The 257,625-nt window shown below is 38.0% G+C and overlaps 5 protein-coding genes across 23 annotated transcripts in view; 1 reads left to right on the top strand and 4 right to left on the bottom strand.

The window, feature by feature from the left end:
- Positions 1-28,461: 28,461 nt before the first annotated feature.
- On the bottom strand, positions 28,462-44,126 carry DNASE2B (deoxyribonuclease 2 beta). 4 transcript variants are annotated; one of them, XM_032870240.1, is made up of 6 exons: positions 43,816-44,126; positions 40,579-40,756; positions 37,183-37,264; positions 33,812-33,973; positions 32,258-32,455; positions 28,464-29,293 (listed from the first exon to the last, which is right to left on the bottom strand). In XM_032870240.1, the coding sequence occupies exons 1-6, from the start codon at positions 43,926-43,928 to the stop codon at positions 28,953-28,955; spliced, it is 1,074 nt and encodes a 357-aa protein (XP_032726131.1). In that variant the 5' UTR covers positions 43,929-44,126; the 3' UTR covers positions 28,464-28,952. The 4 variants fall into 4 exon arrangements, with proteins under 4 accessions (XP_032726132.1, XP_032726131.1, XP_032726134.1 ...); XM_032870242.1 differs by having other exon boundaries at positions 28,467-29,293; positions 44,055-44,126; XM_032870241.1 differs by lacking the exon at positions 32,258-32,455 and having other exon boundaries at positions 28,462-29,293.
- LOC116875057 (uricase) lies at positions 29,560-73,681 on the top strand. Of its 2 annotated transcripts, none has more exons than XM_032870245.1 (8): positions 29,560-29,650; positions 54,025-54,243; positions 56,972-57,088; positions 57,186-57,264; positions 67,016-67,202; positions 68,748-68,871; positions 70,845-70,928; positions 72,999-73,681. In XM_032870245.1, the coding sequence occupies exons 2-8, from the start codon at positions 54,067-54,069 to the stop codon at positions 73,071-73,073; spliced, it is 843 nt and encodes a 280-aa protein (XP_032726136.1). In that variant the 5' UTR covers positions 29,560-29,650; positions 54,025-54,066; the 3' UTR covers positions 73,074-73,681. The 2 variants fall into 2 exon arrangements, with proteins under 2 accessions (XP_032726136.1, XP_032726135.1); XM_032870244.1 differs by lacking the exon at positions 29,560-29,650 and adding an exon at positions 44,665-44,762.
- A 961-nt stretch (positions 73,682-74,642) lies between these two features.
- Positions 74,643-95,163, bottom strand: LOC116875059 (dnaJ homolog subfamily B member 6-like). 4 transcript variants are annotated; one of them, XR_004384123.1, is made up of 3 exons: positions 81,080-81,205; positions 74,898-74,997; positions 74,711-74,803 (listed from the first exon to the last, which is right to left on the bottom strand). XR_004384123.1 is itself a non-coding variant. In XM_032870246.1 (2 exons), the coding sequence occupies exons 1-2, from the start codon at positions 94,922-94,924 to the stop codon at positions 74,686-74,688; spliced, it is 756 nt and encodes a 251-aa protein (XP_032726137.1). In that variant the 5' UTR covers positions 94,925-95,163; the 3' UTR covers positions 74,643-74,685. The 4 variants fall into 4 exon arrangements, 1 of the variants encoding a protein (XP_032726137.1); XM_032870246.1 differs by lacking the exons at positions 74,898-74,997; positions 81,080-81,205 and adding an exon at positions 94,287-95,163 and having other exon boundaries at positions 74,643-74,803; XR_004384124.1 differs by lacking the exon at positions 74,898-74,997 and having other exon boundaries at positions 74,719-74,806.
- SAMD13 (sterile alpha motif domain containing 13) lies at positions 88,642-141,082 on the bottom strand. 6 transcript variants are annotated; one of them, XM_032870247.1, is made up of 6 exons: positions 141,054-141,082; positions 139,171-139,243; positions 137,633-137,823; positions 125,263-125,347; positions 106,983-107,094; positions 88,642-89,780 (listed from the first exon to the last, which is right to left on the bottom strand). In XM_032870247.1, exons 3-6 carry the CDS (start codon positions 137,769-137,771, stop codon positions 89,637-89,639), a joined length of 480 nt encoding a protein of 159 aa, XP_032726138.1. In that variant the 5' UTR covers positions 137,772-137,823; positions 139,171-139,243; positions 141,054-141,082; the 3' UTR covers positions 88,642-89,636. The 6 variants fall into 6 exon arrangements, with proteins under 6 accessions (XP_032726138.1, XP_032726140.1, XP_032726143.1 ...); XM_032870249.1 differs by lacking the exons at positions 139,171-139,243; positions 141,054-141,082 and adding an exon at positions 138,911-139,030; XM_032870252.1 differs by lacking the exons at positions 137,633-137,823; positions 139,171-139,243; positions 141,054-141,082 and adding exons at positions 126,526-126,633; positions 126,762-127,082.
- A 36,718-nt stretch (positions 141,083-177,800) lies between these two features.
- Positions 177,801-257,625, bottom strand: part of PRKACB (protein kinase cAMP-activated catalytic subunit beta) — a 125,823-nt gene continuing 45,998 nt past the window's right edge. Inside the window, exons 1-12 of one of the 7 annotated variants that reach the window (XM_032870233.1) lie at positions 225,405-225,603; positions 217,078-217,101; positions 215,743-215,766; positions 211,441-211,502; positions 209,170-209,298; positions 202,655-202,753; positions 201,341-201,423; positions 198,068-198,194; positions 197,053-197,148; positions 193,643-193,765; positions 186,178-186,342; positions 177,801-181,031 (exon numbers count right to left, since the gene is read on the bottom strand). In XM_032870233.1, coding sequence (XP_032726124.1) covers positions 180,906-181,031; positions 186,178-186,342; positions 193,643-193,765; positions 197,053-197,148; positions 198,068-198,194; positions 201,341-201,423; positions 202,655-202,753; positions 209,170-209,298; positions 211,441-211,502; positions 215,743-215,766; positions 217,078-217,101; positions 225,405-225,414 — 1,068 coding nt within the window. In that variant the 5' untranslated portion in view covers positions 225,415-225,603 and the 3' untranslated portion in view covers positions 177,801-180,905. Of the gene's footprint in view, positions 181,032-186,177; positions 186,343-193,642; positions 193,766-197,052; positions 197,149-198,067; positions 198,195-201,340; positions 201,424-202,654; positions 202,754-209,169; positions 209,299-211,440; positions 211,503-215,742; positions 215,767-217,077; positions 217,102-224,810; positions 225,163-225,404; positions 225,604-246,790; positions 247,115-257,625 lie in introns of those variants that run through there. The other 6 variants (XM_032870234.1, XM_032870237.1, XM_032870232.1 and 3 more) reach the window with 6 other exon arrangements.

Below are 257,625 nucleotides of genomic sequence, written 5' to 3'. Positions count from 1 at the left end.
AAGGCTTTGTATGATTTCAGTGTGAGAATGGCTAGTTGTGCCTCCCATTAGTCCTGAAGGGACAAATGGAGACACGTCCTTATACTTGGCCACAACAAAGAATTCATAGTCATTGATAAGAATCGCGATGCTTTCATAAAAAAAACACACAGCTTAGGGTGGAAGATACACTTTCTTAATGTTGATGGCTAAAGAAAAGAATTCTCCATGACACTTCATAAATCGTGTTTTTCTAATTGTTTTATGTAGTCCTCACAGCGTTCTCTGAGGTAGGCACTATTATTGTCCTCAACTCTTTCACAGATGAGGAAGCAACGGCACAAGGAGGTCAAGTAATTTGCATGAGATCATGTAGTTCATAAATGGTAGGTCTGTGATTTGAAACCTGGGCAGTCTAGCTCTGATATCTACACCCTTGAACATTATACTAAACACTACTCTTGTTTTAGAGGTTACTATTCAACTATATCCAAATTAATTTAAAAATAAGGTAACTCAGTGTATTGAGTTAATTTCATGCAGTTTTGGAGAATTAATTCTATAAAGACCCAAATCATTGTTCAGATGTATATCTCTCTGATGGTTTGGTTTGATATAACAAGAAGATTGAGACTGTCTTGAGCGACGGAGTCAAACCACTCAGAGCTTTAGGGTGGCACTGGTTTTACTGGGGGTCTGTCAGTGGTGTTAAAGGGGCTCTGAGCCACCACCCTCATTTCAACCAGGGTAGCCTTACTTTATTCATTTAAAAATTGGGGTTCTAAATACGATTTATTTTGAAGAAAGCAATCTTTGCCTTTAAGAAGTGAAAAATCACTGATCTAGAGAAATAAATGTGTAACATATTTGGGAGGCAGCTCTTATTAAATATTTCTGGTCAGTGAACTGCCAATGTGAGTTTGTCAGTAGTATGTGTAAAATTATATTTTTAGAAAGAAACTGGAGTGCAAGTAACATTGCAGTCATGGTCAGCAACACATTTTTTTTTTAAAAGATTTTATTTATTTATTTGACAGACAGAGATCACAAGTAGGCAGAGAGGCAGGCATAGAGAAAGAGGAAAAAGCAGGCTCCCTGTTGAGCAGAGAGCCCGATGCAGGGCTCGATCCCAGGACCCTGGGATCACGACCTGAGCCGAAGGCAGAGGCATTAACCCACTGAGTCACCCAGGTGCCCCAACACATTTTTTTCAGATATACATTTACTGATGGTCTGTGGCACAAGGGGCAATGATAATATTCTCTAACAAAACCTCAAGTACCCAACTTGGACTCACAGAATAGTCACTAAGATGTTCTTGTACTCATTGGCTCATTTCTTAAGTTCTAGTGATCTATATGGTGAAACTAAGTACTGGGTCTCCTTGTAAACACCATGTTTCCTTGTCTTTATTGTTACTCAGGAGCACATATTTAAGCTCTCTTATTCATGTGTAATAGAAAACAAATTATATCTGGCCCCAATGGATTTTGTACTATCTTGACTGTTCAATTTTTTTGAAAAATCCTGCTTTTTAATACTAAGGCATGCCCAGATTATCCTGAGATGGAAAAGTTTCCTGTCATTAGCTCTTTATCAAATTAAAACACATGTCAACCTTGATTTGGAATAGAGGAGAGAACTGAAGAGGAAATAAGCAAGGACTGGAAGAGTGCTCCTTGGATTTACTTCGAAGGATCCAGGGAGCACTCTAAGCACAGCTGTTCTTCTCCAGACCAACTTGTCAAAATACAAGTCAATAGGTCACCCATAGTCTTGAATTAAACTTTTAGGTATATGCTTAACAAGGGAAACAAAAGCAAACATGAACTCTCGGGACTACATCAAAACAAAAAGCTTCTGCTCAGCAAAGGAAATAACCAACAAAACTAAAAGGCAACCTTCAAAATGGGAGAAGATATTTGTAAATGACCGATCTGATAAATGGTTAGCATCCAAAATCTCTGAAGAACTTAAAAAACTCAACACCTGAAAAACAAATAATTCAGTTAAAAAATGGGCAGAAGACATGAATATTTTTTTCTAAAGAAGACATCCAGATGGCTAACAGACACAAAAATATGCTCACATCACCGATCATCAGGGAAATACAAATCAAAACTACAATGTGATATCCCCTCACACCTGTCAGAATGGCTAAAATTAACAATACAAGAAACAACAGATGTTGGCCAGGATGCAGAGAAAGGGGAACAGCCTTACACTGTTGGTGGAAATGAAAACTGGTGCAGCCACTCTGGAAAACAGTATGGAGGTTCCTCAGAAAGTTAAAAATAGACTTACCTTTGATCCAGCAATGAGACCACCAGGAATTTACCTAAAGGATACATAAATACTAATTCAAATGGATGCACACACCCAGATGTTTATAGTAGCATTATCAACAATAGATTATGGAACGAGACCAAACGTCCATCGACTGATAAATGGATAAAGACAGTGGGAAGACACACACACACACACACACACACACACACACACACACACACCACATAATGGAATATTACTTAGTCATCAAAAAGAATGAAATCTTGTCTTTGCAATAACATGGATGGAGCTAGAGTGTATTAAGCTAGGTGAAATAAGTCAGTCAAAGAAAGAAAAATACTGTATGATTTCACTCATATGTGGATTTTTTGAAACAAAACAGAAAAACATAGGGGAAAAAAAGAGTCAAACTGTAAAACAGACTCTTGGCTATAGAGAGCAAATGAAACGTTGGGCTAAATTGGGGGGGGAAATGGTCTAAATGGGTGATGGGGATAAAGGAGTGCACTTCTTGTGATGAGTGTCAAGTATTATCTGTAAATGATGAATCACTGAATTCTATTCCTAAAACTAATATTACACTCTATGTTAACTAACTGGAATTTAAATAAAATAATGAAACAAAAGCATGAAACTACAAAAAATAAAAGGAGAAAGCCTAAAAAATATCGTATCTTCAAAAAAGGATACAATGCCATTAACAACCAGTATCATAGGAAACAGGAGCAATTGTGGTGCTAATTATTTAAAACTTTGTAGTTTGTTTGGTCTTGGAATGTGTTGCATTATTACCCTGTAGTGGATTTTCCTTCCTAATTATGATTGGCTTTACACAGGTGGTATTTATAATGGCTTCAGTTTGAGAAGGACCCATTAGCTGGGAGCAGCCGGAGTGGGTTTGGGAGATTCCTGATAGCAGCAGAAGGCCAGGCTGGTATTAATATTCTACATAGAAAACGTACGAAATAGTAATCCACACAGGGAATAATTGAGAGTTGATTTCACAAGCAAAACCCGTTTCGCTGGTTGATCTGTGACTTTGTTCAGCTGTAATTCTAATCTCCATGGCATGCCTTGTCAATATCTTTATCTCTAAGAGGGAGTTAATAAGAGACTGATAAAGCACGAGAAGGGAAATCCTCAGTGCCCACACTAGCTCTGCCAACAAAGCCCGGGATCGCTGTGGACTTAACTTAAATGAAGGAAGACTACTTCCTGCTGAAACAAGTTTAACACTTGAAAATGTGTACACTATAAAGGCCTGCTTCCCCCCCGCCCCCATTTAAAGTTACCTTTTAAAAGTGTTCTTGAAAGAAAATCTTATTGGAGATCCTGTGGAAGGCAAAACCTGGATCTGAAACAAGGTTGTATTGAGTGAACATTCAAACAGAGCACCTTCCAGTGGGGTTTTATAAAGACATTTGTGTTGGGTTTCTTGCAACAACTTTCGTTCAGAAGGTAAGGAGTTTTGGAGAAGCTGAAAAAATAGTCATATGGAAATTATGCTGGTTCTTTCTGTAGTGGTTTTGGGTGTATGATGATGATTCATAACCATGACTTAGCTAAGGAAGTGGAATCTTTGTTTTTTTTTTTTTTTTTTTTTTTTTTTTCTTTTTTTTTTTTTTTTTTTTTGCGAAACACTCCCCCCTTGTGTAAGAGAATTACCTTCCAGCCCAATTAGTCAATAAAAGTTGGGGGGGAAATATTTTCATTTGAATTAAGTGGCTTAAATAACTCAAACCAGGTATGGTGCCTCATTGAAGAAAACTTCTTTGTGGCCGTGCTTGATAATTTCCATTGATAAGACCAACTGTCTTCTTCTTCTTCTTCTTTTTTTTTGTGGGGGGGGGACTGTTTGCCCAATTTGACATTATCTATATTTTTTTGCTTTTACTTTTACTCTCTCTCATTATGCCTTTAAAGTGAGAAAGGAACAGAGAAAGTGGATGAAATACAATACAAAGCAATATTTTTCTGCTCATTACATTATCTTGGGAAGTTTTTGTGGGAAAATAGAAACCTGGGGGGTGGGAGGGATGGGATGGCTGGGTTATGGACATTGGGGAGGGTATGTGCTATGGTGAATGCTGTGAATTATGTAAGACTGATGATTCACAGACCTATCCCCCAAAACAAATAATACATTATATGTTAATTAAAAAAAAAGAAACCTCTGGGTAAATGAAAAATATTTGCTAATCAGAAGCTTCAAAATGATTCAGGTGTTCTAACTGTATCAAAAGCAGTTGATCCAAAATAATAAATCCTATTTACATATTTTCTCACCTTTTTCTATTTATTCGTGGTTCAGGAGATTGGTACTATTTGAATTCATGCATGTCATTCAACAAATATCTGTGTGTATTTGTTAGATACTAGGCATTATTTTAGATGCTTGGGATACTGCAGAGAAGAAAACAGAGGACTATCTTTCCTCTCATAGAGCTTATCCTCTAGTGAGGAGACAGATAAGAAAGATACTAAGGTAAAATATATATTATTTTAGATGGTGATTAGTGCTAAAGACAAAAAGTAAAACAGAGGAAAGGGGCCTGGAATTCCAGAGTGAGAATAATATTATGGTGTTAAATAGGGGAGATGGTAGATACTGAGCAGGTGACATTTGAGAGAAATTGTGGAAAAGCAGAGCAAACCCCAAGGATATTTGGGAGAAGAATGTTCCATGCACAGGTAACAGCAAGTGCAAATGTCCTGAGCAGGGTGTGCATGCGTGCGTGTGTGTGTGTGTGTGTGTGTGTGTTCCTGGCTTATTTAACGGCAGTGTGGCTGGAGCAGAGTGAACAAGGTGCAGGGTCATAGAAGATAAAGCCAGGCAGGATCTTACAGACTATTTTAGGATTTGGGGTTTAGGCTGCTGTAGGGTTTTGAGCAGAGGAGTGAGATATTCTGACACCTTTTAAAATAGAATAGAATAAAAGCAGATAAAGGTAAAAATAGAAAGGGTGGCTAGAAGGCTGGATTTGGGGTTTATAATCAGCCATCTTCTCTGAAATATGCACGCCCTCAGGAAGCAAGAATTTGTTAGTAATGTACAGGGTGCCTCTCGTGATCCAGGTTTGTCATTAAGAACAAGTTACTGCATAATAAAAAAGTTGAACATGAAAGCAGGGAATGATCTTTCAAAATATTCAACAGTTGGCTCAGCAATAATCATCAAGGAGATTGTTATTTAAACAAATGAATGATGAGATTTGGGAATAGACATGTAAATGTGATTCTAATTAACATCCTGTATTTGTAGAAACGGATCCCATTTCTCAGAATTGTGACTTACGCAGAAAGAAATGTAGAACATTTAGGAGTAGTTCATCCTCTGAAAGAGCAGGCCCTTCTTGACTGTGTTAATGTAGCCCCAAAATCCCAACCAGGAAGAACTTTTGACAAGAAATGGAATTAAAAACTTTCGTTCCTTTCTTTTATGTATAGAAACTCAGCCTTCACACCAGTTCTCCTTTGCAGAAAAGTCTTTATTTACATTGCAATTGTTTATGTTTTCCTAAAATTACTCTAAAGGCACTGCATTGCCACTGTACTAAGTTCAGTATATTTATTATTTTTTATTCAGTGCATTATTTAAATGCACTGCATTGCCACTGTACTAAATTCAATTTATTATTTATTGTTTATTCAGTGCGTTATTTAAATGCACTGCATTGCCACTAAATTCAGTTTGTTTTTGTAATTAATTATTGGAAAGCTTTAACATTGCTACTCCATAAGCTTGTCCCTGGAAGCAAACTGTGGTTTCTATATGCATTGCTAGCAAGGAGGATGGTATATTTTTAGATTTACAGAGATCCCTACACAACCCTTCCACACAGGAATCCTTGATTCTGGATATTAAAGCACATGATAATAGTGATGATGTTCAGCTAACACCAACATGAGAATGCTCAAGGAGCCACCTCCTGGCCCCTAGAAAACTTTATTGGTGGGCTCAGGTAAGGAAAGCATTTAATGATCCCATGGCTTATTACCCATAAGAACTTTTCACTATTGGGCCACCTGGGTGGCTCCATCAGTTAAGCATCTGCCTTTGGCTCAGGTCATGATCCCAGGCTCTTGGGATCGAGTCCCTCGTAAGCCCCCCTCATAGGGCTCCCTGCTCATCGGGGAGACTGCTACTCCCTCTCCCACTCCCCCTGCTTGTGATCAATCTCTCTCTCTCTCTCTCTGTCAAATAAATAAAATCTTTAAAAAAATATTTTTCATTATTTGTTCATTCAACACCTATTTATTCAACACCTATTAAGGGCAAGCAGCTGTTGAGAGAATACAGATATTCAAGAATCAAAAAAAATATATAGCCTAATAAATGTGTGAATTATCTTCAAGCTATACTTTTCTACTAATAATAACTTTACCTCTGTCTTGAGGCCTTATTATTCACAAGCTGAAAATGAATCCTGGTCACATAAAATATTACAAAGATAGAATGTTCCCTTCTCTATATTGACCGTTGATTTGAGAATCACGGTCTTCTCCCTTCCTCAGGCTTAGAATAGACAAGGATCAAATAATGCTCCTTTTCCTTCCCCTTCCCATCCATGACCAAAGTTCTTGAACATTTATCTCATCTTATCTAATCAGAGTTGCTGATTTCCTCTGATTAGCCAAGCCTGTTTGTTTGACACAAATCTAGTATTCAAAGCGTTGAGGAATTTTTGTCAATTCTAGGAGGGATTAGCACCTGTGTCCCTTTAGTCATGTTTCCTTGGATACAAGAAAAAAAATCAAGCTTTTTGCCTAAACTGTGTTTAGGGCCAGTCTTAACTAAAGCATGGAATTTTCCCAGGTGCACATAGCCTTGTTCAAGGCCCTTATCCTCTGCAAGCTCTCTGAGCCCCTGTGATGTCCCTAGGCAGTTTATGTTCTCCCTCAGGATCACTTGAGAGGTCCTCTTCCTCCTAGAGCAATCAAAACCTCTCCCAGCTGCCATTCCTCCTTCAGTTCTCCATCTAGAATCTTATAGGAGAGATTTTTGAACAAACAAACCCTTGTGGATCTCCTTAAACCACAGCAAAATCACAATATTCCACTTTGGGGCATGGCCACTCTATAGATTTGTAATCATAGCGTATTTTTAAAACTAGAAAGAAACTTGCAGCTTTTCTATTTTTGTTTGCTTTTTTTAATTAGCATGATCTTTGCTTAAAAGAAACCTTATTTAGAAATCTAGCATATGAAACAAGTAAAAGTAGAGCTGTGCTAGACAGAAGGGCAACGGGTCCCCAGCCTCCTCCAACTTCTCCTTCTCACCCTCCTGTATACCCCCAGAGCTGCCCAGAGACACCACACAAACACTCTCCCACAAAAACCTCTGAAGATCGCCCGATTTGCTATAAGCAACTTGTCCAAGAGCTTTATTTTGTACTTCTTCCTGCCTTTGGAGGTCTGATCTGTGTCCTGATGAAATTGAGGCTGTTGCTTACCTGCCCCCAACTTACCTGGAGGGCAAGACACCAGCCCCCTGACAGCCAGAGGCTTAACAACCCTTCACCAGAGTGTCCTGAGGCTAGGTTTGACGGATAAGGGTCCTTGAAACTATTCCAAGAGTCTGCACTCAAGTGCTAAGTTTTCTCTCATTACAACATTGCACTCTTAAAAATATTTAGCAAAAAATAGAAACTTGTGAAAATGTCCTCCTTTCCAGTGACTTTGGTGGGGAAGCACTTCCCTGTACTCACAAAGACACAAAACCTTTCTCATTCTCACTTCAGCTTCAGACCAGCAAAATCCAGCTGCATTTCCTTTCTATTAATTATCTCTGTCCTCAGAGGAATCTGAGCTCATTTTCATTACTTTAATGGAAGTGGAGGGAGGATTGGCACGAAGCTACAGTGGTGATCATGTTTGGAGAGGTCTGTGTTAGAGAAGAACAAATTGTTTTATTTACGTGGCCCACATGACAATTTAGGACATAGAAGATAATCAGGAAGGCTTGATGTTGGCAACTTCATTTAGTTTAGGTTCTGATTTTATTTTTTTTCAAGGTTTTTATTTATTATTTGACAGAGAGACAGAGAGAGGGAACATAAGCAGGGGGAGTGGGAGAGGGAGAGGGAGAAGCAAGCTCCCCGCCATCAGGGAGACATCAGGCTCGATCCCAGGACCCCGGAATCATGACCTGAGCCAAAGGCAGTGGCTTAACCACTGAGGCACCCAGGCGTCCCTAGGTTCTGATTTTTAATTTATTTTATTTTTTTTCTAAATATTTAATTTATTTATTTGACAGAGATCACAAGTAGGCAGAGAGGCAGGCAGAGAGAGAGGAGGAAGCAGGCTCCCCACTGAGCAGAGAGCCCGATGCGGGACTCGATCCCAGGACCCTGGGATCATGATCTGAGCCAAAGGCAGTGGCTTAACCACTGAGCCAACCAGGCACCCCTAGGTTCTGATTTTTAAAATAAAACCCAATGTTTAACGGTGAAGGCTTCTTTTTTTTCCCTTGCTGGTAATTAGATTTTGCTGTCCTGTTAGACCACACCTTTCTGGGGAGGCTGCCGGGTAGAGAGAAACATGTAAGCTTTCAAGCCCTTTATTCATTGCTTTTTTTGTCATTAATATATGTTCTCTCTTCCTGCCTTTTCTCCTTCTTTTCTTAACAACACGTGTTGATGCTCATCTCCTTCAGTTTATATTTGTAGTCTCACTGTCTGTCCCCTCAGTACTGCCCAGGGAGTCTTTTACAAATCTTTATTAGAAGATTTAGCAGGTTTGATTTTCCCTTTTCTCTTAAAGCAACTGTTCTAGCAGTAAAAACCTTTACCTGTCTCCTTAAACCCTCATCTCAATGTGGTCCTCCAGAAATAACCACCCCAGACCATCATTCACAAGTCATCTGCATATCCTCTCCTGCTGTCCAGCTGTCCCAGGAGTAGATGTGTTCTACTCTGTTAAGACCCAACCTGTGGGACACCTGGGCGGCTTATTTGGTTAAGCATCTGCCGTTGTTGGCTCAGGTCATGATCCCAGGGTCTTGGGATCGAGTCCTGCTTCAGGTTCCTTGCTCAGGGGGGAGCCTGCTTCTCCCTTTGCCTCTCCCCCTACTTGTGCTCTCTCTCTGACAAATCAATAAATATAATCTTTAAAAAAAATTTAAAAAAAGAAAAAGAAAACTCAGCCTATGCTCTTGATCCTTTCCCTTCTCAACTTCTCTTGAATCTGTCTGAACCACTCATTCTTCTGCCTTTCCCTCTTCGCGGGCTCTTCCTTATTATCCTCCAAATGTATTCAAGTCAGCTGGTCTTAGGGAAGTTTCTCCTGCCCCACTCTCATCTGTGGGAACCACCCTTTCTCTCTACTACTTCCTTATCAACTACTCATTGGGGGTCACCAGGGATCTGCTAAATAACAAAGCCAGTGGTTTCTTTAAGTTCTTAGACTTGGTGGTTTCCCTTTGGCTTTGGACACTGTTAACTTCTCCCTTCTTGACATTTTCTGCTCCTTTTGGTCAATCCGATAAAAATTTCTCTTAGTTTTCCCCCCAAAACTTTGAGGATTCTGTCTCAGTTTCCACTAATGCTTCCCCTTCTGCCCATTCTCTAATGATTGGTGATGTTCCCCAAGTTTCCATGCTCAGCCCTCTTCTCTTCATTCTCTATATTTTCTCTTTGGATGACCTCACCCACATCTAAACCTTCAACTCCGACATATAGACTGATGATTTTTAAGTCTATAACTTCATTTCCCAGTTCTTCTCTGGACTATTCCCACTGGTCATAGCTGACTGGATAGGCTGCAGGTCCGTCAAATTCAACAGAGTGCGCCCTCCCCTCCATAATCTGCCCACCCTAACCCTGACACTTTTCAGCTTCAATGTCGGAGCTTTCAGTAATTTCCATGGTGAAAGAAACTAAAGCTTTGTGGATTTCACTTTCTTTCTCCCTCTCCTCTATTACGAGTAACTAGTGACAAGCAAAAATCACTAGTTAATATCATAAGCAATTTCTTGTCCCGGGGCCTTTTCAGAAATTCAGATGGCCCCCAAACTGCTTAAATTGTCAAGGTAAGAAAAGTATTACTTCCCAGGCTCACCCTGAATTAAAGAGATAAAACAAAGAAATAGCCCCAAGCAGAGAGAAATCTGACACCTGGTCAGAATTTGCCTTTCCTGTCCTCAGATATAGCAGGAAAGAAACTATCCCGTATTGTTCCAGCAAGTTTGTAATATTCTTGAAATAACAATTTTGCAGGTAAAGTCCTAAGCTATTTACTAAACATGTCTACTAGCCTTGGTTTTGTTCTGCTTTTGTGGTTTTGTTTTAAATTGAAAACAACCACCACAAAAACAAAACAAAACAAAACAAAAAAACAAAACCCCAAAAAACAACCTGGCTTCTCGGCCAGCAGGGGGAGCACTACTACTTTGCTCTGGGAAGATTTTCACCAAGGCAACAACTATCTTTAATATAGACCACATCCTAGCAACAAGGAGGGAAAAAAAACAAAACAAAACAAAACAAAAAAACACTGATACGATCAATACATTTGCTCCCTCAAGGTTGCAATTGTTAAAAATAGCTTTTTTTTCCCCTGCCTTTGTAATTCAATAGTGTTTGCTTAAGGAAAAGTCATCTGCTATCTTTTCATCCTCTCTGTCTTGCCTTTTGGTCACATTCCAATTAGAGAGAGAGGGGTTTGTTTAATCCAGGAGCCAGGGTTTAAAATGGGTCACAGAGGCTAGTAGCACAGCACCTGGTCAGTATTTAGGCAGTGTCTCTGTGACACAGAAACAAAGACACTGATTTGCTCATTTTATTTAAACTGGTCAATGCAGTGAAAGAAATCTGTCAAACCGGGTTTCTGTTTAAAACAACCTTTTGTTTGAGTGAATTGATTCAAGGAGATGGCAAAGAGGACATGGTGTCCTTCTCACACTCGGCTGGAGGGAAGCCTATCAAGCCTGTGTGGCAGAACCATGAGAAGGAAGAGTCAGGAGACCGAGCTCTCATCTGGATTCTGCTCGTGACCACGGAGAAAATAGTTCACCTAACTCTTTGTACTGTGATTTCTGCTTTTAATAACATCACATACTTTTGTGATGAGGGAATGTTATAAAAGATTTGAAAACACCTCGAAAGATCAGGAAATAGCTATATAATAATTTACACAGAAGATCTAGTTTGACACGTCTGTGTGTATATAGGCTTAAATGCATATATATATAGTGCCTGTGTACCCCTTGTGTGTGTAAGTACATACACATATATGTATACATGTGTGTGTATGTATATGTATATGTATAGCTAAATAGATCTTATTATATCTCTGTGAGATATACATAAAATCTATATCTATCTCTTTATACATATGCAATCTATACACAGAGGAGGTAAACAGGTAAGGACAATTCTTTCTGAAAGTATTATGATCTTTATAATAATTATTCCACCCACCCACTGAGAATAATAATAGCTTACAGGCAGAAATAATAAAGAATGCAGGACTCTTGATAATCAGTTACTTCTTAAAATTCTTATCTGGTGAAGAAAAGTTTGTATCTCCTATTTCCCATGTGCATTTTATAAGGAAAGAATTAGAGATGATGCTTTAACTAAAGCTTATAATATACACCCATTCTTATCTAATAATATACCTGATTAAACACATTGCCAGTTCGCTTTTCCTTCATCTTATTTGTACCGTGAATAGAAGCATGGCATCAAAATTTTTTGTAAGCATTTTGAGAGAACTAGATGACAAAAATACACATGATGCCGAATAAGGAGAAATCTAGTTAATTATGATAAAAAGTTTGCATTTTACTCACTTAGCTTCAAAAATGGCTGGGTTTATTTCAGTAGTAAATTTTTCTCTTTTTCCAAATGACAACAAATAATTTAACATATGACATTAAGCCTGTTTTTTTAAAGATTTTACTTTTATTTATTTGACAGAGAGAGGGAGAGATCACAAGTAGGCAGAGAGGCAGGCAGAGAGAGAGGAAGGGAAGCAGGCTCCCCGCTGAGCAGAGAGCCCTATGTGGGACTTGATCCCAGGACCCTGAGATCATGACCTGAGCCAAAGGCAGAGGCTTTAACCACTGAGCCAGGTGCCCCAAGACTGTTATTTTTTTAAGTACTGGATTTTAAAGAAACAAATGGGATAGCTTTCACTTTTTTTAAAAAAAGTTCAATTAGCCAACATATAGTACATCATTATGATAGTTTTCGTTTTTACCAATATAGTTTTCCATCACAGAATGCAATTTTATCTCTTTGATCTATGGCTGGTTAACTCAGAGGTTAACCTAACCTGTGAGGTTTATGTTTACTTCAACTACTGTGGCCACAGACCCATCTCTAGTACTAAGTATTCATTCATCCTACCAATTATTATCACTGTCAGATCTGAGACCAATGAAATGTCATCTGAAGAAGGCAAAACCATCTGCATCAGTAAGAGGAAACCAACTCCTGTTCCTTACCCTATCTCTAAGTGTTTTCAGTATCATCTTGGGACTGCTCATTCATAATTATATTTTTTATTTATGTAGTACTTAGGAAAGATGGTAAGTTGAAGAATTTTAGGTATTTAGTTGAACCCTGTAGGAAACCTGATATCATACCAAACAGAGAGCTGAAGTGCAGTGAAAAATACCCAGGGAGGGGAACTCAATATTCAGTTCAGTTTTTGAATCCAATTCTTTCCATTTATCACCTTTCAGCACTTAGACATGTCACTTAACATTTTCCAGCCTCCATTTCTTTATGGAACTGGGGAGAGAAATACCTATCTCGCAGTTTATTATAGGGATTAAATAAGATAATATATGGAGACTACTTAGCATAGGGCCTGGCCCAAAGTAGTACTCAGTAGTTAGCAGCTACCTTTATCCTTTTTGTCATTATTATGAACCCTACTGAAGAGGTGTTGTAAGAATTAAATGAATATGGGATATGGAATAAAATATATATGGAATATATTTTGTATAGCATTAAACATTACATTAATGGAAGATACTACTATCTCACTGGGAGGAAGTGATGCTAAGAAAAGTGAAATGATTTCTTTTTTCATTAATTTAGAATTTGCTTTGGCATGTTATTGTGTATTATGCACAAAATATTGAGATAGGCATCAAAAAGTCTTATATGGGACTTTATCTTCAGGGTCAGATGTAGTAGACCACAGCCCACCAACACTCCCCCTTGTACAATAATTAGGATAACCTGTTATAAATGACAAAAATTATACTTCAAAGGCATCAGGTTGCTATGGAATCACTGAAGATTACATACACTAAAATTCCAGAGAGAGTAAGAATCATTTCTGTAGTGAGATGACACCACCTGATATTTTTTTTCCCGAGGGCATTTGCTGTGTAGCAAGTTGTGTGAGGGGCCTGCTTATGCAGAGAACCTCTGCAGGGGCAAAGAAAAACCAGTCAGGTTTTTAGCAGCTATAAAAGGATGATGTGACAAATAGGGATATGTGACAAATGAGAAGAAGGGGACTCAAATGCATGACTGATTTCCCCCCTAACATATTTGCTGAATTTCGGTACTACACGGGAGGCTACAGACCTAGGATGAAATTCTAAAAGGCAGACTTCGCTCACGGTGCTTAGGAAATAAAGACCCTCTGGAGACAACCTTGTTTCAAAATGCTTCTCATCTCTCCTTAAGACATTTGCCAGATATTGAAGTTGTGACAGGTAGGTGGGCTGAAGAGTGGGCTAGAATTTCTGAAAGGCAGGGCTGGATCTCCTGCAATCTGTCAGGGCCAAGAAGCTGAAGACCCTTAGGCTCAGAAATTCAACCCCAAGAGAGCCATGCCCTAGGAACAAGGGGCAGGTCAGAGGTAGAGCAAGTCTCAGGTAAATTGCAGTTCAGGCCCAGTACACCCCAGTTTCCCATGTAATGGAAGGAACCAAGCCCTTACTCTCTCTAACAAAGAAAAAGGGGGAACCTTCTCTGGTAGAGGGTAACATTCAGACTTCCTGTGATATTTTTATGTCTAATGTTTGGCATATGATATAAAATTAATTGACATATGATGAGCCAATGAAACATGGCTAATGACCAAGGATCAAGGCAGATAATAGAATTAGGCCCACTGATGATCTAAATGTTGAAAGAACTGTAAAATAACTCAGAGCACAAAGTGGAAGACAACGAAGGAACCAACCATTCCAGTATAGAATAATAAATTACTTATGATTGGGCTATGATTTGTGAGGGAGTGTCCTCAGTCAAGAGAAATTATCCTGTTTCTCTCTCATCCTTATGGAAGGTCGTGGTAAGAGTAGGAGAATTGTCTTTGGCTTACACAACAGAACCAGGACCTCATGTGCTGGACAGTGAGTGAGAATAAATTCAGATTACCAAATGCAAAATTCCAAAGAGAAGCCAAGAACAATAATACAGAAGTTTAGGAATCAAGACCTGAAATGTGAAGATGAGGACTGAGGCCCTATCCCAACCCAATGTGTAAGTAAAAGAGCACACAGGAGGCAGACTGTAGGGGATAGATAGGGGAGCTATTGAGGAAGCAGAATCAAGAGGAAATGATGATTATTTGGGTCAATGGAGGACGAAACGGAAAAATCTATGATGTCTCCAAAGTTGAATGACTGGATGAATGGATCCCAAACAGGGAAAAATGGAGGAGAAGCAGGTCTGATGAGTAGAAGGGAGTCTTGAATATGGGACATTCTAAATGCCATTCCAATAGAGATGTTTATTGCACTATTTTACACACGCAGATGCATGTAAACACACACATACGTGAGAACTTTGTCAAAACATAGATGTGGGTGTCATCAAAGCAATAGTGGGTAGGACTGCCCAGGGAGAATGTTTCAAGTGTAAAGAGATCCAGAGATAGGACCCTGAAAAATATGGACATTGAGGGGAAAAGGAAACTTGAAAGGAGACCCTGGCTGGACAGAGGTAGGAAGAAAATAAAGCAGAGCCATATCACAGGGACCTGGAGGAAAGCATGACTTAAGAAGGGGGCACAGTGAAATGTACAAATGAAAAGACATAAAAGATAAGATTAAAACTTTATTTTTATTTTATTTTATTTTATTTTATTTATATGAGACAGAGTGAGAGAGAGAGAGAGAGAGAGAAAGCACAAACTGGGAGGAGGGTCAGAGGGAGAGGAAGAACCAGACTCCTCACTGAGCAGGGAGCCCGATGCGGGACTCGTTCCCATCCTGGATCACGACCTGAGCTGAAGGCAGATGCTTAACCGACTAAGCCAGCCATGTGCCCCAAGATTAAAACTCTAAATAGAGAGCACTGGACATTAGCAAGAGAAGACAAGTGGCCATGAGATTCAGACCATTTTAAAAAGTTGATTGTAAAAGAAAGGAAAGGCATGGGTCAATTCTGGGAGGGGGTGGGGTGCTATAGTCATAGGGGCTGTAGGCAGGTTCTTTTGTTTGTTTTGTTTTCAAGGCAGGAGAGACTTGAACATGCTTGTATGCTGAAGAGAAAGATGTAGTAGAGAGCATGTGGCTGGAAATGTGGGGGTAGATAAATAATGGCATCAGGTCCTGGAAAAGGAAGGAATATATAAAATTTGATTTAAAAATAGGTATATAAGTGTACATATATTTATATATCAGTAAGACCATGTAAGAGAAAAATCAGTTCTCTCTGGATGGGATTTATTTAATATAATAACACAGAATATATCTAATATTTTAAGTGGAGATACTATTAATAGTCACATAGTGTAGCCCAGACTTAAATAGTGACTTTAACATTTTATTTTGAAAAGTGATTTTTCCAAAATGCTTTACTTCACTTTCTTAAAAGCAAGTGTTCTGAACATAATTTGGCCTTTGCTTGATGATTCACTTTGAACATCAGTCATTGTCCAATGCTATAATACCACCATGCCCTCAGGAACGTTTGAGGTCCTCAGGGCTATTAACCCAATAATAAATGACTCCAGAAAGCTGTGAGTTTAGAGTGGTTCTGTCTTCCCACCCTGTCATTTGTCACTCCTCTGCCGTTGTCAGTGTGTCCTAACTCCCTGCTTTTCATGTGTTGCCTTCACTTTGTAGCCACGTGCTGGGTGGGGGCCCGAGAGCAGCTCTGACCAGCCCCAAAGTGCAGACACGGACCCGGGACAACTTGTCCAGCCTCTCAGGTGCCTTTATGCAGAGCCCTGGCCTGAAGGAGCTGGGCTTCCTGCCTTGGGGTCCCTTCCTGTTCTTCAGATGGGAGCTGAGGAAGCTGCCAGTCTGACTTCTTGGATAGAGAGACACAACTGGCAAGCCCTACAGCTTGTTTGAGCCTCCCCTTGGTCACCAGACACTCTTTTTTCTCCTGGAGATGTATAGACTTGAGTCATCAGGAGGCTCTCATTAAATCTTCATCTGCATATGGTCCTGAGCTACTGGGTACTGCTGTACATGAGTAGTGGAACTTGACTAGTGTCTTATTTCTGTTTTTGTTTTCCTGTCAATAAGGCCAAATTATTTTGTCCCTGGTAAAAGTGGCTAGAGTTTTACAGCTTCCTTTTCCACTCCCTAGGAACTGGTTAACCCCAGATGGATTACCCCACAGGTAGAAGCTTTGTCTAACATCCCCCGTGGGAGGTATACCTCTTTCTTTGGCGTTCCTGCACACACGTGCACACAGAGGCAGCGACAGGCGATAACTAGGTCTGTATGCTGACATCCATATTAACTGTGGTTAATGGTTTCACTCTACTTTCTCTGGCTCCTTCCTCGTTCCCGAGGTCTCCCACGGACAGGAAGGACCTGGCACCGAAGGGTTGGTTCAGAATTATGAAGGAAACCATAATGTCACTCCAAAATATGCCATTTTGGCGAGAGGATTATTTCGAGCTAAGGGCACTTGAAAAACACCCACCTCATGAAGGGGGGCTCTGAACTACCCTATTCTTCCTAAGAGCGGGAGATGAAACTCCTATGTGAAAGATGTCTTCTCTGTACCTGCAGGAAAGAAACATTCTTGTCACCAGAATCGGGTAATTGCAGCTGAGAGAATTCTGTACAAACAGACCTTGTTAAAATGACTCTTTTCTTCCTTCAGCTTCTCCATATTTTTAGTACCTTTTCCACAGTTGTCTCTAATGACCAACCTAGTATAAAAGCATTTAGGTTTTGCCACTTTTTTGGGTCTTCATTTCCTTACAAAGGCCTCTATGTTGTATAAAACTTATGTTCAATAAAATCTGTATGATTTTCTCCTGTTTATTAGTTTTATGTCAGTTTAATTCTTGGACCCAGCTGGAGACTCGAGGAGGGAGGAGGCAGTTTTCCCTGTCTTCAAATTACCTCAAGAAAATGATAGCTTTGCCTCTAGAGGAAGGGGCCAGATTTTTCTTATTGTCCTCTCCTTTAAAAAGTCTAGGAAAATTCTAGATGCAGAGGCTTGTATAGTTGTCCATCAGGCACACACATATAGGTAGGATCACATTTTCAGAGGCCCATGTGATATTGTCAAGACCATTGGCATCAGCCGCTAGCAGGCTTCTCAACAGTTGGTTGCCATTAAATTATCAATGGTGAATGTCACTATCCAACGTTTATATGGTGAGACCCTGCCTATTAAGTGTGCAATGATCGTTGAGTCTCCAATAAGAAGATCCTAGGGGCTGAACAGGTGAAAATAGTTTTCTGTTTCTCTCTCACCAAAGCAATTTTTTCCCTTGGGTGTTATGTAATAAGCTGTGTGGGAGCAGTTGGTTATGGTGGTAAAACTTACTTCCAAGTAGGAGAGTAAAAAAATTAAAATCAGTAAGAACCTGTTAGACTTGATAAAAAAAGAGATACCATTTTTTCGTGTAAACAAAAATATATGAGTATATATAGATACATAGCAAATCATTTGAAAAAATGTACTTGAGAGTATTAGTAGTAGTTTTGTGTGGATGATGACAGAAGTACTTTGAAAAGTATTCACTGGCTCTATAAGGTATAATTTACATATACGCATATACGATACATTCAAAATACACTTATTTTAAGCATACAGCTTGAATTTTGACAATGTATACACATTTGTAATCACCATCACAATCAAGACAAACATGTGCATCTCCCTCTAGAAGATTTTTCATGCCCTTTCTAATCAATTCCACCTCCCCCAACCTCTAGACCCAGGCAATTTGTGATCTGCTCTTTTGCAGTACTTTGTACTTTCTTCCTTTTGTTTATCTGTGTATTGTAATATTCTTCAATGAACATGTATCTTTTTTTAACAAGAAAAAATTATTTTAAAATTAAAACAAATGAGGGACACCTGGGTGGCTCAGTTGGTTAAGCCGCTGCCTTTGGCTCAAGTCATGATCCCAGGATCCTGGGATCAAGTCCCACATTGGGCTCCTTGCTCAGCAGGGAGCCTGCTTCTCTCTTTGCCTCTGCCTGACACTCTGCCTGCTTGTGCTCACTCTCTCTCTGGCAAATACATAAATAAATAAAATCTTTTAAAAAAAAAACCTAAAACAATTGAAAACTATGAGAAAAAATAGAAAAGCAATGTAAAAATATATCTATAAGGTGAAATCATTTCAAAATTAATTGATGTGGGGGCGCCTGGGTGGCTCAGTGGGTTAAGCCACTGCCTTCGGCTCAGGTCATGATCTCAGGATCCTGGGATCGAGTCCCGAATTGGGCTTTCTGCTCAGCAGGGAGCCTGCTTCCCTCTCTCTCTCTCTCTCTCTGCCTGACTCTCTGTCTACTTGTGATCTCTCTCTGTCAAATCAATAAATAAAATCTTTAAAAAAAATTAACTGATGTATTTCTCCCTGAATGAATTTCCATTTCCTCCATTGCTCCCTGACTCTAAGGGACCTCCCCCAACCACCCACCTATCAACATGCCCCCAAATCAGCAGCTCACCACCCCTTCATGTATCCATATCCTCTAGGGGTTATAACAATCTTCTCACTCAAAATGGAAAACAATGAGAGAGCCCCTTTTTTTTCCAGAAGGTTTTTACCTATGTGACATTCAGAGCAATTTATTGTTTATCCATCATTTAAATTACTCCTTTCCCTTCAATTCTGTTTAAATACCTCCCAGTCGTAGAGTGATAATTAAACATAGTGGAAGAAGCTTCACACAGCCCAAACATCCAAAAAAATGGATGTTTCTCCTGCCAAACAACAGAAAATATTCTGAGGCTACTGGAAATGAAGAAAAACAGTGGTGAATGAACTAGACAGGATCTTGGGATTAGGTTGAGTATGGTACTGACCGAGGAAGTCGGTGGCTTCCCCGCCTACAAATATGATGAAGGAGATCCAAGACTAGTTATCAGGTACACAGAGTGCTTCCATGGAAGCCAAAACAAATGATCAAATATTGAATGAACACCTGCCTGCCAAATATCCAGATACAAAATCTTCCTTTGTACCAAAGTACCATGTACCCTTCAGATGATGTAGCCTAGAAACCCTGATGAGAACACACAGTTTTATTTAGCTAACATGGCTCTAAGGGAGTAGGGAAGCAACGTACATTGCCTGCTTCCCTTGCCTAAGAATGTCACATAGTTTACTTTTCTAATTTCCTCCAGCTTACAGATGAGGGAAATGGAGGCTTGGAGGGTTTAAGTAAATCACCTGAGGCTGCATGGAAAGTGGCAGAACTGGAATTTAAATCTCCAAAGCCCTCTCTCCTGAAGGGCCTCCTACCTGTTTGCTCTGCAAATAACGGCCACAGAACCCTGTAGTCATCCTGTTAATATTGCACTAAAAACATTTGCAAAGAATTTTCCTGGATGTTGGGAAGGTTGATGGCTGTACTTCCTCTTCTCTGAGAGCATTTCTTTCTTCCATTCATTTCCTCCCCATTCCTCAAGTGTGAGATAAAGTAAAAAAAAAAAAAAAAAAAAGACTGGTTTTTATTTGTTTGTCTGTTTATTATTGAGAAAACACTATTACCGTGGAAAAAGGGAACAATTCAAATAAAGGGCATTCTGTGATCCTTTATTCTATTTATGCTAACCAGTGAGACTGATTTCCTCATGGAATCGAGTAGTTGGTAGGATGCACTACAGATGGAGGCTTTGCTTTTCCCTCAACCTTTCAATTAATACGATTAATTAATATAGTTAGTATTTGTTGTTCTGACAGTTTAAAATGGAAAACAGGGAAATTCTGTATGTGCTGGGTACTAAGTGTTTTACATAGATTTTCTTATTCCTCTTATTAACGTTCTTGTTCTTCAGTTTAGAATGTGGATTGGAGAGAGAGGTTAAATAATTTGTTCAAGGTCACACTGCTGGTAATTGCTCAAGATGGGCCCAGCCTCCAGGTTTCAAACCCAGGCTGTGAGATTCCAGAGCTGTTATACTGTGCTATGGCTGGTGTGTGGCTTCTGAAAATCTTTTGTAAAGAGAAGTGTCACAAAGGGTGGGAAGAATGATACTAAGGGATGGGCTTTTAAAGTGATTAATTGGAAAAAAATACATTCGTTTGAATGTCTAAGTGCTGGCAAGATAGAGAAGAAATCATTTTAATCCCTTTGTGGTGCTGTCTCATATAGGTCTGGTCACATAAGGGTATAGCTGGTCTGGAAGGAGTATGACTCTAATAAGGTCATAGCCATATAGTCATAGAGGCTGCCTGTTTGTGATAGAGGACATCTTTTCTACTTGGCCGTGATCAGCTAGCCACCTGCAGGATACTGGTGACAAAGGAATTGAGCGGAAGAGTGTGTGCAAATCCATGACCATCCTTACACAAAGGCTTGTATTTATCTTGCCAATGTTCAAAGATGGGATCTTTTATGGTACGTAAGCAAATATTTATTGAGTACCTAGTATATGTTGGGTTCCCATTATGGAAATAACTATAGTTATTATTAATTTAGAAGTGAAATTCTTGCAACTTTTTTTTTTCTTTTTGAAATGCCTCTCACATTCATCTTTTCCTGGTTTTATTTGTTACTGTCTTAGGTCAGGACCTCTTATCTCCCATCAGGATTATTGTCAGAGCCCCCTAAAATGGAATAGAATAGAAAAAAATTGTTTTAGGATAGAAGGGACATCATTTAGTCTAAATCAGTTTCAAGGATCAGACCTTATCAGAAACTAACTCCCCTTAAATCATTGCCTTTATCATGATGTTTATCCATCTTCTCAAAAATTCCCAGGTTTTGTCCCTTGAGTTCAACTCATAGCTTGGCTGTGAGGTCCCAGCTTGCATTGTGGCCCCACTGTACGTGACCAGTCTCATTTTTTCTCAAGTTCCTAAAGTACATCCTCTCCTTTGGGTAAGCCTAACTCCTTGTGGTTTTCTCCTCAGCTCTGCCTCTGAGACTTTGCTCATGCTATTCCTTTCTCCTAGAATATCTTTCTTTCTATTCCAACTATTTAAATTTCACCTGTCCTTGAAGAGCCCTTGATGTCTATTTCTTCAATGAAATCTTCTTGACTGATCCAGTTTTCATTAGTTACCCCTTTCTGAACCAATAGTGAAATTTTCATGCATCCCACAATTTAGTGCTTAATTATAGAATTTAGGATTGAAGAGGACTTTAAGATCATCCAGTTCTACCTCCCAATCTATGTGTGACTCCCCTCTACCACAGCCTTCCCAACAAGCTTTTGCCCTTCACTCAAACACATATCTGGCAGATCTTGCCATCTATACATTCATTCATTCAACTCATAGTTCCTGAACACCCAGTTTTCCAGGCAGGGCACAAGGTACTGGGAATCTGATGGTGAACAGGATGCAAAAATCTACTTTCTATCATGAAGATAATGTCCTACAGTGAGAAATACTAAAATAAAATAAATCAAAGGGTATGGCATTAGAGAGTGCCTGAAGATGCTAACAGGGTGACCAGAAGAAACCTTTTAGAAGAAATTACTTTAATGCCAATGGTCTTACTGATGAGAAGAGACTAGCCATGTGTACAACTGTAAGAAAAGGTTTTCAGACAGCGGGAACACCAAGTGCTTGGAGAGTTTGGAGAGTTTGAGGAGGAGGAAGAATGGCAGTGGGTGAAGTGTAGTGAGTGGGTGGGAGGAAGATTGGAGAGTGGCTAGACAGTTAGCCCGGGTTATAGCCTGTAGAGCTCATAGGTGATAGCAAGAGGTTTGGACAACACAGCTTGTATTTAAATTGAGCTGAATGTGGTTCACTCTATTCTATTCCTTTATTCTGGCTTTGCCTCTAGACGTTATGTAGAACAAATGTAGACCAATCTCCACAGAATAGTCTTTTATATATTTGAAAATATCTATCCTGTCCCCAGTGAGCCTTTTAGGGATAGACATTTCCATTTCTTTCCACTGTTCTCTCCACTGTCTCAGGAGCCATACTATTCTGGCCAATTTCTTTTACTCATCCTCCAATTTGTATTCCTCATAACAGTGATTATCTAGGTAACCAACACAGGATAGAGTATGTCTATTTCCTTAGTCTTTCTAATACGTATTACTCATACATCTCAAAATTGTATTAGCTTTTTCTTTTTCTTTTTTCAGTCATTTGCACTGTCCAGTCATGTTGACTTTTTGCCTAAACCACTGGATCATTTTCTGTAGCATTTGCTGCTAAGCTGTACTTCTCCTCAACCTACACGTCTGTGATGGCCATTGTGCAGGTTTTTTTTTTTTTAATTCAAGGTCAGAGTCTTACATTTATAATTAATATATTTAGTATCACTTGATTTAATCCATTACACCAGCTTTCCAAGTTCCCTTGCGATGCAATTTCACCGTCTGCTGGATCTGCTCTTCTCTTACCTGCTTGTCATATACCAATTTGATAAAGGTGTTTTCTGCATGTTCACTGAAATCATCTAAAATGTTTATGAAACAGGGCTAAAGCCAGACTTAAATATAAGATTTATAAAGGCAGAGACTGCCTGTTTTGTTCGTTGTTGTTCCTTTTGCTCATGATAGAGTCCAGTACAGAGTATGTTTGATGGATTAAATTGGAAAGAGTGTTTGGGTGTGACCCAAGAGCCTCCTTTCAAACTGACACAAATTGACTCTTTGACTAATGCATAAGTTCACTGGACTGTACTCACATCACCCAGTGTTACTGTCTTGACCATAAGGATATCAAGAGGAACATTTGTTTGTTGCTGCCCAAGGATACCATTACCTCTTACAACCTCATGATCCACTGGTCGTGTAACTCTTGTCAAAAAGGGAAACGAGGTAGTCAGAGATGCCTGACTTGCATAGAACCTAGCTCATGCTCAGACCTGCAGATCGTCTCATTGATTGCTTGGTTAAGTGCTTAAAAATCTGGCCCTTTTAAGATCTAGGCAGAATCGCCCTGGGAATTACATTTAAGAACACACCTACTGTTCGATTTTGTAAATGAAAGTGACATTTGCCTGTCTTCTGTGTTTACTTAGTGATCTCTGGTCTTTCAGTAGTTTTCACTGTCATTTATTGAGCCTGGAAACATGAATTCACTGTGGGGAGCAGCGTGTTCTTTGAAGATTGCTTTGAGAGGACTTGATTTAGTTCTCTTTGACCAATTTTATTCCTACCTTTTTACTCTAAATAACATCTTTACTGAAAAGATGGAAGTAAAAGAAACAAAAGTTGCTTTGTTTTTCGTATTTTTTTGACACACACCAACTCCTATTAATTCCAATGTAATCTTGATTGAATGTAAGTATAAAATATTTTTTATATTTTATATTTTATATTTTTCATTTATTTTATTTATTTTTAATATTTTTATATTTATATTGTATTTTAGCATTTTCTTAAGATTTTATTTATTTGACAGAGAGATCACAAGTAGGCAGAAAGGCAGGCAGAGAGAGAGGGAGAAGGAGACTCCCCGCTGAGCAGAGAGCCGGATGCGGGGCTCAATCCCAGAATCCTGAGACCATGACCTGAGCCTAAGGCAGAGGCTTAACCCACTGAGCCACCCAGGTGCCCCAAACTTAGCATTTTTTGCAACAAGTTTCATATTACTGTTTCACATAATTCTGTACACAGGTTGGTGCCATTCTTCTATTCTTCTTTGTTCAATGGGCTTTTATTCCCATGCTTTGCATGCACTAAAGTTATAGAAGAGTCTGTGAGAAAGCAGGCTGTGTATTTACATTGCTTTCTCCCTTTCTTCCTCATGGAGAAATCACAGAGTCAGAATTTATTTTTGGTCTTAAACTCCTGAGCTGCATTCCCTTTAAGAATTTTCTGCCATGGCATCAGGGAAATACAAATCAAAACCACAATGAGATATCACCTCACACCAGTCAGAATGGCTAAAATTAACAAGTCAGGAAATGACAGATGCTGGCGAGGATGCGGAGAAAGGGGAACCCTCCTACACTGTTGGTGGGAATGCAAGCTGGTGCAAACACTCTGGAAAACAGCATGGAGGTTCCTCAAAATGTTGAAAATAGAACTACCCTATGACCCAGCAATTGCACTACTGGGTATTTACCCTAAAGATACAAACGTAGTGATCCAAAGGGGCACGTGCACCCGAAAGTTTATAGCAGCAATGTCCACAATAGCCAAACTATGGAAAGAACCTAGATGTCTATCAACAGATGAATGGATAAAGAAGATGTGGTATATATACACAATGGAATACTATGCAGCCATCAAAAGAAATGAAATCTTGTCATTTGTGATGACATGGATGGAACTAGAGGGTATCATGCTTAGCGAAATAAGTCAATCAGAGAAAGACAACTATCATATGATGTCCCTGATGTGAGGAAGTGGAGATGCAACATGGGGGGTTAAGGAGGTAGGAAAAGAATAAATGAAACAAGATGGGATTGGGAGGGAGACAAACCATAAGTGACTCTTAATCTCACAAAACAAACTGACGGTTGCTGGGGGGAGAGGGTTTGGGAGAAGGGGGGTGGGGTTATGGACATTGGGGAGGGTATGTGCTATAGTGAGTGCTGTGAAGTGTGTAAACCTGGCAATTCACAGACCTGTACCCCTGGGGATAAAAATATATTATATGTTTATAAAAAAATTTAAAAAAATAAAAAAATATTAAAAAAAAAAGAATTTTCTGCCATGGAATCATATTTTTCCTGTACCTCAATCTCAGACTTTCTAAACTTGAACTACGTTCAACTTTTCTTTTTCTGATGACCATCCAGGAACACCTTTCTCCTGGGGTACCGTGTCCTTGCTTGCAAGCCTCAGGTTCAGAGTTGAAATATATCTGGTCATTTCAACTCTTTGGGAAATGAAATAATATATTTAGCCACAAATTAATAAAAAAATTTTTTAGCTAAATGAGACACTTAGGAAATGTCCAAATATTTGAAGCTATCGCATTACTTTTTCTTATTCTTTCCCACCAAATCCTCCCTATTTATTCTCTTAGGAATACATTAACCATGTTGTGCTACAATCTCTAGCGTACTTCCTTTATAACCCATATTCCGTGTTAGTACGTAAAACATCTGAGATTGTGGGAAATTTTATTTATTTTAAGATTTTATTTATTTATTTGACAGACAGAGATCACAAGTAGGCAGAGAGGTAGGCAGAGAGAGAGAGGGGGACGCAGGCTCCCTGCCGAGCAGAAAGCCCGATGCGGGGCTCGATCCCAGGACCCTGGGATCACGACCTGAGCCGAAGGCAGAGGCTTTAAACATTGAGCCACCCAGGTGCCCCTTATTTATTTTTTAAAAGATTTTTTTTGTAAGTAATTTCTATACCCCATGTAGGGCTCAAACTTACAACTCTGAGATCAAGAGTTGCATGTTGACCTACTGAGGCAGCTAGGCTCCCCCTCAGTTATTACTTTAATTGAAATGATTTGGCACTGCCCTTGCACTGTCATTCTCGTTTCTACATGACTTAAGTGAGAATTGTTTGCCTGTAAGAAATAGGTAACTACCCAAACCAACTGAAACCAAAACTGGGATACTTAAAGAAAGATACAGTGGTCGGTCATAGGATATGTGACTAGGGAGAATGGCTGGGCTCCACAGGAACTCATCTGACAACTGGACATTTGGAATTGATATTACTCTGTGCTCTTTTGAACTCGGGGTGCATTTGCACCATCCTCTAGCTTTTGCAGCCCACCGTTCTCTGCATCAGCAAGCATAAGGCAGTCTATGGTGATCTTATCTCCAGGGGACATAACCCTCCAGATCAAGTGCTCAAGCACCAAGACTCCATTGCAATACTCCTACCTCAAACTCTTTTCTGAATCGTATTGCCTTCAATGCCATATGGCTTATTTTCTTTTGTGTCGCAAGCATTTGGAGCTGGAGAGGAAGAGGTCACGTGATACAGACTGGGGAAAATAGCTTTTCTAAGAAGCTCCCATCTAAGAAGGGTGTGAGGGCAGAGTAGAAATGATTTGGAACTGCCATGTTAGAATTGCCATCTCCAACCCTGATTATTGCCATAGGTTTATTTCTGTTTTTAATTTCCTCTGCAATTACATTAAGTACTTTCCAGCTAAATCCAATCTTCTTTCCAAAGTACACTTCCATCTTAGACATAAGTCTTTAATTCCAGTATTTCAAACCATGGTTTAGAACTTAAATTTTATTCATTGATATCTCCCATATCCTTCTCTTCCTCCCAAAGGGCATCAATGAAAACATCCCCTATAATCTCAAAAGTTTCAGTTTCCTTCCAGTGATGTTATTATCTTAAAGATACTCCCCAGTGTCTCTATAGGAATCACCATGATTGGGTAATGGGCTTGGGCATATGCTTGAGGAAGATAGCAATACTAGTTTCTTTGTTCTGCTGTGGCTACTCCTCTAACTAAGCTCCATCCCAGGGAACTACAACACCAAGGTATATTCCTTCCTACCAAGGTCAGTATTTGATATCCTTGAACTACTGGGGCTGTTCAATTCCTTTCCAGCATTTTTTCCTTCCTCACGGAGGGTCTAGGCACTGCTCTTCCTCCCTTCACTGGGAAGCACATCCTTAATGTGCGTTACCAGTAGGCCAGCATTGTCTTTTACTTCTCTCTGTCACATTCTTATCCTCTTTATTCTATGGATTCTGGTTTTGATTCTACTCTCTTTCAGATTCTTCTGTGGTGCTTGAGATAAAACCACTTTTCTAGAACGTCTGGATTTACCTTTGGGGAAGCTCATACCTATTGTGTGTATATTTTTAGTCCAATAAAATTTCTTCTTCAATTGACCTTTGCTTTCTCATTTTCCTTATCATTTATTCCTATCTGTGTTATTGAATCAAGTTCTGACCCGCTTCACCTTTAAAGTCAAGATCTTGTACTTTTTAGTTTTTCTGTTAATCCTATTTTATTGGAATTATTTATAGTCAGATGCTTTCTGTGAGGATAAAACATATTTTTCAAACCTCTTCATACATTCAAACATATAAGCTAGCTAGCTAATATTCAATATCCCATTAGCTTATCTTTGCTTCTGACAGTGAGATAAACTCAATTTTTTCTCTGCTTTTCATTGGACAGGTGTCATTATGTTCCATGAGTTTTGGTTGGTGTTAAGACATCATATATTGGGGCACCTGGGTGGCTCAGTAGATTAAACCTCTACCTTAGGCTCAGGTCATGATCCCAGGGTCCTGGGATTGAGCCCCGCATTGGGCTTTCTGCTCAGCAGGAGGCCTGCTTCTGCCTGCTCTCTGCCTACTTGTGATCTCTTTGTCTCTCTGGCAAATAAATAAAATCTTTAAAAAAAAAAGACATCATATATATATTATCCTATTTTTCATCATTTTATTTTATTGTGTTTTGGAATAGAAGTAAAGAGCATAGCCTTAGAGAGCAGATAGACCTCTATAATATTGGGCAATTTACTGAAGCTTTGTAGGCTTCAGTTTCCTTGTCAGTAAAATGGGGATATAATAATTTCTACTGCATAGCATCATGATGAAGATCAAGTAAGAAAATATGGGTTGACTGTTAGCTACATAGTAAATGCTCAGTAAATGCTGGCCTTAGTTACTGTTATGATTACTCTTGTTAGATTATAATTTTCTTGAAATTGGGAACTGCATTTCAAGTTTTATTAAGCAACTAGTTCTTAATACAAATTTATTACTGTTTATTCATAGCACAGTTGTATTTAGTGACCAGAACTCCCAAAATGAAGCACACTGGAATGAAGATTGTTGGGTTTGATTATGATTTATTTATGTTACTCTTCTTTATTTACTCCCAAGTTGGTAGGTTGTTTCACTTCTTCCTCCTAATCTGACTTAAAAACATTTTTTTTTAAATGTTTATTATTTCCATGTTGCAGATGAGAAAAGCAAAGCTCCGAGAGTTCAAGTAAATGGCCTAAGATCATAAGATGAGTAAGGAGCAGCAGCAAGAACAACAAATAAGACTCAACCATAAACCAGTGAAAAGAACTTTAAGAAGAATGTGACTAAATAGTATGAGATACACAGAGAAATTTTTTTTTCCTTAAACAAAGAATGAGAAGAGTCAGGAAATCTTTGTGAAGGAGGTGCAATTAATCTAGGAGATAGCCTGTCGATCTATGAACAACAGAGAATATTTTTTCTTCCACTCCATCCATTCTCACTTTAGTAATGTATAATCATTTATGTTTATGACATATATATAGAAAGTAAATAAATTGCCACTAAGTGGAAGATAAAATGGTAAACATGGTAGAAAAGCATTTTATTTGATGATATGTGAAGTACAGCTACGTTCACAGGCTTTTGATATATAATGGATCTTATGGAAGAAGACTCATTGTCAGCAGTGAAAATGATAGTACTTATGTCCTTTCACCAAGTTTAGTTACAGTGCTCATAATACAAAACCAGTCCTTGAAATGCATGGTAAATAAGCTGATTCTGGGTACAAATGAACCCTCCACTTCTGAAGGCTTGGTATGGGCTCCGATTTAGGTCTCCAATACAGGTCCAGCGATTTTTGGTCCTCTTTTGGGAAACACACCATTTGGCATGATCCTGGTAAGAACTGAAATAAGACTGTCCAGATATCTTAATTGCTTTGACATTGTAGACGTGGTAAGGAAGGGAGCAGTTTGAAGGAAGCTCTTGTCTCTTTCGCTGCCAGGTTTCTGTTAGCAAGTGTGTCTTCAAATGTTGAGCCATCCAGGCTGCAAAGATGTCTAGAGTTTATAGGGAGAAAGATAGCAAGGCTAGTATTTGTACTTAGATAAGTCCCTGAAAATATCCTCAGCAATGGAACTCATCATTCACCCCTGATATGTGAATGTCATAAGCACAATAATAACAACATAATTGAGATAGTGGACGGGAGAACATTTTGTAAGTGCTAAAGTGATATGTAAATAAAAGTTATTATCCTTATTACTAAGATGACATTGGTGTTTAAAAATGTCCTCTGTTCCACACAAATAAGAGAGTAATATATGTTTTTGTTCTGAAAAGATCTTCAGAAAGAATAAAGCTAGAGAAGTAATCAGGGGCCAGCTTCAAGGGATCTTTGCAAATCATGCCAAAATGTTTGGGTTTTCCTGAAATCACTGGGCTATTTATTTATTTAGAGTGAGCAGAGGAGAGGGGGAGGGGGAGACAGAGAATCTTAAGCAGACTCTATTCTGAGCCCAGTGCAGGGCTCAATCCCATGACCCTGAGATCATGACCTGAGCTGAAATCAAGAGTCAGACACTTAACCAACTGAGCCACCCAGGGACCCCTCAATGGGGGAGTTTTTAAAGAAGTGTTAATGGAGAATTAATAGAAACTGGTTTATGATCATAAATATCAATCAAGAGTCAATGCAGAGGATGAACTGTGAAAGGTGCATTAGATTGGAGATAGAGAAAACATCAGGTTGTCACAATAACTGTGACAATAAACACAGGTGGGACTGTAGCAGTGGCCGAAAGTTTGGAGAGGAAAAGATGGATGTGAGTGTTACTAAGGACCTGGAGCTGATTGAATTTGATGACTTGATAGAGGGGTGAGGAAAAAGGAGGGATCTAGAGTCCCCAGTTGACTATGCAGAATACAAGAAAAATAGTGTTTTGTGGGGGATAATGATGAGTTTGGCATATTGAATTTGATGTGGCTGTACCACCTCCAAGTAGAAATGTCCCACCCACTTTTGAATACATCTGTCAGTCCAGAGATCTGGGGTGCAGATCTAGTCTTGGGAATCACCTGAAGGCTTGCTGGAAATCGCCTAGAGTGAGTATGTAGAATGAGATAAGGATGAGTAGAGAACCACGTGGCAACTCAGCCACCTAAGTAGTAGGCAGAGGAGGAGGACCTGGCAGAAGAGACTTAAGAGAAGTGGGAAGAAGACCAAGAGACCATACACTCCCAAAAATCAGGGAGGGGGAGTGTTTCAGGAAGGAAAGGGTTTTAACAGTGCCAGATTCTGCAGAGACTATTTCTGTCCTGTTAATTTTTGGATCTCTATCTGGTGCCTAACACAGAGCTTGGCAAGTGGCAGGCATTCAGTGAATTTTATCTAATATAAAAGGAAGGAAGGAAGGAAGCAAAAAAGGAAGACAGTGAGGTCAACTAAGAGAGTCATTGGTGACTGCGGAGAGACTGGTGTCTACAGACAGAGGCTCAAGGCTGCAGTGAAGGAGCATTGATCCACTGAAGGCTCTGAAGAGTCCTTTAAAAAGAAATCTGGAAGAAAAGAAGAAACAGATATAGGGGATCTAGAACCGAGGGAAGGTTTTGGGGGATGTTTGTGGGCTAAGGGGACAGAGCTTATAGAGTGGGCCTGTTGACGTAGAAGAGGGAGAACAGATCAAGTGGATGAATCAAGGTATTCTGAGGCTGGGATGGGCTCCAAGGCACAAGGGGTGCACTTCTTCTGTTGGGGTAGAAGAAAACTCGTGAAAAGGGATGGAAACAGATAAGATTATTGAGAGTAGGTGTGTTCTTTTTGTTGTTGTTGTTAGCCATTTTTAAAAATGGAAGTATAGCTGACACAAAGTGTTACATTAGTTTCAGGTATAAAACACAGTGATCTGACAACTCCGTTCTTCATTTTATGCGGACCACAGTGGAGCTACCATCTGTTACCGTACTATGCTATTGTACCATCGACTACATTCCCCAGGAATGTAGTGACTTATTCATTCATCCCTGTGACTTATTCATTCCATAACTGGAAACCTGTACCTCCCACTCACTTACACCCATTTGCCCATCCCTCCACCCACTCCCCTCTGGGAATCATCAGTTTGACCTATGTATTTATGGGTCCATTTCTGCCTTTATTCAGGAGGGGAGGGGTTTGTTCATTTGTTTTGTTTTTAAATTCCACAAATAAGTGAAATCATATGCTTTTAAAATTCCACATATAAGCGAAATCATTATTTCCTCTGTCTGACTTATTTCACTTAGCATAATACCCTCTAGGTCCATCCATTTTGTCCCAGATGGTAAGATCTCATTCTTTTTAATGCCTGAGTAATATTCCATTGTATATATACACCACATCTTTATTCATTCATCTGTTGATGAACACTTGGGTTTCTTCTGTATCTTAGCTACTGTAAATAATGCTGCAATAAACAAAGGGCTGCATATATCTTTCTGAATTAGTGTTTTTGTTTTCTTTGAGTAAATACCCAGTAGTGGAATTATAGAATCATGTGATATTTCTGTTTTTAATTTTTTGAGGAACCTCCATACTGTTTTTGGTGGGGTTTGTTCTTGAAGGGGTTTCTCCTTGGTGATCTCTGTTCTCTCTATGAAGGAGAAATCGAAGCCAGAAATGAGGTGGCAGAGTCATGTAAAGGACTTGAGGGTAAAGAAGGTTTTAAATAGCTGCTTAGAGAATAGAAAAAGAAGGAGACAGCTGGGCCTGTAGCCCAGAGGCTGCAGACTGTGAGTTTTCACTGGCCCCTGGTTGGATGGTTGTGAGACATTGTCAGATATTTTGGCGGTTGGATCAGGAATTTTGCTATTCAAGCAGAGTAGGCAAATGTTTGAACTGATCCAATCTCCCTTTTCCCTTTCCTTCCTTTTCCCTCCCTTCTCTTCTACTTCCCTACCCCTGAATAATCAGAGTATTTCCTCTGTATAATCCAGAGTGAGTCCAACAGCAAAGTTACATATGATTGGATCATGATCTTTCATACCATCAAGGAAAGAATCCGACTTTGCAAAATGGAGGAATTTTTGGCCCTGGGCTGACCGAAGTGTGGTGAGGTGCCGGCCAGGGATCTCTGACGAGCTGGAACCAGAGCACAGCTGGGGCATGTGAACGAGCTCCTGGCGAAAGATGGCAGGGATGGAACAGCTATAAATGTTTGGGTTATAGATCAAGAGCTGAGAATCTGAATCAAGAAACAGAAAGAAAAGTTGAGAATTAGGACACAGATGGAAATGCTTGTTGATATTATAGATCTTGCTTTGAGTTAAAAAGAAAAAAACAAAGCAAAACAAAAAACAAAAACAAGAGTATTCCCTTCTTGAAACCAATAGCTTTCAAATTACTCTTGGTTAAAGTAGTTGACGCCTATTGAGTACTTCCTACTTCCCAGGCATTGTCCTATGGGTTTTACATGTTTTTAATTCAATCCTAACAATAACCATATTATTAAGTAAGTTCTTTTATCATTATCTTCATTTTACAGATGAATTAATGGAGAATTTATGTTGCATGCACAGGGTTATAAAGCTCATAACTGATGGAGTTGATATTCAAATCCAGGCAGTCTGACATCGGAGGCCATATGGTCCTTTCACATATAGGTACATATGCAAAAGTAGAGACCTCCCGTGAACTGATCATCCAGCTTAAAGAATGGTTAGCTCATCAGCATGTACACCTAATCTCTGTGCTATTCTTCTCTCTAATCATTACTGGGACTCAAGTAGTTAAACTAGGGCTTTGAGTGAGAGCCTCAGTAATCCTTGCCATAAGGTAGAAATTTGATGAAAAACATGTTCTAAACCTCCTATACTTAGAGGTAAATCACTCTTTACTACAATTTAGCAGCCTCCTCAGTAAAAAGAGATTGGTAAAACAGCGTTCCTCCTTCTCCTCCTCCCTCAGCTTAGTTTTCCAAATTCATATCCGTAGTTTTCACTTCCAAATCCAAGTATTTTTGGCCATTTGACCTTGGGATCTCAAAGGAAGATCCCATGGCTTGGAGCTGTCAGGTTGGTGGCCTGCAGGTAACATGTAATCTGCACAATTATTTTTTTAAATAAGATTGAGACCATGCTGTCTTTCCGACTCTCTCCCATCCTCCCATCCCTAGGTTTCTAGTTCGTCTTGAAAAATAGGGAGATCTGGTATCGTTAGGTCTGCTTTCCTGCAGAGCCACATGGCAGAGATGAGGCTTTGGAGGGGAGACTGAACACTCCAGTTTATCACTGATCCCACTGCCCATGAAGTGTTGCTTGTCTGTTTCACCCATTTTTGTTACCAGCCTGGCCACTGCAGATATTTGAAAATACTACCCCAATCAATTTCAAGGACATCACTGGCAGATCAGAAAACAAAGGTCTAGTAAGTGAAACAGCTCAAGGTCTCACCATGGCAATGTCAATATTAGAATCTAGTAGAATCCAGGTGTCAGAGTGTTAATGAATAGAGAAATAGATGAAGTAATACATTTATTAATACATTTCCAAATCCCTTCTTTAACATTGCTATCTCTTTTTTAAACATACTCCAGTGTTACCTATTGCTTCATACTGGTTGTACTTAAAAGTTACGCAGATGCCAGTTTGCCCGTGTCTTCTTCCTGTGGGTGGATAATCATAGCCTTCCTCAGGAGTTGGAGGAAACCGGGGAGTAGAATGAATCAGCCAGAGTCCCTGGACTCTGTTCCACAGCAGTAAGCCTACCAAAAATACAGTTAATACAGATACATTAGAAAAACAAAATCTCCATTGAACAATAGGGTTCAAAGCTGCAACATTTAAGCCCATTTATATTTCAGGCCAATGTTTTATTCCATTAATAAGCACAAAGATTGGGGCGCCTGGGTGGCTCAGTGGGTTAAGCCTCTGCCTTCGGCTCAGGTCATGATCCCAGGGTCCTGGGATCGAGCCCCGCATCAGGCTCTCTGCTCAGCGGGGAGCCTGCTTCTCCCTCTCTCTCTGCCTGCCTCTCTGCCTGCTTGTGATCTCGGTCTGTCAAATAAATAAATAAAATCTAAAAAAAAATAAAATAAAATAAGCACAAAGATTTCTGCTTGCTTTTCAAAGATTTCAAAACCAATTCGGGCACACATCACCTAGCCCCATTACTGATAAGAAGCCACCAAAGAGGCAGCCAGGGCAGCCACCCTATGAAGAGCTAAGAGGAATTTCATGTTGTAACCATAAGGAGAATTTGTTTTGGCAGAATGCAAATGTGCTTAATTGGAATTTGACCTTGTTAAACTATATAGTCACCTGGCAAGCTTCAGATAATGAGTCTCTGTACTGCTAAACAGCTAAGCTATTTTCAAAAGCTGGCTAAAAAAGAGTTGGAGGAGAAAAATATCAAACAGAGAAATGTACCTGTAGTAATTTGTTGTAAGAAACCAATGCACCTTTAACTGTAGGAGACTAGTCAATTCCACAAGCCCAGAAACAAGAGGCAAAGAGAATTAAAAGAGAAGCCATGCCAAAACATCCCAGGTAATTGTGTTTAGTGAAGATTTGTGGAGCAAAATAACATGAAAACCGGAAAGAAAGGAAACAGAAAGATTTTCATCATCTTGTGACATGGCAAAATCAATCCTATCCAGCAGGCACCTGTGACGATTTCTGTGTTTATAAATAAATTGGGATAGTTTTGGTATGCTGACTAGACTTTCCAGTTTGCATATGACCATGCAAATATAAAGCTATTCATGTTTGTCTTATTGTTAGAATGGAAATCAAGTGCCTGTCTGTTATTTCTTTTGCAAAGAACACTTTAAGAAAGAACACTAGTGGTCTTTCAGTGGATATAGAATCATTCCCTGTGTCCAGGTGGAAAATGTATGTCCAAAGTCCTTTTGCCTAACAGACCTGGATGACCTTCAGAAGCTTCCTTCTGCCCAGATGAGTGAGCTGTTTGCCTAAAATCCTAAGCCCCCGGTACCCATGCCACAGGATGTCAGGCATCTGTTGGCAAAGAGAACACCCCCTCCGGACATGGGGTCCTATTCCTTTTCCAGTCTTTCTCCCAAATCCTTTTAGCAACTAACAGGGTGGAGTGAGAATGGTGGTTGAGGGTTGTTGGAGGAGAGGTTGGAGAATGTGGTGTATTATAAAAATTGCTGCATTCCATGCTAATAGGACCATCAGGAGGGCATCTTGGCTAAATCAAAAGCTTTCAACACTCATGACATTTGACAGCCATTACAAATTATATTCTTAATCAGAGGTTGCAAAGTAGCAGCCCAGTGGCCAAATCTAGCCTGCAGATACATATTATTATGTTCACAGAGTATTTTTAAGACTTTGAGCTCATTGCCAACATTTAAACACTGAGGGAAATTTCCACAAATACTAATTTTCAACATCTCCTGAAAAATTGCATCCCCTAAAGGCAAGCTGAGTACTATCTGCCCTTTTGACAAAGTATGCACCTTCCAGTTCTTCAGGGACCTGCTAGTTCAGCCCACCTGGCTTGCTGACATCCATTTGCCTGTCCCTGAAGGCATGAGTTTGGGACCTTCTGAAAAATGCTTGTTGCCATGGGAAATTATTCATGATGCATTAAGTTGAAAAACAGTTGAAAATAGTCATTACAATAGTTTTATAAAAATGTTTAAAAATACATACTATAGAAAATGTAAGTAGAAAGGATTAATGTGATTATCTAATGGGTCTTAGGATTACAGATATTTTTTGGCTGGCATTTTGAATTTTTATGTATATATATAGTTTATAAATAGAAAAACTATATATATAGTTTATAAATAGAAAAATAACATTTCCTATGATAAAAAATTATATATAACAAAATTACCTAATATGAAAAATTTATTTAAAAATACTTTTCAGGGCGCCTGGGTGGCTCAGTGGGTTAAAGCCTCTGTCTTCGGCTCAGGTCATGATCTCAGGGTCCTGGGATCAAGTCCCGCATTGGGTTCTCTGCTCAGCAGGGAGCCTGCTTCCTCCTCTCTCTCTGCCTGCCTCTCTGCCTACTTGTGATCTGTCAAATAAATAAATAAATAAATAAAAATCTTAAAAAAAATAATAAAAATACTTTTCAAAAATGTTTATTTCAAAAGGAACCATACACTAAGAAGAATGAATTTTATTCTATATCAATTATACCCCAATGAACCTGACTGAAACATGTGTGTACACACACACACACACACACACACACACACTGGGTGGTATTCCCAGTATTCAATACTTGGATTTCTGCTACAGAGTGTGTATTTTTATTTTAATTTAATTTATTTTATTTTTTTAAAGATTTTATTTATTTATTTGACAGACAGAGATCACAAGTAGACAGAGAGACAGGCAGAGAGAGAGAGGAAGGGAAGCAGACTTCCCGCTGAGCAGAGAGCCCGATGTGGGGCTCCATCCCAGGACCCTGGGATCATGGCCCAAGCCCACAGCAGAGGCTTTAACCCACTGAGCCATCCAAAGTGTGTCCCCAAAGTGTGTATTTTTAAATGTTAAGAAATAAAATGGGGGTGTCTGGATGGCTCAGTGGGTTAAAGCCTCTGCCGTGGGCTCGGGCCATGATCCCAGGGTCCTGGGATGGAGCCCCACATCGGGCTCTCTGCTCAGCGGGAAGTCTGCTTCCCTTCCTCTCTCTCTCTGCCTGCCTCTCTGTCTACTTGTGATCTCTGTCTGTCAAATAAATAAATAAAATCTTTTAAAAAAAAAAGAAAGAAAAAGAAATAAAATAGAATTTGTGAAAAGGAGATTTCCAAGTCATATGATATGATTATAACCTGTGATATAGAAATAACGCATTTTGATAACTCAAAATAAACCATTAAGAAGAAAAGCTATCTTTTTGGTGTGCAACATAAGAATATTCAAGAGAGAATGTTGAAGAGAATGTTGATTGACAATAGGAAAGAGAAACTAACAGCTTTTGTCATACCTTTAGTGTGTCCATACTTCCGGCTGTAATTCACAGAGGTAGGGACCCCATCATTGTAGAGTAGATAGGCTGTGTTGTTATTCTGCAGAAACACACTAGGGTTATAACGGTGTCACTCTTATGCTCGTAAATGCTCACAACATTTCTACCAGCCACCCAGACTGCGATACAGGCTTTCATTAATACACATGAAAAGTCATCCATTCGCCTAACAGGAAGCTTCCCCATCAATACGAATTTTGTGCCACGAAAGACAGGGGAACAGGAAGCCCATTCTCAACCACGCACAGCTTTGTCTTATGTTCCAGGAACCCTACGCTTCCTGCTGTGTATGTGAGGGCAGTATTCCTATTTCTCTTGGTTGTTTTGGACGCACATTTCTCATTTGGCAACCGGTTTATAATAAAGAAGTACTTAAATATTTGTTCAGGAAATGAAGTAGGCACAACCAGCCAAGGTTTACACCTGGTTTTTTTCCACTGATATTAGAGGCACAATGCGGAACTGGCTGTCAGGGTCTGGGTTCCTCTGCCTGCATTGTACTTCACCTCTTGGTCAGAGTTTTGTGTTTAATCAGGATTCCTCATTCTCTGCTCCAACTACTTCCCTGGAGGGGAGGATCTTCCTTCAATCTATTTCTCAGTGTCACTTCACCTTCTCGCCTGATATTTTCCTGCTTAGAAAAAGTGGTGAAATTGAATGTGTGGAGATATTGGATTTCCTCTGGTAAGGCAAAATAAGAGAAAATTTTCTAAACAGTGGTCCAAATCTCTGAGTAAAAATGAAGCTATTATTTTGGTGGTGTCTCTTATGTCACGTTTTGGAAATGTGCTTATATTAGTTCTGTGTGATTCCATTTCATTGGTGTCATGACGTAGTGATTCTTACTGAAGTCAATAATGCTGATATTTTAAAAAAGTCTTGGGGACATAATTAAAAGCAATAAAGGACAACCCAGTTCCTCAATTAAAAAAAAAAAAAGCCTCCTCGTTTTCTCTCAGAAAATAAGTCAATAACTGAGTTGCTTACAATTGCTTCATGATTTGATGTAATCTAAAACCTTTTTTTAAATGCACCCTATACCCTGTGAATCATTCCTGGCTACTATATTTAGGAATATCCAGGAAAAGAAGCTGTCTTTTTACACTCATTTTCCACAACTGACCTACTGAGCTACTGTTGGCCTTCGTATCCTCAGCTGGAGGACTCTGATAGTGATTCAATGAGCTGGTGTTGAATGTGGTCATGAGGTCATTGTGTGCCTTTGGTGTACAATGTGAAGGAGATCTGGGGAGATTCTGTGAGGAACTTTATCCTTACAATTGATGAAATGTGTTATTCTAACTAGGAGGGTAACGGCTAGCTAAGGTTAAACGAGTTATAGCCCTGTGAAGAGAGGCCTTCTGACAAAGGGGAAGACCATGGACCAGAGAGTAGGTAGGCCTATGCATGTGCCTCTGGACATCTTTATATAACACATAGGTTGGGTATTATTTTGACTACTGAATGTTGGACAAGACTAATACAATCTCTGCCCCTAGTTAGCAGGGACTATAGACAGGCAAGTACAAGCAACTTCAGTATAATTTGATAAATATTATTATAAAGGTGAATGGAAGGTTCTTATTGACAAAGGCAAGAGAAGGGCAACAATGCCCAGTGCAACCAAGATGTTGGCCCAGGTCATCTTGGCAATTGAGAGTAAAAACCAGTCGGTCTGATCTCGAATTCTGCTTTCTATTAGAACTCCAGGTTGGCAGGTGGGGGAGTTCTGTCTCACCATCACCTCTGGCACAGAATTCCAGCTTCCAAAGAACACCTCATCTCCCTTGAATGTCACCCACTATTGTTGCTCCTCTTTTGGCTCTATGCCAATCAGACTTGGAAATCAGCCCGTTTACTATCATTTTCTTTCCAGAATCTACCACTTGAGGCCTGCGTGTGAGCAGGTTTTACTGAGGGTACAAAACATTGAATGGTTTTACATTATCACAAGGACTTGCTCCCGGTCTCCCTCTGTGTTTCTTATGCTTTCTAATTCCTAGCTCTCATCTACTCTATTTTATTTGGCAGAGCAGTTTAGCTCTTTTGCCCTCCTGGCTCTGAGGCTAGTGTTGGGCCTCCAAAGCTCATTATTATACTCAGCCAAAGTAAGAACCATCTGTCCCAACTAAGGTGAATGACAGAGGCTCCACCATGTTGCTCTTTCATTTCTCTTCCCAGTGGGGAAGGGAACAGGGGAAGTGCTAATTTCCTCACTGATGGGTTATGGTCCCGGCCTCCATCCCCAACCTTGGAAAGCAGAAGAAGCTGCAGGCAGTTTTGACTTTACATAACAACCTATAATTTAAAACAGGGTTGCTGCTGGGATTAAATAATTTTAAAAAGCACCCAGAACAGTGCCTGGTGCACCTTATAAATAAATAAATTCTTACCTTGTAACTTGGCTCTGAAGGCTGGTCTTAATCGCCAGTGAATAAAGTGACTATCAGCACACATAGGGATAGCTCTCTGCACGTTTTGAGTGAATACTCACATATATATGTATCATAGTGCTAGCGCCTAACACAGTATTATGGGGATTAAATTTATTGACCTATGCAAAGGCCCAATACGCTGTAAGTGCTGAGTCATTTTACACATTGACTTCTCTCTAAGTGAGTGTTGGGAATGCATACATGCGTGCAACCAAATATTATTGTTTGGTTTTACTTGTGACCCCTGGTTGGAATGCAGTGTCTTGTCACCGAACAGCAGATGGTGCCTGGAACATTGGGAGACTGCCCACAGTGAGCCAGCAGCCTGCTTACCTCTGTCGCTTTGGCTGGTTAGCTCATTGCCTGATCAAGTCCGGATAGCAGGTTTAATCTACATTCGGGCAAGTTAGTTCTGGGCCTTGCGCTAGAACCCTAGCTCTCAACCTACTATTTGGAAAATGATAAATTAAAAGGAAGACCAACTGGAAACCTTCATGAGGGCCACTGCCACTCATCCCCACCATAGCATAAGCAATCCATTCCTCAAGGCATATTGACTGCGGGTCTATATAGCATTATAACAGGAGGGGGCTCCTTTCTATTTTTGTCAGAGGGATAAGATAGCAAGTCCCGAATGAATTGGCAGAGTTTGGCAGCCAGAAGTCTTCCATATGTAATCAGTTCACACCTTACCCAGTGATACTACTGGATATAGTGCTGAATGTGCCAATAATTTGGCATCGCCATAGAGTCTGACGACATAATCCTTAAGGTCTTAGATTGATTCAGATTCTGTGCCGGCTCACTTCAAGTTGCTAAGACTGGGGGTTTAGTAGGTTAGCGTTAAGTCCTTTGGAATCTTTAGATTCTATGTTATGCATTTTTGTATGAATCAAATGAACGATTAACAACAGGTTACCTTGGAGGCATAGGCTTCATATAGCTGTTGTAATGTCCTTCCCAACACACTGTTGGTGGTATTCATGAGCTGCTTACTCCTCTTCCAGCTTCTGGTGGTGGAGTCTAGGTATAGGTACTCTAACCCAGTCTGTCTGCTTTCCTTGTCTTGCCTTTTAGGTAACTTATAAAAGGTAAACCTAACAAAGGAAATAATCACGAATTACTAACATCTATTGACTGCTCCCCTGGTGTGAAGCACCGAAACATACCATTTTACTTGTGTTTCCTAAGTCCGAGGAAAAGGATTTGCTCCAGCTTTCCACCTCTATTTTCACCCTTGGCTTTGGTCCTTCCCAGAGAAGGAATGTGAATCTCACTGGACATGTCCTGAGACAGTAGCCGGCCTGGCAGGAAGGGTCCCTGTAGGTGAAGCCCATGTACGCATTCTACACATTGACTGTGGCTGTCTTCTGTTTCCACAGTCCATATGGCTGCCCTGGGGAGAGGCCAAAGCCCAGGGCTAGACAGCAAAGGCCTTGGGTGTGTTTTTCTCTTCTGCCCCAAGTGCTTCGCATGCTCACGTCTTTGTAGCTGGCTGGCTGGGTCTGAGATTTGGGTCTGGCCTGCAGAGTAGATGGCGTCTCCCTTGACCCTCTGGCCTCAGCCACATTCTTCAGCTGTTTATCAGACTGCCCTGCATTGAGGGTTCGGGGCCAAGACCAGCCAATCAAGTAAGCATTTTGCCTTCTTCCTATTATCTCCTGTTTGTATATCTTCTTCAGGTATCTCACAGAGAGGGGAGGTGGCCAGATCATGGAGCCCAGGGCTTCTCAATGGGCGTGTGCTCACATTTCAGGCCAGATCATCCTTTGTTGGGGGGGGTGGTGGTTGGGTGTGTCCTGGGCATCGCAGCCTCCCTGGCCTCTACCTATTAGATGACATAGTACTCCGCAGCTGTGCCAATCAAAAATGTTTGCAGACAATGTTGAAAGTCCCCTGAGGGCAAAGCTGCCGGGTCTAGCCAAATACTCTCTAATGCAAAAATCCCACAATGCACTGTCAAATACTCACGAGAAAGCAAACATCCTGACGCATTCACTATTGCCGCATGCCAGTACCTCACGCTGCACATAAAAGCTTCACATTCTACACTTGCTTGTATTCATATGTGCGTTTTCCCGCCCTGTGCATGCGTTCTTACTCTCAGGGCAGGGTCCTCGCACGTGGCCAGAAACAAGATCGTTCTTTGGTACTGGCCTGATGTTGTTCTGCCCATTGACTCTCACCGTGAGTTGTAACAGCTTGAGGCTGCCTCCCTGTTTGCTCAGGCTCAGAATTCCCTCTGATGGGTATTGCTAAGTAACATGTCCATTCAGCTGTGGCAAAAATATATTTTATGTGTCATTCATGCTGTAGTGGCCTGCCACTGAAGAGCTGGAGATCTGTGTCACAACACACCAGATGAGAACTCGTGCATTTAAACATTTTTCTTGGGTAACCATTTCCAATTATATTCTGAAGACTCCTGGATCTCTTTGTAACCCAGACCTCTACGTTGAGGTCCAGAGAAGCCTAAATGCATACGTGTCCCAGAGACCTCCAGCTCCATAGTTTTGAAACCAAGTTTATAATATTTTGTCCAACTCTGCTCTTCTCCGCAGCTGGGGAACACATCTGTATGGTCAGAGACACCAACAGTGTGAAAGTATTTCCTAACTTGGCTCTCTCTCCTATGACCCTCAACCCATTTGTGGACAAGTTTTCTCAGAATGTACCTTCCTCTCTAATTTGACTGCCATTTCTTTAACGTGCGTCGGCACATCATCTCACCCATAATGTGAGTCCTATAGTTTTCCATGACTCCAGACTGGTCTCCATGAAGCTGGCCTTCCCAGTATTGCCAGTGGACTTTCTCGAATATGAACCTGACCACTTCACATCCCTGTCTGAAGGTCTTTAGTAGCTCCCTTGGAGGGTCAAGGGCAGACTCTGCAGCCCAGCATACAAAGCCCTTTTTGAACTGTCCGTTGCCTCTTGCTGAACTTCCCTCCTGCCATCTCTCCAAGTTCTGAAGGACCAGCAACACTGAACTGCTTCCACACTCTCTCCATGGCTTTCTACCTTTTTGCCCCTATACCTCCTCACCGCTCCCTCATGGGCCTGAGATGCCCTTGCAGCTCTCTGATTTTTCTGAGCAGCTCATCATTGTTCTTAAAACTTAACTCAAAACAGGGATGCCTGGGTGGCTCAGTCAGTTATGTGTCTGCCTTCTGCTCAGGTCATGATCCCAGGGTCCTGGGATTGAGTCCCATGTGGGCTCCTTGCTCCATGCGGAGTCTGCCTTTCTCTCTCTCTCTCATGAATAAATAGTCTTAAACAACAACAACAACAACTTAGCTCAAAACTACTTACTCAGAGAAGATTTTTGGGCTGTCTGCTCCCCAATGACCCCATCTATGCCCTCACCACATAACTGAGCTCCTGGAGGGCAAGAACCATATTTCATTCATACCTGTGTTTTCAATACTCAGCACAGGGCCTGGCATAAGCTCAGTAACTGCTTGCTGAGAGACTGAATGAGTGTATCTGTGGTCTTTAGCCTGAAGTTTACACAAAGCTTGACACCAACCATAATGTCAAAACCAAAGACGTTAATGAAAGAGTGAAAAGGTGATCTAAGCTTTAGAAGAATCCATGGCTATAATGTGGTGCTGTGCTTAGTCTCTCTGACACCATGAAGGATGCTAGCGATCCAGCACCCACTCCAACAACTGCCGCATGCTACCTAATCAACGCCGTCAACCCAGCCGTGCTGCGCTCCATCAAGCCCTCTTTCTCCTTCTCAGAAGGATAAGAGCAAGTTCTCAGACAAAAAGAAATCTGCCTTCTTGCCTTTCTCCCTCTCTAAAAGGATGTTGGAAAGTTCCGTTAGGAAAGGCACAATGCAATGAGAGGAAATTGCCAACGGAGAGAGGTTGTCAGCTCTCTCCCACCTCTGTGGCCTCCAGACTCGACCCATTGGGGCCAGCGAATCAGGCTCATGAGGGGCTGCTGAGCTCTTCCTCAGGGGGAAGCCCCCCCACTCAGGAGCCTGCTCCTATTTGGATATGTGGGTCATTTACACACTTTAATTTCCTCTTTTTAAAAGGGAAAGGCAGGGTGGAAGATTCCTTTAGGACTTTACAGTGAGCCGCTTTGCCTCAGACCCTCTGGCTTTCTACCTGCATGCCCGAATCCTCCCGTTTCATTTACCTACCAATCCACAGCTTCGCCTTCCTCATTCCTGCACGATATTGTTGTTGCTTCCAGAACCCCAAACAGGCCAAAGAAGACCAAAGCAAGGGCTGTTCTCAGAAGTCTTGCTGTCATTTTTTTTTTTTTTTAATTTGCCACCTTTACCCCCTGCCACCATGGGAAACTTGCCCCCGAGACTGAGGGCTCTGAGTCTCAGGTCTGTCCCAGGCTGTGCGGGTGCTGATGTTGGATTGCATTTACCTCTGCCGTTAGCTGTTTGGGCATTTCCAGAACGTAGCGAACCTCACGTCATTGTGTGGTTCTGTCACAACGTGCCAGCGTGACTCCACTCCGGAGGCTTTTGTGCTCAATTGTTGCCTGGTTTGTAAAGTCATCAGAAGTTCTGGAGAGAACAAAGGGATAGATAGTTAACTCTTTGGAGTGAACACCATGTGGTAGGAAGTTCAGTAGGCAGGGAAACTCCATCTTGATCAGTAGATGTGGAATTAAATATATGTCATGTTTTTCTTTCCCTCATGATGCTCTAGAAGTGAAAACAAATGCTTGTCGTTCACACATTAAGCAGAAATGACTAAACCTTCTGTCTTAGTCATAGTTGGGATCTATCACTTCTAACACGCTCGGTCTTAAAGAAACATTTCCTAAAGTCTACTTCAAAGGGTTGCCTCAAAGTCAGAGCAAATTTAATTGTATTTTACCAAAGATGTTTACATATTGTCTCCACCTCTGGTTTTAGCCAATCTATGCAGTGCTTTCGTTTCAAGAGGTCTTGGTGTCCAATTGGTTTTAATGCAATCAGGTAAATATATTGACCGCTCACCCTTCAGGTCAAATACAAAATATTAGAAAACATCTGTTTTGCCCAAACTATTCTTTTTTACTCTTGAAACTGAATTTGAAGTTGAAGGCCAAGAGAAAATGCCCCATTACCATGATGACTATAAAAAGGTGAGACCATTCTCTTTGTGGAGGAGGAAAGGGAGTAGATAGGGATAGCAAAAGAATTTCTCTAGTTGACTCAATTATTATAGATGCTGTCATAAAAAGTAGCAATTTACCCTATGCCTGGAAATCATTATGGCTCTGATCTCTCCCTCTGATTATGGGTCCAGATCAGTCACTTAGAGACCCAGACCAAACTGAAATCTTGCAAATATTCTATGGTTGAGTTGGAGTTTTTCAGGACTCAGGGTTCATGGGAAAGTGAGGGGTTGGGGCTCTATTTCTCTAAAGACAGAGTTTTGTGAGGGATATCTGGACCACCTGCCCACATTTTCCTGTGCTTGCAGAAGGGGCAGAATTCTGGGCCTCACTGCAGATCTGCTAACTCAGAATTCTTCCGCTTGGGTGTAGGAATCTGCATTTTTTTTTTTTTACAAGATTTGAGGTGATGCTAGTACACCCTAAACTTTGAGGTTTGCTGCCCTGAGCCAAGGCTGTGCTGTATCTGACAGGTTTGCAACCTATCAAATTGGTAAATAAAAAACATTTTTTTCTGATCATTTCTCTGTGGGTATCATTTTGTTCTATATATGTTTTTATTGCATTTAGAAAAAAAGTATTTCAACAACCTCAAACTTTTAATCAATTTTTAAAAACATTCATAGCATGAAGTTTATTTTTCTAAGTTAAAATGAAATAAAATAAATTTTATCTTGTGATAGCTCTTGGTAGTATAATGGTAATAGCTGAGTACCCCAGGCTTAAGATTCACTGATGCATTTAGAGAGTGTAAACAACTTGTTTTCAGTTATGTAGGTCAATGAACATTTGTTGAACAGTATATAAGACAATTCCTATTTTCTCCTCATTCCATGCTTAGCATGGGGCCTGGCCAAAAGTAAATGATCCACAAACGTTAGCTAAGATTATTTTTATTACAACCTGAGCCCTTCCTGTGTTTGGGCTGGGGCACATCTGTGTTAGGATGCTATTTGCTAAATCCATTTTTGTTTCAAGCTCTGGAAAAACGTTATTAGGCCACTTTCTTTCAGAGACAACTTTCAGTTAAGCTTTCTTATCTCCAGCCCGTTGCTGACCTGAGCATGCTGACGGTGTGGTCGGTGACCTTTCTTACGCAATCACTTGTTATCGAACCCTACACTGGGCATTGAGGGGCTTCAGGGATTTCAACACTATCCTAAAGACTAGATTCTAGTGAGTCTTGGATTCTGCTAAAAACAGCAAATTAATGTGAAAAGAAACTGAATTTGGCAGATGGAGAAAATGCAAACTGGATAGAATGGTTTTCACATTACCCACTTTTGAAGACCAAGTAGTAGAAGATGACAAAAATACTTCACTGTACAATTACTTCTCAAAACAATAGAAAATCCCTTCATTATAACTTAACCAAGTCTAGTGAACAAGGTAGAGTTCATCACTTGGTCATGAGCTTCTTAGTTCATAGTTGAAAGTTTGCATTCATTCATCCAGTATTTCTGGAAAATCTCAGTCCTGCCTGATCTCCTTGAAATTGTGCCTTTTCCACATTCTTTCTGTCATATCATCCTAGTGCATTTTATGTCTCTTGCATATACTCTGTCTCCTATGTGTCTGTATTAACCCTAATTCTTTATTTGGATCTATCTTCCAGTTCTCAAATTCTCTCTTAGGCAATATTATTCTGTTACTTAATTTATCTCTTCCAAATAACTAATTTTATTTCATCAGTTGTGTTTAATCTATTTCTTAATGCATTTAGTATTGCATTTCTAGAGGTTCAATTTTTTTTTTTTCCCTTCAGATTTGCTAGGTCTTTTTTATGGCCTCTTGTTTTTTGCTCAAGAGAAGAGACACTCTGTATCAAGAAGGAGATATATTCAGTTCTTTTATTTCTGTAAAAATATTAAATATGTTACTTTATATTTTATGTTTGATAATTCCAATATCCAATGTCTCTCTAGGTCATACTTTGCTGTATGTTGTTTATGCAATTCTCTCTCATGATACCTCACTATCCTGTCTGCTCTTTTATTTTTGGCTGTGAGTCCATATTCTTTGAATTCTTATCTGTGAAAATTTCTTGAGGTTGAGATAAAGTTGGGTTTCTCCAAACCCTGGTCTAGAGGGCCTTTACTGAAATTTGGTCATCCTTTGAGGATTTCTGGAAGTCAGACTGCTGGCTTTACTTTTTCATTTTCAATAGCTTTTTGGGGTATGATTTACATGTTAGAAAATTTATCTGTTTAAGTTTAATGTTCAAACTTTTATAGGACTGTTGATGTGCTGAGTAAAATCTAAAATGTGACAGATTGAAGGAAAAAGTTGATATCCTTATTGTGGGAGGAAGGGGGAGGGATTGGAATTATTTTGATGAAAACTGATGAGAAAAGCAACATGATACAAGTACTCATGAAACAAAGAATTGTTTATGAAAAATGTTAAAGGAAAACCTAAATAGAATTAATGGAAGAAGACTGGACAATTTTATTTTGTTAATTACTATCTATCATTCATAGCTTTGTGGATGCCAATCTCTTCTGGAAGCTATGCTTGATCTCCCTCAATCTGGCTTAGGTATCCCAGAGTTCACTGTATTTTTTTCAACGCGAGTCATTATCACAATGTGTTCTAATTACTTGGTTATGTTTCTGAGTCTTTCTCTCAAAAGCAGGGATCAGCAAACTGTTGTTAACCAAATATGACCCACTGCCTGTTTGTGTAAATAAGGTTTTATTGGAACACAACAACATCCATTCATTTATGCATTATGTATAACTATTTATGCTGTAATGGTAGAGTTGAGTAGTTACAACAGAGACTAGATGGTCTGCAAAGCCTAAAATACGAACTTTTTGATTTTTTACTGAAAGGGTTTGTTCTGGTATAGAGGGTGTAAACTTCTGGTGTATAATCTATCAGGGCAGAACAATGTTTTCTGGTTTGTTATTGTATCTCTTGTACTTACCATGGTGCTTATTACCTAGAAGACAGACGAGGCATGGATTGAATGAAAACGGTTTCAGATGTTTCTATTCTGGGGTTATGTGGAAATTATAATGAATTAAATGTAGACAGATAAATAAAAAGGAGTATGCAGGCAAAATCCAATTTTAAAGAACTTGTAATGTTATCTCAAAAAGGCAAATGGGTATAGTGAAAACAACCAGGCAGACCTGGGTTCCCTGCCTGACCCTTCCTCTCCAAAGTCTTCCGGTTTATTTTTTTTCCCCCACCCCAAGATTTAATTTGTAAGTAATCACCGTACCCAACGTGGGGCTCGAACTCACAAACCCTAGATCAAGAGTCACATATTCCACTGACTGAGCCAGCCAGGTGCCCCTGCAACTGCTATGTGGTTTTGACCAAACCATTTAACCTCAACACTGCCAGCTTCCTTTTCTCAAGGTGAGGCTCATGATCTGTGCTTTCACAGAGTGCTCTTAGGGTTCAGGGAGAGGCTGGGTATGTAGCCTCTGGCACATGACTAATGCTTATTAGATGCTGGTTCCTACCCTCCTTATTTCCTGTTTCTTCTGTGCCACAGTTATGTCTTCGTCTTTGCTGATGAGCTAAAAACAGTCCTTTGATGATATGGGTTTAATGACCACAAATAAACCAACATCACTCCTGTTTGCAGTCACCCTTGCCCAGATGAAAGTCACTCTTTGACTCAAATGTACTACCTGTTACTGAAGATATGAAGCTGAATTTTCATCCTGCCTCCAACGTCCATCAGCTTTTCATTGTTCCCTTACTTCACAACTTAAACATCCTAACCATACACACAGAATCAATCAGAGTGAAGAATTCCCCTGCAGTTTAAAACCATGACTTAAGTTCTAGAGAAAGCGATGGGCTGGACCAGGGTATTTCTGGGATCAGTGAGTCCCACCTGGTGCAGTGTAAGCAGAATAAAGCTCTTCAGTCTCAGCAGGGCTCTTTCCACAGTCCCAGTCTACCTGGTAGCCCCGGGACTTTGGACAGCTCACTTACGTGCCATTTCTTTTAAAACAGGGATTCTTCCTCTTAAATGGCAGGGAGTTTGGGAGGAATAGATAAGATAAGGTAGAGTCCAATGAATGGAATTTTAAAAATGGCATAGAAACTTAAGTTTCTGTAGTAGCATGGACTTTTCCCTCCCTCTGTATCCTTTCTCTCCCTAAAGAATGTGTTGGCCATCCAGAGTCTCATCCCTAAAGACTCTGCCTGTAGTGGGAAAGAGCATGTCATTGGGAGGCGGCGCTCCCCTGCCTTCTGTCACCTAGTAATTGTGTGACCTTGGCAGGATACCTAACCCTGCATCTCCCTTGGTCAAACGTGGATTAAAAATACCAGTGTCGCAGGGTCCCTGTAAAGGATCAGAGGGAATAATACATGCCAAGTTCCTGACCCAGATGAAACCCTTGCTAAATGGTTGCTACTGTTATTTTTATTCTCAAGACTTACACATTTGGAAAGAGGTATCTTTCAATGTATGTGTTTCAGTAAAATTTTCTTCCCACTGTGTTCTTGGAAGTCTCCATCAATTCTTTGTTGAGGCGGTTCCTGCCCCCAATCCAGAAGCTCCCAAGGGCCTTGTTCCAGTTCCCAGCCTTAAGGCTACTGGCGCCATGGAGAGGCTGGCAAGAACATTAGCATTTCCCCTGACATTTAGTGACTGAGTTTTCTCTTCCTTTGTAATAGGCAGAAGTGTGAAAATCACTGAGCACCTGTACATAGAGTCTTCATTAGCTAACAGGTCACCTTCCTTCTACCATGATTATGCATATGACTTGTTAGACTGTTTCTGAAGCATCTGCCTGACAAATCCCTTCAGAGTCACGCTTTGAACATAACTCAGGGCATATCCCTCCTTGATAGCAAAAATAATCCTCTGCAGCCTAGAGCAACATGACATTTTCTACTAGATATCAATATTTTCCCATCTGACATTTAGTAGATCCTAGGCAGCCAAAAAAATACCAGCTGCTTCTAAGGTTATGATTCACCGTTATTGTTCTTATCCTTATGTATTGTTAAGCTCTGCCAAAGTGATATTAAGATTGTTCAGATGAGTACTCCTTTTTCTCATATTAGTTCAGCATCTTTTTCTGAAAACTTTTTGTTCGTGAATACCCAGGGAAATAGTCAGGCAAAGGGAAAACCTGAGCACAGAACTGGAAGAACTTCTCCAGAACATTCCAAACACAGAAAGAGAGGCCTGTCTCCAAGTACAGTTCTTCCATCATGGCGAACTGCAACTGAGTTGATTTTTACACCTGTGTTCAGTCCTAAATAGCTAGCTTTTTTGTATTTCTCTCTGTTATGGAGGGGAGAGATGAGGCCTGCAGAAGCTCTTCTAAGACTGAAGAGAAAATGTGAGTCATCTTTAAATTTACAAAAGTTTTTTTTTTAAATATTTCTTAATATTTTCCACCTCAAATCTATCTACTGGGCCTTCCAGGGGTTAACAGACTCCAGGCTAGAAACCCCTAGACAACCTACATCATTTTCAGTGTGGCCAGCAAATAAGACAATGCTTACTACCTCATTACAGAAGTGAAAAATAAGACTAATTTACAATCTCAGAGAGTTCTCTCCAATATTACTTGCATGTAAGTCATGATTTCTATCCCCTTATCTTTCAAGACATGTCTAAGAAAAGGGGATTTTTCTTGTGTAGAGCCAGGTAAAAATTTATCCGGTCTGATGTTTCATCCAGAGTACTTCTCTAGGAAATTGAGTTACCTCTTGTAACTTTGTTTCCCAAGGGCACACAAGCTTGAGGACAGACATCCAAAGTATGAAGGCAGAAGTAGGCCTTGTCATAGATTGGTGTGCAATCTGGGTATTTATCTCTAACAGTAACTGGAACCCTTTGACATTAAACTTGACATGTAGTTATTATTTATCAGTGATAATTATGACTAACATTTATTGAACACTTACTATTTGCCAGGTCCTTTTCTGAGTGCTTTGTGTTTTTTCTCACATATTCCTCACAGCAATCCTGGGAGGTGGGCACTACTATTATTCCATTTTATAGATGGAGAAATTCGCCTCCACCTGCAGAGATAATAGGTGGCAGAACAAAGGTTCACCCCTGCGCTGCCTGATTCCAGAGCACACAGACCATCCTCTCAGCCACCTGCCCACCCTCCACATGAGAGCAACCTTCATATCTTACTGTACGGTTATCTTGGACAGGGATCTCTGCACCATACTGTGTTTTCTACACGATAGGGTTCTGGCACCTACTTCTGATTTCTCTGACTACAGACTGGGGGAAGTCTTACTGAGAAGAACAGCCTCATTTCTGGTCTGGACCCGTTATCTGTTCTGTCAGGTCCTGCTGAGAGACTCTCAGGCATCCCACACCACTGTTGTTCATTCCGCACCGTCCTCAGACGGTTATGTTCTTTTTCTTCTGACTTATTACCCAATCATGTGATTACTCAAGCTTTGCTCTGATGCCAAGCCCTGGTCGGGAGCACGCTGAGGAAGGCTGACCTCTCTGGCCCGCGTCACATGGGAGCTCCGTGATGGCCGCACTGTGTGGAGTGCTCGGTCTTGTCAGCAGTGTGAGCTCTCGGTGCTGCGTCCGTGACTCTCTCTACACCCAGTTCTGCCCTTCCTGGGCCTTTGTTCTCCAGTCAGCTGTGCCTGTAATCTCCAGGTTGTGGTGATCCGAGAGCAGATGGCACCTTCCCCACTTTCCCAAGAAGAGGAACTTCCTGCCCCAGGTTTGAGCTGAGGAGGCAATTCTGTATTGAAATCTGTGGGGTATCATCGTTAACTATTCCATGTCACCACACAAGAAGTGGAGGTGATGGTGCACAATTCATTCGGTCATGCTGCATTTGTTAAGCACCTATTTATGTTCTAGGCACTGTGCTGAGTGCTGGAGTTGCCATGACAACTGAGAAAGACTGGCTCCTGCTTTCATAGTTTCCCATTTTTTAACAAACCAGACACATGATGAGGCAATTGCCATATAATTTGATAAAGACTGTGATAAGGCAGTAACTCTTTCCAGAGCATATAGAAGAGACACCTACTCCAGACCTAAAGGACTGGGCAGATAACTGGGGGAAGTGGCTTCTGAGACCTGAAGGGTGACTAGAAGACGTTCGTCAGGTGAAGGGGTTGGTAGTTGGATGGAAGGAAGGGAAACGTGTCCAAGGAAGAAGGCATAGCAAATTCAAAGGCCTGCGAGGCTGGGCAAGCACAATGAGCTCAGAAAAGCTGAAGCAGAGTTTGAAATAGGCTGTGACAAGACATGAAGTTGGAGAGGTGAGCAGGGTTGGGGACCCGAACGGTGGCTATCATTGACTCTGTGTATCACGTAGGAACCACTTGCTTTTCGCAGACTGAGCTACTGTACTTGGGTATCGAGTGGCAGGGCGTAGGAATGAGGGGTCTCATTTGTTGAGTCCTGCTGTGTCCTGGGGCTGATGGACGATCTTGGAGACCTTTGGTTCTGACCCCTTGTCCATGCCATCCAGGACCCCCAGTCCAGCCAACTGCCTCCCTGCCCAGGTGGAATCTCTTTGTGGCTCAAAAGACATGTCAGAATCTTCCTCCAACTGCTACCAGCAGTGCTCTCTACTCTAAAACCTGGTGTCTTTACTCAAAATCCCTCCTGCCATCTCCACCATTGCTGTGCCCACAGCCAGGCTCGATGTGGCCGCTGTTGTTGGGGGTGGACCCCATAGCTCGCCAAGCACTAGGAACTGAGCTGGGACTTTTATACTCCCCAGCAACTCCTACCAGTAGGGGGGTTATCTCCGTTTGTGCAGCCAGGGAAACTGAGGGCTCAGAGCCAACAAATTATTTGTTGCAAGCCACAAAGCTATAAATAGCAAGACAGAATTTGGAGGTGGTCTGACTCAAAAGTCCTTGCAACCACAAGCCGTGACTCCTTCCCTGTCCCTATTATCATTCTTCTTCAGATCCTTTACGTCTGCTCTTTGAGTTGTCTTATTGATCCTGTTCTTGAAGATGAGTCCCTTGAAAATTGGGTCAGAGGCTTCTGAGGGACCTCGCCAAGAGTCGCCCCTTCAATCAGCAGCATGTCCTAGCAGGCTCCATCCCCAAGATTCAGGACCGCCTCTCATCCCTCTCACTTTGATTAAGAACTTAACAATCATTTCTGATGTTGTTAGTACTTTACAATCCCTCCCGGGGGATCCTGGTAAACAGAATCTGGGACAGCCTTCAGCATATTGCCTATGTGCCATTAGCCGGTGAGGCTCCTTCTTTATGACACCCCCACCCCAGACTCTAAGTGCATGTTGTTTCTGATTTACTTTTATTTTTGTCACTTTCTTTCACTACCATTTTAATGTTCAATTTTGACACTAAATAAAATAGTTTTTCTGCCCCTGTGCTCCCTCCTGCCTTGTCTCTCAAACACCAGTAAAGCCCAGCGACAAATCTTCTGAATCCTAGCTGTGGAGACGGATGTATTTGCTAGTGAGAGCTCCAGCTCCAGATAAGGCTACTAATGAATCAATCACCGGGCTTTTATTAAGTGTCTCTTCGCTAAAAGCATAGCTGTTCCCGCAGCCAGATGGCCCTGGCTCTGCCCTCCTGGAGGTAATCTGGACCCTGTCACTAATTACTCTTCTTCCCGGCAGCAAGTAGAAGAAGCAATTTTCAAATTGTTTTTATTGATCACAGGACATTTTCTCCAGAATATGACTCAGTATAAAAAAGAGGATATAATTATCTTCAGTTAACATAGTCAAAAAATTTTTATGAAACAATGACAGTCTACATAGTGGTTTGGAGGACAAAGTCTGGAGTCAACGGAACTGGGCAGGAATCCTTGGCTCTATCCTTCACTAGCTATGTGGAGTAGAGCAAGTCCCTTAAACTCGTTGAACCTCAGTTTCTCCCTCTGTGACGTGGAAATAATATGAATTTATAGAGCTGTTACAAGGATTAAATTAGCAGGAATTTATTTAAACGTTTATTTAAACAAAGTAAAGATTTTGGTCCAGGAGATAATGTTATTGTTATCATTAGTTATTATTATCAAGAAAGCCATCCACCTGTCTGTTTTCAGGCTAGCTGGATATATTTTCATCTGTTTCTCTCAATTCTCTTTTCCCCATTAAATTTCCCATTTTTCTTCAAAGGTTGGGTATAGTCTTACTTCCACGAATACTCTTAACTCTCACCTTTTGTAATTACGTGATTAAATCAAGGCTCGAAGAGCTCAGAGATGACTTTTTGCTTTCATTTAGGTTTCTTCAATAAGAAGACTGTGTTTTTGTTGCAGAATGACGAGGTGGAGTTTGTCCGAACTGGCTATGGGAAGGATATGGTAAGAGTTCTCCGTATTCATCGAGATGGAAAATACCACAGCATCAAAGAAGTGGCAACATCAGTGCAACTTACTCTGAGTTCCAAAAAGGATTACGTGCATGGAGATAATTCAGACATCATCCCCACAGACACTATCAAGAACACAGTTCATGTTTTGGCAAAGTTTAAAGGGGTAGGTGTCATTCTTCGTAGACACTGCCTATCTTGATGTGGAATTCACCGTACTATAACTTGAGGGTATCACTTGCCTAACTGCAGTTTCTCCTTATTTTTAACACTATTTTTACATGTAAGCCACTAATTTTTTTCTTTCTTTTTTTAAGATTTTATTTATTTATTAGACACACAGAGAGAGATTACAAGTAGGCAGAGAGGCAGGCAGAGAGAGAGGGGGAAGCAGCCCTCCTGCTGAGCAGAGAGCCTGATGCGGGGCTCGATCTCAGGACCCTGAGATCATGACCTGAGCCGAAGGCAGAGGCTTAACCCACTGAGCCACCCAGGCGCCCCTCTTTTTTTTTTTTTTAATTTCTATTCTAAAATTCTCAGCCTTACAGAAAACCTTTTTTTTTTTTTTTTTTTTTCCCTCTTAATCTCACGTCTTCTCTTTTTTGGTTCTCAACTTACTATATCTTTTAGGAAAAGAATCTTATCTGACAAATTTACATGTTCTCTCTTAATTAGGATCGTTGGCAAATCAAGGCCCAGGGAGGATTTCAGAACAGAATTTTACACATTTTTGTCATACTTTTCTTTGATTCCTCTTGCTTATTTTTTTCTTTTAGAATGGTATACATTTATAGCAGAAAGTACCATTTATCTTTCTGGTGTTACTATAGGAGAAAATCTTGAATATACGATGCATTTTGAAATATATTTGCCCAACTTTTAATGCCTTCCTCATTTTCTCAACTCCATGACCACTTGGTATCTGTATATCGCGGTAAGCGTACTCTTCAAAAGGGTCTTGGAGCTGGTGGAATCTGCTGTTTGGGCACTTCACCTTCCACTTTCTTTAAGTGTGAGTGAAGCTGTGTTGGACTACCAGCAGATTTCTGGGGAACTCAAGATAATTTTTCTATTTGCTAAGCAGTCTAAAAGACAAGAAATGTAGACTGGAAAGCTTCTTTTTCTCATACTTTTGCATAAAATCTACACTCAGCATGCATGAAATGAACAGACCAATTGAAATATAATTTCCGCAAGGCCTCCTCCCTGCTGAATCTTTCTCTTGCTACTCAAAGTGGCCCAGCAAGCGTAAACATGGCTATGGACAAAGGCACTGCTCTTCTGAAAAAATAAATTGAAAATAGGCTTTCATCCTGAGCTATAGAGGAAGGTCAGGTAACACAGATTCTTATATTTCCCGTACTGGGTAAGAGATGCAGAAAAGTGAAGGAATGGACCTGGATATTAAAAACAATTAGAATTTATTCATTATAGGTAGAATGACCATATAATTTCTTATCCAAACCAAGATACTTTTTTTCTTTTGATTTTTTTCAATTGAGGTATAATTGGCATACTTTATATTAGTTTCAAGTGTACCACATAATCGTTTGATATTTGTATATATGATGAAATAAATGTTTATTTCTTGAGATGAAAACTTAAGATTTATTCTCTTAGCTACTTTCAACCAGGCAATACAGTATTATTACCTGTATTTGCTGTGTGATACATTACATCCCCTTGACTTATTTATAACTGGAAGATTGTACCTTTTGACTTTCTTTGCCCATTTTGCTCTTCCCCACTCCCCTGGCAAATATTAATCTGTTATCTATATCTATGAGCTTGATTTGTTTCTGTTTGCTTTTGTTTTGTTTTGTTTAGATTTCACATATAAATTAGAACATATGGTATTTGCTTGTTTCCTGACTTATTTCACTTAGCATAATGCCATAGTTTTATCTATGATCTATGTTATCACAAATGTAAAGATTTCATTCTTTAATAGCTGAATAATATGCCATTATATATATATAAAATATATATATACCATATATAATAGATACCATATAATTATGGAATAAATAATAAATATAAATAAATATGTGTGTGTGTGTATATATATATATACACATTTACATATACCACATTTTTTTATCCATTTATCCATTGATGGATTTGTAAATTGTTTCTATATTCTGGCTATTGTAAATAGTGCTGCAATGAACATATATCTTTTTGAGTTAGTATTTTTGTTTTCTAAACTAGGACACTTCTGAGAGTGAAATAAGATGTTAAATAATTATTCTGGGACAAGAGGCATAAAACATAACTATCCTGAGGAAACCTATACAAATAGTCCCCCTTAGGCAGAGCCATAAATCATCTGTACACTGTGCTAAGACCATAACACATTGTCTAGAGACTATCCTGAAGAATTTGTGTGAAATTAGGCAGCTGCTTTATAGGGCAGAGAGCTAGGGATGGTCCATAGGAGCCTTGTTTGCAAAGCAAGAACAAGTGGACCTACATTAACATTTTCTTTGGGAAACTTGGAAGCCCATTGGCCAACATCATAGAGACACGAGAGCGTTTTGGAGTATACTGTGGTATTGTAGTTGGCGTGACTGATGACTGAACTCACTGTAAGGAGAATCTAAATGTTAAGCTTCCTTTTGCTCATCCATTGATTGACACATTTCTTTCTGCAAAACAGGTTTCTTTTAAAAACAGGATAGTCTCACCAGGTAATGGTGATCTATTAAATACATTTAGGAGACCTTGTGAAAAATTGGGATAAGGACCAATTCACCTCTCCAGATTCTTTCAAAATCTCTATTTCTCTGATTCTAAAAAACATTTGAACAGGAAAGAGAACTCCATGCGTATTTAAAAATTATTTTTAAATGGGGCGGTGTTTCTGATCACTAGCATTTTGTTTCCTTTTACAGATCAAAAGCATAGAAACTTTTGCAATGAACATCTGTGAGCATTTCCTTTCTTCTTTTAACCATGTCATCCGAGCTCAAGTCTATGTGGAAGAAGTCCCTTGGAAGCGTTTTGAAAAGGTTACCTCAGTTGTTTGTGCTCTCAGCTTAATTAAAGAAATTGGCTTTATGATATATGCTGAAATTTTATCAGAAACATTTTTTTTCTAATTTTCAGAATGGAGTTAAGCATGTCCATGCATTTATTCACACTCCCGCTGGAACGCACTTCTGTGAGATTGAACAGATGAGGGGTGGTGAGAAAATATTTTTGATGTTTTGATTCTGCAGTAACAATTTCTGTTTTTTTTCTTCTAAACAATCCTGTTTATTAGCATCGAGGAAAACTGTAGAGAATTTTGAAGGCATTTAAATCTGAGATGTGAATGAGCATCGTGACTCTGGAGTACACTGAAAAACTATCTACTTTTTATCTTAATATAAAAATGAAATAATACATTTTGCAACAAACCTAGGGATTGAATAAGGTAGATCATTTTTATCATCTGATTCTGAGATGAGGGGAAAAAAAAGGTCCCGACTGACAAAACCCCAAATCTATGAGTTTTCTGACTAGTAGTTTTTGTACCATATCATGCTATAATTATAATAACCTTAATAGGAAATAACTAGTAAATTATAATTGAGTTTCCCTGGTATTTTATTTTCATAATAATAAAACCACTGATGTTATTATAACTACTTTAGAATGAACCTCATTTAAATAGCAATGATAATTATATAATTCTTTCTATTTACTAAGAAATTTAAAACTTAACTGTGGAACATAATTACAATAAGGACTTTATTGGTACTGATGATTGAACTTAGCAAATATCAAAATTTCCAAATCTTGTCTTCTTGGTAGAGTTCAATAACTGGTTATGAGTTAGATTAGAGGACCTCTAAGAACCATGGAGCCAGACGTGGTAGATAGGTCTCTATCCTAGTAAAAAATTCATTTTCATGATCATCATAAATTGACAATGTGGACTCTGAACTTCTTCCCTTTCTTCTCTCCCTTTTCTCTTTTCTCCTTTCCTTCTCTTCCTTCCTTTTTCCGTACCTCCTTCTCTTTTTCCTCTAACTCTCTTCAGTAAGAATTGGAGGTAGCACTCATAAATGTCAGAAATATTATAAAGTTAATAAAACATAAATCCCTTCTGAATTTTATTGGATAATGCCTTCCCTTAGAAAGTTCTAGTGTATTAGCTGTTGTTTAATAATTTCTGCTATCTGTATTAAACTCCAGGCACAGCCAGGGCCTTCTCAGTGTTTAGTTAACAATTATGTAATTACTGTCCTTTAAAGGAGATTGTATAACTAGTTGTTAAATTAAGTTGAAATGATAATGATTTTTTAATACCCCAAATGCATAGCCATGTGATATATTGACTTGCTGATTGAGTTATTAGTTGAAATGTAACCTACATTCCTCCTTCCTTCCTTCTTTCCTTTCATATGTGACTTTGGGAGAGAAAGAGAAAGAAATGTTTCCCAGTTCTCCAAGCCAGTGTTTTCCTACCTAAACCACATTGACTAACCTCATAAAATTATAAACTCTAAACTGGCATTGTCCAACAGAAATATGATGCAAGACACACATGTAATTTTAAAATTTTCTAGTATTCACATTAGGAAAGCAAAAAGAAATTAATTTCAATAATATATTTTATTTAATCCAGTATACGCACAATGTCCCTTAAATATGTAAAAATATGAACTACTAACGAATTATTTCACATTCTTTTTAAAAAGTTAAGTCTTTGAAATCCTGTTGGTATTTTTATATTTACAGGACATCTCAGTTCACACTTCCCATATTCCAAGTGTTTAAGAGCCACATGTGGCTAGGAGCTAACATATTGATTAGCACAGCTCTACACCAAATCGTGAGATTTTGCAATATTTAGTATATTCCTCTTTTGACATTCAAGCATGTAAAATAATAGTAGGAGCTAGAATTAGATTTGGGGAGAGCTAATTAAAAAATGAGAATATGAATGAAATATGCTTATGTCATTCATTGAAATAGTATTAATTCAACATTTGGATTTTGAGGACTTTTTATGTATACCAAGGCTGTAAATTCAGAGGTGAATAAGACATTCCTTCCCCTTAGTGAGTCTGCAGTAGATAAATAGTAGGAGATAGACTTATAAAAAGACTTATTGCATTATTAGGGGTTAAAAACCACAATGAAGGAATCGAAGTTATGCAAGGGAGGCAAAGAGGTGCAAAAACCTGACTCTTCCCAGGGTAGTCTGGAAAGCTTGACAGGATAGGAGGAAATATTCCAATTGACTTTTGAAAAATGATTCAGGACATGCTGGGCATAAAAGGGGAAAGAAAATTACAGGTGGAAGAAACAGAATGAACATGGGCAGGACCTACGAAAGAGTGGAAGAGGGAAACTAAAATATTTTGGACGTCTGCCTTATGCTGAGCACCATCCTGGACAAGTAATTTTAGTTTTAAAGGGCAAAGCATTTGAGGAATAGTAGGAAGTTTAAAGGGTCTAGTTCTTAGAATGTAAGGAGCTGAGATGAAAATGAAGAGATTGGTTTGGGTTGGATTTGGAAGCCCCTTGTGTACCAAGTTAGCAAGATTGGTCTAACTTGGAGTTAGTTTTGCATGGTGATAAAACCATGTATGTTAGCCCCAGACTACAGTATATTTGGATTCGAGGTCCACTACTTAATAGCTTTGTGACTCTCAGAAAGTTACTTATACCACCTCAGTGGTTTTCATTTGTGAGATGATAACAGTGTTCACCTCAATGGCCCGGGGAATTAAAGGAGATAAATATCAATAAAGCATTTTAGCACAGTACCTGGCACATAGGAAGCACTCTTTAAATGGAAGCTACTATTATTATTATTTAGGATGGCAACAGAGACCCAAGAAATGTGTGTGTGTGTGTGTGTGTGCGTGTGTGTGTCCCATTCAGTAATTCTGACCAAGGTTACTGTGCATTGGCTGGAGAAACAGGCGGTAGTGAGAAATTTGGGACCTTGCTGCAGAGATGGGGAAACGATGGACTCAGATGGCGGGCGGTAAGAAGCAGAGATGGAGAGGGCATTATGTGAGGCATTTCTGAAGAGTGCCGAGTGGGTGTGAGGGGTTGGGTCAGGGTGGAAGGTACTGAGAAGGAGGAGTTAAAGTTGCCCTAAAGTCGGGGGCTTGTGGGAACTGACTGAGGAGAACACATATGATTAAGAGATGTTCAGGGGGAAGCTGGTGATTTGGGGAACAAGGGATAGAGATAGATTTGGAGACCATCAACAGACTGATGGTGGGTGAAACTGTGGGCAAGAAGGAGCCATTTCAGGAAAACACGTGAAATGAGAGGAGGAAAGTGAGAGGGCGAGGGGAAATTCCCCAGTTTATGGGCTGGGCAGTCTGAAAAGTCAAACAGCAGGAAGGTCAGAGAGAGAGAGAAGGAAGATTGGAGAGAGTGGTGTCATGGAAGCAAAAGAAAAATACATTTCAAGAAATCAGAGACTGTATTAGGATTACAGGAACATGACACACATGTTCACATATAGTAGCTCCATACAAGAAGCTTGTTGCTTTTTGTAAAAGTCCTGTTCAGCGCACATGTGTGCGTGCATGTGGTGGGGTGATGCTCTCTCCGGGAAGTTATTTAGGAACCCAGGTTGATGCAACCTTACTCTTTCTATCCTTACTTTTTGGGGTCACCTTAAGAGTAGATCCCCTTACCAGGCAACCAGGTGAAGAAAAGAGCTTGGAGGAACAAAAGGAGGCAAAACCCCTCAAGCATAACACCGTGCCTGAGACTAGCACGCGGCACTTCTGCTGGAGAGAACCCAATCACACAGCCACACCCGGCTGCACTGGTGGCTGGGAATGTGGTCTCACCAGGTACCCAGGAGGAAGAGGAAATGGATTTAGGAAACAGCAAGCAACAGTTGCCATGGGAAAGTTCAGACGTTTGGATTGAAAGAAGGCTGAAGAATAATTGTGCAGTTTGGCAAATGGGTCACTGGTGACTTCCACAAGAATGTTTTATCAGGGTCTGGATGTGTTAGTGGAATGGCCAAGGATAGGGCTCTGATGATCATAAGAAAAAAAAAAAAAACAAGCTGTTCTTCACCCCCTGTTCTTCAGGGGGTGAAGAACAGCTTGTTTTTTCCAGGAATTACCAGGAGCTATCATCAGCCTGAGTTCTAGTTACCTGGTTGCTGCAGAATGGAAAAACTAGTTACCATAATAAAGCCAAAGCTTTTTCTTTCTGCGGAAAGCCACAAAGCTTCACGGTACTGCAGTCACGGTGGTGTTCCCAGAAACCGCAGCTTGACTCATGTAGAGTGCAGCATCCCTCTGAATATCATGCAGGGCTGGCAGGGAGCAGGGTAGGGGGAGAGGGATCTGTTGTCTCAAGTGCATGCAGTATGTGTGTGGACACGTATATGAGCATGGCTATTTTCCAGTGTTGTGTACCTAAAAATGACATTTGTACTCTGTCCCTCTTTGGAGAGTAAGGATCTAGGACTTCGGGCAGCAAAGTTTAATTCTTAATTTGCTTGTGATCCAAGAGCTAAAACTGCACATATCATGAGGTAAGTCAATGAACAAAAATTGTCATAAGAAATGCCCTTGATTAGGCCCAACCGAAGAAAATAATCAGTATGTACCCCACCCCGCTCACCGCAATTCACATGCCAAATGTATAATGAAGACTTTTGGTGAGGGGTTAGCTAGTTGGTGAGAATTGTGCCCCCTCAAACACATGCACTCAATCTCATATCCAGCCATGCAGCTCCCCACGGGGACTCCTCCCGGCAGGATATGTAACTAATGGACTGGATTCTTTCTTGCCAATTGAACACACATTTATAGAAAGCCTACTGAATCTCGAGCACCATTTTAGGCCCTCAGAATTGCTGTAAAACTCCCATTACACTCTTTTCCTTTCAGATCCTTGAAAGCTACATCGCTAAGTGTACTTTTACCTGTCACAGAGTCTGTTAGTTCCAAGGGTGAGTCTGGAAGAGATCGGGAAATATGTTCACCCAAAGGGATGACCACTGTTAGGTTTGCGACTTGCCGAACTCTGAAAGAGCTAGGTTTTGCACGTGGAATGCAAGTTGTTGGTTTAGGCATTCTAAGGAACCCGGACCTTCCAAACTCTTCCTCTCATGTGTTTCCCTGAACGACAAGTGTAGCCAGGTCTTGAAGTCGCTGAGATGGTTGAGTCACTAATTTGGACTAAATTGGCCCCCAGACCTCTCCAGTATTTGAATTATAACTCACAATTCTTAAAAAGTCAAATTTCTCCCAATCTGACACTAAGTTAAAAATTCAGCTAAATCATAGCTAAGTAGAGGAATGATAGATGGAGAAGACATGTCCACTAAGAGATATTGCCTTCTGGTAGTTTAAAAAAAGAATCTATTGACATGAAGACCAGTGGGGCCTTTGAGGTGGTCTTAAGGAAGGAGGGTGATAAAACTGAAGTCCTGGAGGGAAGTTATTTCAGAGGCTGGGCAGGTAGAAGAAGTGAGAGTGAGGAAGTGGGAGACCCAGGACGGAGACGGCCCATTGCCAAAAGAGCTATGTATGTCTTTTTTTGATGTCAAGACAGAAACACTCTTCAGTTTCTCCAAAAGAGCTTTTGGTATGCACAAGTCCTTTAAAATCATCTTGATTACAGCCTCCTCGTACACAAGCCCAGTTAACTTCCTTCCACCTGGCTGGCACCATCTTTCCCCATACAGAGTTGCACATACAGAGGTACCTGTACTTTCCCCATACAGAGGTACCTTGCATTTTGCCTGCATGAGTGAAATGGACTCTCAAAGACAAATGATATTTAATCTTCACTTTTTCTAGCACTTTACAAGTTTGAAGTTTTTCTACTAGAATGATTTAATATAGTTTTAAATTATCCTCCTTTTAGCTATTTGTGTCCTTTTTGGAGGTGTTAAACATGGAAGCAATTATCCTCTTCATGGCAGGATTTTTTTTCTTGGCTCAATAAAGCTTTGTGCTTTGTGACACCTGATGCGTAGGTAAGGAATTGGGCTTATTTTCTATTAATTTGCAGTGAGTTTCTTTCCCTTAGAGAGCTAAAGGGTAGGATGTATGCTTCTCTGAGAGATAAACCACAATCTGTTAAGTGTGTAGGAGGACACTAAAAGCTAGCAAAGATTATGTTCTAGCAAAGGAAAATGTGAAAACTCTTTTGCATTACTCTATAACCATGGCAAATAAAAAGAAAAAGAAAAAAAAAGCTGATTAAGTGGTTTCATGACAAGTAACCTAGAAAAGGACAGTCCTTTTGGTTGAATTAATTTTGTTAGTCTAAATTGGAATTGTTTTTAGCTTGTGTGAGGCACCATATTTTTAGTTGATGGGTCCATGAATTTGAAAGTCTCAGGTTCGTACCAGTGTTCAGAAAGCTGGGGCACTGCCAACAGAGAAGATAAAATAAACTCTTTCATTTCATCCAGAGTGTCTAATGTGTGCCAAGGAAGAAAAATTTTTCACATTAAAAGAGAATAGGGTTTTTTTGTTGTTGTTGTTCTTCATAGAATGATGAGCACACCAGAGTAGATGGCTCGTGTTCTGCCAAAACTGTGGCAATGGTTAATTGTCTTTGGGAACATAAAACATTTTATTCTATGTGAAACTGAGGCCAGAGCACATTAGAAAACTCAATTTCTTTCTTCATTTTCAGATTCTAGCAAGAAAATAGATCATTTAAAAATTGTGTAGCAGAACTGACACTCCCCAGAGATCAATAAATCTCATTGTAGGGCTGGAGGTGGTAGAGATGGCATGTCAGAAGTAGTTTTCAGAACCCAATGAGCCTTTGTGAAACATGGGAAACATTCACAGGTAGTTAAAGTTGATAAGAAAAAGTCAATAATCGCAACATCATAATAACTTTTAGAAAGCATTTTCTATGGGGCAGCTATTCTACTAAGTTCTTTGCAGATACTATCTGAGATATATATCAATTACAGGAAATAGGTATGATGATCATCTCTATTTCAAGATGAGAAACTCAAGGTAGAGAGAGATTAAGTAATTTTATGAGGGGAATAGTGCTCATAAATAGGGAAGGAGAGGCATGGAGAGCACTTAGATTTGAATTCAGGAAATCCAGAGTCCCAAGTCTGTGGCCTCAACCACTATGCAACACTGCATTTGAGAATCTTTTTAGGATTAAGACCATCGGAGGAGCCAAAGTCTTACTGGCTTATGTTGCTGACAAAGACCATCTGTATAGGAAGAGATGAAATAGGTAAAATTTGCCTTTGGTTCTCATTAAATTTCTCTTTATCCCCCCTCAAGAATTCCCACTGCTTGTTCTAATCTCATTCCTTATTGCAAATCTACATTCCATTTCTGTAGGATTTTTTTTTCCCAGAAGGGATAACTGTTGGAAGTGGGTTATATTAGTTTTTAAAGGCTTAAGAATTCACTCCTTTATGGGGTCTTTGTATTTCAATAGGAAATTTTTAAGGAATAAAAAGTTTTCCAGACACATAGGGGCCATTTCTAAAGGTGATTTTTCAGTTTCCGATTCAGATAAATGGTGATGGTATTTTTCAGGTTGGGGACTCTGAGGCTCTCAAAGAACACTGTGGAAGGGAAGGTGACAGCCTTTTTGTCTCTTAGAAAGGTCTCTTATTGTAAAGAAATGGGAAGAGAGAGACTCGATGTCGTGGGGATGGGGAAGGATCCAAAAAGGAGGAAATAATGAAGTGTTGAGTTCAAGTTCAAAATCCCTGGCAGTTTCTAGCCATGTGACTATGGGTAAATGACTGAAACTTTCCTGTATAAAAGTGCTTAATAGAATTGTTAGGATTAAGTAAGAAAGACTGAAAAAGGCAGCAACTAACCTTATGCCGATAGTTCAGATGTTCTCAGCTATTGGTGATGTCCTCCCTGTCCCCTGCCATGCTGTCTCTTATAGTTGGGTGGTGTAACCAGAAAAGGAAATGGTGAAGATTGATGGAGGAGAACTGTCTAGAAAAAAAGAGTCTAAGCTGTGAAATACTTATTCTTTGATGTGCATCAATCTTGTTGCCTGCATTCACTCATTCATTCAATAGATACTTATTTTTCTGCAATCCTCTTGGATTTTAAACTTAGACTCACTTGGATTGGCTCTACACAGCATTTAGAAATACGAATTTTGCAGAACCATGTCTTCATACATCTAGAATCTGTTACATCAGCCAACTTAGGGCATGAAGACATTGCTGGTGCCTTTCTCTTGATCCCTCTTCAGATGTAGTTTCCAAAGAGAACTTCAGAATGTTAAACAAATATCATTTCAGTTTTGCCTCATTATCCTGAAACACTCCGACCAGAGGGCCTTATTTAATCAACTGATCTACCACTAGCCACTAGCCATTGTTATCTTTGGTAGATGTACACATGTGGCTGGAAAAATAAAATATAGTCATTATTTACCTACTTCTAAACTCTGCAGCTCCTGAACTGACCACAACAACTTAAACCATATAGAAGATATAAACTATTGGGTTATTAAGAGCTGCCCTATATTTTAATTGAGGATCGAATTATATTCTTGTCCTTCAACTAAAACCATGTACAATATAGTGATGCCTGATGCCTGTGGCCCTTGAGTTATACACTAAACAAGCCAAGAAAGATATTAATCAGGTCTAACTTCATGACTGAAAAGAGATGACCTTAGTCATCCTGTCATGGCACAGTGTTACTTGGGGTTTGCACCCAAGTGCGCCCTGACCATCCAGCCTCTCCAGCCTGCACAAATAAGTCAATTTTTATATAAGTCTATTTTTATATAAGTGATGTTAATTCCTGAATTTTCCTGCCCTTGTAGTTCTCTCATTACAAAACTGTTGAATCTCTCCAAACTTTCCTACCTCCTGACAGCCTGGAGGTCTGCCTCACATGTGTTTAAGGAGAAGTTTGCACCCATTGGGAACCACTATTGCTTCACAGGACCTGTTCAGCATTGGCTGTGCTTGTTTGGGAAGCATCATTCTTTGGGAAGAATGATGCAGAACACTGTATTCTGGCATTTCGAAGTGTGTCTTCTAGTGCCATGTTCTGTTCAAGCTTCACCAAACTGCAGAGCTACAGTGTGTTCCACATAGAAAAAAAGAGAATCTTCCCTTCACTTACTCTGCTCTCCACCTGTCCCGGGTCCTGAGCTAGAACTGCCTGGTACACAAGTAAATATCTTCTTCAGATTATAGCTATCACTCCTTCACCTCCCCCCTTTGCCTCCTGTTGTCAGGAATTGCAGGAGAGCTATATCATCCCCTCCATTTTTGCCAACTCTGCCCTCTCTCCCCCAGGTCCCCATGAACCAACTTTGTCCCTTCTCCTTCGGCCCAAACCAAAAGTTATGGGTACTTACTTAAGCAGCTCTGTGCCCTGTGGGTCCTGCCTCATCATCCCAATTTCTATTTAGGTCGAGCCAGGTCCACAGTTCCACCCATTCAGAAAGTTGTCTGGTTTCAGTGCGCTCATGACCACAAGAGAACTGAGGGTCTGATGATAATTGGAGCCATCAGCCTGTAGATGATCAACATGAGGACTAACTCTCCCCCATCCCATAAAGGCAGTCAAACAGCAGAACTGCTCTGGAGGAGCTTACGAAGTGGCATGATTATCTGTTGAGTAAGGGAGAGCTCAAAAAATGCAAAGTATTTGGCCTAGAAGTCACCTGTACATGGAGCTGAGAAGAAGGTATTCATTTCTGTGGGTTTCAACCCAACAAGGTTTAGTCTCTCACCTTCAGTTCTCCTAGGGCTGGAGAAAGGCAGGGAGTCATGGAATCCAGACAAAGAGAAAGGCACACCATCCTCATCCCTGGGACTTCAGAGGAGACAGACAGCAAACATGGGCAGTGAGGCAGTTCTTTGTTCAAACCGTGCACCATGTTTTAATGACCAGGATCCTTAGACCTAGGTATCAGTAAGAAGACACTATTTTGTTTATGACCTCATCCCCTTATGTTTTTACTTAAAACAGGACCTCCAGTCATTCATTCTGGAATCAAAGACCTCAAGGTCTTGAAAACAACCCAGTCTGGATTTGAAGGATTCATCAAGGACCAGTTCACCACCCTCCCTGAGGTGAAGGACCGGTGTTTTGCCACCCAAGTGTACTGTAAATGGCGCTATCACCAATATAGAGACATGGATTTTGATGCTACCTGGTATGAGCATATGCTAGGGTCTGGTGCTGGCTCTTCCCTCTTCCCAGGGGCCCCAAGGTCATAGACTCTTCATCTGAAAGGGAAACTTAGAGGTCATCCAATTCAACCTTCCCACTGTTTAGGGTCCCTTCTGTTGAATAACAGAAAGACCATGCTCTTGATTTGAATTAGTAAATCTGCACTGAAATCCTAGGTGCTATTAGGTAAAATGACCTAATATCCATTCCTATGTTTTCAATTGATTACATCAGTAGTTCTCAAACATTATTGTGTATCAGAGTCACCTGAAGGGCTTGTTAGATTGCAGATTACTGGACCCACCTCCAGAGGTTCTGATTCTGTAGGTCTGGGGTGGGGCCTGTGACCTTGCATTTCTAGTAAGCTCCCAGCTGAGGCTGTTGCTGCTGACCCAGGAACCACACTTCAAGAATCGCTGTATCAAGCTAGGATAATGATATTTGGTTTTACTCCCTCATAGTAGATGCAGAGAGGGCTACATGAGGATGACAAACTCACCCCAGTTTGCCAAGGACTTTTCTGATTTTGATACTGAAAAGTCCCATGTCCCAGGAAACCCCTTGGTCACAGGCAAACTGGGACAGTTGGTCACTGTAGGCTAACTCAAAATGAGATGATATTCATAGAAGCAATTTATAAATGATAAATGCCTTAACAATGTAAAGGTGTGGTTATTATTATAATATCCCTGACAAGCAGTAATTATGCTTCTGGACTCAATCTGCTTTTTGACCAGGCATTCCTCTGCTGAATTTCTAATTGTTAGAAATGTTACTTTCTGACAGGCTGGAATCTGCCCCCTGGTAACTTCCTCCCACTGGCATAGTTTTGCTCTACTCCTTTTATTATGGGACGGGTTTGAAAAGGCTTACAGAGAACCTCATCTCAATCTTCTTTTTCCTTTTTTAAGTGTTCTCCACTGGCAGGAGGCTGATGTATTTTTGTTGGAAAGAACACAAAATTGAACATGGCAGAATCAGGGTCTTAGTTGGGTCTCCTATTAAGGAAAGAGACTTAGTGTGGATCATTTAATTTTAAGACTGCTCATGTCTAAATTGGGAATAATAATAATACCTGTCTCAGGTATATTGAGAGCATCCAATGAATTAATTAGGTAAAATCCTTTACACCAAGCCTGGCAAAGAATAAAACCCCGAAAAAACAATAACGCAAAGAACTGGCCAAGCAAAGCAGTAAGAGTGTAGCATACTTGTAAGTCCTTTTCATGGGTTCTTCAAATGGGAGGAAGATTTACTCTGTAATGTCCAGTGAGCCCTAGTTCCAGATGATGAAGATTGCCTAGTGACAATACCTTTGTTGAATGGAGTGTGTGTGTATGTGTGTGTGTGCATAGGGAAATTGGAAGTGAGGTGTTTTTGGGAGTAAGGCATTACAGGATATTAATCTCTTCTAAAATCAGCAATAAAATTGTTTTCTGGGGGAACAGAAGGTTACCACTTCCCAACTTTATAGTGCATTCCTAAAAGACCACCTTATGAGTCCTCAGGTCTCTCTTCTGTGTTTTAGGGATACTGTTCGGGACATTGTCCTGGAGAAATTTGCTGGACCCTATGACAAAGGCGAGTACTCCCCCTCTGTCCAGAAGACCCTCTATGACATCCAGGTGCACTCTTTGAGCCAGGTTCCTGAGGTATGTTTTGTCACTTGCCATCTTGAAGACTAAGAGAACGTGTTGTGTCTCCTGTCAGCTCTGACAGAGAGTTGAGAGTTAAAATAAGACAGTGGAAGACACATGAAAAATGACATCTGTTGTTGTTCAAAAGCTTGTTATAGCAAGTGAGAAGAGAGCAAAAAATGGAAAAATCTGTCCAACCTGAAAACATGGGCCACTGTTATAGTTCTTTAAGTTTGTTGAAAATTCTGTGGGTCTTTCCAACCTGCCACAACTTAAGCCTCATATCAGGACGCTCAATGCCCTGAAGGAGGAATAATTAGGCCAAGGGTCTGTGTTTCAGGGTAGACAGGGAATGAAGGATAGATGCAGATAGATTCCATCCATCCATCTGATGTTATTAGATGGTTATTATATCTCTGTCAACACATGAAGAATACAAAGATAAATTAGACAGGGTGCCTACCCTCAAAGAGGTCATCACTGAGTAAGAGGAAAAAAGAAATAAGTAAACTAATGATGCAGTAGAGGATAGAGCATAATGGAAATACAGGGAAAGGCGTCTAACTCAGGTATGGGACATAGGGCCAGCCAGGCTTTCTGAGGTTGAGGGGCTTGGGTTTAGTCTTAAAGGACAAATAGGGATTATCTGGGTTCACACTCAAGGGTGAGGGGTCATGGTAAGTACAGAGACCAGATGGCATCATAGAACTGTCATTTACTGTTGAGGATCTGCTATATGTGAAGCTCCATGAGTGAAAGTCTTTCCATGTGCTAGGGGTGAGGCAGGAACCAGATCAGGAGGATCTCTGTGGGCTTGTTTATAGTCTGCACTTTAACTTTAAAGCTCTTAGCAGCCATGGAGGGGTTGAACCAAGGTGTGGCACTACTGGATTTGCCCTCTAGAAAGATCGCTCTTAAAAAAAGGGTGACAAATGAAAAGGATAATGGATTACAGACAAGGAAACCTTTTGGAGGCTGTTGGGAAGCAGAAATCTGGCAAGAAGGGCCTGAATTTAGTTCCATGATGGGATGGAGAGGACGAGTACCATCCTTCAACTTGGGCAAGAGGGATGCCTGCCATGGTCCAGCACTTTCCAGGCCTTTCTCTGGTTATGCCTCTTTCCACTGGAAGAAGAGTCAGTGGGACCAAGGCAACAAACTCTTCAGGGACCCACACATCCCTTTCTAGATCATTCTCTGGATACTTGCACCCCAGAATTAACTGCCCAAATAACCTGAGACTACTTTTAGAAACTGTGTCAACCTCCTTCTCAGACCCATCCTCTGGAGGCTGATTATGCCATCAGTGCATACACCATTAGGACTGAGAGTAGGTGAAGGGAAGGGTGTCCACCCACGTGAGTCCAAGAGAGAAGGGGCGATGGGCCTGGGGTCTGGCTTTTCCCACACTATCACATCCTGGGATGGTACTGCAAGCAGTCAGAGATTTCTAAATTACATCCTGGTATTCCAGGTTGTTATGAAGGTATATTTGTCAAGTTGGAAGGATAGACAATATTTCACTTAAAAGTTTCCTGCTTGATTCATAACTTTATTATTTTATTTATTTATTTTTAAACATCTGGTATGTGGGCCTCCAATTGTATTCTGACCCCAGGGCCTGAAAATGTTTGGGACAGGCCTTGAGAGGAGGAACTTGACTGAGGAAGAGTTTAAGAGGTTGACTGGCCAGCACCAGGAGGCCAGTTGGATACTGTAGATCGCACAGGTTTCTGACCCAAGGACCTCTTACTTTTCTGAGAACAGATTTTGTACTTGGAGGGGAAAATGGGGGGGGGTCCACCATCTAATAATAGGACTCTCAGGAGACAGCTGTGTCAAGCAGTGGAGGACCACCAGAGGGTGTCTCAGGGACAGAGGTGGAACTTGAGTAATGGGGCACAAGGCAGGTGGGTTGCAGGGGAGAAGTGATAGAGGGAGAGAGCTTTACTGTTGCCCAATGTGATCCTTATTACTTCGGCTTCCAGATAGAAGACATGGAAATTAGCCTGCCCAACATGCACTACTTTAACATAGACATGTCCAAAATGGGACTGATCAACAAGGAAGAGGTAAGAGAACTTTAAAAATATTTAAAGTACATCCACCCTCCTGCCCCCACACCCTTACTTGTCTTTATAAATTTGGGATGATAACATCACCAAGCAAAACTCTTCACAGCTGTTGCTTTTGGAGTATTTATAGTTGCCACTGATTAAAGTCCTCTTAGACTCCAGGCCTTTCGGTACCTGAGGCTGGAGTACCCTAGAAGTGGATGAGTGATTATGGAGGAGGGCTGGAGGCTGCGGGGAGTCAAAGAAAAGGAAAGCACAGAGTGTGCCAGAGGAGACAGCTCTGAGATCTGCTTCTCTGAAAAGTGCCACTCAAGGTCACGGCTTCATTATTCTTCCATGATGAGGCGACGAGGAGGAGAAGAAAAAGATTCTATTTTCATTTTCCTTCAACGTCTTTAACTTTGGATTTAGTCGTCAACTTAAGTAGTATATAAACAGAAAATGTCCACAGAAAAATGAAAGAGTATTTGTGTTTCCAGTGGCAATTCTAGAAAGCGAGATGAGGAAGTGCACTTTTTGAAAGGAAACCTTGTTTTGGGAAAAACACTTATGTGGAGTTGTTTGAAGCCATGACAGAAGGTTAAACTAAGTGGGAGTGTCTGACCCGACAGCCTGAAATGGTGGGGCCTTGGAAATTAGAACTGTCCTTGCCCTCTCGAACCACTTGCAGAATGGTAGGATCTCTCTGTTTGATCCATCCTCTCACGGACTTCTAGAATTTGAAAAACATCATCTTGATGGCTTCTTTTAGTGTGTAGGTAAGGAGGGAGGGGCCAGCTATCAACGTGGCTCCACGGCCATAGAATTCTGGGCCTGCTGACCTAGGAGTCTTCTTCTTAGCCACAGTCCTCTGACCAGTCACCTCGTGTCTGTTCTGCAGATTATATTACTGGGCTCCATGGGGGCTCTGCACCACTACATCTGTAGGTGGGGTTTGGGGAACAGCACTGGGAAGAGAAGTCATGCTTAGATGCCTGGCATAGCTGCTCAAGAACTCTGTGTGGCAGAGGAGAGCAACTTTGACCCCCAGGTACAGTTCACTCAGCTGAGCGGGGAGGCAGCATTGTTGACTGCGATGGAAGGAAAGCATGGTGATTACCAGAACCCAATTATTAGAGTAGAAAGCCTTTTAAAACAATTACCTTCTAAAAAGCACAAGAGGGACCCTAAAGTAATCCTGGCCATGTCCGCCAAAGCTAAAACAAAGGACCCCAAACAGAAAAGGGTCAAGTGTCATGAATGGGACAGTGCTCAGCCCAGGAAGCTAGAAGAGAAAGGAGGTCTCCTCAGGGCCCCCAGACATCTCTGGCCTGCACCAATCCCAGCTCAAAGACTTGTTGCTGGCTTGCCGGTTGTGTCTCTCTACCCAAGAAGTCAGACTGGCAGCTTCCTCAGCTCCCATCTGAAGAACAGGAAGGGACCCCAAGGCAGGAAGCCCAGCTCCTTCAGGCCAGGGCTCTGCGTGAAGACACCTGAGAGGCTGGACAAGTTGTCCCCGGGTCCGTGTCTGCACTTTGGGGCTAGCCAGAGCAGCTCTCGGGCCCCCACCCAGCACATGGCTACAAAGTGAAGGCAACACATGAAAAGCGGGGAGTTAGGACACACCGACAACGGCAGAGAAGTGACAAATGACAGGGTGGGAAGACAGAACCACTCTAAACTCACAGCTTTCTGGAGCCATTTAGTATTGGGTTAACAGCCCCGAGGACCTCAAATGTTCCTGAGGGCATGACAGTATTTTAGCATTAGACAATGACTAATGTTCAAAGTGAATCATCAAGCAAAGGCCAAATTATGTTCAGAACATTCTATTGAAAAAACAGGGATATATAATGCATTTGAGAAACACTCATAGCCCAATGATTAAAATTTTTCAAAAACTTTTCTAGAAAAGTTTTCTACAAAATTTTCTAGAAAATAAGGCATTGCTATACATGAAATAACTGTATGACTGTAGGGCATATACATTTTCCTGTTTATCGAGTTGTGGTTTTTATTGTTGATTCATGGAAAAAAAGGAGAGGTCTATTGTAATGCCTCTGAAGTCGCCATGTGGTTTTTCTACAGGTCTTGCTACCCTTAGACAATCCATATGGCAGAATTACTGGGACGGTCAAGAGGAAGCTGGCTTCGAAGCTGTGACATTGTAGCCGCCTCTCAACTGAGGAATTCCTTCAGCCTCTTGTGATGCTGGAAATCATAGCATGTAGCCATGCCAATTTTCAAACTGGAGTGTTGATTTATAGTGTTAATTTTCCTCCTGTAGGAAAGAATTCTTCTACAACTAGCTCAGCAAGGTGTTTTGTGATTAATAATTACAACACACTTGGTGGATACAGTTTACTTCACAAATGTTAAGCCGTATGAGAATAGTCATAAATCAATATTTCCTTTTGGTTTTCTTGTGCCTTCCTATCTTAGAGAAATTTTAGAATCAATGTACTAAGAAAACAATAATGAATTAATGGATGTGTCTTATCAATTAATCTGTGCACAAATTTAAGAGTAAGCATTGTTTTCAACCTACTGATGCTAACACTTTACTCTAGGCAATGCAGAAAATGTAATGATGAAATCATATTTGGAAACTATCACCATCATGGCTTCAATGAGACTGAAGTATTTGAATTTCTAAGAATGTTCCAGTGTATATATCACTGGGAGTTTATTTCTACCTTTAAAGTACTTTTGTAATCCTAATGTATTGGTTTTAGGACTTTTACAACTCTTTGAGAATATTTAGTAGACACTGAAAAAAAAGTACAACTTGTTTTTCTTTGAATAATGTATCACTTTGGGAAAAAGAGCACATTTAATAAATGCTAAGTCACTATACCAAACAATGAATATCCACAGAGAAAGAAGACAAGAGACTCTCTATAAAAATATCAGTGATGGTGTTGCCTGGGTGGCTCAGCTGGGTGAGTGGCCAACTCTTGGTTTCAGCTCCGGTCATGGTCTCGGGGTCTGAGACTGAGTCCTGCATCAGGTTCCGTGCTTGATGGGGACTGTGCTTCTGTATTCTCTCTCTCCCTCGGCCCCTCCCCCTGTTCGTTTGCTCTCTCTCTTACTCACTCACTCTCTCTCACTGTCAAATAAATAAATACATCTTTAAAAAATATCAGTGATGATGATTTCTAGATGGTGGGATTAGGAGTGACTTTTTTTTTTTTTTTTTACCATGTGCTTTTCTGGATCTCCCAAATATAATCATCAGAGAAATAAATGTAATTAATGATTTAAAAGTGTATACAGATTTGACTGGTGATTGTGTCAGTTGACTAATACTACTATTGTATATAGATATGTACCATAAAGCTTCATAAACTGTGATTTTAGAAACCCCTGATGAAAACCTGTCCACATGAACATTCTAGATAACCTTCCTCCATTTAAAAAAATCTCCATTTATCAAGTTTTTAAAATCTCCATTTTTTATAATGGTTACATATGAGTACTTAGCATTGTTTGAGAACTCTGCTTCAGTCCCCTGGTTCTAGTACTATAACTTAAGCTAGCATGGCGTAGTGTTTCATTTAAAAAAACTCACTTCACTCCTGGATCCACCTCTTACTAGTTCTACGACGAACATCCTCCTCTGTAAATTAGAGGTGAGAATAGAATCTCAGAGGTTTTTTTGAAGATAAAACGGGATAATGTCTGTAAAGTGCTGTGATTTGTATTTATGCCTGACACACAGAAATTTCTATATGTGTTTATTAAATGATGTTAATGTTAAATATTTGCCTTCTTTTCATGTGATGTTAGATCCAAGTAGGAATGGTGATTGGACTTTGTGAGGGAGATGAGAGATGGGAAGTCTGAGAGCAGCGAGCCCTAGAAGACGCTGGAGGCCATGCACAGGCTCCTGCCTGCTGGGAAAGAACATGAGATAAGAAGGAAGAAATAATTTGATAAGGAAAGTTTCGTGCCACATTGAATACTCATGTTACAAAATGTGCTTACAGCCTGTCACTTGCATGGCCAAATAGCTGGTACATTTCATTCCTGGGCTGATTTGATGATCCAGTTCGAAGAGCAATTTAGAGTTTAACATGATTTTTTTCTAAAAACAAACAGCAAACAAAAAACTCAATCAGGCCCTTCTTACTAGATATTATATTGGTCATGTAAGTTTTAGAAACACTGTAGTTGCTTCAGAGAAGAAATCCATATTAGAGCAGAATCCTTAGAAACTGGGGTCCACTGTGTACTCACATGCATTTTGTTTCTCTTGAGCTCTTAAAACATTTATCGTAATGGACCAATGAACTATTGGATGTTATGTCCCAGGTGCGGGGCTGGAAAGCCTGTCTTCTGTGAAATTTTCAAGGACCAGATTCCTATTTTGGGAAGAATGTTTTCTTGTGGTTAAAATTGTAAACTATGTGCTGAAAACCAGGCTGGGGGTTTCACCTGGTTTTATAAGTGCCATGAACTGTAAACACCTGTGAGCTCATTTGTATCAAAACACTTGGTAATTTCGTTACAAAGGGCTACGGGGACTTTGTTCCAATTTTTCTGGAAAGCTGACTTGCTACATAGCGCCCTCCCTGCCTTTCCCCCATCCCTCCCTCAACCCTGTGTCAAGTATTGTCCCGGCATAAGGCAGGTGACTCCAGCGCATTTTCTGCCTGGGAAGCAGTTTTCAAGACCCTCAAGGGAGCAGCTGTCATTCACAGGCTTGTGGTTTTGGAGGCAAAATTCAAAGACTTGGCTGAAATCCTCTAAATTTCATCCCCTAACTTTTCACAGAAACAGGCTCAGAAAATGTGTTCCATTTTTTCTCCTTTTTAGAGTCAGACTTAAGTTCATACCATTCTTCACCTTTCAGTAACCTGCTTTTTCTCCTTTTGTTCTCAGTATAATAGAAACCACTCTTTGGAAATAGTGTTTTTCTTGTTTGTTATTGAAACAGACTTTACCTTTTTCAACCACATGAGAGATTTAACTACAGAAATCAGAACTTCTCTCTAAACTCCCAGCTCTCTTGTCCAGAAAGAACATTTTTTTTTTTCTCTCTCCCTCTTCAGACTTGGGACAGACTGGGCTTTTTGCCTTTTGTAGTCTCCTTTGCAAAACCTTTTAACTTCTGCTTCCTCGCCTGCATTTCAAGAGGAAACCAAGGCTTCTTTCTAAAGACATGGATTTCAAGCCTTCTGACTCACTGGGTTCTTCCTGCTGCTAAATATTAGAAACTTATTCTCTTTGTATTTTCTATAGTCTTTGTTCTCCTTTATCTCAGAGTTCAGCTACTTTTTATTCTTCCGTTGGCCTGGAATCTCTCAGGAATTCTGTAAGTTTTTGGATTCTGTGGCTATCCTAGTGAGAAGGAATGTTTAAGGACCTTCCTCCCAGCAAAAACGCTCATTCCTGCCTCTACAGGTTTTACAACATCCATCGTGGAAGTATTTCACTCTCAATCCTTAAAGTGTGAAGAATTCCATTGGAAATCTGTCACATAAGGAACATGTTCAACCAAACTTGGAAGAAAGGCATGCTGATTTCTTTATATAAGAAAGGGAAATAAGTGTTTTCAAACACTAATGATGTACTATACCTTGGCTAATTAATTTAAATTAAAAAAGAATTTAAAAAAACAACTTCAATTGGGTTTTGTGGGTATACCTTGGAGAAACTGCAGGTTCAGTTCTGTACCACTGTAATAAAACAAATTTTGCCAAATAAGTAAGTAAATAAATAAATAAAAGTGAAGGACCCCAGGTATATTTGCCTCTTGAGGCTGCTCTAAAAAAGTAACACAAGCTTGGGGGTAGATAACAACAGAAATGTATTCCTTCATTGTTCTGGAGGCCAGAAGCCCAAAGTCATTGTGTTGGTAGGATTGTGCCTGCTTTAAAGGTGTAGAGGGGATTCTGTCCTTGGTCTTACAGCTTTCTTCGGTTTCTTGGCTTGTGGCTGTACTACTCTGGTCTCCCATGGTCACATTGCCTCTTCTGTCGTCTCCTCTTGGATTTAGGACCCACCCAAATAACCCAAGGTAGTTTCTTTATCTCAAGATCCTTAACAGTATCTACAAAGACCTTTTTCCCACATAAGGTCACAATTACAGGTTCCAAAAAAATAAGGCAGGAACATAGGATTTGGCAAGGAGGGGTACAACTCAACCCAGAGAGTGAGTCAGGGGACAGACAGTGAGCTTCTTGAGAACAGCTCTTCTAGTGCCTATTGGATCTTCGGCTGCACATAGGCTACTGTTTCCTTCGTATCTGGGGGACAGTCACATCCCCCTTTCAGCCTGATCAGTTGTCACATGGATGTCTGTAAAAGGGCGAAGAGCATGGACTTTGGATCTAGATTATGCAAAGTTTCAGATTGGGCTTCTCCAGTTTCTAGCTGTGTGACCTTGGGCAAGTAACCCTAAACCTTAGTTCTATAGTTTTGAAATAAGTATAATAGAAATAACTACCTTACAGAGTAACTGAGGATTAGCTGAGATAACGCATGCAAGGGTTTTTGGTTTTTGGTTGTGAGTGTCTTCAACTGGAAGGACATCTTGTTTACTTAAACAGTTCAGAGATAGGTTGTCTCGGTATTGATCTGGCCACTCAGGGATAGCTTCATGGTCTCTGGCTCATTCCATCCTCTGCTCTGCTATCCTCATAGTGTGTTAATGTTTCCCCTGGGCTCACAAAATGGCTAGTAAAGCTGCTGTTACAGATGGTGTGCGTCACCCAAATCTCCCTTGGGACCAAAGTACTCAGATGTCAGAAATGTTGGTCTCTGCAGGCTTATCATTGGGTCCCTCTGGAGGAATTGCCCTTGGCTAAAAGAAGCTGCCTCACCCCAACTTATACCCAGCCCCTGGGAGCAGCTCACATCCATTGCTGGTCAGTGTAAGAGATACAAAGTCTCAACCTTACTGCCTCATTCGGGACAACTCTGCAGGGACACTCCAGTCCCAGAGCTCCTAACTGCCTGAGGTCGTTGTTGAAACTGTGTCATAATCCAACTTCTCCCTCTGCCTAGTCCTACTTCCTTCGCTGCTCACAGGCATTGTTCCAGAGAATGATCCTTAATAAACCTGCATGAAAATCTCAGGGTCTCACTGTCCTCTCTTAGGGAAGCCAACCTGTGGATCTAGGAGTGTGTCTAGGAAGGATGCTCTAAAATGGGGTTGTGGGAGCTGAACCGCCCACTGTCCAGCTGGCAATGAGCTCCTGGAATGTTGTAATTCTGTGATTGTTAAAACTATCACCTGAGGTGAATTGGGATGGGATACTGGAGGAAAGGAACACTCTGGCAGTGGCAATATCTTGGATGCTTGAAGGATTGGGGGTAATAATTATTATAAGGATGATGGAATTTGTTTAGATATTGCTAGGAACCATTAATACATTAAGAAAGACAATGGGGGAGCCTGGGTGGCTCAGCGGGTTAAAGTTTCTGCCTTCAGCCCCGGTCATGATCCCAGGGTCCTGGGATGGAGCTCCGCATGGGGCTCTCTGCTCAGCGGGGAGCCTGCTTCCCGCCCCCTCTCTCTCTGCCTGCCTCTCTGCCTACTTGTGATCTATGTCTGTCAAATAAATAAATAAAATCTTAAAAAAAAAAAAAAAGAAAAAGACAATGAAAAGATGAGGATGATTAACCAATATAATGCAAATCATGAAAGCAAGAAGACCTCCTTGGTAACATATAAAGAAAACCTACAGCCAGATGACAGGAAAAAAAAATTAGGATCAGGCCTAGGACTTAATTATAAGAAGAACAGAGGTCCAAGGAAGATTGATTTTTCAGTTCTGAGAGGTCAACACACCAAGGTCAGGCTCCTGATTGATGCACCAGAAACCCTGAATTCCCAGATTTCCCTGAATTTTTTGGTCCTGCAGAAGTAGATTACTCTTTCCTGTTAAAATCTAACACTGCCACCCTTGCTTGAAGGCAGTGCAAAGACTTCTGCATGTCTCCTTGGAGCCCTTCAGGCTACCAGACCTATAAACAGGGTCAAGTTACATCATACCCCAGCCAGAGACATGCCTTCGACTGCTAAGGGAGGAAGGCGCCTACAGGCCCTAAGAGTGGCAAAGATTCACACAATTTTATGTACGAGAGTGGAAGGATTATACATGGGACTGGATCCTGAGGGTTTTGGACAAAACCTATTAGATTTTTATTCATTTTTTAAAGATTTTATTTATTTGAGAGAGGGAGAGCCCTAGTTGGGGGAGCGGAAAAGGGAGCAGGAGAAGCAGACTCCCCGCTGAGTGGGGACCCTGATGTGGGGCTTGATTCCAGGACCCTGGGATCATGACATGAGCCAAAGAGATGTTTAACTGACTGAGCCACCCAGGTGCCCCCCTCCTATTAGATTTTTAAATCAAGAAGGAAGAATAGAAGCACTTTCCATTCACATAGGATGGCCCACTGTATACATTTATAGTCTTGCCCTAGGACTACATTAATCTACTTTTTGTATCTGGGACCTAGACCATCTGGACCCTCCACAGAACATCACATTTGTTCGTTGTACCCATGATATCATGTTAATGGAACTGGAAAAGCAAGAAGTGGTGCTTGTACCTTAGGAAACGGTGGAGTCCACCATGTTAGTGAAGTTTTTAGGTCTAGAACAGGGGTGGGAAAAATCTATCTTATCATCTGTTTTTGTAAATAAATTTTATTGGAACACAGCCATTTGCTTATGTATTGTTTATGTGTTGAGTAGTTGTAATAGAGACTATTTGGCCCACAAAACATACAATATTTAATCTCTGGCCTAAATAGGAAAAGTTTCATGACCTCTGATCTAGGGTGTTCCAGGATATGTGTTCCAGGATATCTCTTCCAAAGGGCACATTATTGCATCTCAAACTTTCTACCACTAAGAAGAATGCACAGTGCCTGGTAGTCTTTCTGTGTTTTGGAGGCATCACATTTTACTGGGATATTCCAAGGGGAATATTGGTCCAATCTATCTACTGGGTGACAAAGTCTTTTAGTTTTGTGTGTGTCCCAAAGCAGGTCCAGGCTGGGTGCAAATATTCCTGATGTTTCAGCCATATGAATTAGTAGACATGATGCTATTTAGAAATGCACCTGACTGAGGAAGATGTTGTATGGGGTTTATAGAAAGCTCCAGTATGAAAATTACAACATTGACTCCTAGGGTTCTGGCTCATGCCATCTATAGTTAAGAATTATTCACTATTTGATAAATAGCTCCTGGTGTGTTATTGAATCTGGGTAAAGACAAATGTCTCTTACGGGACATAGAGGGACTTTGAGGCCAGAGCTATTCATCATGAGCTGGTTTCTACCAAATGCACTAGGCATTACAGTTTGGTGAGACCAGCAGCAATCCACTGTAAGATGGAAATGATAGATCTGGAATCAGGCACAAGTAGGGCTAGAGGACACAAGAAAGTTATGTGGGTCCCGACCTTCATGTCATCCACCAGTGTTTCTCCAACACCTCTCACACTGTTATGGCTGTTATGACAGCACTGAAGGTAAATACTCTCAGGGAATAAAGTTTTCGGAAATGCACCAAAGAGTCATCTAAGAAAGACAAGTGTGGAAAGAAAAGGGGTCCTAGGTAAGAATATATATTTATATAAGAATATATAAATAGCTTGGTTGGTCAGGCTCCTGGGAAGAAAAAGATTGGCAGATTGGGAAGAAGGGAGAGACTGTGAATGGATCTATTATGTATTAGTCATGCTTTTTATTCCCTGTATCTTATGATGTTTTGATATCTTGGTGGTCCTTACAGACCTAGTGAGATATTGACCCTCCCAGGGGTAGCTAATTCCTAAAGATAGGAAAGTTACTTAGGAGCATTCCTTTCCTGTCTGATCCAACCACCTCCCTTATCTAATCCACACACCAAGCAAATATTTCTTCTATCATAAGTCAACCCAGGGCTAGAAGCCAGACAACTAGAGAAGAGACAGCCCCTATGCCCCAAAGCCTGACAGAATTATTCAAACCAGCCAATCCTAAGCTCTTTCCTGGTTTGCCTTTCCATGGAAACCTCAATAAAGGTTCTGTTCTAGGCCTTCCCTTCACCCCTGCTTTTGCTTTCTGACCAAAAGCAGATGCTTCCCTTCTGGCCCTGTATGGTATGGTATGTCCCCTTTTCTCAGGAAATGTAAGAAATAAATTCTTCCTTCAATGCTTTGACTTACCATTTTGTCACTGAGGGATATTTATAAATTAAGACCTAGGCAAAAATCACTGAACATTAAACGTGAGGATCTTTGTATTGCATAATGTCTATCAAAGAGTACCAATCATGGAAGAGGCACCGACCAATCAAGTAGACAGAATGACTTGACCAGTTCATGTCAGTCAGCCTTTGTCACTGGTAATCCCAATATTGGCTGACATAATGAGCTCATGAATAGAGTAGCCATGACAGCAGAGAATGAGGCCATACATGGGCCCCAAAGCATGAGATTCTACTTTCTATTACTGTTCATAACTGTTGCTCACAAACACCCAACTTTCCAGCAGTAGAGACCAAAATCAAGTGAGAACTTGATATGGCACTGATCCTTGAGAACACTAAGCAGCTACTTGGCAATGAGTTGTATACATTGGACCCCTTTCACTCCGAAAGGGGCAATGACTTATCTTAACTAGAATTGATACATATTTTGAGTATGGCTTTGCTTTTCCTGCCTGCAGGGACTCACTTGGCAGCATTATCCAGGGGCTTACACAATGCTGCACAAGCTTATTCAGATCAAGGGACCATGAGACCTACTTTAAAATAAAGGAGATAGGATAGTCTGTAACTGACCTTATGATCCTCTAGTGCTATCATATACTGTATCATCTGGAAGCTGCTGACTTGATAAGGGCAACAGAATGGTCTTTTGAAGGTACAGCTGAGGTGCTAGCTTGGAAATGATACTATGTGATGATGGGGCACCATCCCCCAAGATGTGGTATTCACACTAAATACTTTACTCTTATGTGGTGCTATGTCCTTAGAAGGTAGAACACGCGGCTCTGTTAACCAAAAGGTAAAAATACGGGTGGCCCCACTCACCATCACTCCCAGTGACCCAGCTGGGAAATGTGTGCTTTCTCATCCCCTCGGCTCTAGGCTTTGATTGTGTAGAGGTCCTATTCCTAGACAGAGGATACTTCCACCAGGGACACAGTGAGAACAATTTTAACTTAAAGCTATAGGTTTGTACAAAACGCAAACGTGACAATTCTCAAGAGAAATAGCTATTCTCAGTCCACTACACAGCCAAGAGAGAATCAATCAGACTGAAAACTTAGACATTTACGAAGGGGAAAAGAAACTGTAGGACAGGACAGTGTTGTAGAGTTTTCACTGAATGGTGGAGAGAGCAGTGACACGTCTAACTCAAATTATTTGATTCCTAGAAAACCATCAAAATTGCTGAAATAAACTTCTAGCTAGACTTGCTTATTTTACATAGGCAATTGAACCAACAGACGTTAAGAGACTTGTACAGGGTCTTACAGGTAAGTCAGTAGAGGATCTGGGATCAGAACCCAGGTCTGCTGATACATAGTCCAGTGTTCCCTTCCCCCTCCAATGTGGCTTCACAGCTTCAGTGTTTTCCTTTTTAACTCTGTGTGGGTTAGGCCAATGTTACTCTGCATTCTGCATGCACACCATACAGAAGGCTGATGAATAACCTACGGACATTAGGGTGGCTGGGAGAAGTCACCTTAGCATTAAAAATTCATTACAAAATCTGCCCAAATAGATAATTAAACAGACTGATGTCAACCTAATTGGCTCAAATTAATGAATGCAGATCTACTTAGATTTTTAAAATAAAAAAAATTTTTTTGATATTTGTTATTGACCCACACATGTCTTCATTAAAATCACAAAGGTAGCAGAGGTCTCCCTTTCATTAGTCTCACAAAACCATTTTGAATGTCATTGAATGTTCATTTTGGATTAGGGATGAGATATATTTAGAATTCACCAAATGCCTCAAACTAACTTCTCTAGGCCTTTGGGGACCAATAAAAACTTATATGCATTTTGCTCAGCACATTTCCCTTAACTCAGCATAACATTTTTTCATGGAGCTTAAATAATGCAAATTTTTTTCTTTTATGTGCCCTCATGAAGATAAAGTATCTAGAACCACCCCAAAGCCAAGAACCTGAGAAAATAATTGTTTATTTCTTTTAGAAATTTTAGAATGCATCAAATAAACAGTATTTGGGTTGAGCATATGTTTGTTAATTCTGTGACTGGTTTGGCCTTGAAAAATGGAGTGAGACCATAGTAATAAAAGCATACTTTAATGCCTTTTTCCTGTTCTACTAATGACTATACTATGTACTCTCATTAAATTCTCCATCAATCTTGAGACTGGTATTATGGAAGGCTTACTATCTTCCCCATAGTATCCACCCTCCTATCTGTTTAGCTGAATATGCAGCTGTCTGAAACAAACACTACACTCCCAATCTCCCCTTGCAGCTACGTATGGCCAAATGACTAAGTTCTTGTCCAAGAAACACAAGTAGAAGTGCTGTATGCAACTTCTGACAATAGGTATCCTTCTTTCCTTCTTGGCTAGAATGCAGTTGTGATAAAGGACACTTAAGCAGCCATCTTGGAGCACACAGGAAGCTCTGTGTTGAAGATGGTGGAGGAAAACCCTAGGAAAACACTGGGGCCCAATGATTGTGGAGTGGCTATCCCAACCCTGCTCTGCTTACTTCAGACCTCATCTACACAGTAGGGAAATTCTACTTGCCTAAGTCATTGTTACCTACGTTTTCCACTGAAACTAATCTTAAATGATACACTTGAGCTGTTCTATCCTGATAGAGATGTGCTGTAAGTGTCAAATACACAGTGGCTTTTGAAGACATACCTTAGAAAGATTGTAAATTATATCAGTAATTTTGATATTGATCATGTATGGAAATGGTAATATTTTGGATTTAGCAGATTAGATTATTTAATTTTCCTGTTTTATTTTTTACTTTTAAAAATGTGACTACTAGAAAATTTTAAATGACACATTTAAAGTTATATTTATTATATACTATATATTTATTTTATATATATGTATATATGACATTATATATTTATTGGACAGTGACAGGCAAGTGTTGCTCTATGCTGTCTCTGTCTCTGCACTAGAGAATAGGTGAGGACCCTGAGGCCAAGAAAGCCATACACCTACCGGAGTTCCCATATCTAGTAAATGACAGGGCTGTGGATCTATGTGGAGATCTACGTGGAGCAGCCTCAGTGTTCCCACCCACTATGGCAGAGTGTATCTCAACTGGGGTCATTGGGTTCTGGTGTAGGAGGGAGAACACTGTCCCAAACACTACTTCTTATTTATTTATATGTATGTATGAATGTATTTATTTATATTTTAATTCCATTGTAGTTAACATCCTGGGCCAAACACTAATTCTTAAAGGCAGGAACTGCTAGTTGCTTGAAGGTTTTACTGAGTTTCTCTCAAAATATGTTTATAATCTGACGAGTTTTACAGCTTTATTTCCAAATTGTATATTTCCCAGCATGTAAAAATAGAGTGTAGCCCATTGAAAAAGGAAATGGAACACAATTTACTGAAAGAATCTGTTATCTTTAATTTAGAAAGAAGACATTTAACTTGCAAATGTTGCCATAGATGTCTCTGCCCCACGGATGACAGAACTGGAGAAACTTGTGGAAGATATCTCCTTGGTTGCTCTACCTGACTTTTCTGGAAGCTTAAGGTCTCGAAGTTCTGTGATCTCAAAGTCTTAGATGAGAGCATGTTTTATCTTGCTCCCTTATTTTGTTGTTTCTAGATCTTGCTTCCCCAGGCCATGGCCTGCCCTACAGGTAACAAGTACGTGCGGTGTTACTGACACCTCTTTCCTAACCTCTGCTATGGTAAATGTGGTAGCTCTTCCCAGACACTTATTCTGTGGAAGTGGAGCACATGTTCTATTTGGAGATTGGCTGGCATCCCCAGCATTCCTGATGTCTCCCTAAAGATAATAGTAGACAGGAACACTCTGCCTACCTGAGGTAAAGAAACATCAGCCTAGCTTCCTACTCGTGGGTAGCCAAAGACTCCTCTTGCTTTTACTCACAGGGTCCTACATTATTCTGCCCCAGTGTTAGGCTGGACATAACTTCTTTCTTGAGGTTCACAAAGATATAACACAGCTACAGTCACCAAATAACCTGAGACGTGATCGTTTTAATCTCTTTCTTTCGGTGTAGAACTGCCAAGACTGGCCAGAAACAGTACCCAGACTATTTACTTGCCTATGGAGCTGCAGCTTGAAACTAACGAGCTGCTCATTAGTGTACCCAATGCTTTCTCTTTCCTTCCTGTGGCTTCTGCTCCTGGTTTAGAAGCAGAATTATCAAGTTTTCTCCAAAGAAACATATCTGTCCTACAGCAGTCAGCTCTCTGAACATTTAACTTCATCTTCCAAATCATTACAGAAAACACTTAATGGCTCTGTGCCCAGACCTGACCCCTGCAGATCCCATTTGCAATGACCGTCAAAAGGCAGATGGATCACTACCAGTAAGTACTCTTTGCATTTGGCTTCCAAATATAGGAGTGGTTGGGTAACTGAGGGTCATTAGACTTTTCCAAATTAAATTCTTCTAAGATCTATTTCTCTAATGCAATGGAAGGACAGTATGTTCCCCTGACTGTGGATGCTAAGCTTAGAGGGACAGAAACCATGCTCACATAGGGTATTTGTTGAGTAGAGAACAAGGAGACGGACACCAACTTCTTTCTGAATATGAAGATCATTCATATTCGTCATGTCCATTAAGTATAAAAAATGATGCTCAAATCTGCTGCACATTCTGATGCACTATGCCACCTTATTTTCTTTTCAACTAAATCTACTGGTAAGTGCTAGTTCCTGAATTAACTTATGCTAAGGAGGCTCTCTGTATGGTCCTTGCCCTCCATCAGCAGTCTAAATTTCACATACCTTATAATGACAATGTAAAAGAGTGCAGTTGCTGGCTGCAAGGTATTAGGGAATTAAAAAGATTGTAATAAATTGGAGCTTTCAGCCTCACCTAGAAGAATGCAAATGTAGTCATAAGAACACACACATACTGCACTGGCCGAAGAAAATGTCAGCTTAGATTCCACTAAAAGAGACCAGTGTGTGACCTTGCCTTCAAATCAATTCATTACAGGTCCTTTGTGGAGTCTGAATCCAAGGCTAAAACATGGAGTGGGGAAGAGAGGTGGAGGGGCAATTTTTTTCTTAAATCCCTCACGATTTTGATATCCTGTCTGCTCCTCCAGTTGAGAATAATCAAATTCAACATTAAACAATTCTCACATGAAATATATTGGCACGAAGGTGTGCTCATTCCCACTTATGCTTATGAGGTGCTTCCCATGTCTGTGGGTATTTGCTACTAGCTGCAGGCCCAGATCACAGGAATAGAAACCTGGTGTGATCAGAAAGGACTCAGACATTTCTGGTTTTAGGGCTGTTTGGAGACAAAGGCTGCCTACCTGCTGAATTTCAAGTACTTCTAGCCTCTTGTTTTGATAACACTTCCTTTCCCCTGAATTGGGGGTGGGGAGGGGCAGAAAGCACCCTCAGTTATTGCCAAGGCATTATTCTGGAGGTATGAAAGGCACACTATCTTTAGTTTGCTAATTTTGCCTGAAAGCTGTCAACAAAGGGCTAAGAAGAAATGATTTGATTCTTTTCAGTTTGCTTTTCAATTAAGATATTTTCTTTTCCTTTCCTTTTCCCCTTCCCTGACAAGCATGTATGGAGTAGCCTGGGCCTAAAGCTTAGTTGAGTCAGGTTGGGGTTAGGGAACAAGACTTCTGGTAGTTGTGAGAGGTGACAGGATAAAAGCATCCAGGGACTGAAGGGAGTATAAGCCCAAGTTCAAATCTAGAGAAAAATACAACTAAAAACATACTTTCAGCAACATTTGCTCCAAGTATTCAATGGCCAGCTGATGGTGGTGACAGGACATTGTCCTCTAATATCTCTTCTCCCTTATTTGTAGAATAATGGGACTTTTGTTAGTTGGACCCATGGGTTCTAAGGAAAAGAATATTTCAAGCCCCTTGCAGCTTCAGTGTGGCAATGTGATTGAATTCTGGACAAGCTATAAGGGGAAGTATGTGCAATTTCTTGGAAGTGTCTTTAGAGGGAGGAGGTATGTTCCTTTCCTCTTTTCTTTTTCCTGCTGGAAAGATTAGAAGTCAAGTGGTGATGGGGAGAGCTAAAGCAGTCATCTTGGGCCATGAAAGGATTCTGAGAATAAGTCGCATGCATGATGGAGCAAAAGGGTAGGAGGAATCCCTAACATCATGGAGGGCCATGCCATCTCTGGTCTCCCTGGATGTTTTTCATGAAGACACCCTTCTGTCTTGTTTATCTTACTTGGCAGGGTGGGGGTGAGGGCAGGGAGGCAGTTTTAGATTATAGTCATATTTTTCCAGACTCATATATAAAGTATCAGGTGCATGAACAGAAGTAGCGCAGAGACATTCTCATGCTATCCCATAGAGGCAGAGAAGGATCACACATCATCACTATTTCACCTGTGGGAAAGTCTTTCAGAGGGATGAATTCAGTTCTTCATCCCATCTTCCTTCTGTTGTATCCCGAGTTCCTTCTCTCTGGCCTGCATCACCAGCAATTACACTTCTCACTTTTTATCAGTACTGCTCCCCACAGTACATAAATATATTCGGCCTTTTAGGTTTTTTTTTTTTTTTTGTAAAGATTTTGTTTATTTATTTGACAGACAGAGATCACAAGTAGGCAGAGAGGCAGGCAGAGAGAGAGGAGGAAGCAGGCTCCCCGCTGAGCAGAGAGCCTGATGTGGAGCTGGATCCCAGGCCCCTGAGATCATGACCTGAGCTGAAGGCAGAGGCTTAACCCACTGAGGCACCCAGGTGCCCCTGCCTTTTAGTTTTGCATGATTTGTAGACTGTGAGAACATGGGGATGGAAAATGTCTCTTTTGTAACCCCTTCTCCCACTTATCATGCAAAACAAAGCATTACTTAAATTTCAGACACTCCTTACACTCCATAATTGAATTAATTTGGAATGCATTTTTCAACTCCACTCATTACACCATTTCCTGTTTTGTTTTGTTTTTTTTTTTTTTTTTCACTCTCATCTTCAGATTTTCTGTTCTTTAGAGAAATTATCTTCACAGGAGACTGAATTTTAACACTCTCTAACATAGTGGCTCTTAACTTGAGGAAGGGGAAGACAGAAGAACTTCGGGGAGTCCATCAGCTCTGCAAAGTTTTATATGTGGGAATATGAGCTTTTGCCTGGAGGGAAAGTACATAGCTTTCACCAAAATTTTCAGAAATTCATGACCCTCCACTAGCGTACAGTAAAAAACAAGAAGAAGAAGGGGGGGGAAGGGAAAGGGGGAAGAGAAGAAGAATGGGAGGAGGAGGAGAAAGAAAAAGAAGAAGAAGAAGAATTATTATTATTCTTTGGCTAAAATTATACCTAAAATTGGTTTTTGGATGGGGCAAGAGAAGGAACAAGGCCTACTTGAACAATGCAGTTTATAAAGAAGATAAGCCCATAAATAGATCAAAATGTTTTATATTTCTAAAGTTGTTGTTGTTGTTGTTTTGTTTTTTTAGGCTTAACTTTCTTTCCATGGTGTTGAAAAATAACCTTAATCCTTAATCCCAATTGAAGAGGCGACCAAGCAGAAAAGATCAAACAGACACTGGCAATAAACTGAAGCAATGCTTTATTGCAACCACAAAGCACCAATTCAACAAGGCATTGACACACAGAGATTTGAACAAATGTCTCTTTGAACAGAGATGTAGCAAGCTCACTTTTTTCAAGTTCTTAAAAACAAGTACTCAAACCAAGAATCAAATAAAGCATCAGAGCAATTAAAAAAATATTACACCATCATGAAGGAATATATATAAAAATATTCTGTACTAGTAACAAGGCTTTTTGATCTATAACTCTCGGCAAATTCCTTCAGAAACAAATCAGTATAAATACAAACCATAAAGTGAAAAAATCCTTTCTTCTTCGGAAACAAAGAACCAATTTGAAAGTAAATCTATGCAGAAAATATCATTATCCCCTGTGAAAAAAGCTAAATATGGATGGCGATCCCCAAGACAAAACAGAGTTTCTCTTTTCAGAGGTTCTGCTCCTGCAGGGGCCATGATGCACGTTCCTCTCAAACATCACGGTACATCCCAGTGAAACCTTAATAAGGTCAAGTGAAAGACCCTCTATAAAAGAGGGTGTCGGCAATTCCATCCAAATAACACAAACTCTAAGGAGCAGAGGGATTCAAGGGAGACAGCAACTCTCTCTTTTCTCCCCTCCCCTAAGTTTTCTGGTCTTTCATCTCTACATCTGTAACCAGAAGATCATTCCATTCAACACTTTTTCAAGGATTTTGGGAAAGCAATCTGAAGAAAACCCCTTTGGTGGGGAGGGGTGTCCAACCATGTCAAAGATAACTCTGTTTGACAGGCTCCACCAGGAAAACCATGCTGTCCACAAGTCATCCTTGCTCCTCCTGGCTGAGTTCAGGTCAGCCGATGGATTGCCTAGTCTATCCCATAGGATAACGTTTCATTTGACTGAAATTCTTTACATATACACATGTATGTATTCTGTTTACAAAGTTTCATCACATGAAACTAAATTATATCATTATGTATTTTTTGAGGTCTAAGACCCCAATTTGACTGTACTATGAAGAGTTGTTCTTTAGATGCTTTGTCTGCAGAGGTTTTACATGATACTCGTAGATTTTCAGAGCAGGCCCCAGTTTTAACTGAAGTCCCGTCAACACATCATTTCTTGTCATCAATAGCAGGGATTTTCCATCAATTTCCTATAATGGAAGAAGACGGTAAAACCAACACTGAGTCCAAAAGCTCAAGGATAATGAAGAACAAAAAAAGTTCAAAGGAAAAAGACATATTGATTGTCCTCAAGCTAAAAACATTACTTTTTCACTTGGGTCAAATGGAAAAAATGGACTCCTCTATTTTTATGTTCCATCTTTCACTTTTATTTTTGGATTAAATATAATCCATAGCGGATCTTGTTTTCAAGACCACATCCCTAAAGTCTCATCTTAAAAAAATGATGGCAGGCTTGGCACATATATCTGTAAGGGTCAGAGATATTGTTTCTGAAAGAAATAATGACTCTTTCCTTTTATAAAATGTATTGAAGTTTGTGCAAAATTTCTGTGTACTTAACTCCTAAAACAACTCTATAAATTAGGGCAGGCAGGTATTATCAGATTTTACAGGCAAACTAAGGACCAAGGCGAGAAGTTAACATGCCTAAGATCAAGAAGTTAGGCAAGGAAAACAGAGGATTGGAAATCATCTGCCTAAAACCACAGCTGATGTTCTCTCCGTAATGCCTTGGTGTTTCTCTTGACACTTGGAAGTAAATATGTGTATATAGGTGAACCAGTGGGGTCATAGATGACTCGGTATTCCAGAATCTTGCCAATTACAACAACGGGCAATGGAAAAATGATTCACTCTCTGTGAACTTCTTTCCTGTCCTTTAAAAGAAGAACCATCCTGTCTCAACCTGAAAATCAACCTACCATACTTCCTCTTAATGGATCCTCAAGATTCAGGTAGTGAAGGTAGTGACGGGCAGGGCTCTGCCCCTGCTCTCTCAGAATCCACTTCCCACTCCCTTCAGGTACCCAACCAGAGTTCCCTGGAGACCACAAAGCTTTTGGGGTAAAATATAAACAGGCTTTTCATGAAAGGGATATGGATCCCAAATACAGAAAGTAGTTTGGAACTTCTGGAAAGGGATCGCTGAGAAGCTTGCTGAATACCACCTGATTTTTATTATTTTTTATCGTGGGACAAGTGAGCTGGCTCTTAGGGGGCCTGGGCTCAAGAGATGGACCAGCTGTGCATGTTTGGTAAGCATCGACTTGTCTGTACAGACATATGTCTGTACCCATCTCCCCCATGATGGACAGATAAGGAGACAGGGGTATAATTGCAACTACACAAAACTGTGACTCTTTCCTACACTGACCCCAAGAAAGCCATTCTTCCAAACTCCCTTGTGTTTTGCCAGGCTATAAAGAAAATGTGCTTTGTATGTCTCTGTGTGTGGAGAACCACCACTGGGCTCACGGGCTGAAGAAACACCCACTTTGGGATGCCTGGGTGACTCAGTCAGTTGAGTGTCTGCCTTTGGCTTGGGTCATGATTCCAGGATTCTGGGATCGAGTTCCATGTCAGGCTCCCTGCTCAGCCAGGAGCCTGCTTCTCCCTCTGCCTACTGCTCCCCTTGCTCGTGCCCTCTCTCTTTCTCTTTCTGTTAAATAAATAAATGAAAATCTTGGAAGGAAGGAAGGAAGGAAGGAAGGAAGGAAGGAAGGAAGGAAGGAAGGAAAAGGATCAAGGATCACTGGAAAAGGAAAAGAAAGAAAGAAAGAAAGAAAGAAAAGAAAAGAAAAGAAAAGAAAAGAAAAGAAAAGAAAAGAAAAGAAAAGAGAAAAATACCAACTTTGTGACTTTGGGTAAATCCCTTCCTCCTCTGTCTCATCAGTTGGTAATGTGGGGATTTGGGGGTTTCTGATGGGATTCCATAAGATACTACTTTCACAAATGCTTCCTGAGCTATGAGTTATATAATCACTTATTGTTCCTCAACAGGCCCATGGTCCTCATGTCATTTGTCAACCACCTACCATGAACCAGAGCAGAAGGGCAAGGAATTACTTCTAACTGCTTTTTGGTGTTTTTGAACTCTGGAAACCTTTATTTTGCTGGCAACTAGAAAAAAAAAAAGTCTCACATTAATTTGTGAGAGACAACTATTCAAAAACATGGTGCATAAAAAAGCAGTTAGTTGACAGGGCAGACTGGAAAATTATTTAAGGACAAAGGATTTGACTTTCTAAATCTAAAATATTTTCTTCTCCTTACGCAGCTAGTAAGCGCAAAGACTGCCCATCAGTTAAAGCTGTAAGGATGAGAATTGGCAGAGGAGCTTATGACATGCGGAAACCACTCTAGCAGTTCTGAAGGCACTATGAGGTCACAGGAATCTGAATCACAGGTTCCTTCAAAGCTCCCATCTATCTTAGATTGACTGAGATGAAGATGTACTCACTTATAACACTTTAAAAAAACAGCAAAACCCTTCCTGCTCTCCTTCTTTCCTTTGTTGTTGTTTGCTCATACTTAATTTCCTACGTATTTTAAATGGGCATCAGGAAGAGATGACACTGCTTTCATTTCTACACAACAAGAAAACTTCCTTGACTAACCGAATTTTTTTTTTTTTAATCTTTGCTGGCAAAAAAAAGTCCTTCTACAACTCAGCATTTCTGTCAAAAGCCAAGTTGTCTGTGAAAAATGCTGAAATTTGGATTTTATTTAAGACAAAATGGAAAATCAAGTTTCATGCTCCAATTTGATTTTTTCCCTTTGTTCAGTAGCCATACTGCAGTTCACCTCACACTAGGGCTGGTAAAAGAAAGCTCCATCTGGAAATCCTCATTTTAAAAACTGGAAATGAATATAACTCATATATACAACAAAACATTCCTCTTTGGTCATGACTGACTACAGCAGCTCAGATGAATGGCAGTAGAACACAAAATGATGGAAATGTGAGCTTCCAGGTCAAACAAACTGCAGTCTGAACCTTGTCTCTCCACAACTTATTGTGTGAGCCTGCACAAAGGACCTGAATTTCCTGAGCCTCAGTTTCCTCACTTGCAAAATGAAAATAAACCCCTGAAGGATTCTACAGATTAGAAATGATTCATTCACGTAAGGCACCTAGTACAGTGCCTGACAGACAGGAGGTTCTCAATGACTAGTAAGCAGCAAGAACAGGATGTGTTCCAATTCCAAATCCATCTACTGCTTCCTTTCTGGAAGTGTGCTCCCTGCCTGAATGCTACCCTTTGCCAGAGGGATGTAGGCGTATTCCTGTTCAAGTTCAGAAAATTCGGTGAGATTAAAAAAGCTCAAGACTACATCAAAAATTTGTCTCATAAAAACTGCAAACACAGAAAAGTTCCTTGATTAAGGAAGCGAATCATTTGTTACATAACTTCTATAAAAGATTGAGATGCAAATGAAATCCAAATTTTGCCAGTCAGCATGGTGTACTAGAATGAGCATGAGACTGGGAAATGGAAGACAGAGTTTCTGATGCAGACTCCATCAGTAATTTTCCACAAGTAACCACTCCTCTGTACCCCAGTCTGTTTATTAGCATAAATGAAGGGGTTGGAGGGTGACCAGATCCAGTTAAATAAATATTAAAAAATCCCATGATTTAGCATGTACGTTATGATTAAAGTCAAAACAAAAAGAGAGTTCACCATCTTGGGATCCTGTTTACCTCCCTGTGTTAGGGATAATCATTTGTCAGTTTCAGTTTCTATCTTCATGTAAGAGTAACCAAGTACCTGTTGGACAAGAATATTTATGCAAAAAATCTTTGCCTACTTAATAAGTTCCAGCAAGTACTCATGCATGGAAGTAAGGTTTAGAAATGGTATGTGTAAATTTCCAATGAGAGCAAGACCCAAGATGTAAAAATAAATGAGTGGGATCCTTAGATATTATAGCTCAGTAGAGAAGCATGTGTTTTAGAGAAAGACATTATTTTATTGCTTATTAGGTGGGACCTAGGCAAGTTATTAATCTCTCTCAGCCTCATTTCCTTATCTATATGATGGAGGAAAAGTAGCTACTGTATTTCACTGCTGAAAGGATTATTGAGATAACACAGGTGAAGTAGAATGCCTGATATCTACCAAGTACTCAATAAATGCTAGCTATTTTAAAAAGTCTCTATTTAAAAAACTCTTAACCCTTTTACTTTTCACTCTTTCTCTCTACAAATGCTAATACACCTTGATAGCTCTTTCAATTGAGATTGTTATATGGCCAATTGGAATGATGAGGTACGACGAAGAGAAAAACAGTGGCTGTCAAGAAAGAGGAAACTGGTTAATAGCAAGGAGGGACAGTGAAAAAGTCAGAGAGAAGTCAGTGGGCTTTCTGATAGGAGGGCCCTGCAACTAACCCAGAAGGCCATACTTGTGGGGTGGTCTCTGCTGTCCCAAATATAGTGCAGAGGAAAAGAAGGCTCAATTAGAAACAGAAGATGGGATGAAAGCCAAACTCTGCTGCTTCTTAGTTTCTTGTGTATCATCTGGCCCATTATTTCTTTCCTCTGTGAAACAAGAGGTTTGGACTAAGCTGACTTCTGTCCATTCTAGTTCAACACACTCTTAGATTCCAATTCTGTCTTTGATAAGCATCAGACTCACCATCCTTACAGGAAAGTCTCGCTATGAAAGAACAAAGCACAGACTCCTTACCCATGATGTGGAGGAATTTGATGAAATGGGCTGTCCTTTTCCACTTCAGTTTTCCCTCTCACATTTTCTAGGACTTTCTTTGTAACAACTCTCTTGCCATTCACTATCTGGCTACAAGTGGTGACCAGTCTGAAGTTTCCCATTCCACTGCTTACAAAGGGTACTAATGTCCCAGAGGAAGAGGGACTTGGTCTAGAGCCCAGGGATACAAATGTGGAAAATCCTGTGTCCAATATGGGGATGACATCAAAGAAGGAGGAGTGAAATCTCCTGGCCTTACCCACATGACCAGTGGAAAAACAATCTCCTAAGAAGTCTCCATCTTCAAAGACATTTTGAAAGCCAGAGTGTGGCCTCTTAAACTGTGGTTTCTCTTTCAAGCAGTTTTTGTCTCTGCAGTCACCTGTATTTTCCATTTTGATGTGGTTCTCTTTGGACTTGTCATAGTTGTTGCGTTTCTTGGCATCAGACAAGATGTCATAGGCTTCTACTACTCGTTTGAATTTCTCCTCAGCTGCCTCCCTGTTTTCTGGGTTCTTGTCTGGATGTACCTGAAGAGCTAACTGGTGGTAAGCCTTCTTAATATCAGCGGGGGATGCATTTTGAGGCACACCTAGTACTCTGTAGTAATTCATCATGTTTCCTTAAAGGATCTTTCCTTACCAAGACACAGAGTTTGTTTTCAGAACAACTTCCATATAATTTTGGAAAGTAAGATGGTGAACCACTCCAGTCTATACCAAGACCCTTTGAATCTCCTCACATAGTTGTTGGAACAAACTCTCTTCTGGGGAGGAAATTCCTCTTTGGTGTCCTTTACAATTCCCCCCCTCCCCCACCCCCACAGCTCAATGTGAGGGGAGTGACTATGAGCTCAACATTATCAGCCAATGACTCTCAGCTGACGCTGTGCCTGCCTTGCATCCCTATTGGCAGATAATATGAGGTGGATAATATACATATTAGGAAGATTTCACCTAGTTTAAAAAACCAACACTAAGCAGCTTGTTTATAGAAAAAAATACATCTATGTGGCTCAAAAAGAAGTCTTTACCTCATTTGTTAAGGCAACAGTCAGAAGCAAAATGGGTCTTGCCCTTAAATTCGACACAAAATCCATTTTGGCTCATTGTGAGGGCTAATGCCTTCAGTGACTTAATGCGTATCTCCCTGTTATTTAATATTTGCTACTGGCACAAAGTGTGTGATAAAGGGGCTCTATTACCAAAAAAACCTTGTACACATTTCTGATGAAGAAAAAGAATGAAACTCACTTCATCAAATGAGGAAACTGGGTTACAGAGATGTCTGCCTAGATTAAAAAAAAAAAAAAAAAAAAAAAACACCTACCAGAATAGACACGAGGAACAGAATTAGAAGTGAAGGCTTCCCATGTATGGTCAGATAAGGCTTTTTCACTTCAGCTATCTTTATAAAGTTAGCCTTTTTGAAACTTATCTCCGGACTTAAGAATAAAACTAAGTAGCAGCATCACAACAGCAGATGCTTTAAAAAATAACTTTGAGGCTCAAGTGTAGGAAGGGTGGCTGGTTGCTCTTTTTTCCAGGACACATAACTACACATCTCTCAGATTTCCTTGCAATTTGGTGTGGCCGTGTGACCATGTCCTGGCCAATGACATATGAAGAGATGATGTGTACCTCTTTCTGTGAACACCCAGCCCATAAAACTACTTACATGTACTTCTCTTTCCTCTTTATCTTTATGCCAACTGAATGTCAACGTCTGGATGACCTTGATCTGACTGCAGATGACAGAGCCTCCATCACCCTGGGTTCTTGAATTATAGAGAAGGAGAACACTCCCACAACCACCATGGACTATTTACATGAATAAGAAACAAACTTCTACTATAATTAAGCCATTATACATCTTTTCATCTACTTGTGACAACAGTTAGTCCACTCTAATATACCATGTCCACAACTTCACCTTCACTTCTAGAAACTTCAATAATGTCATCAACCAGCAAAGTCCTACCTCTGCAACATTTGAAATCCAAAATCCTATCCTATCTCTCACTCTTCACTCTCATTACACTGATTTTCACATTTCAATTCCACTTTCTCCAGGGTCATGAGTCTCCTTCAGACTCCTCATTTGTATCAAGTCTGTACCCCTTGGTTGGCCCTGTGAACTATTCTTTTTTTTTTTTTTTAAGATTTTATTTATTTATTTGACAGAGATAGACACAGTGAGAGAGGGACCACAAGGAAGGGGAGTGGGAGAGGGAGAAGCAGGTTTCCCACCGAACAGGAGCCTGATGTGGGGCTTGATCCCAGGACGCTGGGATCATGACCTGAGCCAAAGGCAGGCACTTAACCAACTGAGCCATCCAGGTGCCCCTGAACCATTCTTTTATATGCCCTCTCAAATTGCCCTCTTTGGCCATTAGTCAACCATGGTGCCCATGCCACAAACACCCCATCAAGGAGAAGAATAGCAATCCAACTTCTCGGACTCCTATGCCTGGTGCAGCTGGGGAAAATAAACAAGATTTGAAGATGAAATCCTACACAGAAGCCATGTGCCAGTCTTAGCTGGGTCAGGAAAATTACTGGGCAGTTCTTCTATGTATCCTTGGTCAGCTCCCTCTCCCATTCCCCTTGATGGCCACTCTTAAACTCACTGCTCTCCTCCAGTTCCTTATTAAACCTCTCCCCATCCTGTCCACTCCAAGCACAGGAGCTTGCTTCTTGTTTAGCAAAGGAAATAAGAGTCTGTTGGGAACTCCCTTAATGTCCCTGGGGACAAGGGCAATCTTAGGTAGATATGTACACATCCTCACCTATGCCCCCAGAGCACAGGAAGGATAGAGGAAAAACAGGAAGGATAGAGAAAGACATCCCTGTCTTGCTCAGAATTAATCCCTTCATTTTTTTTAAAACAAAAAAAATGAAAGCATTGAATATTTTATTGACCAAACTGAATGAACGGAATCATGTATATTATGGCCAACATTACATTTTATTATGGTAAAATATGTATAACGTGAAGCAGGCCATTTTGGTAGTTAACCTTTTTTTTAATTTAAGATTTTATTTATTTATTTCACAGGCAGAGATCACAAGCAGGCAGAGAGGAAGGGAAGCAGGCTCCCTGCTGAGCAGAGAGCCTGATGTGGGGCTCGATCCCAGGACCCTGGGATCATGACCTCAGCCGAAGGCAGAGGCTTTAACCCACTGAGGCGCCCTTAGTTAACCATTTTTAAGTGTATAAGTTAGTGGCATTAATTGTAGTCACAACATTGTGAAATCATTGTTACCATCTATTTTTTAAACTCTTTCATCACCCCAAACAGAAACTCTATTGAGCAATAATTCCCCTCTCCCCCAGCCCTTGGAAGTTCTAATATTTGTATCTCTATGAAGTTGCCTATTTTAGATATTTCATATAAATGGAATCATACAGTATTTAAGTGGTTTACTTCACTTAGTGTAGTGTTTTCAAGGTTTATCCACATAGCATGTGTCAGAACTTCACTCCTTTTTATGGCTGAGTAATATTCTTTTGTATGGATATGCCATATTTTGTTTATCCATTCACCTGTTCATAGACACTTGGGTTGTTTCCACCTTTTGGTAATTGTGAATAATGCTGCAATGAACATTTGTGTACTATTGTACACAAATTGTGTACTATTGTAGTATCTATTTGAGTCCCTCTTTTCAATTCTTTGTGGAGAATTGTTGAGCCATATGGTAATTCTATGCTTAACTTTTTGAAGACCCACGAAACTTTCCTACAGTGGCTGTACCATTTTATATTCCCAACCAGCAATGCACGAGGGTTCCAATTTCTCCATGTCCTTGCCCTTCCATACTCTTGGATTTCATCCTTTTCCTTATCCTAAGGGAGTTTGCTTTATTTAACTGTCCTCAATCTCATTCAATTTTAACCTAATTCTTTTGGCTACTTTCCTGCATATAAATAAGTATGAGTGTCTCCTCTCTTAGAAAAGAACCCTCATGCCAATTGTGTAAGACTGTTGAATCACAGACCTGCACCCCTGAAACAAATAACATATGTTAAAAAACAAAAAACAAATAAACAAACAAACCAAGAACCCTCATGCCTACATAACACTCCAGCTACTGGTTCTCCCTTCACTTGGCCTGCCTCCCACTCACTGCTCAAAGGAGGAAAGCATCCTCTACTTCCCAGTCACCCACCCTCCCCCTTCCCCAACTCCACTGAAACTCCACCATCATTCACAGACCCCACCAATGGGCTTCACCTTTTTGAGGTATCTGAACTTGTTGATCATTGCATTTTTCTGAAACTTACTCCTTCACTGATTTCTGTATAAGTTCTCATTACCGGTTCTTTCCCTACCTCCCTCACTGTTCTTTCTCAGTTGCTTTTGCTAGTTGCTTTTCTTCTCCAAACAATTAAAACTTGTTATTCCCCCAGGGTGCTGACATGGACCTTTTTCTCTTCCGCTTTTAAATGCCTCTCATTCTCATCTCTCCCATGACTACTAATGACCTCATATCTCTGCCTCTAGGTCTCACTCTTCCCCCAAACTGTCTGCTAGATACACACACCTGAATGTACCACAGGCCTTCAAATTTAATGTGCCCCAAACTGTGCTCATTATATCCCTTTTACAACTTATCTCCCACAAACATACTAGTTAATGGCACAACTTTACAACCACCCAACCTGGAAACTTGGCAGTCATCCAAGCCCCTCACTTTCCCACCTGTGGGTAGTGAACTCAGTCTTGGGTTATGGCAGAGAAGAGAAATGGGACAAATCTTCAACCTCCATTGCCAGTGACCCACTAAATTCTTCTGCCCATCTTCCCCAGATTTTCTAACCCATCTCTTCCTTTGCCCAGTAGAATTATTGCAGCAGCATTCCCACCTTCCATCTTCTTGACCTCCAATCCATTCTCCACATTGCCAATAGACTGATCTTTGATCTTTCAAAACCACAAATCTCATCTTGGCACTCACTTCCCACTTAATATCTTTCCATGGTTTCCCAGTACCTTTCAGGTGAAGTCTCTCTTCTGCCAGGCAAAGCAGACTATCTGTATTCTGGACCTCTGTTTATCTTTTAGTCTTATTCCTTGACATTCCCTGCTCCACACCTCTTAGTCTAAGGCACTTGGAATTCTCATGATAAATCATGTTTTTCTCATGTTCTCATGCCTTTGTATTTGATCTTCCCCTGCCAGGAATTCTGTGTTTCCTTCAAATGGCCCCCATACCTACAATGGTTTCAGGTGGTTTGTTAAAATAAAACAATACTCGCAGTAATGGATATTATTTACTTCAAGAGGTTTTTTTTTTTTTTAAGATTTTATTTATTTATTTGACAGATACATATCACAAGCAGGCAGAGAGGCAGGCAGAGAGAGAGGAGGAGGAGGCAGGTTCCCTGCTGAGCAGAGAGCCCGATGTGGGGCTCGAGCCCAGGACACTGGGACCATGACCTGAGCCAAAGGCAGAGGCTTTAACCCACTGAGCCACCCAGGCGCCCCTACTTCAAGAGTTTTATATTCATTTTAATAAGTGTTAGAAAAAGCTACAACAACTATTGGAACACTTGAATGAGTGAAAAAGCCAAAGAAGCACTACGCTTGTACCTGGTTAGGTGATAATGTCTTACAACTGGTCTCATTTCAAATAAATGACTTAAACAACCATTGGAGATTTTTGGTTAAGAGAAATCTACTCTATTTCAATAAAAAACTCAAAAGGTCCTTTCCTTATCAGTTTTGCTTTCAATACTCTTGGATGGTAATTTATTGTTAGCACCATCCGTTTGCTTTTTGAGTACTTCCTAAATATTTATAGACTGGAAGGACACATCAGCAGAGTTTGAGTTGCCACATCCCCTATTGATTATGTTATAAAATATTTTAAGCATTTCAGAACCTTCAACTGTTAAGAAATATCAGGTGTCAAGTCACCTTAAATATTTTCAGTAGTTGGTATTATAAAGTGCTGATAAAGTAATAACAATTACTTCCAATTTGTGAGGTTTTAACTGGTCTCACTCAGAGCTGGGTTTACCATGAAGCTAATGAAGCTTAACTTTTGCCTCAGTAATTTTGTATTCATATTTTCAAACTTCTTTCCCCCAGGAGGGCTCTTAAAATTGTAAAAGCTTTAGGCCTCCCAAAACTCAGATTTGTCCTGGGTCTAAGGAAAAATATCCACCACAGGGGCACCTGGGTTGGCTCAGTCGGTTAAGCGTCTGCCTTCGGCTCAGGTCATGATCTTGGGGTCCTGGGGCTAAAAGCCCCACATGGGGCTCCCTGCTCAGCAGGGAGTCTGCTTCTCCCTCTCCTGCTGCCCCTCTCCCAGCTCGTGTTCACTTTCTCTCTCTTGCTTCTTCTTTATTTATTTATAGGTAAATAAATAAAACCTTAAAAAAAAAAGAAATATCCAGAAAATCACTACAGTTGAAATCCATCTGGCCATTACTTAGGCTACTAGGCTCAGAGTTGCTCTGATTGGCCTCCCCACTTTCCTACTTCTTTTGGAAGTAGTGTTGTTTGGTAATTTGTAGCAGTGAGAATTTTTACTCACATTTGTTAAGTCAGTGGCTTCAGAAAGGTAGCAAATAGTCATCTGAAAAAAATGCCAATCTTTGCATTTCAAATGAATGGCTTAAACAACAGTTGGGCATTTCAGAGTAAAATACTGCTCTTATCCAAGTGGTTTGGGGAAAGTAAGGAGATAGTAGAGTAAAATTAATTTGTCACCATGAATTGCATACTATATTGTCATGATACTCTGAGAAAAAAATTATCAGTGATATATATTGTTCTAGAAACAGAATCACTGGGGCACCTGGGTGGCTCAGTGGGTTAAGCCTCTGCTTTCAGCTCAGGTCATGATCTCAGGGTCCTGGGATCGAGCCCGCATTGGGCTCTCTGCTCAGCAGGGAGCCTGCTTCCCTTCCTCTCTCTCTGCCTGCCTCTCTGCCTACTTGTGATCTCTCTCTCTCTCTCTGTCAAATAAATGAATAAAATCTTTTAAAAAAGAAAGAAAGAAAGAAAGAAAGGAAAGAAGGAAGAAAGAAAAAGAAAGAAAGAGAGAAAGAAAGAAATAGAATCACTGATGTTGCTCACTTGTAAGTTTGAGGGATCCAAACAATATGAATTATATGACACTGACTGAATGGCAGATCACTGTCTTCCATCTTCTTCATATATAATCTGAGTATGCGAGTCAGACAGATGAAGACATGGAAGTGAAGTGACTACATTATGAGGGGCAGAGTTGTCTGGGACCTGCATTACGGTCCAATTTGAGTGGTGATGGTGCTGTACGGAGCTGCCAGCATTCCTTAACTGGCAACTAACAACACTGTCAATGGAAATGGTTTTCCACCTGAGAATGGTGCTTGCTTAGCCTTCAGAGGCTGACACCATAAACCTTGTCTTAAATGTTCTGTGAGGAAGGTAGAGATGCTTTGTAAGGAAGTTAGTCAAAAGGTTCTCTAAAAAACTAATGCTCTTAGGAAAGCAAAATTCCTGAACTACCTTTGACTCTTGGAAACCAGGCAACCCATATCCATGGGCAAGTGCCAATTTTTTATCATCTAGTCACCAAAATCAAACTGTGTATATATAACATCTCAAGTAGTTTTGGGCTCTGTGCTGTGCATTGAAAGCATACTTCATGAAGGCCAGTCCTAAGCTAACACTTGGCTATTAATGCAGCAGCTTGACCAATATTCTGCCTACTTACATCAACGTTCATGTTATAGAAATCTGAGTCCCGAAAAGGGAAACTCTTCAGGATCCTCTAGTGACCAATGTCAATCAGGAGAAAAGAAACTAGGAGTCACCACAGCATGAGAGATCTGCCTGCCAGGGGACACTTGGGAAAACAGCCACCACCCCACGGTGTCTATGGGAAAGGGAGTACTGACAGAGTCGTCATTATTGCCTCCTCTAGGAAGGACTTCCACTGCCTCCTGCTCTTACTGGCCAGTGAACCCTCTGGAGCACTATGAGGTCAATGAGTGAAGGAAGAGGGATATCACTGGTCTTAAAGGGGACTGGCCAGAACAGTAAAACAACTTGAAATGCACATACTGCTGACATTGGGTCATGGTGGGGGTAAGCAGGGGCTTAGAACTTCCCTTTTGACAGTTCTTTTGGCTTATAGTTGTGGCTTGCACTGCAGGCTCAAAAGAGGTTTTCCGGAAGAAAACTTGATAGAGATCATTACACCAGAAGGAAACTTAATGGAAATCATTGTCATGTGGCAGTGTCCCTGCTCAAAGAAAGGAGGTCATGCAAAGATCACCAGCTTCACCAGATGTTTCATGCCATAGAAACATGGGGTGCCATTTTTACCCTTTGGATTAACCTCACTCAGTGGCCTGATATCTTCCAGGGAGGTATGCTACTAGAAAGCCACATATGTGTTTGGTTGCTACAGCAACAGAACATCCAGTATCATACTGTGAGACCACACCATAAAGTCAGATATTCTCCTGAAACTCAGCCCAGCCGAGAGTGGACATGTCCAGCATCAACATCACTATTTAAGTCAGCTCTAAGTTCTGATCACAGTTCTGGAGGCTGAAAGTCTAAGCTCACAGTGCTGGCATGGTCAGGTTCTTGGTGAGGCCCTCTTCCTGGCTGATGGGTGGCTATCCTCTTGCTGCATCCTCACATGGCAGGGAAAGACAGAGACAGCTCTCTGGTCTCTTCTCCTCAGGGAACTACTCCCATCATGAGGGCTCCGCACTCACGACCTTATCTAAATCTGACTATCTCCAAAAGCCCACCATATAATATCATCATGTTGGGAGTTAGGGTTTCTACAAACGAATTTGGGAAATTGGGGGAGGGGGCAAAAACATTCAGTGTACAACAGTCAGCCATGAAACTAAGCTCCCCATATCACTGGCAACTGTACTATATTTTCTGGACCTGCCCTTTTCCAAGGTGGTGTAAGGGTACTTTCCAGCCGGGTCCTGTTTCTGTCCAATGGCAGGGCAAAGTTTTTCTTGAGGAGATTTCAGCATGTGGTCCTTCTTATAGCTTCTCAGTTGTCATGACCTAGAAGATGTGCCTGGAAGGGTCATGTGTTTGGGCTGGGGGTGGTGGTCTTCCCATCTAGGGTGAGCTTGAGGTTCACTAACAGGAAGATCCTTGAAGGTGAAACATAAAGCTTTCTGAGGCATGATGACGGAAGAGGCAGGGTAACCTGGTAAAGGATCCTGATTCTCAGTCCTCATGGAAATCACAGCAGCTAATTGTCTTATCAGGCTGAGCCTGACTAGTGGTTCCCTCCTTGCCCTCCTTCTACCTCCTTTAAAGAGAAGAGGAAAAGAGGATGAGAATTACACTGCAGGAGGAAGATTGGATCACTTCCAGGGAATAATTCAAGGCAGACTCTTTCCTCTACCCAATTGCCCTTCCATGAGAATGAAGGAGCTTGAGCTTCTAGACCATGCTTGCAAAACTCCAGTGCCCTGGGAATTCATTTCTCAGGCTCCTGAGTTGGGCTCAGCACAGTAGCAAGATGATGCCCTTTCCCCACTTGAAAGACTTCTGAATGAAGACCTTTGGGAGAGTTTGTTCTCTTTTGCTTCCCAGTATTGCTGATGCCAGAATGATGTCATTCCTGGGAGAAAGGGTCCATTTCTGGGCCAAGCTCAGAGCTGGCCAGCTCCATTCTGAGGTCCTGCACAGAATCTGGAAGGCCCAAAGGACACCCCCCACCCAGTCTGGGACAACTGCCTCAGAGGAGTCTGAATAAAAGCCCAATCTTAAAAATGCTTTTGGACAGCTGGGAATTGGGCCAAGAGACCTTTTAGCGAAGTCCTTTTTTTTTTTTTTTTTTTTTTTTTTGTTAACCTTTTACAATATTATTTAAATTTAATTTCAGAAGAGAGCTATTCAACTATAATGACACAAATGGATATTACTCCACTAAAAACTACAATAAAATTTGTTCCAGCTGATAGGCCTTCACCTTTCAACCTGAGCTTCTTCCCCCCATGATTTAATTATAAAAATTTTCAGGGGCACCTGGGTGGCTCAGTGGGTTAAGCCTCTGCCTTCAGCTCGGGTCACGATCTCAGGGTCCTGGGATCGAGCCCCGCATCGGGCTCTCTGCTCAGCAGAGAGCATGCTTCCCCCTCCTTCTCTGCCTGCCTCTCTGCCTACCTGTGATCTCGGTCTCTCTCTGTTAAGTGAATAAATAAAATATTATTAAAAACAATTTCAAACATGAAGTTGTAAGAACATACAGTGAACACCCGTATGACCACCACCTAGACTCTACAGTTAACATTTTCTATACTTGCTTTATCATATGTTAATCCCTCTACTCATTCTTCTATCCAACTGTCAACCCATATTTTGATGCATTTCAAAGTAAGTTGTATAAATCAGTGTATTCCCCTAAACACTTTAGTTTGCCTACAACTAATTGCTTCATGATTTTTATAGTTCCTTTTCTTTTGAGGTAAAATGTAAAGGCTATGTAGCCCATAGATCTGTAACATCTGTACATGTCTGCGCATCTGCAGTGCTCTACTGAAGCAGATGCCTGTAGCCCAGACCCTCACTGGGACCCAGAATGTTCCTTCATGCCGCTTTCCAGCCATTCTCCACTCCCACCTTTCCAGAGGCAACCACTGTTTAATTCTTGCTACCAATGACGTGCTTTCCTGTTCTCAACTTTCATCTAGATAAAATTGCTATGGTCTGAATGTTTATGTCTCCCCAAAATTCATATGTTGAAATGTAATCTCCAGGGAGTATTAGAGATAATTGATTATGGTGTTAGAAGGTAGGAGCCTTGGGAGGTGATTATACGGATTAGTGCCCTTCCAAAAGGAGCCCCAGAGAGCTCACTCGTCCCTTCCTCCATGTGAGGACACAGCAAAAAGACAGCTGTCTAGGATGCAGGCCCTCACCAGACACCCAGTCTACAGTTTCTTTAGTCTTGGAATCCCCAGCCTCTGGAACTGTAAGAAATAAATGTTTATTGCTTATAAGCCACCCAGTTTATAGTATTTTCATTATAGCAGCCCAAATGGGCTAAGATAGGAAGGAACCGTTCAATGTGAACTCCTCTGTTAGGGTTCTCTTACTCAGTATGATACTTTGAGACTCATCCAAACTGCTTTACATATTACTAGTTTGTTCCTTTGGATTACGAGTGGTATTCCATTGTGTGACTCTACCACATTCTCCCAGTGATGAACACTTAGGCTTCCAGTTTTGGACTATTATGAATAAAGCCACTAAGAATAATTTTGGATAAATCTTCTGTGGACATATGTTTTCATTTCCCTTGGGTAAATACTCAGGATTTAAACTGCTGGATCATGGGGTAGATGTATGAGTATTTTACATCCCACCAACAATAAAGGAAAATGTGTTTGTTCTACCTCCTCTTGAAAGTTTAAATTTATAAATCTTTCTAATTTTAGCTATTCTTGTGAGTGTGAAATGATTTAAGCTGCTATTTCAGCAAATTTTCCAAATTACCAATAGCAACAACTATATATGTGTGTGTGTGTGTGTGTATATATATATAGAGAGAGAGAGAATGAGAGAGAGAGATCAGGTTTGAAGAAAATATTGAAGGAGATTTAGAGATTGAGATATATATATATATATATATATATATATATATATATATATATATTATATATAAAGTTTCACTAGCCAAACCCAGCTTAAGAGAATAAGAGAGCTAAATGGATATGGAAGAAGCAGCCAGACACATTCTTCAATTTATAATTCTATCGATTATATTACAAAACTGGAGAAGTAAACGTAATGCTTAGAAAACTACAGCCTTCACTGATAGGGAGATAGGATCTCTGTTTCCCTACAGAGCTGGTCTGGTGTGGACCACAACATGTCCCCTCAATTTGCTTCCTCATGGTCAAAGCCCCTTTGGGCACTATGTTTAGAGAGCTGGCCCAGCCTAAAAAATGGGAGTCAGGAAACACCCAGATAATGGAGAGGGACCCCCTACTCCCTCCTTCCAATATGAACCCTGGATCCGAGGGAAGGGAACTAGCACTTTGGGGACATCAACACTGTACCAGGACCTACCCTAGGCACTGTGTGGACAAGGTCCCTTAATCCTCACACTACCACCTATCAAGTTGGGCATTGATGTGAAGCAAGACTCAGAGAGAGATAGGAACTCGCCCAGGGTCACACAGAGTTAGAAGAAACAGGATTTGACTCTAAATCTGTACTCTTTCCACTCTACCTTGTTAAGTACCTGGAACACAAATTGGAGGGGGTTTCCTAGCTCGGTTGGTGCTGGGACCAGTAACGGACAGTGCTGTATGTCTCTAGTCAGATCTGCTCCTCATTTCCCTTTCCTCTCACTTTCTGCTTTCCAGTGTGTCTGTGGTGAAGGTAGAGCCATCCCATCTTTCAGCAGATGCAGATGTAAATGAGTGTTAGCCCTCCTTCCTGCAGCTGAGACTGTGTCCCAGGGATTGGGTTCCCCTCTCTCAGGAAGGAATCATTTGCTTGTCACTTTCCTTCTCCCCTTTCCCACCCTCCTCAGCGGTCCAGCATGATGGGTGTTTATGCAGAGGACATGCAGAACCTCATAGATCCCTCACTGCTCTCTGGTCCTCTTCCTCCTTGCTCCCTCTGTCTGCCAGGAGGAAGGGGTAACTGTGTTCATTGTGGGTTTCTCTGGACCGACTTACCTGCTCCTGAAAAGCACTAGCTTGCTCCTCAAATCCTGCTGTTCGGAAATAGTTGACGACATCCATCACGGCCCAGTCTGCAGGATCTGGCGGCCTCCCATTCTCCATGGAACTGCAAAACACAAACCCAGAATCTTGGAGCAGTGGAGCATGCAAGAGTGTGTGGCCCGGCTTACTACTCAGTCTCCTAGGGGCAGGCCCTGGCCAGCTTGCTAGATCCGTGGCCCTCTCTTCCCTCAGAGGCCCAGATTCCACTTTTCCTCTCAGGACCATAATCATTCTTGTGTTTCTTGGGCTCAGGACATTGTCGCTCTTATTGGCTCAGTCATTGTTTTCCTCATAAACCATTAGGCCCTTCATATGAAGTGCTTCCTCCTGAATTGGTTTTTAATCCAGAGATATTAGGAGTGGTTCCATGATTTCTGGCAACTCACAGGATGATACTCATACTCCTGAATTAAGAACACCAGGCCCTGTACAATACGGCCCCCATGCACCTGTCTTTTCCCTTCTCCTACCACCTTCCCCATCCCCATCCCCACATATCCTCTCTGCAGCTGTGAAATCACAGAGCTAAAGCCATTCTCCAGTATGCTGTGCCCTTTCATAGTTCTGGGCCTTTGCATGTGCTATTCCAGACACTTACAATGCTCCCTCATTTGTGTCTACTTGATACAATCCACCATTCCTATCTAGTTCATCCTAGTTCCCATGCCACCTCCTCTGTGAGGCATTTTCTGGCCCCACCAGGGAACTGTTTTAGTTATAACCTTCTCTGCATTCGAGAACTCCATTCAAACTCCCATTGCAACACTTTCCACGCTGGATCATACTCTCTTCTTATTGAGCAGTCTCTTCCATCAGAGTGGGAGATGTGGGCTGGGAATACACAACTGGGCCTGAATCATCTTATTATTCCTAGTGTCAAGCATATACTTCGGAACTCAACCAGCAGTCACATGACTTTATGATGACCAAGCATCTGAGAGGTTCTATGGGTAATTTTTCTCACTGGATTTAGAAAGGAGGGATAGGAAAAGTAGAATAGAGAAAGAATGGCAAGGATCCACCATTACTGTGACTTTGCCTCACTTCTCTTTCAGGAGTATTTGTCTGGATTTACTATACCTCATCCAAAGTGATTCTTCCACAGTGTACATCTAATCACATTGCTCCCCTGCTTAAAATCCACCAAACCTTCTATTGCCTTAAAGATGAATTCCAAATAGCTTAACTTGGCTTGGGAAATCCTTCAGAACAAAGCTCCTGCCAGCTCTCCTGTTAGGAATACACTAAAGAGTGAACAGACATGGTCTGCTCTCTTGTAGACCTACAGTCCTGTGGGGAGAGATGATAATCAGTAATCATACAACTAAATGCACAGCTGCACATTGTGGTAAGTGCTATAAAGGACAGGTATACCGTACTATGGCAGTTCAAGGAGCCAGCAGATGCATTCCCATGCAAGTTTCACTTGGGGTAAGGTCTAGAAAGAAGGCAGAAGTTAACAGAATGAAATCAGGTGAAGATTATTCCAGAATCTTCGGCAGGAATATATACATACAGTCAAGGGAGCCATGCAGGTGTTGGAGGCCACATTGAGGATTCTGGATTTTTGTCTATGAGCAATAAAACTTGCTAAATGGCCTTATGTAAAGGGGGTGACCTGATCAGATTTGCATTTTGAAAAAGAGAATTAGAGATGAGCCAAAGGGGAAGGAGGGGCGCCAGTGAGAGGTGGTCTGCTGCAGTCATCCACGCAAGAGATCATGGTGATCCAGACTAGAGTGGTGGCTATGGACAAGGAGAGGAAGTGCGTGGATTTAAAAGATTTTTATCCAAGAAAATCAGCATGACTTAGTGGTGGACTAGATATAGAGAATGAAGGAGATGGAAGTGTCATGGAACTGGATGGATGGTGGTAACTTCACTTAGATGGCACTTCCAGGTTTAGTTGAACACACTGAATTTTGGGTACCATCTACATCCAAGCAGAGATTTAATGTGGGACTGAGTCTGGTGCTCAAAACAGATGAGTGGGCTGGAGGTACACATTTAGGAGATAGAATTTTTAGATAGCAACTGAAGTCTTGGGAGAGGGTGAGAAGAAAATTGGGCCTAGAACTAAGCATAGGTAGGAGGTTCAACATGCTAGTGAAAGTGGAAAGGATTCATGTTACTTTTTTTTTTTTTAAGATTTTATTTATTTATTTGACAGACAGAGATCACAAAGTAGGCAGAGAGGCAGGCAGAGAGAGAGGAGGAAGCAGTCTCCCCGCTGAGCAGAGAGCCCGATGCGGGGCTCGATCCCAGAACCCTGGGATCATGACCTGAGCCGAAGGCAGAGGCTTAACCCACTGAGCCACCCAGGCGCCCCGGATTCATGTTACTTTTGAAGGAAATGAAATTGCCCAGACTTTGAGGATTCCTGAAAACCTTCAAACACCTAAAAGTCAAGGGACAAGCTGTGCCTCTGCCTCATCCCCAGCATAATGTTTTGCTCATAGTAGGAACTTAAATTATTTGATTAAAAAACCAAACCTCTGTCTTCAAGAGAGCCTTCAATCAATGGCACACTTCAACAATGACTTATCAACACAATGTTTTAATTGAAAAGCAAAGCTTACTAGTTACTAGTGTTTTCCCTTTTGAGCTTAGAGAATGTCAATCTGTAAACACGCATGTCCACATGTACATATGCATTCATATATATGTGTGCTTACTACACACACACACACACCCCTACCTAACATTTAACAGGTAATATACATGGGGAAAAACTACTTTCACCCTAATATTGCAACACATTACCTATGTACTTTAAAGTCAAAGCTAATTTTTTTTTTTTAAGCTAAATGGATTTTTGAAAAATTACCCACATGCTGGGACTTTTCCATCATCCTATTAACACAGGCCATCAACAGCTGACACTGGGCAGTTCTTTTAAGGCACCATTTTCTTTTCCTCTCTTGCTTAAGGTAGGTTTGAAGAATGTTTAGAAAGGAGTTCATTGTTCTAACAAATCTTTTAAGTTTCCTAATCAGCTCACTTCTGGCAGTGAGCAGAGTCCCATCAGATATACTTTTAAGTGCCCCAGAAAACATCTGAATCCACTCTCCCTGTGGCTGACTCCAATTAACTGCTTTTTCTCATAAAGAATAGTTATCTAATTGTAATAACAAAGCATGCTACGTTGTACTTTTAGGATGAGAGGCTTTCCTGATTCTTATTCCACTGGGATATGACATCATCACTTCCATAATTGTGAAATATTCTTGAGTATTAGCAATGCGGTAGAGAACAAAGACTACGGTCCTGCTGATAGTACGGCATGAAGAAGAGGAGCGATGGAAAACTAGGCACTTTCTTATATTTAGGGTAAGGAGACCCATGCAGAAGAAATGAGGGGCATGAAACCATTTAGTGACTGATCCACCCTAAGTTTAGGCCTGACAGCCTTCCTCTTTTCAGCTCTTCTGCACCTAGCTCAGGTCTCAGGTGCATTGCTGACGCACAGCGAAGCTCCGTTACACCTGTGGAGTAAGAACCAGAGTACACAGAATCTACAATATGCTCTTCCTACATTTCCCATGATCAACCTCCTAACTCCTTGTCAATTGGCTACTGTAACCTGTTTTTAGGAAACCAGGGCTCAGAAAGGTTAAGAAACTCACCCCAAACCACATAGTAGATAAAGCCAGGACTGGATTTCATACATGCTTGCTTCCAAATCTATGCTTTTCCAATCAACTCCTCATACAACAAATATTTAAGCCTACTGACTTCTCAGTCCAGGGCTGGATGCCGGGTTACAAGGATAGGAATGCATAGTCCCTGCCCTCAGAGAGCTAGCGATCTGGGGAGGGAAGCAGACATGTCAACAGCTAACTCTAAGTGATACTAGAGCTGAGGGCTGAACAAGTGCTACTGAGGACGCACCTGCTGGAGGGCCCAAAAGGTTTTGCCTAATTAGGACACCTTAGGATCTTCAAGGGCAATTCTGGAAGGCATCTATTGCTCCACACACATCCTAAGTTAGGCCTTAGAGGGGATGGCTTGCAGAGGTAGGTACATGTGGGCACATGTTGTCACTTCAAGGTTGTTTATTTTAAAGTATGATGAATAATTTCCTTGGGCATCTAGTGGTTTTGGTGAACAGTTTTAAGGAGAAAACTGGCGATGATCAAGGGCAACCTGAAAGTGGGAGTTGGGGGGGTGGCGCATGGAGTGCTGAGGTTACATGAAATTATGAGTGCATTTCGCAGGATGGATTTAAGTGTCACCCTCCCCCACTGAGAAAGCCATACGTCTCCTAAAGGACTGCTATTTCTGAGCAAACCGAGATGCTCTGTTTCCTTTTAAATGGAGTGTTCTCTCCAGATCTTTTCTTATAACTTGTGCACGTCAAATTCCAGAAGGAATTTAAATGGTGCTGTCTAAAACACCTCCCAGATGGTGGTTCCCATTGCGGCTCTTAATTTTGCACTGATGAAATGAGATGGCAAATATAAAAGTTCCATTATTGTTTGATATTTATTATTTCACTATCATCATAGCAAAAAAAAAATGTTTCTTAAAATATAATGTATAAAGATGATAAATCCATGAATATTTTTTCCAGGCATGAGATCTTTAAGAACTATGTATGTATTTTAACTTATTACAGAAAATTAGCAAGAAACGTAGGGCAGAATTTATCTATGATCCCATCACCTAATCAAACCAATGTTTCCATTTAACCCAATCACCATTTAGTCGCTGTGCATATGGGTTAAGTACATCATAATTGGTAAAAATTATATCATGCATGGATAATTCACACTGGGAAACAATTATCCCTTAATTAAACAATCACCTCACTTTTAAAGGGAGCTAGAGACACAATTATTGGGACAGAAATGCGGTAAATAACAAATTTGGCAGGTACATGCAGATGGAGACCTTACTGTGAGTGTTTTTCATGTTGACATATTATAATTTTAAGCGCTGGCAGCTGAGGTCTCCATTTCCCCTTTACACATTAGTGAAGGCAGGTGGAACATAGTTGAAACCCTTTCTTAGAATCTAGCATGTGTATAGTTTTTAGTACTTGCAATATTCTAGATTCTGAAGGTTGATGAGACCAAAAGGAAACTGTAGATAAATACAATTCCTATGAGACTTCAAAACTCCATTATACTCATTAATCGCATTTCTGCTTTAAAGTTCAGAGCAAAAGTTATTTTAGGCATTAGTTAATATATTACAGTGATATATTTATCACGTTACTCCTTTTATAAAGGTAACTCTCAATGTTACCACTCAGAAATGAATTCTAATTCTGTACTGCCTTGATCTTTAAAACTTTTTTTCAAAATTAAATTAAACTACTCTTTGTCCATATCTTAGAACAGCCTATGGCTAAAAGCAATATAATTCTGACTGTAATAAATTAATATTGTTTTGTTTTTGTTTTTGTTTGGCCTGTGACATATCTAACAATGAAGCCACTAAATAGGCTTTAGTTTTATCTCTACTTCTTTCTTCCTCTCCCTTCAACCAAATTAGCAGGGATCTGGCTAAAAGGCAGGACTAAAAAGAGAAAGGATGATTCAAAGGTTCTTGACAGGACATTTTTCATTTTTTAATACTCTGATAAATAAAAGTTGTCTGCATTTAGCTGCAGCATACTCAAGCAATGGAAACACTGAAAAAGCAAATAATTCTTCAAGCCTTCTGTATATTTCAAATTCTTTAGCTTGGCATTCAGAAATTTGATTCAAACATAACTTCCCAGGCTTATTTCCCATTCTAAGTTTGCACTGAAATTCAACTGGGCAACATCCTGGATTTTCCCATATCCACAGCTTGGTTACGCTTCAAAGCTCTGTGGTTCAGCTTCCAAAGATTAGAACCTTAGTCATTTTAAAAGGTACTGGTTAAAAATCCTGTTCCTAATATGCCCAATCTTTTATTCCAATCATTAATTAATTTGAAGCTGCCAGGCACTTGATGAGCCTTGGGAACCCATTGTCTCGCGAAGGGGAAAATCTCGAGTCAGCTAAATGATGAAAAAGGTTATGGTTATGTGTGTCACCTGCCTTATTCCAGAGGGTGGTTAAGGAGCAGGAGGAATTGAGAAATAGAGGAAGGAAGAGAAGTAAGAGTCACCATGGCAAGGGGAGTCAGGCTGTGTTAGGTATGTAAAGACCTTGGAGCCCTGAATCCGAAGAAACAGCAGCAGCAGTCCCAGGGACAGACAGGACATCTTCATGCACTTCTTTCCTCTGTAACAGAAATTACTTCAGGCTGATGGCTCCCTTCTGGAAGCACATGGCACTCTGTCTTTGACATATCTCTGCTGGGAACGCCTCCCCAGCACTCCACCCCATCTTTCTGAAAACAAGGGATTTCTATAACTGCCCCCCTTCCTTACCTGTTCTGAACTTTGTAGGACAAAAAAAGACCTCTGAACAAGTGTAAATAAGGACACCCCTCTCAGGAGCATGCAATGAATTAATTTTTTATTCATCATCAGATATAAGTCACACCAAAATTCAGGCTAAGCACAGATATGCATGTGTTTCATACCCCAGTCAGTACCAAAGACAACTGTGCAAGGACCACCTGAAGAGCTTTCCCTCCCTGTTCTGAGCCACAAAACAGAGCTCACTCTGCCAAAGGACTTAGGTATGGCTTTATTGTTTAGACAAACTCGGTTTTCCTTCTGTAGGGATGACTGTAGCATACCAGACACTATGTAGAAAACAGCAACTCCTCAGGGCTGATCATGTATAAAACATACATAATGCACGTTTGTGAATTTTGCTGGATTTGATGAAACTCCTGTTGTTTTCATGCTTTAAATGATACGCCTGGCTGACTCTATGGTTTTATGCATTTTACTCTTTCGAAATGTACACTTCTTAAGGTAGTCATTTGCAATGGACATAACGGTACAAATCAAAACAATAAAAAGACTCAATTCTTAACTCAAGTTATCATTTAAGGGAATAATGAAATATTTATCATAAGGCCATATGGCAAAAGTGAATTATGCCCTCCTCCCCATCAATTCGTATGGTGAAGCCCTACCCCTTGATGTGATAGCATTTAGACTTAGGGCTTTTAGGAGCTAGGACAATTAAGGTTAAATGAGGTCTTAAGTGTGGGATCCTAATCCAATAGGATTGGTGGCCTTGTAAGAGCCAGCATACACACACCCCAGGAAGTCCACATAAAGATCTAAGGAGAATGTGACCATCTATAAGCTAGAAAGACAGCTCTTATCAGGAGCTGAATCTGCTGGTACCTTGATCTTGGACTTCCCCATTTCCAAAAGTGTGAGTAATAAATTTCTGTTCTTTAAACTACTCAATCTATGGTATTTTGTTATTGCTGCCTGAGCCATACAGTATATATCAGAGTGAACAGATCACTATATAATATTAAGGAATGAATTCTAGCCTCACTAAGAAAAATAAAACTGTACCAGTTACAAGAATCACCATTAACTCCTATATAACATCTGTATTCAAGAAACCGTATAGCACCCTGACTTATCCCACCAAACATATCTGCAGAAGAGTTATAACATTGGATCCTGGTAAGAAAGGTTATTTTTCAAGTTTGAATTATGGGCTCAGGACTCAGGCTACCTCCCCTCTCCTGCTATTCTTTTCTTCTTCCCTCCCTCACTCCCTCCTGCCTTCCTTCCTTCCTTTCTTCCTTCCCTAACAAACCATTAAGAGGCATTTGGTATTTAGCCCCTTAAAATGTTTCAGGAGCTCTATTTCCCTTGCATTTAGTATAGAGGTATCTCACCATCGTGATCACCTCCCTGTTCCAGACTGCTGTTCCCTGGAAAGAACAGCATGGTGGGAACCATCATTCACTGCATTCAGGTAGAGAGTCAAGCAGTGTGGTTGTGGGTCTGGGAAAGGTGGACAGAACAGATGAGAGGGGCTTGATGGGGAGAGAGTACCCAGGAACTACCTAGCAGCTGGATACAACTCCTCATTGCTTTCAAAGAACATATATCTAAGGACCGCTAGTTATTTATGCAGCACCACAGAAGGACAGGATTAGGAGTAAATGAGCAAAAGCTGAAACCCAATGATCAGACACATAATTATTTCTACAAGTTTCCTCTTTTTCCTTTGCTGTGTAGCCAGGCAAGTGTTCCAGGCAAATAACCAAGTATCCTATATCCCATGAAGTTCTTTATTTAACCATAGATGTGACTGCTTCCCTTAGAGATGGAGACCTGACTGGTGGATTGTTGTACCCATATGCATTGTTAGATTTTTTTTAATGAGGTAAAGTAAGAATAGCCATTGTTATTACTGTTATATGAAAAGTCTCTTTGATAATTCTACAATAAGTTCAGAGTTTTCAAATTCTAGCAATGCTAATAATAATTTCTAACTCTACCCTAATATTTTACATCTACCATTCACCTGCTAACCCTCTAATTCACATGGGCAAAAAATTAATGCTTAATAGTTACTACAGGTAACAGACTCTCAAAAGTTAGTATTATACTATTAAATCAAGTTAAAACTTTATAGTACCCATTAAGAAGAAAAGTATCATATTCCTAATTATAAAAGGAATTTTAGTTCCAAAATTAAAAAAAAAAAAAGCCCTTCTTCAAAATTAAACCATACACTGACTGCAAAGGCAGAGGATATGGTGAGATACAGATGCAAGAAAAGACATGACATTAATAAGAAGTAGCTTCTTTTGAAAGTCCTTGGGTGCCTGGATGGCTCAGTGGGTTAAGCCTCTGCCTTTGGCTCAGGTCATGATCCCAGGGTCCTGGGATGGAGCCCCACACCAGGCTCCCCACTGAGTGGGGAGTCTGGTTCTCCTTCTCTCTCTTCCCCTCCCCTCACTAGGACCCTCCTTCTCTCTGTGTGTCAAATAAATAAATAAAATCTTAAAAGAAAGCCTTCCTAAACCTTGCTACTGTGAATTTTCTATTGCAGTAGAGCTTCCCCACTGAGGGGTGAGGGGCATGGTGGTGAAAGAGAAATAAACTGCTTCCTGTTGAAAAGCTGCTAACTTATTATAAGCATCTATTGTGTGGGAGCATTGCTTCCTCCTCTATCCTAGAAGACAATTAAAGAAGGGAAAAAAAGGCCCACTGTTGAAAAAGGGAGCAAGACTAAGTGAATGGCAAATATATATATATATATATATATATATATATATATATATATATGTATATACACACACACACACACACATATATATATAAGTATTAAATTAAATTATATATTAAATATATATTTGACATTGAATATTTATGATTTGTACAGATAGGCACATACCTGCAAAATACCTATAATTTTTTTTTAGAATTTAGTAAAAATTCTAACATTGATCTAACATGTCCAAATGTAGAACAATGATAAGAGTGTCATGTACCAAGGTCTATGATTAATCCAAAATCTGTGCATCTACAATCCACAAAAAGAGAATACTATAATCCCATTTGTTCAATAACAGCTTATTTTATGTGTCCTTTGAATATATGTGTGTCTGTTTGTGTACATTCTTGCATTGCATGACTATGTGTACATATATGGATACAGAAAGTACTTGTATACAAACTGTAGAAGGATATAGTTCAGACTATTAAAATGGCTCCCTCTTAGTTATTTAGTTAGTTATTTCAAGACTTAATAAACACCCATGAACCCACCAGGCAAAATAAAAGTTAGGATCTGGACAATAACTACATCCATTTCCCCTCACTCCCCTGACCTGAGGTAATCATCATCCTCAGTTTCATATTCATGTAATCTTTCTCCTGGTGCAGGTGTGCAAGAGCTTCACTTGGCAATAACCTACGCAATATGGTAGCCATTAGTCCCATGTAGCTATTGGGCATTTACTATTTGACTGAGGAACTGAATTATTAATTGTATTTACTTTTTATTAGTTTAAATTTATTTTTTTTTTAAGATTTTATTTATTTATTTATTTGTCAGAGAGACAGAGAGAGAGAGAGGGAGAACACAAGCAGGCAGAGCAGCAGGCAGAGGCAGAGAGAGAAGCAGGCTCCCCACTGAGCAAGGAGCCCGATGTGGGACTCGATCCCAGGACCCTGGGATCATGACCTGAGCCGAAGGCAGCGGCTTAACCAACTGAGCCACTCAGGCATCCCTATTAGTTTAAATTTAAATGTAAAAACTTTAACAGATATAAAATACATTTCTGTTAAACACAGCTCCATTGTTTTGGTGTGACAGCATTTCACTTTAACTGCTGCATCACCTAGCTAATTTGTTGAAAGTTCTCCCATCAGATGCATGTGTCCTCTCCAGTATTATACATAAACATATAGCCAGTCTAGTTGGTATCAATTGATTCAGTTCAAATGATGTTTTCTTACATACTCATGTAACACTGTAACGTGTCTGATGCAGACAGCTCAAGTTATGAGAATCTCTTTGTATGTCACAAGTGGTAATTAAGTTGACATTCTTAACTATTTTAATTTTAATAAATTTTAGTTGAAATAAGTATGGATAAATTTTTAAAGTTTAAAAAGGTAGCATACTACTGATGAAGAATTGAGAGGAGATGCAGAAACTAGCTCTAGAACCAGAACAATAAAGAAAAAGGGAGGTTGGAGAAAAAAAAAGAAAAAAGGAGGCTGGCTGAAAGTATACTGGAAATTTCACAATGAATAGCAATTGCAATTTGCTGGAGCAGAGCAAAAGGAAAAAAAGCTATTTGTTATGCAAAAAAAATGATAAAGATAATAAAATGGACAGTATTAAGACCTTTTCAGTAGATATATAGTAAATTTGGTAACTTTATTCTCAATGATCAAAAAAGAATTAATGCTATTAGCCACATGAATTAAAAATTAAATGTCCAACAAAACGTTTTGAAGTGATTTCAAACAGAATCTGAGCTTATAAATTTGTATAGCTATAAATGGCTTGGAGTCTTGCAGAAAAAAGAAAACAGTTTTTCCATAGACATCTGGTTATATTCAGTTTTCTTAGTATGTTATGAGAAAAGACTAAAAAGGTACTTCACAAAGTGAAAGATTTTTCAGTCAAGCCACCCCAAAATCGCCTAAAGACAAAATTTTTTAACAATATCGACTGGTTCAAAATTTGAAAAACACAATTACTTTTCTTTAGCTTTCGATGAATAGTGCAACATAAAAGACATTGCCCAATTAATACTGGAAGTATGCTTTGTCTTGAAAAACTTCCAAATTTATGAAGAAATACTGTCAATTTATGGCCTGAAAAATTGAACTCAGACATAAATATTTTTAAATCTTTTATATCTGCCAAAGAAGAATTTCAGCTAGATGTGAAAAATTAAATTCTATTCTAATAACGGTACTTCAGCCACATTAACTAAAAAAAATCTGGGCTTAATGTAATTAATTCTAAAACAACTGACTAATGTTTCCCTTAATGCTTTATTCTACTGTATGATATTCATGTTCAGTTTTCTAAAGCAGACTCTTGAAATGTTATGGGTATCATTGTTAAATAATCATTATATATTTGGAAATGCCATTGCAATGTCATATAATGGAATTGTGGGGGAAAAAAAATAAAATACAAGGAATATAATGATGTGTATTCTTTGCCAATGCTTGTTGGGTAAGTCCTAGAAGTTTACAAAGATCTACTATTGTTCTAATTCAAGATTTTATTAAAGCAAATGAGTGCTTGCCAAATTTTCAATGAAGATCAAAAAATGGCACAGTATATTATATTTTCTCATTGACATCACACTACATGTGAATGAACTAAATTTATACCTCCCTGAGGAAAAAAAAAAAAAAAGAAGCTGATTTGTGACTCAACCAGACAGGCACAAAATTTGAAACTGAAATTTTTCAGAGTATACAATCCAATGATAGTATGCAATAATAATTTTACATTTTTCTAACATAAAACAATTTTAAGAAAAATTTGAAAACTGATATACTGACATTGATAAACTTAGTTGTTTATAAATTTATATAACACCACTTTGAATTCAATGTTAATTACATTGAGTTGGTATAAGTTTTAGTAAATTTATTTAACTTGGAAAGACATTTTGAAATTGATATGCATTTGTTTCAAAGTCAAATAAAATCTTCCAAAAAAGAAGAACCAGTTGTGTCAATGTATATGCATATAACACGAAAATAATTTTTTGGTACTTGATTCATTTATTGGAACTTTTAACTATGCTTGGAATTATCTGGATATGTGATTCTATTTTTTCAACTGTAAATATTATGAAGTCTAATACAGATCAAATATTTCCAATGAAAATTTTATTTCCAAATTGAGATATAAGGGATAAAATACAAAATGGATTTAGAAATTTTAGTATAAAACATGTAAAATACCACTTTAATAATATGGTTTCAACCTCCTGGAGCTTTAGTTTTCTCATCTGTAAGATGAGAATAATAACATATGTCTTAAAATGTTGTGAGGATGACAAGTCTTACACGAAAGTACTAAACATATGAAGGGACTTCATAAACAATATCCTTGCAAAACTAAAGCTCTGATCAGAAGTATGTGGCCAGTGAATAAGGGTTATTATCCTAGACTTCTTTGGAAATAACCCTTTGTGACAGTACTTTCCCATGTAAAGCAACTATATTTTCCATGTCTGGAAATAAAATGAAAGCAAAACAAGCCCCAGTTTTGGCAGATCTCAGAAACAGCTGTAAGGGTCTACATCTTGTGCCTTTTGGGATTCTATTACAATCTAACTCTACACTGTCCATTAGGTTAACCACTAACTATTTGTGGTTGTAATAATTAACTGGAACTTCTGTTTCTGGTCAAGATGGAGTAAAAAGGCCCAGATTTATCTTTCTGCCTAAATAATGAAAAAAGTAGAAAAAAATACATAAAAGAATGACATTCAAGACACTGGACATAGGTAATAAAGGACAGTGATTCCCAAGAGATGGAAAACAAGCAAGGTAAGCTCTATTCACTACTCCCTGAAGAAAGAGTTCACAGAGAAGAGTCCTAAAGACGGAGGAGAAAGTTCTCAGCAGGAAAACTTTGGAGATGCACAGAGGCTTTCTCAAGTACTCAGCAGAGCAATGATTATCACATACATGTGAGGAAAACTAACTGAGTCTGGGGAAAGAACCACCCCAAATAATTAGAGAGCACAATCCTCAGGGATTATGCAGGGATGGGAAAAGTGCATGTCTCCATCTACCAGAGAGGAAAACCTCATAATTCATGAGCACTGGCTAGAGTACAAAGATGGGTCTTGCCTCAGTAAGTGGGGAAAAATACCCTTAAACTAAATGAAGCTCTGGTCCTGCTAACAAAACTTAATAGGATCAAAAATTGTTTCCCAGTAACCTATCTGCACCCAGGACAGAGATCAGGGATATTTATAATTCCTATAAAAATACCCAGTACCCAAAAACATAAAAATTCATAATATCTGACACTCAAATCAAAAGTTATCAGGTATCGGGATGCCTGGGTGGCTCAGTTGGTTAAGCTGCTGCCTTCAGCTCAGGTTATGATTCCAGGGTCCTGGGATCGAGTCCTGCATTGGGCTCCTTGCTCGGCAGGGATCCTGCTTCTCTCTCCACCTCTGCCTGCTTGTATGCTTGCACGTGCTCTCTCTCTCTCTCTCTCTGACATATAAATTTAAAAAAAACAAGTTATCAGATATGAAAAGGAATAGAAAAATATAACCCATTCACTGAGAAATCAGTCAACTGAAATGGACTGAGAAATGACAGAATTAGTAGACAGGGACACTGAAATAGTTACAACGACTATACTTCATATGTTCAGAAGCAAGAGGAAAAACTAAAAATGTTAAACAGAGATATCAACATATAAAAATAAGACCCAATTTGAACTTCTAGAGATGAAACCTACATTGTCTGAAATGGAAAACACAGTGAGTGGGATTAACAATAGATTATACATTTCAGAAGGAAAGATTAGTGACCTTGAAGGCAAAACAATAGAAACCATCCAAAACGAAACACAGAGAAAAATGAATGAAAAAAAAACCTAGGGTATTAGTGAATTGTGGCACTATATCAAGTGATCAAATACACTATAATTGGAATCACCAAAGGAAGAATGAGGGAAACCAAAAAATAATGCCTGGAAAACTTCTAAACTTGATGAAAACAGCCGATAGAGCCAAAAAACAAAACAAAACAAAATTCCAAGCACAAGAAAGATGAAAAAAACTATACCACATCTCATAATCAAATTGCTTTAAAATCAATGATAGAGAAAAACATCTTAAAGGCAGACAAAAAAGAGACACATATAGAAAATGAAAGATAGGGAAAAGACTAAATGTTTTCCCTCAGGAAACAAAACTAGTTTGTCTAATCTTACCACTTCTATGCAACTTGTTAGTGGAGATCCTATTCTGTGCAATAAAGCCAGTAAAAAAATAAAATACATTCACATTGGGAAAGAAAACGTCAGATTCTCTTTACTTACAAGATATAATTATCTATTTTTTTAAAGATTTATTTATTTATTTGACAGAGAGAGAATGGGAGAGAGCACAAGCAGGGGGATCACCAGAGGGAGAGGAAGAAGTAGGTTCTCCACTGAGCAGGAATCTTGATGCAGGGCTCGATCCCAGGATCCTCAGATCATGACCATAGCTGAAGGCAGACGCTTAACCAACTGAGCCACCCAGGTGCCCCCATAATTATCTATGTTAAATATCTAATGGAATCTATCAAAAAGTTACTAGACTAATAAATGAGTTTATCAAGATTGTAGAGTATAAGGTCAATATGCAAAAATCAATAGTATTTCTATATACTATCAAAAAACAATTGGATATTAAAATTTAAGAAGCAATACTATTTATAATAGCATGAAATTATAAAATTATGTAGGGATATATCTGACAAAAGATGTGCACGACATACAGATGGGAAACTACAAAACATCGCTGAGAGAAATTACAGAAGACCTAAGTAAATGGAGAAAAATATTGTGTTAATGGGTTGGAAGACCCAAAACTGTTAGATCAATTCTCCCTAAGTTGATCTATATAATTCAATGCAATGTCATCAAAGCACCAGCAGGTGTTTTTTGTTTTTGTTTTGTTTTTGGTAGACATTGACAAATTGATTCTAAAAATCCTTTGGAAATACAAAGAACCTAGGAGAGACAAAATAAGTCTGAAAAAGAACAAAGTTAAGTAGATAACACTACTTGATTTCAAGATTTGCTATACAGCTATAGTTATCAACTATGTTATATTGGCATAAATATATACAAAATTATGAATGGGATAAAAGTTCCAGAAACAGATGCACACATATATAGTCAATTATTTTTCAACAAAGTTGCAGGAACATTTCAACAAACAGTGTGGGAACAATTGGATATTCATAGACAAAAATCCCTACCACCACCACCACAAACAGAAACTAATTTAATCTTTATCTTATAACATACACAAAAATTTACTCAAAACTCAGTCCCAAATCTAAGAAAATGTAAGTCTTTGCAACTTTAGGTTAGGCAAATATTCTTAGACATGACACTAAAAGGACTATTCACGGGGCGCCTGGGTGGCTCAGTCAGTTAAGCATGTGACTCGATTTTGGCTCAGGTCATGATCTCAGGGTCATGAGATGAAGCCCCATGTTGGGCTGTCATGGGCATGGAGCCTGCTTAAGATTCTCTCTCCCTCTCTCTCTGCCCCTCCCCTCCCCTGCTCTCACATGTCTGTGCATAGTCTTAAATAAATACATACATAAATAAATCTTAAAAAAATAAAAAGATAGGGGTGTCTGGGTTGCTCAGTTGTTAAGCATCTGCCTTTGGCTCAGATCATGATCCCAGTGTCCTGGGATTGAGCCCGCATCAGGCTCCCTGCTCAGCAGGAAGCCTGCTTCTCCATCTCCCATTCCCCCTGCTTGCATTCCCTCTGTTGCTGTCTCTCTCTCTCTTTCTCTCTCTCTGTGTCAACTAAATAAATAAAATCTTTAAAATAAAATAAAATAAAATAAAAAGATAAACATTATTCATAAAATAAAAAATTGATAAACTGGAGTTCATTGGAATTAAAAATTCCTACACTTTGAAAGACACCTTAGAGAGAATGGAAAGACAAGTCACATACTACTGGAAAATATTATCAAATCATGTATATAAAGGACTTGTATCCAGAATATACAAAAGTTATCTACAAAATAGACATAAATAACTAGCCCAATAAAAAAGATGAGCAAAAGATTTGGACCATATTTTACTTAAGAAATATGTATGGATGGCAAATAAGCACATGAGATACTCAACATCTTTAGTCATTAGGGAAATGAAAATGCAAACTATAATATCAAATATGAAAAAGACTGATCATACCGAGTTCATGAGGATATGGAACAACTGGAATTTTTATACAATGCTGGTGGGTATTTAAAATAACAACCAGTTGAGAAAACAATTTCTAAGTTTCTTAAAAAGTTAAATATATACCTGCCGGATAGCCCAGTCATTCCATTCCTATATATCCAAAAGAAATGAAAGCATATGTCCACACACAGACCTGTACACAGAGTCAAAGCAGCTTTATTTGTAATACCTAAAAAATGGAAACAACCCAAATGTCTATCAGCAAATGGATGGATAAACAGTGAACAAATTGGTGTATATCCATACAATGAAATATTACTCAGTAATAAAAAGTAATGAACTACTGATAGACACTATAACATGGGTGAATCCCAAATTAATTATGCTGGGTAAAAGAAACCACACCCCCACACTCCCCTCAAAAAGGTACATTCTGAATAATACCATTTATATAAAACTCTAGAAAAAGTAAACTAATCTACAGTGACATATAGTATATTAGTGGTTGCCTGGGGATATGGCGGCAGGGAAGAATAGGAGGGAGAGATTATAAAGGCTTACGATGAAATTTGGGTGGTTATCTTGATTGTGGTAATGGTTCCACAGGCATATATGAGTATCAAAACTTATAAATTTTATACTTTAAATACATGCAGTTTATTACATGTCAATTACATATCAATAAAGCTGTTAACTTTTAAAATTGCTTAAAAGTTCAATTATCAGTTACATTAGTCACATTGCAAATTTTTAAACAGCCACATGTGACCAGTGGCTACCATTTTGCACAGCGCAAGTGAAGAACATTTCCATCACTGTTCAAAGTACTAGACTTACTGGAGAGCACTGATCTAACTCATAAAGGAAAAAAAAAAGGCGCATCTCTTTCTTTTGTTTCTCTGGTATTTACCAACTCTAAACTTCAAGAATGGGATAAACGTGCCAGCATGGCACTGATATATACATTACCCAAGAATCTTTAAAAGCAGATTTTATTAAGTTTATTTTAATGTAACTTTGCTGTGAAGCAAAATATACCCTCTACTCACAATCACGTAGCACACTATTCCCTCATTTAGATATCATAACTTCTATGCATTATTTATTTAATTAGTTTTCTCCAAAGCTTAAGTTGAAGGCAATTTTAAACTAAATGACATGGAAAAAATGGAACAATAACACTCTCTTGGAACTTACTTTCTCCTGGTAGTCCAAGTGGTTGTAGCTTCAAAATAACATCTAAATAGGGATATACATATTTTTTATATACTCACAGATATCCTACAAGTTACCCTGAAATATGTAGCATGTTTCAGAATATGCTACATAATGCAACTAAATTTTCCTTTCTAAAAGAATCAAGCATATAACTCACCACAGAGTTTCAAATGTGAGAACAGACATGAAAATATACTATGTTATGTACTGAAATGTTTCACATTCAAGGATCAGTTCATAAAATTAGTAGGACACAGTTGTTCAACTTTGTATTCTAACTAAAGCTTTTTTCTTTCCTTACTAAAGGTCTCAGTTTTGATAGAGGTGATTTTATTTAAAAAGACTCGAATTCTCTATTTGGCCCCCACCCTTGTAGCCAATGGACTTGGAAGGCAGAGTCTGTTTGCTCAGTGTTTTGTTTCAATATACAGAATGTGGGGCTGAGATCCTCCATGGTTCCTGTTCCAAAGCCTGACACCCTAACCCTTTATGCACAGTTTGATGCCTGAGACATCTCTGTCTTAGAAATGAAATAAAGAAAAAGGCAACCGGGGTTGTGGGGGGAGGGGGAGGGAGTCTGGTGGCCAGTGCAGACCACGCAAAATCACCCCCAAACAGTATATTGTAGTAGATAAGCAAGAAGTATAAAAATAGAAACCAAGTCCCTCTGTTGTTTGCAGAAGCAGAACTCACAAGCCAGTTTCACTTACTTTTTTACACCGACAGAGCCATTTTCCTTGTTTTCCATGTCAACAGATAGCATGGGAAGGCTGCAGGGTTCCTTTACTTCAGCAACTAATCAATAAGGGAGAAAAGCTTGTGTTTAATTCTTAGAAAGTGAGAGAAGAATATATATTCTGAATCGGAAACATAGTGGTCCCTTTTACAGCTCCACACCAGTTCACGTATGTTTGTTTAAACCTCCAGTTCCCTCAGCGATAGGAGAGATGTGATTAAACCTAAAGAACTGGAGGAGGCGGATTGGGGTGCTTTCATCTGTACTGGCACTCCCTGCCTTGACAATAAGCATTTACAAATGAAATTGAATCCTCCTTCAAAACAAGTGCTGTGTGAACTGGCACAGCTTCCCCTGGGTGCCAAGCTCTCACTTAAGACATTGCAACTCATAAATGAGTCAAAGTCAAGAAAAACAATCACCCTTTTCCTGCCCCTTCAGACCACGGGCTAGGATTTTTTTATTTTCTTTTTTTTTAATTGTATTTTTTTTTGTTTGTTCACTCACAAACCTTCTATTTTTTCATTGCAATGCAAAAGAGCACTTAAAGCTTTTGTCAGCAAGTATTCCCCTACCTCACATATGCTCAACGAAAGCCTCAAAACCTGTCTGTGAGATGGCCACGCTGTGGTAAAGCTGGAAGCTCACAAAAATGTCAGATATCCCTTAGCACAGAAGGTTGGTGCTGGGGTGTGTGTGTGTGTGTGTGTGTGTGTGTATAAGAGAGGGGAGGCAGCTCATTAGATTTACGTAAAAATCACCAAAACGTCCAAGGAGATACAGTAGCATCTATCACTTTGTCTTTTTGTTTAGTAGGATGAGGACTGTGAAAAAATAAAAAACCCTCCACAATTAATATGCAATTAGCAAGATGAAAAAGCTATGAACAAAACTGCTTTAAAAAACTAGTTCTGAAACGTGCTTGTTTTACAGCTGAAGCCATAAATTAAATACATTTCCTCTCAAATTACTTTATACTTCGGCACTCCTTCTCTAGGGATTACTCTGACATGACAAGTGCATCATTTAGTATATTCACAAGATTTTATCACTGTTCGAGAAGTAGATGATTAACAAATAATACTATTAAGTGTGGGATAATCTTCACTTCTGATACACACACATACACACACACACACGTGCACGCGCACACACACACACAACTTCCAGTTGCTAAACCACTTAGATCATTCATAGAGAAATCCAACATTTAATAGACATATAGATATTAACATACATTCACACACCGTTACAGAGTAGACAGAAGATAGTGCTGCTGCTCCATGCCAAAAGAATGATTTCACTTCAGTTGGAAACTGTTACACATTCACCATTTTCTAAGCATCTCAGAAAAAAACAAAACAAAACAAAACACTAACAATGATACTCTGTAACACCATACTACATTGTCTTATTATTATTATTATTACTATTATTATTTTCTTTTTGTGGAAGAGTAAAAAGAAAACCTACCTAGAAGCAACTAAAACATGTCATTTTTTATAGGCTTATCAAGAGCAGCCAAAGAAACCCCAATGTTTTCTTTCACAAAGTAGGCTGGCAAAGGAATTCAATAAGGAGGTACAATTTGACACAGTGAAATAAAACCAGGCTGGCTCTCAGCCAACATGACGTTAGGAATCACACACAAGCTGCACCAACTGCCTTCTGGTTCATGGCTGACTTTTTAAAGCTACAGTGTGCCTGTTCACTTTTGCTAACTACCTTCAGCACAATTAGTGGAAGTGAATGAATCAGGAGTCCAAGAACTGCAGAATTCTCCCTGCACCTGTCTTGTAAAGAAAAACCTGCAGTATCGATAGCCTCTTATTTACTCTCTCCCCCCATCCCCTTCATGGTTGCTGCATGATAGATCCTTGCTGTTGTTCTGAGCAGGAATGTCATGTTTTGAAAACTATTTTTCTCCCCCATGGGAGAAAAAAACAAGAGAAAATAAGAGAAAGAACCTAGCACTACTGGCTACAATCAGTAAATACTCAGGAGCTGCAGACCTGTGTTACACTTTCTTCCTAACAGAGACTCATGGACAAAGTTCCCAGGGCTGGCTTTTAAACAATCTCTTTAAGAATAAGGAAAGCACTGCCCAGCAGAAAATCCTTTTCTTCATTATGCAGGAAGTAACATATTTCAGAGGATGCAAAGTGGATGACCAGATCTTTTGAGAACACCTACATTCTTTTATTTTGGCATTCAACCTACCATATGAAGTCAGCCAAAATGAAAAATGAAACAAATCTCATTCTACAAAAACAATTAGTTCTGGGAGGTTTAATCTTAACTGTTTATTCCAGTTGCATACAAAGAGTAATTCAACAAATCTAACTAACACTATCCATGAGCACCGGGTCCTATATTAGTTACATATGAAAAAGAAGATACTATGCCAACCTCCAAATTCATAGTATCTCCGCCCATTCAGGAAATGGGAAGGTGGCATAGGGAGACTAGGCATGATCTTTTAATTTACCCTGGTCAATCTCACAGTTCCCTTGCTTGGCTGGAAACGGCTGAATGGAAACATTCCCATTCCACAAATATGCCATAGATACACAGAAAGCATACATAGCTTTCATCAAAATAAACAATCAATATTTGGACACTTTTAAATCAAGATGTCAACTAAACTACTTAAGATAGGGCAGAAAGAATACAGGTTCCCAAGAAGGATTGTAGAGAAAAAAAAATCATCTGCTGCTATATGACTGCGTAGAATTCAGGAAGAACTGAGGAGAAAGTAACAGGTCTCCCTTTTCTTTAATAATTTTTTAAGGGCCCTAGAAGAAGATCAGAAGTTATAATCTAAATTTGCAACCTGAATTTCAAAGTCAAATTTCTTTTCCCCTCATTTATTCCAAGAAGGACATTAGAAATGTTTAACTTCATGAAAGATCATCACTGAGAAAGATTTCAAATGCTCTCTCTGCCCATCTTCACCATCCCTCCTTTGAAAAAGCAAATGATAATTTAGGGACAAATTCTAAAAACAACAATAATAATAACAACAATAATTTAGGGACAAATTCTAAGTGTTCATTTATTTTTGAGGACCATTTTTTTGAGTCTGGTCAAACAGGGGAGTCTTATCACCACTGATCAAAATGATGAACTCTTCTCTAGATAGAGAGCCCTTTCACCAAGAGATTTCATAATGCTTTGGGAGTTGATCTGAAATTCCTGAAATGTGCTCCAACTAAATTCAGATGGGCTGGGGTGTGAGTCCTGGGGGGAAGGATGGATGGGAAACGTGTCTCAACAGCACTGTCACGCCAATGGCTCAGAACAAAATCAGGTCAGCTCTGAATCTTGAAAGGAGAGGCAAAGAAAATCTAGTTACACGTAACTTTTCCTTAAACACCCCTACAGGAGGAAGGTTTCTGTGAAGTTTCTCCAAGATTTTCTTCCTACACATAGAGGACATCTCCTTCTCTCTCCTCTGCTGTGATTAAGTTTGCCTGTTAGATAAGGGTAAAGGTTTCAGAAGGTGATGTAGGAAATCAATCCCATTTTATGGTGAAAAAAAGAGCCAAGAAAGCATTCTAAATTCTAACAAGGACAGGTTTCACCCATCAGCTAGTTTCCAACTTTGGAATAAATCGACATTTGTGGGTATAAGTATATATACTGGTACTCACCCACTTCCTCCTTACTCTCTCCAACAAACTGATTTAACTCTCTTCTCCATTAATAAAAATGATGCGTATGTATATTGTATATGGTACGTGTATACAGCCTGTAGGATAAACAAAATGTGTGTATGTAATGTATGTTTATGTGATGTGTATGCTGTGTAATACGTATGGTATGTGTTTGTGGCGTGTGTAGAGTGTAGAGTGCATGGTGCGTTTTTATGGGTGCGGGTGTGTCGTGTGTTAAGTGCAGGGTGAGAGAGACAAACAAGATCTTCTGATCCATTATTCTGATATTATGGGATGCGCTAGAGTAACTTGGGAGATCCTCGTGTTGGGATTCTGAAGCAGAACTTTCGGGCACACTTGAGAATGGGCTGAGGAGGGGAGATGAGTCAGCAAGGGCGGGAAGCTGGTGCCTCTGATAGAGCTTCTTTTATTGTTCAGGACTCATTCCCCCATCCCAGCCCCCACCCCGGGAACCGGCGGTGTCCCAAAGGACCCACTCGCCCTGCCTCCCGTCAGGTAACCGGCCCGCAGGAGTGTCCAGCCCACATCGCAGAGTGCAGACCTGGGTCCACGTGGCTGCCGAAGAAACCTCGAGAAGTCGCCGGAGGGCAGGGCCGTGCTCACCGCGTCCCTAAGGGCGTCTCAGGGGAGAGGGAGGAGCGGCCTGGAGAGCGAGCGGTGGGGCAAGACTGAAGGCAGGAGAGGGGACGCCTGGAAGCCTCTTGGATGAGCGGCGCCGTCCGATAGACAAACGACTCGCTGGTGGCACCGGCGACAAGAGGGGAAAGTTTCTAAGACTTTCAAGAAGAAACCGTTCGTCTTTGAGTTTGGGGGCTCCCCGGGGAGCCCGTCTGTGGAAAGGGAGTGTGGGGGTGTGGCGCTCGCTGGGCGCCCAGCCGCGCCGTGCCACCACCCAGTCCCATCCTGCGAGCTCTGCCCCGCAGCCCGGCGAGCCGCAGCTCTCGGCGGAGCCCGGCACGCTTCTAACCCCAGTTCCACTCCAGAGTGACACATTCCACGCTCGTGGGTGCAACAAGCTGCGGGAGCACCGGACACACAGCAGTGACGAGGGAGGGCAGGGCGGTTTTTATTGTGGTTTTCTTCGTTTCCTTTAATCCTGGAGAGGGTAGAGAGTGGCCGCGTTCCCAGTGCCCTCGCAGCACGAGCGTATCACTTACCTCCCCGCATGGCCGGCGCCGGGAGGCTTTCCCCAGCGCAGAACTCGGCGGCCGCCACGCGCCCAACCCGGGTGCAGCCGGCCGGGCGCGCGCGCGGCACGCCGGGACTTGTAGTCCTCCGCGGGCGGGCGGGGCAGGGGTCCGAGGGCTGGGGCCACCAGGAAGCGGAGAGGTCGGGAAGGGAGGGCGCAGGGCGGGGGCCGTTTGAAAGTCGGGGACGGCATTTGCAACAACTTAAAACCTCCAGGGAGCTGGGGGAAGGGAACATTCTTAGAGAGAGTTTTAAATTGGGGGTGTTCAGGCCAATACCATTATCGCCCGGTCTTATTGGCTCACGACCTTTTGAACTTAAGCTGGGTTTGGGCGGTGATGACAAGTAGACATTTCCCGAGCCAAATTCATATTATTTGGGGCCTTACTCTTCCTTCACTCCGAGCACAAACGTGGGGTGCTCTACTTGGAACACCTTTGCTTTCGTTCACAGAGTAACTCAGCTGAACCCCAGGGCATGTGAAGGTAGGGTGACTATATCGCACTTTACATTTGTAGAGCACTCCACAGTTCACAGAGCACCCTTCATTCGGTTCCTTTTGTTGAAACGATAGAACAACACTGAGTTAGGCAGGGAAAAAAGTAAGGTGCAGGAAGTTTTTTGTATCCGCTTTATTCATTTCCTTTTCTAACCTTGCTCTCAGCAGCTGGGAGAGAAGGAGGGCTTTGGGCAGATGTGGTGGGCGCCGTAAAAGAAGAGCCTGCCCTGAAGGACTCTCTTGAAATAGCTGATGGGTGAATCCTTAGTAAGGAAATAAGTAAAATCAAGGAACCTATGGGTTGGAAGAATGGACCGGGAAGCATAGAGACAGAATGGAAGATTGTGATCAGGCTAGAGGCAATATGGAAAAGTGGTAGATGGATAATGGAGGGAGGAGGAGGAAAGAAATGGCGTGGTGGGGGGAGGGGTGGGGGGGTGGGGAGAGTGGTGGATGGGGGTGGATGGGGGCAGGGTGTAAAGACTGACTAGAAGGTTGTGATGAGACTAGAGAAAATATGAAAATGTTGTATCAGGGAAAAAAAAAAAAGCAAAAAACAACGGGGATTTTAGAAGCCAGATAGAGCTGGGATCCTGGTGTCACTTTGGAGCTAGCTTTATGAACTTAGGTAAGTTATTTGACTTCCCCATACCTCTTTTCCTCATCTTTAAAATTTCAATAATAATAACTCCTACTTTATTATGTGGTCATACAGATTAAAAGAGATGGGAAGCATTTAGTATAGTGGCTGCCATATAATGAGCACTGGATCACCACTATACTAAATATAAATAACATGTTATTTATAAATACTAATAAATACTGTCATTACCTCCTTTTGTGGAAATATCAAAAGATAAATGGGAGTAGAAGTTCCAGTTGGGAGGCTGTGACAGTATTCTAAGTCACAGGTAATACGAGCTTAAACTACAGTAATAGAAAGGGAGCAGATATGAGACATTTCTAAGGCAAAATGAACAGGGAGCAGGGCGATCAACTGAATGTGGGCTCGAGGACTAGGGTCCAAAGATAAATGTCACTTCGAGAGTGACTAAGTGAATGATAGGTACAATGGATGGAATAACAGGTTTTAGAGGAAGATGACTAGTTTAATTTTGGACATGTATAATTGAGGCTTTCTGTGTATGAATGACAGAATGTCAGTTGGAAGTGTGGACTTGGGTTTTCTGTGTAGAAACAAAACTTTGAGAATTAATTCCTTACGAGAGTGAGTTGAAGACCTCGTGGAGTGGGAAAAGGAAGGGCAGGGGCATCTGGGTGGCTCAGTTGTTTAGACATCCTGCTCTTGATTTCTGCTCAAGTCATGATCTCCAGGTTGTGAGATGAGCCCTGCTTGGGACTATGCTCAGCGGGGAGTCTGCTTGAGAGTCTCTCTCCTTTTCTCTCTGTCCCTCCCCCTGCTCTCTCTCTCTTTCTCTCAAATAAATCTTTTTTTTTTTTTTTTTTTTTTTAAACGAAAGGCATTGGAGATGGGCAAGGGGAGGGGAAGAGTCAATGACACCTGGCAGGAACTGCAGAAGTGAAATTGGGAAAGCTGCAGGAATGCCACGACTCGGAAGCCAAGGAAGGAAGGAGAAGTGAAGAGGAGTTTATTAACAGGTCAAATGCTATAGAGAGGTAGCCAATGACAATAGAAAAGCAGGTTACTGGATTTACAGATCCAGTCTGCTGGGATGGATCTACCTCCGGGAGTTGTTTTGGAAATTTACCAGAGTGATTTTGCTTGTTCCAGGGACTGGGGAGGGAGAACTACTGGAATGTAGTTGGTGGAGCCAAAGATGCCAGGTATCTTGGAGTGCCCAGGCTAGTACTGCATAGCAAAGAATTTCCTGCATTTGGTGTGACTTGATTATTCTACTGTCCATTCATGTAGATGAAAAAACTATTTACATTTACTGGAGCCTAGAGTCTCTTTTATATGTAAACATAAAGTGTTTTTCACATAGTTACAAGATGTATTGACTTTTCCTGGAATGCAGTACGTTGAATGGTAATACAGTGTTTGGAATTTGAATCACCAATACAGTTCATTTTATGGCTGTCCATTTCACAGGGATTCCACAGATGAATGCAGGCATCTGATTGCTTCATTGCGTCTTTTAGTTTAAGGATGCCTGAGCAGTTCCATAATGAATCACACATTTACTTTTTCCTTTATATTACAGTTAAGGCATCACTTTGAATTTTTTAAAAAATTATATGTGTAGGTAGTTTATGAACTTTCCTTTCACAGTGTTAAGGAGCAGATTGCCCTGTATTTATTATGAAAAGAGGCATTACGTTTGACAAGGCTGAGAATCATGTATTTGGTCAGTTGACAAATGTCTTTTGAGTGCCCATTATGTACTAGGCACCTTTCTAGATACTTGAGCTACATAAATAAATGAAATAGAAGTTTACTGCTCTTATGGAGCTTATACTCTAATGGGAGTGTGGGAAGAGGCAGACAATAAATAATAAACATAAATTAAGTAAGTAAATTCTATGGTATATTAGAAAGTGTTTTGAAAAAAATAAAGTAGGATAAAGGAGATTGGGAAGACAGGAGAGTGTCGGTTGAAAGGTTAAATATAATGATCAGGATAAATTTTATTGAGAAGATGACATTCAAAAAACAATTTGGAGTTGGTAAGGGAATGACTGTGTAGACTTCTGAGAAAAGAACATTCCAGGGAGAGAGAACAGTTAGGCACAGGCCACAAGGCGAGCGTGTGGCTGGAGTTTTCAAGAGACGGCCAGGAAGTCAGTGTGGCTGGACTGGAGAAAGCCAGGGTGAGAAAGAGGAGGACTGAGGGTGACCACTGGGTTGGGACAGGTGATATAAAGCTTGGAGAGTGTAACAAGGACTTGGACTTACACACTGAATGAAATGGGCAGCTACCAGAGAGTTTAGAGCAGAGGAGTGACGTGGTCAGACATATTTTGGAAGGATTATCCTGGCTGCTGTATCTAGAAGGGATCATAGAGAGCAATGGAGAAAGCTGAATGGTCAAGGAGAGATTGCGGTAACCCAGGCAAGAAATAATAGTGGCTTGAACCAGAGTGGTAGCAATGAAAACTGATGTGGGAGAGGAATCACAAATTCCAGAAGACTCAGTGGAAGAGTTTCAGGGGTTGGGGAAGCCTGGAACATGGAGACAGATAAGCAGATGTTTGGAGCCTTGTGGGAAGGACACTTTGGGAAAAGTCTCCTAACATTTCTTTTACTTATTTTTTTATTTCTTGAAGTTTTCCTTGATGTGTTTTATATTATTTGATATATGAAGATTCATACTAGCAATACTAACTTCATTGCTTATGAAGCAGTTGTATATTCTTTGCTGTCATAAAGTGTCTCTCTTTGTCTCATTTAATCATTTTTTTAAAAAATGGTTTATTCTATCCTACTTGAAATTATTTTAATGAGATATTTTTAACTTTATCTGTTGGGTCTGTATACATTTGGAATGCTTGTTCCTTTGTTTTCTCTTTTGCTTTAAGATCTGTTTTCTTCATTCTCGTTTTGCTTTTTGTTTTTATCTTCCTCTGTGTAGTAGTTATCTTTTGCTGTGGAACAAACTACCCCCAACCCTAGCAGCTTAAAACAGCACACACGTTAACCTTGTACATTCTGTGGGTCAGGAATCCTGGCATGGCTCAGCTGAGTCCTCTGCTTCAGGTGTCGTGCTGGGCATCATACTCAGCTGAAGGCTCCCGTTGGGGAGGATCTGCTTTCAAGCTTCCCCACATGGTTGTTGACAGGATTTAGTTCCTCTTGGGCAGTTAGAGAGCCTCCGTTTCCTGTCACGTGGGCCTCAGCATAGGGCCGCTCACAACATGGCAGCTGGCTTAATCAAAATAAGTATGAGAGAAGAGGCAGAGAAAGGGTGTCAGCAAGATGGAACTCACAGTGTTTTAAAAGTGCAACTTCGGAACTGAAACCCATCACTTTGCCACATTCTCTTTGTTAGAGACAAGTCATTACATCTAGCCTACACATAAAGGCATGCTACCAGAAGTTGGGGATCACTGGTAGCCACTTGAGAAGGCCACCTACCACTCTCTAGCAATTTAGAAGTGTAAAGTGTATTAAATTATATGTTTACATTTATACTTCTTAGTTTACCTTAGAAATGAAATGATGGTGAAAGACGATGAAATTAATCTACTTAGACTATTTTCTTCTCCCCACCCTCCCCCTTTCTGTTAGTTTGGAGAGCAAACATGATTCTTGTCTCTCTCTCTATTATCATCAAAATATTATTCTTTATATTACATAATTTTTCTTCTGTTATAGCAATTATATTTCATTTTATGGCATAGAATCCTTGTTACTTAAATATAATCTCATGTACAAAGAGATTCAGAGCTCATCACCAAACCTTTTCTACCTCGTGACTTTCTCATTCATGAATTCATTACTGTTACTCATCTGTTCATTGCCCTGATTTTTTTTTTGCTGACAGATTCTTCAGAAGTTCATAAATGTTATGCTTCTTGAGTTCTTATGTATTTGAGAATTTCTTTTTCTTACCATTACATATGAAAGGTTAGACCAGGCATAGAAATTTTTTTTCTTTAATATTCATTAACCACTGTTCCGTTTTCTCCTAGCATCTAATATTGTCTGATTTCGTTTTTGAGGATGACATCTTTCCTTTGGCCTGGATGACCATAGTTGTTTTTTATTTTTTTTTATTTTTTTTTTTTTAACAGTCCTTGAAGTTCCAGAAAAAAAAGCTTTTGTTAAATTTTCTTGGAATGTGGTGAGCCCTTTCAAAATGTAATTTTAAGATCTATTTTATTTCAGAAAATTCTTCTATTATGTAAATTTTTTTGGTTCCATGTATTCATTCACAGCTTCAAAGATAGCAGTCATTCCTGTCAGTTTTCTCTTGTTTGTTTTCTGCCTTTCATCTTCCCCCTCGTCACTTTCATTCTGTGTCATTTTCCACTAAATTCTATGTGATTTTTTTCAATAGCTTGCCCTCCATGTCCAATTTTCTTCTGTTTAAATTCTATTCCTTGATGCTCTCAGTGTGATTTTCAGGAATTTAGTTTTTTCTACTTCTTTCCTCTACTTTTCCAGATTTCTTGTATTTTTACTGTTGCATGGATCCTATGCTATTTTTTTTCCCTGACCTTTCTTGAAGAAGTCGAGGAGATTTATCAGTTGATTTCATCAAGAATAAAGTGAGCATCTTGCCTTGCTTTGTTGACCTGTGTACTGTTTGAATCATCCGTCTAAAATGTAAACCAGAGTACTGAGTGTTGATGGCTCGTAGTCTTTGGTCAGTCATTCAGTGATGGATAAGCTGGGACAGGAGGAAAATCTGCTGTGAATAAAGAAGAGAGACATGGAGAAAGAAAGTAGGGGAGGCAGAAGAGGGAGAGAGAGGATTTTACTACTTTTTTTTTTTCCCCACTTACTTATTACTACCATTTTTAAACAAAGTATTCAAGTGACTCATAATAATATAAGAAGCAATTTTAAAAACTACTCAATATCCAAATGAAAATAAAGTATCAACACCAGAGGAGAAACAAAAATGAAGATATATAGCTGCAGCATCCTACGAAGTTGTTAAATTAAATTATGGCTGAGTTTTTAAGCTTCCTAGCAACCAAAGCAAGAAAAAATACATAATTAAAAAAAAAAAGAAAAGAAAAAAATACATATTTGATATATGGTTTTCATTGACTCTAAATGAAAACCTATGAGTTATTCAGGGGGAATATTTTTGTCATGTTTGGTTCTGAAAAGAAATCAAAGGGAGCAGGGTTCTTAATGAATTTGATTAGTAAATACAAAGGTGCCATTCATTAAGCTATTTCTTACAGCATTGTTTAATGAAAGGTGAAAATCTGGCATCTCCACGTAGTCCAGAGAAGGCAAATTCCTGTGGTTCATATGTAGTGGGATCCAAGCCTATTTAGAAGATAAAATCTTCTCTTTGGAGGAGTAAATAATGTCTTTGGGTTGAAATGTGTCCTCCAAAAAAAATATGTTGAAGTCCTAATCCCCAGTACCCTAGAATGCAACCTTATTTGGAAATAGAGACATTGCAGATATAATTATTTAGATGAGGTTGTACTGGAGTAGGAGGTATTCTTGTAAGAAGAAGTGAGACAGAGAGAAAGGTGCTGTGTGAGGACAGAATCATAGAGGGAAGATGAAGGGAAAGACGAGTTATGTGGCCTCAAGCTAAGAGACATCTGGGGCTGCAAGAAGCTGGAAGAGGCAAGGAAGGACCCTTCCGTAGATGTGTCAGAGGGAGGCTGGTTCTGCCAAAACTTTGATTCAGACTCTGGCTTCCAGACTATGAAAGCATACATTTCTGTTGTTTTAAGGCACCAAATTTGTGGGACTTTATTATGGCAGTCTTAAGACGCTAATACAGATAGACTGCATTTCATTCAACAGTGTTTTATAAAAATTAGTTCTCCCAACCAAGATTTGATATTGGCTACTTTGATACTGGATATTGACATTTGGTGTTGGATGGTAGAACGTTTGTTAAGGGACTAAAGGAGGTCTTGTGTGCTGATATTGAAGATGAATCCACATGCTTTAAATGAAAAACCTGTAAATATTGTTAAGGTTAACATTCCTTGTGAACATTGTTATACCTAAAATTCACACCTAGAATGCTGGTGAAGGGTCAAGTGTACACTTGAAAACAAATTCAGGGTTTTGTTTTGTTTTTTGAACAGTGTGGGATCTGTTTTATCACATGAAATAAATAAACGTTGCTGAGATGATTTAGTCTAGAAAGTTTACAAAACACGTAATACCTGCTCCTTACTGTAAGAATTGGACTGACACAGGATCACAAGCCATACATCAGTTAGAAAATGCAGGATAATTTTAGTATAATTCATAAGCCAGTATTTATAACAATGAGTAGATAGTAGATCAAATTGTTGTTGAAACTACCCCTAATTATTGAAAACTCATCATTGGGATACAGAATACTTACCCTCATGTTCTTCATAGTGGGAAGGATGTATATGCAGACTTCCCCAAAATTGTCTTCCTTCCTTTCTTATTTCTTCCTGCCCAGAGATTTTTATTCCCAGGCAGATGGTACTAAGAAGCAAAAATTTGTACAGTCTCATCCCCTTATCCAAAGGTCAGATTTTTGGACATTCTCCAAAACACAGCAGCAGTCTAGAGATATGGAAAGAAGGGGGTAGATCTTGAGATTTAGAAATAATCATAAACTCCTGAATTAAAATTATGAAGTTTGCAGTAGAGATAAGGCCACTTGGAGGCTGACTTAGTAACATGAGAAAGACACACTTATCAGCAGATGTAGGGTGATTGGTTTAGCTACAGTAATGAATGTTATATATTGAGATTTGTGCCCATAGTGACAGCTGGACACAGAATTAGACATCTAGGAACAGGGAAGAATCCAGTGTTAAGTTTTGTATATTCTAAGGTATAAGCAATTTGAAGTAATAAAAATATTAAAATAAAAATAGATGAAGCACTTCTCTTACCCTGAAGCATTTAACATAAGTGATAAAATATATAAATCATTTGTTAGATATATGGATAAATTTAAAAGTAAAATGAATGTTTAACATGGTAAAATAAATTATAAAGGAAATAAAAATGTGAGGAAGGAGATAGAGAATATAAAAATATCCATCGCATTTGAAAAATAACATAATAGAACTTCTAGAAAGGAAAGATGAAAAGATTGAAATTAAAAACCCAGTGGAAGAATTGAAAGTGGAGGAAACCATAGCTGACAGAGAATTAGGGAATGGGAAGCACGGATTGGGAAACCTTACACAAAATACAGCGCAGAGAGAAAACTGCTAGGAAATACGACAGAGACGTTCATTCATGGAGGATAGAATGAGAGAGCTCAGTATGCCTCTAATCAGAATTTCAAGAGGAGATAATACAGGAAAGAAAAAAAAAACAATATTTGAGGACCCAATTAATGAGGCATTTCAGAACTGATGAAAGATAGTAATCTGAGATTCTAAAACCCAGAGGACCCTCAATGAGAAATTTAAACAGACACAGACACAGACACATAATCACCTAAACACATTGTTGCAAAACTTCAGAATGCCAAAGACAGAAGATATTAAAATTATCCCAAAGCCGAAAATACAGTTTACTAATAAAGCAATAACAGTGAGACAGGTGAATTCTGAATAGCAAAAATGGAAGACAAAAGATTGTGGGAAAGTATTTTAAATGTGCTGACGGATAGTAACTGAAATAATTTCTTTACCCATTAAAACTGCTCATCAGAATAAGTTAGATTATGCTGTAGTAACAAATTAAGGCTGAAACCTCTGTGGCTTAACGAAAGTTTATCTCTTGCATTATGCATCAAGGATAGGTCAGAGTGTGCCCTGCTCTAGACAGTCACCGAGGGACTCAGGCTGACAGCGGCTCTGCTCTTTCTAGCTACATTACCCAGGGTTACATGAGCAATGAGATCATTTCAGGGGGGAAAGAGGAACATGGAGGAACACAGATTCTAACTACCTTTTTCTTGAAGGGAAACATTTTTTCTAATTACAGTCCTTTGACCAGAACGAGTCACAAAGTCCCACACCATCTGCAAAAGAGAGTGAGAAATGAAGAGAATTATATGGATATTTAGTAAATACTAACTTTCTCTACCAAAACTGTTTTTCAAAATGGGGATAAAATAGAGGTAGTTTGGATAAACACACACACTGAGAAAATTTAACACCAATAAACTCTTAATTAAAGAACTTCAAAGAGTGTCTTCAAGAAGGAGGAAAATGAGGCATGCCTGGCTGGCTCAGTCAGTGGAACATGACACTCCTGATCTTGTGGTTGTAAATTTGAGCCCCACGTTGGGTGTAGAGATCACTTAAAACTTAAAACAAACAGATAAACAAACAAACAAAAAACTTTAAAAATTTTTTTCTAAAAAGAAGGAAAATTACCCAGTAGGAAAGTTTGAGTAACAAAAACTGATGTTGAGTAAAGGAAAAGGCCCAATGGTTGGATAAATCTGAATACAAAAAATACAAATAATAAATAATAAAAGTACAACTTGTGGAATTAAAAAAATAATAGATTTTAAGGTAGAGTGATGATAGGAGTTAAAACATTCTCACATCCTTATATATTTGGGAAGGTTATAAAGATTATAAGTATAGACTCTGTTAGGTTAAGCATGCATATTCTGATTTCAAAGGAACTACTTAATGAACAAAAATAAAGCTTACAGTTACAAAACTAGAGGAGGGAAATTTTTGGAATTAAAAAATTGAATAAATTAAAATAAGGCAAGAAGAAAAAAAACAAAAGTCAGAACAAATAGAAAGTTTAAAAATGGATGATAGAGACAAATTAAAATGTATCAATAAAAGTAAGTGGACTAAACTTCCAGTTGAAAGCAGGTTGTGAGATTGAATTAAAAAATCAAAATCTAGGGATGCCTAGGGGGCTCAGTCGGTTAAGCCGCTGCATTCAGCTCAGGTCATGATTCCAGGGTCCTGGGATCGAGTCCCGCATGGGGCTCCTTGCTCGGCAGGAAGCCTGCTTCTCTCTCCACCTCTGCCTGCCACTCTGCCTGCTTGTGTACGTGCCCTCTCTCTCTGACAAATCTTAAAAAAAAAAATAAAAATCTATGTCTGAGCTGGTTATCAGAGACATACCTAAAATATAAATAAAGAGGAGTTGGAATTAAAGAGATATTTTAGGCAAATATTTAAAAAAAGAGTTGGAGTATATCTAATCATATAAAATATGTTAGGGCAAAAAACTTGATAGACAAAGGAGATCCTTCAGGAATGATAACAAACTTAATTCACTGGGAAGATAAAATGACTCAATTTTTACATACCTAATAACATAGCTTCAATAGCATAAAAGGAAATGTGACATAATTACAAAGAGAAATTGTCAAATTCTTCACTATAGGGAATCATTTAAATGTATCTTTCTCAGTAATCGATAGATAAAATATTCCAAAAAGCATGAAAGATATGAGTAGACAATACAGAAATTGAGTTTATCCTTAGAACAGAGAATAGTTTAACCTTTGAAAAATCAATTAATGTAATTCACCAAATTATAGGTTAATGAAGAATAAACACATGCTCATCTCAATATTTGCAGACAAATCGGTGTATAAAATTTAATATTCATGTTAAGACAAACAAGCAAACAAACAAGCAAACAGAAACTCTTAGTCAACTAGGAATAGACATTACATCACTTGAGCTGATAAAAAATATTTGCCAAAGACTCACAACAATTTTACTCACTGGTGAAAGGTTAGAAGCATTTCTTTAGAAATCAGTAAAATGGGAAGAATGTCTGCAAATGCTATGTCTAGCCAACACATACTGGAAGTCCTAGCCACACAGTTAGAAAAGAAAAGGGGGCACCTGGGTGGCTCAGTGCGTTAAGCCTCTGCCTTCGGCTCAGTTCATAGTCTCAGGGTCCTGGGATGGAGCCCCACATCGGGATCTCTGCTCAGCAGGGAGCCTGCCCCCCACCCCCCCGCCACTGTCTGCCTCTCTGCCTACTTGTGATCTCTCTCTCTCTGTGTCAAATAAATAAATAAAATCCTAAAAAAAAAAAAAGAAAAGAAAAGGAATAACATGTTTTTTTAAAAATTACCATTACTTTATAGATGATGTAATTAGCCACATAGAAAAATAAAAAACTATGGAAAATTATAAAAATTAATAAATTAATAATTAGAATTAAAATAAAATTTAAAATTAAAATTAATAATATAATTTGATAGATATGAGATTAATATCAATTACTAACAAAAAGAGTAAGAAAAATGTACTTTGAAAAATATATCATTTTCAAGTACAGCAAAATATACCTGGGAATAACTCTCACCAAATATGTTGCAAGACTTTTATGAAAACATCATATAACTTTATTGTAAGACATTAGAGAATGTGTAAGTAAGTAGAAATATATCATGTTCATGAATAGGGGTATTCGTTATTGTGAAGAGTTCAACTCTACCACAAATAACGCATAGTCACCGTGAAGTTGTAATAAAAATCTCAACAGGGTGTTTTGAAGAAATTGAGCTGGGTCTAAAATATATGTAAGCATAAAGAATCAAGAAATCTAAGGTACTGTCAAAAAGGAACAAAGGTAGTAGAGGTTTGTTTTATCGAATATAGAGATGTGTTACAGAGGTAATGCATGAAGCAACTGTGATACTGGCAGAAGAAGAAATAAATTGACTAGTAGAATATAAGAGAAAGCTCCCAAATGGACATGGAATATGAGGAACTTGATCTATGATGTAAATGGTCTTGGACAATTTGTTATCCAGCTGATAGAAGACATAATGTAATTAGATCTTTGCCTCATATCATGCCACAAACATCAACTTCAGGTGGATTAGAAACATAAATATGAAAGGAAAAACTTAAAAATTTTTGGAAGTAAATATAAGAGACCTTCCTTATGCCAACAGGATAAGAAAGACTTCTAAAGACACAAAAATATAATTTGTAAAGAAAAATATTGAAGAAATCTGAGCACAATCAGAGTAGAAGCTTTGGTTCATCAGAACATAACATAAATGGGGAGAAAATATTTATAGTATTTAACTGACAAAATACTAATATTCAGATGAATAAAGAATCGCTATGAATTTTAAGGAAAAAAACAAATAGAAAAGCAGGCAATTCACAGAAGAGGAAACCCATGTGACCAATCAACATATTAAAATACTCAATCTCAGTATTAGCAAAATAAAAATCCAAACTCTGAGATACAGTTTTACACCCCCCAGATGGGAAATTTTTTAGAAGTCTGAGCAGGATGTGTTAATGAAGTGTGGAGCAAGCACAGCTCTTACTTTGCTGGAATGAGTATAAATTGGTGTGATTAATTTGAAAAATAATTTGACATTATGAAGCAAAATTGAAAATCCATGTACTCTATTATTCAGCAATTCCGCACCTAGATTTGTAGCTGTGGTATACAGAACAATTCGTACTTTCCCATGCCCACGTCCTAATCCCCAGAACCTGTGGATGTGTTGGGTTACATGGCAAAGGAGCATGAAGGTTGCACATGGAATTAAGATTGCTAATCGTTGTTGAGAAAATGAGGCGAGCATCCTTGATTATGTAGATGGCATGACCTTGTAACCTGTGGTGTATTCCGTTGTCTCCTCCACTAATAGTCTGTAATAATAATAACTGTGACTTAGGGAGCAGTTCTAGGCAATTGATAACCCTCAGTCCAACTCCAAAAGGTACTGACCTTTAGTTGCATTTTAAGGTTGAAGAAACTGAAGTTTCGAGAGTGGGGTAGTGAGCATGGTCATGCCATCGTAACGGCAGCAGCATCTTACTCACATCTGGTTCCATTAATGTCTCATTTGACTCCATCTCTCTAGCACCTGTCATTAGTGCTGACACTTTACTGATTAAATGGATGGGGATGGATGGATGGCCTGGCTTGCCATAAATCCAGGTTTCAAAGAAAGAAGAACAAAGCCAAAGATGAAATCAGTCTGAGAATACTTGCACTTGGGGTCAGCCTCTGCCTCTATCTAGCTGCTAAAATAGGCATGCTCTCGAATGATAAGTGTGCCCAGGGGTGATTAGTATGTCAAGTGGGCTTCTGGGTGGAGAAAGAACTTAGACTACAAGCTGTTGCTCAGCTAGGAGGCCAGAAAGTCTCTACTCAGAGGTAGGGTGACTGCTGATGCAAATTTTCTTTGTGGAAAAACTATGTTGTCATATGCAATCTTTATCTTAGTTCCCTGGATAGGGAGATAGTGCTTTGCTATCTCTGTGTGCAGCTGTGACCAGAGACTGATGTGGACTCGGTCTCAGGGCAAGTGCATACACACTGCCTACCTTTTTGGTTTATGTCCAGAGTGGCTGTTTTCCGAAAATAGAAGCTGATACTGCCTCTGACTCAATCCCTCTCACCTCGTATTCTTTCTGGTACGTTTGCCCTAAAGTATCAACCCAGCTCAGATTCCTTTGCTACATGCCAGATTTGCAAAAATCTGTGAAATTTGTAATTACTGAGAGATTAAAACTTTCTTTTATTAACCCCTGGAAGTCGATGTACTATGTACTATGAATCAGAGGCTCTCTCAGAGGCATTTGACGGGAGAGTTTCGGCTTCTGGATTAATCTTTTTAATTCTGGTGACTTGTTGACTCCTCTTAATCCCCTTTTGCAAGGGCTCTCTCCGCCTCCTCTCCTCTAATGTCTTCCCTTTATTTATTTTTTTTTAAGATTTTATTTATTTGACAGACAGATATCACAAGTAGGCAGAGAGGCAGGCAGAGAGAGAGGAAGGGAAGCAGGCTCCCTGCTGAGCAGAGAGCCTGATGATGCGATGATGCGGGTGCAGGGCTCCATCCCAGGACCCCGGGATTATGACCCGGGCCGAAGGCAGAGGCTTTAACCCACTGAGCCACCCAGGCGCCCCAATATCTTACGTTTAAAGTGACTGTTTCAACGAGGGCTTCCTGGCCGCCCATGTAACCGGAAGTGGTAATGTTGCAAGTTCTGAGCACCTGCAGAGGCTCCCTTTGTCTTCTAGTCAGCGGGTTCCAGTCTCCAATTGGCACCTCTACGGAGATACTGTTTCCCCCTCCCACACCCACCTTCCTAATCCCCAAACTGTGAAACTTAAATGGTAATGGTCACTTTTCGGCTCTTTTTGTATTTTCATTGACCGGTTAAGCTCTGAGCATTTCATTTCCTATGACGCAAACTCTCTTAGTTGTATGTAACTAAGTCTGTCTATTTCTCCCTGCCTTACCAGCTCAATCAATATAGTATTGATTGGATAACAGCAGAACCTATTCTATTTTCTGCCTCTAGTTCTCTCTTCTCTCTGCCAAGAAGATCAAGGCTTTGGGGGCAGGCAAGTATTTGGTTCTTTCAGTGACTAACTTTTTTCCCTTTTCTTTTTACATTTAGTATTTTTATTATGAAGGTAATGCATGCCCATTATCAGTAACCAGTCTAGGACTGTAAGAATTCCCCAGTCTTATCTCTTGCTAACAGTGTAGTAAGTGTTCTTCCAGTCGTTCCTAGGCATTTACAAAAAAAAAAAAAAAAAAAAAAAAAAAGAAATGAAATAAGATAAAATAAAATAAAATTCACACACAAAACATACTTTACATACACAAATAGAATGCTACCAAAGATATTCTGTAAATTGACTTTTTTTCATTTATTCATCTTTTATATTTGTCTATTATTCTTTTAATGTTTACAGAACTTCTATTAGTTAGAACACTCTGACTGCAAGTTATAGAAACCCAACTCAAACTATCTCAAGCAAAAAAAGAGAATTTACTGGTACGTCAGAGCGAGGGGAAGAAAGTCAGGGCTGACCTCAGAAAGGTTTGTCTCCGGAGACCCAACAGCATATTCAGGATTCCTTCTCTTTCAATTTCTCAGCACTGATGCTCTGTTTTGGCTTCATTCTTTCCTAGAACAAAACAAACTTTTTATTCCATGCAATAGGGACAGGGAGAGTTGCCCCTGCTGACACCTTCAGGCTCACGCCCTCCCAGATCTGCCAGCCTAGTTGTTGGGTAACTCTGAGCTCATTTTTCGGCCTCTCCTAACTGCTGCTCTCTCATGTAAGCAAATGTGCCTGGGCTCACTCTCCTGAGCCTCTCCTTGTAGCCCAGCCAGTCTCAGGCCAGGTGTGGAAACTGGAAATCTGGAAAGCAAACTCTTTTTTTTTTTTTTGCTCCCCTGCAGGTCCCTGGAGGGGCAGAAGGCCCCTCATGGGAAAGAAACATGACCACATCCTTGAAGGCCACCCGAGGGCCCCATCTTGAGTTCATCTCCTCTTACCCAGGCCTGGTCTCAGATGGCCAATGTTGGCCCTTCCTCTTATTGGATGCACCTTCGAGGGTAGAGAAAGAGCTGCCCAAACTATGAATCTGTGATTGAGTGTCTCTTGAAGTAATGAACAGCTCGGAACTCCCCCACCCAGTTTTTGGGACCCAGACTGCTCTTCTTCCCAGGAATTCCCAGAGTTACGCCTTATTATCTCAAAATTATGTTTCAGAAGCCCTAATGCACTGGTGCCCATGGGTGGAGCTTCCTTACAATAAAGATTCCTGGGCTCTGCCCTCTGAGATCAAATCAGTGGATCTGGAGTAAGACCTAGGAATCTATACTTTTTTAAAGCAACACACCTAATTTTGTGATCAAACAGACTTAGGACAACCATAAATCCTCCTACATAATTCTCTTAACTGTACCTTTCCAAAGGGAAGAAGCTGGGGAGGTGTTGACTCCTTTTCTGGGGCATAATGACTGGTCCTGGCTAGGTGTGCCAGTCTTCTCTGCTTTTACCCGAGTCAGTTAGTTTTATTCCCAGGAGTTGTCTAAGATGGAATGTTTTTCATAAGTAGGAGAAGATCTAGGTTTTGTTGATCCTGAAGTGTATCCAGTTTTTATTCTTTAAGAAAAAAAAAAAAAAGGATGAATACAAAATCGAGTCTAGAGTGCTAGAAGAGGCTTCAAAATTAAACTTCATCACCGTCATGGGAATTCTGGCTCTGAACGGCTTTCTCTTTCTGGAGCAAATAAAAAAAACTCTGTTGTTCCCGTTGTCTACACCTTCTGTATATATAAGATGAACTGAATTTGTGGAAAAGAAAAACAAAAGACCATAAAAATTGATAGTTCCGGCCTGGATAAGTCTGATGCTGAGTTTTTAATCGTAACATGGTGGCCTAAGTTTTGTTTTTTGGTGCGTTTACTTGTTATACTCCGTATTCCCTGAAATTGAAGGGACAGCAAATGGTTCCTTTATAACCCACATCGCCGTTACCTTTCTGACCACATCCCTGCTGCTTTTCCTCCTTGCTGGCGCCTCTTCAACCACATTGGTTTTCCCTGAGCACACCTGGTACACTTTAGCCCTACAGCCTATGATCTTGGGGTTCCTCTTCCTAGAATGCTGTCACCTTGTTACAAAGAAAGACACATGGTCTCAGGAGAGTTAAATGGTTTAACCAAGTGATTAAAACCCATGAAAACTTTCATTTTTTTCTACTGGTCTCACTGTTAACTCTCCTTTTTCTTTCATACTTCAGTCAGTCAAGAAACCCTATTGGATCTATCTGCAAAATATGTTCTGAGTTCAACCATTTCTTCCATCTCCGCTGTTCCCCTTTGGGTGGGGCCACCACCATCTCTTGTCTGCATTACCACCACAGCCTCCCATCTTGTCTCCCTGCTTCTCCTGTCACCCCTTCTAGGTTATCTCAACATGGCAACGAAAGTGATCCTTTCAAATATAAATTAGATCATGTCACTTCCTTTCTCAAAACTCTGTCATAGCTCCCTATTTCCTATGGAGTCAAAGCCAATGCCCTTACAAAGACGTCTAAAGCTCTATAGTTATGTTGTCCAAACAGGTGACCACTGGTGGCATGTGGTTAGAGATCACTCGAGGTAGGGTCAGTCTGAACTGAGAAGTAAAACTCAGCAGTAGATTTTGAGGAATTCCTTTGAGAAAAAAGAATGTGAAGATTAATGGTTGCCCAGGGCAGGGGCTGGTGGTAGGTGGTGGGTAGGGTATTGAGGGAATAGGTGTAGGAGTCAGAAGGTACAAACCTGTAGTTATATGATAAGTAAGTCATGGGAATGTAATATATAGCATGGTATCTATAGTTAATAATACTGTATTGTATATTTGAAAGTTGCTAAGAGAGTAGATCTTAAAAGTTCTTATCATAGGAAAAATTGTAACTGTGTGAGGTGATAGAAGTTAACTAAATGTACTGTGCGAAGCATTTTCCAATATACACATACATCAAATCATTATGTTGTACATCTTAAACTAATACAATATTATATGTCAATTATATCTCAATAAAACTGGAAAAATAGGAGTGTCTGGATGGCTCAGTTGGTTAAGCAACTGCCTTCAGCTCAGGTCTTGATCCTGGAGTCCCAGAATCAAAGGCTGCATCAGGCTCCCGGCTCAGCAGGGTGTATGCCTCTCCCTCTGACTCTCTCACCTCTCATACTCTCATGTTCTCTCTCACCCTCACTCTCTCTCAAATAAATAAATAAAATATATTTTTTAAAAAACTGGAAAAATAAAACATAAAAATGTAAAATATTCAGTCATCTTTATACTGATTATATATTGAAATTATAATAATTTGAATATATTGGATAAACAAAATATAGTATTAAAATTAATTTCACCAGTTTCTTTTTATTCTTGTAGAGTGGCTAGTAGAAAATTTTAAGTTGCATATGTGACTCCACATTTCTGGCTTGCATTAGATTTGTATTGGTCAGCATTGGTCTATTGTATCTGGTCCTTCCCTAAAACCTTTCTGGATCTTGTTTCCTGCTCACTCCTGTTCTTGTTCACTCCAGTACAGATATGCTGACCTCCTTGCTAGTCTTTGAACATAGGAGCATACCAGGAATTCTCCTGCTTCAGGGCCTTTGCACCTGCTGTTTCCACTCCTTCATTTCCTTCCAATTATCTGAATTATTTGCTCCTTAACCTCCCCTGGACTTGATTCAAACCTCACGGTCTCAATGAATTTTTCTCTTTCTTCATCCACCTCATTCCTGTATTCACTGAGCTCCTTTCCTAACTTATTGTTCTCCACAGTGTTTGTCATACTATATATTTTTTCATATTTATTTTTATTATCTAACTTACTCTAGAATCCATGGGGGTAGGATGTATTGTTTAAAACTATGCTCCTGACATCTGAAACTATGCTTGGAACATGGTAGATTCTCAACAAATATTTGTTAAATAAATACTGAATGAATTCTAATCAATCACTTAATTATATGGGTGAAGGAACTGAGAATAAGTAGAGTTTCACAGTGAGTGAGGGGCAGAGTGTATGTACCCTCAGTAAGATCAATGCTATCAATCGGAAATGCAGGCGCCACCCCCTTGAGTCCTGACCCTTTACTTACATTTGTGTTTCTTCACCGAACTCTCCACATTTTTGTGTCTCTTTTAAGTCTTACACTTAAGGAAAGAAAAGATCTACTCCAGAAATATATTTCACCTCTGTCATCACACCTAAGAGATGACCTCTGACATTCCTTTTTGCTTTAAGGATAAGCCTTTAAGATTTTTTTTCTAGACGGGAATTGTAAATCTGCCTGGAAATGAATGACACTTCACCAGGAAAGATTTCTTGGAGGAAACCATTACATTTGATTATACAATGGAATATTTAATTTATAGCCTGAAGAATTTACACTAGTTTATGTATTTGACTAACCAACACATTTTACTGAGCACTAACATATTCCAGGTATTGTTTAAGGTTTTGGAAACAAACATGATTTTCAGGGAGCTAAGAGCCTCATGTGTGTGTTGGTGTCAGGGGTGTGGTTAACAAACACACACAGGATGTATGAGTTTCCTATGTTGCTGCAACAAATGATCAGAGGTTTAGTGACTTAAAATACACATTTGTTCTTTTAGCAGTTCTGGGAATGAGAAATCTAAAATGGTTCCTATTTGACTGAAATCAAGGTGCCACAAAGCTGTGTCCCTTCTGGGAGCTCTAGGGGAGGATTTGTTAACTTGCCTTTCTTCAACTGTTACTGACTGCCTGTATTCCTTGGTTGTGGCTCCCTGTTTCCCTCTTGAGAACATGTCACTCCAGGTTCTGCTTCCACCATCCCTGGTCATCTCTCTCACTCTGAATCCTCCTGGGTTCATCTTACATGGATCTTTGCGATGATATCCACCCACCCACATAATCCATAATCCATAATCTCCCTATGTCAGGGATATAACTTAATCACATCTGCAAAGTCCCCATTGCTATAGAAGGTAAAATTTGTAGGTTCTGGGGATGAGGACGTGGGTATCTTGGGGGACTATTATTCAGGCTACCATACAGGACAATATGACAAGTGTCACAGTGGAGGTAAATGCCAGATGTTATGTAAACACAAATAACAGACCAGTCAGGGTGTGGAGGAGGAGTGGCACAGTTTTATGGAGTAAGTGACTTTGCGCTGAGGCTTACATGATGGGAATGGACAACAGGCATCACGTCTAAAGGAATGTGCAAGGGAAAGGAGGTATAAACGAAGAGGGCTTTTGCATGAATTATCTGTGGCTACCTAACAAATTACTTCCAAATTTAGCAGCTTACAATAATAAGTGAGATCTCATACAGTTGCTGAGAGTCATGAATCTGGGCAACTCCTGACTGGATGGTCTTGTCTTATGGTCTCTCACGAAGTTGTTCTAAGGCATTGGCTGGGACCACAGTCATCTGAAGGGGCAGGAAGAGCAGTACCTGAGCTCACTCATGTGACTGTCAGCGGAAATTTTCAGTTCCTTACCAGGTAGGCCTTTCCATAGATTTACTTACATGGCGTAGTTTCCCTGAGGACAAGTAATCTGAAAGGCAGACAGAGGTGAAGATAGGAGCCCCAGTTACTTATAACCTCATCTTGTAAGTGACACACCACCACCTCTGTCATTCTGTTGGTCCCACAGAGCAACTCCGGGACCATGTGGGAGAAGACTTCATAAGGGCATGAATACTAGGAGGTGGGGATCATTAGGGACCATCTTGGAGTGTGGCTACCCCAATATTCTTGGAATTAGAAGAGTTTCTGTGGTTGCTGGTCTGTGGGGCAGTCATGAGAGATTGGCAGGAACAAGGTTGGCATAGGAAGGGATAGTCAGAGCATGCAGGGCTGTATGTTTGGCCAAGGAGTTTGGAGATAATCCTTTTATTAATAGGGAGCTATTGTAGGGTCTTCATTAGTGAAGGGACATGACCAAGCTGCTTTTTAGAATGATCGCTGTGGGGACTCCTGGGTGGTTCAGTTGGTAGAGTGTCTCCCTTTGGCTCAGGTCATGATCCCCGAGTTCTAGGATCAAGTCCTGCATCAGGCTCCTTGCTCAGTGGGGAGCCTGCTTCTCCCTCTGCCTGCCGCACCCCTGTGGTACTTGCTCTCTTTCTCTGACAAATAAATAAATAAAAATCTTTGAAAAGAAGAAGAAGGAGGAGGAGGAGGAGGAGGAGGAGGAGGACGATCACTGTGTGTGTGGTAAGGATATAAGAAGGGAAAGCAGAAAGCAAAGAGATTAGGGAGAAAAAGTGGCAAAGAGGCTATTGCAAGAGTATAGCAGAGAGAGGATGAGGCTTGATAGAAGGCACTGGTGGTCAATGAGTGCCAAGAATGATGGTTTCTGGGCATTTTCAGGAGGTGGAATAGTTTGGGAGGCAGAAGGTGTGGGAGGGAGGCCTCAGAGTGAGTACTGGTTTGCAGGAGGGTTAGATACCAATCAACGAATCTACAATGAAAGACATGGTTGACATGAGAGTCATTTTCTAAATGCCATCTTTATAATATCATCTTTAGTACTACCATTTTTGAATGCCTGCTGTATACCCTACTCTGCTATGAACCTTGCATTCATTTACTTCATTGTGTCCTCACACTAACCCATGAGATCTTCCATGTTATTATTTCCTTTGGTTAGATGAGGCAACTGAAGTAGGTACTGTAAGTATCCTATTTTATGGAGGAGGACACAGTCTTGGTGTAAACAGCAGTGCTCAATTATGTAGCAAGTATATGACAGACACAAGTCTCAAAACCAGATCTTTTGACTGACGATCCCATGCCCTTAATTGGAAAGCCATCTACAGTGTGCCTTATAGAACTAGAGATGTTTTCCAGCAGGGTCGGGGTGACGTGAAGGGATGATTTAGTACCTGACATGTGAGAGACAGTAAGTAAATGAAGCAGGAACAAGATCAGGAATCCACGTATGCAGTGGTTTGGACAAAGGGTCAAACGCCCTCTTCCTGTTAAATATGTAGAGACTTGCATATGGCAATGCTTGCTAGCTTTTCCCTGGGACCCTCTGCCAGTTTTTTGTTATTTCTGAAAAAAATGTGTGGAAGTGCTTTCATTCACTTAAAAAGACCCAAGTTGCTTGTTTTGTTGTTATGGGAAAGTCTAGTGTCCTATGTTGCCAGATGGTCTTTTAAACCTAAGAATGATACAAAGGTAACTTTACCACAGCACATTTTTCATTAGAAAAGAGAAAGTGGAGTGGGTGGATGAAGGATGTCAGACAGATCATGTCTTTTTCTTAGAGAGGGTTCCCATAACAGCAGATAAATTGGTCTGGAAATAGCTAGCAGTCATTTCTTTATGTAAAACTTAGGTTAAAAAAAATCCTGTATCTAAGGCTGTACTGTGGAATTTAAGAGGGGTTAAAGGGAATGGCAGTCATGCCCTGCTTTGTAAGTGGCTCCTAGACCATTCGTGTCCTAGAGTAAATGGACCTCTGGACCTCAGGCTTCCTGAAGATCAGAGTGTGAAAGCACAGGGTCCCACCGAAGGGTGCGAAAAACTTCACAGCTTCTTTGCAGTTGTCTGGAATTTCCCGGAGAAAGCAAAATACAAGTCTAAATATAGTCTTTCACCTTGAAATGCTGTAAGGGTAATAAAAACAGGGTTATGATAGGTTGGTATGCAACACTCCCACTTCACATTTTATGTGAGTTTCCAAGCAACAGAGCTTCGCCGAAACTAGAGAAGTAGACAAGTGAGGGATGAGCCCAGAAGGTTCAGCTATGGAGGTGCTCAGACAGCTCTGGACATCAGAGAACTGTGTGTCCCATTTCCCTAACCTAACCCCCTCCCACCATCCTGCCTCTCCCCTGCTCTACCCTCAGAACTTGCAGAACCCCCAGCATAAAGTGGCTCTTCAGTCAGTACTCTCGTCCTTGCCTTGATACCCGATCATACGTCATATGTTCCCACCCTGAATTACCTAGGAACCATCCAGTATTAGAAGGAAAATAGGTTCCATCTCAATTTTCTTCATTATTTGTTAGTGAGGTATATAAAGCAGCACATTATTTTGGGGAGTTCTAAGTCATCATTCAACTTACGGGACACAGGTGTAGCCCGTAGGTCTTGACAAAATTTTCGGTTCTCGTTTTAGGTTTCAAGACATTCGCATTTAAGTCAGATTAATTTAATTAAAGCTCATCAAATGAATTTTCTTAACTAATCTTAACACACGCTTTTTCCTTCTAACTTTTGTTTTTCTATTGAAAGAAATGTCTATTAAGTAAAAAAAAAAAATTATGAAACTTTTCCAGTCTGGGTTAACAATTAATATGGTGATTAGATGCCTATCAATATACTTGTTTGTACCAACATCATAAAAACGCACACATTCCCACGGATGGGCTAAGGACAGCAAAACCAGGTAAAGACTGCCTGACAGGGAAGTAATCCACATTTCTAGGAGGGCCACTGTAATAAAGTCAAATGCTGAATAGATGAAGATTTATGACATGTTAGCTTGTTATTATTACACATTATATGGCTAAGTCAGCCATGGGAAATCAATTCAGAAGGAAGTAGTCCATGGACACATTTAGCCTTCAGTTTGAAACTCTTTTACCTGCCACAGTCACAGGAATCTTAGAGTGCTAGAAGGTCAGCATTGACTGGATGTTAACATTAGGACATTAGCAAATGTTGGCTGAGTAGGACCTTAGTAACAACTGCCTGTTTGCCCAACTTGTCCAAGTTTTCTCTGATTGTCTTTATAAGCCTACAATTATAAATTTTGCCAGTTGAAGAAATCATTTGATGACATTACTGAAATGGACATTGTCTGACAGGTTTTCAGAGAATGAGATAAAATTCCAAAATTGTATTTCAGGGTGGAATTTGGTGTGTTTGGGTTTCTCCCTTCTCAGGGACACATCTAGCTGTCTCTAGGGAGAAGTGACAGCAGGAGCCACATAGGACAGGAGTACTCAGGCTGGTGCTCAGTACTGCTGAGGTCCTGATGGAACCAGACTGACAAGCCCCAGCACCTCACCTCTGACTCCAGAATAACTCTTAGCTTCTCTTCCTGTTTTGTCTTGTTAGTCCTTCCAGTTAAGAAACTCTATTCCAACTGATGGCTTTCCTTCTTCTTCCTTCTTCCATATCCTCTTTTGTCCCCTCTTTATCGGTCTGGTGACTGTTTCAAGCACACTGGTCATGGTAACTGACCTCTCCTGCTCAGCCCAGGATCACTTCCTGTGGCAATGCTGAGCCATATCCGGGAGACCTCAACTAGCTCCTGAGTTTCTTTCTAGACTCTACTTTCTTAGTGTAGTTTGAGGTTCACAGAAAAATTTAGACGAAGGTATATTTTCTATATACCTTCCTGCCACCCCCCACATGCTTAGCCTCTCCTTTTATCAACATCTGCCACCAGAGTTGGATATTCATTACATGGATGGGTCTTCATAGACGTGTCAAAATCATTCAAAGTCTATTGTTTACATTAGGGCTCACTTTTTTTGTTTTTGAACATTTGACACACGATATTACATTACTTTCAGATGTACAACATAGTGATTCCACTTCTCTATATGATATGCTGTGCTCACCGCAAGTGTAGCTACCGTCTGTTACCACATGACCTTATTACAGTGCCATTGTCTATATTCCCTATGCTACCGTCTGTTACCACATGACCTTATTACAGTGCCATTGTCTATATTCCCTATGCTGTGCCTTTTATTCCCATGATTTAGTCATTCCACAACTGGAAGCAAGCTTGTATCTCCCACTCCTCTTCACCATCCTTCCACCCCCCCATCCCCTCTGGTGATCATCCATTAGGGTTCTCCCTTGGCATTGTGTGTTCAAAGGGTTTGAACGAATGTATAATGACATGTATCATACAGAGTGTTTTCATTGCCCTAAAAATCCTCTGTGATCCACCTATTTAACCCTTTCCCTGCATTAACCCCTGGAAATGACCATGTCCATAGTTTTGCTGTTCTAGGATGTCATATAGTTGGAATCATATAGTATGTAGCTTTTCAGATTGGCTTCTTTCACTTAAGCAGTATGCATTTAAGCTTTCTCTGTGTCCTTTTATGGCTTGATAACTCATTTTCTCTTAGCACTGGATAATACTCCACTGTCTGAATGGACCTCAGTTTATCTGTTCCCTTCCTGAAGGACATCTTGGTTGCTTCTAAGCTCTTACAATTCTGAGAACAGCTGTCATAAACATTCTTATGCAGTGTGGACGTAAGTTTTCAGTTCTTTTGGGCAAATGTCAAGGAGCATGGTTTGCTGGATCATGCAGTAAGAGTATGTTTAGTTTTGTAAGAAACTGCCAAACTGTTTCAAAGTGACTATGTGTTTTGCATTCTCTCAACCAATGTCTGAGAGGTCCTGTTGCTCCCCACCCCACCAACGTTTAGTGTTGTCAGTGTTGTGGATTTTGGCCATTCTAGATAGGTGTGTGTAGTATCTCATCATGCTTTTAATGTGCCTTCTCCTGATGACATATGATGTGGAGCAACTTTTGATATGCTTTCTCAAAAAGAACAGTGCATTTACTGTATCTTTAAAATATCACAACTAGGTCCCAAGAATCATCTATCATTTTATTTCTGTTCCTGAATAACTTAGAAGTTATTCATCAGCCAGAGGAGCTATTCCTTTTTCAGAGACATGGATCCATCCTCAAATTTTCTGATAGCATTGTTTTCAACTGTTGTGGCTTGCTGAATCAAAGCAGCTGAATTTGATGTAAGTTGAGCGTTCCTTCCAGAATTAACTCATCTTTCTGGGCATGAGACATTGAACCCAGGCGATGTCTGGCCTCATCCAAACACTGCAGATGTATTTGTCACCCAAGAAATTTTGGAATTCAGTCAAAGACCTATTCCCCTGACTAATGACATTGATGGGGGAAGTGAGCATACATCGACCTCATCTTGTAACAAAAACCCAGTGTAACACCCTTGATCACGTTCTGTACGTGACTACGGAAAGTGTGAACAGTAGACATTTCCTATCTATTTCCCCACCGTTTGTTAACCCAGAGCCTCTTCTTTTTCTTTCCAAGAAGACGGAGTTTTATACTGATGCGCAGGAAGACCTTCCCCAGGGCTCTTCTGAGACTCTTCACAATAGCTGTGCAGCCCTTCAGAGTGATGTTGACATTTTCTGGAATGTCAGTCTTCTGATTGCTGCCCATTGCAGATGTGGCGAAGAGCTCATATGCTTGTCATCTCTAAGTCTTCTTTGGTGAGGTGTCTGTTAAGACGTGGCCCATTTTAACTAGGTTGTTCCTTTTCATATTGTCAGTTTTTAAGTGATCTTTGTATATTTTGGGTAATAGTGCTTTATCAGATGTGTCTGTTACAAAGTATGCTCCCAGTCTCTGGGTTGTCGTCTCATTTTCTTATCATTGCCTTACACAGCAGAAGTTTGGGGTGCCTGACCGGCTCAGTCAGTGGACCATGCTCTTGATCTTGGGGTAGTGAGTTTGAGCCCCATACTGGGTGTAGAGATTACTTTAAAAAATAAAGATTAAAAAAAGTAATATTAGTCACCCTTCTTGAGAATATTCACGGAACAGAAGTTCTTTTTGTTTTGTTTTGTTTTTTTGAGGTGGGGGAGAGAGTGTCGGTGGAAGAGGGGCAGAGGGAGAGGGAGAGGGAAAGGGAGAGAGAGAATCTTAAGCAGGTTCTGTGCCCATTATGGAGCCCAACGTGGGGCTTGATGTGATGCTCTATCTCACACCCCTGAGATCGTGACCTGAACAGAAAGCAAGTGTCTGATGCTTACCAGCTGAGCCACCCAGGTGTCCCCAGAAGTTTTTAATTTTAACGAAATATATTTACCAATTTTTTCTTTCATGGATTGTGCCTTTGGTTTGTATTTAAAAGTCATTTCCATGTCCAAGGTCATCTAGGTTCTCTCCAATGTGGTGTTCCAGGAGTTTTATAGTGTTGTGCTTTATATTTAGGTCTGTGATTCATTTTAATTTCTGTGAAGGTGTAAGGTCTATGTCTAGATTAATTCCCAGGTAGTGAACAAACTGTTATCTGGCAAGATCAATTAAGAATAAGAAAATTAGAAGTTTTTATTTTATCTTCACTGTTTCTTCTCTGATGCTCTTCCTTTATGTAGATCCGAATTTCTAATCTATATTATTCTTCTCTCTAAAGAAGTTCTTTTTTTTTTTTTTTTATAATTTTATTTTTTATAAACATATATATATATATATATTTTTTCCCCCAGGGGTACAGGTCTGTGAATCTCCACGTTTACAAACTTCACAGCACTCACCATAGAAGAAGTTCTTTTAACACTTCTTGTAAGACAGGTCTGTTGGTAAAACATTCCTTCCACTTTTGTTTGAGGAAATTTTTATTTCTCTTTTGGTTTTAAATGCTAATTTAAATTTAAATGCTAATTTTGTAGGGTTCAGAATTCTAGAATGTTTGGTCTATGTGGATGGACCAGGATGATTTCTGAGGAAAAGGTGAATATAATTCTTATCTTTGTTTCTCTATAGGTAAGCTTTCCCCCCTCCCCTTCTGGCTTTTTTCAGGACTTCTTCACTTTTGATTTTCTGTCATTTGAAAATATTATACCTACATATAGGTGGTTTTTGTTTGTTTGTTGCATGCATCCTGCTTGGGGTTTCTGAGTTTCCTGGATATATGGTTTGGTATCTGACATAAACTTGGGAAATTCTGATTCATTATTGTTTCAATATTTCTTCTGTTCCTTTCTCAATTTCTTCTCTTTTTGACGTTCTCACTACATATATGTTACATCTTTTGCAGTTGTCCCATAGTCCTTGGATAGTCTTTCCTATTTTTTTCAATCTTTATTCTTTACTTTTCAGTTTTGGAAATTTCTACTGATATACATCCTTAAGCTCAGGGATTCTTTCCTCTGCTGTGCCCAGTCTACTAAAAAGAGCCCATCAGAGGTGTTCTTCGTTTCTCTTAGAGTGTGTGTGTTTTTTTTTAATCTCTAGCTTTTCTTTTTGGTTCTTTCTTAGGATTTCTTTATCTCTGCTTACATTGCCCTTCCATTCTTTCATGCTGTCTACTTATTCCTTAGAACCAGTCCTAGCTGTTTTAAAGCCCCAGTCTGATAATTCTAACATCCCTGCCATGTCTGGTTTGGTGATTCGCTCTGTCTCTTCAAAAAAATTCTTTTTTTGCCTTTTAGTTTGCCTTGTAATTTTTTCTTGATAACTGGACAGATGTACCAAGTAAACTGAACTGCTGTAAATGGGCCTTTAGTAATGTGGTGTGAGGTGTGGAGAGGGAGGGAGAGTTTTACAGCCCTAGGATTAGGTCTCCATCTCTTAGTGATTGGAGGTCTCTGGCCTTTGAACTACACAAGTATTTCTCAGGTTTTTTTCCTCCACACATCCCTCCCCCCTTTAGGTGGGACAGGGTGGGCTATCTGGAGTTAGGTATTTCTCTTTCCCCAGGCCAGTTAATTTCTCATATTACCTCAGAAGGTTAGTTTCTAGTTAATTAGTTTCCCCTGAGGGCAGGACTTGTTGAGAATGGAGAGCTCTGGTGTGTTTCAAAATGCGCCCCCCCCCCCCCGAAGCCCCAGGGGATTTTTCTAGGCTATTTACTATGAGAACCTGGTCAGGTATTGGAGTTAAAACTCCTAACAGTTTGGGGGCATGTCTAAAACTAGGTTCTGTAGCTTTTAACTCTCAGACCTGCCCACACTGAGCCTTCTATAATTCATTAATTGCAAGTCAGCTTTTCCCACCCTGGCGCTGGTTCCCATGGTGGTTTCTACTCAAGAGTCTGCTCAGGTAAACTGTGATTTCCTGTATTTGTCTGTCTCTCCTATATTAGAGGTAGTGGTTTGCCTTGTCCTCCTGTCTCTTCAAATGTTCAAGAAGCGTTGTTTATTTTTTAGTTTGTTCTACATTTTATATGTTGTGGGGACAGAATGGTGATTTCCAAGCTCCTTACATACAGAACTGGAGACTGTGCTCCTGGGTTTCTTGCCCTGACTGGAGGAATTTATGAAATCTCCGGGCTACCTGGGTCCCAGGTCAGGTAGCATGTGGTGTAAGAGGCCTTCATCTGACCAACCAGGCCCAGGAAAAGCTCTCACATGCAGGAGAATGTTCCTTGCTCAGAAAATATGGTGGGGTCCTGCCTGAAATGACTTTCTCTATGAATTTACTACTACAGGTACCTCACATTGGTGGAATCACACTTTTTGTTATGAGACTGGCTTATTTCTCTTTAGCATAATGTCTTTAAGGTTTATCCATGTGATACCATGTGGTAAAATTTTCTTCCTTTTTAAGGCTGAACACTCTTCCATGTATGCATATATCACATTATGCATATCCATTTATCCCTCACTGGACTTTTGGGTTGCTTCCATCTTTTTGGCTATTATGAATGCTCCATGAACAGGAGAATACACATATCTGATTGAATTCTTGCTTTTAGTTATATTGGGTGTGACTCAGAATTAGAATTGCTGGATTGTGTGGTAATTCTATTTTCAATATTTGTGAGGAATTGCCATGCTATTTTCCTCAGTGGCTACCCCATTTTACATTTCCTCTAGCAGTACACAGGAGTTCCAATTTTCCATGTCCTAACCAACTCTTGTCATTTCCTTTTCTCTTCCTCCCCCTACTCCTTCTGTAATTAGCTAACCTAATGGGTGGGAAGTGGTATCGCCTTGTGGTTTTGATTTTTATTTCCCTCATGATTCATGAGGTGCATCTTTTCGTGGGCTTGTTGGCCACTCGTGTATCTTCTTTGGAGCAAAGTCTGTTCAAGTCTTTGCCCATTTTCTAATCATGGTGTTTGTGTTTGAGTTGGGTCAGATCTGATTTTTTTTTTAAATTGTCTTAAGCAAATTTTAAATACTGGTTACTAAGTAACCATTTGAAAAACATGGGAAACAAACTCCCAACAACCGTGGAGGTCAAACAAACCCTATTAGCCAGTGGCGCTGGCCCCAGTGCTGCCAACTCTCAGCCCTCGATGGGTACAGATGTCTCCACTGGGGATCATCCAGAAAGCAAAACCTGGTAGGAAGGACCAAAGGAAGGGCATTCCCTGACAAATGCGGTGGTTTCCAAAATCCGGTTTTGTTTCCTTCTGTTTCTGAAGCCTTACCTGCGCTCGCCACAGCGATGAGAACAAATTACACATTCGGCTTTATTTAAGGAAGGGCCTCACCTGGTGAGGAGGCAGAGAAAACTTACCATCAACCAGACGTGGAGCATTAAAGACCTTTATTTCATTGTCCAGAATATTCCATTGTGAAACATCTGTTGACTCTGTATTTGCAGGAGGAGAAAATAGCATGTTGATCTGGAAATATATATATGTATATACATATATATATATATATATATATATATACTTTTTTCCTTGAAAGTATATTAACTAGATAACTCAAGGAGATGGCAGTTGACCTCCATGCTGATGTCTTCCAGTACTGCTGGGAAAGGTACTTTGAGTGGGCTCAGTGGAAGCAACCTGCCCTGGAAGGTCCAGCAATTGATTCTGCCCCTGCTACTGTCTTGTGACCTTCCGTTCTGAGTTCTATTTCTTCCCCTATAAGATGGGCTTAATAATACCTTACTGGAGGAGCTTTGCAAAGGAGTAAAAGTTTTTTTTTTTTTTTTTTAAAGTAGAGGTACTTTTAAAATGTAATGTTCTATGTAGCCCTAACCCTTGAATCTCACTTTTTCCATTGGTCCTGGGAACAAGTGTGGGAGGGGTGACACTGGCAATGGTGTTTGGTCTGGGCTTCCTTGAGTGTTACAAGCAAAGCTCCAAACCCCCTGGACTTTGCCTTTTGAAGGCAAATGAAGTTTTGTTTTGTTTTGTTTTGTTTTCTGCTGTGATCATTACTGTCCTTGGTATTTTCCACTTGGCAGCTTGCATGTCTCCTCCTAGCTTCCTTGGAAGCCACTGCCATCCCCCTTCTGACACATTCCTGGCAAAGGCACTGCTATGGTAAGCCAGGGGGGCCCACGCCCTTCGCAACCCACACAATGACAAGCTCAGTACTTGCTCCCGAAGTTCCCGTCCACACCTGCTCAGGGCAAGGAGGCAGCTCCCTGCAAGTGAGCACCATTCTGTAGGCCAATGTCTCTGAAACCCAAGCAAAGGAAAGGCTCTCTAAGGGCAGAAAGCCTTCTCACAGACCTTGAGAATACATTTGAGGACCTCCAGAAATCCGTGGCTCCCAGTGTAGCAAATGGTGTTCTAGGAAACCCAATGATGGAAGACAGGAGCACAAGTAAGAGACGAAAGAATGGCCTTTCCATACCCAGCTATGTCACTTTGGGCAAGTTTAGCAGCATCTTGAGTTTTAACATCCTCTTCTATAACACTAGGGTAGTCATACCCATTTTAGCAATATGATGACAGGGCTAAAGGAGACATCAAACTTAAAGTGCCTGGTGTTTGGGGGGAGCATAAGAAAAGTTAATTCCTTAACAATTTGGAGGGAAAAATGTACCAGGGCCAAGGCCATGAAGCATTTGCCAGGTAGCAGCCAGAAGTGCAACCTGCACATTTTTCCTTTTCAAGGAGACGCAGTCCAGGAGAGATCTAATGTCTGGGCATCCTTGTGCCATCAAATGAGTGTCCTGTGCTTAGTGGGTGGTTTCTTGAGATGTGGGAGGTTGCATTGCCTAAAGTCAGTGTCCTACAAGGCCACCCTCTGTCCTTCTTTCCTGAGAGCCTTGGGAGCCCTTGTACAAATACCACTCCTGGACTCCTGGGGGGTCTGCGTGATAGCCAAGTTCTCCCAGAATGGGTAGGAAGATTGGGCTTCTCCCTGTGCTTTTCTACACAAATGGCCACAGCTGTCATTATTCAGCGCTGCGCCTGCAGAGAAAATTATATAGCTGGGCAGCTTAGGGCCATGACAAATTCATGGTTTTCCAAATTAGTTAACCCTTAATCATCCTTTTGGCGAGGGTCTTCCACTTTTCCTATTTTCCTCAGCTACTCTTCCAAGCCTTGACCCTTTTCCACATACCCCCTAACTTACCTCTGCCCCACCTTCTCTGCATATGGACTGGCTTCCAGTTTTCTGAGAAAAGCTGTTTTCTAGGCATCCCCTTTCCCATCCTCAAATCTCTGCATCTTCAACGTCATTCACTCTGGTGCCTTATCTCTTCAGAGTCAATCCACAGGCGCTTGGCAGAGCCCCTGAGATGTGGTCTATTAATTTTACCAAGACTCTAGGTGTTATAGACCATGTCATGATGGAGATGGTGGGCACCATCTCTGCTACCACAGGGGTACAGGCTGCTTGAGAAAAATGAAACCAAGTGGGAGGCAGAGAGAATCCTGTAATATTTCAACCACTCTTTAGACGCAGTCATGCCTGTTTTTTTTTTTTTTTTTTCCAGTTTCATGAGTTAACTCTCTTTTCCCCTTAAGCTGGTTGGCTTCTGTCCCTCACAACTAAAGGGGACCGAAGGGAAGTACGCTCTTCCAGACTGTAAATGTCAGGCGTCTGTGTCTGCATTGTTCGTTCCCAGCACTTCGGAGAGTGCCTGGTGCATAGTAAGTTCTCAAGAGATATTTCTTGACTAACCCTACCTGTGCCTAGTGTTGATGGTCCCATCTCTTCACTTCATCTCCATCTTTGTTCCTTTTTCATTTTCTTTCCTGTGTTTTAAGCCTCTCCCTTCCTCAGATTGTATATATTTCTGAGTCTTCTTAATCCTAAAAGTAGAACCAAGCACATAACAACAAAATAAAAATCTTCCTTTATTATGGCATTTCTTTCTAGCACCCTGACCTACTTTCCCATCTCATCTGAGCTTTTCAAAAGCATATTCTTAACACACTGCAACGTGGCTTCCATTCCAACGATTTCTGTGCTGTCATACTCATTCCTGACATGCTTGGCTCGAATGCATGTAGCACTCTCTGTCAGCCACTGTTATTACAGTCCATACAGTTGATCGATACCCCTTCTTCCTGGAAGGCAGGATGTCCCTCAGAAGCTTCTAGAATCTGCTTTCTAGATCTCAGCTCATAGCTCTTCCCTTTGCCTGAAATCTCTGCTTCAGTCCTAACCTTCTGTTAACAGAATTTGGAATTCTTTTCCCACATTGGGACTACAGCAGCACAATACTCTCCTTGGCCTTGGTAATTTGCTGCTGGTGGTAAAGTAGATCAGGTCTCCATTAGCCAGCGTGTCCAGGGCCCACACTGATGTCACATTTTGACCTTCAGAGTTATACCAAGTGGAGGATGGCCACCGTGGCTCTGAGGTTGACACTCTTAGCTCAGTGATTTTGGGTATTAATTTGGAATTTTCTCTGCAACCTCCAAGATTAGGTGAGAGATAGATTTCATTTTATGGAGGATAGTGCACTATTACCTAAGGTCATTTCAGGAATGAGACTGAAAGGAGGTACCTTGTCAACTGTTCCAGGAGCGCTCTGGGAATTAATCCTGGCTTGTTCTGATGACCCGGTGAGTAGTGGAGGATTCTAGACATCTAAGGAGAAAATTACAACTTCATCCATATAACAAGTGCAAGTGCATAAATAACCCGAATTGTTTAATTTATAGAGGCTTAAGAGATAAACAATCTCTGCTCTTCCTGCTGGCTCTAGGAAACAGCAGAGTCCTCCCGTGGCTACATCCATTTCATTTAGGCACTCAGCAAATATTTGGCAAGCACCTACCATCTGCAAGGAGTTTATTATCCACCTAGGGACAAAATCGTGCAGATAAATAGCTTTAATAAAATGTGGCATTAAATTTCAAATGGGCTTTCTTCTGTTAAAAGGCTACAAGGAGCCTTAAGAGTAAGAGCTAAGTCAACAAATGCAAAATACTCATTTAATCTAGTAAAACGCCGGTTCATCTCATTCAGTGATGGCTAAACCTGGATCTGCGTCGGTGGAGAGTGGTAGCCTGGGGTGGGCGCTGGGACTGATCTCTCTAACAATGTTCCAGAGTGGATCTGATGTGTTCCCCTCAGTTTGGACATCACTGGTACATTGCACCCTTCCTCAGAACTGGACTTGCCATGAAAGTGTCATTGGATGGCATATTCTTGAAAATGGGTCCTCTCTTGATTATCTAACTATGCTCCCTCTGGTTCTCTCCTGTTTTTTTCTCAGTCTCTTTTCCTGGCTACTAATTTTCTTTCAGCTGTGTGCTAGTTTTCTATGGCTATAACCTCAAACTTAGTGGCTTGAAATAACACAAAGTTATTGTGCAGTTTTGTACATCAGAATTGATATACACAGATCTCACTGGGCTAAAATCAAGGTGTCAGTGGGCGCTGTGTTTCCTTCTGGAGGCTCTAGAGGGGAGTATATTTCCTTGCCTGTCCTAGTTCCCAGAAGCTCATGGCCCTCATCGATCTTCCAACCAGCAATCTGGGGCTGAGTCCTTCTCATGCTGCGTCACTCCGACTTCCTCTTCTGCCTCCCCCTTCCGATTTTGAAGACTTTGTGATTAGACTGACCCCACTGGGGTAATCTGCACAACTCTGAGCAACTTGATTCCATCTGCTGCCCCCTTTGCCTCTTCAGAGGTTCTGGAGATTGGGACGTGCATGCCTTTGGGTAGCATCAGGGTGGCAGCTGCTGCCAGCCCCTTACTCTGCTTGTTCTATAGCCCTTTCTTTGCAAATCAGGTCTTCAGAGACCAAACAGGTGGTAATGAGTGAGTGAAGCTGGACAGGGGGGTAAAGGGACACTGGCTGATCAACCAGCCAGTTGTTACTATGTTGTTGTCAGATCTTTTGTTTTTTTTCAAAAAAAGTCAGAACTTTCAATTTTGTTTCTTTGATATATCTCACAGCTTTTAATTATTGGCAGGAAATTTTAATGTTTAAAAGCATTATGGGAGCCAAACCAAACACATCTATTGCCATATTTGGCTTTGAGAGGTCCAGGCTCCATGTATCCCCCCTGGAAATGATCTCATTATGCATAAGGATTCAGCTATCACCTGTACTGTGTGTGCTGACTCCCAAACCTCTGTTTATATACACTTCTCTGATGTGCTGAGAACAACCTCACCAACTACATTTTCAACAGCCATATGCACTCATGCCCAAATCTGCTTCTTGAGCCTGAGACTTGGGAGCCCCTCACTTTCTAGTCCAGTGGTCACCAAGTTCTACAATCTGTCCCCTCCTTTGTACCTGTGGCCATGATTGCCTCTTTACTGGATTATTATAACACTGTTTTTGCTCATCTCTTAGGCTCCATTCTTCCTGATTCCAGACTACACTCTAAAATGCAACTTAGACCACATCATTTTATGCTTCTACTGAGCATTCTTCAGTGGATTCCAATAACCCACAGGGTGAAGTCCAAAGTCCATAATCTAGCATTCCATGCCTCTCACATTGTGACCCAGCATTACCTCTCCAGCCTCACCTCTCCAGCCTCATCTGTCACCACTTTTCCATTGCTATCTCGTATTTCCATACTCCAGAACATTGATTGCAGTTCCCTGTATCTGGGCTATGGCTTACCACTCACTGGTCTCTCTGATTTGGATGCCCTTCCCCATGGATACACCTGGAGACCTTCTCGTCCTTATCCCAGAAGGTCAGGGCTTACTTAAGCTGTGCAATGTTCCCCAACTCCTTCCCCTCAGCCTTTCTGCAGCCTTTCTTCCCAGCAATTGTTGTGCTCTGCTAATACATTCTTTATCTGTCTCACGTGCTTTAATTATTTGTTCATGTCCATGTCTCCTATCTTTGTGTCGTGAGTACTTAGCAGAGGGCCCTCACAACAATCATGCCTAATAATATTTCTGAATGAACGAATGAATGAAGGAAGGAACCATGCCACACAGATGGCATCTGTCCTATTTAGGATCAAAATTACCCCAAGGAGTTGTAATTCTTTGATGAGTTTCTCAGTCCTCTCTTCAAATAAGTTTCTATCTTCCGCCAGCTGCAGAAGCTCTTTGAATGATTTAAAATGTAGAATTCAAAATTGGCTGCCAAGAAATGCCACTTCATTTCCTTTCTAAAGTAACGTGACTTTTCCCGTGACCCAGACAAAAGAGCAACCCTTAGATAATGTTTCATTAAAAAAATAATTTTTTTTTTTTCAGGGAAAAAGAGGTGAACTTGAGTGGATTTTAGCTCTGCCCCTTTCCTTGGTGATCCCTAGGTATTTCTTTCCAGGTGTGAGGACTCTTCCCTGTGTGGACACTCAGGGGAAGGACAGTGCATGGCCTGCTTTTAGTCCCACGGTGACGCCATCTCAGGAAGTACCCAGACCCTGTGGACCTTGCAGGCTCCTGCAACTTAGTCATAGATCTGGGCAAGGACCACAATTTATAAAGCATTTCTCTCAGACAGAGAGCAGATTAGTCATCTTTCTAAAAATGGAAGGAACAGGCACAAAGGGGCACTTGTCTTCACTGGGAGCCTGGCCAGCAGAGCCCCCAGCAAAGCCTGTAGACTGACTGGAAGTCTTGGGGGGAAGATCAGCACAAGGACAGTCCCACGGTCACTCCCCATCTGCCTGACTGTACGAGGGCAGCAGACCCAGAGGCAAAAAGAAACCCAGCTCCTGGACCCACAGTTACTGGACATCACTTTCTTTTTTTTCCAAGATTTTATTTATTTATTTATTTGAGAGAGGGAAGGGGTGGGGTGGGGAGAGGAAGAGAATCTTAAGCAGACTGTGCTCTGAGTGCAGAGCCCACTGTGGAGTTCTGTAGCAGGACCTGAGCTGAAACCAACCTGCTGAGCCACTCACATGCCCCCAAACATCACCTTTTTTGATGCCCGAAGTTTACTCTTCTCCGGTTTCTCTGGGTATATTATCTACACCTCCCCCTTTTGAGGGAAAGAGAGAGGGGAAAAGAAATGAACATTCACTCTCTATTCACTGTATACCTGTTATGAACGAGGAAATGTGTTAGATGCTTTAAATGCTTTTCTTTTTAAACTTGTTTCAATTTTATTTGCCTTCTTAAATCTCCATTTTACAAGTGAGGAGACTGAGCATCGGCAAGGCCAAGCGATTTGCTCATTTCTGAACAACCAGTGAATGATGGAGCCAAGATATTATTCACTAGATGTTATTTCAAAGCCCACACTTGTTCCATTGATGACACAGCTGATATAGGAGAATAGCTGTCACATCTAATTTTTGTGCTTCTGTGCCAAAACGGACAGCTTCTGTGAGCCTATCCGATTTATAATTTTATTGGCTAACATGTCCAGAGTATTCTCAGACCCACATTCGGGCAACAAATCAACACTCGTTAGGTGAAGGGTAGGGCCTGCCAGGTTGACCTGAAGGCGCATGAGAACCAGCCCTGGCCTGCCAGGACTTGGAGGCTTCTTGGGTGAGTGGAACAAGTGAAGGAGGAACACTAGAGCACACTAGAGCCCAGCGTCTGCCGCAAATAAGCATGCTGGCAATGCTGGACATTTCTGCCATGACATGCTGATGGTGTTCTCATGGGTGACACGCTCCCCTGGGTGCTTGTGGGGCCAGAGCCGCCATAGCTTCTCTGTCGCTCACTCAAGAGCATGTGTTGGACTGCAGGTAATTGAGGGCTTGCCATTAAAGGGATTCCTAGAATCAAGGAGGGTGTTTGGTATTTTCATCATTAGTAGTGACATGCCAGTGGCAATTTCACGACAGATGGTGGTACACCCATATGTTCAGAGCTTCTGTGCCTGACCATCAATGCAGAGGGCAGCCAAATGTCTAATGTGGACAGAACACACTGTGACCTGAGATGGGGGGGCTCGGTGGGGCTGGAGCAGATGGGGTGTCTGACCTGGAAGAGCAGATGACTTAGACTCATGCCGAGCGTCGTGCTGGACATGCGGAGCTTAACAAATGAACCAAATTGGAAAACGCAGGGCACACCCAAGGTCCAGCATGAGGCAGGACCTCCTTTCCCAGTGCAGTGAGGACACATGAGGGAACCGCAGCCCCACCTCCTCACCGCCTCCTGCAGACACATGATCAGGGGATCAGGGGGAAAGGAAACTCTCAGGAGAGACTGAATATTTTCTAAAGGAATTGTTTGATGTATTAGTCTGGAGTATGCTTTTAGTCAAACAATATAAAAACTCTTTCTTCCCTTGGCCAAAGGGTGTGGGATTGGGAAAAGGACTGGAATGATGAGGCCCAAAGGAGTTACGTATTCTCTGCTTTAGATGGTGTGTACAGAACATTTTGTGACACTACCACATTTATATTATTTACTGGTTTTTCCATTTTAGATATCCTACCACCCCGTGTCACTTTCTCCCTTTGCATCCTAATTTTTGATAATTAACACTATCTTTAGTTGTTCTGACAGTAGCTTTGTGTAACTTCACATTTCGTACTTAAATCTTTCTTTCTTATTTCGCCAACTTTCGGTGAGGTCTCCGGGTTCTTATTTTGTAGGGTAAGGACGCTTCCATCGACTGCTCTTTCTACCTTCTCAGTTCTTTTGTTTGGATAATTCATGTTTGCCTTCTATCCTGTAACCTTCTTCAAGTCTTATAGTATATGTAGGTTGAGTCTAAAAGGTTGGGTATCAGAAGTAGATTTATGCTAATGAGACTATGAAATCCTTTTCAGTGTGGGGTCATATGTCAGTGTCATGACTCCTGCACTTTGCAGAGTGTATTAGCCTCCAGATGCTGGAGTCTACAAATTCCCGTAGACTAAGTGCCCTCCCAAACACCACAGTTGCTTAGTGATTGACTAAAGCAACACGAATCTAAGGTTTTGGGAGTCAGTAGTCCTCTACAGGTCTCACTGGGCTAAAATCAAGGTGTCAGCAGGGCTGTCCTGCTGGGGTTTCTATGGATGAATTTATTCCCTTGCCTTTCCCAGCTATTATAGGTCACCTACCTAGGCTCGTGGCTCCTTCCTCCATATCCAAAGCCAGTCGTTGGATTTCTCTGATCATTCTTCCATCGTCATGGTTTTCTGCGATTGTAGCCTGGAGATGTTTCTGCTACGAAGCACTCATGTGATTAGATGGGGTCTACCTGGACAATCCAGGGTAGTTCCCCCATATCAAATTTCATAATCTTTATCACATCTGCAAAATTCCTTTTGCTGCAGAAGGGTAAGATAGTCACAGGTTCTAAGGAATAGGGTATGCGCATCTCCACATTCTGCTCACCACAAATGTTCCTGGTGTTTAAAAAATGACAAAGAATGGATTCTACTTCCTACACTCCATCATTGCTCACACACCATATTTTAATATGCTGCATTTTTTGGACTCTAGTTTTCTTGTTTAGATGTTTTTTGTTTTTAGTGGAGTCCTTGTTTTTTGTTAGAAGTATGTTTTCTGTTCACCAAATCCTTATATCTTCCTGCCTTTTACCTCTATCTTATGTGTTATTGAGATCCATTTTAGCCTATTTATTTAATTTTTAAAGATTTTGTTTATTTATTTGAGAGGGAGAGAGATATATAGAGAGAGCATGAGTGGGGAGGAGAAGGAGAAGCAGACTCCCCACTGAGCAGGGAGCCCGATGCAGAGCTCAATCCCAGGACCCTGAGATCATGACCTGAGCTGAGGGCAGATACTTAACTGACTGAGCCATCCAGGTGCCCTGCCTTTTTATGTTTTCTTAAAGCCCATTTTTGGGAGCTCACCAAGTTCTTGTTCTAGTGTGGAGCACTTGCTTTCTAGGCCCACTGCTCTGTTTTTACCTGGCATTTCTTGTTCTTGAACTCTTGGTTTGATCTCACCATTTCTTACATTCCACATCCTCATGTTTGTTGTGTTTTACCCCAGTCTCCAAACAACTTGCTGTGAAACAATGCGTAAGAGATAATCTTTCTGAGTTCTTACACGTGAAAAATATTCCCCCATCCCCAAATCTTTTACATTGTTTTGCCATCTTGTGTTCACTTCGTGCTGATTCCTCATATGCCTGGGCTTTCTAAAAAAATTTTTCCATTTGTGTTTTTTTGTCACTTATTCATATTCTTTTTTCTTACTTTTAGTTGGGTTGTCTTTTACTAGGACTCCTTTTATGTGTGGTGGGTATTAGTCCTTTGTAATATATATTGCAAAATTTGCTTCAGAATTTATTTTATTTTTTTTTAAGATTTTTTAAAAATTTATTTGACAGACAGAGATCACAAGTAGGCAGAGAGGCAGGCAGAGAGAGAGGAGGGGAAGCAGGCTCCCTGCTGAGCAGAGAGCCCAACCCTGGGATCATGACCTGAGTTGAAGGCAGAGGCTTTAACCCACTGAGCCACCCAGGTGCCCCAACTTACTTATTTTAAAATTTTATTTGTGGATGCATTTATATTCTGTGTTCTTCTGTAACCATTGTTGTCTTCAAACAAAGCATACCCCTTTTTCATTACATTTAGCCTTTGGTATGATACAGTTTTGTTGATATTGTGAATGGGGTTTTAAAAATTACATTTCTAGTTATTATTTATTTATGAGGCTGACACACTGCCTACTGCACTAATGAGGCAGGTTCCAGTTATTGTTTATTTAAATCATAAGAAAAATGATTGATTTTTATAGGTTAATTTTATGTTTAGCCCTCTTACTCTGTTCTCTTGTTAAGTCCAGTAATTTTTCAATTTATTGTCTTAGTTTTAAGTGTAGACACATTGGCCTGCTTAGTGACAATATTTAAACCTCTGCTTATGTTTTGGAAGTTATTGCATTGACTACAGTCTCAAGAAAATGTTGAATAATAATGGTGTCCTGTTCTTCACTTAAATATGAATGCTTCTAATATCTCACTATAAACTAAATATTTATGATAGATTTCTTGGATATTGCTACTACCATGTTACTAAAGCTTCCTATTCATAACTTACTAAAATATTTTTAAAATTTTAAAGTTAGGAATGGATGTTAATGTTGTGAATTCCAGGAACAGAATAATTGATTTCCTAAGGTTGAACCACATGTAAACTGAAAGGGTTTTATAGGATTGATGAGTCATTTGCCCCTAGCTCATGATGTTGTTTATTAGGATCGTTTCTTAAGAGCTGGCATGGTACAGTGAAATTTTTTACACCCACCACTCTGGTAAACCCACAAAGTTTCTCCAGAACACAAAATAATGCTTTTCCCTACAAAATTGTTGGGGTTTTTTAGTGGAAAATATAGAAGACTTTGGTGAACATCAACTTTTTCCTGTCTGACCAGCACAACTTTCTTTGGAAAACTACCTCTCCCCAGTCCACAGAATTCTGGTGAGGCTGTTAATCATGGCTGTCTCCTCGTCCAGGCTTAGACGTAGGCTCTGACCCAGGCTGGACCATGAGTCCCCTTGGGGGACTTACACAGTGCAGGAGAAACTTCTGAAACTTCCATCTCCTTCATCTGAGACCATGGGCACTTTCACAAGTGCAAGCCTGAAGGGGCTGGTGGTTTTATTTTCTGCTCCATGGAATGTACCTATTGAGGGTGAAGTGAATTCTGAGGACAGGGCCAAGTGGTTGAGAGAGAGGCAAAATTTGGTGATATAGTTTGGTCTTTTAGACTTTACTGTGACAGAAGTCCGCCCCCAGACTTCCTGGTTATGTGAATTCACTGCTCCGCACCCCCCCCCTGCCTTTTTTTTTTTTGCTAAAAATGCTTTGCATTGTGTAGTCTGTTATTTGCTAGGGAGAGTCTAGGACTACTATCTGTTCCCAAAGTACGAAAGCAAGATTCAGAGTCTTCCTCTTTTAGCAAGAATTGGTACCAACACATTATATTCAGAAAGGTGCAAGCCAGGTTCCGTAAATAACAAGTATGTAGGGAGAGAAAGCAAAAAGAGGGAAAAAAATCACTGCATGCTATCCAGAACGGTGTAGGTGAGACCACCGATGAGAAGATTCTATGCTCGGTTTTAGGTGTTGAGTATATGTGAAGTGCTCAGCGGATTTTTGTTTGTTTATCATATGGAAGAAAACTTGTGTTTGGTTTGCGATTATTTTCTGAGCCATGGTACAGACAGGAATGGAGTTATCCACAGATCCGTAAGCAACAAAGAAGGACATTGCTACTTGAATGAAAGAGGCTTTTTCTGGATGCCAGTAACCACATGATTTATTCAGAGAGAACAGGCTGCACTTAACTGTGTGCTTCCTGACTTTGATTTAATATAAAGAAAATAGTAAAATTTTAGGAACAAGTGGTTGTGCTCATTGAGTATGAGTTTTCAGTGTACTCTGAAGAAATGGGCAGTGAAGACAAGAGTCTTTTTTTCCATATGGCAGTGGTCTGGCTGTTAAAGGGGAGGGTGCTCGTGAGTTTGGGAAATGAGGAACGAGATGAAAACACTTCTTTGTGGCAGTGATAATGCTCATGAGGCTATTTCAGTGATATCTGGTGGTTTGCTCAAAAGGATTATCAATGATATGCTGTCTCATTTTCAATCTTGAAAGAAAGACATTGGGCTTTCTTGAGAAGACAGCACTCTGGTGAAAATGGCTTACTTGCTAAGAGTAAGTATCATAACATTTGCTTTTTGAAAAATGGATAAAAATTTCAATGCTCCATTATTGGTCATATTGATTTTTTATTAATTGCTTTACCATTTTAAAGACTGCAAGCAATTCAGCAAAGTACAAAGGAGAAATTAGGAGATAACCCCAAATCCCATACCATGAGTTACATCCCAGGCTTCACCCTATGCACACATAGAGCCAGAAGGCCAGAGAGATGGGAGAGGTACATCACTAGATAGCATGCATTTTATAAAAATTACATCATACTTTTTAACAGAAGGTCTTCAACTTCATTTTACTTATATTATAAAATCCAATTTACCCGGAGAAACTAAAATGAAAATAAATGTAATTGAATTTAACAAAAGAAAAAGAAGTTGAAAAACTGCTGATAAATGGTTCTTCCTTACAAAATAGTTACACAATTATAAAAAAAATCATTCAGAAGTTAGAGTCATTATCTTATTTAACCACACATACTAATTTTAGATTCTATTAGTTGACTTCCTGTAATAAAGGGTAAGAAATTACCAGTCTCACTTCCTTTCCCTACCTTCTAATTTTGCTGGTTATCTTATTTTAATTTTGCCAAGGTTTAAAACACTTCCATTTGGTTCTATAGTTCTAATTACCATAGTTGCTTATAATTACTATGACATTTAGACAGATTCAGTGTTCACCATGGGCTTTTTCTCATGGCTTCTTCATTACTAAGTTCTTTATTTTGATTCATATATCCAGTTGGGTATGAAGGGCTCATAGGTTTTCAAATTCTTTCATTTATTAACAAGGACCTGTCTCGTGCTTTTAAATGAAAGGCAACTTGGCTAGGTATAATACTCTTTGCTTCTACTTTCTTTCCCCTAGAACTTTATAGCTGTTATTTAATTGTTTTTTGGCACCAAGTTTTACTGTGGAGACATCTGAGGCCAATATGTTTCTGCCCGCACCTTAAGGTGACTTCATTCTTATGCATAACATTTTACATTTGATCTTCACCAAAAGGCCGAGAAGTGATTATGCATAACATTTTAATCATTGGAGTTCAATATCCTGATCATAGTATGGCTTGATGTTGAAAGCTCTGTGTCATTTCCCCCTGAAAAACAGTGTATTCTTTCAATATATAAATTCAGTTTTTGCTTCATTTTGGCAGGACATTTCTATGTGATATATTTGAATATTTTTTGTTTCATTCATTTGTTTCAAAATTCAGGATGCCAACAGTAGATCATCTTTGTTCTCAGTATCTATTATCATTTCTGAACTTTCTTTAATCTCTTCACCTTTTTATTCTCTGCTCTGTAATTATCTCATTGTAAAAAAAATCTTCTCTGTATGTTAGGTGAGTCTGCGGATTCATCTCCACTTACCACTGTGTATTTTCCATCGTGTTTCTGGTCTGTAGAGATGTTTATTTTGTTTTGAGTGGAATCTTGGGGATGGAGGGCAAAAGGAAAAAAAGGAGGATTTGTGTGTCTTTTAAATTTTAACATGACCAGAATTTTTAAAGCTCTTCTATGTCTATCTCATTTTTATTTCTAATGAAGTTTTTCTTGGGGAGGGTGGGGGACAGGGAGTGGTTCTCTTCAAGCTTTCTAGAAGCTATTTCTTCCTTGAAGGACCATTTTCCTTCACATATATCTTTACAAGTGCCTTATTGAGTCCCTGTAGGTAAAAAATTTTTACAACATATTTTATTTGGAGTGGCCTTAATTTTACCTCTGTTGTTTCTTCTCTTACTGTGATGGCTAGGATTACCTTTGCTTTGTTCTTTTACTATGATGGCTAGGATACTTCAACACAATGTAGAATAAGAGTAATGATAATGGGAACATCAATCAGAGTCCAGCTGGGAAAACAGAAACCATTCTAGGTATTTCAACAGAGGAGATTTAATAGAAGAAATTGATTCTACAGGTGATGGAAGAATAGGGAGTCCAACGGCTGCACTTAATATAACAAAAAAATTATCAGTCATATTTATAAAACCAGCCAAAGATAAAGACAAATACTAAAATGGTGAAGTCACCCAAAGATGAGTAACAGCAGAGGAATTTATTGCCTTGGCCTGGAGGAAAAAAAGGAAGAGTGGGGTTCACAGAGCTGAGAAGCAAGGGCTACCTAGTGGAGAACTGTAACAGTGACCAGGAGCTGGGACAATGGAGAAGACTCCAGCAATGGTAGAGAACAGAGAGAGAGATAGGGAGGGAAACACTCTGCATATACCTTTCTGCTCCCTTCTCTGTCTTACCATCACTTCTTACTGGTCAGACCTATCTGGTTGCTAGAGGGCTAGGCTGCCTTGGAAGAATGTCCTCCACCTTGCAATGAAACAGCCGTTTGCTTGGGAGTATAATTCTAAGATTAAAAATAGTCACTGAGAACTTCAGAGACATTACTTTTCCATTTTTATGTCTCCTCTCTTTAAAACTTCAGACAATTATGTCTCAAGGGTGACCTCCCATGTTTCTTAACTTTTCTCTCATATTTTTCTATCTCTACCATTTGAGTATAAATTCTGAGATTTCCTAAACTCTATCTTCCAGATCACTAACCTTCTATTTAAATCCTGTGTACTCTAAGATTTATTTCCTTTGCATAATTGTTTTTTGAAACATCTTTACAAAGGTATAATGTACTCATTTTTAAGTACAAAGTTCAATGAGTTTTTGCAAGTGTAGACAATCAAGATGCTTTTTAGATGCACTTATGTTGCTGCTTGTGTCAGTAGTGTGCTCCTTTTTCCTGGTGAGTAGTATTTCATTGCATGGACATAGCATCATTTGCTGATCTGTTCATCTGCTGCTGTTTGTTTGAATTGTTCTCATTTTGGGACTGTTGCAAAGTTGCTGAACATTTATGTCTTTGTATAAGCATATGTTCTCATTATCTTGGGTAAATACCTAGAAGTAGAGTGGGTAATCATACGACAAGTGAATGGTCAACTTTGTACAGACAGCCATACTATTTGGCACAGTGGCTGTGCCATTTTACGTTCCCACTGAGAATGCATGACCCTTCCATCCAGTTGCTCTCCATCTTCACCAATACTTGGCATTACCAGTGTTACTGATTTTAGTCTTTCTGTGGGTATGTAGTGATAGCCAATTGTGGTTTTAGTTTGCAATGTGCCAGTGAACAGTGTTGTGATATTGAGTATCTTTGAAGGTATTCAGAATGGATTTGCTACTCCAGTTCCATGACAGTGTCCTTGAAAATGCACTGTCTGCTAGTCACTACACTTCAGGAAAATCTGTTTAAGTCTAGGTTCTGTTGGAATTGTGAAAAGATTGTGAAAATTGTGAAATTGTGAAAAGATTCTGCCTTTCGGCTAATCATATTTTCCACCTAAAATGACATTAGTAAGTGTGGTAGGTAGGATAATTTCTCTCTCTTCTCCCTCTGCCCCAGAGATGTTCATGCCCAAATTCCCAGAACTTGTGAATGTGATAGGTTATATGGCAGAGGGGAATTAAGGTTGCTCATTAGCTGACCTTACAATAGGTGAATAGCCTGGACATCCAGGTGGCTCAGTAAAGTTACAAGGGTCTTTAAATGTGAGAGGGAGGAGGAAGAGGAGCTTAGAGGGATGCAACATATAGACCCAGTGCATTATTGCTGGCTTTGAAGATGGAGGAAAGGGGTCACCAGTCAAGAAAAGTGAGCAGCTTCTAGAAGCTGGAAAAGAAACAGATTCTCCCCTTCAGTCTCTAGAAAGAACACACTCCTGCTTATATGTTGATTTTAACCCAATGAAACATATTTTTAATACCAGACTTCCAGAGCTGTAAGATAATGCATTTATGTTGTTTTAAGTCACTAAGTTTGTGGCAATTTGTTACATTAGCAATAGAAAATTAACATATTGATGTAATAATTTACTGTGACAGTTGCTACCACTGAACCAACTGCAGCTTATTCACCAACACTTTATCCCCTTCCAAATTTCCTTTTGGCCATTTCATTAACCTCACCATTAAAAGATGACAGAGACTCTAAATTTAATGATTTGCTTAATTTTAGGTTGTATTATCACAGCTTCAAGAAGATAGCTTGATGGCAAGAGTAAGTCTAACTAGGAGTTAGAATTGGTTTCAGCTACCCATCCTTTCCTCTATGCTCAGTAACTACTGTCTCTGTTTCCTGCTTATAGTCCAGAAAAGATTAGAAGTAAGACAGCAGGTACACTGAGGTTTGGGACCACACTGATATTGTTTGTTTTTTTGCTTGTTTTTTGCTTATGGTAAGTTATTTCAGTTTGTGTCAGTTACAAAGCATTTGAAGTGAGATCAGTGCAAGACCTTTATCAGAGGAATACAGTGTATACACAGGAGTACTGGTGGGTGTACTAGTTTGTTACCACAGAGTGGGCAGCTTAAACAGCACAAATTTATTTTCTCACAGTTCTAAAGGTTAGAAGTCCAAGATCAAGGTGTTAGCAGGGTTGGCTTCTTTTGAATCCTCTCTCCTTGACTGGTAGAGGGCCATCTCCCTCTTATGTCTCCACATGGTTTTTCTGGGCCTGCATTTTCTATGTCCTCATCTCTTCTGACAGATTCACCAGTTGTCAGATTAGGGCCCATCCATAGGACCTCATTTTACCCTAATTAAAGGTCCTAACTTCAGGGGTGCCTGGGTGGCTCAGCTGGTTAAGCATATGCCTTTAGTTCAGAGCCCCACATCAGGGTCCCTGCCCAATGGGGAGCCTGCTTCTCCCTCTGCCTGTCCCTCCCCTCCACTGCTCCTGCTCTTCCCCCAAATATAAATAAAATCTTAAAAAAAAAGGGTCCTGCCTTCAAATATAGTCATATTCTGAGCTACAGCAGGGAGGACTTCAACATATAAATTCTGAAGAAACACAATTCAGCCCTTATCAGAGAGCCCTTATCAGAGGCTATTAAGTAAGGCATATGGAAAATGTTCAAGAAAACTAAAATGAAAAATATTTAACTTCACATCCAATATTTGTGCATAAGAGAAAATTTAAATGGCTTTCAAATGATGATTTGGAGTGAAGACATGCCTAGATTTTTGTAATTAGTTGTATATAGAAATGAGAAAACTGACATTTTGTGTTAAGCCCTGACAATGATAAAATAAAACAAACACTGGTATAAAGATAGTAAACATGGTGTTATAAAGTACATCAATATTTACAAATATTTGCAGTAATAATCCTAACAATAAAAAATAGTAAGCTGTTAAAGTAATTACCTAAAACATCATTTCTTGAGGTCAAGGACAACTACAGAAACACACACTAATCAACCTGGCTGAAATCAAAAGAGGTAATGTAAACTCAACAACTCTTCTGAAAAAAGAAAGTAAAAATTTGGGGTGCCTGGGTGGCTCAGTGGATTAAAGCCTCTGCCTTCGGCTTGGGTCATGATCCCAGGGTCCTGGGATCGAGCCCCACATTGGGCTCTCTGCTCAGCAGGGAGCCTGCTTCCTCCTCTCTCTCTCTCTCTCTGCCTGCCTCTCAGCCTACTTGTGATCTCTGTCAAATAAATAAATAAAAAAAATCTTTAAAAAAAAAAGTAAAAATTCATAGTTCATTGTTCCAATATAAGGAGATGTCTCTTGTAGTATCAATCATTTAACTATGAATATTTTCAACATTCTGTTAAGAGTAATTTGGAGTAAGAGCATGAGGAAGAAATAGATCCACTTTTTAGAAACTGTGGAATGAATTTATTAGTTTCTTAATATATACTCAGTTGGACTTGATTGGTGGATGTTTCCTATTACTGTTCCCACTACCACAGATCAACCCAAATGCCTAAAAACTGTAATCTATAAGCATCTATAGTATCTGCAGAAAAGAAATCGGAAGGTAAGGGCACCAAATAGAACACAAGACTCAATAACCATTTTATCCTTTGAAGATACTTTAATTTTGCTGTTATGATTACTTAAAAAACACAGTTGTTTTCAGCATTTCCTAGCTATAGTGGTGCATAGGAAATTCCATTCTAAACAAAGAATTAATTAATGAAATAACAACACACCTTAACATTTTACATTGATAGGTTACAGTTTACAAGGTGCTTTCACATACATTATTTCATTTGATTCTTACAACAAGCAGATAAAACAGTCAGTGGGAAAAAAATGATTTTTTTTTTTTTTTTTTAGGCTTTTGATGAGTATTTTCAGGCCAATGGGCAGTCAATACAAGAACATATCAAAAAAAAGACAGCAATACCCACAAGCCACAATATCTTTTTTGGTAGGTTGACAGTTTGGTATCAATTGGGTTTTTAGCATCAGTGAAGAAGGAAGGAATCAAAAGAGACATGAAGTCCTTGTGATATTCAAAAAATTTTAAGAACACTGTAAGAGATAAGGAGAAGAAAGAGAAGAAAGGTCCTAAAATATCACCTTACCAAGACTTACTTCAAAGCACATTATCCCTTCAAACTGTCAAATAAAAAGAATCTTGTCATGACATGTGAAAATTAGAAAAGACCTTAGAAATTGCCTAATGGAACTCATTTTGTAGAGCTAAGGTCAAGGTCATCCTGACTTAGACAGACAAGCCTGAGGCCCAAATGTCTTGACTTTTGAGTCAGGGGTCCTTCCTCTGCAATGCCATCTCCTTATTATTTACTGAGGAAAAATGTCATTTCTTCTGTTTCAAATAATGTGATTTTAGGTTAAATACTGATTTATTCCACTGGTTTCTTATTCAAGTTTTTATTTCATTCTTGGCTAAACTGTGGCTGAAACTGTGAGTTTTATATAACTTTAAGATATTCTAATTCAGTGTACTTGATTGGTTGGAAATAGACTCTCTTGGCATGTCAGAGAGCTTGCTCATGTCCTTTAAATGGAGAGTAAAATGGGAATGGTGAAATAGCCCTCAAAACCAATGTACGCCTAGGGGTCATCTACCTAGGCAGAGTCCAGATCTTTTTAATTGCTGAAAACTAAAGCGTAATAATCAAAGTGTCATCCCCATGATTTATTAAAATAATTTTACAATAATATACAATAAAGCTACCATAGAATTTGTAGCATACACATAGAATACAATGATCAGCATGTTCTTGGGCCAAAAACTAATTAAAATATTTTATACAAATGATGTATTAAATTTATTAACATGATGATATATTTTTGTCACATAAAACTTGATACAGCAAAGTATTTCATATTTTCCTTGCACATTTTAAATATAGGTGGATCAACTGAAATCAGCATCAGCTTTTAAATGACATAACCATGCAAAAACACTTGACAACCAATAGATGTACAGATTGATGCAGAGAATATTTCAGACAGGCTTTTTTCAATGTCTTCAAAGGTTTTATACAGGGGTGTGGTACAGAGGAAAAGAAGTAGTCAGTGACCTGCACCAATAATGAAGCAAATAGAATGCTTATATATACATTAAGATAGGTTTGATTAAAAACAACTTATATGCATGTAATTGATCATAAAAAACGAACACAGTTTATTTTTGACTTTTGGTGTGTTGTTTTAAGATAGGTCACTGACACACGGAGATAAAACCAGATGGCAAAATTTAAAAGCAAAGACAAAAATATTTAAAAAACAGAGTTAAGCCATGGATTCTCAACAAACGTTGAACTAAGTGTGCAAAAGTGCCTGAAATTTCCACGTGATAGCAATGTTGTTGGCAAAGAAGTATAAAAAAATTAAACTCAAATACTAAAATTGTATCTGCATGATCATACATTCTGTTTACTGAAAGAAAAAGGCTTGAAATTCTGACATGTCTAAAAATATCACACCTCAAAATTAAAACACAATTGTGGCAGTTTTAAAAAACTTTGTCCCTTTTCCTCATTGATGAGGCACAGGATGAAAGCCGAAGCTTCAACAGTGCCTCTCCTTCAGGCTGACAAATAGAGTACATCAGAATAACCTGGCAACAATTCTTTTTGTTCTTAACAAAACATTACTGCAAAACAAAGCAAAGCGAAACAAAGAAAAACCTCATATAAATAAGAGCATCTCTCTACCATTTACAAGTATCAAGCCATTTGTTTGACTCAGCAAGGTATTTGTCCGCATTAATGTTTTTGATTCTTTTCCTTTAAAAAGTTTACAATGAGGACTATTTGAGAAACTTAAAAATTGTCACTTTCTTCTTCAGTCACCTTCTGTTAAAATACTGGCTAAAACGCTTATGGAGAAGTGAAGGTTTAGAAATCTTAGAGCTATCTCTAATACCTACAGAAGTGCTGGTACCAAGTGATGATCCATAGCATTAGTTTTTCCTGTGAATGAGACACATTTGTCACACTGCACAGGTGGTCATTAATTACTCAAGGGGAAGATGATACAAAAGGTAGTGAAGGGAAATAGAGCCTCTGATCTCTAGGAATTCAAACTGCTGGGGCTAACTACTCGATGTTAGTCTATCCAAGTGTCTTGCCAGAACAGTGAATTCTACGAAAGTTATTGTTTTGTTTTGTATAAACTGCCTTGTTGATTAGACAAAAATTGTCTTCAAAAATTGTCAAAAGTTTTGTCAAAACTGAGTCTGAGCTACTCAAAGTAAAAATAGTTATTGGAAGCATATCGTCAAGCCACTGACCAACAAAAATAATGGCAAGAACTACCAAAGTCAACACTTATCCTTCCTTGGAAATATCACAGAGCCATAACACTGCCCATCCGAAACGCCAACAAAATAAAGTGGAGTACTATTTGGAGAAAAACTGATGAAAATGAAAAAGGAAGAAATGGAAGTAGGGCAGGAGAACCAAAGGGAAGCAGGAAAGTGTCTAGTTGTGTGTTATGGCACAGACAATGCTTTGCTTAGCGGTGCCTTGTTACAGAGGTGGATGCAGAGCGCACACACGGATGGCAATAAAGACCTCACTCAGTCGCTGGAATGACGGAACTAGGTAACTGCTTCAACAAGGACGGTCTCAGCTCCACCGTATCTCCCAACAGAGTGCAAAGACTGAGTGTGAGTTCTGATGTCATCTTGTTGCTCGGCTTTAAAATTCACAAAATTCTTTTGCACATTTTTCTGTTATAGAGACGCGGATATCTTCTTCTTCATAGTCATCAAAGTTGCTGGTATCTCCAGAGCCTCTGAACTTTGGTATGAATGGTGCTTCAACCTACATTTGAGAAGGAAACGTAACTGTGATATTACGATTTATAATAGGAAAAATATATTTGGTTTTCATCCCAGTCCTGAGCACAGAGCTCTTTAAACTCTTGGACTTCATAAATGTTATGTTAATGAGATGACTTTTGGAAAGCCCCTAGCTAACCTAAGGATGGGTGCTGATTAGACACTTGGAACTTTCAGTCTTAGCCCCTGACCTCCAGGAGGGAAGAGGGGTTGGAGACTAATTTGGTTGCCAATGGCCAATGATTTAAACAATCATGCCTACGTAATGAAGCCATAAAACTTCACAAGGAAGGGGTTTGGAGAGTTTCCAGGTTGATGAACAAATGGGGATTTGGGGAGAGTGTTGTGCTTGAAGGTAGCAGGAAGCTCTGAGCCCTTTCCACATACATGTCCTATGTATCTCTTCCACCTGGCTGTTCTGAGTTACATTCTTTTATAATAAACTGGTAATAGTAAGTGAAGTTTCTGAGTTCTGTGAACTGCTCTAGCAAAGTACTTGAAACCCAGGAGGAATTTGTGGGAACCTCTGATCTATAGCCTCCTAGTTAGAAGCACAGGTGGTTAGACTTGTGATGAATGTCTAAAGTGGTGGGGGCACTGAGTGAGGACTGAGCCCTCAACCTATGGGGTCTGATGCTATCTCCAGGTAGATAGTGTTAAGACTTGAATTAATTGTGCGGTGGTGGTGTGTGTGTGTGTGTGGCAAGGAGGACACACGTATTGGAATAATAAAGAAGAAAAATGAATGCTTGGGAGTTTCTAAACACCCAAAGAAAATACATTCCCACTATTACTATATGGTAACATTTTTAAATGCCTTTAAGTCCTTAAATGATAACAGCATTAGAAAAAGCAGCAAACGGTAGGTTTGCTATTATCTCAACATTTTCATTCAAGGAATGGTCCAATACTTAAGAGATGTCTAGGATAATTAACCAATGGTATCAAAATGCTGGCACTTCAGGTTACAGAATTCTAGATTTTTCTTTATCAGTTCCTTCCTTTTTAAAAATTTTATTTATTTGAGAGAGAGAGGGTGTGAGCGAGCAGGGGGAGGGAGGGAGAGGGAGAGAAACTCAAGCTGATTCTGCGCTGAGCCTGATGTGAAACTTGATCTCATGACCTGAGCCGAAACCAAGAGATGGATGTTCAACCAACTGAACCACCCAAGTGACTCATGATTCCCCGCTTCTGATACAGTTTTTTCTAATATGTAAACCAGTGGTCTCCAAAGTTTTTTGATCTATATACCTTTTAATAAAGCATTTTTGAGTATAAATCACCAAAATATGTGTAGCTATTTATCAATTATTTACTCACATAAGTATGTTAGTATAAGATACAAACACAAACAAGACATTTAAAAATAACAAGGTAAAAAGACCATAGGACTGGGAAGTCCAGTATCATCTTTAGTCTGCCAGCTGGTTGCCTCACATGCGCGCTCTGGGGACTGTGGCTCCGCACCACGCAGCCAGCCGCCTCACATCTAGCCACGTGGCAGTTTAGGATCACACCTGTCGGGATCATCTCTACACGTACAGTGACTGCACAGTTTGCGTTGTCCAGGCCTCTTTCTTCCGTTTCCTGTCTCTCTGCTAGATGCCTTGGACTATTGGACTATTTCGTTGCTCGTGAGCACTTGGTCCGAGAATAACAAAGACTATGGAAACTATTCAAATTATCATTTTTGATAATTTGGTATTGGTGTGCACAGTTATAACTGAGATGACATTAAAACAAATGGCTACAATGAAGTACTCAATTATTTCTATTTATAAATTATCCAGGGATCTTCCAGTCCAACTGATAGTCAAGATCTGCCGTTGATCAATCTGTTCAATACTACAATCTGTTTGCTATAGGGTGCTACTTCTTGGCAGATAAGCTGTTCACTATCTAAGGTAAGTCAAGCCCTCTGGAAAGCACATGAACTCTAAATAGGCAGGAGCATTTCAGTGTAATCCGTCTTTAAGAATAATTGTAGGGGCACCTGGGTGGCTCAGTTGGCTAAGCATTTGCCTTGGGCTCAGGTCATGATCCTGGGGTCCTGGGTTCCAGCCCCATATCAGGCTTCATGCTCAGTAGAGAGCCTGGTTCTTCCTTTCCCCCTCCCCCACCTTGTGCTGTCCTTCTCTCAAATAAGTAAAAGACTTTTCTTAAAAAAAAAAAAAAGTGTAAAAATATAATACACAATATGGGTAGATTAGTAAGTGCCAATAGCAGAAATTTTTCTTAATATAAATATGAAAATATTAAAAATGTATCATTTTAAAAATACTAATAAATCGGGCCAACCTCAAGCAAATCTAATAAATACATCTAAATATAGCATTAATTAACACAAATATAACAATAAAGATAGTATAAACAGTGATAATTACAGAGGAATATGGATGATTTTGTAAGAAAATATAAACTTCTGAAATTGACTGAAGAGGCAAAAACTTAGAAACCAAAAGCCAAAGAAAAATTAGTTTGTTAAAATTTCCAAGTAATAAGTACAAGTTAGTTCTTATTTCCTCAAGTGTCTCAAAGAATAAAAAGACATGGAAAATTTCCAAGCTCATTTAATGAATCCATTCATTCATTTAATGAATCCCATAATCTCAACTCCAGAAAAACAAAACTACAGGTAAATAAAACTCATGACTATATAGACAAAAATCCTAAATAAAATTTTAGCAAATTGATTTTGCATATTTTAAATAATATTTTGCAGGTATTACAGTAATAATACCTCATGATTAAATGATGTTCAGGAATGTGAAGATATCTAATTGATATAATTCATCATGCTAATATGTCAAAGAAGAAAAAGCACAATAAACTAGGAATCAAGGATATTTTCTTTTTTTTTACATGTTTTTTGTTTTCTTTTCTTGACATTTCCTTAACCTGATCAAGAATAGTTATCCAAGACAAATAGCTAACTTCATATTTGAAGCTAAAACATGAAAGTCATTCCCATTCAAAACAAGAGTAAGACAATACAGCTCAACAGTCCTACTCTTTCAGTAGAGGCAAATGATACCTCCACCCACTGTAAGTATTTAACAATAAAATGCAAGGAAATCACTGAAAAACCTATGGAAATCAACAACAGAATTTAGTAAGGTGGCCAGTTACAACACAAACATAGAAATTATGTTTCCCCCTATAGTCTACTATAATGGCAAAGCAAATGCATCTGCAATAGCAATCAAAGTATAAATTTAAGGAATAACTTTATTTTTTTGAGGAATTTATTATTATTATTTTAAACTAGGTTCCATAAAGGCCCCATTCATAGTGAAGTAGAGATTTTGGTTCCTTACGAAAGAAACTGGACCTATATGGGGCAGGGCTCTCTAAGACTTTATTGAATGACAGAAAATGTTGGAATAAAGGTAGAAATATAACATGTTCATTATAAGGTATTTTCAAGATTTTGATTCTCTTCTAACTAATATACTGTTATCCCAATTAAGAGCCCCAAATACAATATAAATATTTGGAAAGACCAATAAAACACAGAGTTATTGTTAAATGGGTACAGAGTTCTAGTTTTGCAAGATGGAAGAGTTCTGGAGAGACATGGTGGTAAAGGCGACACAACAGTGTGAATATACTTAATACCACTGAACTGTACACCTACAAATGGCCGTGACAGCAGATTTTGTATTGTGTATTTTTCACACAGTAAAACTGTAAAAAAATCTGAATTATGTACTCTTTTCCATGAATATTTATAAGAATTCCACATATTAAATATATATTCTGAAAATTAAAAAAATACCATAAGCCTATATAAAATGGTATAGTATACAGTACAAGAATAGACAAAAGGAACTCCATTAAAAATAAATTTCAGGGGTGCCTGGGTGGCTCAGTGGTTGAGCCTCAGCCTTTGGCTCAAGGTCATGATCTCAGGGTCCTGGGATCAAGCCCCACATCAGGCTCTCTGCTCAACAGGTAGCCTGCTTTCCCCTCTCTGTCTGCCTGCTGATCTGCCTACTTGTGATCTCTCTCTCTGTCAAATAAATAAATAAAATCTTAAAAAAAATAAATTTCACAAACAGACTGAAGTATTTAATAAATTAGCATTAGTAAAGGTGGAATTTCAAATAAGGGGCCAAAAAATTCAATTCATTCAACAAATGCTGAGAGAACAAAAAGAAGTCAGATCAAAAAGCACTGAACAAAAGTATAGATTCAGTAAGTCCCCCAAATAGAATTGCTCTTGGCCATACAGCACATCCAGCTGAGGTAATGATGCTAAGAACTGTTTCATGATTTAATGGCTAGGGAGTTTCTGAACCTATCTTATGAGATGCAGAGACTACTGTACTCGCCTTGTTTTGGTCTTTGTTGCATTATTAAATTCTTTTAATGCTTTGTTTTTGTAATTTTTTCTAAAAGATATAAACTTGGAAAAATGTGCTATTAATATTCAATGACAGCATTTACATTTTTTTCCTAAGGAAATTCAATGCAAGGAAACATCATTAAATGCTGCACAACATCATTAAATATGGCAAGTCTCTGAAACAGAAGTTTTTCTTTTATGGGAAAAAAAGCAATATATTCAAGATGTAAACATTTTATAAATACAAATTATCTTTAACCGGGCATTTAAGAAACAAAGGTGAGATAAAAGGAATTCACAGCAGAAGCTTTTGTTAAATGTCTTAATTTGTTATAAAGGTGAAGTGATAAACACTGAAAAATATCTAATGAATCTAGCTATTAAATGATATTGAATCTAGCTTGTGCCAATTCCGGTGGGAGACTCTTAATTGTTTATGTTGTTTTTCTAATGTGATTTCATATCAGTTTTGAAATGCAAACCTTTGGGACATTGTCTGCTGTATCATTACCATGATATTTGAAGAATAAGAGGCCTAGGTAGGAGAAATTTGACTGAAAACATTTTAGGTTGATGGTCAAAACAGAATATGCTTTCTCTTTTATCAAGGAGAAAACTCGTTTTTAAGCTGTGGGTTGGAAAGGTCTCTTACATCCTGCATAGTATTAATTCAAAGGTAAAAATAAATTAAAGTCCTGTGTTAAGTTGGAACAATCTGTATTACCTATATATAATTTAAATACCAACTTTTCAAAGCTCTTAAATTAAAGAAACGGCTCACCTTCCTCTGGTAAATAGCAATCCAATCTGTGGTGGCAAACCACTTGTGAGTTTTTATATCACTCACGCCATTCTTCAGGTTTCCAAACCGCTTCGTCAAATCCACCTGCAGCAGGTTCCTTAGAAGGTCCTTGAGATCTGAACTGAAGTGCGATGGGAATCGGACCTGTACCAACACACCATGTTGTCAAACATACATTCCAGTGGTTAGCATGGCCTCAACTTTAAACAGACCAGAGACCTCTGAAGAAAATGCTTTAAAGGGTTAATAGATCCATTTCTGAGCTCTTTACATTCTTGCTATGGTTTTCTGCAAGTGCCACCATCACCTAACTCCTATTGCGTGTCCTGACATTACCTCAGTTGATCTTCATTTAGGTATGCTGTATTATCTGTGTATGTCTCTTTCCCCCAGACCATGAACTTCTGGGGGGAGGGTACTGTGCCACCTTTGTGTTGTTATTCCCCGAATTTATTACACCATTTCAAATAATGTTGTTCATCCAGCTAACTGTAATTGAGACCTACTGTATACTACACTGCTCTCGTGTTGGATATATAGCAATGAACTATGGCATACCTGGTGAATATGGAATTTATTCTAAAGATGGAGAAATTAGGATCCGCAGACATTGTATAACTTACCCAATCATTAGACTACAAAGTGGCAGAGTTGGGACTAAAAATCTAGTCATGTTGCTAGGCTCATGAGTTTTGTTCTTTATTACATGGTCTTCAATTTATAGTCTGACTTTAAAAAAGCTCAACATGATGTACATTCTCATATTTTCAAAGTTTAAGTTAAACCATTAGCAGGCAAAGCCAGACTCTATGGCAAAGCAAGATTCCTAACTCTAGTCTTCTGCTACTGATGCTATTTTGTACTGAAAGTGTGTTTATGTACAAAGTGTGTTCCTAGGACCCACCTTCATCAGAGTCAACTGGGAGAGTGGAGGGATAAAAATGTTGATTTCTGGGGCTTACTTCAAATGATGAGGGCCCTGGGTCTGAAATTCTGAGGTTTTTATCTCTAAGTGATTCATTCATATGTGCATGAAAGCTTGAGAAACACTATTTGCAACTCTATTCACTACTTTGTGCAGAAGTTTTATTTTTTCTGTCAGTGACAGATGCAAAAAATTTTAATGTAAGTAAACTAAAATCATCATACTAGAGGAAAACTAATATTTGTGTCCAACAACCAAAGACTAATTGAAGGTCAAATAGCTAATAACTGAACAGGATTTGGGGGTCAATTCATAGAAATTAGCAACTAAAATCTTCATTTTTGCAAAGCTTATATTACCATAGATTATAATAGGGTTTGTATTCTTAAAAAAAAAAAAGGTGAATTGCCACCATCTTTATTTTTAGTTCTAAAAGTAAAGTTTTATTGCTATAATGGCTTATTAGAAGTTCAGCACTGTGCTAAACTTAATGCACACTGGCTCATAAAAACCAAAATTTAACATTAAGGTAAACATGATTATGACTACCATTTTACAGGTGATGTAATTGAAATTTACACAGATTAAGTTATTTGCCAAGACTATAGAGCTAATAAGTGGTAATAGAGCTATAATTCCAAACCAGGTATTCTGACTTTAGAGTATACATTCTTAATTATTCCATACTGTTTTCATGATTCAATAGCCTAAAAACAGTTATTGTCAGGACACTTCCAAAAGAATGAAATTTTCATCTTAAAAATATTTGCTGCACACTTCCTCATTTATCATAGTTGGAGTAGAAACTAGAGAATATGTGGTATTCAAAAGGCATACTGTCTAAAAATAACGTGATATATTTACACAGTGGTTATATTCCAACTTTGCTTAGATTGCAAAGAAGTAACTTATTGGAAGTGGAGCTATCCTTGTTTGGAACAGAGTCTGCATGAACTGCTCAATGTAGAGTACCAGTTATTTTCCTTTTCATGATGTTCAGAACACTAGACAATGTACCATTCTTTCAGATTCAGGTAATGTGCAACAGAATGCCTAAAGAATAAACACACCTAAATAGAGTAGTTCTTTATTTTGGAATGCAGATGAAGTATTGGTGTTGGATTAGTTAATGTGTGTGTATACATTTGTAAACTTTAGAAGAGTTATTTTCAAATGGGGAGTTGTAGTTGGGGGGTTGTGACGGTAGACATCAGAGTTATCTGGAAACCTTATCAAATGATAGACATATCCTCTTCACCTCTATATCACATGCTGTTCTCCCCCAGAGATTCTGTTAGGTAGCCCACACTTACATAGTAAGCATGTTAATGATGAGAATATGTCAGATCTCTTAAGTATACTGAAGGAGAAATAATGGGAATCATTATGAAAGTATTTTTTTCTATGATCTGAAACATGATCAGAAATGTAGTTTCTTTGTTGATTTGACTTTCCAAAGAGCCATGTTGATTCATCAAACTGAAATTAGCAAAAACCAGAAAATGACTTAAACACAATCGTGTTTTAATGCAAGGCTTTTATTTATGGTCTATTAACTTGGAAACACCAAAGATATCTATAATGGGAAGAATGACTAATTTTTCCTTCAAAATTATATTAAGAAGAGTATTATTTCTATTATTATTAATAATTATAACTGCTGTAGAAATTGAAATCAGAATTCTAGAATATTGGACCAAAGGAAGTTTTAGTTCAATTTAGTCTAAACCTTCAGATAAGTCTAAACCTTTAAGATAAGGAACCCAAGCTCGAGACTACCAACTTAGTTTCATTGTTGGGAAAAATAACTTAATCCTCCTGACTTCTATGTCCTTTAGCCAGTCCATTATTGGGCAAACAATGTGAAAGTACCTGAAAAAGAGCCAGATATGGAAAAGAAAAATTCTAGCTCCATTAAACCATTAGATCTGAGAGATAAGATTATTGGAAACTGGCATTAAAATGAAAGAGGTGTTTGCACAATATACAGTAATATTTCCTGGTTAGGATTCTTTAACAACCTTCAGAGACTAAGTTACTTCTGAGTTTCCTAATAATATATTCTTGAGAGTAGATCTATTTCTATTGTGAGGTACAGACATACAGAACAAGCTTTTGACATAGACTGTGTATCAAAGTAGTCTGTGATAATTTAAAAAATACAGATGTTTGGAATACACAGAAGACCAAGTGAGTCAGTATCTCTGAGAATGAGTGTCCACTTCATGAAAGCTTCATGAAAGCAGAGACCATAACTAATTCTGTATCTATCACTGGTCTGACATACAATATGTACTCAATATTAAATGAATGCAAGAATTCAAATTTGACAAATAATGATCGAACACCTTCTATGTGTTAGGCACATAGTGCTTGGGATACAGTAGTAAACAAAATAAGACAAACAGTCCTATCTTCACAGAGTTTCCATCCTAGTAAGGAAGAGAAATGATAGTAATTTATCAAAATATTGTCATTCACTCATCCCCCACAAACTCTTGCACTGTAAGGTCTTTGATTTTTACACTGAAGAAAATGGGGAATCATTGCAAGGTTCTGGAAGGAGTAACATGGTCTAATTTAAAATTTTTAAAGAACCAGTGACTCAGAAGACAGCAGTTATCAGTGGAGGTAGTAAGAAGTGGTTGAATTCTGTATATTCTAAAGGTAGATAAAGATAGACCCCAAATGGTTTTCCTGTGCATTAGATACAGAGTGAAGACTCCACGGTGTCTTGGCCTGAGTAACTGAAAGGATCATGTTGCCATCAACTGAGATGGAAGAGCAGTGGGAGGAACAGATTTGCTAGGGAAAATAAAAATCTGTTAGTTATGGACAGAGTTAGTTTAGGATATTTATTAGATACTTGAATGGAGATCTCAGGAAGTTGGCTACAAGTGTCTGCAACCAAGAGTCAGGAATGGACTGAAAAACTGAATTTGGAAATTGTCAGTTGGTATTTAAAGTCATGAAGCTGGATGAGAGCACCAATGGAGAAAGCGCAGAGAGAAGAGGACCAAGGCAAGGAGGGTGACAAGGAAATATTAGTAAGGCAGGAATAAAACTAAGATTGTGAAGAGTCACTGAAGCCAAGGGTACAGATAATAAATGAACCACTGAGTTAGATTCTGTTTCTGGCTTTGCCACAAACTACCTTTTATCTTTGGGCAATTCTGAATCTTGATTTACCTATATATAGGATCAGAGAATTAAGCTAAATAAAACTGAGCATTTTTTTTTTTAAAGATTTTATTTATTGATTTGACAGAGAGAGATCACAAGTAGACAGAGAGGCAGGCAGAGAGAGAGAGAAAGAGGGAAGCAGGTTCCCTGCTGAGCAGAGAGCCCGATGTGGGACTCGATCCCAGGACCCTGAGATCATGACCTGAGCCGAAGGCAGTGGCTTAACCCACTGAGCCACCCAGGCGCCCAAAACTGAGCATTTTTAATCATCTCAAAAATTCTACCAGTCTCTCACTTCCGTAGAATTAGTTTCAATTCCAACTCAGTCACATACATACTCTATACTTTTGGGCAAACTTTCACTTTTCTGAGTGTCAGTTACTTCATCTATAAAATGATGAACGTGTACTTCATCCCCCGGTTTGAAAAGAAATTAGGTAATTTTTATGAAACTGATGCAAGGCACTAATTCAATACATTTTTAACCTTTCTGTTAGAATAATATTTTAATAAGTTGAATTTTTGAATCAAAGAAAGAACTTGGAAGACAGCAATATCTCTAACGAGATATCTGGACTACTCAAGGACAGTCTGTGCTAGAAAAGTAATTTGGAGAAGGCAAGAAGTTCCTTCCTGTCTTATGCTGTACCTTTTAATTTATAGAAGAGCATTTTCTTCTTTTCTTATGGTATATAAATTTGGTAGAGTGAAGGAGAAAAAGGAAATGACCCTATTTTAGAAAGACAGCATTGTAAATATAGCTGATATTTTAAACAACTTCACCAAATCATATCATGTAATATGTTAAACCAACTACAAAATTCACTCTGAATTATCAAACTTGATAATTTGAGAAGACTCTTGAAAGCCGTACCTAGTTTCCTCAAGAGACTGCCCCATGAGCCTTTCCCTTTGCTGATTTTACTTTATACCTTTTTGTTATAAGGTATCTTATAATGAATGTACTTGTTAGAATAGATGGTATTAATTTCTTGGGTATTACTATATGCTGAAGTCTAAGACTCTTCCTAGTGAATCACCTAAACTGGGAATGGTTCTAGGGACACATGACACAAAAAGGAATAGTCAGTTAACTGCTAATCAATTATCCCTCATGTGAATGTGAATTTCCCTGGAGGAAAAAATGCACTACCTCTTTGATCATTCTCTATATACGTGTGTTTACAACTTTACATTTTGTAGAGTGTCTCTGTGTGCATTTCTGGTGCTCATTAATAATGGGATAATATTTACTTTATATGTAATGAAGCTCAGAATTTTTTTTTAATTATATAATTTTAAGGACTGTAAAGTTATGGTTTCCACAACAGCTGTTACTTGACTGCCTAATTTACAAGTATCAATTTTGAACACAATATTAAGTTTTATATTTCTAAGAGTAATGCAACCAGAGTTGTGGAAACTATAACTGATTCTTGTCATACAGTATATGGCACCGAAGTATGATTTTGAAGACTATATACAGAAACTCAGCATATATATTGCTAGGATATGGCAACTTTAATGTGAAAATTACAAGACTTTTCTGTCAACTATCATTTCTAAACCTGAACCTTGATATTGTGTGAATAATCTGACATTTAAAATACCACCCCTTCCTTTTTTAAAGGCAAAATATGTGTAGGAGAGAAGCTAACAAGCTGATTGATCATCTTTCTGTGCATTAAAAATACCAACCTGAGTTAAAATATTGTAATAGAGAAAGTACTTAATCTAATTTTCGAATGTATGTATTCCAGCGAATTAATCACTTCATTAAATACATTTTATTTTAATTTTGATGTTACTACACCTATAGTCTTTGTAACATGGTTTCAGAATGGAAAAATATAATACATATAAAATGTAGCATAAAATAATAACAGACTTCTTAAAAATTAGAAAAAATAATTCTCATTGAAACATATATTTTTAAATGATACATCATCCAAACCATTGACAATTTTAAATACAAATACAGGATTTGTAAGATCATAATTTGATTTTTAATGACTTGAATAATTACAAAATTAAAATATTTGTCTCCAATTTGGCTTTTATTTACTAGCTAGAGAGATAATAATACTTTTGTAAGGTAGATAAAGATACATTCTAGTTTGGATTTGGATATCTAGTTGAAACAGATAGTTTTATTGTAAATGGTGCAAAAGACTTTATATTCACATAAAACAGATCCTAGAGATCACTTAATGACAATATTCTGCTTTCATGAGTTCTACTATAGCAGCATAGGGGAAAGGGATGAAAATAACTTTATATCCAATATGGGAAGAGATAATCTGGCAATCTGGCGCCTTTAGTTAAAAACAACAGTACACTAAACATCCTATTCTATTTCTAAATAAGTGAAGAAAAATATCTGTGATAAGATAAAATTTTATGTTGCTAAGGTGTTGTCAAGGTGACTCAGATTTCAACAGTTATGATTTTAGAATATATGCAGATTTAAATGTTAATATTGTATCCTATTAGAGTTTGATGTGAAATAAAAACATATTCATAAGCAGTTAAAAAACTTTTACACAATGTAATGATTGCCTGATGAAGGCCAATTCATACAAATAAAGGTACATTCATTTTAAATAAAGCAATTTTTCTAAGTAAGTGAAATTTAGTTATGGCATCCTTATCAGATAGTTTTATTCCTTTTATAAAGTTAAGTATAAATAAAAGCAATGTAGTAAAGATTCAGGAACTTTGTAATGATCCATAATTAAATTATTTGGAACTATTAGTGTAATTTCTGCATTCTTAATCTTGGTTGAGCCCTATATATACTGTTTTTCCTATATAAACATACCTCTGATAATGTTTGATTTATGAATTATGCTCAGTAAGAAATTAAAAATAATGAATAATTATAACAATCTGCTGTAATAAAAGTTATGTGGGTGTGGTCTCTTTCTCTCTGTCCCTCTCTCAAACTATCTTACTGTACGTTACTCACCCTCTAGTGATGACGTGAGATGATACAATTCCCACCTGATGACATGAAGTGAGGTGAATGACGTAGGTATTGTGACATAGTGGTAGGCTATGACTGACCTTCTGATGATAGCTCAGAAGGAGGATCACCTACTTTGGACTGTAGTTGACTGCAGATCACTGAAACTGCAGATAAGGGTAAACTACTGTTTGCTTCTCTCATTCAGTGATTTTAAAGTATTTTAGTTCTCTCAACATTCTTCGTATCATCTTTGGTTCTTATTCTTTCTTGAGATCTTACATAAGCTACAGAATGGTGTTGATCTACAAAGCTTATGCAACATTATAGAAATAATGAATGACAGAGGAATAATAAAATATACTGCTTACCTTTCCAGAAACAATCTTTTCATAAATCTGAATTGGTTGGTCTGCAAAGAATGGGGGATAGCCAGCTGCCATTTCATAGATTAACACGCCTAATGCCCACCAATCCACTGCCTTATTGTAGCCCTAAGACAAACAGCAGAAAATATTAATTATTACTTAATCTACTCAGAAGAGACTGAAGTCATAGATGATTTCAAAATGATCTTCAAGCATATGAAATTTGTTAAAGAGCAGTTGCTGAGCAGCTAGCTATTCAGGATAGAATAAAAAAATGAACAAAATATATCAGATCACATTTGAATTAAACAACAGGGAGAATTTCCAGATATTGGATCAGGAAATACTATTAAATCTTCTTCCTAAAATCATTAAGAATATTGTAGATAATATATATCCCCTAGTTAATTGGGATAATTTAGTTGTTGCTCAACAATAGGAAAGGAGTTACTAAATTACCTTTTCAAGTCCATTCTAGGCCCATAACCTTATATATCAAGTTTTCTAGAGCATTCTTAGGAAAGAAAGGTTTTTTTAACAAAATGGTAAATACCGGATTTCATAGTAAACAGTAGAGTTGACTTCACAATACTCTACACTGTTGATGTTCGGAGATGAACATACTATGGGCATTCTTATCCACTTCACAGGATCTTAAAGCTACAAGTTTAATTTGGAGCCTAACAAATGTAAATATTCAAGTTTGTTTTAGTTATCCTACTGTCTTGGTTCTCATCTCTAAAAGGTATACAGAAAAAAATTACTAATTCATGGGGTTTTTGTAAGGACTTTATCAAATAAAAGGAAATAACATACGTAAAAGTACACTGCAACCCAAATGTATAATTCTAAGGTTATTTCTAGTTGTTTTCTTCCTCTCGTACTAAACTTGCTAAAATTAAGAACTAGCAGTATTTATAAGAAAATAAAAATAAAATATTAGCATGTATATATAGTTTGTTATCAATTATGATCAATGTCAGTTGGCACAAAAGATATGGGAAAAAGCCCAACTCAATCATGGAGAGAAATGAACTGAGTTTTTGCCACATCTTTTGGTCAGCCTCAAATTACCTTCACCGCTCCCCATACTTCAAATTTTTGTTAAAATTTTAGCTTTATAAACCATTTAATTTTCAAATTATTAGCTAAAATAAACTATAATACAGAGTTTGGTTTTTTTTTTTTTTACTATATGTGTTTTTAAAGGGAGACTAACATAAAAATAGCACTTTGTTTCGCTAATAGAAATGGGCATCAACTTTGCTTTAATCAACTCATTAGTAATGCCATTTATTACAATACTTCTACTATAATGAAAGCATGTGATGTTGAGCCAGATCCTTTAGTAAACTTCGATTTCTATTTTTCAGATTGTGTGCTAATGTTTATAAACATTATGCCAGATATTTAAATACCCTAGATATAGAGAATTAAATCAGTAAAAAAAAACACTAAATTACAATTGAAAATGGGCAAAAGATAGGAACTAATAATTCAGACACACACACAAACAAAATCCACCAAATGTCTATAAAGCATTAAAAAAAATCTAATAACCAAAGACATGAGACTTAAAATAATAAAAAATCATTTATTGCCTATTAAATTAGTAACGATTTTAAAAATAAGAATATCTAATGCTGGATAGTGTGACTGAACAGTCACTCTCATACTGCTAATAGGGGTGTAAAATGTTACAATGTTTTGGAAAGCACTCTGGCAATATTTATGGAGAGACTTAAAAATATTCATACCCTTCGTCCCAGTAACTCTACTTCTGGGAATCTGTCCTGAAAAAATAATTTGAAATGCAGAAAAAGCTTTATGCACAAAATGTTTATGTTTATCACAGTTATTTATAACAGGAACAAAAAGAAAAAGAAAAAGGAATGATCTGAATATTTAGCAACAGAAGAATGGCAAAATACTTTTTCATACATTTGCAAATAAGCCATTAGAATGATGTTTGCATGCTTGTTATCATTCAAGTGAAAGAAGCTGAGTACAAACTATACATTCACTATATCTCAACTATGATAACATGCACAGAAAAATATATTAAAAATATTTTTTAAAAAGGCTATCTCTGGATGGTGAGATGACAGGTTTTTTGGGTTGTTTCTTTTTATTTTTCTTCCTTTTCCAAATTTTGTGCAATGAACATCGTTACTTTTATAATATATCCACATTTTTTAAAGTTTTGGTGCTTATTCTGTCATCATATTGTTAAATGTTCTCACAGAAGAAATGTTAACAGCAATGATATTTAGATTACAAAAGACTGAAAAGTTATAGATGATTTAAATTATAAAGATAATGAGAGGAAAGTTGAATGAGGTCATTTATTTTATTCTTATATTTAGGTATATATAGGTTAGCCAAATTTCAATTATTCAGGGGGTTGTTCTCCAGTTTGTAAATATTAAGGGATGTGTGCTGTCCCTTTCTCTTTTCTTGGCATTATTTGTGTTCAGTCATTGTTAATTTCTCCTTTTTAGCTTTCCCGGCGTGAGGATGGCAGTGGGAAGGAAAACAGAACCGAAACCACCCTTTTAGATAATGATACAAATTTCTCTCACGACATCTTCACTGCTTTGAAAGGTAAAACTATCTTAAAAAAGACTATTCAATTGCTATAGTGTTCCTGTTTAAAATAAAAGAAGTCTGCTTGCATTTCTTTCATTTAAGTGGAAGTGGTAAAGTCGAAATAGAAAAAGAATTGAGAACTAGTACCTATCATTTTTACATTTGCCTTGTGGGATAACACATGCAAAAGTTTCCCACACTCCTGTTACTGGGAATAATTATGAAAAGGCTATGCTTTTTGTTTCAAAACATGGACTTTTCCTTTTCTTTTTTCTTTTTTTTTTATAGACATAGTACGTCTATATGATATGATGTGTGGTAATCTATTCCACAGTTTGTAAATCAAACCATGATGCTGTATGCCTTAAATTTATACAGAGATTTATGGCACTTAGTCTCAGTAAAATTGGAAGAAAAAAATATGAATCTAGAGGTTAGATTTATTCACATTATATTTTTTGAAGTAGAGTTGACATACAATATTACTTGCAGGTGGACAACACAGTGATTCAACATTTTATATGTATTATGAAATGGTTACCATGATTAATCTAGTTACCAGGTGCCACAATACAAGGTTATCACAATATTATTGACTATATTTCCCATGCCCTACCATACTATTTCTCTTAGATCCAGAGTTAAAATTGATATGTTACGGGATTAGTGGTAGATTGTAAGTAATTATTATTTTAGTAATCAGACAAATTCATAATTTAGATGAAACAGAAGTTTAATATTAGATCAGTAAACTCTTTTTTAAAAGTCTACAGTGATGCATGCCTTATATTTTTACTTCTTGCATAATGGGATTATAAATATACCTTGCTGAGGATTATCTCTGGAGCCAAATATTCTGGAGTGCCACATAATGTCCAAGTTCTGCCTTTAACTCTTTTGGCAAACCCGAAGTCTGTAACCTATGAAAGAAAAAAAAAATTGTGAACATTCATGAATTCACAATAAATGTATTTATCATACTTAAGTTGAAAGTTAAAAATCAGGGTTAAAATTAAAACCATGGAAAAAAAATTAAGTCAATGTAATTGAGACTAATCCATGCAGGCCACTATTAGTGAATGAAGGTTCACTCTGGAGAACTTTTCCCTGACTCAAACAAAGAAATAAACATCAAAAAAGGTAACAGTAGATAGTTTTAACAAAAATGAAGCAGTGCTGAAAGTGTTCCTTGAGTCCAGGATATGCTCTGCCATGAATTATGTCATTAGAAGTGCAAAAGCATCAAGCGGAGAACCTATTGGTAACTGTGTAAAAAGGGATGCTCTCACTCTACTGATAGAAGCACAGAAAGAAAACACCTCCACTAGTTCAGTTCTGGAAGCCAGGGCTCTTTGGCAGCTGCAGTGTAGTGTTAAAGCAGCAAAGACTCTGGCGACAGACTGGTTTCAAATTCTGACACTACTGCCCATGTGACCTGCTGTGCCTTAATTTTGTTCGCCTTAAAATGAGGATAACAGCAGTACTTAACTTTATAAGGTTATCAGGACTAAAAAAGATGATACATGTAAAACACTTGGAATAATGCCTGGCACTAAATGAGAACTCACAAATTTAGCTATTCTATATATTTCCGTATGGAGGAGCCTGTGTTCTGTTCACAGCTACAGACTATGGGAGGTATAAACAGGTTCTATTCTTGATGGGATTATAGGTGTCTGTAATAGTGGCAGAACCATGAGCTCAATTTAAGCTATTAGGAAGAAGTAATTGTCTCGCTCAAGGAAAAAAAAAATCCAATATTGGTAGTTGAGGTTAAATACATACAACTTTCACCTAGTATATTCTCAAATACGTTATATAAATGTGCTCAAGTCATACCTGGATATACCCTTGGTGGTCAATTAAGAGATTTTCAGGTTTTAGATCTCTGTAGATGAGGTCTAGTGAATGGAGGTACTCGAATGTTAGCACTATCTGAGCTGCATAGAACCGTGCATGGGGTTCACTACAAAGAAAAAAACATTGATTTTTCTATAAAATGAGTTAACACATGGTAATTAGTAGATTACATAAAAAATTAATATAGGGTAGAGATATTTTAGAAGCAAAAAGAAATTTTTTCTTTTAAACATATATAATCTTGTTAGTTTCTGAATATCTACTAAACCTCTGAATTATCTTCAAATAATAATACTTTTTAATATGCTTAGGAAGCAGCATATATTGAAGAAAAATATAACTCTAAAATAGTCATCTTATTTTAAATTATTATTGGCCATATTAGAAGATATTGATGTCTTTATACTTATATCTGACCTTGAGAATGACTGAAAAGCAAATGTGTCAATTACATGGTTTATCAGGGCATTGTTACTGTTGATAGGCTCTGTCTACCTTTCTCAGAAATTTAAGCGCTTAAAGAATTTCACAGAAATAAACTCAGAAGTTGTTTAACTGAATTAATCTGAAGACTAATGTCATTTCACCCAGACTATTCCTATTACAAAAATGATACAGTCTCATTATAAAAATTAATCATAAAATATTGATGAAGAGTAAAGAGCACCCATAATGCTATCCAGAAACTGTCGATACAATCCTAGTGTCTGAATTTCCAAATCTTCTACTATCCATGTTTATTCAGATATATAAACATAGGTGTAACTAGTATGTGTAAACATGTACAGTTCTTGTATGCCCAAATTAGATCAATTGATAGATCAGTATAATGTTGATGCTACATTCTGAGTATTACTCCAAAGGATGTACTGATTTTCTAATTTGAATTTCTATTTCATCTGCTAGTGTATACAATGAATTCTGCTAACTGGCCTGATAAACTACAATGACTTTCAGATTTATGTCCTCAATAAATAACATGAACTATGAATAGAATTTCCCTCAAGATGGCTGGCATTAATTTGATCTCTCAGCACCAGAAATAGAAATTCCAAAAAAGATTATATATGCTGCTCCTTTTGCCTGTTACTATATTTCCGATTCTAGCCTGATACATATCAGATGCTTAGGAAATATTTGTTGAATAAATGAATATGTAAAGAAAAATACTTTTAGGGGAAAATATTTTATAATACCTTTAGAGTTCCAGCCCCATCTCAAGACTGTAAAATCTGTATCATACATTGTATGACAAGGAATGGGGGGAGGGACATTTTAAAGGGAAACTGGAAGAATCATCCTTGTCATTGAAACATCCCTCACTTTGGAAACATTTGACTTGGAAGGTCCCCTCCAATTTTCCATGCATCTGTAAATACAAGATGCACTTAGTACCTTATAAATAAATATAAATTTATCAGAATATAAGATGCACTAAGCATTTTATATTTATTTCCACACACTGATATTTGAATGGAGGAACATGAACATTACATAGATCTGTAATCAAATTGTTGAAAGATGAAAGCAAAATATTCTGAAATATTTTGAAATATTCTGAAATATTTCAGAAATATTTCTGAAAATGCTGAAACAGCTTTAAGCCATGCTCAACAATATTGTAAAGCCATGCTCATCAAGAACTCATATTCTTGTCGCCTCAAAGTTTCTAAGATAGGAGTTAGTAACCTCTTAAGCATACATGCAGTACAAGTGAAAGATTAGAAGAGACAGTGTCTCAGTGTGAATTATTGCAATCAACTTGCTTTTCCTCCTAGTACCAAGTATTAAAGAAATACGAGTGTGGGGAGTTGCAAAGGAAAGAAGTTAGTAATTATAAAAAATGGACAAAATAGTTTTTGAAGACAGGTTTAGGTGTAGTGCTTCCGTGTACAACTTTGAATTATCAAAGGGCAATCTGAGGATTCTGGTCTGTGTGAACAAGAATAGTAGGAGAGAGGAAAATCGGTGAAAGGAATCATTAAAAATTAACAGAAGTTGCTTTGCATTAGCATAGTGCCCGAAACATATTAGGTGCCTTATCATGTTAGGTCAATAAATGTATTTTGGCTTAGGCCTCAGATAACTAAAATAACTCTAATGTTGGCCCATAATTGAATATGATCTTGTGATAATCTGAATCAATCATCATCTTTTTCTGAATCAGATTACAATCAGCCCAGTTTGAACTCCTGCATACACTTTCATCATGACAACATATAATGTGCTAAGTGAAGCTGGACCTGCTCTGGGTTTCAGCTTCATTCTGTTAGTGATTTCTAATACACAGTAGTAGCTTACAAACTATTACACACAGGTAAGGTTAACAGAATCTATTTTTAAAATTGTGTAGCCTTTTCAGTAATAACCTAATGATAAGGCATAAACTCTTATTTTAAAGATTTTATTTACTTATTTATTTGAGAGAGAGAGAACACAAGCAAGGGGAGCAGCAGGCAGAAGGAGAAGGAGAAGCAGACTCTCCACTGAGCAGAGTGCCCGATGTGGGGCTTGATCCCAGGACCCTGAGACCATGACCTGACCCAAAGGCATACATTTAACTGACTGAGCCATCCAGGTGCCCAAATTACACGCATATATTTAAAACTCCATATAGCAACAACTTTAAGGAGAATTGAATTTGTTTGAAAAAACTTTCATAATCTCATCACTATGATGCTGTTATTATCTTTTCTAGGTACTCCCTTTCTTATCTTCATCTTTACACAAACCTCTTTCCCAGAGTTGTATTAATATTTGTTCAATTAATATTGGTATGTTTAAATTAAATTTTGTGTGTTCTAGAAATTCTTTAAATAATGGACCTTCATAATACCTACCAAGGGTAGAATATTTACAATGGTATCATGGTGCTTTCATTTTACTTTTTTTTAAGGTTTTTAAAATTTGAGAGAGAGAAAGAGAGAGAGAGCACACACGAGTTGGGGGTGGGGTGGGCTGGGGTGGCACAGAGGGAAAGGGAGAAGCAGACATAGGCTCCATCCCAGGACCCTGGGATCATGACCTGAGCAGACGCTTAACTGACTGAGCCACCCAGATGCTCTTTTCATTTGATTTTTTTAAAACTCAGTATGGTATGGCCTTTTATTAATGTTTCTACATAATTTCTTCATATAGCTAGCATATTACTAAATTAAAAGAAATAAATTTTAGCATTGACAAAGCTTAAAAATTTGGTTTTAAACAAACACACAGAATATAAAGATTTGAGGAGGATAAAATGTTAGTTACCTGAACCTTCCAATTCTTCTTAGATGTGAAAACATTTCACCCCCAGGGACATATTCCATAACCATGTATAAATTAGAATTATCCTATGAAGAATTAAAAAGAATAAATCAAAATTATGAAACCTAGATTATTTCAAGAAAATATTTTAAGATTTTTTTTTTTTTTTTTTGACAGATCACAAGTAGGCAGAGGCAGGCAGAGAGAGACAGGAGGAGGAGGCAGGCTCCCCGCTGAGCAGAGAGCCCGATGCGGGACTCGATCCCAGGACCCCGAGATCATGACCTGAGCCGAAGGCAGAGGCTTTAACCACTGAGCCACCCAGGCGCCCCTTTTTAAGATTTTTTTTTTTTTTTAAGAAAATATTTTAAGATAATACCATGTCAAATTAGAAAAAGACAAATTTAAAATCTACCCGAGAGGTTACTAACATTGGGAAAGAGAGAATAAATGGAAGATGCTCTCATTTTTCAACAATGGGGAATTCATTTTTATTTTCTCCTAGTATTCCTGCCACAAATTAGTCTGGGATTTTTGCTGTTCTTGTCCTTGCAGGGAAAACTAACTTTTGAATAATTAGACACTGAGGCAATGACTTAATGCTATAGTGTATGCAAAGGAATAACAGTTAAAATAACAATTTGCAAAAGTAAGAATGTTTACATTTTATGTACTAAATTAGGTCAGAGAGATTAATGATTTTTAACATCATCCTAAATACACAGAAGTTCATCTGATTTAAAGAATAAAGGAGGAAAAAGAAAAAATGTTAAAATGGTTCATATGAATTAATATTGCAGAGATGCCAAGAATCATTCTAAAGAGCTGAAAAGCTGGCAACTTCAAGAATAAATCTTGTGCAACCTTATGAGATACCTGAATGGAAGGCCAAAGACTGTTCTGCCTTGTGTAAATGGAAAGACTAGAACAAATTACTACAGAAAAGAAGATGGTACAATTGTATCAGAAAAGGTTTAAAAGGAACATATGTGGTCATTTGCGCGAGTTTAAGAACTGCTTAGTAAGATATTTCTATGGATTCTGATAAACTGAAATATTTGAATTTGTAATACCATCTCATGAGAAGTTACATATTACCTTTAAAAATTTCCCTAGGGAGAGCCAAAACCTTGTCAAATGTTGTTTAGATTAACTTTTGACACAACAGGACTTAATTATGTAAAATCTAAATATATTACTTTTTTTGTTTATTCATATTCTCCAGGTTTAACATCTGGCTTAGAATCTTATCACAGTTTCATATTTTTAAAAATATATGAGTGTAAAAATATTTTATTTGAATATTGTAAAATCTACCTTAAAAGCGTACTCCAGTCGAACAAGAAAAGGAAAATTCACCGCCTGTAATATTCTTTTCTCATTCAAGGTGTGCTCTATTTGCTTCAGCTTAACAACCTGTGATTGAGAGATAAATATATTTAATGTACTTGAACAGAATTTAAAACTCACTATAATTTTAAAAGAAAAAACTGAAATAAAATGTTTTTCATGTAATAATGAGCTTGGATAAGCAAATCACTAAGTTGGATATGGGTGATAATAACCACCAATGAGGTTTCTCAGATTCAAATGAAAAACCTAACAGAAGATTTAAAATTTGGTCTTATGAAAGTCAACTATGATTTTTAGTCAAGAAGTAAAAGCTAAGAAGAAACAGACTTCTAATACAGTACTTAAAAAACTGGTATGTGAAAATACTTAGCTCCTAATGACTTATATAGTCAGTCCACTAAAGTAGTTGGTACAAATCACTGCAATAAGTTGGTATTGATTTTAGGTCTTTAAAAGATCAGCAAGGAAATTAAGGATTGAAGAAAAGCCAATAACTGAAGAACAGTGGGTAAAAATGAGCAATTTGTTCATTTCCTAATACCTGAATAAATACAAGATTAAATTCTAAAAATTTAATTTGTGCAGTCACAAGAGAGGACACACAAAATACTGGCAAAAACCCAACTATGTCTTATAACAAACAGGTCATTTAGAATTAATCAAGGCTACTCTGGATTGTCTACTCAATCAAATACATAGCAGGGGAAAGTAACTTATCTTCTTGAAGACTATGTTTCTATCCCACATTGATTCTATTTTTAATTTAAGAAGAGGTGACCTTAGGGAGATATAAATAATTGTCCAGTATATGTGCAAATCATTAGAATGCAGCATTCTTTCTTGCTAGAGGCTTACTGTCAGTAAATTCAAGAAGTTGAACATAAATAAGAAAGGTAAATATACCATCCAGTTATTAGCATATACAATTATAGTATAAAAATAATACTAAGCAAAGAATACTTGACTCAGAGTCAGAAGATCTGTATTCTAATCTAGGCCTTCTAATCAAGCAGTTTTGTGATTTTGGAGATGTTATTTCAACCCTTAGGATTTTGTTTTTTTTAACTGTAATATGAAGTGGTCGGACCACTTCTGTCCAAATTCTAACAGTTACATAACTAATTAGTCCATACTTATTACAACAAATTATGCAACATTAGCTGGAAGATTACTATTGCTTTGTATTTACTTTAAAAAATAGATTTTAAAAAGTTTATTATTTATTTTATTATTATTTTTTTAACAGTTTCAGGTTCACAGAATTGAACAGAAGATGCAGGGATTTTCCAAGAGAATCCCCTCCCCACACAGGCATAGCCTTCCCCAATATCAACATCTCCCCTGACCAGAGTGATACATTTGTTACAAGTGATGAACTTACACTGACTTATCTTTATCACCAAGAGTCCATACTTTATAGGAGGGTTTTACTCTCGGTGTTGTATATTCTGTGGGTTTGGACAAATGTAGAATGACATGTGTACACCATTATAATACCATACCGAGTACTTTCACTGTCCTAAAATTTCTGTGTTTCACTTAATCATCCGTTCCTCTCTACTAACCACAGGCAATCACTGATCTTTTTACTGTCTTCCTAGTTTTGCCTTTTGTAGAATGTCATATAGTTGGAATCACAGATTATGTAGCCTTTTCAAACTGGCTTCTTTCACTTAGTAATGGCTTGATAGTTCACTTTTTTTTTGAGTCATGAATAATACTTCATTGTCTAGATGTAACATATGCTTATCTCTGTATATTTTGATATAGTTGGCTTCTAGTTAGGCATTGATAATATGAAATAAGTAATATGTAATAAGTAAATAAGTAATATGAAATAAGTAATAAAAACTGTAATAGACAGGCTTTCTGTATTATATCTCTAAGCCAACTATGCATATGTAGGGCATAACAATTAGAAATAAATGATACATGATATATATATGATAAATGAACTGGCAAAGCATAAATGCCCAGTTAATTTTTAAGTTAATTTAAAAAGTTAACTAATTAAAATCTAATTTACTTTTAAGTTTGCATACTACTACATAAAAGGCATAATAATGCAACTGAGATAAAGACAAGGAAGTGTCTGCCTTAATGCTGCATAAAATCTACTTAGAACTAGAGGCTATTATGCTAAGTGAAATGTCAGTTAGAGAGAGACAATTATCATGTGATCTCACTGATATGCAGAATTAAAGAAACAAGGCAGAGAATCACAAGAGAAGAAAGGAAAAAATGAAACAAGATGATACCAGAGAGGGAGACAAACCATAAGAGACTCTTAATCTCAGGAAACAAACTGAGGTTTTCTCAGTGAAAGAGGGTGGGGGGGATAGGGTGGCTGGGTGATGGACATTGGGAAGGGTATGTGCTATGGTGAGTGCTGTGAATTGTGTAAGACTGATGAATCACAGACCTGTATTCCTGAAACAAATAATACATTATATGTTAATTTAAACAATCTATTTGGAAGTATGGCATATGAATATGTGAATATTAATATGCAAATAGTTGCCAATTATAATGTTGTAAGTGTTCAGACAAGAAAGTGTTTATGTTAGGCCCAATACATAATCTAATTCCAGATTCTTCCTCTATAAAATGTTGATAATAATACCTACTTTAAAGGTGACTGTGTCGCATAATGCATGTGAAGTGATTAACACAGTGCTGAGCACAAAGTAAAAGCTCAAAAAAATATGAACTGTTATTAAAATCTATTAAAAAGGGTGAGGGTTCATCTGAGCCTTACAGATGAATAGATAACACAGATTAGGAAAAGACAGAGGAGATAGTGTGGTCAGGGTTAATATCCAGAACCATCACCTGAAGGGGGTAATACACAAAGATAAGTCTGAATGCTAGTTTCATCTGACAAAAGCTTAGGACAATGTTTCTCAAGATTTTGTAAGAAAATACCCTTAAATGGCAGAGAAAAAAATAACAAGTAACCCTGGGGGTTTAGTCCATGCTTTATTTTCAACATACATATAAAATTTATATTTACTTTTTAATATTTCTGTTGGTTTAAATATGTATATTTAAAAGCATTTATAAATGACTACTTATTGGCTAATTTTCTTTTAGTCAAATACTTGAGGAGTTTTTTGATGAGGAAGATGGGCTTTATATCATCACATACTCCCGCAGCCCACCCAGCATGGCACGTATACTCCTGGGGAGTCAAGTTTCAATCAGAGAAGTAGAGATTAGAGGACATGCAGGGGAACAGTGTGAAATAAGACTATGGTAGAGTATGGAAGAAAGTTATGAAGAATTTGGAAGTAGGATGCAGAGTTATGCTTGTATTGAATTAATATTAGGAAGCTTTTTGAGTGAGTAAATAAAATTACATGATATGGTAAGAAAAACTTTTTTGGCAGTGAGGAAGGTGAATTAATAGAAGGTGCAAAGTCTGGGGTTGTGGAAATTAAGATGTTATTGTGAAAACCCAGTTAACATTAATGAGGGACCAACCAAACTAGGTGGTGGTAGAAAGGATCTTAGGAGTAACAAATACATTTCAAAGGAAAAATTAAGACGCATAGGCACAGTCTACGACCATACCACGGTGAATGCTCCCGATCTCGTCTGATCCCGGAGGCTAAGCAGGGTCGGGCCTGGTTAGTACTTGGATGGGAGAAGCATAGGCACAGAAATTGGACCAACCTAGCCAAATTCCTGGTTTATCTTACTAGCCTTTTTGATATTGGAAAAACTACTTGAATAGAAAGGTCACTGGCATAAAAGGGAGATTAATGTCATGCAAAGTTGTGAAGATTCACTGATACAGTAAATATGAAGTTCCTAGCAATGCTTGACTATCATATGGAATGAAGAAATGCAATTTCCTTAATTTCTGTACTGATATTTTCCTCTTAACCCATATACCCTAAGATAGGAGAAGCCAAAATTGAAAGGCTTGTAACTTCATTAACAGAAAAGAAGGTGATCATGGAGTGTTATTACTTATCTTTATCAAATTCAAATAAACAAACTTGAAAAATTTCAGAATATAAAGTCTTTGTCCTAATTATGAATGGATTCAGAACACTAACATAGCAGAAATGACTTAGGGTGGCAAATACTCTCTTTTCATGATTTATCCAAGGGGTAACCTTCTTAGTAATTTACTTAACAAGTCACTGCCTTGTTAAGGGAAAAAAAAAAAAAAAAAGGAATTAAAAACGTCTTCCCAAATACTTTAAATGTAAAAATGGCATATTATGTCACCCCTTTAATATTTTATGACTAAAGCATAGTCTATTAATTCCTTAAGAAAGATAGCAAAATATTAGGGCCTATCCAGATAATAACACTTTAATAGCAGATTTAATAAAGAATATTTCATTCAAATCAAAATTTTGAAGCATTTTGTGTGTTACCAGCACAAGTGTACAAGTCACTTACTCTCTCTGAGACCCAATGACCTCATCTAGAAAATTAGAGCAAGGATTAGTCAGTCTCTAAGAGCTCTGTGCTCAGATTGTACAAATTAGGGGTATAGGGCTCAAAGATGAATCGAAGCTTGGGCAGAGTCCAGAGGGAGAGGGTATAAAACATGAAAACAAGACAAGGGGACAGTCCAGAGATTGAGATTAGCAATCTTTAAAGAGTAGACAGGAAAAAAATAACAGGAAAATGCCTCTAAAAAAGAAGAGCCCAGAGTGGTGAGCATAATTAGAAGAACAAAGGGTGACAGAAGTCCAGGGACAAGACGGTTTCAAGGGAGTGGTCAGCACAGTCATAGGTTCTATAATGTCATATAAAATGAGTAAAAAGAACCCACTGGTTTTATTGATTAGGACACTGGATTGGCGACCCTTGCAGAGCCATTTCAGTGGAGTAGCAAGAGGAAGGAGATAAAACAAGGAGACAGTTAAATTATCATGGGTTAAAGACTTAAGAGGAAGTGACTTAGTGGATAGAGTGATTAAACTATTTTTTCAGGAAGCATGGTTAAAAAGGTTATATGAAAAAGGGTAGTAGACAAAGATACACAACTAAATATATGTATGGGTGTATTTAATTTTAGAAAGATGTAAGTCATTACTCTTTTTCATGTTGGAGGTTAAATTTGTTTTTTGTTTTAAAGCACTTTTTGGACTGAACTTCAGACCAGTCTAATGATGTGCTGTCCAACATGATAGCCACACTAACATGTGGTTATTTAACACTTGAATTGTGGCTAACCTAGATGGAGATGTATTGTAAGTGTAATATATACATCAGATATTGAAGACTCAGTATGAAGAAAGTAAAATGTCTCCATTTTTATGTTAATTACATGTTGTAATGACAATATTTTAGATACACTGAGCTAAATAAAATCTATTAAGATTGATTTCAACTATTTCTTTTTACTTTTTAAATGTGGCTGCTAAAAAATTTAAAATTACTTAAGTGGCTCACATTCTATTTCTATTGGATAGCATCAGTCTAGCCACTATCTGTATCCCTAACTACTAGCTCAGTACTGTTTATTCCACATCCAGCTCAGTACTGTTTACCCCACATTTTTCTATATTCCAGTAAGCCAAAATGTCATTCTTGGGAACATAATACCTGTAAGATAATATTGAAGATTTACCATTTTCTTTCACATTCCCTTACTTGTATGTGATTACCAGGAAAACGGAAGTTTAACAATTAAAGCATAAACAATTCAGACATTCAGATTCATCAGATATACCAGTATGCAATAAAAACTTAAAAACTGGTTTTTCAAAATGATTTAATCTTTTTATTGAGATATAATTGACATCTAACATTATATTAGTTTCAGGTATATAACAATCATTTGTTATTTTTTATAGTATTAGTATTCCAACTTTTTCTCTGGTTTAACTGACTTTTTTTTTTTTTTAAAGATTTTATTTATTTGACAGAGAGAGAGATCACAGGTAGAGAGAGAGAGAGAGAGAGAGGAGGAGGCAGGCTCCCTGCCTAGCAGAGCGCCTGATGTGGGACTCGATCCCAGAACCCTGAGATCAGGACCTGAGCTGAAGGCAGAGGTTTAACCCACTGAGCCACCCAGGCAGCCCCTTAACTGACATTTTAAACTCAGCAAACTCAATCATGTTAAACAAAGGCCTTCCACTGTCAATCAAAACAAGTCATAAAATAAAATCACCAAGTTTCTGTTACCTCAATCTAAAGATCCAGTACAATTGATCTCTGCATTTTCCACAAGGCAGAATGTAGTAGAGATGCCTGTTCTTTACATGTTGAATTCAATATTTTGTTAGTAAACATACACAAACTTATTCAAATAACATTACTGAAATAATAATGTATCCCCGTATACTTATTAACTGTGTATCAGATAGTCACAATAAATAAGAATGAAATTAAATGCAACAATAAAATTATCTGCAGGTATCAATGGAAAGTCATTATATTGCATCTGTTTAATAATCTAGCTGATAAAACTGAAGTTTATACTTCAGGTAAATAAAGACAAATACACTCACCTTCTGCTTATCTAAGATCTTCATGGCATAATACTGTTCAGTGGCTTTATGTTTTACCAACATGACTCTTCCAAATGAACCCGTTCCAAGGGTTTTTTTCCTTTCAAAATCCTCCAGCCCAGCATTATTCTACATATATATGAAAAATAAAATAAACTTTAAAATTAGAAATTCTCATAAGACAATGGTAGCTATAATAGATTAGTTATTTATAGTCAGAAGAGATTATTTAAAATTATCCATTTAAAAATAATACAAAAAGACTACTGAGATTCCAGGCTATTGGTTCTATTTTTCCCTTTGAATAAGAAGAAATGAACTAATATTTGAAAAGAGAATTATATTGCAAAACAAAGCATAACAGTAATGGGAGAAAATAAGAGCCTAAGCGGAAATATTAAAGGTCATAATGAATTCCAATGTGAATTCCTAGTATTAGACTTTTAGTAAATAAATTCCATATTTTAATAATCTCATACTGACCAGCAGTATATTGACACAATCATGGAAGTCATAGTCTCACTGTACTCACAAATAATCCTAATGAATAAATAAACTGAGGGTCAGAGTCCTTTCACTAGAGTTACCTCTGAAGAAAGCACTGTCTTACTTCATTTCTATCTTTATACAAGCTTATAGGACTGGAAAATAACAGCATGAAAGATCCTAATGGCTCTTTCTCTGATGTTATAATAACCTGGTATTACCTAAAACAGTAATAATAAGGAAGAAGAGTTCCTCATTCCCACAAAGATAACTGAAAGTCAGAGTCTCAGAACAATAATCAGGCTCTTTTTCTCCCTCAACAGATGCTTTGTTATGAGCAAACATCTTTTTGTTTGGCTTTGGCTATAGCATAGAAGCAAAGAATTGGAGGCATCAATCTATTGAATTTGTTGCTGCCACAACAAAATGAAAATTACTGGGAAGAAATTATGTGCTAAATAGCCATAAGTAGTAATTGCTGACCCATTTGTTTAATAGGTTTGCATTACAAAGATCTTCATGAAAATCTTGGAAAAAAGTATTTGTGAGTGTCAGTCTGTATAGTGTTTGGCTTGAGAAAAATACGAGGTAATGTGATTCTTGTAGAGGTAAGAAATCTGGAGAGTTACTGCAGTTCACTGTCATTGGATTTAATCTCTATTACAAATCAAAGCTTGCCATTGGAGACATAGCATAGCTTCTTGCTGAATCATTACAGAGAGAGCAAGAGCTCTAAGTTATAAAACTTGTTTCATGAAATTTAATTTCAAATTTCTAATGATTTTAAATTGCTGTGAGATTCTATATCAAGATAGAAAAAAAAAGCTCTTAGAATTCTGATTGAATTATTTAATTTTATGGATTAATGCTTAATTTTTTGGTCTCAACAACACCAATTGAAATGTTTAATATAGTTCCCAAGTAAATAATAGGAGAAGATTTAGGTAATAGACAACAAACAGAACATCTCTTTTTGCTAGTTACTGCTTTTCATACAAATGTGCCATCCTCCTCACCTTCCTCAGTGTTTGATGTTAGATAATGTCTAACTTCTCACGACTGCTAGAGTAACTATGTTTTAAAGTACAGTTCGTGCTTTTAATCTTAGTATCTTTATAAAAAATGGCGATATAATGGCATCTTCAAAAAATATTTAGAATTAAATATTTTTTAGTGAAAAAGATACTTGAAATAAAAATTTTTGTGGTAGGAAAATTGATGTTCAAAATTGAATTTGGTATTAAAGTTCATTAATTATTTTTAACTTTAAAAATAGATTTTTTGACAAACATAAATGGCTCTTTTTATACACGGTTTTTAGGTCTCAGTTACAATTTAAAGTACTTAAGTTATGTAGAATTTACCCCATCCAATGTTTATGAAAAAGGATCCCTGTGTACTTGGTATGTCACCAATAGCTAAGTATTTGTGATTAAGAATTTGAAACTGCACAGTAGTATCAAAGGCGCAAATCAAAATTACTATACATTAAAAATATCGAGAGTTTGTAGCAACTTATAATTAGTATCAAAATTTATGTAATCACATATTGTAATGGAAATTAGGTTCTTCTCCAGTTTAGGTCTAGATAAAATTATTAGTTAGGAAATCAAAACATAATGTTATAATATTATGGTAAAATTCCTATGTTAAGCTTACTTTTTAAAATGCAACTTGAATATTTAATGCTATTTTACAGTTTCTTAAATAGTAAATTACCTGGGCAAGAATCATGATTTTATATAACAGACTTTTAAATAGTAGAAAATTTTAAATATTCCTTACCGGAGCAGGATTTTCCCATTTTTTAAGAAAGTCTTCTTTGGCTTTGGCTAGAAACTCTTTCACTGAAAATATAATTAAAACAAACAAACAAAAACAAATTTTGTCTTGTAAGAATATTTATATTACATATAAATATATTTTAAAAACACAGACTTATGTCAACAATTGTTACCATGAAATGTGTATTCATAACCATGATAAACAAGAGGACTATTTACTTCCTCTAAACAAGAAGCAAAAATTTTCTTAAATTTCTAAGAAGCTCTAATACTATTCTATATGGAGATCACTTTCATAATTTCAAATCTAATAATAAAAATGCCATTCCTGAAAACATATCTGAAAGTAATGTAAAACAGTCAGAAATCAATCTAGGAGAAAATATTCATTGTAAATAAGCCAGCAGTGGTATTAGCAAAGCTGTTAAATATAAGAACTGAAGACATCTGGAGAATGTGAACTTGTTGATTTGTGGAATTTCAAATAAAATTGACTTCAATAAAAGGCTGTTTTCAGGTATAAGGATTTATGTTACTAGATTTGTGTTTTCTCTACTGATGGTAGAGAGAAAAGGAAAAATACAGGCTACACATAAAGGATACCCACAAAGACTTAAAAACAAAAAAGAACAAAAACACCAAAACAAAACACTCAAACAGTTTTAAAAATCTCATATTCTAAATTTGAAGCAAAATTAAAATGTACACTAAAGTAAAGCATTCAAAACCAGATGTTTATCTGTGATCAATAATAGCTACATTTGAAACTGTGGTTTGAAGTTCTAAGATTTGTTAAATAACAAATTATTTAAAAGGTTTCCTCTTTTTCATTTTCTTTCCACAAAGTTTCCATAATGACTTCTGTTTACAGAATGACTTCAGGAGTTTAAAAAGAAATAGGAAAAAGATTCCAGAGATAAGACAGCATTAACAAAATGTATACTTGTTCCTATAGTCAACTATGAAAGCAAAACCTGGCAATTCAAGAAGTATTTATTTCAGTATTTCTTTTTGTTTAGAAGTTCCTGATATTTCTCTGATATCTAAATCTATAAATAAAGAAGACAACAGAATTTAAATAATGCTGAAATAGTAAAAAGCTAGGCAAAATGAACTTAAGAGTGGGACACTGTCATTTATTTCAGAAATACTAAGAGTGATGGTGATGATGAAGAAAAGACCAAACTAATAGTGGAAATGTGGGGTCACAAATTCTTTGATAAGATCATCTAATGATGTAGTGGTATTTAAGTGAGGCGTTTTAAGATATACATTATTATTTCCTCTTTTACCTGTGTAAATTACCTTTGCCAAAACACTGTTGCTAACCAAAAAAGGCTGTTGGCATTCCAAATGTTTTGAGATTTCAAAATGGTGATGATAAGCACCAGGAGCAGACATTAGTTTTTTAAGTAGCATTAGAGTGTTCGTTTCTGAAGACATTATTTTACTACTTCATATAAACTGTCACTTGTATTTTGCTGTAAAATACTCTAAAAATGCCTATTTTAGAAAATTTGAGAAAAACAATTTTTAAAATTAGAATCTTTCCTTTGTATGAAAATCTCAACCACCAAAACAATGAATCAAATAACTGCACCTAATTATGAAAATATGATCTAATTCCTCCTGGGGGTGGATTTGGGGTGGAAAAGTCTTACATTTTGAGTTTAGGATGGTTCAAGTTACCCTACTCCTAAAAGTTAATGTATTAGTTACAACTGGGGATGAGTGGTTTTAGAAGATTTTATTTTATTTTATTTTATTTTATTTATTCCTCTCATGGTGCTGACATATTTGCAATGGCCCTGACTTAGAGATGACAGCTAAAATAAATTAAAAACAAAATTTCCCGCTGAATGCTACTGTGGCTTTTAAGAAACAACAACTTGTGATTCTTAAAATATACAACTGATTTCTTTTGAAAAATATTTTTGGTTATCTTCTATTTATAGAACTTGCACATCAAGTTGTGGTATAAACTCTCCAGATGCCTGCACGAGTGTAGATAATTTGGAGACAAGGAAGGGAATCAGGGAAAGGAAAAAAAAATATTCCTAACATCCTGTTTCAGCTTCTCCTGTCACTTCCTGCTAAGTGGTTCTGGAGTTAAGAAAAAAGTAACTGGTCAAAGGAAGGACTGGCAGTATTTGCCAAAGATGGTAACTGAAAGAAAATTTCCTTCTCCCTGCTTGGTGTATGAGCTAGAGGAAAAATTTCAGATACTACTTAATTTCATTCACTAGTAGGATATTCAGGAAATTCTCTGTACTCATCAATATTCCAAGTTCACTGCTAAGTAACATTACAGAAAGTAACAATTCTCAAAAAGGTCTTACATGAAAATTATCAGAAATGGATAGGAATCAAAGATACTAAATTTTGTGAATTAATTCAACAAATTAAGAGATTCCCTTTTATAAAGTAAGGATAAGTATTAGTTATAATGTCATTATATAGTTCCATGAAGCAAACTCTATTCCTACAACATTTTTTGTCACATAAGTATATACAAACATAAAATCTCTAGTTCATATGTGCACTATTTAGATACAAAGATGAACACAGTTAACTCTGTAAAAATGTAAGTTAACCTAAATATACATCTTACAAATATAAACACCAGAAATAAAATATTTCACAATATGTTGGTTATGAATAATGAACAATAAGCAATCTAGAACCATATGTATTCGGTTTGGTTTTTACTATTTTTAGACAATGTTGAATTTCACTTTCTAAATGTTTTTCTCTAGTTGTTTAAAAATTTTATATCCACTGACATAAGGTATTGGCAGCTAATTAATAAAATAAGCGGTAGGAGAGTTAGCCAAATTCAAATACTGTGGCACATTCAATCCAGAGTTCCCTCTAAAGCATATACTTGAAGTTCTCAAACTTTTTGCTCTTCTTGTTATATTCTAATAGGTATGCATTATCTATATTTAACCATTTAAACCACTGTGATGTCCTGAAACAGCCACAAGTTTGGGAGGTTGGGATATCTGAGTTAGAATATTGGCTCTAATACTTCTTAGCTACATGATTATGGGTAACTAAGTACCTAATGGTGATTAGTAACTTTCTTTAGGAAAAGATCTCAATGAAGAATTTTTCTGCAAATATATTTTGTTCTGTACTGGTCAATAATGTACTACAAAAAATGAAAAGGACTACCAAAAATTAAATCAATTTCTTCCTAGGAGTATACATTTCAATTATACATTTTTTTCCAAATAAACTTATTTTCTTTTCCATCTGTATCATTTAAAGATCTCACACTGCATTCAAAAGACATGAGCATACCAAAGGAATCTATTCCTACAAAGGGGACTGAATGTTTACCCACACTCATGAGATAAAGAAGAAACAAAATGACAATTTTATGTGTTTCCACAAGCACATAAAAAATTTAATTCTTTTCGCCTTCAAAATATTTTTGAATATATTTATACACAGGACACAGCTTAAAAATTGATTACAAAGTTCATTTTAAACATTAGGAAAATTCATTAAAAAGTCAAGTATGGCATATCTTTACTCCATGTTATGCAGATAATCCTACAATGAGTAAGAATGTTTCACTATAAATGTATTTATTAGGTACTTTTGGATTCTTTGGTAAATATACTTACATTACTGCTGATTATAAAAAGAGCATGTTATTATACTATGCCACTATGCAATGCTAAAAAGAGGTTGTTGTTGACGGTTTATAAGAAGAATTTAGAAATTCATTACTATACTGATTACAACTACTCTGATGTTACGTTCTTCAGTTTCTTTGTAATGAGATGTCATTTCCCTTATTAAAACATCTTTTACAGTAAAAACACAACTTTATTAAACTTTTAGTTAATATATGTCAGAAAAAATAAAGGGAAACAATCAGAAAATAGAACAAATCAGACTATAAACTTTCTAAGGTAAATACCCAATTAAAATATTAGCTGTTTTGTTCCAAATTTACAACAGTACATTTTCTTTAAAAAACCATTTATTAACCTGGGTTATCTAATTTAAGTGGTGTGTATTAATCTGTCTTCTGCTACCCTGTACAACTCTCTCTACTTCACAGTGTTATATTTGCTGTTTCTAAAATATCACATAAGAAACTGCAATATAAATCATTTCTATAAATCCAACTCAATATAAAACTAAACCACTTCCTCTATCAACTAAAATATTTTATTAACTCTATATATTTTACAAAAATATAACTTATGAGGAACATAACAACTTGCAAACAACCAGATAAAAAGTTTAAAGGTAACATTTGTTTTATTAAAAAGTAGTTGCCTACCAGATATTTCTGAAGAGGAGCAAGCTTGTATCCAAAAAAAATAAACAGTGATTAAATAACACTCACAAAATCAACGTATTAGCATGATGTCACCTATACACATTTTCTTAGAATATTATATACAGAAATAAAACATTATCATGGAAACTCAATTTTTTGACATATTCAAAGAGGGCTTTTTAAAAATGAAATGGTAAAGCAATAAAAACAGTAATTTTTGTTTAGTGTCAAAATCAATACCATTCTAATTCTCCTTAAAACAACTAACAAACTTGTAGCAATAGTGCTAATAATGTTAAGTAGTGTATACTGAAATACACATCCTGTAACTATTACAATGCCATCACTGGACTTCTATTATTTATTCAAAACTTCACTGTAGGAACAAATTATTAATTATAACACTTTGTAACTCCCTTTTGAAAGACATTAGTGTCTTTCAGGCATTTACTTCCTTGATGCTCATTTAACAATCTCTCAACAACATTTATTGAGTACTGTTTAGTGGTGCCAGAAACTGAGCTAGAAGTGTATAGGTGTGAAGGTGCCCGATCATGAGAGTAACTATTTGCTGTGGTGATGCTTTTCAGTGTGTAGGAAGGAATGGAAGTAAACTAAGTTATTCACACCTGCTAGACTCATTTCTTCTGGGAAACAGGAAGCAAGATCATTTGTTAAGGAAAAGGGGGCCAGATGGAGTAAGGAGCATTTAACGGTTAGGGTTTGAGGCCTGGGGGTTTAAACTTTGATGGCTGTCTATGTACGGAATAAGGAAGAGGGCTATTCCTCTAATATTTCCCATTAGGAAAAGAGAAAGGTATTATAAACAATGGTATGTTTCTTAATATGTTTTGTAGTAATAGTTTAAAATTTTTTCTTATTGAAGAGATTGTAATTTGTGGGCCTCCTGATCTCTCTGCAATTAAATTATTTTTATCTTTCTCCTTTACCTTAATGAAAACATTCGTCTATTTAAGAGTTATTTTGTGTATATCAGAAAATGCAGAACAGGATGGAAACTGAGGTTAATTACCTATGAAAATACCAAGTTCTATCAACAAATAACAGAACAGTACAATCCTTTCCAAAACCTCTGGAAAGTGTAAATCTAGTTGAGAGTAATAGTCTGTTTTCCGTCACCCCTATTTCAAACACCCACCTCTTTAGAGCTCTTCAATTGTTATTTCTAAGAATAACCCCCAAACACATACACTGTACTACAAATATTTTCAGTAAACTAAATATAAAACATCCTAATTGCCACAAGATACCTAATAAAAATCCAGTTTATAGCAACAAAGCAACAGAATTATTCTGTAAAAAAGAGTTTCCTACCAGATGCTTCTGATGATTTGCGAGCTTGGTCAAAAAGAATAAATAAGTTAAACAGATTAAATAACACATAAAATAACATACCCACAAGAAGTAACCCATTCGTATATGTTCACTAGTATATTTACACATAGGAAAAGAATCAAAACCACTTGGGCATACATATTCAGAAGTGTTTTATCTAAGGATTACAACATATTCTCTGGACATATATATATATATATTTTTTTTTTTTTTTAACCAACCAAGCCCTATTCTGGAAATCTCTTAATGAAATATATTCTATCCCTTAAATGTAAAGACCAGTTGTGTTCACTTTACTGAAGGGACGCTTAATTTGCCTCACCATTTTCAAGCATGTTCATTCAGAGCAAGTTCACTTTCACTGTAATTTTAAAAGTGATAGGGAATATAAAAAAACAATTTTAATTACTACAATTGTATTTGTGCACTTCAGTGGATGGAACCATGCCTCCTTTTGTTTACTAAGATATCATGTAGACATGCATAAAGTCACACATGAATGGGTAATTAGAAATTTAATAAGCAATGAAAATTATATTTCCTATTGCAATATCTATTTTACTATTCTTTCTCTTATTTATTTAATTGGTTAATTATCAAGTCTTGGTTACAAGTGAACAGTATAATTGACTAACTTGCACTAAGCTGTTAACAAATAAAATTTTTTTGTGAAACATATACATTTAAATGATCAAATTATAAAAACATATTAATTTATTTAACTAGTATCTACATTGGGAAATGGATACACCATGAATCCACATGGTGTAATCATTCACAACTAATGACATTTACATGCTTTCTCTCCCAACTTGCACTTGATTTAGGGATGTTGTGGATTTTCTAGGCCATCCAAGTCACGTTTGATTGGAGATGTTCCTTGTAGGATTTTGTAATAAAAACTTTGAATTTACAACCATAAATGACCCAAGCAATCTTTGAAGTACTCTTTGAAATGTACTTGACTTTCTTAATTGTTCACTGAGACTTTTCCTTAGAGAAATATTATATCATCACAATCATATGTTAAAGATTTTCCACTCAGTTCTAAATTAAAATATTCTGTCTTGCTACCAGACAATATAGAGCTAGGAGTGGATCCCTAGATGATGGGGTATGCACATTTTCAACTTTACTAGATAGTAAGAACTGCCTCAATAAATGTTGTGCCAGTTTAGTTTGCCACCATATCTTTGATGATCCATATCCTTAATAAAATGTGTTACTAACATAATGGGTATGAAATCATATCTTATTGTTAAAGATAAGGTAAATATCTCTCAGTAAAATTTTATAATTTTTTTCCTTACAAGTCTTATTATATTTTTATTAGATATAGTCCTGGGTTCTTTAGGACTTGGGTTACTTTTGTAAAAGGGAGAATTTTTAAAAGAATACCATTTGTTTCTTGCTGATGTATGGTTGATGTTTATATACTGATCTTACTGTATCTCTCTTATTAATTCTAAAATAGCATTGGTAGATTCTCTTGAATTCTCTATGCAGAGAATCACCTATCATCTGTGAATAATGACAATTTTGTTTCCTCCATTTCTTAATTGTCTTATTGTGCAGGTTATGACTAACATTTCAATACTTTACAGAAACAGACAATGAGCATCCTTTTCCTGTTCCTAACTTCAGAGAAAATGTTTCTAATTAATTTTCTTTTCCCATAATTTACTTGTAAAGCTATACTTGACTCAATAAATAAATTTAAAAGTTTCTCCTCTTTTTCAATTCTTTGAAAGATTTTGTACAAGACTGAAATTTTTGTTCTTTGAATTCATCCTAGAACTTGATCTTAAAACTGCCCAGTCCTAATTTTGTTAAGTTTTGAATAAAGATTTTAATTATGATTAAAACTTAAATAGCTATAGTTCTCATCAGCTCTTTTAAAACTCTTTCTTATGGACTAACCTTTGGTTTTGATGGATTTTAATTTTTTATTTTATTGAGTTTTGCTCATGTCTTCATTATTTTGTTTGTTTTTGGATTAACCATGCTGTGCCTTCTCTAACTTATTTACTTGAATACTTACATCATTCATGTCTCCTTTCCAGATGTAAGCATTTAAAACTTTGTTTCTAAATCCACATTAGCTGCACCCCACAAATTTTCATACATAGCTCAATTTCAATTTTATATTATGAATTTATTCTTGACCTGTGAGTTATCTGAATTTTTAAATCCCTTAATGTAATATTTGTGTGTTTGTTAATCTGTTTAATAAGTCCTTTTTACTGATTAAACGTAATTGCTTTGTGGTCAGAGATCATGGCCCATATATCAATTCTTTAAAATATTTTGAATATGTTTAGTTGTATAATCAGTTTTTTAAGTGTTCTATATATTTCTGTATATCTTCCAATTACTGGGTGAGCATTCTCTATAAACATCCAAACTTACAATTTTTCCTTCTAAATGGGTCAACTTTGTTTTCTATGTTTTGAGATTCTGTTAGAGATGCATAGTTTTTTTCTCTTATATTTCTTTTTTGTGCAATGATTAATTTTAAATGGTAGCCTGTGACAATTCTACTCTCTGACATTCTTGGAAGCGTGTAATCCTGTTGTATCTGCTGAATATTGTTTGTAGTAGAGTGTGTGTGTATGTATTTTGATTTTGGATTGTGAATTTAAAGTTCAGTTGAGCTTTATCTGTGAGAAACCTGCAGGGCTCGACTTGAGGATACAGTTTGTATTAGCTTCTGCCTGGCATCCAGTAGATGTTACTAGCCTGGGACTGTTACAATAATGTATTTTATTTTATTGGTGATTCTTAGACTACATAATTAATACAGATTAAAACACGAAATTTACTGGAGAAGCAGTTGATTACAAACTCGCAGCAGAGGAATCCCACACACATGCACACCTACTCCTCCCATGTTCCAGGAATCTAAGCCAAGAAATACAAACTTCCTTATTTTCTCCTTGTGTCAGTGGAGAGGCTTTATTTTCTAATCTATGCTTTCACTGAGGTTATAATCCTTTGAGGATCTTGGCTTTATGTAGGAGTCTAGGAAATTGGAAGATGCATGGATCAAATAAGTTGTCTTCTGTCTCTGTGAGGCCATTTAAAATGAAAGCCCTCTGGTTAGCCAAGATAGAAAATCTCCTCAGGGTAGTCAAAGAATGCTCCCCCTCACAACTATGGTTTCCATTTACCACTTCACTTTTTGTACACTGAGGATTTCTATTATATTCTTGTAAGGTCAGATATTCACTTAAAGGGATGCTTGTTATATTTTATTTAGCATTTCTAGATGCTGTTGTATCATCATTAAGTTTTGCTCCAGAAAGCTTTTAAAATGATCTAATCTAAAATGTTTGGATTTTTTTTCTTTATAAGACAAGCTTTGTGTTAAGTTGTAAGATGCAAAAATAGCTTGATTTTTGTATAATTTTTTATCTTTGAAATTAAAAACTTCTATCAAGATATATTTAGGTATTGGTATTTGTATTAATCTTTGTCAAAACACAATGAGCTCATTGAATCTATAGATTCCGGGTTTTTTTCACCTACGAAGTTTTCCTGAATCCTATTTTTTTATTATTGTTCCTATTTTATTGGTCATTATCTGTTCTGAAGGAATGCTATTTATTCATTTTGTAGTGTTTCCTACTCTAACGTAATTTTTACCTCATAATTTTTATCCTGTCCATTCCCCCTAGGTCCTGGTAGGTTTTATCAAGCTAGTTCTCCATATCATTAATGTACTTTCCTGCAGTGATTATTATGTTCTTTATTGCTTCTAATGCAGCTTTATGTTCTGTAAATGCCAGGTTCATTTTCTTATATCCATCCCTTATCATAATTTCTTTTCTATTCCTGCCTGTCAGACAGCTCTCTTCTCATTCTACTCTCTTGGTTTTTAAAATTTTTTTTTTAATCTTATCTTTCAAGTGAACACAGATTCATGTTCACTTGGAATTTTTAAGAATTCAACACAGATACTATTTATAATTTCTTATTTTTAAACTCTCCCCAACATATTTTCTAAATATAAGTTCATTCTTTTCCTCTCAAATTCTGTGATTTATCCTTTAATGAATGCATAATCTCATTCCTGGGGTCCATGTTGTTGCTTTTCTTTTTTATCCGTTTATAAACAATGAGAAGACTTTCAAAACTTTACAAACGCCCCCAAATAAGGTGGGTCATCTCACCTCCTATTTTGCTGTGTTAGAATCAATTTCTCAAATCTTTTAGTTGGTACATATTTATATTATCACTTAAAAAATTCAGGGACTTTCAGAAATGGGAATGGAGGCCGTACCACAGGGTTTCTTGCTGGTGGTGATACCCACCACATCAAGGAAGAGCCCTGTTATATATGGAAGTAAAAAAGCCGCCTTTTAAACTTGGAATAGCTTAACAAATTCTTGGGTGTCCCATAACTGTTTTAAAATGAAAGTAATCACCAGTGTTGGATCTTCTACTCATCTCCCCCAAAGCCTTTCTTATAAGCTTCATCCATCCCTCCAAGTTAAGTAGAACTATTGTTTATTAATTTTCCATAAAGGCAAGCTACTCAAAGTAAAACTGTTAGTTAGACTTTGGTGTATGATCTTCAATCTGATACTGTATATTTTTGGTCAAGTACAGTTTCTTAATTCCAAAACTGAGAATCGATAAACTGTTTTTCCAGTTTTGTGTTCTTACATTTTTAATCTAGAAAATACAGACCTAGGAATGGGAGCTTTAGTAAATGCTTGTGCTCAGCTCTATAACTTCCTGTCATTCATAGCAGGTTAAGCTGCTTCTTCAGAAGTTTGCCCTTCACTGCAGCTAGGCCAATAAGAATTCTCTTCCGGAATTTTGAAATAAGGGTGCTAGTTTTGTTCTGATAAGCATATGAATCAAAAACTAAAACACAGGACTGATATTTTTCATTGATACTGTAAGAAAAGTACTCAAATATAGGTAATTTTGTTATTCATTTATTCTGTAAGAATTTATGAATTCATTACCACATTTGGTGCACTGGGATAGCTACTAGAAATGAGAGATTAACCAGCACTACCCTTGACTTAAGGAGTTCAAAGTTTGGAGATTGGAAACTTAAATGCCAGTATATAATTTCAGTATAATTTAAACAATTGGTATAGTTTATAAGTCTGTTTTGGGAGTACAGGGGAATCACCTAACTCTATAGAGTCAATGATTAAGGCACTGAAAAGCGTAACTGGTTTTCATAATTTTTATGACAGATGATATAAATACAAAAAGGTAGCAAAGGAATAATATGTAGTATAGTATGGCCAGGTCAGAATTTTATGAGAGAGATGCAGATAAATAAAGCCAGAAAGGTAGGTGATTGATTTTACTTACTTTACTTTAAGGAATTTAACCTTTATCTTAGAGACAATAAGGAATAACTGAAAGGTTTCATGTTGGGTCACAAAATGGGCATACTGGCATTTAACAAAATGGCAGCATGTTAACTGAATGATCTGGAGGGATATAAAACAGGAAGCTGAGAGGCTAGTGAAGCAATTACTAGAATAGGACTGAGAATATATAGAATGCCTAATCTTAAGCATTCCCAGTGTTAGTGTGACTAGAGAATATTGGGTGATTTCTGAGGCATTTCTGATATAGAATCAATAAAAATTAATGACTGAGTGCCTGCCTCAGGGGTGGGGTTAAAAACAAGTTAGGAATTACTATAAGGTTTCTGTTTTAAATTCCTACATGGGCACTGGACTCATTAACAGAAATCGGAATCAATGAAAAAGGAGTAGATTTGGGATGGAAAGAGGAAATTCACATTTGAGCTGAATCTTCAGGTAACAACTGAAGATATGGGTATGGATGAGATCATTTGGAAAAAATATAGCATTAAGAGAGGGCCAAAGATAGATTCTCAGAGAAACCTAACACTTAATAGGCAGGAAGGAGAAAAGAGTAGCTTTTTAACTAGAAAAATACCACATGCATATAAATACCACATATATAGCTATAAACTCAGATAAAAAGGACTAGCATTTGTTTATTTTTATAAGTAAAATCACACTTCATTTGTGATTTCCCACATTTTGAAATGGTTAAGGCTTGTAACCACTCTGACAGGAGTAAAATTAGTTGAAATTGGACAATACTGAAAAAATCAGAATGTCTACTTGTGACTAGTAAGATTCCTGAGGTAGAAAGGGCTATAAGGACAAGCCAATATGTTCAAGTATATCAAACATTATCTGAATAATTCATACATTCTTCAAAGAGAAATAAAGCAATAGAAAAGGAGCAAAAATTTTCTTCAGCTAAAATCAATACATCCAACTATAAAACCTCTAGAATACCACAGTGGTTACCTAAAAATTCTGTATTAAACCAAACTTTCAAAGAGAAAAACACTTACTGGCTAGAGCCAAAGAAATCTAATATTTTAAGTATGATAACCAGGTATATTCAATTTTGATATCCATAGAAATCCTAAGGAATGTTATCATGTTGATTTTGTAGTATTAGTCCAAATTTCAAATACTAGATCAGAAGGATCTATTAGCAGAAAAATAACAATTCTTAGTATCTTGCAAATAAAAATGTCCTTTAATGTCTAGTATCATTTTATAAACAAATACCTAACAGTGCTGTAGAGACTTATGGTATACGGCAGCAGGATAAAAAAATATATATATACTGGCAGTAATGAGGTGATCTCCAATTATGGAAGAAAAGGCACATTTATTTTGAATTCCATCATTATATAGCAAAAATCCAACTCTCTCAGGTTCTGAATTCCAATTCCAAATCCTTTAAGTGTAAATTATAGATTGTTACATGTTATTAAAAAAAATATAACAGTTCTCCTAAACATGTACCTGATTCAAAGGTTAACTTATAAACATCCTCTTTTTTAGTTAAGCAAAAAGATGCAAATGAATTATGCTCTAAGCAAATATTTCTCACTCTAACAACAGGATATCTATTTTTAGCTGCAGGTTTGGCTTAAAGTGAACAGCTTTTACCCTATGATAAACTGCAGTATATACTGTAGGATGTTTTCTCAAAAAACATTTTTGGACATGTTTCCAAAAAAAGTCAATATAAAAACGAAAAAGGAAACTAATGATGACAAAAGTACTTATTCTAACAAATTATTTCCCCTCACAACAGTATCTCTGAAAATTTTTAACAAAGCCTCCAAAACCAAAATGCACATATTTATTTCATCATTAAATCTTTATTTCTCAAGAACTGTAGTTAAAAGCAACCAATAAATCAACAAAATTCTAGCAGCATCTTATTTAAGATTAGTATTTTTAAAAGATTAATATTTGAAAAATATCAAAAATAAGCTAACAAAAATAAATATTAGAATGATAAACCAATAAATGGAAAGTTTAATTATCTTCAGGATCATATACTAAAAAGAAATTCCTCTCTTATCATGGTGGGTCTTTAAAATACTCACTCATTTGTAACACAATAACAACAGTATTTAATGAATACAATAAATCAAACCATAAAGAAAATTAGAGACTGATTATTGGTATTGACTATTAATAGTGGTTTTACTTGTTCACAGTTCTCAATAGATTTTAAAAGCAAATTACTATAATGCCAAAATGCAAAAGCATCAACAGAAAATGTAATTCACTATAGCTCTGGCTTTACAATTTCCCCTTTAGAAAATATTTTTTCCTCTTATATTTAAATATTTTTAAAACATATAGCTGCAGAGGCTCAGAGAGCATACTTACCACTCATGATGAAAATCAACCTTTCCAAAACATATTGCTCAAAACAACAATCCAACAGCAAAGGGAGTTATGCTAATCTCTAGAGGTAGACGAACCGATGGTGTAAACACATACACTGGAACATGCAGCACACAGAAAATGAAAATAGCTTTCTTTTGTTTAAAAAAGAAAAGCCCCTAGAAGCAAAGCATAACTGCCCAGCATGAGATATCACTAGTAAACAACAGATTAATGCCAAAGATGTGTATAACGAGATTTAATTTCTTTCAAGCTCGTTATCGTAGCCTCCTTCATATACCACTAGAACAACTCAAAATGGCAGGGAGAAAACGTTCAAACCAGGATGTATAAGATGTTCTCAATTATATCAGCATGAGTTGTTACCACGGCAACATTAGACCAGAATTATCGGTTCACTTGTAACCAAGGAGTAGCTTTTCTAAAGCTTTAATCAAGCAAGACAAATAAAATATCTTTTTATTTCTAGAGCCACATGATTTAAAAATTATCACGTTTCTTAAATTCAAGCACTTATCTACCCTTTTTACATCTTTCAAAGATATTAAAAAAATGCTGTTTTCTTCAAATACTCACACAATCCCATGTTGAACCTGGCAAGGAACAAACAGCAGAATGATTGCACCTAAACGTCTTTCAATTACACCAGCTCTTACTGCTAGCTGTGGACCTCACTGATATTAAAATGCTGTGTGCTGTTGCTAGTGACTATTGGCGATGAATCTTATTGCCCAGATCGCTGATAGCTTTCATTTTTCATGAGCCAAAAAGCTATACTGCAGCACAAATGTTAACCATTTAAACATTCTGTATTATGGAAGAAACAAAAAACAATCCTATATGTTCCTTCGTTTATAAAGCAGAATCATAAAATAATTTATTTATAAACTTCCATTAAATTCAGCATTATAAACAGTGTCAGATGCCACTTAGTGGTTTTGAAAAGAGAATAATATACAAAAAGTTACTGAAGATTACTATTGAAATGTAAAATTCCTTACATCAAAAAAGATGATGATGACAGTTGTATAGCAAGGTGGGCAGACTGGATAACATGGAGAACAGACTATTCTGATTCTTAGAGACCTAAATTTTGTAACAAAATGGTACAAAGGATCTATATAGTAGCTTATTAAGTTTGGAACTTCAGCAAGTGAACTTGCCATTTTGAAAGCTGCCAGGTGAGATAAGACTTCTGGTGATGGAGGAATGAGTAAGTCAGCAAATCTTTTCTCTAAGAAACAAATATGAAGCTGAACAAAGTTGTCAAAAACAACAACCTTGTGGTTCTGGAAATCTAGCAGTCACAAACAACAAATCGAGAAGCATGTATTCATGAAAAACTGCTAAACTTTGTATAAGAACAGTGGAAGTCTGCGGTGGTCTTGCTTAGTGCTGCTCCTGTTCCCTCAACAGCTCAGTCAGTAGAGTATTTCTATCAGGTAAGACTGGCCATGACAACTAGCAGCTTTGCTGCCAGAGAGGGCTGATGTGATATACAGAGGAGACAAGGAAAAAAAAACAAACATCCCACACATGATGTTCTCAATAAAAACGGCAAACCATAGGAAATGAATAGGGAAAGTAGCCAGGTTTGCTACTCTGAAGTTGTAGCCTTTCGTAGGGGTGAGCAGCAGACTGGTGGTCTAGCAAGAAATTTAACATGGAAAATGGAAATGAAAGAGTCAAAGAGGACCTAAATAAGCTCCTCACATATCCCTGGCTAACTAGGAAGCTATTCCCATAGGGGAGACCCAAGAGGGCCCTGCAGAAAGTTAAAGCTGGTACAGACATGAAAACTGCCTGAACACTTAATGTCCCCTTCAACACACAAACAGCTCCATCAGCACAGACTTGCTCAAAGTGTTTGAGCACAACCTCTGATCAGTCACTGAACAACAACTAAGTTACATAGACACAGGATAAACCCTAGCAGAGAAATCAGCAGCCAGACATCATAGGGGACAGACCATACATTAAGGCCAAAAAATTATTAAAAATAAATAAATAAAAACAAATAGGGAAGAAAAAATAATCAGAATCTAGAACTGCCACAAAAATATCATTTTAAAAAAACCAATGTTTTTTAACAAAAATATTATATAATCCATAACGAAGAGGAAAGGCAGTCAATAGAAAATTTCTCTGAATAGGGTAAGATATAGGATTTAGCAGACAAAAGACTTTAAAACAGCTATTATAAATACATCAATGAATAAAAGGAAATGTTTAAAGAATTAAAGGAAAATGTAATGGCAATATAATAATAATAAGTTTCAATACAGAAAGAGAAATAATTTATAATATAAAAATTATAGACTTCAGGGGCGCCTGGGTGGCTCAGTGGGTCAAGCCTCTGCCTTCGGCTCAGGTCATGATCTCAGGGTCCTGGGATCGAGCCCCACATCGGGCTCTCTGCTCTCCCTCTCTGCCTGCTTCTCTGCCTACTTGTGATTTCTCACTCTGTCAAATAAATAAAATAAAATCTTTAGAAAAAAAATTATAGACTTCAAAAGGACAATAACCAAAATTTACAAACTGACTACATAGACCCAACAGAAGTTCTGAGCCCAAACACTGAATCAGTGAAGGTGAAGACAGATCAATACAAATATCCAAACTGAAAAATACAGAGAACAAAAGATAGGAAAAAAATGAACAGAATCTCACAAATCTGTGGGATATCAAGGGTAGCAGCATACATGTATAGGAATCCTAGAAAGAGAGGTGAAAGACAAAGGGCAAAGAAAAAAATATTTGAAGAAATACTGGTTGAAAATCCAATTGGATGGAAAACAATACCCCACAGATACAGAAGTTCGGATAATATCAACTAGAATAAACACAAAGAGATCTATACCCAGACACATCATACTCAAGTTTTTGAAAGACAAAAAGAGAAAATCTTAAAAGCAGCAAGAGAAAAATGACTAATCATGTACAAGGGAAAAGCAACAGAATTACCAGAAACAGGGAAGTTAGAAGGCAGTGGAATGATATGTTCAGACTGCTAAGAGAAAAAAGAAACAAACCTGATCACAAAAATTTTCTACCCAAAACACTATTGTCCAAAAACAAAGGCGAAATAGACCTTTCCAAATAAGTAACAGCTGAGAATGTTTGTTGCAAACAGAAATACTTAAGGATGTCCTTCAGGCTGAAAGGAAATGATACTAGACAATACTCAAATTAACAGGAAGAATGAAGAATACAGGAAATGGTAAAAAATATAAGTAAAAGCCTTTATAAATATATACTTTTCTGTCTCCTCTTAATTTCTTTAAAGGACTTATATTGTATGAAATTGCTATGCTGGGTTTACAAAAATATACATGTACTATATGTGAAAATAACACAGAGCTGGAGAAGAAATGGAGCTATATTGGATTAAAATAGCTATATTTCAATAGAATTAAGTCAGTACTATGCTGAAGGAGATTGTGATAAGATAAAATGTACACTATAACACTTAAACATCAAGAAAATCTTTAAAAAATTTAGTTAAAAAAAAAAGAAATTAAAATGGTACCTAATACAAATTTGTTTAACACTAAAGACGTAAAAGAGAAAAATACAAAAACTGTAAGACATATTGAAAACAAATAGCACAAAGGAAGATGGAAATCCAACCATATCAATTATTACATTGAATATGAATGGAATAAAGACAGATTAAAAGGCAGAAATTATCAGACTGGATTAAAAAAAAGCAAGGTCCAACTATATGCTATCTACAAAAGCCAGATTTGAAGATATAAATAGATTGAAAGGAAAAGAAAAAGATACACCATGCAAAAAGTAACCATAAGACAGCTGGAGTACCTAAATCAGTATCACACAAAATAGACTTTAAGAGGAAAAAAAAAAAAAAAAGTACTTCAGACAAAAAAGGACATTTCATAATGATAAAATGGCCAATATATCTTAGAGATTTAACAATTAGAAATCTATATACACTGAACAAAATAGCTCCCAAAATACTAAAACAAAAATAGCAGAATTGAAAGAAGAACTAGATAATTCAACAATTATAGTTGAAGATTTCAATATTCCCCTCTCAATAATTCATGGAAAAACTAGACAGATAATCAGCAAAGATACAGAAAACTTGAATAATACCATTAAAATTTGACACTTATAAAACATAGCACCTAACATCATCAAAATACATAGTCTTTTCAAGCACAAATTGAAATTTCCATATTAAGCATAAGCTAAACAATATATTAATCAGAAAGGACTAGAGATCATTCAAAACATGTTCTTTGATTACAGCAGAATTAAATTAGAAATCAACAACAGAAAATTCGGAAAGCCCCAAATATTTGGATTTAAATCACAAAGAAATCTAAAGGATGATTAGAAAATATTTTGAACTGAATTAAAAACACCTACAAGAAATCAACATTTTATAAAATGGAGACAAAGCAAAGCTAAGAGGGAAATCAGTAGATTTAAACGCCTATATTAGAAAAGAAGAAAAGTCTCAAACAATAATCTAAGCTTCTTCTACCTTAAGAAACTCAAGAAAGAAGATCAAATTAAACCAAAACCAAACAGCAGGTCAGAGCAAAATTCAATGAAATAGAAAATAGGAAAACAACAGAGAAAATGAATAAGACCAAAGTCTTACTGATAAACCTCAAGCTAGAATGACGTAACATTAAAACTCGTGAAACATAATAAAACAAGACAAAATAGGGAAGATACTAATTACACAAATGAAAAATGAAAGAACATCATCACTGACATTAGAGAAATTTTAAAAAATTATAAGGGAATACTGTAAACAACTTTATCTTGATTATGTAACTTAGATGAACTGGACAAATTCATAGAAGGACAAGTTACTGAAACTAACTCAAGAAGAAAGAGAAAATCTGAGAAGACCTATGAACAAATTAAAATGTTGAATTAGTGGGGCACCTGGGTGGCTCAGTGGGTTAAAGCCTCTGCCTTTGGCTCAGGTCATGATCCCAGGGTCCTGGGATCGAGCCCCACATTGGGCTCTCTGCTTGGCAGGAAGCCTGCTTCCTCTTTTCTCTCTGCCTGACTCTCTGCCTACTTGTAATCTCCCCGTCTGTCAAATAAATAAATAAATAAATCTTTTTTTTTTTTTTTAATGTTGAATTAGTAATTAAAATTGTTCCCACAAGGAAAAGCTGATTTTCATATAGTTTTCTCAGGGGATTCTATGAAACATCCAAAGATTTAGTACCAATCCTACATAAACTTTTTCAGAATATAAAGGAGGATGTGACACTGCTCAATTTATTCTATAATGTTTGATACCAAAGCTAGACAAAGCTAGGCAAAGATCAAAAGAAAATTACAGGCCAATATCCACCGCAATGCAACTATCTTAATCAAAATATTAACAAACCTAATCCAACAGTATATTAAAAGGATTATATACCATGACCATGTAGGCTTTGTCGCAGGAAAGCAAGGTTGGTTCAACACTGAAAATCCATTAGGAAATATGCTGTATTAATAAAATAAAAGACAAAACTACATAATCATCTGAATATATAAGGAAGAAGCATTCCATATAATTCAACACCTGTGATAAAAGCTTTTAACAAACTAGGACTAGAAGGGAACTTCATCAAGCTAAAAAAGGGCATGTGTGTGTGGGGGGATACTCTATAGCTTACCTCATATATAATGGTGAAAGATGGAATATTTTTCCTCCAAGAACTGGGAATAAGGCAATGATGTTGGCATTCACCACTTCTATGCAATTTTGTGTTAGAAGTTCTAGCCCGTGCAATGAGGTAAGAAAAAGGGCATATAGATTGATAAGAAAGAAAGTTGTCTTTATTTGCAGAAGACGTAATTCTAGATGTAGAAAATTTTAAGGAATCTACAAAGAAACTATTTGAACTAAAAAATTAGTTTATTAACATTATAGGATGTAAGATTAATATAGAAAAATCAATAACATTTTAATATACTAGGAACAAACAATCTAAACATAAAAAAGAAACCATTCCATTCACAACAGTGTTAATAGAAATATAATATTTAAAAATCAATTTTAACAAGACTCTTTCACTAAAAAAATAGGAAACACTGCATAGAAATTAAAGAACATCTATAAAATGCAGAAATATTTCATCTTCATGGATTATAACACTCAATATTGTTAAAAGAGCAATTCTTTATAAATTAATCTACAGATTCAATACAATTTCTATGAAAAATTCCAGCAGATTTTTTATTTTTTAAGAAACTGATAGCTGATCAAAGGATACAGTAAACAAAGAGGCAACCCATGGAATGGGAGAAGATATTCCTAAATGACACTACAGACAAAGGGCTGATATCAAAGATCTATAAAGAACTCCTCAAACTCAACACTCAAAAAACAGATAATCACATTAAAAATGGGCAAAAGACCTGAACAGACACTTCTCCAAAGAAGACATACAAATGGCTAACAGACACATGAAAAAATGTTCATCATCTTTAGCCATTAGGGAGATTCAAATCAAAACCACAATGAGATACCACCTTACACCAGTTAAAATGGCCAAAATTAACAAGACAGTAAACAACAAGTGCTGGAGAAAGGGGAACCTGCTTACACTGTTGGTGGGAATGCAAGTTGGTGCAGCCACTTTGGAAAACAGTGTGGAGATTCCTTAATAAAATAAAAATAGAGCTACCCTATGACTCTGCAATTGCGCTTCTGGGTATTTACCCCAAAGATACAGATGTAGTGAAAAGAAGGGCCATCTGTACCCCCAATGTTCATAGCAGCAATGACCACAGTTGCGAAACTGTGGAAAGAGCCAAGATGCCCTTCAACAGATGAATGGATAAAGAAGATATGGTCCGAGGAGGGGAGAATTCGAGAGATAAGTGATACCATAAGATGAAACAATATTGGAAAAATTGGGATTCCAGAAGAAGAAGAAAGAGAAAGGGGGGCAGAAGGTATATTGGAGCAAATTATAGTACAGAATTTCCCTAATATGGCAAAGGAAACAAGCATCAAAATCCAGGAGGCACAGAGAAACCCCTCAAAATCAATATAAATAGGTCCACACTCTGTCATCTAATAGTAAAACTTACAAGTCTTAGTGACAAAGAGAAAATCCTGAAGGCAGCTTGGGACAAGAAGTCTGTAACATACAGTGGTAGAAATATTAGATTGGCAGCAGACTTATCCACAGAGACCCGGCGGGCCAGAAAGAACTGGCATGATATATTCAGAGCATTAAATGAGAAAAATATGCAGCCAAGAATACTATATCCAGCTAGGCTATCATTGAAAACAGAAGGAGAGATAAAAAGCTTCCAGGACAAAGAAAAATTAAAAGAATTTTCAAATAACAAACCAGCCCTATAGGAAATATTGAAAGGGGTCCTCTATGCAAAGAAAGAGCCTAAAGTAGTAGACCAGAAAGGAAGAGACAATATACAGTAACAGTCACCTAACAGGCAATACAATGGCACTAAATTCATATCTCTCAATAGTTATCCTGAATGTAAATTGGCTAAATGCCACAATCAAAAGACACAGGGTATCAAAATGGATAAAAAAACTAAACCCATCAATATACGGTCCACAAGAAACTCATTTTAGACCCAAAGACACCTCCAGGTTGAAAGTGAGGGGGTGAAAAACAATTTACCATGCTAATGGACATCAAAAGAAAGCTGGGGTGGCAATCCTTATATCAGATCAATTAGATTTTAAGTTTAAGCCAAAGACTATTATAAGAGATGAGGAAGGACACTATATCATACTTAAAGGGTCTGTCCAACAAGAAAAATGTAACAATTTTAAATGTGTATGCCCCTAGTATGGGAACAGCCAACTATATAAACCAACTAATAACAAAATCAAAGAAACACATCAACAACAATACAATAATACTAGGGGACTTTAATACCCCTCTCACTGAAATGGACAATCACCCAAGCAAAAGATCAATGAGGAAATAAAGGCCTTAAATGACACACTGGACCAGATGGACATCACAGATATATTTAGAACATACCATCCCAAAGCAACAGAATACACATTCTTCTCTAGTGCACATGGAACATTCTCCAGAATAGATCACATCCTGGGTCACAAATCAGGTCTCAACCAGTACCAAAAGACTGGGATCATTCCCTGCATATTTTCAGACCACACTGCTCTGAAGCCAGAACTCAATCACAAGAGGAGAGTTGGAAAGAACAGAAATACATGGAGGCTAAAGAGCATCCTACTAAAGAATGAATGGGTCAACCAGGAAATTAAAGAAGAATTGAAGGGGGGCGCCTGGGTGGCTCACTGGGTTAAAGCCTCTGCCTTCGGCTCAGGTCATGATCCCAGGGTTCTGGGGTCGAGCCCCGCATTGGGCTCTCTGCTCAGCGGGGAGCCTGCTTCCTCCTCTCTCTGACTGCCTCTCTGCCGAGTTGTAATCTCTGTCTTTCAAATAAATAAATAAATAAATAAATAAAATCTTAAAAAAAAAAGAAGAAGAATTGAAAAAACTCATGGAAACAAATGAAAATGAAAACACAATGGTTCAAAATCTGTGGGACACAGCAAAGGTGGTCCTGAGAGAAAAGTATATAGCAATATAAGCCTTTCTCAAGAAACAAGAAAGGTCTCAAATACACAACCTAACCCTACACCTAAAGGAGTTGGAGAAAGAACAGCAAACAAAGCCTAAACCCAGCAGAAGAGAAATAATAAAAGATCCAAACAGAAAACAATGAAATAAAAACCAAAAGAACAGTAGAACAAATCAATGAAACTAGGAGCTGGTTCTTTGAAAGAATTAATAAGATTGATAAACCCCTGGCCAGACTTATCAAAAAGAAAAGAGAAAGGACCCAAATAAATAAAATTATGAATGAAAAAGGAGATCACAACCAAGACCAAAGAAATACAAACAATTATAAGAACATATTACGAGCAACTATATGCCAGCAAATGTGACAATCTGGAAGAAATGGATGCATTCCTAGAGATGTAAAAACTACCAAAACTGAACCAGGAAGAAATAGAAAACTTGAACAGACCCATAACCACAAGGAGATTGAAGCAGTCAACAAAAATCTCCCAAAAAAGAAGAGCCCAGGACTAGATGGCTTCCCAGGGGAATTATACCAAACATTTAAAGAATTAATACCTATTCTCCTGAAACTGTTCCAAAAAAAAAAAAAAAAAAAAAAAAAAAAAAAAAAAAAAAAAAAAAAAGAAAAGAAAAGAAAAGAAAAGAAATGGAAGGAAAACTTCCAAACTCATTTTATGAGGCCAGCATTACCTTGATCCCAAAACCGGACAAAGACCCCATCAAAAAGGAGAATTATAGACCAATATCCTTGATTAACACAGAAGCGAAAATTCTCACCAAAATACTAGCCAATAGGCTCCAACAGTACATTAAAAGGATTATTCACCACAACCAAGTGGGAATTATTCCTGGGCTGCAAGGTTGGTTCAACATCTGCAAATCAATCAATGTGATACAATACATTAATAAAAGAAAGAACAAGAACCATATGATACTCTCAATTGATGCTAAAAAAGCATTTGACAAAGTACAGAATGCTTTCTTGATCAAAACTCTTCAAAGTGTAGGGACAGAGGGTACATACCTCAATATCATCAAAGTCATCTATGAAAAACCCACAGTGAATATCATTCTCAATGGGGAAAAACTGAGAGCTTTCCCCCTAAGGTCAGGAACATGGCAGGGATTTCCACTATAACCCCTGCTATTCAACATAGTACTAGAAGTCCTAGCCTCAGCAATCAGAAAACAAAAAGAAATTAAAGGCATCCAAACAGGCAAAGAAGAAGTCAAACTCTCACTCTTTGGAGATGATATGATACTTTATGTGGAAAATGCAAGACTCCACTCCAAAACTGCTAGAACTCATACAGAAATTCAGTAAAGTATGAAGATATAAAATCAATGCACAGAAATCAGTTGCATTTCTAGACACCAACAGCAAGACAGAAGAAAGAGAAATTAAAGAGTCAATCCCATTTACAATTGCACCCAAAACCCATAAGATACCTAGGAATAAATCTAACCAAAGAGGCAAAGAATTTGTACTCAGAAAACTATAAAGTACTCATGAAAGAAATTGAGGAAGACATAAAGAAATGGAAAAACGTTCCATGCTCATGGATTAGAAGAACAAATATTGTGAAAATATCTATGATACCTAAAGCAATCTACACATTTAATGCGATCCCTTTCAAAATACTATCGATTTTTTTCAAAGAAATTGAACAAATAATCCTAACAATTATGTGGAACCAGAAAAGACCCTGAATAGCTAGAGGTATGTTGAAAAAGAAAGAGAAAGTTGGTGGCCTCAAAATTCCGGACTTCAAGCTCTATTACAAAGCTGTCATCATCAAGACAGTATGGTACTGAAGCAAAAACAGACACACAGATCAATGGAACAGAATAGAGAGGCCAGAAACAGACCCTCAACTCTATGGTCAACTAATCCTCAAAAAAACAGGAATGAATGTCCAATGGGAAAAAGACAGTCTCTTCAACAAATGGTGTTGGGAAAATTGGACAGCCACTTACAGAAGAATGAAACTGGACCACTTTCTTACACCACACACAAAAATAGACTCCAGATGGATGAAAGACCTCAATGTGAGACAGGAATCCATTAGAATCCTTGAGGAGGACACAGGTAGCAACCTCTTCGACCTCAGCCGCAGCAACTTCTTCCTAGAAACCCTGCCAAAGGCAAGGGAAGCAAGGGCAAAAATGAACTATTGGGATTTCATCAATATGAAAAGCTTTTGCACAGCAAAGGAAACAGTCAACAAAACCAAAAGACAAGTGACAGAATGGGAGAAGATATTTGCAAATGACATATCAGATAAAGGGCTAATATCCAAAATCTGTAAAGAACTTATCAAACTCAACACCCAAAGAATAAATAATCCAATCAAGAAATGGGCAGAGGACATAAACAGACATTTCTGCAAAGACATCCAGATGGCCAACAGACACATGAAAAAGTGTTCCACATCACTCGGCATCAGGGAAATACTAATCAAAACCATGGTGAGATACTACTTCATACCGATTTGAATAGTAAAATTAACAAGTCAGGAAATGACAGATGCAGGAGAGGGCGCGGAGAAAGGAGAACCCTCCTACACTGTTGGTGGGAATGCAAGCTGGTGCAACAACTCTGGAAAATAGCATGGAGGTTCCTCAAATAGTTGGAAATAAAGCTACCCTACAACCCAGCAATTGCACTACTGGGTACTTACCCTAAAGATACAAATGTAGTGGTCCGAAGGGGCACATGCACCCAAATGTTTATAGCAGCTATGTCCACTATAGCCAAACTATGGAAAGAACCTATATGCCCATCAATAGATGAATGGATAAAGAAGAAGTGGTATATATACACAATGGAATACTATGCAGCCATCAAAAGAAATGAAATCTTGCCATTTGTGATGACATGGATGGAACTAGAGGGTATTATGCTGAGCGAAATAAGTCAATCAGAGAAAGACAATTATCATATGATCTCCCTGATATGAGGATTTTGAGAGGTAGAGTGGGGGTTTTGGGGGTTAGGGAAGGAAAAAAATGAAACAAGATGGGATCAGGAGACAAATCATAAGATACTCTTAATCTCCCAAAACAAGCTGAGGGTTGCTGGGCGGAGGGAGGGTATGGAGAGGGTGGTTGGTTTACGGACATTGAGGAGGGTATGTGATATGGTGAGTGCTGTGAAGTATGTAAGCCTGATGATTCACAGACCTGTACCCCTGGGACAAATATACATTATATGTTAATAAAAATAATTAAGAAGATATGGTCCACATATACAATGGAATATTATGCCTCCATTAGAAAGGATGAATACCCACCTTTTGTATCAACATGGATGGGATCGGAGGAGATTATGCTGAATGAAATAAATCAAGCAGAGAGAGTCAATTATCATTTGGTTTCACTTACTTGTGGAGCATAAGGAATAACATGGAGGACACTGGGAGAAGAGGAAGAGAAGTGAGTTGGGGGAAATCGGAGGAGGGGATGAACCATGAGAGACTGTGGACTCTGACAAACAAACTGAGGGTTTTGGAGGGGAAGGGGTGGGGGGTTGGGTGAGCATGGTGGTGGGTATTAAGGAGGGGTATTAAGGAGGGCATGTATTATATGGAGCAGTGGGTGTGGTGCAAAAACAATGAATCTTGGAACACTGAAAAAAATTAAATTAAAAAAAAAAGAAACTGATAGCTGATGCTAAAAATTGGATTAAAAAAGTACAGTAAAAATTGGATAGCCATATGAAGGTGGGGGGGGGGAGGACTTCACTCCATGCCTCACATCATAAATACAAAGACAACTAAAAAAATGGATTTTTGGATGAAAGCAGAGAATAAAAATCTTCATTGCCTAGGGTTAGACAATGATTTGATTTGGCAACAAAAGTACAAAGTATAAAGGAAAAAAAACGATAAATTGTACTTCATTAAAATCACAAACTTTTACTCTTCAAAGACATCATTTAAGAAAATAAGACAAGCCATAGACCATGAGTAAATATTTGCAAATTATGTATTTGATAAAGAACTTGTGTTCAGAATATATATAGAATTTTTAAGACTTGATAATAAGAAGGCAAAAATCCTCAGTTTTGAAGGTGTGTAAAAGATTTGAAAATATGTTTCTCCAAAGAAGATACACAAATGGCTTCTAAGAACATATGAAAATATGCTCAACATCATCAATTATTAGGGAAATACAAATTGAAATCACAATGAAATACCAATTCACATATAACAGAATGGTTATAATTAAAAAGACTGATCATATCAAGTATTAACAAGAATGTGAAGAAACTATAACCCTCATATATTGCTGGTGGCAATGTAAAAGGGTAAAGCCACTTAAAACAATTTGGAAGTTTCTTAAAAGAATAAACATAAACTTAGCCTATGACCCAGCAATTCTACTCCTAGATATCTGCTTAAGAGAACTAAAAGCATTTGTCTGCTCAGTCTTGTATGCAAATGTTTATCATGACATTATCCAAGTAATCCAAAACTGGAAATAATCTTAATGTTTATCAATTGCTGAATGGTTAAACAAAATGTATTATATCCATACAGCATGCTATAATTCAGCAATAAAATTATTGTTATGTTCTATCACATGGATAAACATCAAAAGCATAACTTTAAGTGCAAGAACTCAGAAACAACAGATTACATGTTGTATAATTCCATTTATATAAAACATCCAGAAATGAAAAATCTGTAATGACAAAAATCTATAGGGACAGAAAATGTCCAGAAAAGGAAATCTGTAGGCCCAGAAAACAGCAGAGTTTGTCTGTGGTTGAGATGAAAAGTGGAGACTGACTGCCAAAGGGTATAAAATTTTCTGAAGTGATGGAAATATTCTAAAAATGAATTGTGGAGATGGCTGCACAATTCTACAAATTTATTAATAAACACTGAACTCTACATTGAACTCCAATGACAAAGTTTTATGGTATATAAATTATACTTTATTTTTTAAAAGTTGTCATGGTTCCTGGGTGGTTCAGTTATGTCCCCAACTCTTGATTTTGGCTGATGTCATGGTCTCAGGGTTGTGATACTGAGCCCTCTGTTATATCTGGCTCCACACTCAGTGGGGAGTATGCTTAAGATTCTTTCCCTCTTTCTCTCGCCTTCTGCCCCTCCCCATGCTTTCAAGGGCACATGTATGTACTCTCTCATTCTCTCACTCTCCAATAAATAAATAAATCTTTAAAATAAAATGTTGTCAAGTGCTCCTCTATGTAAGTAGAGACAGTTGACTGAAGCAGATCTTCTTTGCTCTGGAAGAATCACTTCAGTGGACAACTTAATTATGTAAGTGTAAGGCTAGCAGGCATTCATTAGCTGGGAGGAATGACCTAACAAAAACCCTTTGGAACTAGTAAAGGCTGTTCCTTCCCAATACCTAATGTAAACAAAATTAATTAAAAAGGAGGAGATAAGTAGATCTACATTAAAAAAATAAAATGGGGGGATGCCTGGGAGGCTCAGTTGGTTGGACAACTGCCTTCGGCTCAGGTCATGTTCCCGGAGTAGCGGGATCGAGTCCCGCATCAGGCTCCCAGCTCCACGGGGAGTCTGCTTCTCTCTCTGACCTTCTCCTCCCTCATGCTCTCTCTCACTATCTCTATCACAAATAAATAAGTAAAATCTTAAAAAATAATAATAATAATTAAATAAAATGGGGATCCTGAAAGGGAAGGATTAAAACTAGACATCATTCTTTTTAAGGTTTAGAATTACTAGAATTTCTTTCATGAATTTTAGTGATAGTATCTGTGGTCCATAAGTAGGAAGGCACACTAAACAAGCTTTATCAAAAAGGAAAGGAGAATCTGAGTTGGTGATTTAGGGTTTAAATTAGAGGCACTATAGGCCAAATTTAGTGTCTACAGAGGACATACAGGAAAAACAATAGAAGGACAGACAGAGTAAATCACACAGTATAAATCCTGATTAAAAAGGATATTCATTCAGTGCCCATTTGTTCTTAAATGGAATAAGGGGCCTCTGCAATCAACTTTTCTAATGGTTCAAGGATACGAAAGTCCAATATTAATATGAAATCTTTTGTTTAAAAATCATTTTATATTTTTATATAAAATAATGGTATAAAATTCAATTATTAAAAAAATACCATGAGGACCAAACAAAATTTATCTGTGAGCTACATCTAAGTTACAGACAACCAGTTTGCTATTCCTGGACAAGATGTTTAAGAAAGGAAGGCTGATTTTGGTACAGTGTGGGGAAAGGGCTGAAAGATAACGTTGTCAAACATTCGACCTGGCGTGGAAGTCAGGCTCCTGAAGCATGTAAGTATAAATTAAGGAAACTAAACCCTGTGCTATATCCCTTGGATAAACATAACACTGGAAAGGGTGGTCATCCTCCTATTAAGAACCACTAAGGTCTCCACAAGGGTCAGTGTCATCACATCAAGAGCAAGGATTCTTGGGGATAAGTTTTAGTCCACGAAACCATGTAGCAGTGGCAAAAATCAAATGAAGCTAAAATGAGACCACTAGCTTATATACTAATCAAAATTCTCATCTCTTTGTTCATCTATGCTTTGAAAGGAAGATTAGCCTCTCTGTAATGAGTAAACTGTCAAAAGTTTAGCAGTATGTGAAAGGGGAGTGGAAGGAGACACCAAGAAAAGAGTTACTTAGCAGTCCTGCTAATATGAACAGATTAGTGTAAGTGATTAATCTGAATATTTAAAAGATGAAACCTTATTTGTATCATAAGTGGCCATACTAGTTATACAACTAGTTAAAAGCTCAGTTAAAAGCAGCCATTATTTTAGGACTTTGCAAGTAATATTCAATCCTTCAGAGAATATATCAGTCCAGTTTTGATTTATTAGCTCTTTTTGGAAGGCATCTTACTTTCAAAGTTCTCTTTCTAGCCTGTTCATCTTCTTGGTCCTCATAATGCACACACTGTCTCTCATCTGACAGGAAACCCAAGACACAAAATCTTTGCTATAGGAGCCAGAACCCATTTTTCTTACACACATACAGAAAGATTTCACAGAATAGGTACTAAAAGCATGGACTTTGGAGCCAGACGACCTGGGTTCAAATTTCTTCATTTAGGTATGTTATCTTGAAGAAATTACTGTCCCTCAATGTGCTTTAGTCTCTTCATCTGTAAACCCTACTGGGCTTTTTAAGGGATTACATAAATGAATACATGCAATGTCCTTAGAACAATGTCTGACAATAGATAAATGTTTCATGTGATAATGTATATGACAATATTCCAACCAGGGAATGCGGGAATGAAGGGATAAGAGTCACAGCTATATTGCACAATCAGAAGTATGTGATATACCTTATAATATGTCTGAATCTACAAGTAGATTGTTGTCTGTTGACTACCAAGGGACATATAATGATAATGCTCTATTCGGCAACTAAAATATGTCTTTCAGACCATTTGCTCCTAATAATTGATCAGTTTTGAAAAGTGGAGAATTCTGATAAAAACTAATAATAAAGGAAAAAATAAGGCAGGGAATTTAAACATCTTCTCTGAATAGTGAAACAAATTTAACTCCAAAAGATTATATTACTTGTATATCTGGGGTGCAATTAATACAAAAGTCTTAAAATAGCCATAACAGTTCTCCAAATTTGTCCTATAAAATATAAAAATAATATATACAAAGATTTAGCTAAAAGGATGTTTATCACAGCATTTTTTTGTATAATAGCAAAAATTAAAAACAATCTAGATGGCCAGTGATCAGTTAAATAAATTGTATTACATCCTTCAATTGAATACAAATTGAATACAATTGAATACAAAACAGCCATCTTAAAATGTATCGTGGAACAACTCTTTATGACAAGCAAAAATGTAATAAAATACTGTGCACTAAAAGATCCAAATTGAGGGGCAGGTGGAAATTTGTTTATCTATGCAAAAAGCAGTCTATATATACAAAAGATATCTAGAGCTACAAGACTATATGTACAAAAGATGTTAGCAGTGGTTATCTTTTGGTGGAATTGTGTGATTTCTAATTTTTTTTTGTTCTTTTCTAAAGTTTGCAAATTTTCTCCAATGAAGATATATTATTTGGTAATAGGATTAAAATATTACTAGGGAAAAAGTGCTTCTCTAACTTCAATGTGCATATCAATAAGCTGGATAATTCTGTTACAATGAAGCTTCTGACTCAGGTTTCATAGGGCCTGAGGGTTTTTCTTTTTTTAAAAAATGTTTTATTTATTTATTTGTCAGAGAGAGAGAACACAAGCAGGGGGAACAACAGGCAGAGAGAGAAGCAGATTCCCTGCTAAGCAAGGAGCCCGATGTGGGACTCTATCCAGGACCCAGGGATCAGGACATAAGCCAAAGGCAGACACTTAACTGACTGAGTCACCCAGGCATCCCCAGAGTCTTCCTTTTTAACAGGCTCCCAGGTGATGCTAATGCTGTTGGACTGGCAACACACTTCGAGTAGCAAGACAATACCGAGAATATATACTTAATCTTCCTTTTTCTCTAACCATGTAGTATGGTTACTCTTGCAAAACACAAGCATATAGAAGCTACTCTTTATGTTATTATACTTGATATACGATATGGCATTGCTAAGTAGCCCATGGAAACATTTTCTAATGTTAAATTATTTAATTTTCCAATTAGCTTAGTATAAGGTCTGCTGATTATTCAAATTCGTATAAGCAATCATGATAAAAATACACAGATAACGCTGAAGAGTTTAGTGCCTCTGGAATGTGGCATTTTCCATGTTCAGGTCAGCATCTTACTGCTTTTGGTTAATAACCATAAGCCTTTGAAATAAATCACAAAGATCATAATAGAACAAATTAAAGAATGCTTGTTAGTGTAAGACCAAGTGATATTTAAAGGCAATCTAACAAACAATTCAGTGTTTATTGAGAAATAGGCTGGTAATACCAAAAATAAATTGACAAATTTATGCCCTCTAGGAGTTCAAAGTCAAATATGGGAGATACATAACTTAAGGAATAATGTAATATAACTTTAAGTCTATAAAATAAACCATAATTGAAGTGAGCATAAGATGACAGGAGAACAAAGAAAGAAGATTATGAATTTTATTGGAATGAAAAATAGGAAAAGAATGCTCTGGTAATTTTTGTTAGAGATAATGATTGAACAGAGTCTGAACGTAAGAGCAGATCTTACCACTGGTGGGAGAAAGGTAAAGGAATTCCAGGGAGAAGAAACATCTTAAATTAGCACTGTTATTGTAAAGGGAATCCAGTGTCTGACTATTCATTTGCCATGGTCATGTACTGACCAAAAGTCTTAGTTGTAAATACCTGCCCAGCTCAAATAGAAAATCTTTAGTATCCAAATACATTTCCTTGCAGAATAAGCAAGTTAACTTTTCCTTTTTATGCTAGTTAAAATTAAAATTCTTTAGGCCCTTTTAACAAAGACCACACATATATTATCTTCCACTTTAAAAAAAACAGATTAGCTCCCCACTGTCTATGAGAATGTAGTTCAAAATTCTGAGTATATGATAGATTTCCAAGATCAGATCTATAGGCTACCCTTCTAATATCTTACCATGTCTTTTAAGTAAATCCTGAATTTTCATGTTTTCATATATTTGTGTTATTTATTTTCTTATATTAAAATAACCTTTTCCTCCTTTTCTGAGTCTCAGAAGTCAATTCATTCTTCATATGCTTGAAGGTCATCCCATCTCCCCTTAATGTTAATTTCTTCTTACACTAAGCTCCTACAGTAAACTTACAATTTTAAGTAACCATTTCACTATACCTTAAATATTATGTTGGTTGTATGTTTGCTCTTCCTACTCTTGTTTTTGAGGGTAAGAACTAGATCTTATTTTTCCCATAGCCCATTTGTATACCATGATACAGTAAATTCTCAAAAACATTTGCCAAATGACTAAAAATGGATTGCTACCGAGAAACTTATGGAATAGCTGCTGATAGAAAAAGCAGATAAAAGGATAATGTGGATGGTGTTCTAGCTTAGAAGTTACAATGGGGAAAAAAAAGGAAGTTACAGTAACACAGATTCAGTGGCCTAAGAAATAAACATGAAAGGGGTATCTGGGTGGCTCAGTCAGTTACGTGTCTGACTCTTGATTTCAATTCATGACATGATCTCAGGGTCATGAGATCCAGCCCCGCATTGGGCTCCACACTCAGTATGGAGTCTGCTTGAGATTTCTCTCTCTCCCACTGATCCTCCTGCCCCTCTCTAAAATGAATAAATTAATCGTCAAGGAAAAAAAAAAAAGAAACATGAAAGTGAATGGTCTTAAAGATTGTATGAGCTTTGGAAAGGTAAAACTAACTAGATAAAGTGGCCTGATAAACCATTTTAGTTATCTAATCCTACCTGAAGAAATCTATATACAAAATTGTTTATTTGTTTAATATGATATTTAAATCTAAGATTCACTCATACAGCTTTTTATCTACCAAAAAAATAGCTTGTCAATTCATGGGGAAGGAGAATAAGAAAAGTGTTTGATGGTATTCACCTATTCAGTCCTTAAAATGTTATTAGACATTCATTAAGTGTATAAAGTCCAAGATTTAAATCGTGAAAACTTCAATTAAGTTCAGCATTATATAATTTGATACACCACTTATGATCAAAGGAAGATTTAAAAGCTAACCATAATACATTTGCTACAAAGAGAATTCAACGAACATCAATACTCCTGTTCATTCTGAGTCAGAACAAAAAGCAGAATTCCTCCATGTTTTTCTTTTGAACTTATTGTACTTATATGTAGATGGAATCAGCTGTTAAATATTTATGTTATCAAACAGGAATTCCTGTTACTTAATTTAATAATAGAAGATAAAACACAGTTCTATGTGGCTTTTATACTGTATTTCTTCCTATATTTACTATCACTAGAGAAAAAACTTGGGATTAAAACTTGTTACATTTCATAAATGCTTATATTGGTAATTAATCTTTACTCAACAGGCAATTTTAAAAAATTACATGTATTTTCTGTGCTTAGTTTTTTTCTTAAAATAGCACTTTTGGAACAAGCATATTCAGAGTGTTTATTATCAGGAGATAATACATTCCTTTTTCTTGTCAAACAAGTCATACAAGTAGAATGCTTTAAGTAGCTTTGAAGAATGTGGTTTTCATAAAAACTTCATATAGTAAAAGTTCCTTCTATAACTCACTCTGTAAATGATAATTTGTGCTTTCATCACAAAAATAAACCCTGGAATTTTCAAATGATAGGATTTCTCTGTTTCTGTTGCATCAGTGTTTTCTCCTCTACAGTAATACACTCCATAATAGAAAACTAGAGCTTGTGTTTACTATACCCATCATTATGTATATAAAATTATTGTGTCTTTTGATATTTTGGGGATATGAAAGAGAGAACAGAGTAGAAGAATACTTGATTAATGAATATTCAGTTATTCTAAATATTTCTTGTGTCATGCCCATTATTTACAGGGCTACAAGGCCTGCACCTAATTTTACTTGTGTTACAAGCGTACTATTTATTTTATTTTGTGACATCACAATTCAGAAAAATGTTAACAGCATTTTATCAGTCTCTTTTTTCTTTTTTGCTTTTTTTTTAAAGATTTTATTTATTTATTTGACAGACAGAGATCACAAGTAGGCAGAGAGGCAGGCGGTGGGGGGTGGGAAGGCTCCCCGCTGAGCAGAGAGTCCATTGTGGGGCTCGATTCCAGGACCCTGGAATCACAACCTGAGCCGAAGGCAGAGGCTTTTACCCACTGAGCCACCCAGGCGCCCCATCAGTCTCTTTTTTCTAAAAGAAATCATGCTCATGATGTTATCTTCAATTGCTAGTTTTAAAATGTGTTTCAGAAAACATCACAGGCCCCATACATTTTTAAAAAATGGTGACAGTATGGTTCAAACAGAAGTTTTATTACAAGCCTGTGATCTCATTCATTCATCAAACACATTTGAGATACATTTACTAAACAGACACCTACTATATCTGTTTTGGAGGAGTAGGTACTAGTGAAACAGAAACTAATTCAGTACTGTCCCCATTCTCAATTGAATGCTTAATTAAAAGGTCTTCCAAATGCATGAAAAAGATTTCCAAAGAGACCCAGAAGAATGCAATTTAATAGAACAGGAAAAGTGGAATGAATAACAAACTTCTGCTGTTAGATTAATTTTAATAATGTAGAATTATTTCTAATATTTAACAGTTCATTAACTTGAAGATATTTGAGATTCCTCACCTATCGACCTGCTTTACAGTAAAAATTAATTATAAACAATCAAAACCTTTAAGTAAGAAGAATTTTAACAATATATGTGTTCTTTACTTTCTCCTTAAAACAGCTCAAAGAAGGTAAAAAATTCTGATGCAGTAAATAAATAATTCAAATAAACTTATATAGAACCATGTAGGTACTGTAAAAAACCAAGGACTAAATTTTGTAAACCATTCTTGGTTTGTTTTGTTTTGTTAAACTGAGTTTTAAACTGCTATGGAATATATAAACAGAAAAAAGCAAAACCTAGTGCTATTTGATCATCAAACACATCAAAAAGGGCAAAGGTACCAAGGGTAATTCTATTGTTCCTTTAATCACAATGACAAAAATACCTTGGGGAGGGTCCAAGGTGAGATGTGGAATGGAGGTACTGGCATTGTTTATACCTGAAATTTATCTTTTAAAGTGCATGTCACCAAAAATGGTTACATTTTAGCAAAGCAGCAAGTTCAAACATTTTAACATGCCTGGAAAGAATGTGATGTATGCATAAACAAGTTTTTCCTCCTTTAACCATAATTAAAATAACATAAAATATAATTATAAAAGCTTTTGATATTTATTATGTTATAAATATAAGATTTTACATAGAGTAATTATACTATGTTTTCATATTAGAAATCCTGCTTGTAAAAAAACCTGAAGTAACTTTCACACTGGTACTTAAAAATAAAAAATGGTAAACACAGTAGAACTTTAATTATAAATTCCAGAGTCTTCTGCCCTTTTAAATTTTAAGGATTATAAATCCAAAAAATTTTTTAAAAAATAAACTGATTATTCTTTCTATAATTTAGGCTTTTCACTTTCATATAAGAACAAAAAGTAAAAACAAACTAACATTCACTAGAAATGACATAAAATTCTGTAGAAAATTTCCTACTGACATGTGACTCAATGGTCACATATAAAACAAAACAATGAACTACACGATTCAGTTCAACTTATAATCAAGTTTTGTGGAATTTTGCAACTTCATCCTGCAAAATGGCCTTGTACAAATCACAAAAAGACAAAACATAGTTCTTTATGTTTGATTCTAAAACTCCAATTAGTATTTTAGCTTCTAGTTAAAATGTATCATAAAAAAAAAAAAAACTTACTTGATCTGTCCCATAAAGCAGTATGTTCAGAGAAATGAAGGCTGTCATTTTCCAGAGCAGTTTTCTGATCATGTGCAGTACTTTTAGAATGTCTATGAAATAATCGGCTAGCAAAACCTTCCAATTTCTGAAGAGCAGTTGTACCTGTATACTGGTTACAGGGTAATTCTTTGTAAGCTGCCATTCATATGCATTTGCGCTTTACTTAAAGTAAAGGAAAATATTCTCAGAAGGAGCTCAACAAGTTCTTACACAGAAGCTAAGAGCTATGCATGTGTCAAACTTCCTGTTTGCAGAGTATTCAAACCACTACTGCTGCTCTGTTTCCTGTTAATATAAAACAGTACATCACTGAGCCTTTCTCAGCAAACCCTTCATCTCAACTAGAGATGGGGATTTTAAAGACTTGCAATATCAGCCTAAATGGTTTTATGCTTAAGAGTGTTTAATATTAGTGAGAACATTAAAGATAAGACTTTATATATAGACTGAAAAAAACTTTTCAAAAAGAAAACTAGTTAAACATGTATTACAACTCTATGCAAACAATTCAAGGCCAAACCACTCTCCAAATATAATATGGTAAAAAGGTTGTGTGGTTTTTTGTTTTTTTTTTCCAGGAAATCAGCTAATGTACAGATTTTATGAATCCTGATAAGCAGTTAACTTTTCATTGAAATTTCATATAAAATGGATATTAAAAGCCCTTGCAAAACAACTTTATAACATGTTTTAACTAAGAAATATCTGAACTAGCACTTAAAAAAAAGAACCGAATGTTGCTAACTCATTGACTTAAGTCTAATATATACAGGAACTACAAAAACGTACAATATCAGCACTGCTTATCAAACTTACCATCTGCTGACAAGTGTTTATCAGCAGTACATTTTAAAACATTTTAAAATATGAAAAAATGAACAAAATATAAGATTTAAAGTTATGTAAAATCAGCCACAGCAAAACATTTCAACTGAAAAAAAAATTCCTTCTAGTTTACCGAAACATCTTAATTTTTAAAAACTTAACACTGAGTACTACTGCTTCACTGATCCCTAACTTTAGGTCTGACTTAGAAACAACTCCTTTGATTAAAAGAAAGTAAAATTTGCCATTGGCCAATTGCAGGAAAAAAGTAACCTGTGACACTTAACGATTAACTTGAGTACTTGCCTTTTGACACTAATTAAAGGATGAAAAATCTATATGCTTTTCTCCTTGGGGGAGAGAGAGGATCTACCTAAAAATATCTTAGTCCAAATTTCCTGCCAACTGCTTGACAAATAGAATAGGAACAACAATAATAAATAGAATAAATTGGAACAATAATATAATCAGTTTAGGACAACACACACACACACACACACACACACACACACACACAAATTGACTTATGAATTTTGCCAAGTAATAGTTCCACTGTTGTATATTTTGTTTTGTGTAATAAAATTAGTATCAATGTAACCAAATAAGGAACAGTATCTATAATACTAAGCTTTTAAAATCTGTAGCTTTCTGTGTAAACATGTGTGTATGAGAATAGATAATTTTTTCTTTAACATCTGACAGTGCTTTACACAAAACAGGACTGAACAAGTGTCTGCAGTCTGTAATCAGTCTCTACAGAGCATGGAAGGACCGTAGGGCCTGAAGTGGATGAAATCCCTTAATTCTCTGCCTTGCTGTTTTAGAGGAGAAATTCCTTTCATCCTTGTGACTCACTCCAAGTGTCACCTCTTCACTGAATTTTCCAACATATTTCTTAGAAAATAAATTGCTGTTTAAAAAATTAAAAAATCCTTTCTCCACTGATTTAAAATTCTGTGTTAAAACTTGCTGTTTATAAATTTATGTCTCAAATTATGTTTGAATTCATCAATATAGTGCATGTATTATATACTCAATATGTTCAAGAAAGCATTCTTTTTTTGTAATTTTATTTTTTTTTTCAGTGTCCCAAGATTCATTTTTTATGCACTACACCCAGTGCTCCATACAATATGTGCCGTCCTTAATACCCACCTCCAGGTTCACCTAACCCCCTAGCCGCCTCCCCTCCAAAACCCTCAGTTTGTTTCTCAGAGTCCAAAGTCTCTCATGGTTTGTCTCCCCCTAAAAATGAAAGCATTCATTTTTAACCAATTAAAGGTCTAAGTAAAATCATTAAATACTTGAAAATGTTTTAATTTTATTTATGCAATGTCATTGAACTCTTTTTCTCTACAGTTACTAAATTTTGTTCATTCTTTGGGTTTCATTTTTATAATGTGCAAAGGTGAATTTCTAAAATAACTTGTTTTCCCTGCTTCCAGTCATTTCTTTCAGTCACTCAGAGTCTCTGACACATTAACCTTCCCAAAATATTCAACTCATGGTATTCCCTTGCCAAATGAACGAACTAATCCTAACACTTCAGCCCCACCATATCATCTTTAACATGTTTAGCCAGGCATATTCAATGTTGCTCAAGCTTAGTACAGATATTCCAGAGTCCTAACTAGAACACTAAGATTCATTTATTTAAAACAATGCATAAGGCTATTAACAGCAAAGTAAGTAGAAGAAGGAGGAGGAGAAAGTAAGCCTTCCTAGATGAGTAAAAACCCTACATTTGAAACCTGGACTTTTTTTTCAGTAAAACTGTTTCCATTTGTTACAAAGTCCTTATAGAAAGTTGAATCTTTAGTCTGCAGAGCAATGTTTCTATATATGGTAATGTGACCAGGAAGTTGTTGCTATGTAAGTACTTAGGCAACTTGATTTTTATTAAAAAGAAGAACTCTACTGGCATCTACTGCTAGAAGGAAACAACTACAGCTTTTACTAAAACTGAATTCCTTCCTTCATAATTGATTAATTGAAATTAATCTTAAGAAGTATATTGCTTGTTATTCATCCTGATGGTATTTACAGAACTTTAATTTATACTAAAATGTCTAGCCCTGTACTCCAAATTTGGTATAACAGCATATTTTATACTCTATTAATAATTTAATTAAATAATGTATGATAATAAAACCAGAGTAATCAACTTTGAGATTATGAAGTCCTTATTATTCATTCTGCATTAATTTTTGAGATTTTAACAATTTGCAGAGTTGAATCTCCTGTTATACCACAAAACAGGTTTTTTTTTTCCCCTATATTTAGTAATAGTGGTGAAACCTTACATTTATTTACCAATTACTTTACAACATACGAAATGGGAATTTCCACTGGCTCATCAGATCTTTACAAATGAAGTAGGCAGGACAGGTGTTATTATCTCTACTTTAAGATGAGAAAATAAACTTAGAAACACTAAGTGACTTGCACAAAGTCACTTAAGTCTTCTGGCTCCTAGATCAAAGCTCCTTTGTACTGCACAACAGTGATCAACAAAGGAAGTAAAGATTTTTTCAAATGCAGTATTTTTCCAATAGGGATAGGGAAATAGGGGGCTCAGCAGGGAGTCTGCATCTCCCTCTCCCTCTCCCTGTCTCAAATAACAAAATCTTAAAAAAAGAAGAAAAAGATGGGGAAGTCAGAATAAAAGAACAGCAGGAGGGTGGAATTAGTTCTTGGAAATACTGTTCAGAGTCTAAGAATCTTTTTATTAGAATATTTCCATTCAGATGATCGGTCACCTTGGAGCCATGTGACTTCATTGTCTACCTTTAGGTTCACAATCATGCTGAGGCCAAGAATAACTATGTACTTTAGAATTTCAAGGTTAAAGAAAAACATGGAAGCATATTCGATACATAAATGATGTATTTGTTCCATGTAGAGGGCAAATAGTATGACCATGACCCCTGCTCTTCAAATAAAGGTTTTAGGGTAATGGTTTTGCCTTTCAAAAAATGACTTAAATGGGTTCGTATCTTTTATGAATGGATTCAAACTTTTAAGACTGGCTTATTTCATTTGGCACAGTGTTAACACCTGAGGCTCATCCATGTTGTGTTTCAATAGTTCACTCATTTTTTTTATTGCCAAATAGTATTCCACTGTATGGATTTACCACAATTTATATATCCATTAACAACTGAATTGCCTTTGCACCTTTGTCAAAAATCAATTAACAGTATTTGTCTGGGTCTATTCTGGACTTTTACCATGTTCCACCGATTTGTGTATGTGTCAATTCTTTCATCTACACCGTAGTGTGTTGGTTATTATAGTTTTCTAGTAAATCTTAAATCTGATAGTGTAAATGTTCCAACATTTTTTTCTTCTTAATTGTTTTGCTTATCAGAGTTCCTTAACCTTTCCATATATATTTTAAGATTGTCTGTGTCTACAAAAATAATCTTGCTGGGACTTTATTTTTTCATTTTTTATTTATTTTTATTTTTAAAGATTTTATTTATTTATTTGACAGAGACAGCAAGAGAGGGAACACAAGCAGGGGGAGGGGAAGAGGAAGAAGCAGGCTTCTCGCTGAGCAGGGAGCAGGATGTGGAGGTCCATCCTAGGACTGTGGGATCATGATCTGAGCCGAAGGCAGACACTTAATGACTGAGCCACCCAGGCGCTCCCTTGCTGGGACTTATTAAGATTGTGTTTATTGAGAGAAATGACATCTCAATATACTGAGTCTTTCAATCTATGATCATAGAGTTACCTCGTCATTTACTTGGGTCTTTGATTTCTTTCATCAGTGTTTTATAATCTTGAGAATAAAGATCCTGCAAATATTTTGTTAAGAGTTATACCTACATACTATTTTTTTTAAATTGGAGTTATTGATTGTGATTGTGATTGTAAATGGTACTTTAAAAATGTCTGCTGTTGTTCATTGCTAGTATACAGAAACATGACTTATTTTTATATTTTAACCTTGTATATTGCAACCTTGCTAAGCACACTTATTAGTTTTAGGAGCCTTTTTCTTTTTGTAGATTTCTTAGGATTTTCTATGTAGACAAGCATGTCATCTTTGAACAGATATAGTTTGTTCTATTTCTAGGACTTTCAGTAATAATGTTGAACAAGAGTATCAAGATGGATTTATCTTTCCCCCATTCTTTTGCTTTCAAATATTATATCAGTATATTTAAAGTTAACTTCTTGTTACAACATGTAGCTGAGTCTTGTTTAAATCATTTATATTTACTGTAATTATTGATATTATTGGCTCTAGGTCTATTTTTTTTTATTTTTCTGTTTGTTCCCTATTTGTTAAAAAAAAGTTTTCATGAATATAACTGACATACAATAAACTGCAAATATCCAAAGTGTGGAATTTGGCATTTTGACATATAAATACAACTGTGAGACCATAAATCAAGATAATGAACTTTTCTCATGCCTCTTCATAAGCTTTCCTTCTTTCCATTCCAAATCCTTGGCAACTTGATACTTCCTGACAAAATACATACTTTGCATTTTAAGACCTATATAAAATGGAACTTTTTGGCAAAATAAACTTTAACTTTAGAACAGTTTTTAGATTTATGGAAAAACTGCAAAGATACCATAGGGTTGCCATATACCCAACACACAAGTTTCAGCTATTATTAACATCTCACATTAGTCTGGCAAATTTGTACAATTAATGAGTCAATTTTGATACATTATTGTTAACCAAAGGCCATAGTTTATTCAGATTTCCTTAGCTTTAATCTAATGTCCTTTTCCTGTTCCAGGACCCCATCTAGAATACTACATTGCATTTGGTACTCATGTCTCCTTTGGCTCCTCTTGGCTGTCATGACTCATGTTTCCTTAGACTTCTTCTCAGATTTTCCTTGTTTTGATGACCTTGACAATTTTGAGGAGTATTGGTCAAGTATGTAGTAAAGTGTTCCTCAGTTAGTATTTTTGGGTTTTGTTTGTTTATTTTTCATGATTAGCTGGGGTTATGGGCTACTGAGGAGACAGAAGTAAAGTGCCATTTGTATCACATATCAAGGATATATACTATCAACATGACTTATCACTGTGAATGGTATTCTTGTTACCTGGTTTAGGTAGTGTTTTTCAAGTGCCTCCACTGTAGTTACTCCCTTCCCCCTCATCCATACTGTACTTGTTGGAATGAAGTCACTATGCCCAGTGCACACTTAAAGAAAGGGGAATTATACTCTAATTCCTTGAAGACAGAGTGGAATTCCTCTGCCTGAGAAATGTGTCTCTTCTCCCCGATTTATTCATTCAATCATTTATTTACATTCAGTATGGACACATGGATATTTACTTTATATTTTGAGCTATAATCCAATAATGTTATTAATTTTTTTGCTTAAATTATTCAAGCTTTGACCATTGGAAACTCTTTCAATTGCCTCCTATGTTACACTGAGATACAATCGCACATTTGCATGAGCACATGCACACATGCATATATGTTTGAACATTTACTTTCTAACACTACAACATGGCCCATGCTCATTTTGTATACTTCCTGCCCCAGTTCTAGAATCAGCCATTTCTCCAAGGAGCCCTAGTTCCTTTTACTGGAGAATGGTATTAGAAACAAAGATCTGAGAACTAGGTGAGCATGTTGCTACTAGAGTGTTGTTGCCTCTAGGCCTTCTCAGCTGATGGAGCCAAGAAATATATGTGTATACAAATGTTTTACACCCATATCTGTATTTCTACACGTAATCAGTTGTGTCTATAATGAAGTAAAGATGAGTTCTTCCTAGTATCTCCAACTCTAATCCATGACTGCATGATTCATTTTACTCCCCTCCTTACTTACTTAAAAACTCCCACTCCAACAGTGAGAAACCTGGCTTCCACCATCCACCATTCATTTACTCACTTGTTCAATTTTAGTATACACATGTGGCAGTATCAGAATTTTTAACCTGGTACAGTTAATAACTTTAACCCCATGGGAAACAACTTTATCAACTAGCGTACACTACTATGGAGTTTCTTTTGTCTCTACTCTTACAGATTTCACTTTTTTCCAAATTTACTCAGGTCAGCACCTTTTGACTCATCTTCAGTAAGGTTGTTTCATGAGTTTGCAATACAATTAGATTGTTTTGTCACATTCTGAATTTCATTCTGGGATCCCTCAATTTTCTAAATGATGTTTTTAAAAATTATATATATGAAAAAATTACATACATTCAGATTTACTCTGTATGAAGGCACTAAGGATTTGGACAAATGCATAATGTCATGTAACCACAATTACATTATCATACAGAAATTTTACCACCTTTGTAAATATCCTGTGGTTCCCCGATCTTTGGCACCTACTGAACTTTTTACTGTTACTAGAGTTTTGCCTTTTCCATGGTGTCAAAATTGGAGTCACATCCCATGAGACTTTTCAGACTGCTTCTACCACTTAGCAATATGCATTTAAAATTCATGCATGTCTTTCTGTGGCTTTATGTCTTATTTCTTTTTATCACTGAATAATAACCTATCATATGGATATACCACAGTCTGTTTATCAATTCACCTACTGAAGGACCATGGTTGCTTCCAGTTTTTGGCAATTACGAATAGAAGCTGTAAATTTTCATGTGCAGGTTTTTGTGTGGACATAGTTTTAAAATCAGTATAGTAAATTAAATTCCTAGCAGTGTGATTGTTGACATGTATGGTAAGGCTATGCTTGGCTTTGCAGGAAATTGCCTAAATGTCTTCCAAAGTGGCTGTACCATTTTTTATCACCATCACCAATGAAAGGAGTTCCTGCTGTTCTTATAAGAAATTGGCAACTTGTATATGTCTTCACTTTAGTTATTCTAAAATATGTATAGTAGTATCCTACTGTTATTTTAATTTGCAATTCCCTAGTGACAATGATGTTGAGCATCTTCTTACATGCTTATTTACCATCATTATTGTTAGTGAGATGTCCGTCCAGATCTTTTGCCCACTTCTTAATTGGATTTTTTTCCCCCTTTTTTAAGGGAAAGAGAGTGCAAGTGGCAGGGAGAAAGGACAGAGGGAGACAGAATCTTAAGCAGGTTCCATGCCCAGCATGGAGCTTGATACGGGGCTTGATCTCACAACCCTGAGATCATGATCTACGCTGAAATCAAGAGTCAGATGCTTAACAAACTGAGCCACCCAGGCAACCATGTTTGTTATCTTATAATTGAGTTTTATCTGATAGAATTCACTAGTGAATCCATCTGATCCTGATGCTTTTCAGAAATTATTTCTTAATTATTAATTTTCAAATTATTGATTCAGTTTTAATAGATATAGACCTATTCAGATTACCTATTTCTCCTTTTATCAGTTTTGATAATCTATGTCCTTCAATAAACTGGCCCATTTCATCGGAGCTATCACTTTGTGGGCCTAGAATTTTTCATAGTATTCTTTTATTACCTTTTAATGCCCCTAGGGGCTATACTGATCATCCAGCTTTCAGTTCTGATATTGGTAATCTGGGCTCTCCATGTTTTTTGTTTTTTGTTTTTTTAATTAGGCGCGCTAGATATTTATCAATTTTATTGATTTTTCCCTATACCAAACTTTTAAAAACAAAATTTTCTCATTGTTTTCTTGTATTCAATTTCTGCTCTGTATTATTTCTTCCTTCAGCTTGCATTGGGCTTAAATTATTTTTCTTTTTCCATTTTCCTAAGGGAGAAACTCATGTTACTGATTTTAGATATTTCATCTTTTCCTGTATATGTATTTAAGGTTATAAATTACCTGCTAAGCACTGCTTTTGCTAAATCCCCCAAATTTGTGATAAATTGTATTTTCATTTTCATTTAAATTATTTTAAAATTTCTCGAGACTTCTTTGACCCATGTGTTATTTAAAAGTACATTCTTCAATTAATTTCTATAATTGGGATTTTTCCAGCTTAATTTGTTATCAGTTTCTAGTTTAATTCCACTGTGATCTGAGAATATACTTTGCATGAGTACTATTTCTTCAAACATGATAAGGTGGGGTTTATGTCCCAGAATGTGATCTCTTTTGGTGAATGCTCAACACAAGCTGGAGAAGAATGTATATGTATATGCTGATGTGGTTGAATGGAATAGTCTATAAACGTTAATTAGATCAGTTGACTGATAGTGTAGTTCAATTATCTACATACTTACTGATTTTCTGCTTAAGAGGGGTGTTAAAGTCTCCAGCTATAGTGGCTTTTTCTATATCTCTTTTCAATTCTATCAGGTTTTGCTTCAGGTATTTTGATACTCTTGTTAAGTGCAACATTTAGGATTGTTAAGTATTGTTGCAAAATCGACCACCAAATCATTACATAATGCTGTTTTTATCCTTCATAATTTTCCTTGTTCTGAAATCTACTTTGTCTGAAATATAGTTACTCCAGCTTTCTTTTAGTTAGTGATAGCATGGTATATCTTTCTCCATCCCTTTATTTTTTTAATCTAATTTTTTATATTTAAAGTGAGTTTCTTAGAGATAACACATAGCTGGGTCTTTCTTTTTATATAATGGTCTTATTTTTTTACCCACTGTGACAAAATCTGTCTTTTAATTAGTGCATTTAAACCATTCACATTTAAAGTGACTATTATCATAAGTATCTTAATATCTACCATATTTATAACTGTTTTCTACCCATTGCTTATGTTTTCCCCCTACTTTTCTGTCTCTTCTGATTTTAATGAACATTTTATATTATTACATTTAATCTACTCTCTTAATGTATCAATTATTCCTTTCAGGAAAATTTTAGTGGTTATTCCAATGTTTGCAGTATACTTTTTTTTTTAAAGATTTTATTTATTTATTTGACAGACAGAGATCACAAGTAAGCAGAGAGGCAGGCAGAGAGAGAGGTGGAAGCAGGCTCTCCGCTGAGCAGAGAGCCCGATGCGGGGCTCGATCCCAGGACCCTGGGACCACGACCTGAGCCAAAGGCAGAGGCTTTAACCCACTGAGCCACCCAGGCGCCCCTGCAGTATACATTTTTTAAAGAAAGCTCTACATCCCATGTGGGGCTTGAACATACAACCCTGAGATCAAGAGTTGCATATTCTACTCACTGAACCAGCCAGATGCCCTGAAATATACATTTTTAACTAGTCTCACTCCACCCTTAAATAGCAGTATACTGCTCTTGTAGTATGGGTAACTTATAATTGAGCATTCCCAAACCCTTTCTCCTAAACCTTATAAACACTGCTGTCCTTTATCTCATTTATGCATATTCCATAATCACCCAGTACCTTGTTACTATTACCTTAGTTATGTTTTAGATCAATGAATAATAAAAATACTTTATCTTCCTTTTTTCTTATGCGTTTCCTTTCTTTATATACACCCAAATTTCTAACCTATATAATTTTCCTTCTCCCTGAAGAACTTCTTTTTGTCTTTTCTTATAAGACAAGTCTGCTGACAATAAATACCCTTAGACTCTCTCTTTCACTTTTTTTTTAAATTTATTTTTTTATTATTTTTTATAAACATATATTTTTATCCCCAGGGGTACAGGTCTGTGAATCACCAGGTTTACACACTTCACAGCACACGCCATAGCACATACCCTCCCCAATGTCCATAACCCCACCCCCCTTCTCCCAACCCCCCTCCCCCCAGCAACCCTCAATTTGTTTTGTGAGATTAAGAGTCATTTATGGTTTGTCTCCCTCCCAATCCCATCTTGTTTCATTTATTCTTCTCCTACCCCCTTAACCCCCGATGTTGCATCTCCACTTCCTCATATCAGGGAGATCATATGATAGTTGTCTTTCTCCGATTGACTTATTTCGCTAAGCATTACCCACTAGTTCCATCCATGTCGTTGCAAATGGCAAGATTTCATTTCTTTTGATGGCTGCATAGCATTCCATTGTGTATATATATACCACATCTTCTTTATCCATTCGTCTGTTGATGGACATCTAGGTTCTTTCCATAGTTTGGCTATTGTAGACATT

This window comes from Lontra canadensis, unplaced genomic scaffold (genome assembly GCF_010015895.1).
Source record: "Lontra canadensis isolate GAN:19392208 unplaced genomic scaffold, GSC_riverotter_1.0 scaffold40, whole genome shotgun sequence".
Taxonomy (NCBI): domain Eukaryota; kingdom Metazoa; phylum Chordata; class Mammalia; order Carnivora; family Mustelidae; genus Lontra; species Lontra canadensis.
The sequence above is the reverse complement of the archived record's forward strand: the minus strand, read 5'-3'. Positions and strand labels throughout refer to the sequence as shown.

Bases quoted from the DNA above. Each gene is read 5' to 3' on its own strand.
- DNASE2B (XM_032870240.1), bottom strand. From the start codon at position 43,928: ATGACAGCAAGACTTCTGAGAACAGCCCTTGCTTTGGTCTTCTTTGGC. The intron at 37,265-40,578 runs GTAACCTGTTGT...GTGTTTCTGCAG, and splicing joins ATGAAGCCTATGCCTCCAAG to AATAACAACACAGCCTATCT. The intron at 33,974-37,182 runs GTATGACAAAAG...TATTTTTGGTAG, and splicing joins GAAGTATGGACACACTAAAG to GCTTACTGCTGTGGAACAGA.
- LOC116875057 (XM_032870244.1), top strand. From the start codon at position 44,733: ATGCCCCATTACCATGATGACTATAAAAAG. The intron at 44,763-54,024 runs GTGAGACCATTC...TTTTTGTTGCAG, and splicing joins ACCATGATGACTATAAAAAG to AATGACGAGGTGGAGTTTGT. The intron at 54,244-56,971 runs GTAGGTGTCATT...TTCCTTTTACAG, and splicing joins TTTTGGCAAAGTTTAAAGGG to ATCAAAAGCATAGAAACTTT.
- LOC116875059 (XM_032870246.1), bottom strand. From the start codon at position 94,924: ATGATGAATTACTACAGAGTACTAGGTGTGCCTCAAAATGCATCCCCC. The intron at 74,804-94,286 runs GTAAGGAGTCTG...CTTTCCCAGCAG, and splicing joins CAAATTCCTCCACATCATGG to GCAGGAGCCTGTGCATGGCC.
- SAMD13 (XM_032870247.1), bottom strand. From the start codon at position 137,771: ATGAGACTGTACAAATTTTTGCTTCTTAGTACCATCTGCCTGGGAATA. The intron at 107,095-125,262 runs GTAAGTGAAACT...TGTGTTTTGCAG, and splicing joins GGCTCTGTCGGTGTAAAAAA to TTCCATGGAGAATGGGAGGC. The intron at 89,781-106,982 runs GTAAGTCGGTCC...CTTCCATTATAG, and splicing joins CTAGTGCTTTTCAGGAGCAG to GAAATTGATGGAAAATCCCT.